The sequence below is a fragment of the Macaca thibetana genome, chromosome 4, assembly GCF_024542745.1.
Source record: "Macaca thibetana thibetana isolate TM-01 chromosome 4, ASM2454274v1, whole genome shotgun sequence".
Lineage (NCBI taxonomy): Eukaryota > Metazoa > Chordata > Mammalia > Primates > Cercopithecidae > Macaca > Macaca thibetana.
Window position 1 is genome coordinate 36635564 of NC_065581.1, and position 210721 is coordinate 36846284.

Consider the following 210721-nt stretch of genomic DNA (forward strand, 5'->3'; position numbering starts at 1 on the left):
TCATGCCTGTAATCCCAGCACTTTGGGAGGCCAAGGTGGGCAGATCATGAGGTCAAGAGATCAAGACCATCCTGGCCAACATGGTGAAACCCCATCTCTACTAAAAATACAAAAAATAGCTGGGTGTGGTGGCTTGCAGCTGTAGTCCCAGCTACTCGGGAGGCTGAGGCAGGAGAATCTCTTGAACCTGGGAGGCAGAGGTTGAAGTGAGCTGAGATCATGCCACTACACTCCAGCCTGGATGACAGAGCGAGACTCTGTCTCAAAAAAACGAAAAAGAAAACAAATTACTAGAAAGAGCTGGGCCAAGGAGGAGAGAAGAGGGAGATTTCTTCCCATCACAGTAGGGTAGATTCCTATAGTTCCTGGGCCAGGGAAACACCTAGGGCCTGGATCCCTTGCGGATTCTATAAAGGGAAGAAAAAAATGAAATAGTAGGGCTGGGTGCAGAGGCCTACGCCTGTAACCCCAGCATGTTCGGGGGGCCAAGATGGGCAGATCACTTGAGGTCAGGAGTTGGAGACCAGCCTGGCCAACATGGCGCAACCCCATCTCTACTAAAAATACAAAAATTAGCTAGGTGTGGTGGTGTACACCTGTAATCCCAGTTACTTGGGAGGCTGAGGCAGGAGAATGGCATGAACCCAGGAGGTGGAGCTTGCAGTGAGCCGAGATTGTGCCACTGCACTCCAGCCTGGGCGACAGAGCAAGACTCCGTCTCCAAAAAAAAAAAAAAGAAAGAAAAAAAAAGAAATAAACCCAAACATTTATGGCCAATTGATTTTCAACAAGGATGTCAAGACTATTTAATAGGGGAAAGAATAGTCTTTCCAACAAATGATGCTGGAACAATCAGATATCTATATATGAAAGAATGAAATTGAACCCCTACCTCACACCATATACAAAAATTAAAGACCTAAATGCAAGATATAAAACTATAAAAATCTTAAAAGAAAATATAGTTGTAAATCTTTGTGAACTTGGATTAGGCAATAGCTTCTTAGATATGACACCTAATGCACAAGCAACCAAAGAAAAAAATAAATTGGCTTTCATCAAATTTAATTTTTTTTTGTTTAAAAAGACACCATTAAGAAAGTAAAAGGACAACCCACAGAATGGAAGAATATATTTGCAAATTATAATTGGATAAGATCTAGAATCCAGAATATATTAAGAACTCCTACAACTCAATAATAAAAAGACTACCCAATGCTTAAAATGGGCAAGGGATGCCGGGCACGGTGGCTCACGCCTGTAATCCCAGCATTTTGGGAGGCCAAGATGGGCAGATCACAAGGTCAGGAGATTGAGACCATCCTAGCTAACATGGTGAAACCCTCTCTCCACTAAAAATACAAAAAATTAGCTAGGCGTGTGGCAGGTGCCTGTAGTCCCAGCTACTCGGGAGGCTGAGACAGGAGAATGGCGTGAATCCGGGAGGCAGAACTTGCAGTGAGCCGAGTTCGCACCACTGCACTCCAGCCTGGGTGACAGAGTGCGACTCCATCTTAAAAAAAAAAAAAAAAAGGACAAGGGATTTGAATAGACACTTCTCCAAAGAAGATATACAGATGGCCAATTAGCACACCAAAAGATGCTCAACATCATTAGTCATTAGAAAAATGCCAATCAAATGCACATTGAGATACAATTTCACACCCACTAAGATGATTATAATAAAAAAGGTGAATAATAACAAGTGTTGGTGAGCAAGTGGAGAAATTAGAACCCTCATTCACTGCTAACGCAAATCTAAAATGTTGCAACTGCTGCAGAAAGCAGCCTGGCAGTTCCTCAAATGGTTAATCATAGAGTTACCATATGACCCAGTAATTCCACTATTGGGTACATACACAAGAAAATTAAAAACAAATGTTCACACAAAAACTTATACACAAATGTTCATAGCAGCATAATAGCCAAAAAATGGAAACAACCCATATGTCCATCTCCTGATGAACAGATAAACAAAATGTGTATATCCGTGCAATGAAATATTATCCAGCCATAAAAAGGGATGAAGTAGTAAGAATTGCTACCATGTGGATGAACCTTGAAAACATGTTAAATGAAAGGAACCAGACACAAAAGACTGGCTTCCATTTGTACATATGTGATTCAATTTCTATAAAATATTCAAAATAGGCATCCATAGAGACAGAAAGCAGATTAGGAGGTGGCTAGGAAGGAGGGGAAACAAGAGTGACTGCTAATGGGCACAGGGTTCTTTTTGGGGTGATGAAAATGTTTTAGAATTAGTGATGATAGTTGCACAATCTAGTGAATATACTAAAAACCACTGAATTGTATACCTTAAATGGGTGAATTTTATGTTGGTGAAATATATGTATGTATGTATGTATATATATATATATATATATATATATATTTTTTTTTTTTTTTTTTTTTTTTTTTTTTTTTTTCTGAGACAGATTCTGGCCCTGTCACCCAGGCTGGAGTGCAGTGGCACGATCTCAGCTCACTGCAGCTCACTGCAACCTTCACCTCCTGGGCTCAAGTGATCCTCCCATCTTAGCCTCCCAAATACCTAGGAGTACAGGCCCATACCACCACACCTGGCTTTTTCTAAAAAAAATTTTGTAGAGACGGAGTTCCACCATGTTGCCCAGGCTGGTCTCAAACTCCTGGCGCCCACCTTGGCCTCCCAAAGTGTTGGGATTACAGGCGTGAGCCACTGCACCCAGCTTGTTAGTGAATTATATTAATTAAAAAAAAAAGGGGGGATTGTGCTGAGGATCCCATAGCATATATACAGCACTAACAATGCCTGCACATTGCAAGTGATTAATAAATTAGTTCTCCCTTATTTATTTTTTTGATGCCACAGTAGCAAGTCTGATAGTTCTCTCTCCTTTCTGTCTTTCCAGTATTTTCACCTTTTTTTTTTTTTTTCCTTTGAGACAAAGTCTTGCTCTGTCATCACCCAGGCTAGAGTGCAGTGCCATGATCTGGGGTCACTGCAACCTCTGCCTCTCGGGTTCAAGTGATTCTCCTGCCTCAGCCGTCCAAGCAGCTGGGATTACAGGCACTTGCCACCATGCCTAGCTAATTTTTTGTATTTTTAGTAGAGATGGGGTTTCACCATGTTGGCCAGGCTGGTCTCGAACTCCTGGCCTCAAGTGATCCACCCTCCTCAGCCTCCCAAAGTGCTGGGATTATAGGTGTGAGCCACTGCATCGGGCCATATTCGTTTTTTACATCACCCATCTGCCCAACCGATAACAGCTAATGTGCCCTAGTTGCTGAACAATGCCTTTAGACACTGGAAGTACAGTGGTTAAGGGCAATCTCAATTGGAGCTTATGGTCTGGTAAGGGAGAAAATCATGCAATACAGTTACAAGCTGATAAATGACATGAACAAAAAAGTCCAAGCTTTCTTGAGAGTGAGTAAGAGGAATCTGATGGAGTTTGGAGATGGAGTAGTGTGCAGGAAATTATCCTAAAAACGAGGCTTGGTAGTAACATATACTGTTCTCTCCTTCATTACAGAGGAGGTGTGAAGCAGCTGAAGGGTCGGTGAGTAATTCTATGGGAGGGTGGTCTGCGTGTCCTTAGAAGGGCTGGGGTTCTCTGCTTCCTTACCGAATCCTCAGGCAGTGTGACACTAGGGACTGGGATGTAAGGCTGTGATGCTGCCTGGGTAGAGAGAAACAACACCCCACTGGGGCAGGAGCTATTTGGCCTCTGAGACCTTCACTGTGGAGCAAACAGGAAACCTTTAGTTTTACTTGTGTCTTTTTTTTTTTTTTTGAGATGGAGTTTTGCTCTTGTTGCCCAAGCTGGAATGCAATGGCGTGATCTTGGCTCATTGCAACCTCCACCTCTCAGGTTCAAGCCATTCCCCTGCCTCAGCCTCCCAAGTAGCTGGGATTACAGGCACGTGCCCCCATGCCTGGCTAATATTTTGTACTTTTAGTAGAAACGGGGTTTCACCGTGTTAGCCAGGCTGGTCTTGAACTCCTGACCTCAGGTGATCTGTCCGCCTCCACCTCCCAAAGTGCTGGGATTACAGGCATGAGCCACCGCGTCTGGCCTTACTTGTGTCTTGAGAGGTGAAAAATGATCAGGGGAATAAGAAATAATTAAAAACAGGCAGGTAGTTAGTTTCACAAATTTATGTTTTGTGGAGCCTGGCACACAAGAACAGGCTGTTTTTAGAAGTCATAATTATAATTTGGACCCTTATTTTCAAAAAGAATTTTTAAGTGATTTGTAAGAAACATACTAGAAAACCTAATAAAATAGAAAATAAAAGTCAGAGAGAGAAAAATATTCAAAAAAGCTAGGTTAATAGTATTACTGTCTTGAGTATTAAATTTAACTCTGATTCCTGATAGCTGAGGCAAAAAGGAAAACAGTAAGTTAACCAGTTTTAATGTCTGGTTTAAAAAGAAGCGCAACATGTTCATTTATCTTTTAAGTTTCCAAACATTTGTTAAATGTGATTTAACAAGAACATTCAGGAATGCATTTAAAAAAAGAAAAAGAAACCCTCACAACAGTGTTACCTTCCTAACAGCTGCCTTGAGGACCTACAGCTGGCCAGGCACTTTGTGTGGGAAAGTGGGTTTACCTCCATTTAAGCTGTTTTTATTTTTGCCAAGTACCTTCCAATTCTTGACCACATATATTTTAAAAATAATCATACATAAAATTGTCACCTCCACCTCCCGCACTTATTAGAGCATGATTCTCACACTTCAGTGTGCATACAGTCATCTGGGGATCTTGTTAAAATGCAGATTCTGCTGGGCGCAGTGGCTCACGCCTATAATCCCAGCACTTTGGGAGACTGAGGCAGGCAGATCACCTGAGGTCAGGAGTTGGAGACCAGCCTGGCCAACATCGGGAAACCCCATCTCTACCAAAAATACAAAAATTAGCTGGGTGTGGTGGCGTGCACCTGTAATCCCAGCTACTCGGGAGGCTGAGGGAGGAGAATCACTTGAACCTGGGAGGTGGTGGTTGCGGTGAGCTGAGATCCCGTCACTGGACTCCAGCCTGGGCAACAGAGCGAGACTCCATCTCAAAAAAAAAAATTGCAGATTCTGATTCAGTTGGTTGGGTGGATCTGGGGCCATAGATCCTGCATTTCTAACCAGTTTTTGGGTGACGGGCTGCTCAAACAAGAATCACACTTTGAATAAAAAAGCATTAGAGCATAACCTTGGTGTGTGTGTGTATGTGTGTGTGGGTGTGTGTGTTTTGTGGATTTTTTTTTTTTTTTTGACACGGAGTGTCACTCTTGTTGTCCAGGCTGGAGTGCAATGGCATGATCTTGGCTCATGGCAACCTCCGCCTCCCGGGTTCAAGCAATTGTCCTGCCTCAGTCTCCCAAGTAGCTGGGATTACAGGCGTGCACCACCACACCTGGCGAATTTTGTATTTTTAGTAGAGATGGGGTTTCTCCATGTTGGTCAGGCTGGTCTCAAACTCCCGACCTTAGGGGATCTGCCCGCCACAGCCTCCCAAAGCACTGGGATTACAGGTGTGAGTCACCTCACGCAGCCTATGTTAGTTTTTAAAATGTCTGATTTTAAACTCTTGCAATCTTTTGTTCTTTTCTCATACCACAGGTCATCTATTTCCCAGACAATGGAAAACTAGGGAATCAAATTCTTCAGAGATAAGAACTTGTTCTTCCAAGTTTCCTTGTTCCTGGCTGCTATAGGCCTGACGCCTTAAGCCTTTTATTATAACACTAAAACCGGACAGTCTCTTGAGACAAGACCTCCTACTGTACTCTTTCCAGGGAAGCAGAACTGCAATTACCCACTTCAAAGATATTCAGAGGCTGAGCAGTGCGGGGAGTGCTCACTTGCTGGGGATGAGATCCAAGTCCTCTTCTTAGCTCCGCACAGCAGCAAATCGCTTCACCTTCCTGAGGCCTCTTCTCTGTAAAGCGAGAGGGCTAAATGGGTCCATCTCTAGGGGCCTTCCCTTCCAGCGTGCGCACACACACACACACACACACACACACACACACACAAATGCCCAACCAGCTCTAAGAGGGCTACTGAAGAGGTGGCTGGACATGTGCTGGGTCATTTTAGGGTAAGGTGTAGGGGGTCTTTTGCTTCTCCCTTCTCATATTTTGTTTTCTTATTGCTGCTCAGAGGGGGGTAAGAAATGGAGCGGCCATCAGAACCTGAATCCTTTAACATCCACCAGGAAGTTTTATTTAGAGTGGGTGATAGGATCTAAAATCTCTGGAGACTAATTTGACATTTTTCCTCCCAGGAACCAAATATCACATTTCCCTATGGTGCCCACACTGACTCAACCAGAACTGGCTACCAGCTTCAGAAATGTGTTACTTATGTTCAAGTAATTTGTTATAGGAATAGATTACATTTTTTTTCAAAAACTTTGGATTTGGCATATCATCATCTATAGAGGGATTGGTTCCAGGATCCCCTGCAGATGCCAAAATACATGGATGCCCAAGTCCTCAGCTAAAAATGGCGTAGTATTTGCATATAACCTATGCACATCCTCCTGTATACTTTAAATCATCTCTAGATTACTTATAATACCTAATACAATGTAAATGCTATGTAAATACTTGTACTGTGTGGCTTTTAATTTGTATTTGTTGTTGTATTGTTATTTATTTATTTTTGAGACAGAGTCTCACTCTCTTGCTGAGGCTGGGATGCAAAGGCGCCATCTCAGCTCACTGCAACCTCTGCCTCCCAAGTTCAAGCGATTCTCCTGTCACAGCCTCCTGAATAGCTGGGAATACAGGCATGTGCCACCATACCTGGCTAATTTTTTTTTTTTTTTTTTTGAGACGGAGTCTCGTCCTATTGCCCAGGCTGGAGTGCAGTGGCATGATCTCTGCTCACTATAACCTCCGCCTCCCAGGTTCAAGCAATTCTCCTGCCTCAGCCTCCTGAGTAGCTGGGATTACAGGCGCCTGCCACCATGCCTGGCTAACTTTTGTATTTTTAGTAGAGATGGGGTTTCACCATGTTGGCCAGGCTGCCTGTGTCGGCCTCCCAAAGTGCTGGGATTACAGGTGTGAACCACCGTGCCCGGCCTGTATTGTTATTCTTTACTGGCTTTTCTTCCTGAATATTTTACATCTGTGGTTGATTGACTCTGTTGAGCGGAACCCACAGATACGGAGGACCAGCTACTAAATGGTGAATCTTCAGTTGGCCTCCAAAGGGGAATTCAATTTAGGTAATAGTTCATTGTAGCAAAAGACAAGACAAAAATGGATTCTCCAGGCTGTCCCCTTCCTGGGGGGTGGTGCATAAAAACAGGGTTTTGTTGATTGTCTGCAGTGAATGATTCTGAGGAAAAGGTGTTTTTTCTGGTCCTTGTCCATTTAGTTAGTAAAGAAACTACCTGGGTGTGCTGTTCTCTCATAGGTGAAGTGTGGGTAAAGAGCTGAACAGATGAATCTTGTTGCTTGATCAACCGATCAGTGATACAGAAACAGTTTTTCTATCTTTGGCTGTCAGTTGTGTGTTTGGCCAATGCACTGTGACAACCTGTTCTGTCACTAGGAATGAGTATCCCAGTGTTGTCACAGTAATTGATGGTGGGAACTTCCATAATGGGATTTGATCTTGTCACTTGGTCCATGGCAGCTAGTTTATGAGAATGATCACATTTGTGTGTGTGTGTGTGTGTGTGTGTGTGTGTGTGTGTGTATATATATATATATATAAAAATTTATTTTTATTTTTTTTGAGATGAAGTCTCGCTCTTGTTGCCCAGGCTGGAGTGCAACGGCATGATCTCAGCTCACTGCAACCTCTGCCTCCCAGGTTCAAGCAATTCTCCTGCCTCAGCCTCCCAAGTATTGAGACAAAGTCTCGCTTTCTCGCCCAGGCTGGAGTGCAATGGCATGATCTCGGCTCACTGCAACCTCTGCTTCCCAGGTTCAAGCAATTCTCCTGTCTCAGCCTCCCGAGTAGCTGGGATTACAGGCGTGTGCTACCACGCCCGGCTAATTTTTTTTTTTTGAGATGGAGTGTTGCTCTGCCACCCAGGCTGGAGTGTGGTGGTATGATCTCGGCTCACTGTAAGCTCCGCCTCCCAGGTTCACGCCATTCTCCTGCCTCAGCCTCCTGAGGAGCTAGGACTACAGGCGCCCACTACTACACCCGGCTAATTTTTTGTATTTTTAGTAGAGATGGGGCTTCACCATGTTAGCCAGGATGGTCTCGGTCTCCTGACCTCGTGATCCACCCACCTTGGCCTCCCAAAGTGCTAGAATTACAGGCGTGAGCCACCACACCCAGCCTAATTTTGTATTTTTAGTAGAGACGGGGTTTCACTATGTTGGCCAGGCTGATCTCCAACTCCTGACCTCAAGTGATCTACCCACCTTGGCATCCCAAAGTGCTGGGATTACAGGCATGAGTCACCACACCCAACCAAATTTGTGTGTGTGTATATGTGTATGTGTGTGTGTGTGTGTATGTATAAAATCCTCGGCCTCCCAAAGTGCTGGGATTACAGGCATGAGCCACCATGCCCGGCCTGTATGTATGTTTTGAGTGCAGTGGAGTGAACATGGCTCACTGAAGCCTCAGTCTCCTGAGCTCAAGCAATCCTCCTGCCTTAGCTTCCCAAGTAGCCAGGACCACAGGTGTGTACCACCACATCTGCCTAATTTTTAGTTTTTGTAGACACAGGGTATCACCATGTTGCCCAGCCTGGACATTCATATTTTCTTTTGTTGATAAAATTAATTCACATCGGCCAGGCACTGTGGCTCACGCCTGTAATCCCAGCACTTTGGGAAGCCAAGGTGGGTGGATCACCTGAGGTTGGGAGTTGTGACCAGCCTGACCAAAATGGTGAAACCCCATCTCTACTAAAAATATAAAATTAGCTGGGCGTGGTGGCACATGCCTGTAATCCCAGCTACTCGGGAGGCTGAGGAAGGAGAATGGCTTGAACCCAGGAGGTGGAGTTTCAGTGAGCCGAGATCGTGCCATTGCACTCCAACCCGGGCAGCAAGAGTGAAACTCCGTGTCAAAAAAAAAAAAAAAACTAATTCACAGTTGGGTATCTACTTTATGCAAGCTTGATGAATGACAAAATTTGACAAATTCTGTAGTTTAGTGACTTTTCTATTTGTTCGTTTATATCATAATTTACTTTTTGAAGAGGTACAAAAAAATTTCCAGAAGTCTATCCTTGGCCAGGTGTAGTGGCTCACGCCTGTAATCCCAGCACTTTGGGAGGCTGAGGTGGGAGGATCACTTGAGACCAGGAGTTCAAGACTAGCATGGGCAACATGGCAAAAACCCATCTCTACAAAAATTTCAAAAATTAGCTGGGCCTGGTGGCGCACGCCTGTAATCCCAGCTACTTGGGAGGCTGAGGTGGGAGGATCACTTGAGCCTGGGAGGTTGAAGCTGCAGTGAGCCATGACTGTGCCACTGCACTTCAGCCTGGGCAACAGAGCAAGACCGTGTCTCAAAAAAAAAGTCTATTCTCAAAATATTTCACTGAAATGGCAACTTTAGTGGTCCGCAGAAGCTGCTAGAGGACTTAAGGTGCATCTGCCTATAACCCACACCTTGCTCCTGCCAGAACAGTGAGTTTCACCAAAGTAGGAGTTGATGTTTACTAATGACCAGTGCTGGGGAGGGACCTGCAAATCTTTTTATGAGTCAAATGACTCAGTATTTCATATTGTGCTTTATCTTCAAAGAAACTCAGAATTCAGTCTAGTAACAGCAATGATTTTGGTTCATACATGTAGCTAATGTTTTATCAGCTCTTTTCAAGGGCTTTATCTTTAAATTCTTAAAGCCATCTCAAATCTCATTAATCTTTGAAAGCATATAAAATAAAAGTTATTTTGGGAGGCCAGGGCAGGTGGATCACCTGAGGTCAGGAGTTTGAGACCAGCCTGGCCAACATGGTAAAACCCTGTCTCTACTAAATATACGAAAATTAGCTGGGCATGGTGGTGGGTGCCTGTAATTGCAGCTACTCTGGAGGCTGAGGCAGGACAATTGCTTGAACCTGGGAGGCAGAGGTTGCAGTGAGCCAAGATTGTGCCACTGCACTCCAGCCTGGGTGACGAAGCGAGACTCCGTCTCAAAAAATAAAACAAACAAACAAAAAAAAACCAAAGAAAAATCAATAATGTTAGCACTCCTCTTATCAAGTCAACCTTATTCTTTATTTTTTTTGAGACGGAGTCTTGCTCTGTCACCCAGGCTGGAGTGCAGTGGTGCGATCTCGGCTCACTGCAACCTCCGCCCCTCCAGGTTTAAGCAATTCTCTACCTCAGCCTCCGGAGTAGCTGGGATTACAGGCACGTTCCACCACGCCTGGCTAATTTTTTATATTTTTAGTAGAGACAGGGTTTCACCATCTTGGCCAGGCTGATCTTGAACTCCTGACTTCGTGAACCACCCGCCTCGGCCTCCCAAAGTGCTGGGATTACAGGCGTAAGCCACCGTGCCCGGCCAACTTTATTATTTTCTCACTTCTGGCTTGCCTCTCTCCGCTTTGGGCTATTCTGTAGAGTCAGTTATGGTGCTCAAGCTTCACTGACAGCCCTGAGTAGATATGGTCGAAATAGGAAGGGCCAGTCATTTATAGGTGAAACGTGAACCTGAAGAATATCCTCAGTGTTCATGACCTGATGATCCTGTTACCTACAGATGCTTAACAAATTACTCCAGAATGCAGTGGCTTAAAACAACATACATATCTCAGTTTCTGTGGATTAGGAATCCTGACAAGGTTTAGCTAAGTGTTCTTGCCTCAAGGTTTCTCACAAGCTGCAATTGCGTTGGATCCACTTCCAAGCTCAGTGGTGGCTGGCAGGATTGTTTTTCAGTTTGTTGGGACGGAGGGTCTCAGTTCTTTGCTGGCTGTTAGCCTCTGCTTAGGGTTACTTATATGGCAGCTTGTTTCCTAGGACAAGGTTTTGAAAGGAGAGGAAGGTAGTGTGCACAGGCAGAAGCCAGACCATTTGTAACTGTCTCAGAAGTGATATCCCATTGCTTCTGCCCTTTTCTAACAGAAGAAAGTTCAGCCCACACTGAAGGCAAATAGATTATATGAATACCAACAGGTGGGAATCACAGGGGCCTTTTTAAAGGTTTTCACAATTACTTAAATTTTCTGCGGAAATGGGCATTTATCAGAATTTTTTGTTTTGTTTTTGTTTTTTAAAGACAGGGTTTTGCTTGCTCTGTTGCCCAGGCTGGAGTACAGTTGTGTGATTACAGCTCACTGCAGCCTCGACTTCCCAGGCTCAGGCCATCCTCCCGCCGCAGCCTCCCAAGTAGCTGGGACTAGGTATGCGCCACCACACCGGGCTAATGTTTGTCTGTTTTGTAGATAGGGGTTTCACCCTGTTGCCCAGGTTGGCCTTGAACTCCTGAGCTCAAGCAATCCATCTGCCTCAGTCTCCCATAGTGCCAGGATTGCAGGCCTGAACCACCACACCTGGCCATCAGAATGCTTTATCAGGACAGAAATTAGATTCTGGTATCCTCATATGCTGATGGATACTTGGTTTTGTTGTAAATTAAGTTGATGAAGATGAATGGTTAAGGATTCCAACCCTGAAAACCCATCTCACTTTTGTCATCTATCTTCAAAGGATTTGTAATTAAGGTCTACTAAATTTATTTCCAACATCAACCACTCTCTCCTCTATACCTAGTGAATCCAAAGCAACCAATGCAAACACTCAGTCTTAGTGGCACAACTATTAAGAACAGCTCAAATGGCAGGCAGCTGATGCACTTCAATAAACAGTCTCATTCTGTCATTTGGAGGGCAACGCTTGTTATTGTATTAAAATGGGCAAAAACTAGATCTAAATTAAGGACAACAGGCAGGTATTATTATTTTAAAAAGTGAACTTGGAAGGATATAAAATCAAATTGAACATCATACGTACTAGAAAGTCTCCTCCCTTTACAAGAAATGGTGCAGCCTGTAAACTTGCTTAATTCCCTGGTTGCAATTTTTTTTTGGGGTCAGAGTCTTGCTCTGTCACCCAGGCTGGAGTGCAGTGGCGCAATCTCCACTCACTGCAACCTCTGCCTCCCAGGTTCAAGCAATTCTCCTGCCTCAGTCTCTTGAGTAACTGGGATTACAGGTGTGCAGCACCATGCCTGGCTAATTTTTAAATTTTTGGTAGAGATGGAGTTTCAACATGTTGGCCAGGCTGGTCTCGAACTCCTGACCTCAAATGATCCACCGGCCTTGGCCTCCCAAAGTGCTGGGATTATAGGCGTGAGACACCGCGCCCGGCCCCAAATTTCTAAACACTTAACATTATCTCAAGTGTCCTGGCCTTTAAACGGGGATATTTCTCTTGTATCATAAGAACTTGGTGTGGATTAATATTTTTGCAAGGACTTAAAGTTAAATGCATATTATACATGTAGTTTTTATTTTTTTGAGATGGAAGTTTTGCTCTTGTTGCCCAGGCTGGAGTGCAATGGTTCCATCTTGGGTCACCACAACCTCTGCCTCCCGGGGTCAAGTGATTCTCCTGCCTCAGCCTCCTGAGTAGCTGGGATTACAGGCATGCACCACCATGCCCAGCTAATTTTTTTGCATTTTTTTTTTAGTAGAAAACGGGATTTCTCCATGTTGGTCAGGCTGGTCTCGAACTGCTGACCTCAGGTGATTTGCCCGCCTTGGCCTCCCAAAGTGCTGGGATTACACGCGTGAGCCACTGCACCTGGCCTATACATGTAGTTTTTAAACTCCAACTTTTATTTTATTGGAATCTACCTTCCCAAACCTCCAACTTAAATGTCTTTAGCAACACAAAAACAAACTTCCTTCTCAGTTGGCCTCAGGTTTAGTCACTTTTCTGTATTAATATTCTGAAGATTTTGTAAGAGCTTTATGCTATGCTAAAGCTTTGCTAACTCTCAAGTTGCACTGACTATTCAAACTTCTCTGGTGCCTGAAGGTCTTATTTTTATTTTTGTAGAGATGGAGTCTCATGCTGTTGCCCAGGCTGGAATGCAGTGGCGTGATCACGGCACACTGCAACCTTGAAATCCTGGGCTCAAGCATTCCTCCTGCCTCAGCCTGAGTAGTTGGGACTACAGGTGCCAGCCAACACATCTGGCTAATTTTGAATTTTTTTATAGACACAGGGTCCCACTATGTTGCCCAGGCTGATCTTGAACACTTAGGTTCAAGTGTTCCTCCTGCTTTGGCCTCCCAAAATGTGGGGATTGCAGGTGTAAGCCACTGCACCCGGCCATAAGGCCTTATTTTAAAGCAAATATAAGTTCAGATTCTATTATCAGCAAATCGCCAATTTTCTGTGATATAACAATCTAAGGCAAAGCAGTTTCCTTATAAGGCTAAACTGGTAAGAGTACAGGTTTCAAAAGAAAAGAATGGGCAGTAACGAAGTCCACTTATAAGCTGAGACTGCTCTGCAGCAGCTAGTTTCCCTGTGGACACGCAGAGCAAATTCAGAATTAAAGGGGGTTGTAAACCCACCTGTTTGTTGGCTCTTTTGAGATAGCTACAAGCTCTCCTATAATAGCACCAAGGTTCCCCCAAACTGGGAATTCTAGGTCCATATATTTAACACAAGGTGTAGGAGGGCCTGCCTAGGTTGGTCAGTCTGGTGAACAAACTGGTTTAACGGATCCCAACAGGTTACATTTTAACACTACGAAAACACTGTGTTCTAAGTATTGCACAATTAAAACAAATTAACTAGAACAATTTATGTAGTTCAGGTGTAGGTGGGAAAAGACAAATAACACTAAAAACTACCACAAATAAAAATGAAAATTAAAAACTAGACATGAAGCAAAAAATAAATTCTAACAAGTCCTGACCAAGTCATCCAATACAGAAGCACTCCAACAGAAAGCTGGACAATTTACACAAAAAAATCAAAAAATGCAAATACCTATGAAAACAAGTTTATGACCTCACTAGTAATCCAATATGCAAATTATGATATTCCTGTGGGGAAGGGGCAGAGCCCAAACTAGTGATTCGTAAGAGGCCTGTTCATACACTGGTGTATACAGAGAAACAGTCCGACCATTCTGCTAGTTGTCCAGATAAGTTAGGCAATATTTATTTATTTATTTATTGAGAGAGTCTTGCTCTGTTACCCAGTCTGGAGTGCAGTGGCATGATCTTGGCTCACTGCACCCTCTGCCTCCCAGGTTCAAGTGATTCTCCTGCCACAGCCTCCTGAGTAGCTGGGACTACAGGTGCCCGCCACCACACCTGGTTAATTTTTGTAGAGACAGGGTTTCACCATGTTGGCCAGGACAGTCTCGATCTCTTGATCTTGTGATCCACCCGCCTCGGCCTCCCAAAGTGCTGAGATTACAGGTGTGAGCCACCGTGCCCGGCGGCAATATTTATTAAAAGCCTCAAAAATGTGTTCTCTGACCCAGACAGTTCAAGAATCTATCCAAGAAATGAAGAGACAAGTGTATGAAAGCCTGTGTAACACATCATGCCATTGCCTTAGTAAGAGCTTATATTTCTAAGTCTTCTGGATTTCGCACATACTGTGCATTTATAATTTGAGAAAAACAACCACCCCGACAAATCTTCTGAAAGAAAGTGCTATCTATTGGACGTAGGGAAAAACAATTTTCAAAACAAAAACAAAAACAAAAACAAAAACAAAAAAAACAGGCTGAAAAATAGTATTCCACAAATGTTAATTTGGCTGTTAATTCTATCCCACTCCCAATTTAAAGCAGACGCAAAACTATGAACCCCACAAAATGGCAAGTGTGCAATCTGTACTGTTTCATTCCATATTTAAATTAAAAAAGCATACTCAACTGATCTTTTCCTCCAACTACTCAGGGCAGAGCAATTTGGACAACACATGAACAAGAGATTTTTGGAAACATGTTGGTTATTAAATAATTTGTTTATTGTACGGCATTTACAAAGAAAACAGACAATGCACTCAGTAGAAAGAATAAAAATGTATTTAGGGCTTTATTTTTAACTGACAGCAAATAGAAATCCTTTAGTGAGATCGTGGCAATTTGACAGTATTATAATTAAGCTCAATAAAGATACATGGGGTACTTGGAAGATCAAGTTCTACAGCTGCCTATTTCCACATCTTTCAATCCATCTGGCTCCTTAAACAATAGGGGGGAAAGCCCTTATTTGGTGGAGGAGCACTTCCAAAATGAAGTTACAGGTTCTATTAAAATTTACTGTCACATCAACTGTTAAAATAGGGCCTTTTGCATGTTTTATTTCACCTTAATATCACCAGAATTCCTGTAATTCCACAATTGTGATTTTACAGTGTAGAAGATAATTCAGTTCTAGTCTATTGCTTTAGATGTAAAAACAGCTGAAAACCCAAAGTGGATTAGAATTGCTGAAGGATTTCCCTGCCGTTGTTTGATACAATCTATTCTCTTGATTCTTGGTAGGTGCATAGAAAGCCTAACTTAAAATTCTTTCTACAGGAACATGTCTGAGTTCAGGAGTACCCAATGAAGGATCCGAAGAATGGCTGGCCAGTTACTCAGAGTAATATGTTTATGAATTAAATGGATTGCATAACGGCACCACTTTTCCTTTGTCACTGTTGGTGGATAAATGACAAAGTAGACTCCAATCTCCCGTATAGAAAGGTGGTTACCCAACAGCCTCACTGGTGGCTTGCTAGCAGTAGAGCCTCAAGTTGCACCTCTGTGGCTTTCTGTAAATTCGAGTCCTATAGCCACTTCGAGAATGCTGTAATCCCCAAGGCCCACTTGGTCCATGCTGAAGAAGCGGCTGTGACCCCAGTCCTGCCCCTCTTTTGCTCTTCAATATTACTGGAGGAATATGTAATATCTAGGTCAAGTCTACGAGAGGCTCATCCTAAAAAAAAAATGGCAGTCTTTTCTCAATTAAAACAAAAAAGCCTCAAGTACATCTCAATCATGTCAAAATTATGGTTAAAAACTGACATTATGTAGGGAAATAGCAGCAGAGAATGGCTAATCTTAAAAAACAACGAACCAACCAAAAAACAAAACAAAACAAAACAAGATCAACAAAAAAAAGTGCCATCCCACCCCTCCCCTTGGTTCTTTCATTTGGGGTTATATTAAAGACTCGAGCCTCTGAGAATATGAGAAAGGCAAAGCCATAGAGGAAAACTGCTTCAAGGCCAGAGTTTTGGGCAAGGTAAAGAAAAAGCTGTACATGAAAGCAGGGGACTGTCTGGAAAAGAATCAGAATCTCAAGATCTACTTAAGTGGGAAAGCTCTGAAATCCAGATCTCCGTTCTAACGTCATCCTGATCCTTTAGTTATGGGGCAATAAACTCAAGTGCAATGAGTAAAGTGCCAGCCAAGGATACAAAAACACAAAACAAAACAAAACAGCCAACCAAAATAACTCTGGTCTTAGGGCAACAGAAGACATACAGGAAAGGACTGTTTATAGAACACCTGAGGTTCTCAAGAAATTACTATTCAATGGTTCTGTTTTTGCTTACATTAAAAATCAGACTGAAGATTCAAAGATCTTAACTATTAAAGGATGAAAGGAATTCGACAGTGCTTTGAACAGTGATAAAATGGTACCCAAATTTGGTGTTCACACAGCTAATTAAAAGACAGTAGCTTAAAAGTTGCAGGAAAAAATGTGAACATAGAGAACAACAGAAACAGTCCAGGAAGATGATGTAGCCTGGACACAGCAAGTTTAATGTCTCTGCTGTACACAGAATTAACACCCTTTCCCCTCCTCATCCTTATGCTGGCAATAGGATATGCACTAGAAAATTTGACTCTTAGAGTCAATGAATAAAAGGATGGGCTCATACACCTTCATAGCTCTTTTCAAAAAGGATGCTTATAATTTAAAGGATGTCCTAATGGGAAGGAAAGGTACAGGGCAAGAGGCTGTTTCACATTTTAGTCCATTAGTCTTTGGCAGAGCCCAACCAAGGCCAAATTCACCTAGGATGCCCAATGGCTGTGGGGATCTCCACAGGGTCAAGTAAGCAAACCCAAATGAACATGTTGGATTAAAAAAAACCAAGATCTAGAAACTCTTGAAGGAAGAGCTTCACCCTGAAAAGGGAAGAGGAAAATGCTTGGAGGGGAAGGGCGGAGGGTCAGTGTGTGATCTCTGCTGTGGTGGTGGGCAGGGGCTTAGGAGTTAAGCCAAGGGTGCCGAAGACACTCGGCGGCAGTGGCTCTCTTCTCGGGGATCAGCTCCAACATGGGCAGTAAGAAATCTGTGAAGCCAGCTGCCTCTTCCTGAGACCACTCATACTTCTCCACTAGAACCTCAAAAAGGCCCCAAGGTTTCAGCTTCGTGATATGTTTAAGGTCACCTGCAGTGAAGACAGTATAGAAAAAGTCACTGATCAACACAGACAAATGACAAGGTCCTCTTGTGGAACTAATCCATGTAGTCTATGAGGAATCAGATTTTGCAATCAGAATCTAATCCTGCATTCACAAAGCATTTTGTTTCTGGCATATGCCTCAGAAAGAAGTGCCTCTATTCTTCATAAGGCTCTAAAAATTTAAGGTAATTTGTTTTTTCCCCTATTCTAGGATTTTTTTGGGTCCCAGTCAAACTGGGTATGACAATCAGGATAGGTATTTACTACTAAAACAAACATGAAATGCCTGTCTTCAACATGGTCTCATATGGTGTACAGAGGCACTCTAGCACCACATACCAAGAATAATTTGCTTATGCTCTTTTTTGTGTATGTGCTCAATAGTTTAGTATATGTTGCTTCACAGTGAGGCAGTAATTTAAAATTAAATCATAATGTCAAGCATGGATAAAAGCAACAAAAAAACCCCCAAATCCTACACAGCTTTCAGATACAACAGCTTCATATATTCTATACCAGGGGTCCTCAACTCTATACCAATACCCTCTGTGGTACCAGTCTGTGGTCTGTCAGGTCTGCACAGCAGCAGGTCAGTGGTGGGCCAGAGAGCATTACTGCCTAAGCTCTGCCTCCTGTCAGATCAGTGGCTGCATTAGATTCTCATAGGAGTGTGAATCCTACTGTGAACTGCAGTAGGGATCTAGGTTGCATGCTCCATAAAAGAACCTAATGCCTGACAATCTGAGGTGACACAGTTTTATCTCCAAAACATCCCCCTACCCCCCAACCCCCACTGTCCACAGAAAAATTATCTTCCACAAAACCAGTCCATGGTGCCAAAAAGATCGGGGACTGCTGCTCTATATACTATACTGGATTATCAACCTAATTGCTTCTTTGAAGTGAAAAAATTTTAAAAGATAGTCAATTATTAATAGCTAAGGCAAATGCTGCTTTAAAATTTTAAGTTGGCCAGGCACAGCGGCTCACGCCTGTAATTCCAGCACTTTGGGAGGCTGAGTTGGGTGGATCACTTGAGCTCAGGAGTTCAAGACCAGTTGGGCAACATAAGTGAAACCCTGCCTCTACCAAAAATACAAAAAATTAGCTGTGTATGGTGGCACGTGCCTGTGGTCCTAGCTACTTGGGAGGCTGAGGCAGGAGGATCATTTGAACCTGGGAGGTGGAGGTTGCAGTGAGCCAAGATTGCACCACTGTACTCCAGCCTGGGTGACAGAGTGACACCCTGTCTCAATAATAATAATAATAATAATAATAATAATAATAATATTTTTTTAAAAATAAAAATTTTAAGTCTCTTTTGTGAGCAGTGAGTGCCTATTTGATTACCTACCTGGTAAACACACATGCCTTAATCTGACTGTACATAAGGAAGAACTCTTACGAAACATTTTAAAATTTTCCCACCTAAAAGAGGTTTAAGAAAGGGTAATGTTTCTGAGGATGGCTCCTGTCAAGGATTAAGAAAAGTCATTTTTCTCAGCACTTCTGTAGAAGTTGTGAGGAAAAAGGGAACCATGGCACAATGGAGGTAAAAAAACCAGACCGTTTCCTAGATGCTTCTAGGTGAGGTTTTCACATTTCAGTTTTTTTTTTTTTTTTTTTTTTTGCAATGCTTAAGAAATATATTATCAAGTCAAAAATTGGAAGTTTTTTTTGTTAATAACAACAAATACATAAAACTAAAAAGTGTAAAGTTCGTTTGTATGACTAATGTACTTCGAGTGACTGTGTTAGGTGTCACTGGATACAAAGATGAGTGAGATGTAGTCCCTGCCCTTATGTAAGAAGCTTAAATGACCTGCCCTTTGGTAGAGGCAGTTCTTAGACCAAACGCCAGCAAAAAATTTGTCCATTTTTCAGAATTGCTATAAAAGTAATCAACCAACTGCATGCAGGCACCATACATATTAACTAACTTAGTAAGAAGTATACATTATTATTATTATTATTATTATTTTTTTTTTTTTTTGAGACGGAGTCTCGCTCTGTCACCCAGGCTGGAGTGCAGTGGCCGGATCTCAGCTCACTGCAAGCTCCGCCTCCCGGGTTCACGCCATTCTCCTGCCTCAGCCTCCCGAGTAGCTGGGACTACAGGCGCCTGCCACCTCGCCCGGCTAAGTTTTTGTATTTTTAGTAGAGACGGGGTTTCACTGTGTTACCCAGGATGGTCTCGATCTCCTGACCTCGTGATCCGCCCGTCTCGGCCTCCCAAAGTGCTGGGATTACAGGCTTGAGCCACCGCGCCCGGCCAGAAGTATACATTATTATTATCTCCATTAAGAAATCAGCAAACTGAGGCACAGTTAGATCCTGGCAAAGGTCACATGGCTAGGGGAGTAGCCAGGGTTTGACAGTCTGGCTCCAGTCTCTGCTCTTTTTTTACCCTGAGACAGGATCTTGCTCTGGTTGCCCACGCTGGAGTGCAGTGGCAATCATGGCTCACTGCAGCCTTGACCTCCCAGGCTCAAGTGATCCTCCCACCCCAGCCTTTGGAGTAGGTGGGACCATAGGTGTGTACCACCATGCTCAGTTAATTAAAAAAACTTTTGTAGAGACGGGATTTTCCTATGTTTCCCAGGTTGGTCTCGAACTCCTAGACTCAAGTGATCGTCCTGCCTTGGATTCCCAAAGTGTTGGGATTACAGGCGTGAGCCACCATGCCCGGCTCCAGTCTCTGCTTTTTTTTTTTTTGAGATGGAGTTTCGCTCTTGTTGCCCAGGCTACAGTGCAATGGTGCGATATTGGCTCACTGCAACCTCTGCCTCCCGGGTTCAAGCGATTCTCCTGTCTTAGCCTCCTAAGTAGCTGAGATTACAGGCGCCTGCCACTACTCCCAGCTGATTTTTTGTATTTTAGTAGAGATGGGCTTTCACCATGTTGGCTAGGCTGTTCTCAAACTCCTGACATTGTGATTTGCCTGCCTCGGTCTCCCAAAGTGCTGGGATTACAGGTATGAGCCACCGCGCCTGGCTCAGTCTCTGCTCTTGACCACTTTTTTACCTCTTTGCTAAGTCACAGGTTAGCATTCAGGGTAGGCCCATCATTCTGTAGGATATTGGGAATATGTGCTTACCTCTTAAAACACTTCTGCCTCCTTAATGTCTGGGAACACATTTACTTTACCTTTTTTGGTGAAAAATTCCTTGGAATATTTTCCTGCCACAATGAGCTTGCGAGGCACCTTCCCCAGAAGTTCTATGATCAATGCAATGTGATCTGTATATTTCAAACATTTCAAGAAGGGGGAAAAAAAAGATACATAACAAGAGTAACAAATGTAGCTCTAGAAAATAGCAGAAAGAGTAGCATGCACACCTCTTTGTAAAGCATATCAGGCTTGCTTGCTATCCTAAATGGGAAGAGGAAGACTCTATCCATCTAATGGAGAATTCACAAAGTCAAATTTTTGTGGATTCAGTGATAACTAAAAACAATCTTGGTGTGAATGCTCTGCTTCCTGAAGTATCCCCTGGGTCCTAGATTAAAACTCATGTAACAATACTACCTCTGCGATTGAAGAAGTCTTGTGAATATTTCCCACTGAGGGCAAAGCATCTTGGAATTCTGCCTATCAGCTCTATAATGTGCACAATGTGGTCTAAAATAGAAGGGTAAGAAGAATAGATCAAGGACAAGCTGTAAAAGAGGTTTTTCTATGATTAGCTTTTTCAAGGACTAGCTGTTTAAAAGTAACTACAAATAAAACCAAAGATAATGAAGGGAAGACTGACTGGGAAGGCCAAGAATTATTTCTGGTGATTGGTCACCCGACAGTGTCGGGCAAGTACCATTCTGGATTTTGGAGGCTTATCTTCATCTTTACTTCTCTTTTGTCTATATATCTAGGTTCAGGTAGGTTCTTTAGGTAAGATTTAAAAAACTGTCCAAATATGTGTTAGACATTCTGGAACTATTATTTGTGATCGTTCTGTCTCAGCCTCCCCAGTGGCTGGGACTTCAGGCATGTGCCACCACACCTGCTGACTTAAAACATTTTTTGGAGAGATGAGGTCATGGCATACTGCCAAGCTGGTCTCAAACTCCTGGGCTCAAGCAATACTCCTGCCTTGGCCTCCCGAAGTGTTGGGATCACAGGCCTGGGTCACCACCTGGCTGATACCCCATTTTAAAGATGAGAAAATAGAACTTCAAAAAGCACAAATGGCCTAACTTGAAACGTCAGGGCTAATATGAGCTAAAACTCAAATGAAAACCAATTATCTTATGTCTTGTCTAAAGCTTTTTTTCCTAAAATCATTTTTTAAGAGTAAAGATTAGCACAAACATTTTAAAGTATAGCTACTTGATGATCTGTAATCGTCACAGTATGAATATGGATCATGAGCGCCACCAGGGAGGCATGCAGCCTCTTAACCAGGAGGTGAGTCTGGGAACAACCAGTACACACACCTCAGGCAGATCTACTGTCTTTTTTTTTTTTTTCCTCTGCAGGTGACAGAAATTAAGAATATAAAACCTTTTTTTTTTTTTGAGATGGAGTCTTGCTCTGTCGCCCAGGCTGGAGTGCAATGGCATGATCTTGGCTCACTGCAACCTCCGCCTCCTGGGTTCCAGTGACTCTTGTGTCTCAGCCTCCTGAGTAGCTGGGATTACAGTTGCACACCACCATGTCCAGCTAATTTTTGTATTTGTAGTAGAGACAGGGTTTCACATGTTGGCCAGGCTGGTCTTGAACTCCTGACTTCAGGTGATCTGCCTGCCTTGGCCTCCCAAAATGCTGGGATTACAGGTGTGAGCCACTGTGCCTGGCCTGTATTTTTTGTAGAGATGGGTGGGGTTTTGCCATGTTGCCCAGGCTGGTCTCAAACTCCTGGGCTCAAGTGATCCACCCACCTCAGTCTCCCAAAGTGCTGGGATTACAGGCGTGAACACCCAGGCAGAATATAAAAGTTTTTTTTTTTTAAATGATGGCTCCTGGCCAGAAAAAAAGCTTTATAAAATACTTTTATCCTGTAGTTACAGAATCATTAAGGGTTAAACTTCCAGTTATGTATCTTACAGGGGAAATAACATGCTAGAGACATTCATATTATCTGGGAATTTGTGAAGGTTTCAGGTTATATCTTTCTCATGTAAAGGAGTAGGTGTCATTTAAAGAAGACTTCACATTTATGACTTCCCTACAACCTTTGAGCAGTTTTGACTGAATTTATGGTTTGGTAACAAGTACCTGCATGCCAAGAATTTTTCTGCTGGTTTTTGGCAGGACCTGCAAATGTGTTTTTACCATTAACAATAACCAAAATGAGAATACCAAGGAAAAACTTAGACTATAGTTTCTAAGAGAACTTCTTAAAGTTCTTAGAAACTTAAGTAAACTTCCAAGTAAAATATTGGTTCTTTAAATATTTTTCCTATACCAAGGAATTCCCTTGAAGTTGTTACTTTACATTTAATTCCTGCAACCTATCTTTGGCTTATGAGGATTGATATACTTGACAGACAAAATTATTAAGTATTATCCCATGAGTTAGGGCTGTGGAAAGCCAGAGTAGAGGACATGGTACTCAGGCTCCTGTCCTACCATGACTTGTAACAAACTGCACACACTAGTCAGGGGTAAGGGTTTGCTTGTTCCTGCTCTTATAGGCCAAACTGCAGTAGAACAGCACAGGTAGGGTTGATGTTTGACCTAAGGACTATTAGTACTAACTGGTATAGGATGGAATAAATTAGAATTTAAATATCTAGGGAAGATAGTTTTTCCCTGTCCCCTTATTTGGGACTCTGCATATATATTAAAATTTTCAGGTTTGGTAGCATACTACTACTTGATATAATTCTAGCCACTATACGTGTTCTGTACCACACACTAACATTTATGGAGAATCTAGGGAAGTAAAAAAAAATTAATTACCCTCCCAACAAATATAGTAGGTAGTTTCTAGGCCTATAACCCCAAACACTGTAAGTCTATAACCCCAAACCTATAACCCAGAAAAATAGCAAGCAGAGAGTGGGTAAAATCAAGTAGTAATTATAGTACCCTCTAACATGGGGCTTATACATATAAAATATGTACTCACTTAAATAGGCATTCACAGGAATTGGATAGCATTTTCCAAATGGAATTCATTAGGGATATTAGCAGGTCCTACTAACATTACCTATTAATATCCCAGAAGACCACATTTTGAGAAACAAAGAGCACTCCTGGTTCCATAGAGCATGAAATACGTGTTCCCAAAGACTCAAGGAAAGTACAAAAAGAACATGTTCTCTACATTGGGAGGGTAGATGCTGTAGTGATCTCTCAAAATAATCCTCATTAATCCTACAAATAAAACATAAGCTGCCTCAACTGTATAAAACATTTTCTTGGCTGGGCGCGGTGGCTCATGCCTGTAATCCCAGCACTTTGGGAGGCTGAAAGGGGTGGACCACGAGGTCAAGAGATAGAGACCATCCTGGCCAACATGGTGAAACCCCGCCTCTACTAAAAATACAAAAATTAGCTGGGTGTGGTGGTGCATGCCTGTAGTCCCAGCTACTCAGGAGGCCGAGGCACGAGAATCGCTTGAACCACTGCACTCCAGCCTGGTGACAGAGTGAGATTTCGTCTCAAAAAAAAAAAAAAATTTTGTTTGTTCACTCAAATTATTAACCCATTTAGTTATCTGGATGCCATCATAATAGAAAAATCAGACATATACAGTTGCCTGCTTCCACAGTCTCTCAGACAAAGTTACTGGCAGCTTAAGCTTTTCCCACTGGCTACCACAACATGTAAATCCATTCTATTTTGTTTTAAAATGGAATTCCAAAGAAGAAAAAATTACAGTTTTATATTCAGAAAAGGGAAAAAAGAATGCTAAATGTTGGCAGAATTTATAGAAATAGGATATAGTCTCTGCATTTAAGTAGTGTGTGTATATTAAAGTTACTGACCTCTAAATAAATTTGGAGGCATAATTGAGCAACAGGTTGATGAACAGGTAAACTCAAACTGGGTAAAGAATGAACCACTGATATATACAGAAAGGAAGATAACTAGATGTTGAAGAAAAAAACTGTCCAGCACACAGAAGTTTTAGGTTAACTGTGGCCTTTTGACTCTGACAGAGCTCTTTAGTATTTTTCAGAAAATATCTAAAAACTTACTATAAAATGTCTTTTATATTTCTAACTTTTCTGGGATTTACATATGCTTTGCACACTAACAAGACTAAGGCTCTTCAGTACTAACAAATGATGTTAGCTAAATGTGGAAAGTGTAAATACCACACACACACATCCACGGTTAAGGGTTCTCACCTTCATCTCGAGTGTACTCTTCCCCTGAATGAGGTTCAAACAAATAGTCACCTGTGGCCAGTTCAAAGGCCTAAAAAAAAAAAAAGAGGACAGTATATGAAAGCACAACAGAAAAGAAGGCCTTTGGAAAGCTTACTGCTATTTGGCTCAATATGAAGTAACTCTTGTTCCCTTGGGAAAATTTACAGATTAAAAAAAAAAAACTAAAAAAAAACCCTATAAGATTATTCCTAAAGCATTTCTTCCACATCCCTATCTTAATAAAATGGAGAAAACAGCAAAGACTCAGTAAATACTAACATGTGGGTTATTTCATGCCTAAACCTCCCCACCCTAAACCCCAGCAATTCAGCCCTCCTGAGTTTCCCTTTTTTGGCCAGAAAAAGGCACACCTGGATATTAAGTGATTCTAAATTATTATGCATGAGAAGAACAGGTCTTTCTTACATTATAATCACACACGGCTAGAAATTGAGATTCTGTACCAAACAAAAAAAATCAAAACAAAAAAATTCAGATGTCTACTTATGACTCTCTAGTGTTCAACAAGTACACTATTAACTTTTGCATAGGAAGTACTCCCTAGACTGTCCCAGATGGAAAGTTCCTGATTCCTAGGTCTTTTTTTTTTTTTGAGATGGAATCTTGCTCTGCCTACCAGGCTGGAGTGCAATGGCGTGATCTTAACTCACTGCAACCTCTGCCTCCGGAGTTCAAGTGATTCTCCCGCCTCAGCCTCCGGAGTAGCTGGGACTACAGGCACGTGCCACCACGCCCAGCTAATTTTTGTATTTTTAGTAGAGATGGGGTTTTACCATGTTGGCCAGGATGGTCTCAATCTCTTGACCTCATGATCCACCCGCCTTGGCCTCCCAAAGTGCTGGGATTACAGGCGTGAGCCACTGTGCCTGGCCAATTTGTAGGTCTTTAGAAAATCAGAAGATTAAGTGTAAAGGGAGTCAGGAGCCTAGCCTATGTGACTGGCAAGTCAGTACTCCCTAATCAGGAAAAGAAAAGCCTGTCTCCTGTAATAGAAAAACCTCTTACAGTGTTCGAGAGCATCTTAGGAAATGATATCCTTAGGAATAAGTGCCATGCAGAATGAAAAGATAGTGTTAGGGTAACAGCGGGGCTACATAAATCTCACTGATTATAAATGGAGTTTTAAAAATCAGTAAAACAGCAGTTTTGTTTTTTTGAGACAGAGTCTTGCTCTGTTGCCTAGGCTGGAGCGCGGTGGCGCAATCTCGGCTCACTGCCACCTCCGCCTCCCAGGTTCACTCCATTCTCCTATCTCAGCCTCCTGAGTAGCTGGGACTACAGGTGCCCGCCACCACGCCCAGCTAATTTTTTGTATTTTTAGTAGAGATGGGGTTTTACTGTGTTAGGCAGGATGGTCTTGATCTCCTGACCTCGTGATCTGCCTGCCTCAGCCTCCCAAAGTGCTGGGATTACAGGCGTGAGCCACTGCGCCCGGCCAACAGCAGTTTTTAAAAATAACCTTATTGATAGGGAAACACAGTTATAAAATAAGTGCTAGTCATAGGTCAATTTTGATTAAATCAATGGTACTAAGTGGTCCAAACAACCTCAAGAACTGTAGACTCCAGGACTTAGTTGGGGCATATTCTCAATTTAGACCCAAGTTTAGGTCTTGGTGGCTCACCAGTGTCAGTTTCTGCAATTTCATGACAGAACAGCCTTTCTCAAAACAGTACTACCGTCCAGAGGGAGACCTCAAAACCAGAAGTTTCAGGATAGGTTTAGGAATCAAATACTATCTCTAAATGTCAAGAGTGCTATATGGCTTCTTGCTTGGCATTGCTTGTTTTACATTTCACTCGTTTATTATGAAACTGAACCACAGTGATAGAGCAGATACTTGTTCTATCCTCAGTTGTCCTGAGGTTTATAGTCCCAAAGCAACAGAGAAACAAATCATGATTCTTATTCAACAAAACTTGTCAATCATTCCTGACACCAGGACTTAAAAAAAAACAACTCATGGTCTCATAGAGTTCAGTAAAGATACTGAAATTAAAGTTAAAACAAAAACAAAAACAAACACAAACACACACATGAGCCAGTCATGGCAGTGCTATATGCCTGTGGTACTGGCTATTCAGGAGGCCAGAAAATGAAATATTCTTCAGTGCTAAAAAGAAATGAGCTATTAAGCCATGAAGATATGGAGGAACCTTAAATGCATATTACTAAGTGAAAGAACCCAATCTAAAAAGGCTACATACTGTATGATTCCAACTATTTGACATTATGGAGACAATAAAAATATCAGTGGTTGCCAGGGAGTGGTGGAAGGAAGGGATGAACAGGCAGAGCACAGAGGAGTTTTAGAGCAGTGAAATGATGTTGCATATAATAATGATAGATACATTTGTCAAAACTCATAAAAGAGTGAAATGAGATGTAAACTACTGACTTTGGTTAATAATGATGTGTCAATGTAGGTTCACTGTAACAAATGTATCACTGTGGAGCAGCAGATCGATTGTGGGGGAGGCTCTCTGTGTGGGGAGCATATAAAACTTATTTGTACTTTTTGTTCAATTTTTCTGTGAACCTAAAATTGCTCTAAAAAATAAAGTCTATTAAGAAACAAACCAGTGTACCATCCTTTGTTAACCTTCTCTAGACTACTGCCTTTGAGAAAAATGGCTTAGAAGATAGCATGAAATGCATGGAAAAGTTAAAACAATGACAATTTAAACAGACTAATCACATTCAGATCCAGAAGTAACTTGCAAACTCTAGGTAGCAGAAAGGAATACTGACACAGCTTAAGGGTCAATCTAGCATTTCATAAGCAATGTTTGTGTGTGGTCAGAATGCAAAGAGTGACTACCAAACAGAAAATGAGGACTTTCAGGTAAGAGCTGTTTCTACAAAGTAACATGTCCATCATCTGTATCAATGGGCTGGCCAATGGCTGTCTCAAAGTGAGGAAGACAAGTCAGAGTTCTGATGCTTGTCCTTCTGCAGAGATAGAGGTGTGCTTAATGTATTAACTGAAGGCCCCTTATCTTGACCCAGGTTTGACCACATTAAGAAGGGCTGAAGTGCTGGATATGTTATTTTAGAAAAAAGGAACTAAAAGATGATTCAAATTTCCTGTCTTCAACAATCTATACCAAAGGGAAGTAAAATTCCAGAGCAGGGCTGGAGGCTGGAACAATTAAGTCTGTTTTAAATTAAAAAGGTTGCCAAGGAATAGGGGAAAAGGGAAACAAGGAGTTTTTCTCCAATGGTATATAGAGTTTCAGTTTTGAAAGATAAAAAAAGTTCTAAAGAGGCCAGGTAGGGTGGCTTACACCTGTAGTTCCGGCACTTTGGGAGGCCAAGGCGGGAGGACTGCTTGAGCCCAGGAGTTCAAGACCAGCCTGGGAAATATAGTGAGATCCCATCTCTTAACAAAAAAAAAATTCTAAAGACAAGTTGTATAAAAATGTGAACATAGGCCAGGTACAGTGGCTCATGCCTGTAATCCCAGCACTTTGGGAGGCTGAGGCAGGTGGATCACTTGTGCTCAGGAGTTCGAGACCAGCCTGGGCAACATGGTGAACCCCGTCTCTACCAAAAATACAAACAATTAGCTAGGCATGGTGGCACATGCCTGTGGTCCTAGCTACTCAGGAGGCTGAGGTGAGAGGATTGCTTGAGCCTGGGAGGTGGAAGTTGCAGTGAGCCGAGATTGCACTACTGCACTCCAATCTGTGTGACAGAGTGAGACCTTGTCTCCAAAAAAAAAGAAGACTCAAGAAATCAGAAATGGGCCGGGCACGGTAGCTCACGCCTGTAATCCCAGCACTTTGAGAGGCCGAGGCGGGTGGATCACGAGGTCAGGAGATAGAGACCATCCTGGCTAATGTGGTGAAGCCCTGTCTCTGCTAAAAATACAAAAAATTAGCCGGGCGTGGTGGCAGGCACCTGCAGTCCCAGCTACTTGGGAGGCTGAGACAGGAGAATGGCGTAAACCCAGGAGGCAGAGCTTGCAGTGAGCCGAGATTGCACCACTGCACTCTAACCTGGGCGATGAGCAAGACTCCCATCTCAAAAAAATAAATAAATAAATAAATAAATAAATAAATAAATAAATAAATCAGAAATGAAAGAGGAGACATTATAATGAATACCACAGAACTACAAAGGATAAGAGACTACTATGCATAATCATATGGCAACCAATTGGAAAACCCAGAAAAAAATGGAAAAATTCATTGACAATATAACCTATGAAGATTGAACCATGAAGAAATAGAAACCCTGAACAGATAAAAAATAAGAGATTAAATCTGTAATAAGTCTCCCATCAAAGAAAAGCCCAGGACCTGATGGCTTCACTGCTGAATCCTACCAAATATTTAATGAAAAACTAATAGCAATCTGTCTCCCGGGTTCAACTGATCCTCCTGCCTCAGCCTCCCAAGTAGCTGAAACTACAGGTATGTGCCACCACACCTGGCTAATTTTTTCATTTCTTTTGGTAGAAATGGGGTCTCATTATGTTATCCAGGCTGGTCTCAAACTCCTGAGCTCCAATGATCCTCCTGCCTCAGCTTTCCAAAGTGCTGGGATTATAGGCATAAGCCACCAAGCCTGGCCCGTCATGATCTTATATACAGAAAACCCTAAAGACTCCACCAAAAACCCATTAGAACTAACAAACAAATACAGTAAAGTTGCAGGATACAAAATCAACACACAAAAATCAGCAGCATTTCTGTAAACTAACAACTAGCTGAAAAATAAACCAAGAGATCAATTCCATTTACAATAGCTACAAAAAACAAAACAAAACAAAAAAAAAACACTTAGAAACATATTTAAGCACGGAGGTAAAAGACCTGTACACTGAAAACTATAAAATGCTGAGAAAAGAAATTGAAGACACAAATAAATGAAAATATATCTTATGTTCATGGTTTAGATTTTAATTTTAATTTTAATTTTATGAGAGAGGGTCTTGCTCCGTGACCCAGGCTGGACTGTAGTGGTGCAATCTTGGCTTACTGTAACCTCTGCCTCCTGATCTCAGGTGATTCTCCCACCTCTGCCTCCCAAGTAGCATGAATCACCACACTCGGCTAATTTTTAAATTATTTGTAGAGATGGGATTTTGCCATGTTGCCCAGGCTGGTCTCACACAATCCATCTGCCTTGGCCTCCCAAAATGCTGGGACTAGAGGTGTGAGCCACCGTGCCTGGCCTTACTATTGTTAAAATGTCCACACTACTCAAAGTGATCTATCAGATTCAATGCAATCTCTATCACAGTTGCGATGTTATTTTTCATAGAAATAGAAAAAACAATCCTAAAATTCACATGCAATCACAAAAAATCCCAAATAGCCAAGGCAGTCACAAACACAAAGAAGAAAGCTGGGCTGGGCGTGGTGGCTCACGCCTGTAATCCCAGCACTTTGGGAGGCTGAAACAGGCAGATCACTGGAGCCCAGGAGTTTGAGACCAGCCTGGGCAACACAAGGAGACCCCATCTCTACAAAAAATACAAAAATAGTTGGATGTGGTGGGGCGCACCTGTAGTCCCAGCTACTTGGGAGGCTGAGGTGGGAGGATCGCTTGAGCCCAGGAGGCGAAGGCTGAAGACAGCCATGATTGTGCCACTGCACTCCAGCCTGAGTGACAGTATGAGACCCTGTCTCAAAACAAGAACAAAGCTGGAAGCGTCACACTACCTACTTTCAAACTATACTACAAAGCTATAGTAATTAAAACAGCATGGGCCTGGCAAAAAAAGCAGAAGCATAGACCAAAGGAACAATATAGAGAGCCCAGAAATGAACCCACGCGGCTGGGCGCAGTGTCTTACACCTATAATCCCAGCACTTTGGGAAGCCAAGGGAGGTGGATCGCAAGGTCAAGAGATTGAGACCATCCTGGTTAACATGGCGAAACCCCGTCTCTACTAAAAATACAAAAATTAGCTGGGCACGGTGGCGTGCACCTGTAGTCCTAGCTGCTGGGGAGGCTGAGGCAGGAGAATGGTGTGAACCCAGGAGGCAGAGCTTGCAGTGAGCCGAGATCGTGCCACTGCGCTCCAGCCTGGGCAACAGAGTGAGACTCCGACTCAAAAAAAAAAAGAAATGAACCCATGCATGTATGGTCAAGTGATCTTTGACAAAAATCCCAAGAATACAGAATGGGAAAAGGATGGTCTCTTCAATAAATGGTGTTGGAAAAACTGGATATAAAAAGAATGAAATTGCACTCCGAGGCCGGGCACGGTGGCTCAAGCCTGTAATCCCAGCACTTTGGGAGGCCGAGGCGGGTGGATCACGAGGTCAGGAGATCGAGACTATCCTGGCTAACATGGTGAAACCCCGTCTCTACTAAAAATACAAAAAAAAAACTAGCTGGGCGTGGTGGCGGGCGCCTGTAGTCCCAGCTACTTGGGAGGCTGAGGCGGGAGAATGGCGTGAACCCGGGAGGTGGAGCTTGCAGTGAGCCGAGATCGCGCCACTGCACTCCAGCCTGGGAGACACAGCGAGACTCTGTCTCAAAAAAAAAAAAAAAGAAATTGCACTCCGAATACAAAAATCAAAATGGATGAAAGACTTAAACATAAGACCTGAAACTGAAAAACTACCAGAAGAAAACAAGGGGGAAACCCACATGACATTGATCTGAGCAACGATTTTTTTGGATTTGACCCCAAAAGCCCAGGGAGCAAAAGCGAATACAGACAAATGGGATAACATCAAACCAAAAAACTTCTGTACAGCAAAGGAAACAATAGTGTGTACAGATAACCTATGGGATGAGAAAAAATATATGCATGCTATACATCTGATAGGGGTTAATATCCAAAATAATATGGAACTCAACTCAATAGCAAGAAAACAAACAAAAAAAAACCCTATTAAAAAACAGGCAAAGGACCTAAATACACATTTCTGAAAAGAAGACACACAAATGGCCAACAGATCTACTAAAAAAATAGCTCAACATCATTAATCATTAGGGAAATGCAAATTAAAACCAAAATGAGGTATCATTTCATATCTGTCAGAATGTCTGTTATCACAAAGATGAAAGATTTAGTGTTGGTGAGAATGTGGAGCAAAGGGAAGTCTTGAATGTTATTGGTGGGAATGTAAATTAGTACAACCCTCATGGAAAACTATATGGAGGTTCTTTAAAAATCTAAAAGTAGAGTTACCATATGATCCAGCAATCCCACTTCTGGATATTTACCTCAAAGATTTAAAATCAGTTTGTTTAAGTGATGTCTGCATTCCCATATTCACGGCAGCACTATTCACAATAGTCAAGTTATGGAATCAACCTAAGTTGATTTTAAAATCAATCTAAGTTGAGTCTATACAGATCAGATAAACAGACAATAAAATGTGGTATATACAGGTTGCTCCAAAATCCAAAATTGACACGACATGCAAAGGAAATGCTCATTTGGAGCATTTCGAAGTTTAGATTTTTGGATTAGAAATGTTCAGACAGTATGTATTCTGCAAATATTCCAAAATCTAAAAAATTTCCCAAACTGAAACTGGTACCAAGTGTTTCAGATTCGGGATATTCAACTTGTATACACAATGGAATGGAATACTATTCAGCCTTAAAAACAAGATGGAAATTCAGTCATTTGCAATGACATGGATGGAATTGGAAAACATAATATGAAGTGAAATAAGCCAGGAACGGAAAGACAAATACTGCAACACTCTCACTTATATGTGAAATCTAAAACAATTGAACTCATAGAAGCAGAGAGCGGAATGGTGGTTACAGAGGCTGGGGGGTGAAGATAATGGGGAGATAATGATTAAAGAGTTAAAAAAGACAAAAAAAGGGAAAAAGTAAATTTAGTTTTAACTATAACAATATTTCTAGAAATATCTGACAAGTATCATTCATACCTTATTTCTGTTACTAACCATATTTAATTGCTCAAATCATGAAGATACTAAGTTGAAGGTGGCTTTGAAACTCATTTCAAACCAGATATGCCAAGTTTTGTTCAAATTTTGTTTAGAAGTCTACTTACTGCTCCTCTTGATATGGAGAAGTAACATAATTAAGTACCCAGTCCTAGTGGTTAGTGCTCTGCAAACAACCAATAGCAGGGGAATGAAGCAAAGGAAAGATGTCTTAACAGCAAGGAAGCGATGTTTCAGCGCTAGAAAGGATGAAAGAAGGTTACAATAGCCACAGGTCAAAAAGGACGGTTGGGAAACTCCCGAGTTCAGTTATTAGTTTTTTTGTTGTTACTAAATATATTCTACCACTCACTTCCAGTTTTAAAAGTAGTGTTTTTCCAGTCTTAACACAGCTGTAAATTATATTAGTCAAAGCAAATAAATGGTTCTGTATCAAAGGTGTACGTAAGAATTGCTGAAGAACTTTTCCAAAATGCATATGTCTACTGCACATATCCCTTTCCTATTTAAGAATCACAGACAATTTCCCTGCCTCATATAGAAAGCAAACATAAAAAAACCCCATGTATTTCAGGGAGTCACAAGTTCTATGTGACAAAGAAAAGTGATAAAGTGGGGGTTATTTCAAATAAAGTCGTCAGGAAGATATCTCTAAAGAGATTCTGTTGAACAAAGACCTGCATACGGTGAACGAGAAAGCACGTCCAAAGGTCCAAGGTAAGAATGAGCTTCACAAGACTAGGGAAAGAAAATAGGACTTTGAGTGGAATAGATGCAATTAGAGGATTTAAAACAGGGGAGTAATATGATTTGATTAACACTTAAGACCACTCAGGCCACTATGTGATAATGTGACACGAAGGGAGAAAAACAGAAGCAGAGAAAGGAAATTAGGAGGTCACTGTATTGATCCATTTGTGAAATGATGATGGCATGGGTTATAATGAGTTAATGGAAAAAGTAAAAAGTGGTTGGTATTGGATTTTTTTTTTGTTTCTTGTTTTTTGGAGAAAGGGTCTCGCTCTGTCACTCAGGCTGTGGTGCAGTCTTGGCTCCCTGCAATCTCTGCCTCCTGGGTTCAAGCAATTCTCGTGCCTCAGCCTTCCCAGTAGCTGGGATTTCAGTTGCATACCACCACACCCGGCTAATTTTTGTATTTTTGGTAGAGAAAGGGTTTCATCAGGTTGGCCAGGCTGGTCTTGAACTCCTGATATCAGGTGATACACCTGCCTCAGCCTCCCAAAGTGCTGAGATTACAGGTATGAGCTGCACCTAGCCGGTATTGGATATATTCTGAAGGTAAAACACATAAAAACAGCTGATGGACTAGATGTAGACAGAGGAAAACAGAATTAAGAATTAACCTAAAAGGTTCAGGTTCTAAGCTTTTAGTCTAAGTGGCTGGGTGAACAGGGGGATAATTTACAAAAACAGGATGTGTAGGGTGAACCAAGCACTCTATTTTGAAAATGTTACATTTGAGATATTTATCAGATATTCAAATGGAGTTGTCAAGCAGACAGTTGGACATAAAAAGTTGGATTAAGTATAGAGATGAGCTGAGGCTAGAGACATCATGGGACTTGATGAAATCCCCCAGGAAGAGAGAGAAGAGGGCCAAGGGCTGAGTCCTTTTTCAGTTAAGAGGAAAGGCCTATCCATTTAAGTTCTCATTAATTGATATAGACAAAAAGTAAACAATAAGGGCAAGGTACTACTATAGACTTAAAGCTTTAATTTTTCTTTGGTAATCAAAGCATGCCTAAAATAAATATTCCAACATCCAGTTACGTGAACAGATCGTACAAGCTATGAATGATTAAAATGGAGACTATCTTGCCCCAGGGGTCTAGTGCACCCCGGCTGGTGTCAGCTTAAAGCCTTCCTCTCAACTGTGTGCTATTCACTGGGGTTATAATGAAGGTCCTATAGTTAATTAACTATAACGCCATCATTCCTGGGGAACAAATGCTTGCCTCTCTCAATTCCTCCTGCTTCTTTCCCTGTTTAGAATGTCTAACTTTGGGAGCTGTGCATTTAATCACTCCCATCTCTTGAATACAGCAAATACCCAGCTGTCCTTTACCTTCACTGACAGCAATGCCTGGGATCCAGATACTTCTGCACATACCAACTGCAGGAATCTACTGTAAAGACACACGTCCTAGTGATTTTATTATAGAACTGTGAAAGAGATGAGATTATACTCTGTTTTTTGGTGTTTGTATTACCTCTGTTTAGCGGAACACTATGGCAGCAAAAACAAAAAAATAAATAAAAGCAAACCTATAGCTTTCATTGTATAGGATAAGGACATTATACAAAAAGAACTCAAAATATTACTTACTAAAATAGCATTCAAAATCTGGCCTCCACTGACTTATTGCTGTTGAACAAAGGTGACAATCTTTGGTGAAATCTAAACAGCTATTGTGCATAGTGCTAGAAGTTATAACCACCTGCAGACATTTCTGCCTTTTCATTCAGGCAGCTCAGATTGTGAATTGGTGATGATGGAGAAAGAGCTCTTGGGTTAAATTACTACACTTTGGATTTTGATAGTTTAAGGATTTTAGTAGCCTTAAGAATTCTAGACAAAGACAGTTACGGATAAACCCCTTTGGATCCCATTTCTGAAAGATTCACTCCCTTACTGAAACATCTGACCAAGAATTAAGTTAGTCAGCCCTGGGTGTCTGAGGTTCCACATGCTCAGATTCAACTGACTGCAGATTAAAAATATTCAGAAACAGCAACAACAGCACAATAAAAAAACAAGTAAAGGACAGGCACAGTGAGTCATGCCTGTAATCCCAGTGCTTTGGGAGGCTGAGGTAGCAGGATCGTTTGAAGCCAGCAGTTTGAGACCAGTCTGTGCAACATAGCAAGACCTGGTCTCTACGAGAAAAAAATTTAAAAATGAGCCAAGTGGGTGGCACATGCCTATAGTCCTAGCTACTCGGGGAGTGAGGTGGTAGGATCCCTTGAACCCAGGAGTTTGAGGTTATATTGAGTTATGATCACACCACTGCACTCCAGCCTGGGCAACAGAGCAAGATCCCATCCCTAAAAAAAAACAAAACGAAACAACAACAACAAAAAAACCAAGTTAAAAAAATATGGTACAACAACTTTACATAACATTTATATTATATTAGGTATTATAAGTAATCTAGAAACAATTTAAGTATACAGAGGCCATACGGTTATATATGTTATACGCAAACACTACGCCATTTTATGTAAAGTACTTGAACACCTGTGGATTTTGGTATCTGCAAGGGGTCTTAGAACCAATCCCCTGAGGACATTGAGGGATGACTGCATATTCTCTAGTTTTTCCCCTGACCTTTCCCTTGATTAGTAATTGGCCAACTTCTGGGGTTGACAAAGACATGCACTTCACCCCATGTCCTAAATATGTGTAGCTATATTCACCGAACCTCTCACAAGTGCCCATGGGAGTCCCACAAATCCTGTTCTGAATTTCAGAGAGCAAAAGGTGAAGAAAAGGAACATATGCCAGAAAGCAATCACTTCAAAAGAGGAATTTACCAGAAAAGGAAGACAACTGGGGACTATAAACATACTTCCCCACAGCGGGAGGAAGGGTATTCAAAGGCCAGAGAAGAAGATAATCTCATCCTGCCAGTTATGGTCCTACCTGTCCTGACTCCAATGTTCGAAATTTTTTTTTCTTTTTTTTTTTTTTTTTTTTTTTTTGAGACAGAGTCTCACTCTGTCATGTTCTACACAAATATTTTCTCCTTTCCACCCCCCCCTTTTTGAAACAGAGTCTTGCTCTGTTGCCCAGGCTGGGGTGCAGTGGTGTGATTTCAGCTCACTGCAGCCTCTGCCTCCCAGGTTCAAAAGATTCTTGTGCCTCAGCCTCCCAAGGAGCTGGGATTACAGGCATGTGCCACCACGACCAGTTAATTTTTGTATTTTTAGTAGAGACAGGGTTTCTCCATGTTGGCTAGGCTAGTCTTGAACTCGTGACCCCAAGTAATGTGTCTGCCTCAGCCTCCCAAAGTGCTGGAATTACAATCATAAGCCACCACACCTGGGTCCCCTTTTCCCTTTTTATAATTGCCCTTCTATCTATTCCTCAATCATCAATGTGGTAGGCAATCTCAACTTGTTCATCTCATTACCTCTCAGAGAGGGTTCTAATCTTTCCATCCATTAATTACTTTGGATGCAGGATGATCCATCTCTTCAGGCACTTCTGCTATTCCAGAATTTTTGCTCTATGATCAATTTTTTTTTTTTTTTTTTGAGACGGAGTCTCGCTCTGTCACCCAGGCCGGAGTGCTGTGCCGCGATCTCAGCTCACTGCAAGCTCCACCTGCCAGGTTCACGCCATTCTCCTGCCTCAGCCTCCCGAGTAGCTGGGACTACAGGCGCCCGCCACCATGCCCGGTTAACTTTTTTTTTGTATTTTTTAGTAGAGACGGGGTTTTACAGTGTTAGCCACGATGGTCTCGATCACCTGACCTTGTGATCTGCCCGCTTCAGCCTCCCAAAGTGCTGGGATTACAGGCGTGAGCCACCACGCCTGGCCTCTATGATCAAATTTAAAGCAACATTTTGTTTTTCTATGTCGACTGGCAAAATAAAATTTGAGGATCAAATGGGGCTCAATTTTTCATGATATTGTCTCATGTCAGGTAAGTACCTTGTGTTCCTTGATGAAGAAAATTCTGACATGTGAGTGGGTCCAGAACTATGAGGCAAGATTAATGACACCTTTATCTTTCAGCCTTACTTCTTAAGCCTGACATTAGAAATACTTTATTAAATATCAAGCAGGATCTACTGCCCCCAAACAAAATAGAAATGTGGAATAAGAAAAAAAAGTCCTCATCTTCTTACAGTAAACAATTAATCCACTACTAAAAACTACATCTTAGCAAATCCACATTTTAATAAATCAGATGCCATCTATTAACCAGGTACACTTTATAGCTGGTGGCATCTCCATCATTTATCATTTTCTATAGCAAATTAACTCAAATAAAATTCCTCAAAATACAAAGCTTTAAAGTGTGGCAAGAAAGAAGCCTGAGATTTTATTCCAATATTCTTTCATTTTGTGCAACAATATTAAAACCTTACTTCAGACAGTCCATCAGCTTTAAAGACCAATGATATGGGCCCGGCACGGTGGCTCACACCTGCAATCCCAGCACTTTGGGATGCCGAAGTGGGCGGATGGATCACGAGGTCAGGAGATTGAGACCATCCTGGCTAACACGGTGAAACCCCGTCTCTACTAAAAATACGAAAAAATTAGCTGGGTGTGGTGGCAGGTGCCTGTAGTCCCAGCTACTCGGGAGGCTGAGGCAGGGGGAGGCGGAATTTGCAGTGAGCCAAGATCATGCCACTGCACTCCAGCCTGGGCGATAGAGCAAGACTCCGTCCCCCCAAAAAAAAAAAAAAGTCATCACCATTCTCTTAATCTCAAGTACCCAGGGACACATACACTGCAGAAAGTCGCAGGGACCTCTGCCTAGGAAAGCCAGGTATTGTCCAAGTTTTCTCCCCATGTGATGGTTTGAAATATGGCCTTGTGGGAAGGGAAAGACTGGATTGTCCCCCAGCCTGACACCCGTGAAGGGTCTGTGCTGAGGAGGATTAGTGTAAGAGGAAAGAAGGCCTCTTGGCAGTTAAGATAGAGAAAGGCATCTGTCTCCTGCCCATCCCTGGGCACTGGAACCTCTCGGTGTAAAACTTCATTGCACGTTCTATTTACTGAGATGGGAGAAAACCACCTTAGGGCTGAAGGTGGGATGTGCTAGCGGCAATGCTGCTCTTTATGCACTAAAAAAGTTTATGGAGATGTTTACATATGCATATCAAGGCACAGCACTTTTCCTTAAACTTATTCAAGTCACACAGATCTTTATTCCTGTCTTACTGCTGACCTTCTCCCTACTATGACCCTATTGTCCTGCCACTTCCCTTCTTCTGAGATGGTAAAGATAATGACTAATAAATACTGAGGGAACTCACAGACCAGTGCAGGCGGGGGTCCTCTGTATCCTGAGCGCTGGTCCCCTGGGCCCACTTTTTCTTCCTCTATACTTTGTCTCTGTGTCTCATTTCTTTTCTCAAGTCTCTCTTTCCACCTAATGAGAAACACCCACAGGTGTGGAGGGGCAGGCCACCCCTTCACTAAACCCTTGGAATTTCCAAGAGGTAGGTGTCTTTATCCATGGTGGGTCTCTTGGACCATATCTAAGTTTATATTAACAAAGTGACTCATGCTGGGGCCCTATATAGTTGGATTTTTGATGTTCCGTTCTTGTTGCCTAGGCTGGAGTGCAATGGTGTGATCTTGGCTCACTGCGACCTCTGTCTCCCAGGTTCAAGCGATTCTCCTGCCTCAGCCTCCCAAGTAGCTGGGATTATAGGCATGCACCACATCTGGCTAATTTTTAGTAGAGATAGGGTTTCATCATGTTGGTCAGGCTGGTCTCAAACTCCTGACCTCAAGTGATCCACTTGCCTCAGCCTCCCAAAGTGCTGGGATTACAGGCATGAGCCACTGCGGCCAGCCGCTACATAGTTTTAAGATCAAGGTTGGACATACGGGAAAGACCAACCACATGATCAGAGGATTGGGGCTTTCCAACTTCCCAACCTCCAGGGAAGGGAGGGAAAGCTTGAAGACTGAGCTCAATCACATGGCCAATGATTCAATCAATACCTAATTAATGGCATCTCAATAAAACTCTGAACACTTGAAGCTTGGGTGAGCATCCCTCGGTGGTGACACACATCAATGTGCCAGGAGGGTGACAAGTCCTGAGGACATAGAAGCTTCATGTTTAGTACCCTCTCAGACTTTCCCCTGTGTGTCCTGATTTGTATTCTTTATAAACAAACTATAGCAAGCTTAGCACTTTCTGAGGGGGTAATGCAAACCTCTTAATTTGTAGCCAGTTGGTTAGAAGCCAGTAGGTGGCTTGTGGATCCTGAGGCTTGTGGTTAGTGTCTGAAGTGAGAGCAATCTTGTGGGGAACTATGCTCTTAACCTATGAAGGGTGCGATAACTCTGGGTAGTTAGCATCGGAACTACATTGTAAGCGATCACTCAAAATGTGTCAGGCAATGAATACATAACAGCCATGATTCCTGACAGTACGGGGCTTACAACACAGAAGAGAAACAAGTAAACAAACACGGTTAGAAATTGTGGTGATTAAAGATATTAAGGAGTATAATACATTTTAAGAAACAATGTAACACATTCCAACATGAGGCTATTAGTAGGAAATCATTTATGATCAACTAAATCTGACCACTAGAATAGTTGCTTGCCGGGGACTAAATAGCCATTTACGAATCTATGAATGATTGGACTTCACATCTTGGGAGCTACAAAGATACCTGAGGAGCTGCAGAATTGTACAAAATGAAGCAGTTGCCAGGGGTTTCTCTGATCTGAAAACAGATGAGTGCTAAAAATGCAAAGACACTTGTAATCTCCTAATCAAAACCAACACCACCTCTTAGTAGTTATTTTCATTATTTTTCCCCCCAACAATCTGTAGTAAGAAACATTTAGTTCCTTCACCTAACAGGAACTTGGCAGTAACCAAATGAAATGCCAGACAGATTTTTGAATTCGGACCTCTCTAGACACAGAATTTAGAATTCCTATGGTAAGTCATCTGTGTTACGTTCTTTTCTGCTAGTTAATTTGCTGGTTTACTGAAATTAGCAAACAGGGCAAGATATGTACCACTTAACAAGTGAAAGCCAAGGGGAAAAAACATTACCATGCATGCTGTGCTCCAAATGTCAGCAGGGGTATTATAGCCAGATCCTATCAGAACTTCCAAGGAACGATACTGCCTTGTTTGAATATCTTCAGTGAAATGTTTGTGCTGAGAAAATGAAGGAAACAGTATTTTAAACTTCATTCTAAAAAGTAACAAGTCAATACTGCTTAACAATGAAGATGAAAACAAACTCTCTGAAGTTTTTCCCAAACCAAAGTTCTCACTTTGCTTATTTCTTAAACAGCATTTTTATGTTATTAGCTCCAACAATCCTTTGCCTTACACACAGCTACTCCAAATTATTTTTACAAACAAATGAGCCTAAACTTAATATAGATACACAGGTCTAGGAAACAACAACAGCTTTATTCTTTTTAAAAATTGTTTTAGTAAAGATGAGGTCTTGCTATGTTGCCCATGCTGGACTCAAAACTCCTGGGCTCAAGTGATCCACCCGCCTTGGCCTCCCAAAGTGCTGGGATTACAGGCGTGAGCTACCACACCAAGGAATCCAAACTCTTTAACCTTGCAATTTACTATACTTGTCTTTAATAAGTATCTTTCTGTGCCTTTATTGGTGATGCTGATGTTCTACCTAGAGTACTTTTTGCTGTTTTAGTCAAATTTCATCTAGTACCCTTTGAAGCCCTGGTCTATACTAGTTTTCTACCTGAAGGCTTTCTCTGTGTAATTTCCTCTTTTCACAAACACAGTTCCCTGTTTTTAAATTTCAATGGGATTAGAGAATCGTCTTCCACACTTTTCTATCACATTTGAATAACTGAATTTTGTTTCCTGTATATGACTCATACTAAGCTGCTTTTTTCCTTCATTATTCATTTATTTTTATCATGGAAAATTTCAAATATATACAAAAGTAGAAAGAATCATGAACCCCATGCCATTTATTATACTAGTGTCACAAAGCAATTACCACTCATTGCCAGTCTATTTTCAACTGTATCCCAACCCTGCCACTGCACCTACACCAGATTTTAAGTACATACTAGACATTTTATTTTCATTCATAAATATGGCTTTCTGAAAGATTACTCTTTTTAACTGTGACACTTTCTCGCCTAAAAAAAAAAAAATTAAGATTCAAAACCAAAGAATCAGAGTTTCAATGTTGAAAGTGAACATCAAATCTTTAGTATGAGAGGTGAAAACAGGCTGAGTGCGGCACATCACTATGAAATTATGTTACTTCCACTGGGGGAAAAGGTTTCATATAAAGATTAAGAATTAGAATGGCATCGGTCTTTAGTACCATCAAGACTGGAAACTAAAAAGCAATGGAGCAACGACATTCTGAAAGAAAATGTTTTCTAGCCTAGAATTCTCTACATAGGAAACTGAGTGTGAAAGCAGAATAAAGACGATCAGATGTGCAAATCCTACCCTTCTCCCACCCAATCTCATACCCTTTCTCAGGAAACTATTTTATGTTGCATGTACTCTACAAAAAAGATGACATAAACCAAGAAAGAAAGGAGACACAGAAAACAGGGGATATATATATATAGAGAAAATAATAAATCTCCACGATGACGGTGAAGGGAAATCCCAAGTGATAGTTATGTAGCAGACCTACAGGGCAACCCAATCAGATGAACAGAGATTAGAAGACTCCAGGTTCTAGGATAGAGCGCTTTAGAAAGATAATAGTAGAAAGAACACTCAATGTATCTGTACATTTTTTTTTTTTTTTTTTTTTTTTTTGAGACGGAGTCTCGCTCTGTCGCCCAGGCTGGAGTGCAGTGGCGCTATCTCGGCTCACTGCAAGCTCCACCTCCCGGGTTTATGCCATTCTCCTGCCTCAGCTTCCCGAGTAGCTGGGACTACAGGCACCCGCCACCTCGCCCGGCTAATTTTTTTGTATTTTTAGTAGAGACGGGGTTTCATTGTGTTAGCCAGGATGGTCTTGATCTCCTGACCTCGTGATCCGCCCGTCTCGGCCTCCCAAAGTGCTGGGATTACAGGCTTGAGCCACCGCGCCCGGCCGTATCTGTACATATTAAAGTGTATTTACAACACTGGGTAAAAGTATGGGATTGAATTAAGTGATCAACAGTACAAAGAAAACTAAGCAAATGAAACATGTTATGTTTCATTATGTTATGTTTTATAACATGTTTCAGAACGGAAGGAAACCATGGAAAGGTTCAGAAAGGAAAAGGAACCAAAATATATGCTCACTCCAGCTGAGGATAGCATTAGAGTCTCAATGATATAAACATGGAATGATCATGTAGCCAAAAATCAGATTACATTGGGGAAATGAGGAATTTGTGCTGTGATGCTAGATAAGTCCTATTTTCCAGGAGGAAAAAAATAATATGTAACACTGAAAACAAAATTGGAGTAATATAACCTGTTATTAGTAATATAAAGGTAAATACTGTTACGGGGAGGGAAAAACTGGTGAAAGAAGTAGGCAAAGTTTTAAATAAAAGCTTCAATAACTCACTGTCTCCCCCACTGTGTAAATAAATGCATGCCTGATAAGCAAAAAAGAAAAAGAAAAAGAAAAGAAAAAAAAAGAATAAAAAGCTTAGTACAGTGGTCCCTCAGTGTACTTCGGGGATTAGTTTCCGAATTCCCTGAGCATAACAAAATCTGTGCAAACTCAAGTTTCACAGTTGGCCCAGAACTCAAATATACAAAAAGCCAGCCCTCCATATATGTGCATTTCACATTCCTCGAATACTGTTTTCGATCCTTGTTTGGTTAAAAAAAATCTGTGTATAAGTGGACTTGTGTAGTTCAAACCTATGTTGTTCAAAAGTTGACTGTATTTTTAATATTTTTAATAATACAGCTCATTAAAAATTATGTAAAATTCCATTACTGAATGCCATATGCTGATGTGCTGAAGAGATCAAGAAGTGAGATCCAATCTGAATCCAATGGGGTGCAACACACATGTATTGTTCACCACTGTGTCCTAATGCCTACATCAGAGTATGTGCCAATATGTTTGCTGAATGAGTGAATGGGTGAAAAGAACATAGTCATTTTTTTTCTTTTGAGATGGAGTCTCGCTCTGTCGCCCAGGCTGGAGTGCAGTGGTGTGATCTCGGCTCACTGCAAGCTCCGCCTCCTGGGTTCACGCCATTCTCCTGCCTCAGCCTCCCGAGTAGCTGGGACTACAGGTGCCCGCCACCAAGTCCGGCTAATTTCTTTTTTGTATTTTTAGTAGAGACGGGGTTTCACTGTGTTAGCCAGGATGGTCTCGATCTCCCGACCTCGTGATCCGCCCACCTCAGCCTCCCAAAGTGCTGGGATTACAGGTGTGAGCCAAGAACGCAGTCATTTTAAATGCAGAGACACTGCTATGGTTTGAATGTCTGTCCCCTTTGAAACTAATATTGAAACTTCATGTCCGATGTTCACAGTACTACTAGCAGGTGGGACCTTTAAGCCTTTAAGAGGTGGCTGGGTCATGAGGGGTTGCCTTCACGAATGGACTAACGGGTTATCACAGGGTGGGAATGAATTAACAGAGTAGACTTGTTATAAAAGTTGAAGAGAGATTAATTCTGTTGTGATGTAAGTAACAGAAGACTCTACCGGAATAAAGAAAAGTGTGCCACATAGGTAAGAAAACACACATGAAGGTGTTCCAAACATAAAGGCACAGGAGCCTGAAACATGGTGTGGACAGGAAACTGGCATTTGACATTTGTACAGTGTGATATTTGTTAGAGTCAATACATTTCTCCACAATTTATTTGCTAAAATATTTACTGAGTACCTGCTATGTACCAGGCACTGTTCTAAGTACTAAATATAGATACAGCAGTAAACCAGAAAAACTTTGTTGTGATATGATGTACATTCTATTGAGAGGCTTATTAAGCAAATAAACATACAATATTAGGTTGTGTTAAGTGTTGTGGAGAAAAAAAAGTTACAGGGAGAAAGGAAGAGTAGGCAAATACATGAGTGAATATGATAAAGGTATGTGTTTGGGGAGTGGCAGTTTGTTAATTACATTAGGTGTTTAGGGGGGAAGATCTCCCTGATAAGTGATATCTGGGTAAAAACTTAAAGAAAATGAAGGAGTTGTACGTGAAGAGGATTCCAAGCAGAAGGAAGAGTAAGTTCTCTTTGCTTGGTGGTGTGTGGGTAAGGACTTTGGTATTCATTCTGAAGGGAGCCACTGCAAAGTTTAGAGAATATATGACTTGACTTACATTTAAAATGGCCGACTAGACACAGGTAGTATGTGCCTCATCCACAGAAAGGAACTAGAACAGTCAGAAGATACCCACATTTTGAACAGATTGTCCAGGAAAGAATGCTAGGATTCACCAGAGAAGTGATAGGAAGCACCAGAAGTAAGGAAAGGGTTTGAGGAAACTGGCATGGGCATACAGTAAGAGAGAAATCCCCAGCATTCCACATTCTGAAAATGGGTTTTATGACCTTGGTTATGGGAGAAACCCTGAACCAACTAGGGCCTCAGGCCTGACATACAGAACTGCCTAAAGTTTGGACAGATGTTGCTCCAAAAAGGGAACCCAAAGAGAATCCCACAGGCATCTGAATCTAAGCGGCTTCAGCTGGGTGCCATTTTGACAGCCTTGATACCAGGGATCTGCAGACACAGCTGCTGTCCCTCCACTGCTCTGAAGAAGGAGAGGGGAGGCTAGCACTCTCATGCACTCCCGGGAGGGTCCCCATCACCCTGCCATGGGCTGCTGTTGAGACCAAGATGTGAGTGGACCACATTCCCCACAGCTCCTTCCCCGTGCTGCTGGCCTAAGAGGGACCCTCCCTTCTCTGGTCCCAGGCATAAAGTGCTATTTTCAGAGTTTAATGCTAGGTTGTGCCTTGCCCTTTCGGGCTGACCTGGCTGTAGCTGCCACTTGGCTGAGGAGGGACAGGGAAACCAGGCTCTCCTATGCATAACTAAGAAAACAGGCTTCTGTGAGACTGAGACTTGAGTGTACCATAACTCCCCACAGTTCCTTGCCCATGCTGTTCATTTGAGAGGGAACCTACCCTTCAGTCACAGGCCAACAGCTGGCACCATTTTGAGAGTTTACAGCTGGGCTATGCGCTGCCCTTGGGTGACACGGCTGCAACTGCCACCCAGCTGGGAGACGGACAGCAGAGACCAAGCTTCTCTAAGCACACTTAGGAAAATATCCATTGCCCTGCTATGAGCGGCTGTAAAACTAGGGACTAGCCCCCTCCGACCCATCACAGCTAACAACAACAACACAGACTGCTTGGGTCCCAGCGGGTTGCTCCACCACTCTAACTGCCATCCCCCACATTATACCAGCTGCCCAGGGGCCTGAGAACCTGCCCATATACCCAGTCAGAGACCCAAGAATTCACCCCTCCAAGACCCATTAACACGGGAACCAACGTAAACTGCTCTGGGGCCTAAAAACAGGAACACTCAGCCCACTAATGCCACCATCAGGGTTCAAAGACTGGCTCAGTTGGCATCCAAGTCCCCAGCAAAACCTCACCACAACCTAAACTGTACCCTAAGCCACAGAGGAAACTGCAGATACCCCTGACCCTGTGTACTGCTAAAAAAGTTATACAAAAACCAGACTACCAGAGGTACCCAAAATCAAAATCAAAAAGTATCTTACTTAACCAACGACATATATACAACTTCAGAAAAATATTCTCCCCTACGAAAGCAATTTCAAAAAAATTGAAACAAGTGACTACTGCAACAAACATGCAGATATCAATGGAAGACACAGAAAACATAAACAGGTAAATATGACAGCACCAAAGGACCACAACAATTGTCCAGCAACAGATCCGAACAAAAAAGAATCCCTTGAAATGCCAAATACATCAAAATATTCATTTTAAAGAAGCTTAATTAGATGCAAAAGAAATCTGAAAATCAATACCAGGAAATCAGAAAATCCATTCAAGATTTTGAATGAGAAATTTACCAAGGTGACAGATAACTTTTTTTTTTTTTTTTTTTTTTTTGAGACGGAGTCTCGCTCTGTCGCCCAGGCTGGAATGCAGTGGCCGGATCTCAGCTCACTGCAAGCTCCGCCTCCCGGGTTTACGCCATTCTCCTGCCTCAGCCTCCCGAGTAGCTGGGACTACAGGCGCCCGCCACCTCGCCCGGCTAGTTTTTTGTATTTTTAGTAGAGACGGGGTTTCACCGGGTCAGCCAGGATGGTCTCGATCTGCTGACCTCGTGATCCGCCCGTCTCGGCCTCCCAAAGTGCTGGGATTACAGGCTTGAGCCACCGCGCCCGGCCAAGGTGACAGATATCTTAACAACAACAACAAATCCCAGAAATTCTAGAACTAAAAAACTCATTGAAGCAGGGCACAGTTGCTCACATCTGTAATCCTAGCACTTTTGGAGGCTAAGGTGCTTGAGCCCAGGAGTTCGAGACAAGCCTGGGCAACATAGTGAGACCTTGTCTCTACTAAAAAAAATTAGATAAGTGTGTTGGCATGTACCTGGGGTCCCAGCTACTCAGGAGGCTGAGGCAGGAGGATCGCTTGAGCCCAGGAGATTGAAGCTGCAGTGAGCTGTGATCATACCACTGCATTCCAGCCTGGGTGACACAGTGAGACCATGTCTCAAATAAATTAATAAATTAAATAAAAAATTTATTTAAGGAAATACAAAATACATTCGAAAGCTTCAATAATAGACTAGGACAAGCAGAAGAATCTGAGAACTTGAAGACAGGTCCTCTGAAATATTCTAGTCAGATAAATATAAGGAAATAAAAAAAATTAGCTGAGCCTGGTGGTGTGTGCCTGTAGTCTCAGCTACTCAGGAGGCTAGGGCAGAAGGACTGCTTGAACCCAGGAGTTAAAGGTTGCAAGAAGCTATGATGGCACCACTTCATTTCTACCTGAGCAACAGAGACCCTGTTTCTAAATAATAATAATAATAAATTAATTAAATGAATAATTTTTTTTTTTAAGTTTAGAAAACCTCTTTAAGAAAATAGTAGATAGGCCGGGCGCGGTGGCTCAAGCCTGTAATCCCAGCACTTTGGGAGGCCGAGGCGGGTGGATCACGAGGTCAGGAGATCAAGACTATCCTGGCTAACATGGTGAAACCCCGTCTCTACTAAAAATACAAAAAACTAGCCGGGCGTGGTGGCGGGCGCCTGTAGTCTCAGCTACTTGGGAGGCTGAGGCGGGAGAATGGCGTGAACCCGGGAGGCGGAGCTTGCAGTGAGCCGAGATCACGCCACTGCACTCCAGCCTGGGAGACACAGCGAGACTCCGTCTCAAAAAAAAAAAAAAAAGAAAATAGTAGATAAAAATTTCCCAAGTCTAACAAGTGAGTTAAGGCATCCAGATACAGGAGGCCCACTGATCCCCAGGCAAATACTGGGGAGAGGGAGGAGACTTTCCCACAAGAAACAAAAGCTGAGGGATTAAAAAAAAAAAAAAAGCTGAGGGATTTTATCAACACCAGACTTGTCCTTACAAGAAATCTTAAAGAAAGAAAATCTTTCTTCAATCAGAAAGAAAACTCATTAATGAGCAATAAGTAATCATGTGAAGGTACAAAACTCACCAGTAAATATACAGAAAAACACAGAATATTATAACACTGTTAACTGTAGTATGTAAACTATTCTTACCCTAAGTAGAAAGACAGATCAACCAATCAAAAAAAACTACAGCAACTTTTCAAGATACAGGCAGTCAAAAATGTTGCTGGGAAAACTAGATACCCATATGCAGAAAAATGAAACTCAATTCCTATCTCCCATAATACATAAAAATCAAATCAAAATAGATCAAAGACTGAAATCTAAGATCTCAAACTTTGAAGATACTATAAGGAAACATTTGGGAAAATCTCCAGGACACTGGTCTGGGCAAAAATTTTCTTGAGCAATACCTCACAAGCACAGGCAACCAAAACAAAAATGGACAAATGGGATAACATGAAGTTAAACAGCTTCTGCACAGCAAAGAAAACAATCAACAAAGTGAAGAGACAACCCATAGAATGGGAGAAAATATTTGCAAATTACCCATCTGACAGGGGAATAACCAGAATATAAAAGGAGCTCAAGCAACTCTATAGGAAAAAAAATCTAATAATCTGATCAAAAAATGGGCCAAAGATTTGAATAGACATTTCTCAAAACACATGCAAATGGCAAAGAGGCATATGAAAAGGTGCTCAACATCACTGACCATCAGAGAGAGGCAAATCGAAGCTACAACGAGAGCATCTCACCCTAGTTAAAATGGCTTACGTCCAAAAGTTGGCAATAACAAATGCTGGCAAGGATACGGAGAAAAGGGAACCTTCATGCACTGTTGGTAGGAATGTAAACTGGTTACAACCACCATGGAGAACAGTTTGGAGGTCCCTCAGAAAACTAAAAATAGAGCTATCCAGCAATCCCATTGCTGCGTAAATAATCGAACAAAAGGAAATCTGTATACAAAAAAGATGTCTGCACTCTGATGTTTGTTGTAGCACTGTTCACATTTTCTAAGATTTGGAAGCAACCGAAGTGTCCATCAACAGATGAATAAAAAAATGTGGTGCATATACACAGTGAAGTACTATTCAGCCATAAAAAGAATGGGATCTTGTCATTTACAACAACATGGATGGAACTGGATATCATTATGTTAAGTGAAATAAGCCAGACACAGAAAGACAAATTTCACATGTTCTCACTTATTTGTTGGAGCTAAAAATCAAAACAATAGAACTCAAGGATACAGAGAGTAGAAGGATGGTTACCAGAGGCTGGGAAGGGTAGTGTGGGAGAAGTGGGGAGGTAAGGATGATTAATGGGTATAAAAAAATTACTTACAAATAATAAGATCTACTCTTTGATAGCACAACAGGGTGACTACAGTGAATAATTATATATTTAAAAATAACGAGAAGAGTATAATTGGATTGTCACAACACAAAGGATAAATGCTTAAGGGGATGGATACCCCATTCTCCACGATGTGATTATTTCACAGTGCATGCCTGTGTCAAAACATCTCAGATATCCCACAAATACATACACCTAGTATGCACCCACTAAAAATTAAAAAAAGTTTTAAAAACAATCACACTATCCAAAGCAATCTATAGGTTCAATGTAATTCTTTTCAAAATACCAATGTCATTTTTTCACAGAATTAGAAAAAACAATTCTAAAATTCACAAAAAAAGTACCTAAACAGCCAAAGGAATCCTAAGCAAAAAGAAAAAAGCTAGAAGCATTACACTATCTGACTTAAATTATATAAGGTTATAGCAACTAAAACAGCATGTATTAGTATTAAAATAGATACACAGATCAATGGAACAGAATAGAGAACCTAGAAATAAAGCCACATACTTAACAGCAAACTGGTCTTTGAAAAGTCAACAAGCACATTCACTGGGGAAAAGACATCCTTTTCAGTAAATGGTTCTGGGAAAACTGGACTGGCATATGCAGAGGAATAAAAGATCCCTATCACTCACCATACACAAAAATCAACTCAAGACCGATTAAAGACTTGAATATAAGACCTGATACTCATGACAAAGACCTCAAAAGCACAGGCAACAAAAATATAAATAGACAAATGGGACTTAAACAAAAAAGCTTCTGCACAGCAAAAGAAATAATCAAGAGTCAATGGCAACCTGCAAAATGGGAGAAAATATCTGCAAACTATATGACCCAACAGGGAACTAACATCCAGAATTTACAAGAAACTCAAACAACTCAACGAAAAAACCCCCAAATAATCCCATTAAAAGGTAGGCTAAGGACATGAATAGAGATTTTTCAAAAGAAGACAAATGGCCAACAAATACATGAAAAAATGTCCACTATCACTAACCAGCAGAGAAATGCAAATTAAAATCACAATGAGATATCTTTCACCAATCGGAGTGGCTATTACTAAAAATACAAAAAAAAACCCCCAAAAAAACAAAAAAAAACATGTTGGAGAGGATGTGGAGAAAAGGGAATTCTTATACACTCTTGGTGGGAATGAAAATCAGCACAATCCCTATAGAAAATAGTATGAAAGGCCAGTCGTGGTGGCTCATGGCTGTAATCCCAGCACTTCAGGAGTCCGAGGTAGGCAGATTACGAGGTTAGGAGATCAAGACCATGCTGGCCGACAAGGTGAAACCCTGTCTCTACTAAAAATACAAAAAATTAGCCGGCCGTGGCAGCACGTGCCTGTAGTCCCAGCTACTCGGGAGGGTGAGGCAGGAGAATTGCTTGAACCTGGGAAGGAGAAGCTGCAGTGAGCAGAGATCGCATCACTGCACTCCAGCCTGGGCAACGGAGTGAGACTCCATTTAAAAAAAAAAAAGAAAAGAAAAGAAAGAAAGTAGTATGAAAATTTCTCAAAGAACAAAAAATAAAACTACCACATGATCTAGCAGTTCCACTGCTATCTGCCCAAAGGAAAATAAATCATATCAAAAAATACCTGTACTTGTATGTTTATCACAGCACTATTCATAATAAAAAGTGTGGAATCAACTCAAGTTTCTAGGAGTAGATAAAGAAAATGTGGTATGGAATGGTACACAATTACCATTCAGCCATAAAAAAGAATGAAATCACGTGTTTTGCAGCAACATGGATGGAACTGGATGCCATTATCGTAATTGAAACAACTCAAACAAAGATAAATACCACGTTTTCACTTGTAAGTGGGAGCTACATAATGTGTCCACGTGGAGGCACTGTGGAATGATGAACAATGAAGACTCAGAGGGTGGGGTGAAAGGGTAGACGAAGGGAGGTTGCTTGGTGGTTACAATGTGCACTGTTCCAGTGATGGGTCCATTGAAGGCCCTGACTTCACCACAATGCAATATATCAACCTAGCAAACTGCACTTATACCTCATGAACATGTACAAATTAAAAAATAAGAGTATCACTCTGATAGATGTGTTGCCAACAGTCTATGGGGAGCTAGGTCAGCAGAAGGGAGAAAGTGAAGAAGCTATTGCAGTCACTACTGAAGTTATCCAGGGTGACCCGGACCAGATGATAGCGTAGTGGAGTAATTCTAATTACTTGGAAAGCTGCTCCACATTCTTATTAGTCAGTGCTAAGCTGTTTTTTCTAAAAGGTTATCACAATATTCTAGAATCAATATGGGAAATAAGATCCTTCTGAGGTCTGAACCATGTCCCATTTAAAAGCATATGGCTCTCTGAATACTGTCATTTATGTGTGAATCATTCTATCATAGATTTTAAAAAGATGTCCATTAAAAATAACCTTGGTCAGGCATGGTGGCTCATGCCTATAATCTCAACACGTTGGGAGGCCGAGGCGAGCAGATCACTTGAGGTCCAGAATTTGAGACCAGCCTGCCCAACATGGTGAAACCCCTCCTCTACTAAAAATACAAAAATTAGCCAGGGCATGGTGGCGCACGCCTGTAATCCTAGCTACTTAGAAGGCTGAGGCAGGAGAATCACTTGAATCTGGTAGGCAGAGGTTCCAGTGAGCTGAGATTGTGTCACTGCACTCCAGCCTGGGTGACAGAGCAAGACTCTGTCTCAAACAAAAAAATCTTAAAACACTTTCTTATTAGATACATAGTAAAAAACAACAGTATAAATAATTTGCCAATTAAAATGAGATTCCACTATTTAGCCTGAAGATCACAGAAGAAAATACTTTTCTGAGTTGTTAAAGGTAGAATAACTGATGTATCTTTTCTTTTCTTTTTTTTTGAGATGGAGTTTCACTCTTGTTGCCCAGGCTGGAATGCAGTGGTGCAATCTTGGCTCACCGCAACTTCTGCCTCCCAGGTTCAAGTGATTCTCCTGCCTCAGCCTGCAGAGTAGCTGGGATTATAGGCATGCGCCAACATGCCCGGCTAATTTTTTTGTATTTTTAGTAGAGATGGGGTTTCTTCACGTGGTCAGGCTGGTCTTGTACTCCTGACCTCACGTGATCCGCCCGCCTCTGCCTCCCAAAGTGCTGGGATTACAGGTGTAAGCCACCATGCCCGGCTAACTGATGTATCTTGAGTGTAATATGACACTATACATCAAAAAACATATAATTATTTGTAATTACATGTCATTAAGAATAATTAAAGTAAGTTAAATGACACTATACATCATAAAGCCCTTTTAGAAATCATGGAACTTCTGACTTAGCAATTCTATGTCTAGGACATGTCCTAAGAAAATATACAAAGATTTGTGTGCAGAGTCTCATCACAAAGAGCTGTCAAAAATACGTAGATTAGGCCGGGCGCGGTGGCTCAAGCCTGTAATCCCAGCACTTTGGGAGGCCGAGACGGGCGGATCACGAGGTCAGGAGATCGAGACCATCCTGGCTAACACGGTGAAACCCCGTCTCTACTAAAAAATACAAAAAAAAAAACTAGCCGAGCGAGGTTGTAGTCCCAGCTACTCGGGAGGCTGAGGCAGGAGAAATGGCATAAACCTGGGAGACAGAGCTTGCAGTGAGCTGAGATCCGGCCACTGTACTCCAGCCTGGGTGACAAGCGAGACTCCGTCTCAAAAAAAAAAAAAAAAAAAAAAAAAAAAAAAAAAAAAAAAAAAAAAAAATACGTAGATTAAAGTGTACTAGGGAAACTATGTAATGAACTGAATTGTATTTAAATTTTTGGCTGACAAAGCAAAGTGTCCAAAATATGTTAAGTGAATTAAAAGGAGGTTACAATTTATAAGTTAGTCATCATTTTGAAAATGGGAGTAGGGGAGTATGAACATAAACACTGAGTGTCTAAAAGTTAATAACGAAATATATATATACAAGATTGGCCAGGAGTTGAGATTACTGAATCTGGGTAATGGGTATCCAAAGTGGGGTGGGGTAACAGAAGGACTTTTCATGATCACCATTACCATTCTTTCTACTTTCGTAAGTATATTTAAACTTTTCCACAGTAAAAGGTTAATTTAAATGTGAAAAAATATTCACTGAAGTGTTGTGTCAATCTGGGTATAGAACTACAGATGTTTTGCACAACTAAGTCCAAATTCTCATTCATTCTCCCAGTCACTTCAAAACACCATTGAGACAAGTTTAACTTACCACCCAACAAGCATTTCCAAGATCAGCAATCTTCACCTTGAGCTTTTCTGCATTTTTTGGCTCAAGGGGATTAACAAGAAAATTTCCAGCCGTGGATTTTCCTACAGACAACAGGCATCATCAATAAGACTGTTCAATGAACAGAGAAATACCCAATGAGTAATAAAGTTCTCCAAGGTAAGAGTAATACAGTCAGCAATACCCAAGAGACAACTTACATTTTTCTAAGACAAAAAGAGCATAGCAACACCTTGAGTTTCTAGAATTAAAAAGCTCTGCCCTCATAGCAACAAATGAAATGCTGTGTACCCAGTACATGATGGATAAAGTTAGTTACAAACTACAATTTAAAGGTAACTTAGACATACCTGTTGTAAAGCTATAGTTACATAAACAATGATACTTTTAGTCTAGAAATCTATGATTGTGTTGTGCAGGGAAGGAGTGTTGAGGAAGTATAGCTGCATAGGTACCTTTGTTGTCCAGTGGTCCATTATGTTCTTGCTCTTGTTCATCTTCACAGGGTATCTCTGCCCGAATGCTTTCTTGAAGTTGGCTAATGTGTTGTTCACTGAATGACTGATCTATAGTTGAGGAAGACTGGCACACCATGGTGTCTGACACCTCAGATTTTATAGGTGTACAAGAGTCTGTTTCTTGAGATGTGCTGCTGTCTCCATTTTGGGAGCTTAGGAAACTAGATTCCTGATTCAAATTTTGGACATCACAGTCATTAGCATTATGTAGATCCTCTTTATGTCTCAATGTTTCACTATTACTGTTCTGAGTATAATTAATGACTTCAATCACTCCATTGCAATTAATTTCTGCTGCACCACCCTCTGTATCACGTTCCATAAGTGTTTGATCCTGGCCAATGGTACTTGACTCTTCTAAGGAACAAACGAATAAAAAAAGATGTATGCATATGTGTGTGAATGAAAGAACAGAAACATTTCTCACAAGATTAAAACATTTTCTAGAACTTATAGTGAGTGACATAAAAACATGACTAAACATCTAAAACCCATTTCTGGAAGGGCCAAGATCTTACTTTTACCCAACTGTTAAATGAAATCTATGTTCCATTTCCTGAGAAAAGTTACAAATTACATTTAAACATTACCTGCCTAACATTTATGACAAGATCCATATTCTTATAAAGATACCCCCAGAGATATGTTGTATGTATGAAACCACTGTATTATATAGCAATGATAAATTAACGTTAAAGTGTGTTATAAAGTAATTTTTGTGATGTTCTATTTATACCAAGTTTTTCTTGGGTCATTTTATTAGGTGGGTTCTCTTTCAAGGGTCTTTCAACAGGACTCTCTGATTCTTCTTGCTTGTTTGGTCTTTTTTGCCCAGGGCCCGACTCTTTCTCCATTTCCTCAATTTCCTGCATTCGCTTCTCTAGTAATTCTGCCTGGCGCTTCTGCTTCTTCTTCAATTTCTTCTTCTTATTCTTTGACATTTTGTCAGCCTGGGTGGAGATTACAAACAGATAAAGCCTTCAGGTGGCTAATTAATTACCCCCAGTTGGAGACAGTTGTTAACTTTAATTACCTCCTAATTAAATTTCACAAATCTTTCCCTAACATAGCACTTAAGTCTTTCATTAAATTAAAAGATGTGGGATACTCTTATAAACCCAAATGAAAACAGAATAAATAACAAAGTGTGGTCTTCTGAGCAGTCTGTGGGGCTGGTTTACATTCAGACAAACTCAAATTTTTTAGAGGCCTCACCAGTACAAATTTGATGAAGGTGCATGGGAATTTACTGGAGAAAATTATAGAAGCGCAGGAATTTTTTTCCTTTTGGTTCTCAAACTTGAAACAAACTATTACCATCTACAACAGAAGAACCCATGCCCGCAGTCCATAGATCAAAATTAGATATAGAAACACCTTATACTTACTGGTTTAGGTTGGGGAGCAGTACTGACTGAAAAGAAAAGAAAACCAAGTAAGAATTCTGGCATTCATCAGGCAATATAAACTAAGGCTCAGATAAAACACTCTACCAGAATGAAAAGTCTTTCTTACGTAGTCTACATTGCAGAAAAAACTTATTATTTTTAAATGACTTAAGCAGAAGCCATATTATTGTTAACATTTTTAAAGAAAATAATGCATAACAGAAATTGCCAAACTTAAAAAAAAAAAAAAAGGTAGCATCAGTAAGTGCAAAGAACCAAGTTCCCATTTCTGGTTTCCACGACTAAAGCTGCTAAAATCACCTATTTTGCATTTCCATGCACTGCTTTAAATAGAAAGGGACAAGCAACAACCTCTTCACCTCAAATGCTATCCAGAATCTGTCAGTTTTAAAAGGGGAGTCTAGGTGACATCAAGAGCTATAGTAATTTGCTCTATAGCATGTCATGGATAACTGTAGCTTAGCTGGAAGGCAGATCTTCAGTCTTCCTCTTTTAAAAATATTTGTATAATAACTGGCTAAAAAAACACATAATAAAAATTTATACTCTGGATAAGTGTACATTCAGTGGTTTTAACACTATTCACACTGCTGTATAACAGCATCTGTAGAATGTTTTCATCTTGTAAAACAGAAACTACATCCATTTAACAACCAACTCCCCATTTCCCCCTTCTTTAGTCTTCCTTTTTAAAGGAAGTATATAACTAATACTTCAACTTGAGAATCAAATAAGTTCCTAAAAAGTGACACTACTAAAACTAAAATCTGTATCTCAAAAGAAAAAAAAAAAATCATAAAGCAGCCTTTATATATTTATTTATTTAATGTTATGTCTTGAGACAGGGTCTCACATTGTTGCCTAGGCCGGAATGCAGTGGCACTATCACAACTCGTGGCAGCCTTGACCTCCTAGGCTCAAACAATCATCCTGCCCCAGCCTCCTGAGTAACTGGACTACAGGCATGCACCACCATGCCTGGCTAATTTTTTTAATTTTTGTAGAGACAGGGTCTTACTATATTGCCTAGCCTGGTCTCCAACTCCTGGGCTCAAATGATCCTCCCACCTCAGCCTCCCAAAGTGCTGGGTTATAGGCATCAGCCACTGTGCCTGGTCCCATAATTTATTTGGTATATAATACTGTATGGCACACTACTAACTGCTTCACCATTTAATCCCAATAATTCCCAGTGGAGGGAAAATAAAGCAAAATAACTCAGCTAAGGTTTCTCAGTGTAGGATGAAACCCAAATTCAAACCAAGTGTGTCTACTACAGTGTTTAAACCCAAACTCTTAATAGCAATGTTATCTTGTCCCTCTATAGACTACCAGTCCTATAAATGAGCATGTGTGATCACAGTAAGAGGTAAACACTTCAAAAACCATCAAATCATAAGAAAAAATATTTTTAAACAATACACACCAGCTTTTATAAGATACAACACAAAGACACAACAATATCTAGTTTTCTCCTTCCCCTATGGAAGTAACAGTGAGAATGTCTCTTGGAAGCTTATAATATTTCTTAAATATGTTATTATTGAAATGGATTGAGTAGTGTTTAATTCCCTGGTAACAGAATAAAAATAGAAATTTCTTTTAACTTCTAATGAGAGCAAAGTCCCTAAAAGAAAATATACCTGCAGATCCGGAAGGCGGAGGAGCTCCAGATCGCTGCCATTCTGTTGCTTCTGCAGCCAGCCTCCGAATGTACTGCTCATTCACTGACAATAAGATGTTCTCTGGTTTAATGTCAGTGTGGATGATACGGCACTTGGTATGTAAGTAATCAAGACCCTGTAACACCTGAATGGAAATAGAGTGGCAGACTTGCAAACACAAAATACAGGTTTTCTGGATAAGCAAGAGATTATAACAGGACATTAAAAAATATATATGATAGGGTTTTCTATAGAGAACAAAAGCACCTTTTAAAAAAAGCACAAAGAAACTTTCTCAGAAAGATTTTTTTTTTTTTTTGAGATGGAGTCTCGCTTTGCTGCCCAGGCTGGAGTGCAGTGGCACGATCTTGGCTGACTGCAAGCTCCGCATCCCGGGTTCACGCCATTCTTCTACCTCAGCCTCCTGAGTAGCTGGGACTACAGGAGCCTGCCACCATGCCCGGCTAATTTTTTGTATTTTTAGTAGAGATGGGGTTTCACCATGTTAGCCAGGATGGTCTCGATCTCCTGACCTCGTGATCCACCCGTCTGGCCCTCCCAAAGTGCTGGGATTATAGGCGTGAGCCACCGTGCCCGGCCCTCAGAAAGATTAAACTATGAAAAAGGCAAGAATTTATTTACAATAAAAAATTCTTCAATGTTTTACAAAGCTAATTCTATTTGGAGATATTCTTCAACTATGTACATTGCAAAGACTGAGAATAAACATTCAACACACCCTCTAAGTGTTGTAATGTAGGTGATGACAGAGATTTAGATATCTTTAATTCAAATTTCCTCATTGATGAAGAACTGAGGTCTCTTGCCGCCCAGTTTGGAGCTCTTTCCAGGATATATTATCCAAACAAATTTTTGCCCCTTGAAGTATTAAAATTTTCCTGATGGTAAAATTCTATACTGTATATTGAAGGCTCTTTAGAAAATTAGAAAATTCCCATGAATCATGCTGTATAAAGAGATGGCAATAATCTGACATAGCAATTATCTATTCATGTAAAATTACTATTTGCAACCAGAACTTCTGGATAAGGGCTCCAATGTTCCCAAGTCAGGAATCTCAGCTTCCCTTTCTAATTATTATGGGAGGCAAACCTAGGCGAAAATAGTTATGTTAAAACATTTAAAAACAGAATAAGCACAATAAACTCTAAAGGTTGAATGAAATATTTAATTTTAGCAATTAAAATTAACATTTTTTTTCTTTGAGACGGAGTCTTGCTCTGTCGCCCAGGCTGGAGTGCAGTGGCACGCTCTCAGCTCACTGCAACTTCCGCCTCCCGGGTTCAACCGATTCTCCTGCCTCAGCCTCCCGAGTAGCTGGGATTACAGGTGCTTGCCACCATGCCCGGCTAATTTTTGCATTTTTAGTAGAGACAGGGTTTCGCACTGTTGGCCAGGCTGGTCTTGAACTCCTGACCTCAGGTGATCTGCCCACCTCGGCCTCCCAAAGTGCTGGGATTACAGGCGTGAGCCACTGTGCCCAGCCAATAACTTACTTTTTAAAACAAAAATTCTTTTTCTTGAGATGGAGTCTCGCTCTGTTGCCCAGGCTGGAGTGCAGTGTCGCAATCTCGGCTCACTGCAAGCTCCGCCTCCCGGGTTCACGCCATTCTCCTGCCTCAGCCTCCTGAGTAGCTGGGACTACAGGTGCCTGCCACCACACCTAGCTAATTTTTTGTATTTTTAGTAGAGATGGCGTTCACTGTGTTAGCCAGGATGGTCTTTATCTCCTGACCTCATGATCCACCCGCCTCGGCCTCCCAAAGTGCTGGGATTACAGGTGTGGGCCACTGCACCCGGCCTTAAAACAAAAATTCTATTGGAAAAAATAAACTCCTGACACTTTAAGAATATTAAAAAATCACTACAAAGTCAAGACTAAGATACATACTTGCTGAATAATTTTTTTGACACAAGGCAGTGGAAGCCCCTGATAATTGGACTTGATGATCCACTTGAGCAGATGGTGCCCCAAAACTTCAAATACCATGCAGATATCTAGGAATTCATTAAGGAGGAAAAAAAAAAAAGGCACAAAAGAACAGGGCAAGACAAGCTGTGAATTCCACCCATTAAAATATTATGTATTGTTTTCTTTCAGTATAAAAAGTTACAGAGCTTGAATGAATAAATATGTAGCTGTCAATATTCTAAAATTTCAAAGTCTAATTCTATAGTCAATGAAAGCATCCATGAAACATAAAATTGTGGGCGGCTGGCTTATCAGTATTATTATGTACATTAAAATACGCAATGGTAAAAGAAAAAGTGAAACCTACATATGCAAATAGTGAAAGAAAGCAGTAGGCTCAAGCTGTTGATTAGGTAAATTAGTTTCTTCCCTAATATCAAAATTGGTGTCCGGGGTAAAAATTCCCACTCTCACAGTTTCAAAGCAAGGAAAAACAAATCATTCCTTAACTATAGAAGAGACAAATGTACAAGAAAGACTTAAACCTCAAAAACATAAATGCCAACATTTTTTTAAGTAGGAAACTTGCTTAATGCTCTGCAGTTTACAAAACTCATCTTGATTCCAGCGCCACCATGTGTTGTCCTTATGTATGAACAACCTGATGACACCACACAGTAGGAATACTCTGAGTCTAAAATTGTGCAGGGCACAACAGGGATTTTAGTAGTATCTTGATGTCTTCCACCCCCACTAGCTTCTACATGCAAGTCAAGACATACATATACAGTAATGGTCTAGTGCTCAGACTTTAAGATTCTCCATTAAAGGAAAGCCTGAGCTCCTTGGAAAAATGGCCAAATCCAACACAGGAAAAATACAGGGTAAACTTGGAACACCTTGCTGTTCCAACAAATAAGATAATACGTCAGGAAGAAACAGGAACCATCTTGAAAAGGATGTCACCAGCCATGTGGAGACTTTTTTTTTGAGACGGAGTCTTGCTCTGTTGCCTAGGCTGGAGTGCAGTGGCGCTATCTCAGCTCACTGCAACCTCCGCCTCTCGGCACTACAGGCACGCACCACCATGCTGGGCTAATTTTCCTATTTTTAGTAGAGACAGGGTTTCACCATATTGGCCAGGCTGGTCTCGAACTCCTGACCTCATGATCCACCCGCCTCGGCCTCCCAAAGTGCTGGGATTAGAGGCGTGAGCCACTGCACCCGGCCAGACCATTTTAAAGAATAAAATTATGAGTTAATATATGAATTGAAAACAGAACAAGTCCACACTGATCTGAAAGTAAGTGTGGAGGGAGGAGGAAGAGAAACATCTTCTTTAGAGAAGAAAGCCAAATAATAAATATATAAGGGATTACAGAAATAGAAAATCACTATTTTACAATCACTACAGTATATACTATTACTGATTCAGATAAGAATCAGTGAATACTAAAATGACATGTGAAAGACTGTTGGGAAAAAGGATTGTCACAGTGTCAAAATATCATTCCACAGATTGCTTATTAATTATGAAAAGAACAAAGTACCTTTACAACTGCGAAATCTGGAAGGCACTGCCTTAACCAAGTGATCAAACTTATTACCACCAATGATAAGCACAAATTCACATCATGTGCCTTCTAATGCAATATACTGAGAAGACTAAAACATAATCTATGTAGTATGCTTGACAAACATGGTTAACCTGAATTTAATTATGAGGGAACAGTCAAACAAATCCAAACTAAGGTGACATAAAACAACTAGCCTACATTCTTAAATAAATCAAAAAAAAAAAAAAAAAAAAAAAAAAGCAATTTCATAAAAGAAACATTCCAAATTACCTAAAATTAAAAGTACATGACAACTTCAAACACAGATCAAAATTACAATAAGAGGCTGGGCACGGTGGCTCAAGCCTGTAATCCCAGCACTTTGGGAGGCCGAGACGGGTGGATCACGAGGTCGGGAGATCGAGACCATCCTGGCTAACACGGTGAAATCCCGTCTCTACTAAAAAATACAAAAACCTAGCTGGGCGAGGTGGCGGGTGCCTGTAGTCCCAGCTACTCGGGAGGCTGAGGCAGGAGAATGCCGTAAACCCGGGAGGCGGAGCTTGCAGTGAGCTGAGATCTGGCCACTGCACTCCAGCCTGGGTGACTGAGGGAGACTCCGTCTCAAAAAAAAAAAAAACAACAAAAAACAAAATTACAATAAGATAGCATCTCAAACTAATAAATGACTAAAATAAAAAAACTAAACATCACCAAATGTAGGTGAGGTTGTCCAACAATTAGAACTCTTGTATTATGCTAGGAGGAAGTCTAAAATGGTACACATGCTTTGGAAAACTGCTTGGCAAATTCTTAAATATAAAACCTATGAAGGGCCAGGCATGGTAGCTCATGCCTGTAATCCTAGCACTTTGGGAGGCCGAGACAGGTGGATCCTTTGAGCCCAGGAGTTCAAGGAGACCAGCCTGGGAAACAAGGTAAAATCCCATCTCTATAAGAAAAATCCAAAAATTAGCCAAGTGTGGTGGCATGTTCCTGTAGTCCCACCTACTCGGGAGGCTGAGGTGAGAGGATCACCTGAGCCCAGGAGGTTAAGGCTACAGTGAGCAGAGATCATGCCACTGCACTCTACCCTGAGTGACAGAGTGAGACCCTGTCTCAAAAAGAAAACAAAATACAAAAAAAAAACAACCACCAAAAAAACCCCCAAAAAACCTAGCACCTATCAAGTTTTCTGCTTTAGCCAAGATGGAGTAACAGGGACTGGATTTATCTTATTGAAAAAACAATACTCAAATAGACCAAATACAGAAACAACAGAAGACTCTGGACATTAGACAACAAGTACAGTGGTTCCTGAAAAAAAGAAACAAGAGCTGAACCCGGGGATTGCCCCATCTTATTGCCTTGAGGCTTTCCAGGTAGACTCCACAAGTTGAATCAATGAACAACAGAATTAGTTCAAAATAAAACAATTTGGAAAAATAATCCAAACAAATCCACACATCCACAAAAGAGTAAGCTGTGGGGGCAACTCAAATAGTTGAGAGTCTGGAGAGACCAAGGCAGCTATAATTCACTGAACAAGGTATCAGAGCGCGGAGAGCTGCAGAAAGAGAGAAATTTGGAGATTTGCAGAGGGGGCCCGCCCCTTTAAGGATTCAGCAAAGCACATGTGTGTGAGGAAACTAGCAGAGGCAGAGAAGAAAAAAACATCTTAAAGGATTATAGAGAACAATGCCTAGCATTCGCATAGGGCTTGGAACAGTGCCTGTTCCCAGCAAAGAGACTAGAAAAATTCAGTCACAGGGTATTTGGGTAGGATATATTTGGGAAGGTCTTGCCTCAGCAGAGGGAATGATTAGCTCTGGACTGAGCAATGCTTTGGATCCATCTAACAAATCATAAAAGTAAAATCTAAACGGATAAAACACTTTCCGAGTAACATAATAGCATCCCACAACAAGGCTCAAGAAGATTTACAGAAATACAAAACATCCAGCAGCCAATAAGGTAAAACTTACAAATGTGATCACCCGGCAATAAAACATATCCAAAATTAAAATAATCAATCATGTGAAACTGACTCAGAACCATCACAGATGTTAGAATTAGACAGGGACATTAAATGGTTATTATAGCTGTATTCCATATGTTCAAAAAATTAAGTAGAGATATGAAAGGTATTTTTTAGAAGACTGAAAATGGGCCAGGCGTGGTGGATCACAACTGTAATCCCAAGCACTTTGGGAGGCCAAGGCAGACGGATCACGAGGTCAGGAGTTCGAGACCAGCCTGACCAATATGGTGAAACTTCGTCTCTACTAAAAATACAAAGAAAACTAGCCAGGTGTGGTGGCGTATACCTGTAGTCCTAGCTACTCAGGAGGCTAAGGCAGGAGAATTACTTGAACCCAGGAGGCGGAGGTTGCAGTGAGCCAAGACTGCGCCACTGCACTCCATCCTGGGCAACAGAGGGAGACTCCATCTCAAAAAAAAAAAAAAAAAAAAAAAAAAAAAGGACCGAAAATGAACTTCCGGAGACAAAAAGTGCAATGTGAGAGATGAAAACACACTGGATGGAATAAATGGCAGATTATTGTAGAAGAAAAAGATTAGTGAACTTAATGGCACAGCAACAGAATTAGTTCAAAATAAAACAATTTGGAAAAATAATCCAAACAAATCCACACATCCACAAAAGAGTAAGCTGTGGGGGCAACTCAAATAGTGACCCCTAAAAAGGGAAGACAGGAAGGAGGTGAAAGTATGTGCTTTTTGCAATGAATCAACAAATCATAAAGGTAAAGATTCACCAAGTAGCAAAGCATACCCCGAAGTGCTTAGATTCTGGATATCATTTCCCACTCAATGGAATTAGGGTTTCTTAGAGAAAAACTGATTCTAGATTTAAGACAGGAAATTCACAAGGTGAGCCTGGAACATCTTGATGCCAGGTAATAAACTGCCAAAATGTCATACAGATCCTGACTCAAGTAAGAATCACAAACTAGAGAAGATTCTGAGAAGATGGTAGAGTAAGAAGCCACCAGAAATCTGTTTCCCCACCTAGACAACCAATGCATTGGCAGAATCTGTCTAATGTGATTCTTAAGAAACTCTGGAGTCTACTGAATGCTCACAACTTCCAGAAGAGGCTTGGATAATAAATTATTATAAATGTTGGTCAATTTCAGCTCTTAGCACAGTGGCACCCACCTATCCCCTAATCCTATAGCAAGCAGCCCTACACACAGTTTGTTGGAGCCACAGTGAGCAAAAAGGATCCTGTTCCAAGTATCAGAAAGGTGGGTGGCCATTTTTGTACCCCTGCTCCATTGTTTTAAGCCCCTCCTCTGGCTGAAGTGATCTTGCAAGGATTTATAGGGCCAGTGCCCTATTTCCTCTCCTTCATTTCTTTCTTTTTCCCCTTTGGGAGTTAGACATTAAGACTAGGACATTTATGGCCAGGCATGGTGGCTCACACCTCTCATCTCAGCACTTTGGGAGGCCAAGGTGGGCAGATCACTTGAGGCCAGCAGTTCGAGACCAGCCTGGCCAACATGGTGAAATGCTGTTCTCTACTAAAAATACAAAAATTAGTCAAGTGTGGTGGCATGCACCTGTAATCCCAGCTACATGGGAGGCTGAGGCAGAAGAATTGCTTGAACCCAGGAGGCAGAGGTTGCAGTGAGCTGAGACAGTGCCACTGTACCTGTCTGTGTGACAGAGAGAGACTCTTGTCTCTAAATAGATAAATAGACTAGGATATTCAAAAGCAACTGCATATAGAGGTAAAATCAGAAAGTGACTGTGCATGTCCAGGGAAAGATGCAGACTGAGCAAAGGCCTTTCGTTTACGTCTCAGGCGGATCCTTGGAAGAGACAGACTACATAACAAAAACAAAAACAAAACAGGGTCAGGCACAGTGGCTCATGCATGTAACCCCAGCACTTCGGGAGGCCGAGGCAGGATGACTGCTTGAGTCCAGGGGTTTGAGACCAGCCTGGGCAACATAACAAGATCCCATCTGCACAAAAAATAAAAAATTAGCTGGGTGTGGTGGCATACAACTGTAATCTCAGCTATTTGAAAGGGTGAGGCAGGAGGATTGCTTGAATCCAGGACGTCGAGGCTGCAGTAAGTCATGACTGTGTCACTGTACTCCAGCCTTGGCAAGAGAGTGAGATCCTGTCTCAGAAAATAAATAAATAAATAAAATAACAAACCCCATCAAACCTTAGGGATATGGCCAAATCTAATTTCCAGAGTTACCATATCAGATTTAAAAGTCCAGTTTTCAAAAGAAAATCACAAGGCATATGAAAAAATAGTTAAGTACAGCATATTCAATTGACAAAAATAAATCAATAGATACTGTCCCTGAAAAAGACTTGATGCAGACCTACTAGAAAAAGACTTTAAAACAAACGTCTTAAAGATGCTCAGGCCAGGTGTGGTGGCTCATTCCTGTAACCCTATCACTTTGGGAGGCCAAGGCAGGAGGATTGCTTGAACTCAGGAGTTCAAGACCAATCTGGGCAACACAGTGAGACTCCATCTCTACAAAAAGTTTAAAAATTAGCTGGGTGTGGTGGTATGCACCCGTAGTCTGGAGGCTTAGGCAGGAGAAGCACTTGAATCTGGGTAGTCAAGGCTGATGTGAGCCGTGTTCCCAATACCACACTCCAGCCTGGGTGGTGTGAAGACCTTGACAGAGCAAGACCTTATCTGGGGGGGGGGGGGGGGAAGCTCAAAGAACAAAAGATGTGGAGAAAGTCAAGAAAACAATATATAAACAAAATGGAAATATTAATAAGGATAAAAAAAAAAACTAAGAAGAAACCAAAGGAATTCTGGTGCTGAAAAGTACAATAACCGAAATAAAAAATTAACTAGAGGGATTCAAAGGCAGATCTGGGTAGGCAGAAGAAAGAATCAGCAAACCTGAAGTTAGGATGATGGAAATTATCAAGTGTGAGGAACAGAAAGAAAAAAGATTGAAGAAAAGTGAAGAGGCTTAAGGGACCTGTGGGACTTCATCAAGTAGACCAAATATACACTGTGGCAGTCCCAGAAGAACAGAGGAGGAGGCTGGGCACGGTGGCTCACGCCTGTAATCTCAGCACTTTGGGAGGCCAAGGCAAGTAGATCACTTGAGGTCAGGACTTCGAGACCAGCCTGGCCAATGTGGTGAAATCTCATCTCTACTGATACACAAAAATTAGCTGCGTGTGGTGGTGTGCACCTGTAATCCCAGCTACTCGGAAGGCTGAGGCAGGAGAACAGCTTGAACCCGGGAGGCAGAGATTGCAGTAAGCTGAGATTGCACCACTGTACTCCAGACTGGGTGACAGAGTGGTGAGACTCCATCTCAAAATAAAAAAATAAAAAAATAAAAAAGAAGAAACAGCCAGAGAGAATATTTGAAAAAAACAATGGTTGAAAACTTCTCAAATTTGATGAAAGACATGGATCCAAGAAGCTTAATGAGCATCAAGTAAGATGAACTCGAAGAGACCCACACCAAGACATATTAAAATCAAACTTTTGAAAGATAAAGAGGGAATCTTGAAAGCATCAAGAAGAGTGACTCTTCACATACAAGGGATCCTCAATAAGATTATCAGCAAGTTTCTCATTAGAAATTTTGGAGGCCAGAAAGCAGTGGGCCAATATATTCAAAATACTAAAAGAAAAATAATGTCAACCAAGAATCCTGTATTAAGCCAAACAGTATTTCAAAAGTGAGAGAAAAATTAAGACATCCCATGTAAACAGAAGCTGATCGAGTTCATTACCAGATGTGCCCTGTAAGAAATGGTCAAGGGAGTCCTATAAGGTGAAATGAAAAGACACTAAACAATAACACAAAGCCAGGCATCCATATGAAGAAATAAAGATTATCAATGAAGGTAAATACTTGAGTAATTATAAAAGCTAGTATTATTGTAATAATGGTTCATAACTCTTTTTGTTTTCTACATGATTTAAAAACCCAATATGTCAAATAATAATAATTAGTCTAAAAGCTCATATAACTTTGGTTTGGTAGAATATATATATAAAAAAATGATCCAACTATATGCTGTCTACAAGAGACTCACTTTAGATCCAAATACACAAACAGATTAAAAGTGAAAGGTTGAAGAAAAGATTCCATGCAAATAGTAACCAAAAGAAATCAGGGGTAGCTATACTAATATCAGACAAAATAGACTTTAAATCAGAAAAAGTTGCAAGAGATAAAGAAGGATATTATATATATTAATAAAAGGTTCAACATACCACCAAGATATAACAATTATAGACATTTACATACTTATTAAAAGACCACCAAACTATATTAAACAAAAATTGACATAATTAAAGGGAGAAATAGTTCTACAATAATAGTTGACTTTAATGCCACACTCTCAATAATGTTTAGAACAAGCAGACAGAAGATAAGCAAGGAAACAGAGGACTTAACACAATAAACCAATGAGATCTAATAGTCATTTAACAGGTAGAGTTTCAGTTTTACAAGACAAAAAGGTATGAAGATGGATGATGGTAATGACTGCACAATTTTATGTTATGTGTACTTTACCACAACAAAGAAAAAATTAGACCAAAGAGGAAGAAGAACAATAAGAACAATAACAACAACCAGTAGTAGCAGTAGTAATAGTAGCAGCAGCAGCAGCAGACAAAAACAAAATAAAGCACAAGACATTTGGAGAGACTGAAACACTGACTAGAGAAACTTGTGACTAAAACTGGCCCCAATTTTTTTTTTTTTTGTATAATAATTGCATTCAGGTTATCTTCTTATTTAACAAATCTTTTTGTCAGAGAATGCATCTTGTTCTGCCAGCCACACTGGAGTATAGTGGTGCTATCACAGCCCACTGCAGCCTCAAACTCCCAGGCTCAAGTGACCCTGCTGCTTCAGCCTCCCAAGTAGCTGGGACTACAGGCATGAGCTACCATGCCTGTCTAGTATTTTTTATTTTTGTAGAGACAGGGTCTTGCTATGCTGCCCAGGCTGGTCTTGAACACCTCAGCTTCACAAGGTGCTGGGATTACAGGCATGAGATACAGTGACTGGCTAGGTTATATTTTAAGAGTCCTTGCCGTTTAGAAATGCACTCTAAAACAATTACTGATAAAATGTTTAAGATTGGCTACAGAATTATCAGGAGGTACAGACAAAACAAGATTGGCTATAAGCTGATAACTCCTGAAATGGGTAATGGATCTGTGGGGATTCGTTAAACTATTCCTACTTCTTTACATTTGAAATTTACCTACGATTCTGCTGGGAAAAAAAATTTTTTTAACCCCCGTGGTGGAGTCTTGCTCTGTCACACAGGCTGGAGTGCAGTGGCATGATCTCAGGTCACTGCAACCTCCGCCTTCCGGGTTCAAACGATTCTCCTACCTCAGCCTCCCAAGTAGCTGGGACAGGCACGTGCCACCACGCCTCGCTAATTTTTGTATTTTTAGTAGAGATGGGGTTTCACCATGTAGGCCAGTCTGGTCTTGAACTTCTGACCTCGTGATCCACCTGCCTTGGCCTACCAAAGTGCTAGGATAACAGGCGTGAGCCACTGCACCTGGCCAAGAAATGTTTTTAAACAAGGAATTAAATAGGCTGGGCATGGTGGCTCATGCTTGTAATCCCAGCACTTTGGGAGGCTGTGGCAGATGGATCACCTGAAGTCAGGAGTTAGAGACCAACCTCATCAACATGGCAAAACCCTGCCTCTACTAAAAATACAAAAAGCAACTGCGCGTGGTGGTGTGCACCTCTAATCCCAGCTACTCGGTGAGGCAGAAGAATCACTTGAATCCAGAAGGCGGAGGTTGCAATGAGCCGAGATTGAGCCACTGCATTCCAGTCTGGGCAACAAGAACGAAACTTTGTCTCAAAACAAATAAATACATAAAAAATAAAAAGCAATTAAATAAAAAATTTGTCAAAACAAGATTTAAAATGCAGATTACTTAAAAAGACTAAACATAAAATAGGATTGTAAAGCTATTCTCTTAATGTTTCTAGCTTTGATCTGCTTTTTATTTGTTGAGAGAAATATTACAATTTGAAAATGTTGTTTTAATTTGTAAGCAGTGATATTAAAATGACCAAACATATAGTAGCTTAAAAAAATATTTGATAGAACATCATAATCAATTGGCAAAAAGGAAGAGCCAAATAATTGGAGTGAAAGAAAGCTAATGAGTAGCAATCAGAAGCACTGGTAATTGAAATCACAAGGTTAAATTTTAAAAAAATCTCTTGGGGAGATAGTGGAAAGAAAATAACAAAAGGCTGAAAATAAAAGGCTTACATTATTGAGTAAGCACATTTAGGGCACATTATGAATAAAAGGAGCTAGCAAAAAAGACAGCATATAGCATGAAAAAAAAAAAGTATCCTAAAGACATAGGAAGTCATATAGGTAGATAATAATGACTGGCTAATGTCAACATTATACAGAGAAACCAACTGTCCTCCTTCTTAATCATTCTTTTCCCCTCACCCTCCAGGCAAGTAGAGTGAGCCAGTTTACATGGAATTCTGTAAGAACTAACTTTCTAGTTTAGTGTCCTTTATATTTTAATATGAGAAACGATAGTGGTCCAGAGAAAAAAATGCCTGAACAAACATAAACACACGAATGTGAATGTACAGCTCTGTGTGGGTATGTTATGTTGGGAAAATGGGTAGGAGCAGGAGAGTGACATGAGCCATTACTAACCCTTAACATAGTGTTCTGAGTTATATCCTTTCAATCTCTAATAGTAGTAACTAATGCAGGAGCAAAGACAGCTGGGAGATAAAGATGAAGAAAGGAAAAAATGGCTAAGAACAAAGGGAGAAAAGAAAATAGGGAATCAATGGACAGAAGCTACAGAGAAATCACCTAGCAATGTTTGAAAAATATCTTGAGGGCAGGGCGCAGTAGCTCACACCTGTTATCCCAGCACTCTGGGAGGCCGAGGCGGGCAGATCACCTGAGGTCAGGAGTGTGAGACCAGCCTGACCAACATGGAGAAACCCCGTCTCTATGAAAAATACAAAATTAGCTGGGCATGGTGGCATGCATCTGTAATCCCAGCTACTTGGAAGGCTAAGGCAGGAGAATCATTTGAACCCGGGAGGCAGAGGTTATGGCAAGCCGAAATCGTGCCATTGAACTCCAGCCTAGGGAACAAGAATGAAACTCCATCTAAAAAAAAAAAGAAAAAGAAAAGAAAAATATCTTGGAACTTGAAATTCAAACATACTAAGATATTTCAATAGTTAAAAAGCCTTCTTTGCTTAGTTAGGGTCAAATAAAGGTACTCAGCATTACCGGGGAGATTTGAGAGTATTTCTATAGTTTTACTTGGAACTTTCGCAAATTAGTAAAGAAATCTGGCACAATGAAAAACATTACAAGATTAAATAATAGAAAAAACAGATACAGCCATCATGACACCCTGTGTGTGTTTTTTAAAAATTTCTTGGTTAGAATTATTAATTCTTTGAAAACAGAGAGAGAGGGAGAGAGAAAGAGAGAGAGAGAGAGAGAGAAAGCCATCTACAAAATGACCACAATAAGCACAAGATACTGTTTTAAGATGGTTGCAGCAGTTTTCCTTAGACATCTGGGGGATCTGTGATTTGTATTTTTCTAAGAAATGACTCAGAATTGACTTTAGAACAATAGTCTTTCCACATTATCAACTGTTTTCTCTCCTTTCCAACTTCCTTCCTGCTTCTCTGTTCAAATCTCTTCCCATAGTCTACATGAAACTACAGTCACGTGTAATCCTGTCTCCTTTAAATAAAAAAAGATCAACAGCAATTAGGAATGTGCATTAAAGGAAGCTAAACATGCATGAAAAGTAAAATAATATATGAAATGTCTTTATACATTTTAAGACTAGCTTATAAACAGGTATTTTAGATTCTCCAATCTAAGTAAGATTCGACTTCAACTTTTACTGAAAAATCTGATTGACCTTTATAAGCATAGCTGTTTCAACAACTTTTCAATTAGCTCACCGCACATCACTTTGATACCTGTGAAGAAAATCAGCTACAGTTCCTTCCAATTCTACAATTCTAAAAATCCAGATAAAAACAAAACAAGTCAGTTTTTCATTATAACAGAACACGAATAATTACACCCTTTTAGACTCTAAACATAATCTACATTCACAGCCTCTTCAAAGTTGAGGCTTAGTATAATAAATACAATCATACTTTAAATTGTTTACCCAGTTTCTTCCTTTCTTTATCTTTCTCTTTCTTTCTTTTAGACAGTATCTTTTTTTTTTTTTTTTTTTTTTTAAGACAGAGTCCGGCTCTGTCGCCCAGGCTGGAGTGCAGTGGACTCAATCTCGGCTCACTGCAACCTCTGCCTCCCGGGTTCAAGTGATTCTCCAGCCTCAGCCTCCCCAGTAGCTGGGATTACAGGAGCCTGTCACCACGCCCAGCTAATTCTTGTATTTTAGTAGAAACAGGGTTTCACCATGTTTGCCAGGTGGGTCTCGAACTCCTGACCTCAGGTTATCCACCTGCCTCGGTCTCCCAAAGTGCTGGGATTACAGGTGTGAGCCACCATGCCCAGCCAACACACTATTTTTCATAATAAATTACTTCCCTTAAGGTTTCTGTGCTAACAAAAATCATAGATTCTTTACTTGGTGATACAAGGCATTTTCTAAAAGTTTCTTTGATTTCGGTCTAATTGCCTGAAAAGGGGACAAAAAACTTAAAGCAATATCCTGAAAAATCACACCACACAAAATCAGACAAAATTCAGAGCTGTGTTCAGAAGTGTACAATAAAAGAGGTAATTTTATTATAGTTTGCCTTGAGAAAAGACACCAAGGCCATCTACACAACAAATCTAGTTCCTTTCTTTGGGATTGGGATGATTTATTCTCAAATAGGTTTTTAAAAGGATACGTGTTCCATTAACTCCTGATATTTTAAAGTCATCTAGTAGTTGAACAACCATCTCTCTGTTTGGATCATTAGGGTCTGAATTGCGAACCTGTAGTGGGGAAAAGAGAGTAAAGCATGGAAATAAGCCAAATGGTATGGGAAGAATACTTACAGCAAATTAACTACAAGAAAGAGCTCACATAAATCTATCTTTAAAATATACTAAAATTTCAATAGCTTTAATGGAGAAAAATCTTAGTCAATTCATAAGAGGAAATACAACCAACAGGAACTATTTTTCTAATTTTGCTAAACTATTTTGCTCCCTGATATCAAAGTGTGGCCTCCAAATTAACTGCAGATTACCAGGCTATGAGGAACTAAGCAGCTTTTGCAGGATGCGAATCAACTATAGCACCAACAGCACTGTTTATTTCAGCCAACATTTTTTTTTTCATGGAAAAACTTTCTCAATGAAGAAAACAGTATTTACTTTTGGGTAGGTACAAGGCTCCTAAACTTGTCACAAACGGACATTCTGAAAAGTACTGTCTTAAGCCAGGTGCAGTGGCTTGTGCCTGTAACCCCAGTTACTCTGGAGGCTAATAAGGCAGATCACTTGAGGCCAGGAGTCGAAAATAAGAAAAGTACTGCCATAGAAATCTCCTGGTGCAACATTCTCACTTTATGAATAAAAAATCTAAAACTCAGAAAGAAAAACACGGTAACATGGAGAACATATCGGGGTAAAGGTGACCTAAACCCAGGTTTTCTAATTCTGAGTTTAAGTTCCTTCTACCACAATGGCATATTCCTAATTTAAAACAAAATTAAAAGTACATTTTTTATAGAATTTATCTCAGTTTCCAGATATAAATGGAATCAGTAAATACAGTATTTTTATATTATGTATTCTATAACATATTTGAAAACAACAAAAAAGATGCTATACATTTATTTACACAACTTTCCTTTTAACCATAGTAGGAAAGAAAAACATTATGACAGTAGTTACCTGGCCTGTAAAACATGCTCAGTGAATATTTTTATTCATTTGAAAGGTTTTTTTTGGTTCATGTGTGTAAGAATTCTAATCATAGCATTTCCCACCAGTTCCCTACTACATGCATGGAATGTGTAAATATTGTTGTCTTCCTTAACCTCTTTAAGGATACTAGAACTTTATAGAGAAAATTATCCATGCTGAAGAGTCTCCACTTGGTGTGCTTTAATTCAATGAAACTTGATATATTTATAATTCTTTGCATTCATACATATAATCTAATACTCACTGACTTCAGCAACCGGATTTCATCGAGTGCTGTTTCGGTGTAATGTTCAGCACTTTTAACTACTTTCATTGCCACAAATTTCTTCCCCCTAAGAAACAAACACAGGCAATTAAGACTACATAGCCTACCCTTACTTTAGGAAGCTAAGGTTTAGCTATAAGATGGTTAAAAAGGACAAATACTGATTTCATGTTTCCCTGTAGCCCAAACAAGCTACTTCTATGGGAACATTTGTACTTGTTAATGATGCTAACTGGCCAGATTTCATTTGTAGGAAGAATAAAAGATCTGTTCTCAGATAATCTCAGTTGTTGAACATTTTCTCTGAGTTAAAATCCTTCTTTTGAATATCTCCCTGAATTTCAAGCAAAACTTCAAAATGAGGATAAATAAGGGGAAAGATATTACCAAATTCCAAGTGTTCTGTGTATCTGTATATAGGCAAAAACTAAAAGGTTAATAGCGGTAATATTTTCCCACAGGCAGCCAGAAGAAATATTTGGGTGAAAAGAAAACAATAAAAATAACAAAAAAATCAAACGACAAAAGCTTTACCAGCATTAATTTAATCACTCTTGTCTCTAAAGTAGAAAGGGAGATATATAATACCGATTCTTCACGAAAGAAAAGTGATTTCTCCAAGAATATAGAGACTATTGCCAACAACAAAATTCTGATAAATGTATCAGGCTAGAGATAGATTGAAGTCTGGATCAGCAGTGGAAACTCAGACAAACATATTTAGACATCATCTAACTAATTTTTTTACAGAACCACTAAAACTTACTGAATATCCCATGATAACCATACTGTTGAAAAGTGTCCCCAGCCTAACTTTCGGATCACATGATATCTCCCATTGAATAGATCTCCAATTTTCACAAGATGATAACCTCCTGGAAGACACAGGGGAAATCAGAAAAACCAGGACGAGAAACAATGGTAAGAAAAGGCATTTTTACATCACATTTTTCAACATCTATATACCTTTTATCAACAAAAAGTTTCTTTTATACAATCAATTCAACAGAAGAAAGCCTTAATAGTCAAATCAGCCACATAGTATTACTGACTTCATGTTATAAAAAAAGTGAATAATGATTTAGATTGAGCCTACAACAGCCTCATCCAAAAACAATAAAAAGGTTGTATATCACAATATTCTTGTCTCTCAATAATCCAATAGGTTTATCTAAACATATATATCTAATATATATCTATTTATAATTACAGTCTCAGGTGTTTTTTAGGAGACAGAGTAATTATTTAGCAAAAAACAAAACAAACAAAAACAAGTAAGCAAACGGGATTTTGTTCCTCTAAATAAAAACAAATAGCCCAGGTGCAGTGGCTCACGCCTGTAATCCCAGCACTTTGGGAGGCTGAGGAGGGTGGATCATTTGCGGTCAAGAGTTCGAGACCAGCCTGGCCAACATGGTGAAACCGTGTCTTCTACTAAAAATACAAAAATTGGCTGGTGTCATGGCGCGTGCCTGTAGTCCCAGCTACTCGGGAGGCTGAGGCAGGAGAATTGCTTGAACCCAGGAGGCAGAGGTTGCAGTGAGCTGAGATCGTGCCACTGCACTCCAGCCTGGGCGACAGAGTGAGATTGTCTCAAAACAAACAAAAACAAACAAACAAATGGCCAGGCGAGGTGGCTCATGCCTGTAATCCCAGCACTTTGGGAGGCCGAGGCAGGCAGATCACAAGGTCAGGAGATCGAGACCATCTGGCTAACACGGTGAAACCCCGTCTCTACTGAAAAAATACAAAAAGTTATCCGGGTATGGTGGCAGGCGCCTATAGTCCCAGCTATTCTAGAGGCTGAGGCAGGAAAATGGCGTGAACCCGGGAGGCAGAGGTTGCAGCGAGCTGAGATCATACCAACTGCACTCCAGCCTGGGCAACAGAGCGAGACTCCTTCTCAAAAACAAAAAAACAAAAACACAAAAAACAAACAAAAAAACCCAAAAATTAGCCAGGCGTGGTGGTGGGTGCCTGAGGCATGAGAATCGCTTGAACTCAGGAGTCAGAGGCTGCAGTAGGCTGAGACTCCACAGCACTCCAGCCTGGGCAACTCTGTCTCAAAAAACAAAACAAAACAAACCCTAAAAAGCAGAAAACAGAGGAAGGCCTCAAAAAAGCTGCCAATAGTGGCAAGAATCAAGGTATTTTCATATTTATCTTTGCCAGCTGACAATAAGGGCCACGTTCTTCTCCTAGATGGTATGATACATTCCATTTTGTGTTCCTACCCAAAGACTCTGGAAAGTCTCATCAAGAAACAGAAAAGGTAACAGGCAACCTGATGACACCATTTAAGTGTCTGTAATTCCAGTTTAACTTAACAGCCATCACTATGAGAAAAAAAGTAGTAAGAAGGTATTTTGTAAAAATCTATATGCCAAAATGTTACCATGGTTATATGTGGCTGATAGCATTGCAGAAGGCTTTTACATTCTTTTCTGTTTAACACAGCTCTGGAATTTTCTAAGGTAAATATGTATTATAACTTTTAAAGAGGAAAAAGGTAAAAACATTTAATATAAAATCAGGCTTTGATAAATTAAGTCAGACTAAGAACAAATACTATTTCCTAAGTTTTAGAGAAAAGGATACAAGTAAACATCAATAAAACTGTGTTTATGCTGATAGATCAAACATCCAAATGAGAAACTGCAAATAGATGGATCATGTCTCACTTCATACCTCCTTATGAACTTACCTTTACAATAATCATTAGGATCTTCCTGCTCATCATCATCAGATCCCAGAATCTCCTCTTCTTGCTCTGGTAGATCACTCTCAGAGTGGGGAGCAGAGCCTCGGTGCTGAGTTTCAGATCTAAGAAATGATACAAAAATGCCCATTCCATTTGGACAGAAGAAAATAAGACATTATCAAATGCCGCCCTCCCCACAAAAAACTAAATCTTCAGATAATACGAACAGAGTATTACCAAGTGGCTGCCTAGGAAAACATTAGCTGTAGTTTTACCTCATGTTAGAAAAATACTTTACAACTTCAGTACATGATAAATCTGAAAAATATTAAAAAGTACAAAGGAGAAAAATTACTTGAATCTCAATATCCAAACATAATCACTGATAAACTACTGAATCTTCTTCCACTATGTTGCTGTATCTTCATAAAAATATTTATCTGTAATCACATACTATATAAACAAATTTGCATCTGGCTTTTTCTATCATAAACTTTTTTAATTTCTATGAAATCTCTTAAATCTTAACATGCAGGCTGGGCATGGTGGCTCTGCCTGTAATCCCAGCACTTTTGGAGGCCGAGGTGGGTGGATCACCTGAGGTCAGGAGTTTGAAACTAGCCTGGCCAATATGGTGAAACCCCATCTCTACTAAAAGTACAAAAAATTAGCCCAGTGTGGTGGTGGGCACCTGTAATCCCAGCTACTTGAGAGGCTGAGGCAGGAGAATTGCTTGAACCTGGGAGGTGGAGGCTACAGTGAGACGAGATACACTACACTCCAGCCAGGGCAACAAGAGCAAAATTCTGTCTCCAAAAAAAAAAAAAAAAAAAAAAAAAAAAAGATTTTCACCGTGTTAGCCAGGATGGTCTCGATCTCATGACCTCGTGATCCGCCCATCTCGGCCTCCCAAAGTGCTAGGATTACAGGCTTGAGCCACCACGCCCGGCCTAAAAAAAAAATCTTAACATGCTTCCCTTAGAAGTATCACTGCTTACTTTGGCACATTCTGCTCAGTTGGACATTTAACTTATTTCTAATTTTTCACTACTAAAAATATAGTTGTTGAATACTTTTGGATAATCTTTATTCTGTAATTAGAATTATTTCCCTAAAATTAAACCACTAAGTGGGGTTAAAACATCCCTATTTATAAAAATAACATGTTAAATGAGGAAAATTTGGAAAATACTTGTTTCAAGACATAACTATTAACATTTTGGAATATTTCCTTCTAGTCAGTGGCCATGAATGCTTCTAATGATTTTTATGTAGTATGACTGTTTCCCAAAAAGGTTGTACTAAGTTACACCCCCCCGCAGCCACACATGGGCTTTTGGTATTTAAGTACTACCCCATTCTGAAAACTTAGCTTATTTGATAGGTAAATATTTCATTTTATAATGCATTAAAAATATTTACTGATTTCCTTCTCTATATGTCTTCAATTAGTTATATCACAATTTTTGTGCACTGAGAAGTTCAAGCAGCAGAAAAACCTGAATTTGCATTCAGGCTTTGACACTTATTAGTTGTCTGTCTTCTAGGAGCTTTAAGCAAAAAAAGCAGGGTACCTCTGGGCCTCATGCCTGTAATCCCAGCACTTTGGGAGGCCGAGGCAGGTAAATCATTTGAGGCCAGTTTGAGACCAGCCTGGCCAACATAAAGAAACCCCATCTCTACTAAAAATACAAAAAGTAGCTGGGTGTGGTGGCAGGCACCTGCAATCCCAGCTACTTGGGAGGCTTAGGCACAATAATCACTTGAACCCAGGAGGCAAAGGTTGCAGTGAGCCAAAATCGCATCACTGCACTCTGTCCTGGGCAATAGGCAAGATTCTGTCTAAAAACAACAACAACAAAAACAAAACAAAAGGCAGGGTACACAGCATTCCTTTCAATGGCTAAAGGAAAATACATCTTAAATTTTTCAGTATTTATTTACCTTTTCATCAACCTGTTCCATCAGATTATTTTTTCAAAAGATTCAATTAACAGAAAAACATTTTAATAGCAAAACCAGTTACATGCTATGACTGAGCTATTAAGACATAAGAAATACCTTGATGCGACTAATGATTTAGATTTTTGGTGGCCATTCCAACCTTCCTCAATTCTTGATTTTCTTTTTAATCCCCCAGGGCACACAAAATTAGCTATAAAACTGCACGATTCAATGTTCATTGTAACTGAAACATGTCTTTGGGAAATTTATTTAGTAATACACTGGCCCACTTTCCTAAGTGGAAATAAGGAGTCTGAATGAACAACAACATTCTCCAATTTGAGATTAAGATGGAATTCTGAAACAGATTCTCTGATTCAAACTTAATGAAAGTTAATGAACTGGGGCGGTTGCAGTGGCTCACACCTGTAATCCCAGCATTTTGTGAGGCCAAGGCGGGCAGATCCCTTGAGCCTAAAAGTTCAAGACCAGCTTGGGAAACATGGTGAAACCTCATCATTAAAAAAAAAAAAAAGCAAAAATTAACCGGGCTTGGTGGTGCATGCCTGTAGTCCCAGCTACTCGGGGAACTGAGGTGGGAGGAATGCTTGAAGCTGGGAGGTTGAGGCTGCAGTGAGTCATGATTGTGCCACTGCACTCCAGCATGGGCAACAGAGCAGACCTTGTCTCAAAAAAAGGGGGTGGCGGGAGATTAACTGAAGGCTTGCATAATGGAGTTGACACTGTACACTGCACAGCAGACAGGCTGGTATTTATCTTGCAGGGGAAAAAAGGGAGGTCTATTCTCTAAAGAAAATGAAATAAACTGGAAAGAACAAATGCTGTTAGTGTAGATGATGGTACCCCAGAGTAAAGTTGTCCAGATTCTGGCATTCAGGGGGACCAAACATCACACAGGTACCCTCCTACCTATTTACCCTAAAGAAAAAGCTGGCCAGGCACAGTGGCTCATGCCTGTAGTCCCAGGACTTTGGGAGGCTGAGGTCAGTGGATCACGTGAGGCCAGGAGTTCAAGACCAGCCTGGCCAACATGGTGAAACCCCGTCTCTACTAAAAATACAAAAATTAGCCAGGCGCAGTGGCACGCACCTATAATCGCAGCTACTTGGGGGGCTGAGGAGTGAGAATCGCTTGAATCTGGGAGACAGAGGTTGCAATGAGCCGAGATCATGTCACTGCGCTCCAGCTTGGGTGACAGAGTAAGACTCTGTCTCAAATAAAATTAAAAGAAAGAAAGAAAGAAAAAGCCTTGCTAGGGACGTAGGGTTATCAATCAGGTCTCTAATGCCTCATCCATAAAAATAAAAGGTAACTAAAGATCATTGAACATTTGGGGAAAGTCCACAGCCCCAAAGACAGAGACCAAGATAAGCAATTGGAAAACTGACCCTAGAGGAGAGATATGCATTCAGCAGAAAGACAAAACTTAAAAACTAGTTAATATGAATAGAGAAATGTTAAATGATGTCCATTTCCATATAGACTATGATGCTGTAGTCTAAAAGACGAGTAAAGTCAGAAAGAAGTTTTAGAAAATAAAGTTGACCATTCCCTAAATGCAGGGGGGAAAAAATGCCCACTTATCTCATAATTGCCCATTATCCCGTAATATCTCTATTCAAGATAATAATGCTCAAAAAGAGATGAGACAAACACAATCAATCCAGAAGTTCCCACATCTGAATAATCAGAGTTGCAGAAAGAGAAACTTATCAAAATAGAAGAGATAAAATTATTAAAGAAATTCAAGAAATTTCTGGAGATTGAATGGAAGCTCCACTTAAATCATTATTAGGGAATTTTTAAAATCCCAGTGTTAAGAAGACTCTAAAGGCTTCTAGGAAAAAAAAAGCTAGAAGAGCAGTAATTAGACTGTCATTATCTATCTCATCAGAAAGCCAATACACTAAAAGACAATGAGGCAATGACTTCTAAATTCTGAGGATTTTTTTAAACCTAGTCTAAGTTTCAACAGCATTTGAGAGCAGAATAAAGTTTTTCAAATATGGACAGACACTGAAACTTATCTCTCATTCATCTTGTCTGAAGAAGTTACCTGAGGTCAAGAAAACAAAGCAGTAAAACTGAGAAAGAGGACATAGGATCCATAGGATTCTGTTTTACAGATGAAAAACAGAAGAGCCAAAAAGGAAGTTCCAAGAGCACAACTATAGAGAAGGCCTGAAATGCATTTAATCTGACCTAGAGCCAGAGACCAGAGGGCTCTGAGATATTCCAGGGAAAAAAACAAAGACAAGAAAGTATGCTGGAAGAATCTAACAATATGATAAAAAAAAGAGGTAACATAAGGGAGAAAAATGTAATTACAAATTCCAAGAAACAAAATCTAAACAAAAAAAGTTACGTAATTATAGTCACAAGACACAGTCAAAATAACATAAATGCAGATTATTGATTTTCTACTTCAAAATCAACCCAATGATAAAGCACAAAACAATTATGGCTGCAAACTAGAACGTAAGGATTCTTTGTAAAGATTGTAAAGACAGAATTTAGGGGGCAGTTGGGAAAGAAAGAAAAGTCCACCAATATTCTCATGTTACAAAGTTAAAGTGCCCACAGTTGATGAAACCAAAAAGAAAGGTTGAGGCATATGCTTGTGTGTGTGTGTGTGTGTGTTCATTCACAGTTCCTGGCTCATAACTCCCACAGCCCTCATCAGTCTTTTTGTTATAATATTGGGGCTCCTCAGGTCTCAAAAGCAGGCCTCGGAAAACAGACCTCCTGCCCTCTTTCACCTGCTCCTTTTTCTTCCCACTGCAGTAATGTAATCCTTCCGTGTCTTTCCATAAAGAAATTATCTGACCTACCTTATCTGATTCTGATTCATAAGATCCTCATTTCAGAGGTCCTGCCCCATACCTTGGGGGAACGAATGATGCACAGAGAGGCCAAGAATCTGAACAGACAGGCCCTGCTGGGTTTCTATACTCAGTCTATTAGGTCGTACTCTTTTTGTCCAATCACATTTCTACACAGTTGTCCATGCCTTGTTCATGCCTATCCAATGAAGTCTCCATGAAAGGCCCAAGAGGATGAGGTATGGAGATTTTCCAGACAGCTGAATAAGTAGAGATTCCTAGAGGGTGGTGCACCCAGAGAGGGCATGGAAGCTCTCTTAGGCCCTATGCATCTATTCATCTCTATCCTTTGAATACCCTTCATTTAAAAAAAAAAAAAAAAAAACCAGTAAACATGTTGCCCTGAGTTCTGTGAGCTCCTCTAGCAAATTAATTCAACCCAAGGAGGTGTCATGGAAAATCCAATTTATAGCCAGTTGATCAGAAGCACAGGTAAAACAACCTGGGCTTGCAACTGGCATTGGAAATGGGGGAAGGGCAGTCTTGAGGCGTGAGCCCTCAATCCGTGGGGTCTCCAGGAAGACACTGTCAGAACTGAATTGAATCAGAGGACATCTAGCTGGTATCTGCTGCAGAATCGATTGCGTGGTGTATGGCGGGGGAGAAAGTTTCACACATTTGGCACAGGAGTCTGTGTTCATTGTTGTGGTGTGAGAGCAGACAAAACAGTTTGATCCAGGTATATTAAAGTTATAAAGTAATCAAAATAGATAATAACAAGTGTTGGTGAAGAAGTGAAAAAAACTGGAACCCTTACACATTGCTGGTGGGAATGTAAAATGGCACAACCACTTTGGAAAAGTTTGTTAATTCCTCAAAATGCTAAACATTAGAATTACCATATGACCCAGCAATTCCACTTCTAGGTATATACCAAGAGATGAAAACATGTATCCACACAAGTTGTACATGGATGTTCACAATGCATAGCTGTATGATTTTGTTACCAGTAGTGTTAACCTGCATGGGATCTGGTTAACCTGGAAATGCAGGAACTTACTATGAATTTTTTACTATAAAGTAAAATGCTGACTGATTCCTGGGGGCAGGGTGGAATATACAAATACAGCATTATTCATTAATAGCCAAACAGTAGAAATAATCCAATGTCCACCAACTGCTGAGTATCCACAAAACAAAATTCACATATCTATACATAAAAAGAAATAATGTACTGATACCTGCTTTAACAAGATGAATGAACCTTGAAAACATTATACTAAGAGAAGCCAGCTACAAAAGACCACATAATCATAAGATTTTATTTACATGAAATGTCCAGAAAAGGGAAATCCACTGAGACAGAAAGTAGATTAGCAGTTGCCAGGGTCTCAGTAAAGGGAGTAATGGTGAGTTACTATTAATGGGTTTGGAGTTTTCTTACAGGAGGATAAAAATGCTCTAAATTTAGATCATGGTGAGCTATAACAATTCTGATTATATTAAAACAATGGAACTGTGCACTAGATGGGTGAATTGTGTGTGTGTGTGCGTGTGTGTGTGTGCGTGTGTGTGTGTTTGAGTCTCGCTCTGTTGCTCAGGCTGGAGTGCAGTGGTACAATCTTGGCTCACTGCAAGCTCCCAGTAGCTGGGACTACAGGCGCCCGCCACCACGCCTGGCTAATTTTTTGTATTTTTAGTAGAGACAGGGTTTCACCATGTTAGCCAGGATGGTCTGGATCTCCTGACCTCGTGATCCGCCTGCCTCGGCCTCCCAAAGTGCTGGGATTACAGGCGTGAGCCACCACACCCGGCCTAGATGGGTGAATTTATGGCATACAAATTATGTCTCAATAAAGCTGTTAGATAACTAGCTCCAAATACAATGCTTTATTGAGAGGAAGAGAGAGATAAGTGGTGATAGTACAAGTGAACTATATCTTTCTCAATCATAGCAAGAATTTATGGTAATAGCTAAAGCTGATGAATCAAGGAATAGCAGTAAGTATGCTGGAGATGTGCACGTCTATCCAACTATTAATAAAATAAACAAAAAGCAATGGGTAAAAGTAGTTATTTTAGGAAGCAGGCCTATGTCTAGGGAAAAGGTGAGACAGAGGACTATGTAGCATTTATTTAATTAATTCATTAATTCATGCATTTATTTTTGAGACAGGGTCTTGCTCTGCTGCCCAGGCTGCAGCGCAGTGGTGCTATCACGGCTCCCTCCAGCCTTGTCCTTCTCAGTTCAAGTGATCCTCCCACCTCAGTCCCAAGTAGCTGGGACTATAGGCGTGCACCACCATGCCTGGCTAATTTTTAAATTTTTTAGAGATGTGATCTCACTATGTTACCCAGACAAGTCTCAAACTCCTGGGCCCAAGTGATTCTGCAGCCTCGGCCTACCAAATTGCTGACATTACAGGCATGAGCTATTGCACCCAGCCTGTAGCTTTTATTTAAAAAGGCTTCCACTGTGTATTCTTTTTTTTTTTTTTTTTTTTTTTTTTGAGACGGAGTATTGCTCTGTTGCCCAGGCTAGAGTGCAGTGGCCGGATCTCAGCTCACTGCAAGCTCCGCCTCCTGGGTTCACGCCATTCTCCTGCCTCAGCCTCCCGAGTAGCTGGGACTACAGGCGCCTGCCACCTCGCCCGGCTAGTTTTTTGTATTTTTTAGTAGAGACGGGGTTTCACCGTGTTAGCCAGGATGGTCTCGATCTCCTGACCTCGTGATCCACCCATCTTGGCCTCCCAAAGTGCTGGGATTACAGGCTTGAGCCACTGCGCCCGGCCTACTGTGTATTCTATTGCAACAAATTAGAAACCTAAATGTCCAACAAGAGGTGAATAGAATATATTTATTAGCTGCATAAGTCACCTGTATCTGTTTATTTAAATTTGATTACCAATTTGTTCACATAAGGTAAAACCAGTAATTGCTAAAAGGATCATCTACTCAGGCCCCTTGATCAATCCATTGCAATATGAATGTTTATTATATTTGAATATGTATCTACGCAATGGACTTTTAAAGTATTTATGGCAGCACAATTTTCAATTCCAAAGATATGGAACCAACCTAAGTACCCATCGATCAAAGAACAGATAAAGAAAATGTGGCATCTATACCCCACGGAATACCACTCTGCCATGAAAAGGAATGAAATGTCTTTTGCAGCAACTTGGATAGAGCTGGAGGCCATTATTCTAAGCGAAGTAAATCAGGAATGGAGAAAAGCAGATACTGTATGTTCTTACTTATAAGTGGGAGCTAAGCTATGAGGACTTATACAGAATGATATAATGGACTCTGGTGACTTAAGGTTGAGGAGAAGATGGGGGGGGTTAGGGATAAAAGACTACATATTGGGTTAAGTGTACACTGCTCAGGTGACAGGTGCACTAAAATCTCAGAAATCACCACTAAAGAACTCATTCATGTAACTAAAAACCACCTGTACTCCAAAAACTACTGAAATAAAGAAATTATTTTTTAACTATGTATTACTATATTTTTTACAAGCTAATTTAATCACAAAAATTAGCCAGGCATGATGGCAGGCATCTGCGATCCCAGCTACTTGGGAGGCTGAGGCAAAAGAATCACTTGAACTTGGGAGGTAGAGGCAGAAGAATCACTTGAACCCAGGAGGTGGAGGTGGCAGTGAGCCAAGATCATGACATTGCACTCCAGCCTGGGCAACAGAACAAGACTCCATCTCAAAAAAGTTAATTTATCATATTGCCAGGTTCTTCCAGTGTCAAACATGCCTTCTTATCTGTTTTCCCTAAAACCTCCCTTTTAAAGCCCTTTGACCTCCAGTTCACATTAAACCCCTCTGAACTCCAGTTTACATTTTCCAAAACAAAACAAAAATGTCAACAAATTCTACACAAACACCGGACGCGGTGGCTCACGCCTGTAATCCCAGCACTTTGGGAGGCCGAGGCAAGCGGATGACCTGAGGTCACGAGTTCAAGACCTGCCTGGCAAACATGGTGAAACCCCATCTCTACTAAAAATATAAAAATTAGCTGGGCATGTTGGCGCGTGCCTGTAGTCCCAGCTACTCAGGAGGCTGAGGCAGGAGAATCACTTGAACCCAGGAGGTGGAAGTTGCAGTGAGCTGGGATCGTACCACTGCACTCCAGCCTGACAACAGAGACTCCATCTCACAAACAAAACAAAACAAAACAAAACAAAACAAAACAAAACAAAACACTGGTGATCTTTAATGAAGCACAGTTAGGCAACCACCACACTCCAGATTTTTTTTCACAATGGCCTACAAGACCTGACATGATCTGTCTCTTCATTGCCCCCTCCAACCCATCTCTCTATACATATCTTCTTAGGTCTGTGCTCAAGTAGCACCCTTTCAGAGAACTTCCTTGACTTTCCTATATGAAACAGCAGTCTTTGCCACATGCCCTCTGCCATTCCCCTTACCCTGCTACTTTTCTTCAGCACTTGACATTTTATTGTCTTCCTCCAGACACTCTCAGAATGTAAGCTTCATGAGGACAGCCTTTTTTTGTTCAATGGCGTATCCTAAATGCCTAGAACAGGGATGTGTACAAGGTATTTCTCTTTCGTCTTTAGTTATTATTCATTCTTCAGTTAAAGTCCATTACACCTCTGCCCCCAACAGAACTAGACTGTGAAGAGCCTTAAATGTCAAGCATTGAAGCACTTTACATGGAAGGAAGTGGAGCCATTAGAGTGGCCCTACAGAAGAAATGCTTTAGAAAGATTCTTTTGGAGCCGGGTGCGGTGACTCATGCCTGTAATCCCAGAGCTTTGGGAAGCCGAGGCGGGTGTATCACTTGAGGTCAGGAGTTCGAGATAAGCCTGGCCAACTTAGCAAAATCCCATCTCTACTAAAATACAAAAATTAGCTGGGCAAGGCGGTGGGCGCCTGTAACCCCAGCTACTTGGGAGGCTGAGGTAGGATAATCGCTTGAACCCAGGAGGCGGAGTTTGCAGTGAGCTGGGATTGCATCACCACTACATTTCAGTCTGGGTGACAGAGCAAGACTCCATCTTGGGAAAAAAAAAAAAAGATTCCTTTGGTAAGGTGGTTTGTAAAATGTAGGGGAACCAGAAAGCAGAGATGTTGGGGACCACTGCAGAGGTAATAGTTACAGCAAAGGTCTCTGGAGTCAGGAGACTTGAGTTTGATCCTGGCTCCATAGTTTGTACCAGAGCTCCAAAACTCTGAATAAACTGTTAGTGTAAGAAGCTCTCTGCACCTCTTGCCTTATGTGTAAAATGAAAGCAGAAATGATGCCTACCTCATAGGGCATTTGTGAGGATATGTTAATCCTGTGGTTAATACAGTGCCTCAACATAAATTTTAGCATTGTAGGTAGAAAATAAAAGAAACAAGCAAGTATTCGTTCATTTATTCAACTTAGTTTTACTGAGTGTCTGTAGATATCCCAGGTACTTTTCTCTAGGCACTGAGAATGCAGCTGTGAGCAAGTATAGGGTCCCTGCCTTCATTGCGTTTACATTCTAGCATGAAGTGACAAAAAATAGCACTAATTTATCTGAACCTATCTGGTTCCTGAGTTTTAGCTGGTGAACAGCAGAAGTTGGGACAGCAAAGTCCTATCTCAGTCTCTCCAGGAGATACATGCTCTACAATGTCGGGTTATGAAAAGAGCTATAGAGAAAAATTAAGTAGGGCAAGGGGACACAGTGTGCTCATGCTATTTTAAGTAGTGTTGTGACATTTGAGTAAGGAGGTGAGCAATGCTGGAGTTTATCTGCAATGATTCAAAATGGTGATTTCAGAAAATGGAAATTCAGGAAGAGGAACTGATTTAAAGATGGTATGTGGCTGGGCGCAGTGGCTCACGCCTGTAATCCCAGCACTTTGGGAGGCCGAGATGGGCAGATCACGAGGTCAGGAGATCGAGACCATCCTGGCTAACACAGTGAAACCCCGTCTCTACTAAAAATACAAACAAAACAAAACAAAACAAAAAAACAACTAGCCGGGCGTAGTGGCGGGTGCCTGTAGTCCCAGCTATTCAGGAGGTTGAGGCAGGAGAATGGCGTGAACCCGGGAGGCGGAGCTTGCAGTAAGCCGAGATCTCGCCACCGCACTCCAGCCTGGGCAACTGAGCAAGACTCCATCTCAAAAAAGAAAAAAAAATAAAAAAGATGGTATGTTTGGGGTCTTAGAAATGATTTAGTTATGGCTCTAAAAGATGGATTAAAGCTGGACGTGGTGGCACACACCTGTAGTTCCAGCTACTCAGGAGGCTGAGGTGGAAGATCACTTAAGCCCAGGAGGAGTTCAAGGCCAGCCTGAGCAACACAGTGAGATTTCCATCTCTTACATAACAAAAAAATCTAAAAATTAAAGAGAGAGAGAGAGACTAAAAGCTGACTGGAAAAAGCATCTTTGAAACTTTAGTTTACTTACATATAAACTTTAGTCTTTTCTGTCTTGGGAGTGGGGAATGGTTAAGATCTCCTAATGCAGCGAACTACGTTCTGAGGCCTGTGTTAGAGGCTGAATTGTGCCCCTTCTAGAAAGATATTTTGGAGTCCAACATACTGGAATCCAATAACTGTGAGTGACATTATTTAGGTGGGTCTTCACAGAGGTAATCAAGTTAAGATGAGGTTATCAGGATAAGCCTGAATCCAATATGACTAGTGTCCTTTTAAAAAGAGGAAATCTGGATGTCGAGAGACACACACATACAGAGGGAAGACGATGTGAAGAGACACCGGGAAAAGATGGCCATCTACAAGGCAAGAAAGAGGCCTGAAACAGATTCTCCCTCACAGCCCTCAGAAGGAATCAACCCTCTGACACCTTTTAGACTTCTAGCCAGTCAGACAATAAATTTCTGTTGTTTAGCCACCCAATTTTTGGTACTGTTACAGAAGATTGAAGAAAATCATGTTTGTACACTTATTTCCCTTAAGAAATCCTAAATCCCTTGAAGGAAAGGACTGTGTTCCAGTCATCTCTGTATCCCTTCTAGAGTTATCACACTTACTTAGATCTGATGCAAAGATTTAACAAGACGCTATTTTAAGTTCTAGCACCTACACACAATGGAACTCAATAAATGCTAAATTTCTCCCACTACCTTTTCCATATATATTTTTCCTGAAAGATTTTTTTCTTTTGCAAATTGACATAATCCTTTACATATCTAATTTTATCTGAACTTAACTTCTGAGACATACTCACAAGTAGTCTAAGTTTCTCAACTCAGAAATCTTAAGCTGCAGCCAGGGTCTAACAATATCAAAATAAAAATTTGAGTGCCTAAGTTTATCAGCTGTTACATACAAATAAATATAATTCAACCCTGATCCTCAGGTGACTATATTCCAAACTCTACCATATATATATATGCACATACATATACATGAAATATACATGAAAATGAAACACCAACACATGAGCTAAAACTATTAGTTTGATACACGAATAGTATTAAGAAATGTCACATAGGCTTGGCACAATGGCCCCATGCCTGTAATCCCAGCACTTTGGGAGACCAAGGCGGGAGGAATGCTTGAGCCCAGCCTGGGCCAGATGGCAAGGCTCCGTCTCTAAAAAAAAAAAAAAAAAAAAAAAAAAAAAAAAAAAAAAAGATTAGCCAGTCTTGGCATATGCTTGTAGTCCCAGCTACTAAGGAAGCAGAGGCAGGAGGATCCCTTGAGCCCAGCAGTGTGATGCAGCCGTAAGCTATGATCACACCACTGCACTCCAGAGCCTGGGCAACAAAGTAAGACCCTGTTTCTAAAAATAAAAAATAATAATAAAATAAAAATTCGAAAAAAAAGTCACATAAAAGACAAAGATAAACCCATCTAAGGTAAAGAAGGAAGCACAAGAAAGAAAGCAGTCATCCGAAAACTGATTTCACCTTAGTACTGGCCTAGGCACTCAACGCAGTTTCATCCTTATAACCTTGCCATCTACAGATAAGGCAACTTGAAGTGAAAGTCAAAAGAAACTGCTCATGTTCACCTAACAATGGTGTTGGAGGCAGGCTGAAATCCGGGACTGTGTAATTCAAAAGGACAAGCTCTTTTTGATAAACAGCATATGAGCATATACCTGTATTATCCTTCTACCTAGAAATACTAGCATGAATTACCTAATTTATCCCACCACATTCTTCTAGTAAAGGAAAATGCAAAATACAATTCCTGTTAAATCTATTCTAAAAGGCATAAAAACTAGAAGGGAAATTGTCCTCAAGCTCATATGTAGACAGAAAAAACCTGGCAGCTCTGATCAAATTGCTAGGTGGAGGCACATCAAAAAATGTTCATAAGCTGAAGAGTAGCACCATAATTAAAAGCAAAGTGGGCCAGGCATACTGACTCACATCTGTAATCCTAGCACTTTGGGAGGCCAAGGTGGGAGAATCACTTGAGCCCAGGAGTTCAAGACCAGCCTGGGCAACACAGTGAGACCCTTTTTAAAAAAAAAAAAAAAAAGCAAAGTGAATGAACAGAAAGATACGGTTGCCTACACGGTAATTGATAATCAGTTACAAAATAAGGCTTACCCTAGTATTTCAGGAAACAAAAGTTCACAAGAGGCTGTGGTGGCTCACGCCTATAATTCCAGCACTTTCGGAGGCCAGGGTGGACAGATTACCTGAGGTCAGGAGTTTGAGACCAGCCTGGCCAACCTGGTAAAACCCCACTTCTACTAAAAATACTACAATTAGCCAGGTGTGGTGGCACGTGCCTGTAATCCCAGCTACTTGGGAGGCTGAGGCACAAGAATCACTTGAACCCGGGAGACAGAGTTTGCAGTGAGCCAAGATTGTGCCACTGCACTCCAGCCTGGGAGACGAGTGAGACTCTGTCTCCAAAAAAAAAAAAAAAAAAAAAAAAAAAATCACAAGACTACCCACAAAAGGACTGTCAGCCTTGTTCAAAATGCATAGGCCTCTATGACACTCAGATCACAAATTTTAGAATTTGAGTACATTAAAAAAGGTTATCAACATGATTGACTACAAGTACCAAACTTCATACTATTGATGTTTGTTCACCAAACAAGAATTGGTGACAATTCTTACGTGGTAGTTAAAATATATATTAAAATTTCTGAAACTTCTTGATATGCCATCCTAAAATACTCATCAATATTATTTAAGGCATTTAAGCCACCGATAAAGTACCCAATAGCAATGAATTACACACCTGAACTTTAAGAACCCAAATAAAGGCACTCCATGGTACAAATAAACATGATTTTTATATTATTTGATTATATATTTTTTTGAGTTAGCATCTCACTCTGTTGCCCAGGTTGGAGTACAGTGACACAATCATGGCACATTGCAGCTTTGACCTTCCAGGCTCAAGCAATCCCACTTCAGCTTTCCAAATGGCTAGAACTGTAAGCGTGCATCACAACACCCAGCTATTTTTTTTTTTTTTTTTAAAAGACAGGGTCCCACTGAATTGCCCAGGCTGGTCTTGAACTCCTGAGCTCAAGTGATCCTCCCACTTTGGCCTCCCAAAATGGTGAGATTATAGGCACAAGCCACCATGCCAAGCCATGATTTTTATTTATCTAGCTCCTGCCAACTGATTTTTGTGTTTAGTAGAAACATTTTACTACAGTTATCTGAAAATCAAGTGTATTCAAATTATTTTGTGGGCTTCTGGTAACTTTCTGAAGTTATACCTTGTTAAATTAGTTGAAAAACTGGATACTATGGTCTTCACAGTTGATCTTTTTTCAAATTTCCAAAGCTAATCCTCCAAAGAGGCCCTTGGAACCATGGGGCTCTTCCATTAACTGTGCTTAATACTATCACTCAGAGACGGAACTTGCAACAGTAGGCCTATTAATGCCTACCTTTCACCATAAAGACTCTGAGGCAAAGATTACATACTACAGGCTGCAAGCCGAATCCTGCCTGTAAACAAAAGTATACAATGGTTTTTAAATAAAGTCATGGGCTGGGTGCGGTGGCTCATGCCTGTAATGCCAGCACTTTGGGAGGCCGAGGCGGGCGGATCACGAGGTCAGCAGTTTGAGACCAGCCTGGCCAACATGGTGAAACCCTGTCTCTACTAAAAATATGAAAATTAGCTGGGCATGGTGGTGGGTGCCTGTAATCCTAGCTATTCAGGAGACTGAGGCAGGAGAACTGCTCGAACCAGGATCCGGGAGGCAGAGATTGCAGTGAACCGAGATCACGCCATTGCACTCCAGCCTAGGCAACAAAAGTGAAGCTCTGTCTCAAAAAAAAAAAAAAAAATAGTAAGTAAAATTAAAAAATAAAAAATAAACAGTCATGGGCTGGGTACTGTGGCTCACACCTGTGATTCTAGTAATCTGGGAGGCCAAGGTGGTGAGAGGATCCCTTGAGGCCAGGAGTTCAAGACCAGCGTGGTTAACATAGCAAGACCCCATCTCTCCAAAAAAAAAAAAAAAAAAAAAAAAAAGAAAAGAAAAAAAAATTAAAAATTAAGGGGGCCTGGTGGTGTAGTCCTAGCTACTCCGGAGGCTAAGGCAGAGGGAATGCTTGAGCCCAGGAGTTTGAGGTTGCAGTGACCTATGATCACACCACTGCACTCCAGCCTAGGTGACTGAGACCTTATCCCAAACAAAGAATAAAAAACAGACAAAAGCTGTGAACACTAAACAATCTGAAGAATCACATAAAAACAAAGTTCTAGCTTCTCTTGAAAAAGCTGAAGACGTGGTAATAGTGGACTCATCTTCTCACAGGGTAACAGGAGCTGAGAAATCTTTTCTTCTTTAGATATAAAGAAGGAGGCATACTTCACACACTCTAATAAGCACAGAACCATTCTCTTTTGTCTTACTCATAGTATGCTTCATAAGCCATATTCTAAAAAAACCAACATAATCACAAATTACATACAGTATTTATTTTACGCAATAAGCCTAGATGACCCAAATAATTCTGCAAGACTTGGACTTTTTAAAAAAGTCAAAGATGATGTAAAATGAAAGCAAAATGAAACACATGAATCTGAGAAACTAGGTGGCAGCATAATCCTACAGCAAGGAACTAGTCAATGCAACTACAAAATTTAGTCACTTGATTCTACATCCTCAGTGAACAAAAATTGTTATCTTCCTTAGTAATCATATTGTTGGGGTAGTGCTGGAATTGTAATTCTAAGACTGTTGTGTATACATTGCAAGAAAAAAAAAATGAGCAACCATGGTGCTGTTGAGAACTGGGATTTTCAGCGTGGGAGAAAAGAAGAGTGAAATATAAAATCAAAGAAAAATCCTTGGGTCCTATGATTCCATGTTTAAGTATAGCATGAACTCATGATTTTTTTAAAAGAAAAAACACAACTTATTTCCTAGCTCTAGTCACAGAAAAGGCCTAGAAACAATGACTAACTAACTCACTAGTAATAAGCTCCTTAAGCACTCAGATTATGTTCTCCAAATACCATTTCCCACTAAAAGGCTTCTCGGAGAGAGAGCTCTTTCCTAGCTAGGGGCAGAAAATGTACAAGATAAGCCTCTAGACATACTGTCATACCAGATTTTAAAAAGCTATCAAAGACATCTCAGGTTGAGTAAAATGAACTCAGGAGCTATCATGAAAAAAAAACTCCAATTAGCCAAACAGTGGACAAGCAATAAAAATAACCACACGATACAACACATATGAATTTTATTATTTTTTTTTTGAGACAAGAGTCTCACTCTGTCACCTGGGCTGGAGTTCAGTGACATGATCTTGGCTTACTGCAACCTCCACCTCCCAGGTTCAAGTGATTCTCATGCCTCAGCCCCCTGAGTAGCTGGGATTACAGGTGTGTACCATCACACCCAGTTGATTTTTGTATTTTTAGTAGAGATGGGGTTAGGCCATGTTGGCCAGGCTGGTGTCAAACTCCTGGCCTCAAACGATCCACCGGTCTCGGCCTCCTAAAGTGCCAAGATTACAGATGTGAGCCATGCATGAATATTAAAAACATTATGCTAAGTAAAAGAAGCCAGTCACTAAAGATCACATATGTTATGACTCAATTTATATGAAATGTCCAGAACAGGAAAATCCATAGGCACAGAAAGTAGATTAGTGGCTGCCTAAGGTTGAAGGTGAGGCAGTGTCAGGAGTCACGGGGGATGACTGCTAATCGGTCCAGGTTTCTTTTGGAGTTGATGAAAACAACCTAAATTTACATTGTAGTGATGTTTGCGCAACTCTATGAACATACTAAAAACCACTGAATTGCACAGTTAAAATGAATTTTAATTATACCTCCATAAAACTGTAGGGAAAAAAAATACCCCACTCTAATGGACTGAACCACAAATATGTTCAAATTTCTGAGTTTATTTTCAAATGTTTATTTGTCATTTTGGAGCATGCTAGGGATCTATCTGTCAGCTCTCTCTCTGGGTAACCAAAGTTATGAGATAAAGTTTCTCTTTATAGAAGTATTACAATAAATTAAGGAATAGAATATTTTTGAAACCCTAAATAAATTAATGGATCTAAGCAAGGATCAATAGCCACTAACACCGGAAAAGAAGAGACAACCAGAATTGATGCTTCCTGATGAAAGTTTACACTACCACCAATAGGTAGTTTGCCAAAAAAATTTGCAAGGAAAAGAACCACAGAGAACCCACAGAGTTAAAGACTAGAGACTTTTCAAACAAAGGCAATGGAAAGACTTTGTGGATCCTGATCCAAAGAAAATTAGGAAAATTTGAACACAGATTGAATACTTGACATTAACGACTTGTTTAAAAAAATTTAGGGTGATTATACTACTGTAGCTATGCTTTGAAAAAAATTAAGAGTCTATAATTTATAAAATAATATGATGCCCGGGATTTGCTTTAAGACAAGCTGGAGTGAGGCCAGGCGCAATGGCTCACATCTGTAATCCCAGCACTTTGGGAGGCTGAGGTGGGTGGATCACCTGAGGTCAGGAGTTCGAGACCAGCCTGACCAACATAGTGAAACTCCATATCTACTAAAAACACAAAATTAGCTGAGCATGGTGGCACATGTCTGTATTCCCAGCTACTTGGGAGGCTGAGGCAGGAGAATCGCTTGAACCTGGGGGGTGGGGGTTGCGGTGAGCCAAGATTGCACCATTGCACTCCAGCCTGCCCAATAAGAGCAAAACTCTGTCTCAAATAAATAAATAAATAAATAAGATGGAGTGAACACATGAATAACAAGAAAGAGAAACAGCCTTGATATAGTTTGGCTCTGTGTCCCTATGCAAATCTCAAGTCAAATTGTAATCCTCACATGTCAGCAGAGGGATGAAGTGGGAGGTCAATGGATCATGGAGATGGTTCCCTCATGCTGTTCTCCTGATAGTTAGCGAGTTCTCACAAGAGCTGATGGTTTTAAAGTATGGTACTTCCTCATTCTTGCAGACATTCCCTCCTGCTACCTTGTGAAGAAGGTGCCTGCTTCCCCTTGCCTTCCACCATAATTGTAAGTTTCCTAAGCCCTCCTCACTATGCTTCCTGTTAAGCCTGTGGAACTGTGAGTCAATTAAACCACTTTCCTTTATATACCTTGTCTCAGGTAGTATTCTTTACAGCAGTGTGAAATGGACTAATATATATAGTAAATTGGTATCACAGAGAGTGGGGTACTTCTATAAAGATACTTGAAAATGTGGAAGCGACTTTGGAACTGGGTAGCAGGCAGAGGTTGGAACAGTTTGGAGGGCTCAGAAGAAAACAGAAAGATGTAGGAAAGTTTGGAGCTTCCTAGAGACTTGTTGAATTGTTTTGACCAAAATGCTGATAGTGAGGTGAACAAAGAAGTCCAGGCTGAAGTGGTCTCAGATGGAGACGAAGAACTTATTGGGAACTGAAGTAAAGGTCACTCATGCTATGCTTTAGCAAAGAGACTGGCAGCATTCTGCCCCTGCCCTAGAGATCTGTGGAACTTTGAACTTGACAGAGATGATTTAGGGTATCTGGCAGAAGAAATTTCTAAGCAGCAAAGCATTCAAGACGTGACCTGGGTTATTCTGAAAGCATTCAGCATTCAGTTTTATGTATTCAGAAACAGATCATTTGAAATTGGGACTTAATGTTTAAAAGCTAAGTAGAGAATAAAAGTTTGGGAAATGTGTAGCCTGACAATGGGATGGAAAAGAAAAAAACATTTTCTGGGAAGAAATTCAAGCTGGCTGCTAATTATCAAGAAAATAGAGAAAATGTCATCAGGGCATGTCAGAAATCTTGGTGATAGCCCCTCTCATCACAGACTCAGAGGCTTAGGAGGAAAAAGCTAAAAGGGGCTAAGGTACAGCTTGGGCCATTGCTTCAGAGGGTTCCAGCCCCAAGCCTTGGCAGCTTCCACAAGGTGTTGGGCCTGAAGGTGCACAGAAGTCAAGAATTGAATCTCTGTCTAGATTGCAGAGAATATATGGAAATGCCTGGATGCCCAGGCAGAAGTCTGCTGCAGGGTTGGAGCCCTCACGGAGACCCTGTGCTAGGGCCATGCAAAGGGGAAATGTGGAGTTGGGGCCCCCACACAGAGTCCGCACCAGGGCGCTGCCTAGCGGAGCTGTGAGGAGCGGGCCACTGTTCTCCAGACCCCAGAAGGGTAGATCCACCAATAGCTTGCACCATGTACCGGGAAAAGCCACAGGCACTCGATGCCAGTCCATGAAGCAGCTGCCCAAGGCTATGGGATCCCACCCTTGCATCAGCATGCCCTGGATGTGAGACACACAGTCAAAGGAGATTATTTTGGAGCTTTAAAATTTAATGACTGCCTGGCTGAATTTCAGACTTTAATGGGGTCTGTAGCCCCTTTGTTTTGGACAATTTCTCCCATTTGGAATGGGAACATTTGCCCAGTACCTGTATCCCCATTGTATCTTGGAAGTAACTAACTTGCTTTTGATTTTATAGGCTTATAGGTGGAAGGGACTTGTCTCAGATAAGACTTTGGACTTGGGACTTTTGAGTTAATGTTGGAATGGGTTAAGACTTTGGGGGATGGTTGGGAAGGCATGATTGTTTTGAAATGTGAGGACAAGAGATCTGGGAGGGGCCAAGAGTGAAATAATATGGTTTGGCTCTGTGTCCCCACCCCAAATCTCTTCTCAAACTGTAATACCCATATGTCAGGGGAGAGACCACGTGGGAGGTGATCAGATCATGGGGGTGGTTCCCCCCACGCTGTTCTCATGACAGTTCTCATGAGACCTGATGGTTTTAAAGTGTGGTACTTCCTTGCACACACTTGTGGTTTTAAAGTGTGGTATTTCCTTGTACTTCTGGTTCTTGTACACACTCCCTCCTGCCAACTTGTGAAGAAGATGCCTGCTCCCCCTTTGCCTTTCACCATGATTCTAAGTTTCCTGAGGCCTCCCAGCCATGCTTCCTGTTAAGCCTGCAGAACTGTGAGTCAATTAAACCTCTTTCGTTTACCCAGTCTCTGGTAATATTCTTTATAGCAGTGTGAGAACAGACTAATACAAGCCTCACTTTTTTTTTTTTTTTTTAGATGGAGTTTCGCTCTTGTTGCTCAGGCTGGAGTGCAATGGCGCAATCTTGGCTCACCGCAACCTCCATCTCCTGGGTTCAAGTGATTCTCCTGCCTCAGCCTCCTGAGTAGCTGGGATTACAGGCATGCATCACCACACCCGGTAATTTTGTATTTTTAGTAGAGACGGGGTTTCACCATGTTGGTCAGGCTGGTCTCAAACTCCTGACCTCAGGTGATCCACCTGCCTCAGCCTCCCAAAATGCTGGGATTACAGAAGTGAGCCGCCACACCCAGCTTACAAGCCTCATTTCTGAGATGGAGAAAGTTTTAGTGGCCTGAATAGAAGATCAAACCAACCACAACATTCTCTTTAGCCAAAACTCAATCCAGAGCAAGACCCTAACTGTTCAATTTTATGAAGTTTGTGAAAGGTAAGGAAGCTGCAAAAGAAAAATTTGAATGCAGCAGAGGTTGGTTCATGAAGTTTACAGAAAGAAGCCATCCCCATAACATAAAAGTGCAAGGTAAAGCAGTGAGTGCTGATGAAAAAGCTGCAGCAAGCTACCCAGATGCTAAGATAATTGATGAAGGTGGCTATACTAAACAGAAGATTTTCAGTGTAGACAAAAGAGCCTTTTATTGGAAGATGATGCCATCTAGGACTTTCATAGCTGGAGACAAGTCAATGACTGGCTTCAAAGCTTCAAAGGACAGGCTGACTCTCTTGTTAGCAGCTAATGCACCTAGTGACTTTAAGTTGAGGCCAACACTAATTTACCATTCCAAAAATCTTAGGGCTCTTAAGAATTATGCTAAATCTATGCTAGCTAAAATCTATGCTAAATCTGCCTGTGCTCTATAAATGGAACAAGAGCTAGATGACAGAACATCTGTTTACTGCATGGTTTACTGAATATTTTAAGGCCACTATTGAGACCTTCTGCTCAGAAAAATTGATTCCTTTGAAAATATTACTGCTCTTTCACAATGTACCCAGTCATCCAAGAGCTCTGATGGGGATGTACTAAGAGATTAATATTGTTTCCATGCCTACTGACATAACATCTATTCTGTAGCCCATGGATCAAGGAGTCATTTCAACTTTCAAGACTTATTATTTAAGAAATACATTTGATAAGACAATAGCTACCATAGTGATTCTTCTGATGGGTCTGGGAAAAATCTATTGAAAACCTTCTGGAAAGGATTCATGATTCTACATGCCATTAAAAACAGTCATGGGGAGAGGCAAAAATATCAACATTAACAGGAGTTTGGAAGAAGTTGATTCCAACCCTCATGCATGACTGAAATGTTCAAGACTTCTGTGGAGGAAGTAACTACAGATGTGGTAGAAATAGCAAGAGAACTAGAATTAGACACGGATCCTGAAGATGTGACTGAATTGCTCCAATCTCATGATAAAACTCCAACAGATGAGGAGCTGCTGCTTATGATGAGAAAGTGGTTACTTAGCCGGGCGTGGTGGCTCACGCCTGTAATCCCAGCACTTTGGGAGGCCAAGGTGGGAGGATGGCTTGAGCCCAGGAGTTCAAGACCAGCATGGGCAACATAGTGAGACCCTGTCTCTAAATAAATAAATAAATAAATAAATAATTTTTTTAAAAAAAGAAAAGTAGTTTCTTTTCTTGTTGTTAAGAGATAGGGTCTCGCTATGTTGCCCAGGCTGGCCTTGAACTCCTGGGCTCAAGTGATCCTCCCACCTCGGCCTCCGAAGTAGCTAGGACCACAGGTGCATACCATCACACCCAGCAGAAAGTGGTTTCTTGAGATGGAATCTACTATTGGTAAAGATGCTGTGAACATTGTTGAAATGACAACAAAGGACTTACAATATAACAAACTTAATTGATAAAGCAGTAGCAGAGTTTGAGAGGACTGACTCCAATTTTGGAACAAGTTCCTCTGTGGGTTAAATACTATTAAACATCATCACATACTACAGAAAAAGCTTTGTGAAAGAAAGGGTCAATAGATGCAGCAAACTTCATTGTTTAAGAAATTGCCACAGCCACTGTAACCTTGAGCAGCCACCAGATCAGTCAGCAGCCATCAATACTGAGGCAAGACCATAGCTGGGTGCAGTGGTTCACACCCTTAATCCCAGCTACTCAGGAGGCTAAGGCAGGAGGATTGCTTGAGGCCAAGAGTTCAAGGCCAGTTTGAGGGCAACATAATGAGATTCCATCCCTGGAGAAAAAAAAAAAAAATTAGCTGGGCATGGTGGCATGTGCCTGTAATCCCAGCTACTTGGGAGACTGATGCAGGAGGAACGCATGCACCCAGGAGTTTGAGGCTGCAGTGAGCTATGAGAACACCACTGCACTCCAGCCTGGGCAAGAGTACCAGACCCCATCTCTCTTAAACAAAAATTATTATTGAGGCAAGACTTTATACCAGCAAAAAGATTATGACTCACTGAGGGCTCAAATGATCCTTAACATTTTTTAGCAATAACGTATTTTTAAATTAAGGTCTGTACATTTTTAAAAGACATGACACTACTGCAAAATTAACAGACTACAGTACAGTGCAAACATAACTTTTATATGCACTGGGAAACAAAAAATTTGTGTGATTCGCTTTGAGGTGCTCTGAACTGAACGTGAACCCACAGTATCTCCGAGGTATGCCTGTAATACTTTAGCCAATTTAAAAATATCCCCAAACTAGTAACAGTGATAGAGAGGATTTGGAGAGCATGAGCAAAAGAGTGGGCCCACAAAATTGTGCCAGTTATTCCACAAGGTCTAAATTGATTTTAGTTGATCATCTTTCTTTTTATTTTTTTGGAGACGGGGTCTCGTTCTGTCACCTAGGCTGGAGTGCAGTGACATAATCTCAGCTCACTGCAGCCTCTACCTCTTGGGTTCAAGAGATCCTCTCACCTCAGTCTCCTGAGTAGCTGGGACTAAAGGCACATGCCATCACACCCAGCTAACTTTTGTGTTTTTAGAAGACAGGATCTTGCCATGTTGCCCAGGCTAGTATCAAGTTTCTGAGCTTAAGGTCTTGGCCTCCCAAAGTGCTGGGATTACAGGCATGCGCCACCGTACCCAGCCTTCTTCACTTTTAATAAGGGAATTCCTAAGCACCCACAGCCTTATTCACTTTGGCACTTCCACAAGTTGCTGGTTTCAAGTAATGTAAAGGAAAATGGTAATTTGTCAAGCCTGGGACTCACTGTAGTAGACATACTAATGTAAACAAAACTTACTAACCAATGAAACTACAGAGGAAGAAGAGAACAAAATATTTTCTGACAAGAGGAGTTCCAGAAATTCAATTTTGCAAGTACGTATTTATATTTAAGGGAATCACACACAATTAAAAATGCAAATTTTAAAAAATACATAACAGTTGACCTTGAGGTAGGAGAATTGCAGTGGGAGGTGGAGGTTGCAGTGAGCCGAGATCACGCCACTCCACTCCAGCCTGCGCGACAGAACAAGACTCCGTCTCAAAAAAAAAAAAAAGGAAAAAGCAAAGGAGGCCAGGTGCAGTGGCTCATGCCTGTAATTCCAACACTTTGGGAGGCCAAGGGAGATGATCACCTGAAATTAGGAGTTTGAGACCAGCCTGGACAACATGGTGAAACTCTGTCTCTACTAAAAGTACAAAAATTAGCCGGGTGTGGTGGCACGCACCTGTAATCCCAGCTACTCGGGAACCTGAGGCAGCAGAATTGCTTGAACCCAGGAGGTGGAGGTTGCAGTGAGCCAAGATCATGCCACTGTACTCTAGTCTGGGTGACAGAGCAAGACTCCGTCCCAAAAAAAAAAAAAAAAAAAAAAAAAAGAAAAAAGCAGAGAAGACAGATTTGCCAGTTTTAAAAATCAATTTATGTAAAAAGCACACCATAAGTGACATTTGAAGGACCAATAACAAGCTGAGAAATAAAAGTCTGCCACACAACAAAGGATACTTTTTTTTTTTTGAGATGGAGTTTCGCTCTTGTCACCCAGGCTGGAGTGCTATGGCATGATCTTGGCTCACTGCAACCTCCGCCTCCCAGGTTCAAGCAATTCTCCTGCCTCAGTCTCCCAAGTAGCTGGAATTACAGGCATGCGCCATCACACCCAGCTAATTTTTTGTATTTTTAGTAGAGACGGGGTTTCTCCATGTTGGTCAGGCTGGTCTCGAACTCCCGACCTCAGGTGATCCACTTGCCTCAGCCTCCCAAAGTGCTAGGATTACAGGCGTGTGCCACCGCGCCCAGCTAGGATACGTTCTTAATAAAGAGCTCTTAAGATCAAGAAAAAGATCAACAATCTAATATTAAAAATGGACAAAAAAATTCAAAATTCTAACAAGTTACTTTATAGATTACCGGATTTGGCAAGATTTTTCAAGTAATATTACCTAGTTCTGGTGGCTTCACAGGAGATACAAGAACACTCCCACTTCTAATGCTTTGCCTAGAGCAGTCCTCTTCCAAGTCTTTGTTCAAATGTCACCTTTTCAGTGTGGCCTCCATCACCCTATTTGAAACTGTAACCTTATCTCCACTTCTCAACCCCCACTTATCTTTCTCTTTTCTCTCCACCTATCACCTAATATACTATATAATTTACTTATTTATGTCTATTGTTTATTCTGTCTCCCCTCCCACTATAATAATACAGTAGCCAAGGGGACAGGAATGTTTTTCTTTCACTGCTGAATCCCGAATATGGAAAACAGTGCTTGGGACAGGGTGGGAGTTCAGAAACTATTTGTTTAATGAACAAAAGTTAAACTAGTTAAAATTTTTTTTCTTTTTGAAACGGAATCTTGCTTTGTTGCCCAGGCTAGAGTGCAGTGGTGTGATCTTGGCTCACTACAACCTCCACCTCCCGGGTTCAAGCGATTCTCCTGCCTCAGCCTCATGTGTGGTTGGGATTACAGGCACCTGACAACACACCTGGCTAATTTTTGTATTTTCAGTAGAAGCAGGGTTTCACTATATCGGCCAGGCTGGTCTTGAACTCCTGAACTCATGTGATCCTCCCGCCTCGGCCTCCCAAAGTGCTGGGATTACAGGCTTGAGCCACTGTGCCTGGCCAAATCTGTTAAATCTTGCTGGAGGAAGGCTGGGCAAGGTGGCTCACGCCTGTAATCCCAGCACTTTGGGAGTCCAAGGCGGGCAGATCACGACATCAGGAGATCGAGACCATCTTGGCTAACACGGTGAAACCCCGTCTCTACTAAAAATACAAAAACAAAATTAGCCGGGCATGGTGGCGGGTGCCTGTAGTCCCGGCTACTTAGGAGGCTGAGGCAGGAGAATGGCGTGAACCCAGGAGGGGGAGCTTGCAGTGAGCTGAGATCACGCCACTGCACTCCAGCCTGGGCGACAGAGTGAGACTCTGTCTCAAAAAAAAAAAAAAAAAAAAAAAAAAAAAGGCCGGGCGCGGTGGCTCAAGCCTGTAATCCCAGCACTTTGGGAGGCCGAGGCAGGTGGATCATGAGGTCAAGAGATCGAGACTATCCTGGCTAACATGGTGAAACCCCGTCTCTACTAAAAATACAAAAAACTAGCCAGGCGTGGTGGCCGGAGAATGGCGTGAACCCGGGAGGCGGAGCTTGCAGTGAGCCGAGATCATGCCACTGCACTCCAGCCTGGGAGACACAGCGAGACTCCGTCTCAAAAAAAAAAAAAAAAACTTGCTGGAGAAAATTTTGACAATATGAAGTAAAAATATTTTAAATGTATACACCATTCTAAGTATTTATCTTAAGGAAATAATCACTGATGTGAACAATGATTTGTCCAAAAGATTATTCACTATAGCTGTGAATTGTGAAAAACTGGAAACAGCCCATAGTGGAATATTTAATACATGAAAAATACTCATTATAATTATAACTAGGGAAAAGTATGTCCAGTAATTCCATTTTTTTGAGTATATACAGGCCGGGCACGGTGGCTCATGCCTGTAATCCCAGCACTTTGGGAGATGGAGGTGGGCGGATCATGAGGTCAAGAGATGGAGACCATTCTGGCTAACACGGTGAAATCCTGTCTCTACTAAAAATACAAAAAATTAGTGGGGTGTGGTGGCACACGCCTGTAGTCCCAGTTACTCTGGAAGCTGAGGCAGGAGAATCACTTGAACTCAGGAGGCAGAGATTGCAGTGAGCCGAGATTGTGCCACTGAACTCCAGCCTGGGTGATAAGAGCGAGACTCTGTCTCAAAAAAAAAAAAAAAAAAAAAGTATATACATATGTTTAATAAAAATTAAATTATGGTTGGCTGGGCACGGTGGTATACACCTATAATCCCAGCTACTCGGGAAACTGAGGCAGGAGAATCGCTTGAACCCAGGAGGCAGAGGTTGTAGTGAGCTGAGATCACACCACTGCACTCCAGCCTGGGTGACAAGAGCGAAGACTGCCTCAAATAAATAAATAAATAAATTTAATTACGGCGTATCAGCTTAACGGAATGCTAGATGAGGTTCTCTTTCTCTCCTGATATGGAACTATTTCTAAGACTCAGTGAAAAAGGTAGACCTCAAAAAAAATAGTAAGGCTGCACTATAAGGAATATAGAACCAATTTCTAAGGTGCACTGCTAAGTGTAAAAAGCATCAAATACCATTTCATTTTTAAAAATTGTTTCAAATTTACTGGCTCTACTTCCTACTGAATAAAAATGTTAGATATTTAAGTATTTTCTGTTGCAAATTTTTTTTTTTTAATTTGTGGCCAGATTCAAGTAAATTTTCAATATATCTCCCAACTGACTCCACAAATCAGTGTTAGAGCTGAATTAATTTTACTACCAAATGTATACCAAATCCATAATTATTTAACTGCAAATAAAGTGAAAATTACCGTCCAAACTAACTTCCTAATAAAGTAATAAAATCAGTAAGTATGAAATCCATTCTGGAATTACATTCCATAGAAATAACTTCAAAAGCAGACATATAGGTCAGCCACGGTGGCTCACATCTCTAATATCAGCACTATGAGAGGCCAAGGTGGGTCACTCGAGGTCGAGTTTGAGATCAGCCTGGCCAACATGGTGAAACCCTGTCTCTACCCCCAAAAATACAAAAATTAGCTGGGCCCACGTGGTGGCAGGTGCCTGTAATCTCAGCTACTTGGGAGGCAGAGGCAGGATAATCGCTTGAGCCCGGGAGGCAGAGGTTGCAGTGAGCTGAGAATACGCCACTGCACTCCAGCCTGGGTGACAAGAGACCCTGTCTCAAAAAACAAAACAAAACAAAAACAGACATAGACTGTTAAATTATAAAAGCTTATGACAAACAAATAAAGGCTCACAGCTACTGGTATAAACACTGACAACAAATGCTCAGAGGGAGATAGATGATTGTGCTGTTTCATAGACACAGGACAGTAGGTCATGAAAGGGCACCCAAACCCCCAAGCATCCGGAGGTCTCTCATTCAGAAGCCTCTTTCAACTCAGCTTCTACCTTACCTGTTGTAAGACACACCAAAAGGTCTGTCACTTAGAAACACATGATTGGTAACCAGGGCTTTCGGTATGTCAGACCTGGGTTCAAATCCTAGCTTTGCAATTTTCTAGGAGAGTAATCTGACAAACCTCAATTCTCTTATCTGTAAAGTAAAACGGAGATCATCACCAACTAGTTAATGTTAGTAAATAAAAGCATAGTGTCCGAAAAAGTAAAACTAAGAAGGAATTGTCTAAATAAGAAAATTAAAAATCCCAAAAGTCAAATACTCCAGCACAGTAAAAAGAACCCAAAGGAAATCCACTCTAACAAACACTGAGCTGGAAAGGGACCCTGAATTCCAAGTTTTGGTTCTTCTGTCACCAGCTTCAAGACCCTGGGTTTAAGATCTACAGTACCAGGGGACTGAAAATCCCTTCTGCCTGTGACACAACACGACTATTTAGTCAGACTATTTAGACTACTAAGGATGCTATTTACTGTAAATAAGCCGAAGTATTACTTCCAAAAGTATTACTTCCAAAACTTTCTAAAATTTTCATTTAAATGCTTAGTTTTTATACCTTTAGGTCCTGATCAGTTTTCATTATGACTAAACTGCCAGTCAGTTTTATACATAAGACTGTTTCCTTCTGTAATCCCAGCACTTTGGGAGGCCGAGACGGGCGGATCACGAGGTCAGGAGATCAAGACCATCCTGGCTAACCTGGTGAAACCCCATCTCTACTAAAAAATACAAAAAAAAAACTAGCCGGGCGAGGTGGCGGGCGCCTGTAGTCCCAGCTACTTGGGAGGCTGAGGCAGGAGAATGGTGTAAACCCAGGAGGCGGAGCTTGCAGTGAGCTGAGATCCGGCCACTGCACTCCAGCCTGGGCGACAGAGCAAGACTCCCTCTCAAAAAAAAAAGACTTTCCTTAACCAACTTGTCTTAAGGTCAGATTGCTAAACAGTAGCAAAATCAGAATTCAAAACCACATCTATCTCCAAAGACCAAACTCTATGGCATGCTTCTTCCTCAAATCTTCCTGACTCACCTTCTGCAACTAGCAGCTTGCCTTTGCAAAGTAAATGGAAGTCATCAGGAGTGCAATCAGAAGTCATGGAACAGAGTCAAGTTATCTGAGTTAGTTGAGGCTTGAACTTCTGACACAGTACTCTAACCAACTTAATTAGACATTTCAGCTACTTAAAAGGAGGCTGGGATACCAAAGAAAGAAAGAAAGAAAAAACAAAAAGGAAGAAAGAAAAAGGAAAAAAAAGGGCAGGGTGCAGTGGCTCACGCCTATAATCCCAGCGCATTGGGAGGCTGAGGCAGGCAGATTACCTGAGCTCAGGAGTTTGAGACCAGCCTGGGCAACATGGCAAAACCCTATCTCTACAAAAAATACAAAAATTAACCAGGCGTAGTGGCATACACCTATAGTCCCAGCTACTTGGGGGGCTGAGGCAAGAGAATTGCTTGAATCTAGGAGGTGGAGGTTGCAGTGAGCCGAGATCGCACCACTAAACTGCAGCCTGGGCAACAGAGCGAGAACTTGCCTCAAAAAGAAAAAGAATAAAAAGGTAAATTTAAAACAAAAAAACGCAAAAACGTATTAATTGGAAACAAAACCAAAAATAAAACACCTCTGAAATTACAAGTAAATGGGGCAGTTCATTCACGCATATTTTCAGGAGTCAAAGTTGTTCAAGATAAAATATTCAGTAAAATGACTGCTACGTTATCTATAATCCACACTTGCAAACAATTAAAAACACAAATAACTCTAAGTTATCCATAGTAGTGAATGGGGTAACAGATATACATATATTTGGCTTTGGAAATAAAGCATATAGTCTAAATAGATAATCGGAAGTAATAGATATCTGGTGCTTAAAGTATATGATCACCTATATACATTTGCCCCTCAAATTATAGCTTGATTTGGGCTAATCTCAAATTAATTTCCAAGTGGTAAGAGAGATCTAGACAAATGGTCTGAGAGACCAGGATTTCTAAAAAATACAGTAATATAATAAAAACCGCAACTTCCTCGTATCAATAGAAAAGAACGTTTTAACACATTCTTATCAATTCCACAAAGAATAACTCAACTAGGCACAGAAAAGTAACATTTCAATTCTTACTGCACACTAGAACCAAGTTAGCACCTTGCTGTTTCTATTAAACAATCTAGGATTAAAAAATGGTTTTGAATAATCCCATATACGGATAATCCAAAGGCAAACAGACACACACAAACTCACCATTTACAAACCTTCGTCACCAAGCACTTACAAAATACATTTCATAAGACAGAATAGAAAATGGAGCAAGAGGTGAGGTCACCTACCACTTTAGTTCTATTGAAAGACAGAAGTCATTATGTGCTCTCCCCAAACAGTAGGTAGCCTCCAAAAACAACACACACCCCTACGCCCCCCTTAATCTGGTATTGTCATTCAGTGGGGTGACCTAGGAAGGCCTTTGAAATGTGTTGTATCAACTCAGAGGGAATTAGACCGCATACAACGCCAAAAAAATCAAATAAATTTAAAAGTATAAAGATAATACATCTAAAATTAAGAACTAGGCATAGAATCTCTCTCTGAGACATGATTTCCAAGACCCTTTGCAGTTAAACGTTAGTACATGATGAAAGTTCTTTAGGCTTAGCCTCACTTGCTGAATGAAGCCTGCTACCTGAGTTTCTATTAGGCTGTGACCAACTTTTGAACTTGCCACGATAGCACTAAACTACTGTTATGCATTCCACTGATAAAACTGGACATGTGGCGCTTAATACACCAAACCAGAACCATCGATGTGTGTTAAAGAACTCTCCCGTTACTATAGTGATGCCGACTCCGGAAGATTATCTGCATTTGATTGAGGTTTAGACAGAAGAGAAGCAGTTAACAGACACTGACTGTATACACAGCGGTCTGCCGGCACAGTGCAAAAAAGCCGATGTGCCTTGCAGGTTCAGGAAGTTGACTAACCCAAAGAAAAGCCCCATGCCCTCCTCTATGAAAGGGAGTGTGTGGTTGGTAGAACCCAAAGTAAACACGGAAAAACTCATTCAAGAATTTCCTTAAGGCCTACCGTGCAGACGTTGGAGGCAAGTTAAGACGTTGGGGAGCAGGTAAGAGAGAGAGACCAGAGTTCAGAAACAGAACGATAATGATCTACCAGCTCCGGTGGGGGGGGGTCCAAGCTAGGGGAGTTTGTGCCTCCTCTGTGGAGTTGGGGAGGAAAGGTACCGGGCGGGCTCTGGTCCTCCTCCGACAGCCCTTTCCAGCAGGCCTGGGGCTGCTAAGACCCTGGCCTGGCGTTCAGCAACAGCAGCTCTCTTCCACATGGTTGCTGGAGAGCGACCCTCCGAGCTGCCCCGAGGCCATGTGGCTGCGGCCACAGGGTGCCCAAACCCTGTGCACATTCAAGACGCGAAACCAGAGCAGAGAAGGTGCCGGAGGAAAATCCAAAGAATGGGATGTTGGGGTACAAGACTCACTTCCTTTGGGCTTTGTCCTTCTTGGCCTTGGTCCTTTTCTTTCGGGCCTGGAGCGCAAGCACTGCAGGAGAGAGGGATGGATGAAGGGCAAATGTGGAGGAAAGGAGTTGACCAAGGTGAGGGTGGAGACCCAGCAGGGGCGCCAGGCCCGGCTGCGGGGCCTGTCTCAGGGGCGGCTGCGGTACGAGCGCGGAGGCTTCGGCAAAGCGGCCGGCCGGGGGGCTGGCGGCCCACGGGGCACAGAGCAGCGCCCGGCCGGGATGCGCCGGAGGGGTCTCAGGCCGGGTCAGGGGGCGGGCGGGCGGAGGTCTGCCTCGCCCGCCAAGGTCCGGGCCCTGGAGTGGCCCCAAGGCGCAAGCCGGCCTGGCAGGGAACAAGGGGCGGCGACGGCCGGCGCCGGAGGACGCCCGGGCTGAGGGGCGCGGACCCGCAGCCCAGAGGCGGGGGGTGTGGGGCGGCGCCACCTCAGTGGAGGGGCGCCGCAAGCCCGGGGACCGAACCGCGGCAGTTAGGCGAAGCTCCGGGCGCTGACCCGGGCCTCGCCCCGGCGGCCGTTGCCCCTCGTGGCGGAGGCCGCTCCACCGCTCACCTTTCCGCTCCATGGTGAGACCGGTAACCGCCAAGCGCCTGCGCACTCGAGTGGCGGTGACTCCAGCTCCCGCCGCGGCCCAAAACCGAGCCCGCGCACACTCCACCCCCAGCCCCGCCCCGCCCCCGCCCCACCGTGCCGCGCGCATGCGCGTCGGGAGCGGAGCCTACCACCTGCTCCCGAGGAGGGGGCGGCAAGGAGAGGGAGGGGGCGCTGAGAGGAGGAACGTCTGGGGTGAACGTTGAAGGAGTGTTAGAGATCCAAGCTTGGAAACCTGGCAAGGTTAGTTTTGTTCTATTTGCTTAGAAAAGGCGCAGAGAGCGGCAGGGCTCCCTGCATGCTGCTGAGTCAGAGCTTCAGAGGCAATTGGGATCTGCCTCAGTTTCCTGGCCTGTAAAATGGATTAATCAGGCATGTCCCAGTTTCTCCTTCCCTGAGCTATTGTGAGCCCAGTTGAGATACTATTTAAAGAAAATGGAAAAAAATTACATGTGAGAAAGAAAAGGGAGTGGGAGCAACACAGAAAGACTGGAAGGAAAGAACCTGTGACCCTATTATCACTTGAAAAGTAAAAACTTCAAAAGTGAATTTTCTCTTGAAATTTCAAGTTTAAATGAAAGCTGTAAAGGAAAGAAAGGGAAATGAGAATAAAAACGTTTAATGTTTTCTTATTCTACCACCTTCAATACATGATAAAGTTGTCTTGTTTATGAGATTTTTTTTTTTTTTTTTTTTTTACTTTTCTAAGTGCATTATCTCATTTGATGTTTATGGCAACTTAAAAGCAAAATAGTTATTACTTCCATTACACAAAGACACTAAACTTAAGAGGACCTGCCTATATGTTCAGAATCTTGGTGTACGACCCAGTTATTTAATCATCAAGCCCTTATTGTATAGCAGGCTCAGCAAAGTTTTTCTTTGGGCCAGATAGTAAATATTTAGGCTTTGTGGACCATAAGATCTCTTTCTCAGCTACTCAACTCTGCCACTGGAGCTCAAAAGCAGTCATAGAAAATATGGACTTTGTTCCTATAAAGATTTATTTATGGACACTGAAATTTTAATTTCATATAATTTTCGCATGTCATAAAATGTTCTTCTATTGATTTAAACATGGCCTTTGTTAGGTTTTGAAGGGAAGGTGAGGGTTAAAGAGGAGTAGTCTTGCTCTGCTACTCAGGTGGAGTACAGTGGCATGATCTCGGCTCACTGCAGCCTGGATATCCAGGGCTCAAGTGATCCTCCCACCTCAGCCTCCCAAGGTGCTGGAATTACAGGTGTGAGCCACTGAGCCAGGCCCTTTTGATCTTTTTTCAACCGTTTTAACTATTCTTATTTCAGATCTTAATTTACCAGCCCCTATTGTAAAGTACCACAGCTGGTCAGAGTGGAAGCTCTGAAGACCTTTGCTCTAAACAAGTAATTGAGAAGGGAAGATGAGAGGGCAATAGTACAGCACAAGTCAAGCATGGGGGCTTTGGCAGGACTTATTGAGCAAAGTAAGTAATTAAGCCCATCCACAGAGGAGGCCGTTTTTGAGCTGGGTCTTAGGAAATACATAAGATTTCTGTAGGTGGAGAAGGAGATGTCAGGCATTCCTGAATGAGAAAATACATTGAGCAAAAAGGCACAGACATGGACACCTGTAGGTGGGGGCTAGGATTGGGGCTGGTAACAACTGAAGGGATGAAATGGAAGGTGAGGCTGGAAAGGCAGGTTAGCCAAATTTGAAATTTAGATAATTGATATATGTTGCATGGAACCTGAATGATAGCATGTCTGGGTATATTGCAAAAGAAGACAGTACCTGTTGGCCAAGGAAGGATGCAGCCCAGTCTATTCCCTGCTGTAAAGTTGAAAACAAAGGAAGGTTAGGACAGACAGGGAAGCCCTAGACTCTGAGGATTGTGTGAGTTCAGGATAACCACATGTGGTTTAGAAAAGACAGGGAGAGAGCAGATGGCTAGGAAAAATCCCAGAATTGGGAAAGTACTGCCCACCCCAAAGTAAACTGTTTGAGTGTAGAGACCCTGCTTAGATTTTCCTTGATGTATACTCAGTGCCTACACAGTGTCAGGCACTTAGTAGGTGCTCAAATATTTGTCTAATAAAAGAATAAATGGGCCGGGTACCATGGCTCATGCCTGTAATCCCAGCACTTTGGGAGGCTGAGGCGGGCAGATCAAAGGTCAAGAGATTGAGACCATCCTGGCCAACATGGTGAAACCCCATCTCTACTAAAAATACAAAATTAGCTGGCCGTGGTGGCACATGCCTGTAATCCCAGCTACTTGGGAGGCTGAGGCAGGAGAACCGCTTGAACCTGGGAGGCGGAGGTTGCAGTGAACAGAGATTGCACCATTGCACTCCAGCCTGGGCAACAAGAGCGAAACTCCGTCTCAAAAGAAAAAAAAAAAGAATAAATGATCTGCAGTTTATGAGAAATGTCAGGATGAAAGAGAAAACACTGAGAGGGACAATATTAGAGCTGTATTAAATCTGAATTGGTTATTGCAGACCCATCAAAAAGGAAATATGTTCAGCTTAGCATGAGACAGTCGTACCTATTCTGACTCTGAGTGACTGTTGCTTCTCTAAGAGCTTACTAACCATCTGTTTGATAACTCATTTTCAGAATTTTTCCAGAGTCAATGTGAAGTTCACTGGACTGAGTTCCCAGAATTGACCATTTCTCTTTTTTGTCCATCTGTTTTTCTCTATTCCTCCATCATGTTTTGGCTCTCCACTTTGTCTAAGATCTCTATAATTGTTCATATAAGTAAGTTTGTTCATTTCCCCTATTCTACAACCATCCCCTTTTTGTGCATTTTGCTTTAAATCTAACTTTAAAATCAGTGTTTTCTCCCAAGTTTGCAGAACTTGGCCTATTCTGGACTTTTACCCTTCCAGAATTTATTTATTTATTTTTCTTTGACAGGGTCTCACTCTGTCACCCAGGCAGGAGTGCAGTGGCGAAATCTCAGCTCACTGCAACCCAGGCTCAAGCAATTTTTTCACCTCAGCCTTCCCAGTAGCTGGAACTACTAGAGGCACATGCCACCATATCCACTTGATTTTTGTATTTTTTGTAGAGATGGGGTTTTGCCACGTTACCCAGGCTGGCTTGGAACTCCTGGTCTAAAACAATCTGCTCGCCTTAGGCTCCCCAGAAACTGTTCTTAAAAGCGGTAGCAAAAATAATTCAAAAAAACCCCAAAAAACAAAAAAACAGTATAGGCCAGGGACGGTGGCTCACGCCTGTAATCCCAACACTTAGGGAGGCAGAGGCGGGAGGATACCTTGAATCCAGGAGTTAGAGACCTGTCTGGGCAATCCAGCAAGACCCCTTTCTGCACAAAAAGGGAAAAAAAAAAGACAAAAAAAGTGGTAGCTATTCATTCTTACATGCATACCCTTCTCCATTGCTGTTTTTTTTTCCTGCAAGTCCCTTTAAAAGTAGAGGTATTCAGAAACCATAACCCATCATATTTTTGGCTGCTCATGGGTCATCTCAGAATTTAATTTCTGAAAAGATGCTATCCCTTTTGAGCTAACTTACTTGTTAAGACTGCCCTGGAATCTTCTCTAATGCTTCTTTGACATTTTTGAAGTCTGAACGTCTAAAGTTGAGTTCACATGTTTCTTCATACCCAACATTCTCTGCCTTGATTATCACAAATTATTATGCTTTCTCTAAAGTTTTAATATGACTTAAATCCAAAGCAGCATATCCCGTTATGACGTTCCCGATGTCCTGTGAGATAAAATGGACAACAGGAGAAAGTGAAAATACATGAGATGATTTATTCTTTTTTTTTTTTTTGAGACGGAGTCTCGCTCTGCCGCCCAGGCTGGAGTGCAGTGGCCGGATCTCAGCTCACTGCAAGCTCCGCCTCCCGGTTTCACGCCATTCTCCTGCCTCAGCCTCCCGAGTAGTTGGGACTACAGGCGCCCGCTACCGCGCCCGGCTAGCTTTTTGTATTTTTTAGTAGAGACGGGGTTTCACCGTGTCAGCCAGGATGGTCTCGATCTCCTGACCTCGTGATCCGCCCGTCTCGGCCTCCCAAAGTGTTGGGATTACAGGCTTGAGCCACCGCGCCCGGCCGATTTATTCTGAATGAGTTAAGATTTCCAATAGCTGTCTGCATAATTGGAGAACCCCAACAAAACTTTCTCTCGCCTTTTGGATATGTGGTTTTGTGAATTGTACTGAGAAAATCTATAATTATGTTATAGGCCTGGGTATCAGGAAACAAATGGCACATTTAAAGGCTAATTAAAAAGAATGTAATGAAGGAATAAAGGTGTTAAGGAAGACAAACAAGGGATAGTCAGACATCCAGGGACTAGCAGCAGCTGGAGTTTTTACCATCTCTAGGCCTAAAGGGAGAAAACGAGGGAGATGTTATCATAACCCAGGGAGAGGTTTATTATTAATAGTTTGCCAGAGGCCGGGCATGGTGGCTCACGCCTGTAATCCCAGCACTTTGGAAGGCCAAGGCAGGTGAATCACCTGAGGTCAGGAGTTCCAGACCAGCCTGTCCAACATGATGAAACCCCATCTCTACTAAAAATACAAAAAAAAATTAACCGGGCGTGGTGGCAGACACCTGTAATCCCAGCTACTTGGGAGGCTGAGGCAGGAGAATCGCTTGGACCTGGGAGGCAGAGGTTGCAGTGAGCTGAGATTGCTCCACTGCACTCCAGCCTGGGCGACAAAAGCAAAACTCCGTCTGAAAAAAAAAAAAAAAGTTTTCCAAGGCTGCCATAACAAAGTACCACAAACTGGGTAGCTTAAACAACAGAAATTTCTTGTCTCACAGGCTTAGAAGTCTGAAATCAAGGTGTTGGCAGGGTTGGTTCGTTCTGAGGGCTGTGAGGGAGAATGTGTTTCAGGCCCTTCTACTTGCCTTCTAGATAACCGTCATCTCCCTCGCCACATGCTCTTCCCTGTGCACCTGTCTCTCATTGTGTTGGGATTTCCCCTTCTTATAAGGACACCAGTCATACTGCATTGGGCCCCATTCTAAAACCTCATTTTAACTTGATTACCTCTGGAAAGACCCTGTCTCCAAGTAAGGACACATTCTGAGGTACTGGAGATTAGGACTCCAACATATCTTTTGTCGGGTGGGGAGCAAAATTCAACCCGTAACAGAGCTGTAGTAAGAGAGGCCCGCCTGGCAGCAGCTGTGCCCTTTAATGAACCCTGCAGGGAGAGGGCAGGGAAATAAAGACCCACGTCTTCTCAAACAAGTGCCTCACCACTGACAAAACCCAGCTGGAAGTTAAATGGCAAGGAAGCCTGGGTGATGCAGTCCATACAAGCCACCCTCCCTGGGCATAAAGCAGGGTGGAGAAAGGTGGAGAGTGGATCCAGCACGGCCTGTCTGGGCAGTCAGACACCCAAAGCAGCTGGCATTTTCCAAGCAGGTAAGTTTGCCTCTCGGGCACCCTGATCCCTGGAGAACCAATGCCACCTGGAGATGACCCCATTTCTGGCTTCATTCTATAAAAGCTAAAGTTTCACAAAGAAATTGTGCTGGGGTGAAAGATTCGGGGGCATAGGTGGAGAAGATGAAAGAATAAAGACCTTGGCTTGGTGGGGTGGGAATAAAGGCAGTAGTGAGGAGGGGAAGGGGATTCTCTAAGAATGAGGAGGTTAGAGATTGGTGATTCCTGAGCAGATAGGGCCCTTGCTCTGCTCCCTGGAAGTGTTCTGGGTGGGACCAATGTGTTGCAAACTGACCTTAGTTGATCATGTCCAACTCGTAGCTTTTTTTGGTTGGGAGTGATGCCTGCCAGAGAAGCTTGACATGGTGAGGGTTTGCCTCCCTGACAGGCCGATTCCCAGGACATAAAGAAAAATTTCAGACTAGAATCTGCCACATACATGTTTGTTGCACACTCATTAGCAGGCAGGCACAAAACAGGTCCTATAACCTCTCCTGTAAGTTCTTTGAGGTCCCAGCTTTCTGTCCTTTTAGGTGCTCTGGCCACAGCATGTATGAAAGATTTACTCATGGCAGGGACAACAATATCCCAGAGTCAGGACTCTCACCCTCACAGTTGGGATCAGGCAACTAGAGATGGAGTCTCCCTTATGTTTGTGATGCTGTTCCAAACCCGATTCACATCACAGGTGTTATCAGAAATGGGTTTTCACTGGTGAAAAGAGTTGCTTGTTAATTTGTGTAATGGGTTTTAGAAAAGGGCTGTCACTGTAAAAATTTATGGCAGTCAATGACTCTGAATTACTTTGTTACAGTCACTTTCTGACTAGAATATTTACTAACCACTCTTGGAATGGAAATTGCTGATTAAAACACAAGATGCACCTAGGTATGTAAGTAACTGGTGCCTACAAACGCCATCCTGTCTTTCCCAAAAGGTTTAATATGCACAAGTATTTTTTTTTTAAGAAGTAGATTTGGCCGGGCGCGGTGGCTCAAGCCTGTAATCCCAGCACTTTGGGAGGCCGAGACGGGCGGATCACGAGGTCAGGAGATCAAGACCATCCTGGCTGACACGGTGAAACCCCATCTCTACTAAAAAATACAAAAAAACTAGCCGGGCGAGGTGGCGGGCGCCTGTAGTCCCAGCTACTCGGGAGGCTGAGGCAGGAGAATGGCGTGAACCCGGGAGGCGGAGCTTGCAGTGAGCCAAGATCACGCCACTGCACTTCAGCCTGGGCGGCAGAGCGAGACTCTGTCTCAAAAAAAAAAAAAAAAAAAAAAAAAAAAAAAAAGAGGTAGATTTCTTTCTTTAAAATGCCAATTTTAAAAAAAAGCAATCTGAGAGTCCAAGATGAGGGGAATGTAAGAAAGTCTTACCGCACAACCCCTCTATGTGAGTTGCCAAAACAGAAACATGCTGAATCCTATCTAAGGTTCTGGAAGTCTCGGAAGAGCTTTCTTAAATATCCTTACCTAGAATATGCTTTCCTTGCCTTGATTCCAAGGATGATGCCAAAGTATTTTAAGGTAAATTATAACTATGATAAGATTGGGGGCCCCTAGGAGGCTTCCAAGCCAGACAAAGATGCTCTGCTATACTTAGCATGTTCCAGGGGTCATGCAGACTTGGACAATAAAAATAATGAGCTTAAGATAAAAAATCTGACTAGGCATGGTGGCTCATGCCTGTAATCCCAGCACTTTGGAAGGCCGAGGCAGGCAGATCACCTGAGGTCAGGAGTTTGAGACCAGCCTGGCCAACATGGCAAAACCCTGTATCTATTAAAAATACAAAAATTAGCCGGGCATGGTGGCTCATGTCTGTAATCCCAGCTACTTGGGAGGCTAAAGGCAGGATAAACGCTTGAACCTGGGAGGCTGAGGTTTCAGGGAGTGGAGATCACGCCACTGCACTCTAGCCTGGGTGACAGAGTGAGACTCCGTCAAGATCAAAAATCTTTACTGTTTTCTGAGCAGCGTGTAAACCTCCCAGACTCTTATGTGACCCTTGAGAGACAAGCTCTATAAGGACTGTGATTTAACGTCTCCATCGTGGCAGGCTCAGGGTCACACTGAAATCAATTTAGGAAATACATAGAAATGGACAACATGGCTTACACATTTGAGATCTGATTTCTACTGGCTATGCAATGTTAAATCCATTTTTTTGTTTCCTTCTTTCAAATACTTTCCACCATACTTACCCTCATGACAGATATTTACACTTCAGCCCTTAGGCTGTGAGAAGCAAAGAAGGAAAAAAATAGGCCTTGCTCTGTAGGACTTAATGGCTAACTCTTATATAACAATTACTGGCCGGGTGCGATGGCTCATGCCTGTAATCCCAACACGTTGGGAGGCCGAGGTGAGCGAATCACGAGGTCAGGAGTTGGAGACCAGCCTGACCAACATGGTGAAACCCTGTCTCTACTAAAAAGTTAGCCAGGCATGGTGGTGCCCACCTGTAATCCCAGCTATACAGGAGGCTGAGGCAGGAGAATCGCTAGAACCCGGGAGGTGGAGGTTGCAGTGAGCTGAGGTCGTGCCACTGCACTCGAGCCTGGGTGACAGTGAGACTCTGTCTCAAACAACAACGAAAAAATTACTGTTTACTAGACACTGTTGTCCCACAACCCTGAAACCCTACAAGATAGGTACTATTTTAATCTCTGACAGGAGAAAACTGAGGTACAACCAAGATCGTGCAAAGTAATAAGAAGCAAGGTTTTGAATCTGGGAAGTCGGACTCTGGAATTCATATTCTCAGCCACACACTATATTACCTACCGTGTAGTGGGGATGGATAGATAGGTAAGTAATTAAATACAGTGTACAATGGTACATGCAGAAACTACCCTGGAAGCACAAGAAAAACCCACTCAGCTCAGGATTTGTGGAGAGGGAAGGAAAGAGGCATTTCTTGGATGAGTGACACCTGGACAGAGTTGGCAAGCAAGAGTAGGTATCAGCTGCACACAAAAGGGAGGAAAAAAAACTCCAGAGAAAACAGCATAGTATCACAGGTATAAAACGTAAGGGGACCAAGGCACAGTGGCTCACGCCTGTAATCCCAGCATTTTGGGAGGCTGAGGCGGGAGGATTGCTTGAGGTCAGGAGTTCAGGACCAGACTGTGCAACAAACTGAGACCTTGTCTCTACAAAAAAAAAAAAAAAAAAAAAATAAATAGCTGGGCATACTGGCATGCACCTGTGGTCCCACCTACTCGGGAGGCTGAGATAGGGGGATTGCTTGAGCCCAGGAGGTTGTTGCAGTGAGCCGTAATTGTGCCACTGTACTTCAGCTTGGGCGATAGTGAGACCCTCTCTCAAACAAACAAAACAAACAAACAAATATATATAATGCAAGTGGGGAGTGGTGAGAGATAGCTTGCCCACAAATATTTAAATAAAAAAAAGAAGGCCCCTCTTTTCTTGGGCAGGCACTGTGTTTGGTGCTGGGGTAACAAATAGCAGGGACAGCACATCTAAGGAACTTGAACTTTCAAGCATTATGCTCCCTTACCCACTAAAATAATCTTAAAAACTAGCCCTAGGCAAAACACTCAACAAACTAGGAATAGAAAGGAACTTTCTCAACCTGATCAAGGTCATCTATGAAACACGCACAGCTAACATCATATTTAATGATGAAAGGCTGAATGCCCTCCCCCTAAGATCAGGAACCAGAAGAGGATGTCCACTCTCACCACTCCTGTTCCGTACTGTGCTGGAGGTTCTAGCCAGAAACAATAGGCAAGAAAATTAAATAAAAGGCATACAGATTGGAAAGGAATTTGAAATTTTAAAATAAAGCTGTTATATCACAGTTTTGAATGCCATCCAATGGAATTTAAATATATATAGCAATTTGTTATGTACCATCATCCATTTATATAGAGAGATATATAAAGCAAAAGCACTCTTGGAACTATAAGAAATTGTACATTACTCCTTTTTCTCCTTGAACTTGCCTTTCTATTCCATTTTGTTCTCACAGAAGTTTATTCTCTGGTAATTTTATGCTTGAAAGTCTTTTATCGATCATCCTTTCATACTTCTCTACCACACAAATGTGCATTTACATAGAAATTTAATTTGTAAGAATATTTCCTCGGACCATAATCCATTAAAAAGTTCCTTACGTATTATTACAAGTATTATTATTGCATGATTAATCAAAGTAACACATAGCATCATTTTTCAATAAATGAAATTTTATTGCAAATGCATTTCAGTGTGATGGTATGTGATTTTTCTCAATGAGTCCTGCATCATTCCTTTTTTTTTTTTTAATTAAGAAAACTTACATAAAACAAGTAGATGGAAATGAAAAGGGTTTTGCTATAGCAATAGCATTCAGTTCTTTTGGAACTCTTTCCAAATAATGTGCCAAAAATCATACAACAATCATAGTCCAAACTCATTTTAATGACCCATCAGCTGACAATTCCAGGAGGTCCTTATTCAATTTTGTTGAAAACAAATAATTGGAAGCTACCTAACTTACAAAAAGATGTGTTACTTGGTCATTAAAGTTACTTACTTTTTTAATCCAGACACCAGTATTTCAGTATATTCCTTCGAGTGGACCCCTGGGAGATTTACACACCTGCTGGCAATGCACCTGAGATTCACTGGGGAGGGGGAGAGGCGTTTTTGTTTGCTTGCTTGCTTGCTACTTTTGTCTGCTCCACCACTCCTTGGAATGAAAGCTCCGTAAAGGCTGAGATGTTTGACTTTTGTTCACTACTGTATCTCCAGGACATAGAAAGCTGTTGGATACCCTACCCGTGTGATGCTTGGTGCTTGATGAACGTATGTGGGATGTTATGAAAGAATGTAAAAACTACCTGTTTCTGGCTGTATGCTTTGAGGGGGCGAGGAAAAGAGGCAAAGAGACAGAAGCACCTGGTGCTGCACTGATTTGGGTTTCTCAGTCCAAAGGCACCAAAAGGTCACCTTTCTGCAAATCGAAGATGCAGCGTGGAGCAGAGAAAAGGCCTAATCTTTGGAATCCAACCTGGGTTTGAATTCTGACAGTGACATTGAATAACTGTAATTTTGGGGCAAACTCCTGGTCTTAGATTCTTCCCCTGTGTAAAAAGAATAATTGGCTCTCCTTCCAGGAGAGGCAGAGGAGGAAGTGACCATGAAATATGATAATGCCTGTCAGGAATCTGCACATCTCATGCACTCATTAATGTGAGTTGTCCTTCATTCCAACTCTGCCTCTTTCCTCCTTGATGGCACCACCCTTGCCTCTAACCAGCCCAGAAATTTATACTACTGGGCTCATCCTGAACCCTTGCTGCTGCAGATGCTAAGCAGCAGACAAAATGTTAGACTTAGGGGCTTTGGTGGAATCTAGGGCAGTGGGAAAATGTACCCTCATCTCGTCATTTAGAAAATGGGGGTAATAGGCTGGGCGCAGTGGCTCACGCCTGTAATCCAAGCACCTTGGGAGGCGGAGGCAGGTGGATCACCTGAGGGTAGGAGTTCGAGACCAGCCTGGCCAACATGGTGAAACCCCATTTCTGCTAAAAATACAAAACTTAGGCCCGGTGCTGTGGCTCACTCCTATAATCCTAGCACTTTGGGAGGTTGAGATGGGTGGATCACTTGAGGTCAGGAGTTCGAGACTAGCCTGGCCAACATAGTGAAACCCCGTCTCCATTAAAAATACAAAAATTAGCCGGGCATGGTGGAGCACGCCTATAATCCCAGCTATTCGGGAGGCTAAGGCAGAAGAATCGCTTGAACCCGGGAGACAGAGGTGGCAGTGAGCCGAGATCGTATCATTGCACTCCTGCCTGGGTGACACAGCAAGACTCCATCTCAAAAAAAAAAAAGGGGGGGGTAATAACAGCCCTACCTAAGGATTTTCATGCAGGTTAATGTGTTGACTTTCATGAAGTGCTTTGAACAGAGCTTAACATACAGCCAAGGGTTGATAAATGGGTGTTGTTATTCTATTTTGGCCTGCCTGTAGGCCACTGATAAAAACACACCTGGTTTTTGGAAGAGAAGGGGCAGCCCACCATAATTGTGGAGTGAGAGAGTAGGAATTTTCTCAGATGCTCTGTCTCCTATGCATCCTTTATAACATGCGTTGAGATCTCACAAAGTCAGATACTACAGGCAGAATGAAAACCAGTGGTCAGGTTTCAGGGGATGTAGCAGGTTAAGGGCACCATGGGTAGCTGTGACCAGAAGAGCCACATGCTTTCCTCAAGCCCCCTATCCACAGGACTTCCCCAATGCCCCCAGCAGAGGGTGAGGTAAAGTCCTGTCCTGCCTCCTCCACATCCTCACAGCCCGCTTCTCTGAAACAACTTGGTCAGTGCACCCAGCATTATAGTCCCTGAGTTACATGCACTCTTCCCCTCAGCCTATGACTTCTTCCAGAGAAGGAACTCATCCTGTAAAACCACAGACAGGCATAAGGCTCAGTACAAAGCAAGCGCTCAAATATTCCTTAAGTGAAGAAATCTGGAGATAAATTGCTGATGTCACAGGTTGACCAAGGACAGCCTCCCCTGGGACTGGAGAGGCAGCTTCCTAAAACAATTGGAGAGGGTAAGGGAATGGCCATAGTTTCGGTTGACTCCCCTGGCAGTTTCTCAAGTTTATTAAACCTAAGGAAAGGATGCCAGAAACAAACATGTAGTTCTGGAGCTGCCTAGAGGGCTGTGTCCAGGTATGGGGAGCTGGCCCCACTTCCCAAGTTGTTTATCTTAATTTCCTTGAGAACAAGAAATGCATGTTAGGATGGGTTATTTTTCTTTTAGATTTAACCAAGGCACTCCATGATTTGCTGGATTTTTTCTAAAGTTCTATAACACTGGGAAGGGGGAAAGGGGAATTCCTCCACTATTATGACAAAGTCTATGCTTTACAGTAAAGCAAAAACCCCACAGAGTTTATCTGTAGGCAGCGAAAGTACAGGAGATTAGCTTTTCCCCTACTTTTCTGTATCGCAGAAAAATATTTGCTCTTCAGAGAAATGTATGAGATACAGGAAAGTAGGGGAATAATACTTGCTCTTCAAGGAAATTATAGATGAGAGCCACCGTGCCTGGTCACTGTAGTTTTTCTTAATTAATTTTTGAGTTGTACGTATCACATGGTATTGTAATATATTCTGTCCCTCTAGCTTGTTCAAATTATGGAGATCTTGAGGGCAAGGACTATCTTGAATATTTGATCTGAACATGCATGGATGAATAAGAGAATAAATGCATGGGAAGGTACATGAATGAATGAATGAAAAGATTCAGATATATAAAAAGCTGTTTGCTTTTTAGGCCATATTCAGATAGGAGTGAGTGGTAAGCCAAAATTAATTTGTTAAGGCTTTTTTTTTTCTTTGATGATACACACAAACCACTGTTTGGAGCTATCAGTCTGAAGCTGAGAGACCTCAGAACTCAGCAATATGCATTTCATCCTCAAGCTCATTCATCTCTCAGCAATTTTAGGTCGCCATCTTTTCTCTTTTCTCTTCTCTTCTCTTTTCTTTTTTCTTTTCTTTTCTTGACGAAGTCTTGCTCTTCACCCAGGCTGGAGTGCAGTAGTGTGAACTCGGCTCACTGCAACCTCTGCCTCTGGGATTCAAGCGATTCTCCTACTTTAGCCTCCCTAGTAGCTGGGATTACAGGTGCGTACCACCATGCCTGAGTAATTTTTAAAAATTTTTAGTAGAGATGGAGTTTCGCCAAGATGACCAGGCTGATATCAAACTCCTGGCTTCAAGTGATCCATCCCCTGACGTTGGCCTTCCAAAGTGCTGGGATTATAGGCATGAGCCACCACACCCAGCCCATATATTTTTTCTTTCAGAACTTAAAAGATGTCGTCCTAAGAGTCTTGTGGCTATCATGGGAAAGTTTAACAATCAGTGTTCTTGCTGTTCTCCTGTAAGTATGGGTCTTCTTTCTCTGGCTTTGTGTGAGATTTACTGTTTGTCTTTGATTTTCAGCAACTTGGCTATTATATGCCTACACTTGGTTTCTATTTATCATGCTTGTCAGTCTTCTTGAATCTTTGAGCGATCTTTCCTGTTTTGGCAAATTGCCAGTCACTATAGTTTCAGATATTGCTTTCCCTATTCTCTTCTCTGTTTCTGGAACTCCTATAAAATATATATTAGGGGGCCAGGTATGGTGGCTCACACCTGTAATCCCAGCATTTTGGGAGGCTGAGGTGGGCGGATCACAAGGTCAGGTTTGAGACCAGCCTGGCCAACATGGTGAAACTCTGTCTCTACTAAAAATACAAAAATTAGCCGGGCGTGATGGTGCGCACCTGTAGTCCCAGCTGCTTAGGAGGCTGAAGCAGGAGAATCGCTTGAACCTGGGAGGCAGAGGTTGTAGTGAGCTGAGATGGCGCCACTACACTCCAGCCTGGGTGACAGGCTGAGACTTTGTCTCAAAAAAAAAAAAAAAAAAAAAGATATATATAAGGTCATTTGACTTTGTCCTACACGTCTTTTTTCTCTATGTGCTTCATTTAGAATATTTTCTGTTTCCTGTCTGAGTTATCTAATCCTATCTTTTGCTGTGTCCAGTCTGTTAAATTCATCTGATAAGTTTTTATTTTCTAATACTTCATATTTCAGTTCTAGAATGCCTATTTGATTCTTTTTCTATAGGTTACAATTCTCTTTTGAAATGATCTATCTTTTCATTTTGCCCATCTTTTACTCTACTTTAACATACTTATGATCATTATTTTTGAAGTCCTTGACTGCTAATTCTAACACCTGGATCATCTGTGGGACTGCTTCTATTATATAATTTTTCTTAATTATCATACTTTTCCTGCCTCTTCATGTGTCTTGTGATTGTTTCTAACTATATGCTGGATGTTGTTTAAAAACAAAACTGGGCCGGGCGTGGTGGCTCACGCCTGTAATCCCAGCACTCTGGGAGGCTGAGGCGGGCAGATCACAAGGTCAGGAGATCGAGACCATCCTGGCTAACATGGTGAAACCCCATCTCTACTAAAAAATACAAAAAATTAGCCAGGCATGGTGGCGGGTGCCTGTAGTCCCAGCTAATCGGGAGACTTAGGTGGGAGAATGGCGTGAACCTGGGAGGCAGAGCTTGCAGTGAGCCAGTATAGCGCCACTGCGCTCCAGCCTGGGCGACAGAGCAAGACTCCGTCTCAAACAAAAAAACAAAACAAAACAAAACCATAAACTGAAGTCAATGTTACTGCCCCCAAGATAGGATATACACTTTTTTTCTATTTGCCTAATAAGGCAAATAAGGTGAGGCAGTTATAATCTCAATTCAATCAGGAATTGAGCTATGCTCTGGCATTAGTTAGACTCAACCTGCTGCTGGTTTTAAATGTTTCAAGGGGAAGACTCTGTGTGTGCTTATGGCCTCTTTCCATAGTGGTACTTTGTCTCCTAAGCATTTTCGGACTGTAGGAAACTTCATTTTGCCTTTGCAGGCCAATCTCTAGTCTCCTGAGTGGCCCTGGCACTCAGCAGATGTCTTGAGTAGAACAGCAGTCAGTGACAGCCATGTGGCTATCAGAAGCTTCACTGTGCTGAAGGAAAGCCTGATCTTTAGCACTTACCCAAACTCAGCAAATAACCCTGATATGGTTTGGCTCTGTGTCCCCACCCAAATCTTATCTTGTAGCTCCCATAATTCCCACGTGTTGTGGGAGGGACCTGGTGGAAGATGATTGAATTAGGGGGATGGGTCTTTCCCGTACTTTTCTTGTGACAGTGAATGGGTCTCATGAGATCTGATGGTTTCAGAAAACGGGAGTTGCCCTGCACAAGCTCTCTCTTTACCTGCTGCCATCCATGTAAGATGTGGCTTGCTCCTCTTTGCCTTCTGTCATAATCTTGAGGCTTCTCTAGCCATGTGGAACTGTGAGTTCTCCATTAAACCTCTTTCCTTTGTAAATTGCCCAGTCTCAGGTATGTCTTTATCAGCAGCGTAAAAGCAGACTAATACAAACCCCTAAGAAAGAAAATGGCCAATAATCTCAACTTCCCTGGGAAGGAATCTTTTCTCTCTTAACTTTTAGTTCTTTTACTCTTCTTTGCTTCTACAGTTCTCCAATATCTTTCAAAATATGATTGTTATAATTCATTCTTTTTTTCACTTTTTTTTTTTTTTTTTTTTTTTTTAAGAGACAGGGTCTCACCATGTTGCCCAGGCTGGTCTCGAGTTCCTGAGCTCAAGTGATCCTCCTGCCTAAACCTACCAAAGTGTTGGGATTACATGCATGAGTCACGATGCCCAGCCCATGTTTTTCCTCTTGATATAAAGTGATAAACTGTCACTTCCTACTACATTTTACTCAAAAGTAGAAGTTTTCTTATGTTCTTTTCCAGTTAATTAGTTCACATAGGATTCAAACAAGGTCCATGCATTGCACATAGTTGATGTAACTATTAAGTCTCCTGGTTTATAGGTTCCTCCTCCCTCTTTGTTTTTGTTGTTGTTATGTTTGTTTTTCTTTTTCTTTTTTTTTTTTTTTTTTTTAATATATGGTCTTTCTATGTTGCCCAGGCTGGTCTCTAACTCCTGGGCTCAAGCGATCCTCCTGTGTCAGCCTCCCAAGTTGGTGGGACTATAGGCACATACCTTCATGCCCAGCTGTTTTTCATCTTAGTTGTTAAAGAAACTGGTTCATTTGTTCTGTTGAATTTTTTGGATTCTACTAATTGGATTCTCCTAGTGTTATTTAACATGTTCCTCTGCTCCTTGTATTTACTTCAATCTACCAGATCTAGAGGATTGATAATATTCAGGTTCATTTTTTTGGCATAATTACTTTATAGGTGGTACTATGTGGAGTCAGCCCTCCATATTCATGAGTTCTACATCTGCAGACTCAACCAAGCAGGTATAAAAAATATCTGGGGGCAGAGTGTGGTAGCTCATGCCTGTAATCCCAGCAGTTTGGGAGGCTGACGTGGGAAGATCACTTGAGGCCAGGAGTTTGAGACTGGCCTGGGCAACATAGCAAGACCCTGTCTTTACAAAAATAAAAGAACAGGCCCAGCTGCAAAACTAAAAAATTATTTAAAAAATGGGCCCAGCTAAACCCAACCTAAATTGCAGAATTACTAGCAAAGGCATGATTATTGTTTTAAGCTACTAAATTTTGGGGTGGTTTATTATGCAGCAATAGATTACTAAAACCCATAGTATCTAGGATATGGTGAGCATTCCAATAAATGTTTAATTAAATTGTAAGAGATTAGATGGGTAATTTGACTAGTCAGCCCTCGTGGTCCTTCCAAGCACTGAGATTCTATGGCCCTGAGATCATTAATAACCTTGGATTATGCCAAGGTTACTTTCTCTACCTCTGCTAATGAGTCACATCTGGATGCAATGTAGTTGAGTCCTTGGACTTTGTGACATTTAACACATACAGAGACAGCTACCCGGGGTCACTTTATTTTTTGACAGTCTCTTTCAAACCTACTTTTTCGCAGTACTATGGAATCCACTTAGATATTCACATATGAAAATCATACCTCAACTGCCATTTACTGTAGAACACAAACTGTTTTGAGGGAAAGTAATGGAAGTATTTGTACTTCCAAGACATTTATACTTTCCAACTTATTCTTTACCCATTTTGCAGCCTTTAGAATTTTTCTCCAGTTTCTTATTAGAGAGAGAAAACCATGATGACCGTGCTGTGAGAAGTGAGCTAACTAATCCAAACTATACCATTTGGTAAAGTTTGAAATGGCTTAGAATTTCAGGTGATCTCCGTGTTGGAAGACTTAGCCTTTGAATTGTTAATCACTTTACCCTTTCTTTAGTGCTGTACTATTTATAATGGGTTAATCAATTTTCCTTATTTGATTACTTTGGGAGGGGCTCGATGCTATGGGTTTATACCAGAGTATTTTTAAAAGACAGAGTATAATCCAAGCATCTGGTTGGTCTTTCTGAGGTCATGCATCAAAGCCAATATTTAACCATTAATATGGTTTGGCTCTGTGTCCCCATCCAAATCTCATCTTGAACTGTAATCCAAATTGCAGTCGCCACATGGGAGGGACCTGGTGGGAGGTGATTGGATCATGGAGGCATTTCCCCCATGCTGTTCTCGTGATAGTGAGTTTTCATGAGAGCTGATGGTTTTAAAAGTGTTTGGCAGCTCCCCTTTTGCTCTCTCCTGCCACCTTGTGAAGAAGGTGCCTGCTTCCCCTTTGCCTTCCACCATGATTGTAAGTTTCCTGAGGCCTCCCCAGCCATGTGGAACTGTGAGTCAATTAAACCTCCTGATATGGTTTGGCTGTGTTTCCACCAAATCTCAACTTTAATTGTATATCCCAGAATTCCCACATGTTGTGGGAGGGACCCGGGGGAGGTAGTTGAATCATGGGGGCCGGTCTTTCCTGTGCTATTCTTGTGATAGTGAATAAGTCTTACAAGATCTGAGGGTTTTATCAGGGGTTACCGCTTTTGCATCCTCCTCATTTTCTCTTGCCACCACCATGTAAGAAGTGCCTTTTGCCTCCTCCCATGATTCTGAAGTCTCCCAAGTCATGTGGAACTGTAAGTTCAGTTAAACCTCTTTTTCTTCCCAGTCTCAGATATGTCTTTACCAGCATGAAAACAGACTAATACAGTAAATTGGTACTAGTAGAGTGGGGTGCTGCTGAAAAGATACCTGAAAATGTTGAAGCGACTTTGGAACTGGGTAACAGGCAGAGGTTGGAACAGTTTGGAGGGCTCAGAAAAAGACAAGAAAATGTGGGAAAATTTGGAACTCCCCAGAGACTTGTTGAATGCTGCCCAGCAAATGCTGATAGTGACATGAACAATAAGGTCCAGGCTGAGGTGGTCTCTGATGGAGATGAGGAACTTGTTGGGAACTGGAACAAAGGTGACTCTTGTTATGTTTTAACAAAGAGACTGGTGGCATTTTGCCCCTGCCCTAGAGATTTGTGGAACTTTGTACTTGATAGAGATGATTTAGGGTGTCTGGCAGAAGAAATTTCTGAGCAGCAAAGCATTCAAGAGGTGACTTGGGTACTGTTTAAGGCATTCAGTTTTATAAAAGAAGCAGAGCATAAAAAGTTCAGAAAATTTGCAGCTTGACAGTGTGATAGAAAAAAAAAACCAGTTTTCTGGAGAGAAATTCAAGCTGGCAGCAGAAATTTGCATAAGTAGCCAGGAGCCTAATGTTAATCCCCAAGACCATGGGGAAAATGTCTCCAGGCCATGTCAGAGATCTTCACAGCAGCCCCTCCAATCACAAGCCTGGAGGCCCAGGAAGAAAATGTGGCTTCATGGGTCGGGCCCAGGTCCCTGTGCTATGCGCAGCCTAGAGACTTGGTGCCCTGTGTCCCAGCTGCCCTGGTCATGGCTGAAAGGGGCCAACATAGAGCTTGGGCTGTGGCTTCAGAGGGTGGAAGCCCCAAGCCTTGGCAGCTTCCACATGGTGTTGAGCCTGTGGGTGCACGGAAGTCAAGAATTGAGGTTTGGGAACCTCTGCCTGGATTTCAGAAGATGTATGGAAATGCCTGGATGCCCAGGCAAAAGATTGCTATAGGGGTGGGGCCCTCATGGAAAATCTCTGCTAGGGCAGTGCAGAAGGGAAATGTGGGATTGGAGCCCTCACACAGAGTCCCTACTGGGGCACTGTCTAGTGGAGCTGTGAGAAGAGGGCCATCATCCCCCAGACCCCGGAATGATAGATCCACTGACAGCTTGCACTATGCACCTAGAAAAGCTGCAGACACTCAACACTAGCCCATGAATGCAGCCACGAGAGAGGTTGTACCCTCCATAGCCACAGGGGTGGGGTTGCCCAAGACCATGGGAACCCACCTCTTGCATAACCTGGATGTGAGACCTGGAGTCAAAGGAGATAATTCTGGAGCTTTGAAATTTGACTGCCCCGCTGGATTTTGGGCTTGCATAGGCCCTGTACACCCTTCGTTTTGGCCAATTTCTCCCATTTGGAATGGCTGTATTTACCCAGTACCTGTACTCCCATTGTATCTAGGAAGTAACTAACTTGCTTTTGATTTTACAGGCTCATAGCAGGAAGGGACTTGCCTTGTCTCAGATGAGACTTTGGACTGTGGACTTTTGTGTTAATGCTGCAATGAGTTAAGACTTTGGGGGACTGTTGGTAAGCCATGATTTGTTTTGAAACTTGAGGACATGAGATTTAGAGGGGTCAGGGGTGGAATGGTTTGTTGGAGGCTGTGTCCCCATCAAATCTCAACTTTAATTGTATCTCCCAGAATTCCCACGTGCTGTGGGAAGGACCCAGGGGGAGGTAATTGAATCGTGGGGGCGGGTCTTTCCCATGCTATTCTCATGATAGTGAATAGTCTCACGAGATCTGATGGTTTTATCAGGGATTTCCGCTTTTGCTTCTTCCTATTTTCTCTTGCCACCACCATGTAAGAAGTGCCTTTCACCTCCTGCCATGATTCTGAGGCCTCCCAAGCCATGTGGAACTGTAAGTCCAATTAAACCTTTTTCTTCCCAGTCTCAGATATGTCATTATCAGTAGCACGAAAATGGTCTAATACACCTCCTTTCTTTATAAATTACCTAGTCTCAGGTAGTGTCTTTATAACAGTGTGAAAACAGACTAATACAGCCTTGTTGCAGTTGTAGCAGAAAGGACCCAAGTCTAGACTCTACGACTTAATGGCACAAGTGTCAGAAGCCATTGATTCTCTGTTTACAGACTTTAATGGACACATGGGACTAGAAGGGAACTGGAGTGAGAAGGCAGCAACCTGCAGAAAATGGGCTCTCTGTGCACTTCTTAGTCTCCTGTTATAAATATGAAATGTTTCCTTGGCTTTGGCAGATTTCTGTGCCTGTCCCTGCCATCCTGACAACTTATTCCTGGTTTGACATTTCTAGTTGAGCCCTTGGTATCATAGGCTCCATCTAGTTGTGCCCCAGATGTTCTCATCCATGGCCACCGCTCTTGGGTTCCCATTTGTTCCTGCCCTTCTAGCAATCATTGGAATTTACTTTAAGCCTAACTCCTACTCATCCTTCAGATCTCAAGTCATATGTCATTGCCTTAGGAAGAACTTCCTTGAGACTCAAGACTAGATCAGGTCCTCTTGATACATGCCCCAAGAGTTTCTTGTGTTTCATCTTCACAATTTGTAATTTATTACTTTTCACAACTTGTAATTATTTTTGTCATCTGTTCTATACCCATCCTGTATCTTCAGCACCTGGGACAGTGCTTAGCACAGAGTAGGCCTTCAATAAATGTGTTCAGTAAACATGAAACAATGAAGCTTGTGACTTTGGCCCCTACCTCTTTTTGTATTTACAAGGTCATGTTGCACATTATATCTCAGTTTTATGCGTGTATAAATTAGGATAATATTATTTTACCTACCTCACAGTTCAAGACGCAACGCATGTAGCAGATGCTTAACAAAATGCTTCTACAATGGGTGAATGCATATGCTATCTTTATGATAAAAGAAATCTATATTTTAACTAAGATTTATTTCACTTAACAAGATAAATGGAGTACTGAAGCAGGAGTCGTCATGTTTTTTGAGCTGGAAATAAAATTCAGGATTTCATATACCTTTGCCCAGGGGTCTATATTTTTCTTCTGGTCATACTTTAATACTAGACATATTTTAAATGGGGAAGGGGGAAATTTTTTGAATGGATTTGGACAAAACTAGTAATGATTGACTTTTCCAACTTCTAGGCTGGTTGTGGCTGTCACAGATTTTAACTCCTTGGTGCACCAAGAGTACAGATTCCAAATTGCCTATATCTTAAAAACTTGTAAGAAAGAAGCAATGGTGAATCTGAATGGTGAATGTGAATCTGAACCCCAGGGAGAGTTCCAGAAAGGGAATTCATAAAGGGAATTCCCATCAGTTGGTACAGCTCATTGGCCTTATGAAACCAGTGGCAGGATAAGATCTTGACCTCTGAGAATGACAGCAAAAGTGCTCTCAGTTTAGCAGGACGTTGTACTACAAGTCTCACAGGCTGGCTTGCTTTTGACCCGGATTAACCTACCTGTTTTCCCCATTTCCCCTATCAGTACAGGGAAGATACCTTGCATATAAAATCAAATGCTACTTAATTTTTTTTTCTCTTGTTCATCTCTTCTCCACCATGTCCACTCCCTTCTGGGATCCCTCCCATTTGACATTTCCTTCAGGATACAGAATACAGAGAAGGGAGAAGGTGCAGGAAGGATCCAAATGTTTAGTACTAGAGTTATACATTTTATTTGAGCTTCATCTCTTTGGAGAAAGGGGAACAGGGATGAGAGGATTAAGTTAGAGATGGTCTGGCACAAAGCCCGGAGATGTGGGGTGTGTGAAGAAGGAAATTCATGACTAGAATATATGCTGAAGGTGAAATGAGGGGAGCCTGGATAGGGAATTAAGAGATAATTGTTGGCATTTAGTAATGTGATCTGGGAGTGTGATCCCAGTGCAGAACAAGGAAGAAGGCCGGCAGGTGGTAGGAGTCACAGTCAGGAAGGAAGTACTGCTAGTTCATATCCAATCTAGGTCTCTGGACAATTAACCCCTTTTGGATAGAAGGATTTGCCAGGATTATCCGACCCCTTATTTCCAGTTCATCTCCTAGACATCTTCATTACTGTTGCCCTCCGGTGAGTATGAATCCATAGGATGGCGTCTTCTCTCCACTGACCATGTCCGAGGCTGAGTCTGAGACTGGGTGGAAGCCGTACGCGGATGATACGTAGGCCAGTAATGCTGCTGAGGGAAAGTGTGAGCTCTTGACCTAGATTTGGGGTCAGGCTCCATCTCGGGCTCAGTCTCAGGCTGGGGCTCCATCTCGGTCTCGGTCTCGGTCTCAGTCTCAGCCTTGGGCTCCATTTCAGGCTCCAGCTCTGACTCAGGCTCCAGTTCCCGATCCAGGTCTAGGTCCAGACCCAGCCCAGCCTCTTGTTCTGACTCCAGCTCCAAATCCAACTCCGACTCCTCTTCTACAGGCTGTTGGATCTTGGTGAAGCCTGGACTTACATTTTTTTGGCTTCCTAGAAAACTGCTGCTCATTTTATATATTGAGTTGTCATTCTGAAATACAATTAGGTAGGTTAAAATTTCTAATTAAATTTAACTTTCTGCTGAACGCAGTGGCTCATACCTTTAATCCCAGCACTTTGGGAGGCTGGGGCAGGAGAATCACTTTAGCCCAGGAGTTCAAGGTCAGCCTGGGCAACATAGTGAAACTTCTATCTCTACAAATAATAATAATAATTTTAAAAACTAGCTGGGCATGATGGCACATGCCTGTAGTCCTGGCTACCCAGGAGGCTGAGGCAGGAGGATCGCTTGAGGCTGAGACCGCAGTGAGCTGTGTTTGCATCACTGCACTCCAGCCTGAGCAACAGAGTGAGACTTTGTCGCAAAAAACAAACAAACAAAACCCAGACTTTTAATCTTTGAGCAGTCAAGGAATTTCAGAATACAATAGGACTTAAGGTACCAGAACCATGGGTTCCTTGCAGAGTAGAAAATATTTCTTACCTAAGTCTACTTTTCTTTTTATTATTGTTATTAATTTTGACACAGAGTCTTGCTCTGTTGCCCAGACTGGAGTGCAGTGGCATGATCTTGACTCACTGCAAACCTCTACTTCCCGAATTCAAGTGATTCTCTTGCCTCAGCCTCCCAAGTAGTTGGGACTACAGATATGCACCACCACGACTGGCTATTTTTGTATTTTTAGTAGAGACAGGGTTTCACCATGTTGGCCAGGCTGGTCTTGAACTCCTGAACTCAAGTGATCTGCCCGCCTCAGCCTCCCAAAGTGCTGGGATTACGAGCATGAGCCACTGCACCCAACCTTTATTTATTTTTTATTAAAAATTTTTTTAAAATTTTTCTTTAAAATGCCAATGATATCATCCATAAATCTGCTTTTCATCTTCCTTCTAACCTCTGGTTTCTCAGTTACTCACTATTCTTCAGACTCAATCAATTTCCAACTTAGAATTTCTCTGGCTTTTCTAGCTAGACCGGATTTCACGAGCAACCATTTAAAACAGCAATGGACTTAACAACATTCTGAAACATCTTGTCTTCTTGATCTTACTTGTCTTGCCAACCCCCAGTGCAATCCTTGACAGGGCATATAAGGCTGTGTGTGACCTGGCCTCTTGCCATTCTTCTTTAGCTTTATTCCAGCTGTGGTCCCCGCCCTTTGCTCTCACCATAAAGTTACCCAGAGTTGCCTGACTACTGCTCAGTTTTGTGCATGCCTCTCCTTTTGCCTGACTTGTCCTCCTCCATCTTGTCCACATCCACTTAGTCATCACCCCAGATTCAGAGCTAAGATGACCAGGCAAGACCACAGCTTCTTTTGTGTTCCAGCTACACCTCATTCACACTTTCATCATAGTACCAGTAATGTATTGCTTTATTTATTTACAAACCTACTCCTTACTAGACTCTAAGCTTGTGGAATATGACAGGGCCTGGTTCTTGATATCCCCAGTAGCAGACACTGAGCTTGTCACATGGCAGGCACCCACAGGCCTTGCATAAGCCTTGAATCAGCCTGTAGCACCATTCCTCCAAATTAATCACTTCACCTTTCCTGAAACATTTTCTTCTCAACCACCATATGACACTCTTCTGCTTTTCCTCATTCCTTCCTGCTTGCTGCTTCTTGGTCTCTTTACTGTCTCCTCTGCTTCTATTGGACTTCTAGGTGTTGGTATGCCCCAGCGCTTGATCATGGGACCTTTCTCTTCTCTATGCTCTCTCCATAGGGACTTTTATTCTGGGCCCATAATTTTTGTTACCATCTGTAGGCTGATGCTGATGATTCTTTGATTATAACCCTTCCCCGATCTGCAGGTTCTTATATTCACTTCCATTCTTGACATCTCCATTTGAATGTTTAATAGGCAACTTTTTTTTTTTTTTTTTTTGAGTATTGTTCTGTTGCCTAGGCTGGAGTACAGTGGCATGATCTTGGCTCACTGCAACCTCCGCCTCCCAGGTTCAAGTGATTCTCCTGCCTCAGGCTCCCAAGTAGCTGAAATGACAGGTGTACGCCACCACACCTAACTAATTTTTGTATTTTTAGTCGAGAAGAGGATTCACCATGTTGGCCAGGCTAATCTCGAACTCCTGGCCTCAAGGGATCCACCTGCCTCGCCTCCCAAAGTGCTGGGATTACAGGCATGAGGCCACACCCGGCCCAGGCATTTTGAATTCAATACACATGAAATAGAACTTGCTACTCTCCTAGTCTTCCCTATCTTAAATAGCAGAAAACAATTGACATATTCAATACCAAGTCTTAATATAAGAATGTTAGTACATTAGGAAAATACTTTTTTAAAACATGGTAGATAATGTCCATCTTTTTTTTTTTTTTTTTTTTTTTTTTTTTGACCAGGTCTTACTCTGTCATCCAGGCTGGGGTGCAGTGGCAAAATCAAAGCTCACTGTGACCTTAAACTATTGGGCTCAAGCAATCCTCCTGCCTCAAGCTCCCAAGTAGCTAGGATTACAGGTATGCACCATCATACCTGGCTGATTTTTAATTAAATAATTTTTTTTTCAAGATAGCATCTCACTATGTTGTCCAGGTTGCTCTGAAATTCCTGGCCTCAAGTGATTCTTCTGCCTCAGTCTCCCAAAGTGCTGGCATTACAGGCATGAGTCACTATGCCTAGCTGATATGTCCATCTTAAACCAGCTATCACCACTAGTCTTTTATTTTTTAACTTTTTTTGAGACAGGGTCTCACTCTGTCATCCAGGCTGGAGTGCAGTGGCACGATCTCAGCCCACTGCAACCTCCGCTTCCTGGGTTAAAGTGATTCTCGTGCCTTGGCCTCCTGAGTAGCTGGGGTTATAGGCGCGTACCACCACGCCCAGTTAATTTTTTTGTATTTTTAGTAGAGACGGGGTTTTGCCATGTTGGCCAGGCTGGTCTCAAACCCCTGGCCTCAAGTGATCCCGCCTGCTTTGGCCTCTCAAAGTGCTAGGATTGCAGGTGTGAGCCACCACACCTGGCCACCACTAATCTTAATAGACACACAAGAATCCTCATTAAATTCAGGAGTAAGACAAGATTCATCATTATGACTTAAATTGTTCTGAGACGTTTAGTTAATGCAATAATGTATGATATTGAAATAAGAATTCTAACAACTGGAACATAAGAGATTAGTATTATTTTTAGAAAATATTTTCCTATTTGGAAAACCCAAAGGAATTAACAGTGAAACCTCTTAGGAATAGTAAAATGATTCACAAAGGTAGCCAAATAATTTAATAAAAACCAGTGAGTTTTCTATATGTTAGCAATTGCCAGTTAGAAAATATAATGGAAATGGCCAGGTGTGGTGGCTCATGCCTGTAATCCCAGCACTTTGGGAGGTGGAGGTGGGTGGATTGCTTGAGCCCAAGAGTTCAAGACCAGCCTGGGCAACATGGCAAAATCCCGTCTCTGTGAAAAATACAAATATTAGCTGGGCATAGTGGTGTGTGTCTGTACTCCCAAATACTCAGGAGGTTGAGGTTGGAGGATTGCTTGAGCCTGAGAGGCTGAGGCTGTGGTGCACTGTGATCATGCCACTGCACTTCAGCCTGGGTGACAGAGTGACACCCTGTCTCAAAAAAACCAAAAAGTAAAACATATAAAGTATCTAGGATTTTCCTATGTGAAGAAAGTCACAAAACCTTACTATGCATGAAACATTTAAGAAGACAGTAAATGTAGAGACAGTTTATATTTCTGAATAAGAAGAATGAATACTATAAAGATATAAATTCTCAAGTGATTTTATATTTTTAATACAACTCTAATGATTATTTCAATAAGATTTGTTTTTGTGGGGTGGAGACCTGACAAAAGATTCAAACGTTGGTTTGGAAGAATACATTGGTGAGAATGACTTAGCAAATTTTGAAATAGAACACTGATGACATAGGACTTCTTAACCAATGTTAAAGTGTATTATACAGCAATAGCAACAAAAACAGTGTGATAGCCAGGTGTGGTGGCTCACACCTGTAATCCCAGGATTTTGGGAGGCTGAGGTGGGCAGATCACCTGAGGTCAGGAGTTTGAGACCAGCCTGGGCAACATGGTGAAACCTTGTCTCTACTAAAAATACAAAAATTAGCCAGGTGTGGTGGTGCACGCCTGTAATCCCAGCTACTCAGGAGGCTGAGGCAGGAGAATCACTTGAACCTGGGAGGTGGAGGTTGCAGTGAGCCGAGATCCATTCTGCATTCCAGTCTGCATTCCAGACTGGGCAACACAGTGAGACTGTCTCAAAAAAAAAAACAAAAAAAAACCAAAAACAAAACAAAAAACAAAAACAAAAAACACTGTGATACTGAAGCTATACAGAATAATGAAATCCACAACTAAGCTACAAATACAGTTTAGTTTTCATAAGAATATAATATTTTATGAAAATAACATATCAGTAGGGGAAAGAAGGCTTATTCAATAGATGGTTGGATGGTGCTATGATTTGCATGTGTGACTTCCAAAATCCATGTTGAAACTTAATCCACATTGTGATGGTATTAAGAGGTGAGGCCTTTTGGGAGTGATTAAGTCATAAGGGCTCTGCCCTTGTGAATGGATTAGTGCCTTATAAAAGAGTTGGAGGGAGCTAGCATAGGCACTTTTGTCCTTCCACCTTCTGATACATGAGGATGCTGCTGAGAGAAGATGGAACAAGCCCTCAGCAAACACTGAAACTGCCAGGGCCTTGATCTTGGACTTCTCACATTCAGAACTGTGAGAAATAAATATCTATTATGTACAAATTACCCAGTCTCAGATATTTTGTTATAGTAGCACTAATGAACTAAGATAGATGGTACATAGCCCAAAATAATTAGCTATATAGATAAAAAATAAAGATTAAGGCTGGGTGCAGTGGCTTACACCTGTAATCCCAGCACTTTGGGAGGCTGAGGCGGGTGGATCACGAGGTCAAGAGTTTGAGACCAGCCTGGCCAACATAGTGAAACCCCGTCTCTACTAAAAATACAAAAATTAGCGGGGTGTGGTGGCGGCGCCTGTAGTCCCAGCTACCTGGGAGGCTGAGGAGGGAGAATCGCTTGAACCCGGGAGGCAGAGGTTGCAGTGAGCCAAGACCACGCCATTGCACTCCAGCCTGGGTGACAGAGCGAGGCTCTGTCTCAAAAATAAAAAAAAAATGAAGATTACCCTCTAATACCTGTACACTGAAATACATTCTATTTACATTAAAGAGTATAACATATAAAAAATAAAAACATAAAAATCTAGAAAATATGTCTTATTTACCTTCTAAGTGGGAATGACTTTCTAAATAAAAAGTAAATATAAATAAGAAAAGGAAATATTAATAGATATGACTAAATATGTGAAAACAAATGTTGAGTATCATAATTATAAATACAAAATAGAGAAACTTCCATTTATAATAGAAGCAGATGGCATAATTCAAACCAATTGATTAGTTAATTATTACTAATTATTAGTTACAATACTAATAATTAGTTATTACTAATTAACTACTAACTAGTTGTTTTTTATTAACTACCAGTTAACTAGTTGTATGTGTTTGTTGTTGTTGTTGTTTTGTTTTGTTCTGTTTTTAGACAGAGTCTCGCTCTGTCACCCAGGCTGGAGTGCAGTGGCGCGATCTCGGCTCACTGCAACCTCTGCCTCCTGGGTTCAAGCGATTCTCCTGACTCAGTCTCCCAAGTAGCTGGGACTACAGGTGCGTGCCACCTCGCCCGGCTAATTTTTTTGTATTTTTAGTAGAGACAGGGTTTCACCATGTTGGCCAGGCTGGTTTTGAACTCCTGACCTCAAGTGATCCGCCTGTCTTGGCCTCCCAAAGTGCTGGGATTACAGGTGCATACCACCACGCCTGGCTAATTTTTTTGTATTTTTAGTAGAGATGGGGTTCACCATGTTAGCCAGGATGGTCTTGATCTCCTGACCTAGTGATTCGCCCATGTTGGCCTACCAAAGTGCTGGGATTACAGGCGTGAGCCACCATGCCTGGCCCTTGTTTCAGATGTGGTGTCTCATTTCATCAACTAGGCTTTGTTTAATAATTTCTAGTCATTAGATGATATTAGATAATATTTTAGTGCCCATCTGTTTTAATTTCTTTTTTTTTTTTTTTTTGGAAACCTTTAACCTACACAGGTACTGATTTGAAAATGCTGAAGTGGGCCCAGGTCTCAGTATGTTTTTATTTTTTCAGACAGTCTCACTCTGTCACCCAGGCTGGAGTGCAGTGGCACAATCTCGGCTCACTGCAACCTCCACCTCCCGGGTTCAAGCAATTCTCCTGCCTCAACCTCCCAAACAGCTGGGACTATAGGCGCCTGCCACCGTGCCTGGCTAATTTTTGTAGTTCTAGCAGAGATGGGGTTTCACCTTGTTGGCTAAGATGGTCTTGAACTCCTGACCTCGTGATCCACCCACCTTGGCCTCCCATAGTGCTAGGATTACAGACGTGAGCCTCTGCACCCAGCCAGGTCTCAGTATTAATAAAAGACTGAAAATTCAGACTTATATATTATTCTCCTTTGCATTTGATCAGGTTGAGTAAATCTCATATTACAATGTAAAGGTAATAAAGCTGAGGTGTTAGACAAGATTAGAGATCTGAATCTCTGCTAGTTCATTAGTTTAATTATTCATCTCAAGAGTGGGTGGGGTGGGGAGGAATTCTAAAGGTATAGCTAAGGGAGATATTTAAAATATTTAGCAACTGGTAATAGACACTAACCAAGAATGCTGTAGAAGGATCCTTGAGGTCTATGCTGGGTTGGGCAAACCCTCTCTTCAGTTAGGGAAATTTCTTGAATGGAACCCCGATGCCATGACAGTGGGGGCACTTGGCTGCTCAGATCCACTGCTATTTACCAAGTGGTAAGGGAGCATTTCCACATCTCAGATTCTGGTACAGCCATACTAAATAGCTTTCCTGGACATTATTCATCTATCTGATCAGGTATCCTGACTCCCAGCCCCCACCCACCCCCACCCATCCCCCCTGCCGACCTCAATCCCTTCCCCCAACCCCATGCTTTGTCTGTTTGTCCGACCTTCTCTGTTTCTGAGTAGGTTTCCCGTATCACTGTCTCAGATTCATCGATGCTTAATTCGGAGGAGTCTATAACCTTCCTTGACAAGGCGAACAGCACGGCGTCGTGAACGCTGAGGAACAGCTGGGTCTTGGTGATGCCAGCATCAAAGAAATCATTCCTCTCAAATGCCCTGACTATGGAAGCTACAAACCAAACCCAGAACACACACAATGTCAGATACGTGGGGAGCAGAGGGCCCAGGGTGCAAAACAGCCCTCTCATAGGGTGAAGAAGGATACTCACAGTGACACCCTGCAATGAGTATCAAAATGTTGGCATTTCGAAAGGCATTGCATATCTGCAGAGAGAGAAAAAATCAGTATAAGAAGGCTTTGTCTGAGCCGAGATCGTGCCACTGCACTCCATTTTTGAAGTTCACTTCAAAGCAAATCAATATCGACCTTAGTACTTAACACTGAGTAGACACTAACCCTGAGCACTAAGTTAAAGTGTCAAAAGAAACAAACTCTGCTTCTTTCACTACCAAGAGGAAATGAAGTCATTCTTGATCATATGGCAAATCACAAAGTCATTTGCCAAAGGGCCACAACAGACTCTAAATGACAAACGCTGGAAAAGGAAAGTCCCATGAATTAGGAAGAAGTTTAATCTGAGTGGTTGTCTCCAATAAGAATGGATTGATGGGTAAACCAGGCACGGTGGCTCATGCCTATAATCCCAACACTTTGGGAGGCCAAGACAAGTGGATCATGAGGTTAGGAGTTTGAGACCAGCCTGGCCAATATGGTGAAACCCTGTCTCTACTAAAAATACAAAAATTATCCCGGTGTGGTGGTGCGTGCCTGTAGTCCCAGCTACTCGGGAGACTGAGGCAGAAGAATCACTTTAACCCAGGAAGCGGAAATTGCAGTGAGCCGAGATCATGCCACTGCACTCCAGCCTAGGCGACAGAGTGAGATGCCATCTCAAAAAAAAAAAAAAAAAAAAAAAAAAAAAAAGGAATGGACTGATGGATTTTTCTTAGGTTCCAGTTTTCAATTATAAAGTAAATAGAATGATTTCTTCCAATATGGTAGTATACACAATTACAAAGGAAATGAAGAAACCTGCATTTTTAGAGTGTAAAAGTACACCATGAATCTTTAAAGGCTGAAAGCTAAAGGTGTCTAACATTGTCTCCATGTTGGGGATGAACAGAAAGTCATCAACATGGGCCAGGTGTGGGTGGGTGCTGCCAAGGACCAGAACAGATGGTGCCTCTACAAAAGGAGGAGGAGCAAGGGAGACAATGGCACAACTATACCATGGAACAGAAAGAAAGTGTGACATAAAGTCAGATGCTTAAAGTTTCAATGCTGGACAGGCCACGTATGAGCTGTGAGCCTCAGCCTCTTAGGGGAAAGTATGGCCTGTCTCTCAAGGCAGTTGTGAAAATTACATGAGATAGTGTATATACATGTGCCCAACTCGGTCTGGCACATAGTAGACAGCAACGTGGGTTGAATAAAATCTAAAGTAACAACTACAGCCTAAGACCAGAAGGGGAGAACATAGCCCAGTAGAATAATCTAAGATGGAAAAGCCCAAATAACAAGAGATTATCAAAGTATAATTGAATCAGAAAACGGAGTTGAAAAATAAAAGGATCTCATGCATGGAAAAGCTCTTAATCTCTTCCAAGCCTCTCATTTTGTAGATAAGGAAACCAAGACCCAGTTCAATCTAGTAACTTGCCTCGGGTCAGATGGACAGTGAGTCAAGACAGAGCAAACATACCAGACTGCAATCCAGAGTTCTTTCTGCTATGAAAAGCTTCCTTTTGCCCCAGACCAAAGAGAAGCTGGACTTACTTAAGAGGCAGTCGTATTCCCTTAGGAGTAAGAAAATATGACAAAATAGGATCTGAGGATAAAAGAAGGAAAACCATCCAAAGGCACAAATCTCAAAAGAAGCACTCAAACACCGTTAGTATTCAGGATGTTCAAACCTGTGCCATCACCAAGAGGGAGAGAGAGTGCTGTAAACTGAGATAAGCTGGCTAAAAAAGGAATATTATACTTACGAGGCATTAAACAATGACATCAGTATTGTTAGCTGTGCACCTAAACTGTCTACCATATAGGAGGGAGAGAAAAGAGGACTGTCAGAGAAACCCAAGAGTAGAAAAGAAGTCAGGACCAGGGGCACAGCTTTTGAAGGCAAAATCATCCCTGTCCTTTTCACCTGAAGATGGGTGGGTGTGGAAGGAAGTGGGGAAGACCCTGCAGGTACTGGACAGGCAGCCCCAAGTTTGAGGTGTCATTTCATCCCACCCTCTTCAAACTGGAGTACAACACAGCCCAGTGCCTTTTACAGTGCTGGCTCAGAGCAGCTGAACTGTGGAGAATTCCTGGTGAGCTGCTTTTTATCTGAAGCATTCAGACCTACACCTTGAAGAGATTTGCAGCTGACTCCCAGGATGTTCTGGGAGTTACTAGGCGTGGCACAGATTGCTGTTTCAATGAAGTTCAGAGCGTCCTGTTTTTCATTTCTTGAGAAATAATAATGTCCTGTGCTTACCAAACCAATCGCAGCTCAGTACATCAGAATTGGTTCATTTTAGGCTGGGCGTGGTGGCTCACACCTGTAATCCCAGAACTTTGGTAGGCCAAGGCGGGCAGATCACTTGAGGTTAGGAGTTTCAGACCAGCCTGGCCAACGTGGTGAAACCTCGTCTCTACCAAAAATACAAAAATTAGCAGGACGTGGTGACATGCCTGTAGTTCCAGCTACTCAGGAGGCTGAGGCAGGAGAATCTCTTGAACCTGGGAGGCAGAGGTTGTAGTGAGCCGAGATTGCGCCACTACAGTCCAGCCTGGGCAACAGAGCAAGGCTCTGTCTCAAAAAAAAAAAAAAGGAATTGGTTCATTCTATCTCAAAAAAAAAAAAAAAAAAAAAAAAACCAGGAATTGGTTCATTGTATTTTTATTTTGATTGACCTTATACTGCCTTCAGTGTCCAAGATTCTGGTGGCCTAGCAGTCACATAACAGCTGATCAATGACTAACAGAATTCAGTCAGGATCAGGATGGGGATGGGATGGTAGGAGGGGGATCAGAGCTCCTGCCAAGGCCTCCCCAGTACTTACCTGTCTTAATACGACTAACCCCTGTGAATCCACATAGTGTACCATGGAGAAATCCAGGATGATGGTGTGGACACTGGGCAGTAGAGACGCATCTGAGTAAGGGATGAGTGATCTCCTTCCCTGGCTTTCTGCCACATCAGGCAGTCCTGGCGAGCTGTTTCTTGATGAGTTATTAGGAAGCCAAACTTTCTCCACCTCCTCATATTGTTGCCCTTGATTCTTCTGAGACATGGATGATACCGTGTATGGCACTTGGTCTTCAGATGCAGTTTGGCTTGTGTTCACGCTCTCAAAATGTGAGCAGTGAATCAGGTTAACAGAGGATGCGTCGGGATCCAGTTTATTTTCAAATCGCTCTGTGTAAAGAATCTGGGACGACAGAGTTAAGGGAGGGCTGTGGTAAGACACCAACAAGGGCCGGAAGGACTTGCAACGATGCTATTTCTTGTCTCTGCCAGCTCATGTCCCTCTCTCATGAAACTTCTCCTGAGAGTAGGTACTGTACATTTTTTACTTGGATATCTGTCACTTCAAGCTCACAACTGAAGCCACCACAGTCATCTTTCCTCATCTTCACCACCCACGACACCCCCCTCCCAACTTCTGATGTTCATCACTGTCCCAGTGAGTCAGACTTAAAACATCTTTGTTTTACCCCTTTACCTCATCCTTGGGTCCTAGTTAGTCTCCAGTGCCTACTAATACTTTGTGTGAAGTATTTTTTCCCCATCAGTCCCTCGTCTCAGCATCCCCTTCCTTTATCAGTGCAACAATCTCCTTTCAGACTTCCTTAAGAAGACAAAAAGCACTTGAAGCCTGGGTGCGATGGCTCAAGGCTATAATTCTAGCACTTTGGAAGGTCGAAGCAGGTGGATCCCTTGAGCTCAGCAGTTCGAAACCACCCTGGGCAACACGGCAAGAACCTGTCTCTACAAAAAATACAAAAAAAAAAAAAAAAAAAAAAAGCTGGGTGTGTTGGTGAGCCTGTAGTCCCACCTACTGGGGAGGCTGAGGTGGGAGGATTGCTTGAGCCTGGGAGGTGAAGGTTGCAGTGAGCCAAGATTGCACCAATGCACACTCCAGCCTGGGTGACAGAGTGAGACCCTGTTGCACCCTGCCCCCCACCCCCCGCCAAAAAAAGAAAAGAAAAGAAAGCTGGCACACGCCTATGGTCCCAGGTACTCGGGAGGCTGAGGTGAGAGGATCGCTTGAGCCTGGGAGGTCGAGGCTGCAGTGAGCTGTGACCACACCACTACACTCCAGATTGAGCAACAGAGCAAGACCTTATCTCCAAAAAAAAAAAAAAAAAAAAAAAAAAAATTACATGAGCAAGGCTGTCTTTACCACTGCATCAATCTCCTAAAGGCCCAGACTGCCTGCTATAGCTTAAGGACAGTACCAAGGACCAGGAACACAACGATGTGCAGGATGAAAATGTAGACTCTGCATTCACAGGAACCAGACTCTACCTGGCAGTATGCACATGTTCATTAAAGGGGTAAGTAAGGCCAGGCATGGTGGCTCACGCCTGTAATCCCAGAACTTTGGGAGGCCGAGGTGGGTGGATCATCTGAGGTCAGGAGTTCGAGACCAGCCTGACCAACATAGCGAAACCCCATCTCTACTAAAAATACAAAATTAGCCGGGCGTGGTGATGCATGCCTGTAATCCCAGCTACTTAGGAGCCTGAGGCAGGAGAATCGCTTGAACCCAGAAGGCAGAGGTCGCAGTGAGCTGAAATTGTGCCATTGCACTCCAGCTGGGCAACAAGAATGACACTCCATCTCAAAAAAAAAAAAAATGCTGGGGGGTGGGTGGGTGGCTCACGTCTGTAAGCCAAGCACTGTGGGAGGCCAAGGCAGGCAGATCACCTGAGGTTGGGGGTTTGAGACCAGCCTGACCAACATGGAGAAACCACATCTCTATTAAAAATACAAAATTAGGCCGGGCGCGGTGGCTCAAGCCTGTAATCCCAGCACTTTGGGAGGCCGAAACGGGTGGATCATGAGGTCTGGAGATCGAGACCATTCTGGCTAACACGGTGAAACCCCGTCTCTACTAAAAATACAAAAAACTAGCCGGGTGAGGTGGCGGGCGCCTGTAGTCCCAGCTATTCGGGAGGCTGAGGCAGGAGAACGGCGTGAACCCGGGAGGTGGAGCTTGCAGTGAGCTGAGATCCAGCCACTGCACTCCAGCCTGGGCCACAGAGCGAGACTCCGTCTCAAAAACAAAAAACAAAAAACAAAAAAAACACAAAAATTAGCCGGGTGGGGGTGGTGAATGCCTGTAATCCCAGCTACTTGGGAGGCTGAGGCAGGAAAATTGCTTGAACCCAGGAAGTAGAGTTTGTGGTGAGCCAAGGTTGCGCTGTCGCACTCCAGCCTGGGTAACAAGAGCAAAACTCCGTCTCACAAAAAAATGATAAGTAAGAATATATATGGACGAGAACTATAAGGCACATGGAATAATGAGAAGAATTCCTTTGCTAGAGTGTTGTAATTCTGGGCGATGTTTCTAATTTTTTTTTTTAATGTTATTCTAACAATGTTTCTTGTTAAATAAATTTTAAAAATTTAAAGCTAAAAACAATATGAGGTAGTATATATTGTATAGCAGAAAAGAAAAGAAAAGTGGTGTGGATAGATGCTAATGCTGCAGTTTGCAGTTCAAAGGAGAGAGCTGTTCCCAAGGTCACTGGGGCCAGGCATTTGGGGAACAGGCCAGGGTTGGTTCAGTGGCAGGGAGATGTGAGCTCCTCTAGGCAGAGGGAATTCTCTGAGAGCCACCTTTTTTTGTTTGTTTTGTTTTTGAGACGGAGTTTTGCTCTTGTCGCCCAGGCTGGAGTGCAATGGCACAGATTCTGGCTCACTGAACTTCCGCCTCCTGGGTTCAAGCAATTCTCCTGCCTCAGCCTCCCGAGTAGCTGGGATTACAGGCACGGGCCACCACGCCCGGCTAATTTTGTATTTTTAGTAGAGACGGGGTTTCACCATGTTGGCCAGGCTAGTTTCGAACTCCTGACCTCAGGTGATCCGCCTGCCTTGGCCTCTCAAAGTTCTGGGATTATGGGCGTGAGCCACCATGCCCAGCCGTCTGAGATCCTTCTTTTCTCTCCTTCATCTACTCTACATTCTTTTTTTTTTTTTTTTTTTTTTGAGACGGAGTCTCGCCTTGTCACCCAGGCTGGAGTGCAGTGGCGTGATCTCTGCTCACTGCAAGCTCCACCGCCTCCTGGGTTCACGCCATTCTCCTGCCTCAGCCTCCTGAGTAGCTGGGACTATAGGCGCTCACCACTACACCCGGCTAATTTTTTGTATTCTTTAGTAGAGACGGGGTGTCACTGTGTTAGCCAGGATGGTCTCGATCTCCTGACCTTGTAATCTGCCCGCCTCGGCCTCCCAAAGTGCTGGGATTACAGGCGTAAGCCACCGTGCCCAGCCTACTCTACGTTCTTATCTTTCTTACAATCCCCTCATGTCTTATCTTCCTGACCTTACTTCCCAGGCTAAGTCTGTTATCCTAAGAGCCCCACATTTATTTCTACCTTGGTGTCTGTCCAAGCCTGTCCATGGACTGGGAATCCTTTTTCTTTCCTACCCAACATCAATCCAAAATTCTCTCATAAATTTCCCAGCATAGTCCGTTGCTACTATAAAGTTTTTCTGGCTTTTGTGCTTATGCCAATCTCCCCTTACTTGAAGTCTTAAGAGCTGTTAGAATCTAGCTGGGCGTGGTGACTCACACCTGTAATCCCAGCACTTTGGAAGGCCAAGGTGGGTGGATCAACTGAGGTCTGGAGCTCAAGACCAGCCTGACCAATATGGTGAAACCCCATCTCTACTAAAAATACAAAATTAGCCAGGCGTGGTGGCACATACCTGTAATCCCAGCTACTCAGGGCTGTTAGAATCTAAACATACAATTTAAAAGACAGCTATGTGCTATATTGCATGATTCACTATGCTATTTTGTCAATTTTAAGATATATCACTATTATGGAAGAAAATAAACAAGCCAGGTGTGGTGGCTCACACCTGTAATCCCAGCACTTTGGGAGGCTGAGGCGGGTGGATCCTCTGAGGTCAGGAGTTCGAGACTAGCCTGGCCAACATGGTGAAACCCCATCTCGGTAGCTCAGTAGAACCTATGCTCCATTAGAATGTGTGGGAACAAGAGTGGATGCTTAGAGTTTTGCAAGCACCTGCGTGGCAGGTGGAGGCGTTTGTGTGTGTGTGTTGTGGGGGAGGATATAAATCTGTGTGTATAGAGAGAGCCGCCCCTCCAGAGCTCACGCTATAGACTAGGTGATTGCCGAAATACCCAAAAGCTAGAAATGAGCAATCCTGCTCTGAGGGAAGGGACTGTCCAGGTTGGAAATAACGAACACTCTGTAATTCTCATCAGTGAAAATAACCTTCAAATGCTGTAAAATTCCCTTCTGAAATAGCAGCCTGTGCTCATCCTCCCCGCTCCTTTCCCCCTATCTCCCATCATCATTTTCTTGGCCACAGGAAGACATCAGGAGACCCTGGCAGATCCTTGAGAAGTACAGCAACCTTGACCCTGCCCTAGTTGGAATCAGAAAACAATCTTTAAGTCACTTATTTTCAGAAATCTAAAGCTAGGCAGCTAAAAGCCAGGGAAATAGGTACAACTATTTCAGTCTCAACAGGCAAACTGTATTCTGGTCACTGGTCATCCAGTAGAAGTCAGAACACTTCCCACCTACTTTCATGTGAAAACCTGAACCTCAAGGGGGATCTTTGTGCCTTTTTTTTTTTTTCCCAGTCGAGCTGCCAAGGTGAGAGGAACCTTCTATCTTAATTTCTGAATTCTCCATGGTCCATCTAAAAGTCAAAATCCCTTAGTGGTTTTGACTTTTTTTTTTTTTTTTTTTTTTTTAAAGAAATGACTAGTGTACTTCTTTATAAAGTATGGAGAAAAATACAGGAAAGAAAAGGCATTTCTAACCCTGGGCAGTGGCTCCAGATCATCACAGTTGCAGAAGCACCTGCAAATCTTTTCTCCCTGTAGGCTGGTGTCACTTGAATTAAACAAGCTGAAAATTTCTTCTTCTTTAAGAGGCACCCTTACCATACCAACCTGAAAGACATGAGAGGTTTCATCCAGAGGGAGAATGGTGGAACAGAAGGTGAAAGAGTGGGAGAGGGATGCCAGTGCGGGGGGGCGGATGGGCAGGTCAAGAAAGAAAGGTGGGCAGGAGGGCAGTTACCTCTTTTAACAGCTTATGCTTTAGGTAGTAAACATTTACAAATGTAATTGAGCTGCAGCACTGGAAGATTTTCACCCCAGGAATGGTGATGATCTGCAAGACAAAATGTGAAGTTGAGGGAAATTTCTCAGTTCTTTTATGGAGCAAGAATAATATATCCTTAGAAGCTCCTAGAGTCTGTATTCTTCTTTTTTATTTTTTATTTTGTTTTTTTGAGACAGAGTCTCACTGTGTCGCCCAGGCTGGAGTGCAATGGCGTGATCTTGGCTCACTGCAACTTCCACCTCTCGGGTTCAAGCAATTCTCCTGCCTCAGCCTCCTGAGTAGCTGGGATTACAGGCACCTGCCGTCACACCCTGCTAATTTTTGCATTTTTAGTAGAGACGGGGTTTCACCATGTTAGCCACACTGGTCTCAAACGCCTGGCCTCCCAAAGTGCTGGAATTACAGGTATGAGCCAACGCACCCGGCCTGTATTCTTCTTTATTAGAGACAAGAACTAGAAAATTATTTCCTCCCATTTTCACCCTCTGCTTTTCCTGCTGTCTTCTTTCTCCCTCCATTTCCTTACTCCTTTCTTTTTCTTGGCCAAACTCTCCTTAAAGTACATTTACTAATAATCTTTAACTGGCTGCAATACTATAAGAATTTAGCTACTTAAGAGCCCGTCTTGGCCGGGCGTGGTGAGTCATGCCTGTAATCCTAGCACTCTGGAAGGCTGAGGCAAGCAGATTGCCTGAGCTCAGGAGTCCAAGACCAGCTTGGGCAACATGGTGAAGCCCCATCTCTACTAAAATACAAAAAATTAGCAGGGTATGATGGGGCATGCCTGTAATCCCAGCTACTGGGGATGCTGAGGCAGGAGAATTTCTTGAACCTGGGAGGTGGAGGTTGCAGTGAACCGAGATTGAGCCACTACACTATCCAGCTTGGGTGACAGAGCAAGACTCTGTCTCCAAAAAAAAAACAAAACCAAAGGACCCATCTCTACCAGTGTACATCACATCCCTCTCCTTCGTAAATGTGTATCTGCAGTGCAGGAAACAATGGCAAGGGATTTTGTAGAAAAACTGAGCATGAGGTGGGGCCCACCCTATCCCTTAGGCAGAGAAATAGGACCGATTTGGATTCTTACCTCCCGATAATCATTGACGCTTCTATAAATGTTGGTGTTAGGTATTTGACCCAGGAGAAGAATCTTAGCTCTGAAAGGAAATGTACTTGCCTTTAGGTCAGAGTTGCCTTACCTTGCCTTATTAACCTCCTATTACCTGAGGCAAAGTACCTGTGTGAACGAACACTGGTGATGAAGAAAGCAGAAACTACTGAGATAATTAGTCCAATGTCCAGTCCCAGGAAAATTGAAGATGAAAATGTCATCATCCAAAGAGCCTTATGGAAAAGGGAATGAGGGAAAAAGGAAGATTATGGAAACAAGTACAACTGAGAAAATGATCAGTCCTGTTTCTCAACTCACCTTTACCCTCTCCCTTACTACACCTGGGCTTTAGAGAAATATTCCATAGCCACATGAACTGGGGCCCTCAAGGATGCCTAGCAATTCTTTTATGCATCCCTGGTCGCCTCTGTCTTCAAATCTCTCTCAAAACTTCAATTTCCTCATGTGCAAAAATAGTAATAATGTCTACTTTATAGGCTTTGTTGAGATTAGGAATACCATTTGCAAAACCAACTAGCATACTCACCAAATGGTAGTTGCTATTTTAAGACCTATAAGGGTTGTTGCAAATCTTTACCATCCTTTTCAAGTCCCTACCCCAGCACCTTCTCCATTACTTCATCTACACAGAAGAAAAATAGGCTGAAATTCCCTTAAATATCTACTTTCCTCACCACCTGCCACTTGTCAGTATCTGTACTCAACGTTTCCTTATTCTCTTCCATCCTGTTTGAAGTGTTATGCCTCCTTCTGGAATAGCAACTCTATCTGTGCAGTGTACACATCTCCTGTTAGCTCTCAGGGATCTGGCTCCAAAAGTTACCCCTTTCATATTTCTCTGCCTCTCCTGGGTCCTCCTGTCATCACATTCTATCCTCCACCTTTTATTTCTTGCTGTTTCCCCTTTCTGACCTCTGGTTTTGTGCTCCAGAGAGACGCAGTGTGCTCCAGCAGGTATTCTGCCTGACAAGACACCTCCTTCTCTAATTGGGATTGGAGACTCATATCCTAAAATGTATTTACATTAACTGGATTAAAAATCATTCAAGGCTGGGCGCGGTGGCTCACGCCTGTAATCCCAGAACTTTGGGAGGCCGAGGCGGGCAGATCACAAGGTCCGGAGTTTGAGAACAGCCTGGTCAATATGGTGAAATCCCGTCTCTACTAAAAATACAAAAATTAACCAGGCGTGGTGGCAGGCGCCTGTAGTCCCAGCTACTCAGGAGGCTGAGGCAGGAGAATGGCGTGAACCCGGGAGGTGGAGCTTGCAGTGAGCTGAGATTGCACCACTGCACTCCAGCCTGGGCGACAGAGCGAGACTCCGTCTCAAAACAAAACAAAACAAGTCATTCAAATATGCAATGAACGACAAATCCTTTTTGCTAGATTTGGACGTAACTGTAGCCACTTAATCCCTTTCATTTAATTTGGCATAGTTGGAATGAGGTCTTCGTGTTTTCTTGCACCAACAACCTTGACTCTCCTTTGTAAAGCAAAACTGGAGTACTAGGCATCAAAGAGCTGTTTGTGTTCTTTAGGTCCATGGCAGATCTCTTTTGTTTGTTCTTTCTCCCTCTCTCCAACCTCCCTTCTGCCCTCCCCTTCCTCAACCAGGGCATCTACACTCACACAGTCATATTGGTCCTGCCTCCACAGACTGGGTAGGTTAGAAATGGTTTCAAGGTAGGGAACAACGTTGCTCAGAATAATACCAGCCAGCACAGCCTGAGGGGAAAAGATAAATCCTGGTTCATATTCCCTTTGGGGTGTAAAACTCATAAATCCCCACCATGGAATCACAAAAAGTTAGCCTTGCCACTTTGAGATATTTTGCATTGATATTTTATATGAATACCATGTCTATGTTCCAACTCATTGTCCAATCAAATACATTTTCTCTTTGTTTCTCTTTTCTCTTCCTTTTTGATACAGGGTCTCGCTCTTGCCCAGGCTGGAGTACAGTGGCGTGCCATCATAGCTCACTGCAGCCTCAAACTCCTGGGCTCAAGACGTCCTCCCCACTCAACCTCCCAAGTAGCTGGGACTACAGGTGCATGCCATCACTCACGGCTAATTTTGTCTCTACATTTTTCTTTGCGCTCCTCCTTAATTTGCCAAAAACACAAGGCAACTTCAGGCCAAGGTCAAGGCCTGACTGATTCAGCCAGGAAAGCTGACAATGGCCCCTTGTAGATTCAGATAGTTCATTACTCTCATAGACAGTGAGAGGAAGAGTAACTTGAGGAAAGTGAAAATCACCTCCTTAGCATTGAACAGGCCCCGCAGACAAAAACTTCTTATCTGAGCAATATAGAAGGGAGCAAAGACCACCTAATGACCATCCAACAGGCCATCCGGAGGCAAAACTCCTTATCTAGGAATTTAGAAGTAGTCAAACTTCCCTAATATCTAAAATTGGCATGTGATTCCAGGCCTCTTTCAACTTTTGTAAGTAACAAAAATTTCTATACATCTCTAGAATACTGTGCTGAAACTCGTTTTACAACCCTAAGCTCCCGCCTTAAGGTCCACAAATGCTCCTAAGGAAAACCCACCATAGCGCACTCAGTCCTCTTGCTGAGGTGCCTCACTGCATCCTTTTGCAGTGTTCTTCCCTTCTAATAAACTTTCCTTTTTCAAACCTATTTCAAATACTATTGTCAGTAAATTCTTTTTCCCAACCCACAAGTCAACCACTCGCAGGTGCCGGGGCTCTGACATCTCACCAGGCATAGCTAAAGGTTATGGTCATCTATCCCCTTCTGTTTCTGTGTTACTTTTGGTGTGTGGAACAAGATCCATGGGAGCTGGTGCCTTTGGCTGCTTGGCCTTGCCTTGTCTGGTTTGCTTGACATATCTGTTACCTACATTATCTAGAAACCATTCTCAGATGGGATGATAAATTAAGAGAACTTACACTCACAGAAACTCTAAAACAATTCCAACTGGGCTTTTCTTCATGTTGAATCATAATATACTGTAATATATTTCAGTATATATTTCACTAATGAAATACCATTTTGTTTATCAAATTAAGTGAGCAAATTTAAAATACTGATAGCCAAGTGTGGTGGCTCATGCCTGTAATCCCAGCATTTTGTGAGGCTGAGGCAGGAGGATCACTTGAGCCCAGGAGTTCGAGACCAGCCTGGGTGACATAGTGAGATGCCATCTCTACAAAAAAAAAAAAAAAAAAAAAAAAATTAAATTAACCAGGTGTGGTGGCATGCAACTATAGTCCCAGCTACTGGGGAGACTGAGGTGGGAGGATCACTTAAGCCTAGGAGATGGAGGTTGCAGTGAGCTGTGATCGTGCCACTGCACTCCAGCCCAGTGAAGGAGCAAGACTCTATCTCAAAAAAATAAAATAAAAGCATTGATAATACCCTTTATACATGGTTGTTGAGTATAATACGGCAGTGCCCTTTGGGAAAATCACTTGACAATATATCCAGAAATGCTGATATGTTTTCACACAAAATCTTTGTTTTACTTTTAGAAATTGATCCTAAATCTTGGCCAGACACAGTGGCTCATGTCTGTAATCCCAGCACTTTGGGAGTCTGAGGCAGGCGGATCTCTTGAAGCCAGGAGTTCCAGACCAATTTAGCTAATGTGGCAAAAACCTGTCTCTACTACAAATACAAAAATTAGCTGGGCATGGTGGTACATGCCTGTAATCTCAGCTACTTGGGAGGCTGAGGCATGAGAATCACTTGAACCTGGGAGGCGGAGGTTGCAGTGAGCCAAGATCACACCACTGTACTCCAGCCTGGGTGACAGAGACTCTGTCTCAAAAAAAAAATCTTAAATCTAGAAAACTGTAGATGTGCCAGGTGTGGTGGCTCATACCTGTAATCCCAGCACTTTGGGAAGCCAAGGTGGGTGGATAATTTGAGGTCAGGAGTTCGAGACCAGCCTGGCCAACACAGTGAAACCTCGTCTCTACTAAAAATACAAAAATTAGCTGGGCAGTAGTGGCATGTGCCTGTAATCCCAGCTACTGGGGAGGCTGAGGTAGGAGAATTCCTTGAGCCTGGGAGGCAGAGGTTGCAGTGAGCCGAGATTGGGCCACTGCTCTCCAGTCTGGGCGAGAGAGTGAGACCCTGTCTCAAAAAAAAAAAAAAAAAAAAAAAAAAAAAAAAAGGTAGACATACAAAATTACTCATTGTTATTTATAACAAAAATGTAGACAACCTAATTTTCCAATAATGTCAAATGTTATACAATGAAGTATCATGCTATATATTAAATAAAAATGAATATAAAATTATACAGTTAGGTTACAACTATGCAAAGTGATATCCATTTATAGAAAATAATATTGGTTGGATAGATGCCAAAATGTTAATAGTTGTTTTATTTGTGATTGTGAATGACATTTTTATCTATTTTGCATTTTCCAAAGTTTTGAAAATGAGCATGTTTACTTTTATAATGGAAAGAAAGTTTCCTAAATATGAGGAAATGAAGATTTATGCGCATAAGGATATAAAAATCTTCAGGGCTTCAAAGTAGAATTTAACCTACTTTTAAGAAACATTATTGCTCACACCTGGCTGGGCGTAGTGGCTCATTCCTGTAATCCCAGCACTTTGGGAGGCCGAGGCGGGTGGAATCACCTGAGGTCGGGCGTTTGAGACCAGCCTGACCAACATGGAGAAACCCCGTCTCTACTAAAAATACAAAAAAGTTAGCTGGGTGTGATGGCACATGCCTGGAATCCCAGCTACTCGGGAGGCTGAGGCAGGAGAATCGCTTGAACCTGGGAGGCGGAGGTTGCCGTGAGCTGAGATTGCATCATTGCACTCCGGCCTGGGCAACGAGAGTGAAACTTCAACTCAAAAAGAAAAAAAAAAAAAGAAACATTTTTGCTCACACCTGTAATCCCAGCACTTTGGGAGGCTGAAGTGGGTGGATCACCTGAGGTCAGGAGTTCAAGACCAGCCTGGCCAACATGGCGAAACCCCATCTCTACTAAAAATGCAAAAATTAGCCAGGCATGGTGGCAGGTGCCTGTAATCCCGGCTACTCCGGAGGCTGAGGTAGGAAAATCACTTGAACCTGGGAGGCAGAGGTTGACGTGAGCTGAGCTGAGATCATGCCACTGCACTCCAGCCTGGGCAACAGAGGGAGACTCCCATCTCAAAAAAAAAAAAAAAATTTTCTTGTGGTCATGAAATTCCTGTATTGGTTTAATTTCTTAGCCCTTTCCTAGCTGTCCTCTCCTCTATATTCTCTGCCTGGGAATTAGAACTAATCCTACCATGAGGAATGGCTGAGTCCACGGTTACTCTGGCTTTCTGAGGGTACCCAGTGACCCGTTAGACACAACAGGTCAGTAGAGGAGGGAAAAACAAAGATGAAGTTGGCAGAAATTACTTCTTTCCCACCATACCGTCTTTGCCACTATGCTATCTTCTTTCCAGTCAAGAATCTCCAAACTTCCTTCAGTTTGAAGAAATACGGTGGGAAGGAAAAGAAAATCAACCTCGTAGGGTTTTTGAAAGGTTTTTGATGTAAGGCAGGGAGTATGGAGAGGAAACAAATCTTTTCATAAAACAATATGCAACATTTTTATCCTTCTAAATGTTAAGGTGAAACATGCTCATGGTATAAAGATGAGTTAAATTCATACATAATTTCCATTATCCCAGAGATAACCACTGGTATGTTCTGTGTTTTTCTTCCACACAAAATTGGAATAATATTGAATATATTATTTTGTATCATGTTTTTCAAAATTTGTGTTGGTCCTCTTGTAACTAGTTGAGATCCTAGCCTGAATGCTCTACTAATGACTCTTAACAAGGGTTTTGCAACTCTTCACAGTTTTTCAAGAAAGGAAGAAGTCATTTATAGCTTAGTACTCACAGAACCTTATTGTTACAGTAATTCAACTATTCCGTTGATCTTCTTATAATCACAACTGCTCACTCAGAAACATGCTAACTAGGTGCTATAAAAGTAATGTGATGTAACATAGCAGCCAAAAGCAAGGGCTGTTCTGTCCCCAACATGTTTATAATAAAGGAGTCCCAACTTTTATCACTACCCTTCAGTGAACTCTGATCATTTTTGTTTGGAATTTTAAAATTCTGCTTCATTTAGTTGTAAAGAAAAAATATCCACATCCAAAGTAAATTAGTGAGTGGCCCTCCTAAAATAGATTCCAACAGTGATAACAACAAAGGTGCTGTGGAAACTGGAGATGACCTCTACTGGGAATCAGAGGACCGCTTGCGTGTCAATTTGAGCTTACTAGTTCCACCCTCCTTGCATAGATTCCATGCCTTGGCTCTAAGGTCCTTGAATCATATGAGCAGAAGGCAGCAGTAGCCTTGTGGGTGCTCTACTGAAACCTGCTATTCACCAGGTGGAAAGGAAGCATTCAGAAGGATGGAGATCACATTTACAACCACCCCAGCTTCAGGGACAGCCACCTCAGTGTATAACCAAGCTGCTACATCCACAAATAAACCTTCTCTCACCTCCCTTAAGTACTATATAAAAATGGCTAACAGGAACATGAAGAAAACTTAAAAGGAGATGATGGTCACTGAGTATAGACCTACTGTAACTTAAGAACAGAAGGATTATAGCTAGTAATTAACAAACCTGGCATCTCTAACCACAAGTTGCTCAGTTTCACACAAAGGGAAGAAATGACACATTTGTATATAGAGGCATCCTAGCTGAATACCGAGTTAAGGCATAACTTTCAGACCTGCCTTCTAGTGTTGTGAACTAACCAAGAGGCAGTGTGGCAGCAATGGGAAGATTGAGTTCACACAAATGCAGAACAAGGCCTTCTGGAAGCAGTGTAGGAAAACAGATGGCATGAATGCACAGTGAGTTTCCAAGCCCATGTTGGTGTGGCATCTGAAGTCTATTTTGGTCATTTTTCACTGAATCCTTACTTATGAAACTTACTTTGTAGCTTAAGCAATAAAAAGAGGATTTAATTATAATAATAATAACTTATTTATTTATTTACTGAGACAGTCTCACTCGGTCACCCAGGCTGGAGTGCAATGGCATGACCTCAGCTCACTGCAGCCTCCCAGGTTCAAGTGATGCACCTGCCTCAGCTTCTGGAGTGGCTGGGATTACAGGCATCTGCCACCACACCCAGCTAATTTTTGTATTTTTAGTAGAGACAGGGTTTTGCCATGTTGGCCCGGCTGATCTTGAACTCCTGATCTCAAGTGATCTGCCCAACTTGGCCTCTCAAAGTGCTAGGATTACACCACTCTTGGCCTATAACTAATGCTTTTTTTTTTTTTTTTTTTCAGACGGAGTCTTGCTCTGTAGCCCAGGCTCGAGTGCAGTGGTGGGATCTCGGCTCACTGCAATCTCTGCCTCCCAGGTTCAAGAGATTCTCCTGCCTCAGCCCCTCAAGTAGCTGGGATTACAGGCACGCACCACCATGACCAGCTATTTTTTGTATTTTTAGTAGAGATGGGGTTTCTCCATGTTGGCAAGGCGGGTCTTGAACTCCTGACTTCAGGCTATCTGCCCACCTTGGCCTCCCAAAGTGCTGGGATTACAGGTGCCAGCCATGGTGCCCGGCCCTATAACTAATGTTTCTTGAGTGTTTACTATAGGCTCAATACTATTACATCTATCTATCGACACACCATATAGATCTTATACATAAATATATGTGTGTGTGTGTACATATATATCACATCATTTAACCCTTAACCCTGTGATGCAGATACTATTATTTTGAATGAAAGGGACTAGAGATAGGCTGGAGCAACCATTGGGGATAATCCGAATGCAATTCTCCTTGGAGATGCCCCCCGCACACGCACACACACACCAACGAGCAATCCAGAGCCCTGGTCATTGTTGACTTAGTTATTTGATCAGTTCTACTTACATTTGGCAGTGCGTAGAAAAAGTGTCCCATCTTCACCATCAGGAGCAGCATCACACCTGCGCCTACCAGAGATGCAAACTGAGGAGACAGAGCCAGTTGGAGAGAAACCATCAGGAATGTATTGGTCCCTGTCTGCAACTGAGGCCTTCTGCTTGGTGAGAAGCATGTCAGTTTTTTTTAAAAGGAGTTGAGTTCAGCCCAAGTGTATTTTTGTGGAACTGACATTTTCAAGTCTTATCAAAGTGCTAAACACATACTAGATACTCAATAAATACTTCCTGAATGAATGGAAAGATGCTCCCTGAGAAGTTCCACATTGTACTAGGCATTTGAATCTTTACTGCCACTGCTCTGTGCTGTGAATAAGAATTCTCCTAAAATCTGATTTGCATCTCCTTCTGAGTTTAACCTCTCCTTGCACAATTTAGAAAAGCCCTAGTTGGCCGGGCGCGGTGGCTCACACCTGTAATCCCAGCACTTTGGGAGGCTGAGGCGGGCAGATCACGAGGTCAAAAGATGGAGACCATCCTGGCCAACATGGTGAAACCCTGTCTCTCCTAAAAATACAAAAATTAGCTGGGCGTGGTGGCTCATGCCTGTAATTCCAGCTACTTGGGAGGCTGAGGGAGGAGAATCACTTGAAGACAGAGATTGCAGTGAGCCACGATCGCACCACTGCCCTCCAGCCTGGCGACAGAGCGAGACTCCATCTCGAGAAAAGGAAAGAAAAGCCCTAGTAGCTCCTCAGTGTCAGCTCTAAAATCCCAGCCACCCTACTTCCCATGTAAATACATTTCCCACCCCTCACTCTCCTGTTTGCTGCTTGGGTAACTGCCCATCTAGCAGCTTCAGTGGAGCTTCATCTTCACACAAAGATAATCACTTCCCATTTTCCTGCTTTAGTTTCTCTCTGCTTCAGGGCCATCAAAAGGAAAGAAAGAAAGAAAAAGCTACAAACATGAGTCAAGGCTGTATATAGCAGCTCTGGATCCTATCCCAGTTGGGTTGACTACTCTGGGCTCAGTGTCTCTTGGTAAGCAGTGATTCTCACTTGGCAAAATAAAGGTGGAAAACTAAGAAGCATAGTTTCCTTGATAAGCCCAATGCTCTCTGGATAGTCCTGAACTCATTATATCCTCTATTGGTAAATTTCCATTTTGTAAGCCCCTAGTAATAAAAACAATAGAAACCAGTGTCATTTTCCACTGTGATGGGAATAGGGGATGGGGCAAAACTATAACCACAAATCAAAACAATGGCACAGAAAAGCAAGAACGGAGGGAGTCTCTCAATTCTAATTTACCAAAGAACCACTCAGCAATGATTCTCTGATTTTTCTCTGTATTTTTTACATGGGGGGAAAAACACATCTTCCCACTGGGTTCCCTCTCACTACTCATTGCTATTTGCCATATAAATGTATTGCTGAAAATAATAGCAATGCAATCAACGTCCTTCTTCTTTCTTTCCCCGTCCCAGCTGACTCACAGCTAAAGTGAGTGGCCTGATATGGAAAGGCTGAATCACATGAGAGTAGTGTAGGAAGGACTCAGGAAAATGGATCACCATAACTGAAACTCAGAAAGCTCTGATGGCAAACATTTCAGACACTGTGGAACTGAGACAGGTAACCCCAAAGCCTCTCCAGCCAGGTGACATGTCAGCCTGTTGCTGGATCTAACTTCTGGCTCTAGCTTCAGTTGGCCTTTGCTGATGCTATAGAAAAAAACTATTTTCATTAGCACAGGAAATCTGTATCAGGCCTTTTCTTTTCTGCCACTTTTTTTCTCCAAAATTCTTCTGATTATTTTTAAGGAAACAAAGGCAGGCACACAGCACAATAAGTTGTATAAAACTAGGTTAGGCCAGGCGTGGTGGCTCACACCTGTAATCCCAGCACTTTGGAAGGCCAAGCCAGGCAGATTACCTGAGGTCAGGAGTTTGAGACCAGCCTGGCCAACATGGTGAAACACCATCTCTACTAAAAATAAAAAAAAATTAGCTGGGCATAGTGGCAGGTGCCTGTAATCCCAGCTACTTGGGAGGCTGATGCAGGAGAATTGCTTGTACCTAGTAGGCAGAGGTTGCAGTAAGCCAAGATTGCACCAATGCACTCTAGCGAGGGCAACAAAAGCAAAACTCCATCTCAAAACAACAACAACAACAACAACAAAAACCTAGGTCAAAATGAGCACAAACTAGACACCAAATCTCATAAAATTAGCTGCTCAGAGAGGGTTGGAAGCCTGCCAATAATTGTGTCTGTCTTGGCTGCACAGTCATCGGAATGGGCTTTGGGATCAGAGGACCATCCTCAGTGGCATTGTGCCTCAGGAAGGTGCTTGATGGCTCTCAGAAGCTCAGCCTCAGTGCCTGAACAGGGTCTGATGACAGCAAGCACTGTCTGCCTGCTTTACATCTCATGCATGCTTTGTTTTTCTGACCAGATTTTCCATCACTTTTCCAGACTTTCTTGAACAAAGACTGACTCTGCCTTCTCTCCTGAGAGTCAAAGCCATGTGAGTCCCCATAGCCACAGCCACAAGCAACATGCAGACCCTCAGCCATCAATTGCTCTATGTACAGGGGGTTCCATGAAGCAGAATAGCAGATGATGGACACCTGCCTGGGCACTTGGGTCTTGGGGTAGAAGTGATTATTTTTGAACTCTTAAGTGACAGGTACCCATTAGCATCTAATTTAATTCTCACAACGGGCAAGTTTGTCTTATTCCCACTTTCCAGATGAAGACTAGAGCCTCAGAGAGTAAAATTAATTTGCCCAAGGTCACATACGTCTAGGAAGCATGGAGTCAAGTTCAACCTCCCCTGACCATCTGACTCCAAAATCCAGGCTCTCTCCACGGCCCCACTGGCTTCCTCTAAAAAGAACACAACACATTCATTTCTCTCTTTTACAATAACCCATTTTTAAAGCTGTTCTGGGAGCCTGGGCAAGGCAGGTCCTTAGAGAGCAGGGAGCAATGAAAGAAACCTAATATTGGAGAACAGGGGAGCACAGTGGTAAGAACAGGATGAGCAGAAAGATGGACTGCGGGACAGCCCAGCTGGCCACAGGCTTACTAGGGCTCATCACATCCCCTTTGCTATGGGTCAGCCCTGCCAATGCCTCAGGCTGAGGCTGTGGCCAGAAGGACCAGTAGGTTTTGCTGCAACCACTGGAGGGAAATGAGTTCTAGACAGCAATAAATTAAATGAAATCTAGACACATATACACAGTTTGCATCTATGCCAGATAAAAAATAAAAACAAAGTGACCCTTGATGGCAGGTTATTTTTGAGAGGTTCAGAGCCAGCCCCCTGTTTCTCTTTTCTGCAGTCCTAAGGAACTTTGAAGAAATAGGAGCATTCTCAGGCAGAGGGAATCAAAATCCCCCAAGGGTTTGGGGCACAGTGGCTCATGCCTGTAATCCTAGCACTTTGGGGGGCCGAAGTGAGAAGATCACTTGAGGCCCGGAGTTTGGACAACATAGTGAGACCCTGTCTCTACAAAAAAAAAAAAAAAAAAAAATCTTAAGGCCTCCAGAGATAACAGGTGGAGAGAAAACTCCACTCCCATGGAATGAAGAAGATGAATGAGTCTCAGAGGACTTTTCTGGTCCAGATTTGGAACTCAAGAGTATAGTCTGGGCAGCTGCCATGTGTAGGGCCAGGGGTCAGCAGCATTCTCTGCTTGAGCCAGCGATTTGCAATGGCATGTCAAGGCCTCAGGGAGGGCTTTTCAGCATTCCTAGGGACATGCCTCCCTGTGGAGGGCCACTGCACTGCCTTGAGAGGTGTCACTGGCAGAACTGTGCTGCACAGGGGAACAAGGTGGCAGTGGAAAACAAAATGTGTGCCATAGGCTACCTTTGAGGCAGACCTTCTTTCCAACAGGCTAAAATGCTAAAAGTGGGCTTGCTCAGGGGTTGGAAATTCAATCGTCCACCAAAACCCTTCCAAAACTTGGCCTTTCTATTCCCAGAATCAATGAGTGCAGTTGGCAAAGCCATTCTTTCTCCAGTCCGCATTACATGCACAAGTAGAATCCTGCCATTAAGACAACTCTGAGGCTGAACTGAAGCCCTTCTTCCTCCTTCCATCTACACATACCCTAAACCTTTTCAGTGCTCCATGAAAGTCCCACTTCTGCCATCATTCTCCTTGCAATATTTATGCCTCTTTTAAAAAATTGTCCTCATTTTGCACTCAATTTTCCTTGCACTGTGCTTTAGTTTTTTCTAGTCGTGCACATCTTGTCTCTCAAATTTACATTATGCTTATATACTGAATAAACAAAGTATGTCAGAAAAAGTTAGTGGAACTAATCTCTAGGGATAGCCATTTCCATTTCTTCTTATAAAGCTCTCCAGTCTTTTTGGAGTCTCTTTGACTCCAGAGTTTTTGCATGCTTGTACAAACACTCTTCTTTTGAACATAGCCCAAATTTCTCTGTCTGTTAAGCAGTAGTGGAAAAGGCCAATGTATCCGGAAGAAGCTCTGTGACAAACAAAACTTAGTCCACATAAAGTGGTACGATGTAGTCTTATTCTAGACCAAACTTGTCCAACCCGAGGCCTGAGGGCCACATGTGGCCCAGGACAGCTTTGGTTGCAGCCCAACACAAATTCGTAAACTTTCTTAAAACATTATAAAGTGTTTTTGCTTTTTTTTTTTTTTTTTTTTTTTTTTAGCTTATCAGCTATCATTAGAGTTAGTGCATTTTATGTGTGGCCCAAGACAATTCTCCTTCTTCCAATGGGGCTAGGGGAGCCAAAAGATTGGACACCCCTGCTCTATACCCATGCTCTCACCCCTGCCTAATCTTTCTGACTTGTATTAGCTTTTACCTTATGCTTCACCACATATTTGCCCACGGACTATGACACTGTCTTTCCATGTGAAAGTTGACTGTTCATTCTGCTGACACGTTCGTTTCTGACCATGGCTACACCTTTTACTATATTTCTGCAGAAGCTTGTCTTTGACCTCTGCCACTGTTTCTCTGGCCTCTGAATGCTGACTCATTCCCTGGGCAACCCCAGTTTCAATTCTGATAGCTCTCTGACATTTTGTCACGCTACAAAGTTGAGATGGGACCCCTCTCAGGTTAGCATGTTGTAATTTTATCTAGTCAGTTCAAAACTCATGAACACTGGGCTGGGCGCGGTGGTTCATGCCTGTAATCCCTGCACTTTGGGAGGCCAAGGCGGGCAGATCACTTGAGTTCAAGGGTTCAAGACCAGCCTGGCCAACATAGTAAAACTCCACCTCTGCTAAAAATGCAAAAATTAGCTGGACGTCATGGCGGATGCCTGTAATCCCAGCTACTTGGGAGGCTGAGGCAGGAAAATCACTTGAGCCTGGGAAGTGGAGGTTGTAGTGAGCCGAGATCGCATCACTGCACTCCATCCTGGGCGACAGAGCAAGACTATGTCTCAAAACAAAAACAAAACCAAAAACAAAAAACTCATAAACATTAGACTTATAAAATTTCATGCCTGCAGTTAGACACTTTGCCTCTACAGTCTTTTCAACCACCATTTTCTCTCTATGTTACGCTTAACACCTACCTACAACATTTAGTTTACTGACTCAGAATACCTGCAGAAAATCTGACCTAGATAATTTTCTCTTATACAAAAGTAGAACAATTACACATTCTCTGGGCTCTGCTAGACAAAGACCCGACTTCTTGTCATGAAAGCCCCTTGCCATGCCCTTTTGAGGAAGCCCGGAAAGTTTTTGGTTTGCTGCCAGGGTGTGTAGAGTTGTATTATTGCTTTTCCAGACTAGGTGTGAGAATGCATCTTCCCATAGTGGGGGAAAACATTAGCAGATGATGGTAAGTTTACCAGAAATATTCCTTTTTTTTTTTCTTTGAGACGGAATCTCATTCTGCCACCCAGGCTGGAGTGCAGTGGCACCATCTCAGCTCATTGCAACCTCTGCCTCCTAGGTTCAGCGATTCTCCTGTGCCAGCCTCCTGGGTAGCTGGAATTATATGCGTGCGCCGCAACACCCAGCTAATTTTTTTTTTTTTTTTTTTTGTATTTCTAGTAGAGACGGGGTTTCACCATGTTAACCAGGCTGGTCTCAAACTCCTGACCTCAAGTGATCCGCCCTCTTCAGCCTTCCAAAGTGTTGGTATTACAGGCGTGAGCCACCACACCTGGCCAGTTTACCTAAAATATTCTTATCCTTTAGGTATGTTACATGGAAAGTGGGGTTTTGTTGGCTAATATATGGAAACCTCTCACATATAATATTTCTATAGAAAATGGCTTTCGGCAGGGCACGGTGGCTCACACCTTGTAATCCCAGCACTTTGGGAGCCTGAGGCGGGTGGATCACAAGGTCGGGAGATCGAGACCATCCTGGCTAACACAGTGAAACCCCGTCTCTACTAAAAATACAAAAAAAATTAGCCGGGCATGGTGGCAGGCGCCGGTAGTCCCAGCTACTCGGGAGGCTGAGGCAGGAGAATGGCGTGAACCCAGGAGGCGGAGCTTGCAGTGAGCCAAGATCGCGTCACTGCACTCCAGCCTGGGTGACAGAGTGAGGAGACTCCGTCTCAAAAAAAAAAGAAGAAACAGAAAATGGCTTTCAAGTTCCACATTGATAAGTAACTTTTAAGACAAAATCTGAGCAAAAATTAAGGCAAGCATGGAATCCAAATTCTTCCCAGAGGTCTTTCCCATTAAGTATAACATTAAAACAGCAACAAGATTAAACCCATTTAATTCCCTCCTCTGAATATACATATGAATTGATATGAATATGTTTATGTAGTAGAGATCAAACTGTATTTCAACATACCTGTTGTCTTCCTCCAGATTTATCCTGGATAATAGTCCTAGCAACAGCACCAGTAAACACACAAGATCTGAAAAATGAACTGACGACATTGCAAAGGCCGATGGCTATTAAATCCTGTAAAGAAATGGCAGATGCTTTAGGCCCCCCTCTTTGTTGAAGAATGCTGATTTTATTTTGAGTTGAAGGCATATGGTTTATTTTTTTATATGACGATAGGGTTGTTTGCGTCACTTGAAATAACAGATTGAAATATTATTAGAAGACTAGGCGAGGTGGCTCACGCCTATAAGCTCAGCACTTTGGGAGGCTGAGGCTGGTGGATCACCTGAGGTTGGGAGTTCGAGACCAGCCTGACCAACATGGAGAAACCCCATCTCTACTAAAAATAGAAAATTTGCCAGGCGTAGTAGTGCATGCCTGTAATCCCAGCTACTCAGGAGGCTGAGGCAGAAGAATCGCTTGAACCTGAGAGGTGGAGGTTGTGGTGAGCCGAGATTGTACTACTGCACTCCAGCCTGGGCAACAAGAGTGAAACTCTGTCTCAAAAAATAAAAATGAAAATAAAAATAAAAATAAATTAGAAAGAACGAAAGGATGGCACATCTGATTTTTCTGATTAAACTGAATCGTCATTTTAGCTAGTCATCACAAGGAAAGTGCTTTTTCAAGGTGAGAAAATGAGACTCTGGCATTTTTATTCTCTTTCAAGTGATGACCAGGACTTAGGATGACAGGGAGAAGCATAATGCTATTCTCCCTGCCTTATGCACTAACCTAAAAGTCAAATTTGGCTGGGTGCAGTGCATCACACCTGTAATCCCAGCACTTTGGGAGGCCGAGGCAGGCAGATCATGAGGTCAGGAGTTCGAGACCAGCCTGGCCAACATGGTGAACCCTCATCTCTACTAAAAATACAAAAATTAGCTGGGCATGGTGGTGAGCGCCCGTAATCCCTGCTACTTGGGTGGCTGAGGCAGGAGAATTGCTTGAACCTGGGAGGTGGAGATTGCAGTGAGCCAAGATCACGCCATTGCACTCCAGCCTGGGCAACAAAAGCAAAAAAAAAAAAAAAAAAAAAAAAAAGGGGTCATATTGGAATACCCATTGCTTCCATATTTCCCTCTTGAGTTCTAGGGAAAGGGCCAAATTCAGAGTAGTTGAAGATTTTCCCTAAAAGACAAAAACTATTTCTGGGAGGCCAACTGTATGATATTAGCAGCCCTCGCTTTTTTGTTGTTGTTGTTGTTGTTGTTGTTGAGATGGAGTCTCGCTCTGTCGCCCAGGCTGGAGTGCAGTGGTGTGATCTCGGCTCACTGCAAGCTCCGCCTCCTGGGTTCACGCCATTCTCCTGCCTCAGCCTCCCGAGTAGCTGGGACTACAGGCACCTGCCACCCCGCCCGGTTAATTTTTTAATTTTTAATTTTATTTTTATTTTGTAGTAGAGACTAGGTTTCACCGTGTTAGCCAGGATGGTCTCAATCTCCTGACCTTGTGATCTGCCCACCTTGGCCTCCCAAAGCGCTGGGATTACAGGCGTGAGCCACTGCGCCTGGCCCAACCCTGGCTTTTTATAGGATGTTCTGCAGCATTTCTTATTGCACCTCAGTACGTGGTTGGAGGACTTGGTAGAAAGCAAGCTAAAATTAAGAAAGGTGAAACTCTCCTAGCTTAACAACATGATGCCATAATTTTCTGGACTCTCTGTACCATATCTGTTCTAGGGCAATAACACTCAGGTTAATTCAAGTGGTCTCAAAGTTAAGTATCCCTCACCTCTCAAAAATCCTTTATGATTACTGTCCAAACCATGGTCCAAGTGGCTCTTCAGTTAAAAAAGACTCCAGCCTTCATGTTGGCAGGAGGCTTTGATTAAAGAACAAAGAGTTAAGGATCAGAGAAAGTAATAGTCCTCTCACCTGGTTGGAATTGACACTGTAGTTGTGAAGACTGGCAATCTTCTTGCCCAGAAATATGAGCAGAAAGGAGCTCACCAAAGATAAGGAGATGGCTTGTAAAATTATCTTGGGAAGAACGCTGAAATCTGGTGTTACAGGAAACAGGAAGCTGGAATAGAATAGTGGAATTATTTCTGGATAGGAGGAATCCTTTCTTGGTATCTCCGCCACTCTATTCTAATATTGGGCCATCCTGATTCTTTTTTTTTTTTTTTAATGACAATAGGGACAAGTGGAGTGATTGAGGCAGCAGCCTGCCAAAACTGCCAGCAAACCAAGCCACATTATGAAAGCCATTGAGAGAACATGCTGTTATGTCTTGTAGTTCAATGTGTCTGCCAGGTAGCAATGACAATAAACAGAACAGGCAAAACCTTAACGATTCATGAAAAATGGTTTATTGATACTGTTTGAGACCATATCAATAGGTGAATAGGTGGATATTTAAGGAAGACATAATGCCTATTTTATAGAATCTCTTCCAGAAGTTGAATATGAGGCAATACTTTCCAAGTCTTCCTATAATGTCAACATATGGCTGGGTACAGTGGCTCACGCCTGCAATCCCAGCACTTTGGGAGGCCGAGGTGGATGGACGACTTGAGGTCAGGAGTTCGAGACCAGCCTGACCAACATGGTGAAACCCTGTCTCTACTGAAAATACAAAAAATTAGCCGGATATGGTGGTGTGCACCTGTAATGCCAGCTACTCTGGAGGCTGAGGCACAAGAATCTCTTGCACCCGGGAGGCGGAGGTTGCAATGAGCAGAGATCGCACCACTGCACTCCAGCCTGGGTGATAGAGTGAGACTCAGTCTCAAAAAAAAAAAAAAAAAGTCAATATACTCTGACACCAAAACCAGACACAGATAACACAAGAGAAACAAAACAAACAAACAAACAAACAAAAAACCCGAAAAACAAAACAAAACTCTGGCCAATATCCTTCATAAACATAAATGCAAAAATTCTTATCATTTTAGCAAGTCAATATGTAAAAGGATAATACACTATGATCAAGTGGGTTTTATTCCAGAATGAAGCATTAGTTTAACAGTCAGAAATCAAGCACAATATTAACAGACTATAGAAGGAAAAAGAAATCTTGATGATTTAGAGGGAGTAGTGTTTTTCCATAGATCCATACTGGCGTAATTCTTTAAGTCAAATCTGGAAGCACAAATATGCTTCCTTTTTTATTTCTCTAGATTACTTTCTAAGTCAGAAAAAATATCTAAGTGTTTTAGATAAGGTTTGCTATTTGAAATGCTTATTCGTTCTTTTGATTATCTTTAATCATTTCATCAAAGACAAATATGTATGCCTCAACAGTTGATTTCCTTTTGATAAATTATATAAAAATCCAAATTCAATATAATGAATCATGTAAATAACTCTTGGGAAAATTATTTTAAAAGAAATTTTGTGATATATATTTCCACAAAGCAAATAATCCCTTATCTAATTAAAATTCCTTATTAGTTCTTACATTTTACATTTTATTTTTGAGTAGAAAGAATTAAGTTTTAGCACCTCGAAGAGCTAAATGTCATTTTCTTCACCATCCAACTATGTCTTCTTCTTCTTTTCTTCTTCAACTTCTTTTTTTTTTGTATTGAGACCAGGTCTTGCTGTATTACCCAGGCTGGAGCGCAGTGGCGTGATCATGGCTCACTGCAGCCTCAACCTTCCTCAATAAATCCTCCCACCTCAGCCTTCCAAGTAGCTAGGATTTCAGATGCATGCCACCACACCTGGCTAATCTTTTTTTTTTTTTTTTTTTTTTTTTTTTTTGGAGAAACAGAATCCCACCATGTTGCCCAGGTTGGTCTTGAAATCCTGAGCTCAAGTGATTCGCCTGCCTCAGCCTCCCACAGTGCCGGGATTACAGGCATGAGCCACTGCGTCTGGCCCTACTGTCTATTTTAATTCCTTGTTTATAATTTATAACTTACAAGTTCCTTTGCATTTTCCCAGTAATTAGCTAAGTAGAAGCATAACTGAATGCTTAGAGGTAGTTATTTAAGTTATTATCAAATTCCACCTTTTTGTCTTTTTAAAAAGCTAGGTTAAGAATGTGGCTGTCCTAAAGAGGTACACAGTAAATGTAATTTACTACCCCAATCTATATTAGTAAAGCTTGAATATTTAGTATGATAACAACGTAAAATACTGTTTTTCCTTTCTGTTCTCTGTAACATTCAATTCTTGTTAGCAAATGAGGTTCAAAGGGAACATGGACACAGCAGGAGCTAACTCAAATTGTCCAATCTTACTATTCTCTAGCAACCCTGGATAAATACATAATAAAAGAGAAAGCTCAAAGCAACACTTAAAATTCGACTTTTGAAATGCTCACTTGTCCATCTGTACCTTTGAATTTTATGATAAGAGATAAGTGAAACTTGGCTGTGTGGGTTTTTTCTTTTTTCTTTTTTACTTTTTGAGATAGTCTCCATCTATTGCTCAGGCTGGATCCTGGCTTGATCCTGGCTTACTGCAACCTCCAACTCCCTGGTTCAAGTGATTTTCTTGCCTTAGCCTCCCAAGTAGCTGTGATTACAGGTACACACTGCTATGCCCAGCTAGTTTTTGTATTTTTAGTAGAGATGGGGTTTCACCATGTTGGCCAGGCTGGTCTCGAACTCCTGACCTCATGATCTGCCTGCCTCGGCCTCCCAAAGTGCTGGAATTACAGGCATGAGTCTCTGTGCCCAGCCTGGCTGTGTGGTTTTGAAGTCATTGATAATAGAAGCATATTGTGTAAGTATAACAGAGTGGTTATAATTATAGACTTTGGAATTAAGGAGAAATATGTTCAAATGGTAGCTCTGCCACGGAGGAGCAATGTGCTAAGTAATTTAAACATGGGAAGCCTTAGTTTCCTTAGCTTAAAAAAGAAGACAATATCTACCTCAAAGCATTACTGTGGGGAGCAAATGAAATAATACAAATATGTAAAGTGTCAATCCCACTGTCGTTCTTGTTATTATTTTCTTTTTCCTGAGGACGGAGACCGTGTCTTGCTTATCTTTGTATTGCCTAGTACCTAGGTGGTGTCTGCCCACATTTTTTAATTGACTGGAATTTCAAGTTGATTCAGCCATCATCAGATTTCATTGAGAACTGAGTAGGATATGAGACTAGTTCAAACTGGTTGTGTCAAAATAGCCTACATTTGCCCAGGTGTGGTGACTCACGCCTGTAATCCCAGCACTTTGGGAGGTGGAGGTAGGAGGATCACCTGATCCAGGAGTTCGAGATCAGCCTGGCAAACATGGTAAAACCCTGTCTCTACAAAAAATACAAACATTAGCCAGGCATGGTGGCAGGCACCTGTAATTCCAGCTACTCAGGAGGCTGAGCAGGAGAATCACTTGAATCTGGGAGGCAGAGGTTGCAGTGAGCTGAGATGGTGCCATTGCACTGCAGCCTGGGCGACAGAGCAAGACTGGTCTCAAAAAGAAAAAAAAAAAAAGCCTACATTTTGTGATCCTGGAGTTTAGCAAGTAGGCTTCACTCTTTACAGGATTCCTTATTATACAACGTGAGGAAATGGGCAATGCTCTTCAAAAGTCTCCCTGTGAGTCAAGAAACTGCAGTATATTGCCTTTCTTAGCTAATGTGATTCATCTGATTAAGGGTAAAAAAAAAAATAATTTCCTAACAGAAGCAAGAGCCGCGCCTCATAGTCACTGGTAAGAATTATAATGCAAATTGATTGTGAGTCCTTAAGAACTCCATATGCCAGGCTATTTGAAGATCACTTTCTACCCAGAGTAAGAAAATAGTTGCTCAAGGGCACCAGTTCTGGCCGGGCACCGTGGCTCGCCTGAAATCCCAGCACTATAGGAGGCCGAGGCAGGAGGATTGTTTGAGCCCAGGATTTTGAGACCAACCTAAGCAACATTCAAAATGCTGTCTCTACTAAAAATGCAAAAAATTAGCGGGGCGTGGCAGTGCACGCCTGTGGTCCCAGCTACTCAGAGAGCTGAGGTGGGAGGATCACTGGAGCCTGCGAATTCAAGGCTGCAGTGAGCCGTGATTGCGCCACTGCACTCCAGCCTAGGCAACAGAATGAGACCCGGTGTCAAAAATAAATACATAAATAAAAGTAGGGCATCAATTTAGTCTAAGTTTGTGAAGGCAGAAGGAACGTTCATCTTCTGAACACAGAGCCACAGGAGAGAGGCTAGAAAAACCGAGGCATCTCTTGTCCGCTCCTTGAGAATTAATCAGAGAGGTATGGTAGTTCAGAAGGCCTATCATGTGCTATTAAAAAAACACATGAGATTCTCCGGTATTCAGTGCATATAACAGTCTTCCTGGATAAGAGGACTGGCTCAACTATAAGAGAGACAGAGGCTGACCAGAGAAGACCCAACGAGTTGTCCCTAGCCCTTCTCCTTTCATGAACCTCTGTGTTCTAAAATGAATTTTGCTTTAGCCAGAGACTGCTAGTAGAAAATATCAATCAGGCTGTGTGGTCAGAGGCTAAGAGAGGGTATCAGAAAGAGAAATGCAATCTTGAAGAGTGGAATTACTGACCTATAAGGAATCATGTCAATAAGCGTCTGGCTGGTTTCTGTGGCCATGGTTATCTTGTTTGCAATCACAGTGAAGCCAATAATCTGTAGGGGGTAAAAAAAAAAGGGGGGGTGGCATATGATTACCTAAATATAGTGCATCGCTTCCAGTAGCAGAGTTGCCCATAGCCTCTGGCAGGACAGAAAATGAAACAGGCAGCAGTCCCTATGCATGCAAGTCGGAGAGAGAGGCGTGGCTAGTTCAGCGGAGCAAGGCAGGCATTAGAGATCTTTCCTGAAGCTTTTGGTTCTCTAAGCTCCTTTCGGCATTGTAGCCAGAGTGCGAAACAACTTGGTCTGTGACACGTGATGGAAACAAATGGATGCCATGAACTTCTGTAGCCCCACCAACTTTATTTATTTTTTCTTGTTTTAATATTTAATATCTTTGAATCTCAATGGCTTTCAGTGAGATTGATCCACTTAAATACAGAATGACTTGGAAAATACCTGTCTCTTTGCTCCTCTTTAAATAAAGAGATGTGTATTTCAGAGTGTATCAGGAAGTGGGGAATCTCCCCACCAACTTTAAACATCTAGATTAATATAAACCTGTTTTCGGATAATGGCTGTATCAAGTTTTCAGTTTCAAAAGTTTTTAGTTCCAGGTACATTGTAATAATACAGATATGCCTTTCAGGGGCTTGTTGAGGTATATGAAGAGAGAAACATGATTAACCCTTAATAATGTGGAGCAACATTTAATTGCACAAAGAAAAAGTTCTGTAGCAAAGCAAGTACCTGCTTTCCGCCCGCTTTCATTTACTTCTAAAAATGGCAATTCTCCCTTTAGTCCCTGACTTTTAATTAGAGGGAAAAGAGACAACCTAGCAGCTGTTATAGCTTATAAAGACTCTGCATTGATGTGGATTAAACCGGAGACAAGACACCTCCATTCCTAGGTTTTAAAATAGCAGTTATACAGTTGCTTTATCCCATTCTTCCTACTAACACGTACGTCTTTCCCCAGCATCTACTGCAGGAGTTCAACCAGACGCTGAACAGTACAGCAGCTGGCTAACCTGTGATACTGACGAATACCCCTAGGAAGTCTACAGATTAGAATGGAAGGAAGAATCTGGATTACAGCTTGGATCAGAGAAGAAGAGTCTTGGTTTCCATATAGTTAAGAGGCAAGAAGTATGGCAAGTATGGCAAGGAACTCTTATTTCCAGTATAAAGGTAATATTTGCTCACAGAGAAAAATGAAGTAAATATGAAACATAGAAAAACAGAAATAACTCATCCAAAGACAACTATTGTTACTTTTTTTGTGTTTGCTATACAGCTTAAATAGACATAAATTATGAACATATAGTGTGTATAATTTCTTATAGCCAAGGGTCCCTTGAATTACCAGTATAGTCTACCTGGATCTCAGTTGTTGTGTTGAAAATTTTCCTAAATATTGAGTCTGCTCTTTTTTTTTTTTTTTTTTTTTTTTTTTTGAGACGGAGTTTTGCTCTTGTTGCCCAGGCTGGAATGCAGTAGTGCAATCTCAGCTCACTGCAACCTTTGCCTCCTGGGTTCAAGCGATTCTCATGCCTCAGCTTCCTAAGTAGCTGGGATTACAGGCATGTGCCACAACACCTGGCTGATTTTTTTAGTAGAGATGGGATTTCACCAGGTTGGCCAGGCTGGTCTTGAATTCCTGACCTCAGGTGATCCTCCTACTTTGGGCTCCCAAAGTGCTGAGATTACATGTGTGAGCCATCGCACCCAGCTGAGTCTGCTCTTAAGGACAGATTGATAGATGTGTGCAGTTTCCTCCAGCACATCTAAACATTAGTAGTTTCTTCGTGGGTGCTGTGAGAGGCATTTTAGACCCTAGACCATGGGTGCCTCCATCCTCCCTGTCTCATTTTCCTCACCGCTAGGGGTAACAGGGAGGTCTTTTTCTAGTTCTAACCTGCATCTCTAATCCCTGCTATGTGGCAGAAACTGTGTCCCCATCACTTGACTTGACATGTGTATAGGTAGTGTATTGCAGGCTTCAATAGCCTGTGAGCACAAAGTAGGTCACAAAAAAGGTTAATGCCTAAATTGCAATTATTCTAAGCCTTCACCTATTTTATTGCTGGACCTCTGTTTCCTCCCCTACCTTACCTCGTGGGGCATTGTAATTACTTATAGCATTCTCCAAAGGAATATATCCTCCCTCCCACCCTCCCTCCCTCCCTCTCTTCCTTCCTTCCTTCCTTTTCTTCTTTTCGTTTCTTTTTCTTCTTTTTTCTTTTTTCTTCTTCTCCTCCTTCTTCTTTCTTCCTTCTTCTTTTATTTTTTAGACAGAGTCTTGCTCTGCTGACCAGGCTGGAGTGCAGTGGTGCAATCTCAGCTCACTGCAACCTCTGCCTCCTGGGTTCAAGCAATTCTCCTGCCTCAGCCTCCTGAGTAGCTAGGACTACAGGCGTGCGCCACTATGCCCAACTAATTTTTTGTATTTTTAGTAGAGATGGGGGTTTCACCATGTTGGCTAGGCTGTTCTTAAACTCCAGACCTCAAGCAATCCACCCGCCTCCACCTCCCAAAGTGCTGGGATTACAGGCGTGAGCCACTGAGCCTGGCCCCCAGAGCAATATCTTGACTGTGGCTCACAAACCAATCTGTCAGCCATAGACAAACCACAACATTCTTTGCACTCTCACTTCTCTCTTTTCCTTATAACTCTGGTTCATGTTGATTGCTTTCAAGGCTGTGTAAACCAAAAACAAAATTCTAAGGCCCCCAATCATCGGAATGGACCCCACCTCTTAGCCAAGGGAATTCCAAAGTTAACCTGAAAAAACTAGTTCAGGCCATGATTGAAGCAGGGGTCAGACATACCTGATTACATCCCTCCTCCCTTTTGGAATTCAGGAAAAGTCAACCAGCATTAACCTCAAAACAGACCCTTAAGTCTGATAAGAAACATTTACAACCCATTCTCTTTGAAGCCTGCTACTTGCAGGCTGCATCTGCATGACACAACTTTGGTCTCCACAACCCCTTACTGTAACCCAGACATTCATCTCTATTGATAATAACTCTTTCTATCAATTACCAATCAGAAGAATTTTAAATCTGCCTATGATATGGAAGCCCCCACTCCTTCAAGTTGTCCCACCCTTCCAGATCAAACCAGTGTAAATCTTACAGGTATTGATGGATATATTGTGTCTCCCTAATGTGAGCTTGGCTCACTGCAAGCTCTGCCTCTCGAGTTCACGCCATTCTCCTGCGTCAGCTGTACCCTGACCACCTTGGGCACATGTTGTCAGGACCTCCCTCCAGAGGCTGTGTCACAGGGGCTTCCTTAACGTTGGCAAAATCAACTTTCTAAATTGATTGAGACCTGTGTCAGATACATCTGGGTTTACAGGCTGCTTGAAGGAACATCACTATGATCCTTGGTGCTGATGTCGCTTAAGAGAGGGCTGAGCGTGGTGGCTCATGCCTGTAATCCCAGCACTTTGGGAGGCCGAGGTGGGTGGATCACGAGGTCAGGAGATCGAGACCATCCTGGCCAACATGGTGTATCAAGAATATGATACATTGTTACTAACTGTAGTTACTATGTTGTACAACAGATCTCTTGAAATTATTCCTCTTATCAAACTGAAATTTTGTATCCTTTGGCCAACATCTCCCCAAACCACTCTCCTGCAACTCTAGCCCCTGGTAACCACCATTCTACTCTTCACTTCAATGAGTTCAACCTTTTTAGATTCCACATATAAATGAGATCATGCAGTATTTGTCTTTCTGTGCCTGGCTTATTTCACTTAACATGTCCTCTGGGTTCATCCACGTTGTCCCAAATGACAAGACTTCCTTCTTTTTATTTTTTATTTTATTTTAATTTTTTAAAACCAAATACCCAGTCTTTAAGGAGAAGGATTTCCTTTTTTCTAAAGGCTGAATAGTATTCCATCGTATATGTATACCACAATTTTTTAAAAATCATTTTTTGTTACATGTCTGTCAACTAATACCTGTATATACCACATGTATCCATTTATCTATTGATGAACACTTGGGCTGATTCCATATCTTGGGTGTTTTAAATAGTGCTGCAGCGAACATGAGAGTGCAGGTATCTACTCAACATACTGATTTCATTTCCTTTAGATACATACCCAATAGTGGGATTGCTGGATCTGCCTTCAGGGTTTTGAAAAATCTTTTGAAAAACAAGCCTTTCAGCTTCTGGCCATTATGAATTAATAGCTTTTCACATGTTCAAAGGGAAAATAATATGCACCTCTACAAGAAGTAGGCAACAGGCCGGGCGCGGTGGCTCAAGCCTGTAATCCCAGCACTTTGGGAGGCCGAGATGGGCGGATCACGAGGTCAGGAGATCGAGACCATCCTGGCTAACACGGTGAAACCCCGTCTCTACTAAGAAATACAAAAAATAGCCGGGCGAGGTGGCAGCGCCTGTAGTCCCAGCTACTCGGGAGGCTGAGGCCGGAGAATGGCGTGAACCCGGGAGGCGGAGCTTGCAGTGAGCTGAGATCCGGCCACTGCACTCCAGCCTGGGCTACAGAGCGAGACTCCGTCTCAAAAAAAAAAAAAAAAAAAAAAAAGAAGTAGGCAACAGTCATAGGAAAGTTTAGTCTAAAGTCTCAAGACAGTATTTTTCAACCTTAAAGAGGATAGACCTGGATTAGTTAGTGTAAGATGGGTTATGCTGTGGCAACATACAAGTCATGAGATTGTAGCATTTTAACACATCGAAGTTATTTTTTTGCCCACTCAAAGTCCGTGGTGTGTTGGTGTCTCTCAGGCAGCTTCTTTGCAAACAATGCCCCGGGGATTTGAGCTAATTTCACCTGGGGATTCCATTTTCTTTTCTTTTCTTTTCTTTTCTTTTCTTTTTTTTTTTTTTTTTGAGACAGAGTCTTGCTCTGTTGCCTAGGCTGGAGTGCAGTGGCGTGATCTTGGCTCACTGCAAGCTCTGCCTCTTGAGTTCACACCATTCTCCTGCATCAGCCTCCCGAGTAGCTGGGACTACAGGTGTCCGCCACCATGCCCAGCTAATTTTTTTGTATTTTTAGTAGAGACCGGTTTCACCATGTTAGCCAGGATGGTCTCGATCTCCTGACCTCATGATCCGCCCGTCTCAGCCTCCCAAAGTGCTGGGATTACAGGCGTGAGCCACTGCTCCCAGTCTCCATTTTCTTAACATACTGCTCCTGTCATCATCACAGCAGGGGAGGAAAGAAGAGGGAATTTGCACCTATTCACCTCTTCTTTGGCTGAAGTCACTGGGTCCTCCTAATTGCAAGAGAGACTGGGAGGTGCAGGGGGCATACGATTACTTGGTTAACTTGAAGCATCTTTGCCACAGACCACCTCTTAAAAAAGAAATAATTCTTTTTTTTTTTTTTTTTTTTTTTTTTTTAAGATGGAGTCTCCCTCTGTCGCCCAGGCTTGAGTGCAGTGGCGTGATCTCGGCTCACTGCGACCTCTGCCTCCCAGGTTAAGTGATTCTCCTATCTCAGCCTCTGGAGTAGCTGGAATTATAGGCACACACCACCATATCCGGCTACTTTTTGTATTTTTAGTAGAGACAAGGTTTCACCATGTTGGCCAGGCTGGTCTTGAACTCCTGACCTCAGCGGGTCGGCCCACCTCAGCCTCCCAAAGTGCTGGGATTATAGGCATGAGCCACCATGCCAGGCCCCGAATTCAGCAATCTTAAAATGAAAAATGCTGACTTAGAAAATCTGAGCTTTATTGATGAAAATATCTTTATCATGGTAAAATGTTAATTATAACTGTAACATATAAATTTTACCAGCAGATTTTAGAAAAGAAACAAGAGGCCAGGTGCGTTGGCTCATGCCTGTAATCCTGGCATTTTGGGACGCTGAGGCGGGCAGCTCACTTGAGGTCAGGAGTTCGAGACCAGTCTGGCCAACATGGTGAAACCCCTATCTCTACTAAAAATATAAAAATCAGCTGGGCATGGTGGTGGGTGCCTGTAATCCCAGCTACTCAGGAGGCTGAGGAAGGAGAATCGCTTGAATCTGGGAGGCGGAGGTTGCAGTGGGCCGAGATCACGCCACTGCACTCCAGCCTGGGTGACAGAGCGAGATTCTGTCTCAAAAAAAAAAAAAAAAAGAAAAGATACAAGAAACATTATTATTAGACAGCGAGCCCTAGCTCTGCTACTTACTAATGACATAGATTAGAAAAAACATTTAACATCTCATTTGCCTCAATTTCTTTGTTATATATATTTATTTTTATGAAGGTATAATTTAGATACAATAAAGTGCAAAGCTTTTAGATATAAAGTTCTATTTTTTTTTTTTTTTTGAGATGGAGTCTCACTCTGTCGCCCAAGCTGGAGTGCAGTGGCACGATCTCGGCTCACTGCAACCTCTGCCTCCCAGGTTCACGCCATTCTCCTGCCTCAGCCTCCCGAGGAGCTGGGACTACAGGCGTCCACCACCTCGCCCGGCTAAGTTTTTGTATTTTTAGTAGAGATGGGGTTTCACCATGTTGGCCAGGATGGTCTCGATCTCCTGACCTTGTGATCCACCCACTTCGGCCTCCCAAAGTGCTGGGATTACAGGCGTGAGCCACCGCGCCCGGCCAGTTCTATGTGTTTTGAGGAATTTATATGCCAGGTAACTGCCACCCTAATTAACACCTAATTAACACATGAAACATTTCCATCACCCTGATAAATTAGTTTTCTACCACTTACTATTTAATTTTTCCACGTGGGCAGCCACTAATCTTTTTGTCATGACAGATTAGTTTTTCCTGCTCTAGGAATTCATGTAATGGAATTATACAGTATGTAGCCTTTTGTGTCTTTTTTCTTTCATGCTACATAATGTTTTTGAAATCCATCCATGTTGTACACACAACGTGTGTGTGTTTATCTCCAGTTTGTTCCTTATTGCTGAAAAGTACTCTCTTGTAGGAAATCATTACACACATTACAATATGTTACATTTTGTGTCTAGTATCTCTCTCTACTTTGTAGAGGTGAACAGTCAAAACAATTAGAATTGAAGCATGGAGAATAAAATCAGGATTCCAAAAATGGGATAGAAGCAGAAGCAGTATATTCTAGGATCTTGGCAGTAGCCAAAATGAACTGTTTTGTGGACAACAAAGTCATCTGTAGGGACCTTAACATTGGGGCATAAGGTGAGTCGCAACCAGGGTGCCCAGTGATCTATATAAACTAGGGCTACAAGATAGGCATCATTAGGAGATTTGACTGGTATGTCTGTATTTCTTGGGAAGGACTGGTCTTGACTCTATCCTCAGCTAATTGCTGTTGTTGAGATTGTGTTTGCTGAATAAGCTTGCATTTTGCTTGCTTGAGTTTTGTTCTTTTTTTTTTTTTTTTGAGATGGAGTCTCGCTCTTTCGCCTAGGCTGGAGTGCAGTGGTGCTATCTCAGCTCACTGCAAGCTCCGCCTCCTGGGTTCATGCCATTCTCCTGCCTCAGCCTCCCGACTAACTGGGATTACAGGCACGTGCCACCTCAACTGGCTAATTTTGTATTTTTAGTAGAGACAGGGTTTCTCCATGTTGGTCAGGCTGGTCTCGAACTCCCGACCTCAGGTTATTCGCCTGCCTTGGCCTCCTAAAGTGCTGGGATTACAGGCGTGAGCCACCGCACCCAGCCTCTGCTCTGTGGTTCTTGAGCCAAACCTGTACTGTTGGATACATGTCCATTTTTGAGGCCATTTCTTTCTGAAGGCTGGGGTTCGGGTATGGGTTCTTATTGAACAAGATGTTCAGATCTTCCAGTTGTTTCTCCGTGAACATCGTATCTTTCCTTTGTGAATGCATCTGGTTCTAGCCATAGGAAAGGGCTGTTCATTTCCTCCTTGGTTCTTTGGCCCTTTGTCTGTTATCGTTTAAACATGAGATTGCTTGTGCCTCAATTCTTGGATTTCATTTTATTTTAATTTTTTTAGGAAGGTCCTCTGAGTCTGACATCTTCTAATCTAGATGTGCTCCTATGTTCAAGTCCAGGGATGAGCTGCCTCAATTTCCTTATTGTAGCATAGTGAGAAGGAATGGAGGTTGAATAACAGTATGATTTCAACTACATTAAAATAAAAATAAAACATTTATGTAGAAAAAGATGGAAATTCACCAACATTGAGGCTAGGCCTGTCATATGTTTGTCTGAGAGAAGAAAGGAGTGAATAACTGAAAATACTAAAATATCATTAGTAGTTGACTTTGGACGGTGCAACTATAGGAATTTCTTTTCCTCTACCACTTTTTTAAACTTCCTTATGTTTTTCAAACTTAGAATGAGCCTGTATTTCTTTCACAAGGGGAAAAAAACCTTATCTTTGAAATATTATGAGAATGAGGCAATAGATAAAAGTACTTGGAAATAAGCATTTTGTGAGGCAGATCTATTGTGCTATTGTGACTATAGTTAATAATGTGTACTTGGAATTGCTAAGAGAGTAGATCTTAAATGCTCTCACAACAAAAATAATAACCGCTGCTAGGGGTGCAAGGTGAAAAAAATTAAAAATGATAATTAGGCCAGGCGTGGTGGCTCACACCTGTAATCCCAGCACTTTGGGAGGCCGAGGCGGGTGGATTACCTGAGGTCAGGAGTTTGAGACCGGCCTGGTCAACATGGTGAAACCCTATCTCTACTAAAAAAATACAAAAATTAGCTTGCCATTGTGGCACACACCTGTAATTCCAGCTACTCAGGAGGCTGAGGCAAGAGAATTGCTTGAACCTGGGAGGCAGAGGTTGCAGTGAGCCAAGATTGCACCACTGCACTCCATTCTGGGCAACAGAGCAAGACTCTGTCAAAAAAAAAAAAAAACAAAACTTGATTTAACTTTTCATAATGTGTATCTACATCAAAATATCACATCATAAACTATAGATTCAATTTTTATTTGTCAACTATAGTATCAAAATATTTTAGAAAAAGAAAATAAGCATGTTTTCACAAATATAAGCATATATCGAAAACTAAATGTATTCAGCTTTTACACAATTCAACTCAACTTTTTAAAAAATATTAAAATTATGTAAACTATGAATTTGGGACGTCAAAAACACCTACCAGAAATAATTCCATGGGAAACTCAATGGGATACTGATTGAAAGAAATTCTGATACATTTGTTGATTCGCAGAGCAACAACAACTGTTAGAAATAGTAGAATGCTGGTGGAATTAGCTTTTGGGAGAGCTACACAGTAATTAATTATGTCCTGAAAGAAAATAAAATTACAGAGGCTTAGAAAGGGATATAGTAATTGCCTAAGTCTAGAAATGGACACTGTAGATTAACTCAAAAAGAAGTCCCCAAGTAGAGTTTCTGGATACAAAGGTCTCTATGGGCATTACTAGAATAGTGAGGGCAAGCATGGTGGGGGTGACCATTTATGTAAAAAGAGGGACAGTAATGTTCAATAAGGACAAGGAGAGAATACACTGTATGTTTTAGTATAATGAACAGGCCCTAGAAGTTCTGTTTATAAGCCAATAGTTCTTAGTTTTCCCAAATAATATACTGTAGCTTAGCTCCTACCCTATTCTTACATTCAGGAACTACTTAGTATTGTATATCCTTCAGATGTTTTAGGAGACATGTCTGTTATAAGGTAGGTAATGAAAAGAACTGTGATATATACAATATCTTAAAGGTCAAATTTTAATGTATATCATGATAGTTTAAAAGGCTGACTGAAATGGTTAGTCAACTGAAAGCATGGTCTGGCATCTGCAATTAATCAAGACCCTAATTCTCCAATAAAGGAAAATATTTCTAGTACCCTCTTGACTAAGCTGCTATTGGCTGTGTCTCCTTTCAGAACGGGCAGGAGTCTCCCCACTGAGGTCCACCTCTCTTTGGAGGCAAGAGGAGTGGCATTTGTAACTCTCGATAAGAGTTGAAATTACTCACATAGAAGAAGGAGATGGGACCGGCATGGAAACTAATCATAATCCCGAAGATGCAAGTCAGCTGGGACAGCATGATATGCAGTGCCACAGCAGCCAGGTAAGCACTCACTGCAGACTCCGGAAGGTAAGTGGCAATGAAGCCCAAACCCAATACGCCCATTATTAGCTGCAGAGAAGAGAAAACCAGAGTGGGGCAGAATGTCTTCAATCCAGCAATGGCACCAATGGCGCTCTCCAGGAAAAGAAGAGTTTCCAATAGAAAAGTTAAGATAGGCCCCTTTGGTAACTCTTATAACTCTCTTTCCCTAATGAACAGAAGTTGATAACATGGGTCCTTGTATGTTGATCAGAGCCTCCTGACAAGTGCTAGCCCACACTAGTACTTCCTTTCCTCCTTTGTGAGCAGTCAGCTCACTTAAGTTCTTGCCCTGGAATCTACTGCTCTCTAGGTTGACTTGGGGAAAACAGGGACAAGGTGATCAGAACAAACCTTTGCCTATTTATTCATTTATGAGACAGGATCTCACTCTATTGCTCAGGCTGGAGTGCAATCATAGCTCACTCTAACCTCAAACTCCTGGGCACAAGGGATCCTCTGCTTCAGCTTCCCAAGTAGCTGGGACTACAGACGCACACAGCACTGAGCTAAGTTTTTTTTTTTTTTTTTTTTTTTTTTTCGTAGAGGTGGGGAGTCTTGCTATGTTACCTAGGCTGGTGTCGAACTCCTGACCTCAAGTGATTCTCCTGTTTTGGCCTCTCAAAACCCTGGAATTACAGGCATGAAAGCACTGTGCCTGGCCTGCCTTTGCCTTTTTAAACCTCTTTCATTAGAAGCTTTGATAGCCCTTTTCAGGAGATGTTAACATTCCTCTGAGGAATGTAGCTTTTCACAAAGGAGAAGATAATTCCAAAACAGTGGGATCAAGCTCAAACTTCTTGGCCTTTGACTCTTATCTTTACTGAGAATGATTAAATTGAATTTATTTGTTTTCAGGATTATGCATATCCTGAAGAAAAATAAAAAAAGGTATTTTACATGTCAATATACATATATATAATTTATATTATAGCCAGGCGTGGTGGCTCATGCCTGTAATCCCAGCACTTTGGGAGGCTGAAGCAAGTGGATCACGAGGTCAGGAAATCGAGACCATCCTGGCCAACATGGTGAAACACCGTCTCTACTAAAAATACAAAAATTGGCTGGGCGCGGTGGTGTGCGCCTGTAGTCCCAGCTGTTGGGGATGCTGAGGCAGATGTGAGCCACCATGCCCAGCCCTCTTCCTTTTTTAGATGAAAAAAGCTGAGGCTTGAAGGAGGAGAGAAAGCATGTATGAGGCCGCTTGACAATTAAAAGGCTGCTTGTGTATTTTGTCTTATCCCACAAGATTAAACTTTTTAACCACAGGAAACTATATATTGTTTTTTAAATTTTTGGCCTGTTAAAGTACCAAATTCATTTCTCTGTGCCAACTAAGTATAACTTATTGATGCTTACTATGTGACAGGCTCTAGGCTAAATACTTTGCATGCGTTTTTTTCACTTAATCCTCCTAAGAACCCTGCAAAACAAATATTATTCCTGCTTTACACATGAGGAAACTGAGGCCCACCAAGGTAAAATAATTTACCAAAGTTCACACAGCTCATAGTGTCAGGGCTGGAGTCTGCCCACGTTGATAGCCTGCCTTTGTAGGTACCCAATAAATCTTTACCTAATGAAAGACAGTCCCAGGGGAGATCAGTGAAAATCAACTAGAGAGTGGGTTAGTTGAGAAAAAAGAGAAATAAGCCTGGAAGATGTAACTTGAGTTCAGTGGATGAACTTTTGGTGATAGACTCTCAGAGGAAATTAAAGACAGTGTCAAAATAAATTTTGAGATTTTAATGAGTCATTCATATTATTGTCCTTTAGCTGTGGTCCTTGTCAATGCAGAAAAAGGATTCCAGATCTGACTCTAAAGCTTACTAACCCAAAGATAATGTGTGAGCCTGTGAGGCTATTATTATTATTATTATTATTATTATTATTATTTTGGAGACAGGGTCTCACTGTGTCACCTAGGCTGGAGTGCAGTGGTATGATCACAGCTTACTGCAGCCTCAACCTCCTGGGCTCAAGTGATCCTCCCACCTCAACCTCCTGAGTAACTAGGACTACAGGCACATGCTACCATGCCCAGCTAGATGAGGCTATTCTTGTTGATAGAATATAAAGCAATTTTTGGCCAGGTACAGTGGCTCATGCCTGTAATCCCAACAGTTTGGGAGGCCGAGGTGGGTGGATCACCTGAGGTCAGGAGTTCAAGACCAGCCTGGCTAACATGGTGAAACCCCTTCTCTACTAAAAATACAAAAATTTGCTGGGTGTGGTGGCATGCACCTATAATCCCAGCTACTCGGGAGGCTGAGGCAGGAGAATCACTTGAACCTGGGAGGTGGAGGTTGCAGTGAGCCACCATTGTCCCATTGCACTCCAGCCTGAGCAACAAGAGCAAAACTCCATCTAAAAAAAAAAAAAAAAAAGAATATGAAGCAATTTTTTAAAAGGTAAGATCAGGAGTGGAACTCTGGACTAACAGTCCCCAACCCCCCGGGGCCACGGACCGGTACTGGTACTGGTTTGTGGCCTGTTAGGAACTGGGTGCTGCACAGCAGGAGGTGAGCAGCGGGCAAGCAAGCATCACTGCCTGAGCTCTCTGCCTTCTGTCAGATTAGCCACAGCATTAGATTCTCAGGGAAGCATGAACCCTATTGTGAACTGCATATGCAAGGGATCTAGGTTGCGTGCTCCTTATGAGAACCAAATGCCTGGTCATCTGAGGTGAAGCAGTTTTATCCCAAAACCACCACCCTCCCTGGCCCTGACCTGCCATTTGTGGAAAAATTGTCTTCCAGGAAACTGGTCCCTGGTTGCAAAAAGGTTGGGGACCACTGCTCTGGACCATTGTCCCTTACACCCTTTGTCTTAGAGGAGAAAGGACTGAAGAGAATGTTCAATATCTCATCCTAAATCAGTGGTAGATGATTTCTGAAGAGAGAGAAGTTTATCACTAAGGAGACACCCTATTCACACAGCCTCCGATTTTTCAAAAAATCAATCACTGCAGTTCCAGGTATATCACAATGGATCACAGGAGCAGTATAAGGAAGGGGTCTGTTTATAGCCCCTTTATTCAGTTCCTTTTAAGGGATTTGAAGACTCAGATCCTACCTGAATAATCCCAGTCAGAAAAGTTGTGGTTGCCACCACACTCAAGGATTTATTATAGCCCATAAGGTAGGAGGGGGCAGAAAACTCATCCTTGAGGAACGATCCCATGACCAGGTGACCATTGTTGAATGGGCTGATTTTCAGAACATTGATCAGCAGAGCACTCACCAGGAAGAAGGAACCTATGGAAGAAGATGTTAGGCGGAAGGTGAAGTTTCAAGTCCAGGTAAACTGATATTGACAAAAGCAAGGTATAGTTGAATTCTGGCTTGTCCTTCATCTGAATAACTTTTCTCATTTCAAAGTGGCCATTGAGAAGTAAGAAAGATTGAGAAAGAGAACTGTGGCTCCACATATTGTGACCAACTCATGGAATTTAGATGGTGGTGGTGTAGGTATTTAGTCTCTTTGTATTATGGGCATGTTGAGTGGAATAGAGAAGTTGACTGAAATGGGTGTCGGCTCAGCTACTGTGTCTGCTCTTAGAGAAGGTTAAAAGTGAGATGGCAGCGAAAATACTAGAAAACAAAGCAACCGCCAGGTGTGGTGGCTCACACCTGTAATCCCAGCATTTTGGGAGGCTGAGGCAGGTGGATCACCTGAGGTCAAGAGTTTGAGACCAGCCTGACCAACATGGAGAAACCCCATCTCTACTAAAAATACAAAACGAGCTGGGCGTAGTGGCACATGCCTGTAATCCCAGCTGCTCAGGAGGCTGAGGCAGGAGAATCACTTAAACCTGGGAGGCGGAGATTGCAGTGAGCCGAGATGGCATGATTTGCACTCCAGCCTGGGCGACAACAGCAAAACTCCATCTCAAAAAAAAAAAAAAAAAAAAAAAAAAAAAAGAAAGAAAAAGAAAAAAGAAAACGAAGCAATCAGTAACAATAGGAAGAAAAATAATACTGACACTGAGGTAAATTAAACTTATTTCAAACATTATTTTGTTTAGTCCTCATATTGTCATACCACATATGAGAGCAAAGGTACACCTTAACTTTAAATTTACCCAACATAAATAAATTTCTAACAACCCTTATTATAAGTATTTGGAAATGATTGTGAGGTTCCTCAGAAACTTGGAAATATAGGAATAAAGTTGTTTTCTTGGTGTTCAAATGTAAAATCAACACATAATGGATTGAATAAAGACATGAACTATTCTTTATTTTTATTATTTTATTTTGAGATGGAGTTTCACTCTTGTTGCCCAGGCTGGAGTGCAATGGCGTGATCTTGGCTCACTGCAACCTCCGCCTCCCGGGTTCAGGCAATTCTCCTGTCTCAGTCTCCCAGGTAGCGGGGATTACAGGCACCTGCCACCACGCCTAGCTAATTTTTTGTATTTTTAGTAGAGACAGGGTTTCACTATGTTAGCTAGGCCGGTCTCAAACTCCTGACCTCGTTATCCGCTTGCCTTGGCCTCCCAAAGTGCTGGGATTACAGGCGTGAGCCAACGTGCCCGGCCCAGCTATTCCTAAAAAAGGAAAAGTAGCACTTCACATCTGGAAGGATGGGATGTTAATCAGACTGAACATAAAAACATATATAAAGAATGTGTCAGCTGGGCGCGGTGGCTCACGCCTGTAATCCCAGCACTTTGGGAGGCCAAGGCGGAGGGATCACCAGGTCAGGAGACCGAGACCATCCTGGCTAACATGGTGAAATCCCATCTCTACTAAAAATACAAAAAACTAGCCGGGCGCGGTGGCGGGCGCCTGTAGTCCCAGCTACTCGGGAGGCTGAGGCAGGAGAATGGCGTAAACCTGGGAGGCGGAGGTTGCAGTGAGCCAAGATGGCGCCACTGCATTCCAGCCTGGGCGACAGAGCGAGACTCCGTCTCAAAAAAAAAAAAAAAAAAAAAAAAAAAAATGTGTCATTCAGAATGGTAAATGTTGGTGGATTGGTCAGTTCAGTGGAGAAATCTAGGAAAAGGCACATCACTGAGTAAATACTGGCAATAACCTTCTAAACTTATGGGGGAATTTTGTGATTTGATTTCTATGCAGGCTCACCTGGGTGAAGTAAATGTGCTGATTCTATGACCTTTAATTAGTCTGGCCTCTGTAATAAGTTATTTCTAATTATAAATTAGTAGATGGACTTTTGACTCAGGGAAGGGAAGTACTTATCCTAGGGATGTCAGTGTTTTGATTACTGTGGTAACATTTTCTCATTGTAAATTGGTAAGCTGGCTTGCTGTATTACAAGTCAGCCCATGGAGTTTGGTTAATATGGGTCAGATGAAAGAAATATCTGCTCTAGGAGTATTCACATAATCATTTCTGAATCTTCTGGGTTGAGGGAAGTCAGATGCCAATGTGTGGTGATTTCTCAAGGAAAGTACCTCTACCCTTTAATTTCTTTGGGAAACAACTTGCTGGCCTGTTTTCTGGTGGTGACAATAATGATACACTAGAAGTATTTATTTCTACAATCTGAACACTAACTGTATGGATAGAATGTCCACCTCCTGCTTCCTTTCTTTTTATCTTAAAGATAGTTTTATGTTGGGCTCCTTAGCAATAAATATATGATCAGGATGGAAACTTCGTCCACCACATGTGTATTTCAGTGCTGAACTCACCAATGGACATTTGATGACATGATCCAAAAATTACATAAATTACTGAAGAACAGAAAGCTGCATAAGCGATGTTGAGAGGAGGAATCAGTTGCCTTGCCAGCAAACTAAGTGTCAGGCCTGAAAAACAAGATAATTTAAGAAAAAGCAGCTTGGCTTTAAAAGTCACCTTAAATAAAAGCTGTAAAGAATATTTAAAATAAAAATCATCCATGTGTATAGCTGACTGAGTGTGGTAACAGTATTTCTGAACATATAGTACTTCATTAGTACTTTTTATTATCTGCTTTGATTCCTAGCTTCTCTTCCTATTTTGCCATATGCTTTTTACACTTCAATCCAGTATCATAGGCTGAAACATCGTTCACTGCAAGGTCTTAATACTAAACTTGTGAAGCAAATACCACAGCAATAAGATCCCTAATTCCAACAGCTCAAAAGCAGCCCCATCCTTATTCCTAGCTAAGCACAAGCAGGCCCTGGGAATTCTCCAGGGCTGAAGATAAAACTGGAGAGCAAGGCAAGAATCACACTTCACTGACTTGAAGTTGGTATGTGTTGGTTCTCTTCCATAGGCCAGTCACTCCAGCCTCTTCCTTCAGCTCCTTCTCTAATACTTTCTTTTCTAAGAAGCACCATGAGAATTTGGAAATTTTGAAGCAAATAGACTAACAAGCATAGTGTCATCCTTTTGATGTTTCAAGCCCCTATTTCCTTCCCTAAGAGTCTGTCCTCAATTTACATCATACCAATATACTCATCTAAATTCAATGATGAATTTAGTGAGGTGGTTTATTGTCTTAGATAAGCAAGGCTCCTTTTTATAAGACATTTCAAACATATACAAAAATAGAGTTTAATGAATTCCATACACCCATCATCCACTTCAATGGTCAACCCATAACCAATCTATGCTCCTACTCCTCTCTCACCCTATATTACTTTGAGGCAAATCCAAGGCATTTGATTATTTAATCTGTAGATATTTTGGTATGTGTCTCTAAATGATAATACTCTTGTAATTTTAGTACAATATCATCGTTATCCACTCAGTGTTCAAATTTCCCTGATTATCTTACAAATGATTGTTGTGGTAGAGGGTCTCTAAGATGATGTACAATGATCAATTGGTATTCTTGCCCTTATATAATTTCCTCCCCATTAAGTGTGGAATAGACTTACTAATTTGTTTCTAAGGAGTAGACTATAACAAAAATGACAGGATATCACTTCTGAGGTTAGGTTGCAAGAAGACTTTTGGTTTCCATCTTGGTTGCTCTCTCATTCACTACCTGCCAGAGGTGACTTCAAAGGTTTGTAATCAATGCAGTCAAGACAGAGTCCTAGGCTTAGAAGGACTTTGCACTTGGTTTAATGCTTTGCTGTCACTGTCTTGAAATTCTGAATAATTTCTGAACTAAGGGCCCTGTGTGTTTATTTTGTACTGGGCCCAACACATATAGTTGGTCCTGCCAGCCGCCATGCTGTGAATATGGAGAAGCCAGAATGGGGAGGAACTCAGGCCTGCCAACACCCATATGAGTGAGCCTGGAAGCAGATCCTCCAGCCTCAGTAGAACCTTGAGATAACTGCAATCTCACCTTGAACCAGAGGTATGGTGAGTTTTGGGGTGATCTTTAAAAAATTATTTGCTGTTACATGTTGTGCTTTGTTTCACAATCTGTGTGTCTTAATCAGGACCCAAATATGGTCCTTAATTGGTTGATATGTCTCTTAAGTCTCTTGTAATCTATAGGATTTCTTCACCACATTTTTGTCCCCTAGGCAAGGCTCTATTGATTGCAAGAAACAGAAAATCTACTCAAATTAGCTTAAACAAAATAGGACATTTATTAAAAGGGTGCAAAGGGCAATTAGACCTCATCAGAGACTGGAACCAAACTAAAAAGCCATCAGAATCCAAGGCTGCTACCTTCCCATTCTCTTTGTCTCCAGGGTTCACGGTATCCTGTCTTTGTTTCCAGTTTGGGACTATTATGAACAATATTGCTATGAATATTCTTGTGCATGTCTCCTGGTACACAGATTTACAAGTTACTCAAGAATATATAGCTTGAATTTCAACTTCTGGGGCATTTATTAAATAATGCCAAACTGTTTTCCAAATGGTTGTGCAATTTATACTACCACCAGTAATGTATGACAGTTCCCATTATCCACATCTATGCCAGCACATGATATGCCAGATTTTTAATTTTAGTGTGCATGGTGATAATTCATTTCAATTTCATTTTCTGCTTTATTTATTACTAATAATGTTGAGCACCCTTGTCTAGTTATTTTTATGGATTTATAGGAGTATGTATATTACAAATAAATCCTTCGTTGTATATTGTTTTGCAAGTATCTCCCATTCTGTGATTTGCTTTTCAATCTTTTTTTTTTTTTTTTGATATGGCATCTTGCTCTGTCTCCCAGGCTGGAGTACAGTGGTGATTGATCTTGGCTTGCTGCAACCTCCACCTCCTTGTTTGAGTGATTCTCCCACCTCAGCCTCCTGAGTAGCTGGGACTATAGGCGCGCGCCACCACGCCCGGCTAATTTTTGTATTTTTAGTAGAGACGGGGCTTCGCCATGTTGGCCAGGCTGGTCTCAAACTCCTTACCTCAAATGATTCACCCACCTCAGCCTCCCAAAGTGCTGGGATTACAGGCATGAACCACCGTGCCTAGCTGCTCTTCAAACTCACAGTGGCTTTGAATAGATAGAATTCTTAAATTGTACTTACTTCAGATTGATCAGTCTTTTCCCTTGGGCTTTTCCTTTTGCTTTTGGTGTCTTATTTAAGAAACCTTTTTCTACCTCAGGATCATAAAGATATTCTCTTATGTTATTCCAAAATGTCCTTTTTGCTTTAACTTTTACATTTAGGTCTTTAATCAACCAGGAATAGATTTTTGTGTATGGTGTAAGGTAAAGGCCTGAAATGTTTTTTTCTGTATAGAGACCCAAGTGTTTTACATCATTTGTCACTAAAGGCCTGTCTCTGTAGTGACATATCTGATACACAGTGTGTGTGATTCATATATGTGTGACTCTTTTTCCTGTTTCATTGGCTTAATTGTTTATCTTTGCAATATTGTACTGTCTTAATTGCTCTAATTACTTTAGTAATAGTTTTGGTAATTAATTTAGTAATCTCCATTTTTATTGTGAAATATAACATGCATGTAGAAAATGCATTAAAATAGATTAATAGATGTCAAGCTTACTTAATATTTATAAAACAAACACCCACGTAACTACCACCCAGGTCTGATTACAACACCACCTCTCCCCACAGAAGGATTCATTATTTTGGCATTTATGATAACAATTCCTTTGCTTTTCTTTATCAGTAGTGTACATATCCCTATATAATATAGTTTAATTTGCTCCCATTTTGAACTTTATATTAAGAGTTATACTGAACACAATTTTATTTCTGCTTTTTTTTTTTTTGAGACAGAGTCTCGCTCTTTTGCCCAGGCTAGAGTGCAGTGGTGTAATCACAGCTCCCTACAGCTTCAACCTCCCAGCCTCAGGGAATTCTCCCACCTCAGTCTCTCAAGTAGCTGGGACTACAGGTATGCACCACCATGCCCAACCAAATTTTTTGTATTTTTCATAGAGACAGGGTGTCGCTATGTTGCCAGGCTGGTCTTGAACTCCTGGGCTCAAGCAGTCCACCTGCCTCAGTCTGCCAAAGTGCTAGGATTATAGGCATGAGCCACTGCGCGTAAGCATAATTGATTTTTATATGCTGATTTAGTATCCAGCAATATTCATAAAATCTTATTATTTTCTTTGTTTTTCTTTTATTTTTTATGCCTTCTTAAAATCTTTTTTTGCTTTTAAAAATCATATTAATTTTCTTTATACTGTTTTGAATTCTTTGCATAAAAAATCATCTGTGAATAATGAAGCTTTATTCCTTTATAATTCTTATACTTTGTGTTTCTTTTTCTTACTTTAATATACTGTGTATGCACTCCATCATAATTTTGAACAGCCCCTATTTACTTTTTTTTTTTTTTGTGGACAGTGTCTTGCTCTGTCACCCAGGCTGGAGTGCAGTGCTATGACCTTGGCTCACTGCAGCCTCAACCTCCCAGACTCAAGTGATCCTTCCACCTCAGCCTCCCAAAGTAGCTGGGACTACATGCGCTTGCACCACCACACCTAGTTAAAAATTTTTTTTTTCAAATGTGTTTATTTATTTTAGTAGAGATGGGGTTTCACCATGTTGCCCAGGCTGGTCTTGAACTCCTGAGCTCAAGAGATCTGCCTGCCTTGGCCTCCCAAAGTGCTGGGATTACAGGCATGACCCACCATGCCTGGCCCCCATTTACTCTTGAAAAGCAATGTGTAGCATGAAGAGAAAATCTTTTGAAATTTATGGTTTTAAATAACTAACCAATGCTGGGAAGGTAAGAGAATTACTAGGTTAGCAATCTGAGAATTAAGTCATCTAGCCTCATTTAAACTTAGGCCATAGTGAAACAGAAGGAATTAAAATTTCCAAACTTCCCAACATCTTAAAATTTTCAAAAATTTTAAACTAATTTTAGAATTACAGAAAACTTACAAAAATAATGCAGTTTCCACATATCCCTTCCACAGTTTCTCCTAAAGTTAACATTTCATATAGTCATAGTATATTGATCAGAACTAGGAAATTAACATTAGAAATTAAAAACTTTATTTGAATCTCATCAGTATTTTCTCTAATGTCTTTCATTTTGTTCTAGGATTCTATCTAGAGTCTCACATTTCATTTAGTTGTTATTTCCCCTTATTCCTGCAATCTATAAAAGTTCCTTAATTTTTACCTGTCTTTCATGACTTTGACACTTTAAAAGAGTATTAATAGATCAGTTATTTTGTCAAATACTCCTCAATTTTGGTTTGTCTTATATTTCCTCATGATTGTACTAAGGTTATACACTTTTGGCAAGAATACTACAGAAATGATGTTGTATTTTTCTTATTACATCATATCACGGGATTCATAATATTCATATATTTTACTACTGGTGATGCTCACATTGATCACTTAGTTAAGCTATTTTCTCCTCGGTCTTCTATTGTAAAGTAGTGGGGTAGTTAATAAATATCTCAAGGGAGATACTTTGAAAATATGCAAATACTGTTTCTTAGTTTTGCAAACTTTCACCCACTAGTTTTAGCATCCACTGGGTAGATCTTATGTACAATTATTACTGTAGTATTTTCATAAAGGTGATTTTGTATTTTCTTCTTTAATTCTACATTTGTACATTGGAATTCTACTATGAGGAAGATCCAGCACCTTTTTAATAAGGTCTTCATCATATAGTATTTTTGTTTCATTTGAATAAAATTATTGTCATTAGGTATTCAAATGTAAGTACAATTTTTGAATTATTCACACTGCAAATTATCTTATTCACATAAATTAAACTAATATTCAATCCGTTAATCAAGAGCTGGTTGGTAGCCAGGCGCAGTGGCTCATGCCTGTAATCCCAGCACTTTGGGAGGCCAAGGCGGGCGGATCACAAGGTCAGGAGATCGAGGCCATCCTGGAGAACACGGTGAAACCCCGTCTCTACTAAAAATACAAAAAAATTAGCCGGGCGTGGTGGCGAGTGCCTGTAGTCCCAGCTTCTAGGGAGGCTGAGGCAGGAGAATGGCGTGAACCCGGGAGGCGGCGGAGCTTGCAGTGAGCGGAGATCGTGCCACTGCACTCCAGCCTGGGCGACAGAGCAAGACTCCGTCTCAAAAAAAAAAAAAAAAAAAAAAAAAAAAAAGAGCTGGTTGGATTCATTCATTCACATAGCTATGTAATCTTTTTTTTTTTTTTTCTGATGGAGTCTCACTCTGTTGCCCAGGCTGGAATGCAGTGGTGTGATCTCAGTTTACTGCAGCATCTGCCTCCCAGGTTTAAGCAATTCTCCTGGCTTAGCCTCCCGAGTAGCTGGGATTACAGGCACATACTACTACACCTGGCTACTTTTTGTATTTTTAGTAGAGACAGGGTTTTGCCATATTGGCCAGGCTGGTCTCAAACTCCTGACTTCAAGTGATTCACCTTCCTCAGCCTCCCAAAGTGCTGGGATTACAGGTGTGAGCTACCATAACCAGCTATGTAATAATTTTTATTCAACAAATATCTTTTGAATACCTACTATGTGCTAGGTGTTGTGGTGGATGCTAGATATTACTCTTATGTCATTCTTATTTTGATACAAGATTATACTGATGGCTTGCTAATTTAGCAATGGGATATCCTCCAACTTTGGTCTTTATTTAAATATAAGTAGAAACTGATAGGGGGCTCATAGTTAAAGCATCAGTTCCAAGAGTTAGCTGTCTCATTGCAGCACCATAGGAATACGCTAGAAATTTTTTTCATAGAAGTAAAATGACTATATTAATACAAATGGGCCATTTTGGTTGTAGCTGCCACATGAAAATTTCTTTTTGCAGGAATGCAATTAGTACATATGGTAACTTAGTGTGAATATTCTCTTATTCTGAGAATGCAAGGCTGGTTCAATATTCAAAAAATCAGTTAATGTAACCTGCCATATTAAACATCTAAAGAGAAAAACCACATGGTCATATCAATAGATTAAAAAAAAAACCATTTCACAAAATACAACATTCATTTATGATAAATTTCTCAGCAAACTGGAGTAGATGAAAACTTCCCTAACCTAATAAAGGGCATCAACAAAAATCCTACAGCTAACATCATACTTAGTGGTAAAAGACTGAGTGCTGGCCGGGCGCGGTGGCTCAAGCCTGTAATCCCAGCACTTTGGGAGGCCGGGACGGGCGGATCACGAGGTCAGGAGATCGAGACCATCCTGGCTAACATGGTGAAACCCCGTCTCTACTAAAAAATACAAAAAAAAACTAGCCGGGCAAGGTGGTGGGCGCCTGTAGTCCCAGCTACTCGGGAGGCTGAGGCAGGAGAATGGCGTGAACCCGGGAGGCGGAGCTTGCAGTGAGCCAAGATCGCGCCACTGCACTCCAGCCTGGGCGACAGAGTGAGACTCCATCTCAAAAAAAAAAAAAAAAAGAAAAAAGACTGAATGCTTTCCCCTGTGTTCAGGAACAAGGGAAGAATGTCTATTCTCACTATCCTTATTCAACATAGTATGGGAAGTCTTAGCCAGTACAACAAGCAATAAAAAGTTATAAAGGCCATTCATATTAAAAAGAAATAAACATAACTGTCCCTATTAACAGATGACATGATTGTCAATGTAGTTAATTCCAGGGAATCTACAAAAAATTCTTAGAACTAATAAAGAAGTTTCAGGCTACAAGAAAAACACACAAATATCAATTGTATTTTTATATGCAAACAATGAATAACTGGAGACTGAACCATCATTTAAACCCCCAAAATGAAATTCTTTGGCACAAATCTAACAAAACTGTAGGATCTGTATGCTGAAAGCTACAAAAGGCTGATGAAAGAAATCAAGGGACCTAAACAAATGGAGAGACACCATAATCGTGGATTGGAAGACAACATAATAAAGATGCCAGTTCTCCCTGAAATAATCTGTAGATTTAATGGAATAGCTATCAAAATCTAAACAAAAACCTTTTTTGGTAAATTTAGATAAGCTGATTATAAAATGAATATGGAAGAATAGTTAAAACAATTTTGGAAAAAAAAATAGCTGGAGGAAGCATATCACCCAAACTTAAAACTCACTGTCAAGACATGGTATTGGTAAACGGATAGACACATAGATCAATAGAATAGAGTGAAGAGAATTTAGAAGGAGACTCGCACAAAAGATGCCTATTTGATCTCTAACAAAGGTGCAAAAACAATTCACTGGAGGATATTCTTTAAAAATGGTGTTGAGGCCGGGCATGGTGGCTCATGCCTGTAATCTTAGCATTTTAGTAGGCCAAGGCAGGAGGATGCTTGAGGCCAGGAGTTCCAGACTGCAGTGAGCTATGTTCACACCACTGCACTCCTGCCTGGGTGACAGAGCAAAATCCTGTCTCTAAAAACAAAACAAAAGCTCAAAAATTAACCACAAGAAAAAAATAAAACCTCAGTGGAAAAATAGGCCAAGTACTTGAACAGACCCTTCAAAGAAGATATGAGGATAGCAAGTTAGGCACATGAAAAGATGTTCAACCTCATTAAGCATTAGGGAAATGCAAATTAAAACAATGATGCGATACCACTACGTACTTCTTAGAATGGCTAAAATAAAAGGTACTAAAAATGAGACTATCAAAATCAAAACCTTTTGCTCTGGAAGACTGTTAAAGTATGAAAATGCAGGCTCCAGACTGGGAGAAAATATTTGCAAAACCTGAAATATTTTGCAAAAACAAAATAACTAGTATCCAGGATCTACAAAAAATGCTCAGATCTCAATAGTAAAAACAGAATTTCACTAGAACATGGGCAAAAAACGTGAAGAGCCATTTTATGAAAATAACAGATGGAAATTAGCATATGAAAAGATGTTAAATATCACTAGCCATTAAGAGAATGCAAACTAAAACCACAATGAGATATCACTACATGACTATCAGAATAGCTAAAATAAAAAATAGTGACAACATCAAATGTTGGTGAGAATACAGAGCAACTGGATCACTCATAGATTGCTAGTGGGAATGTAATATGTTAAGCCACTTTGGAAAACAGGTTGGTGAAAAAAGGCAACAGGCAACTCCTATATACTCCAGCAACTACACTCCTAAGCATTTATCCCAGATAAATGAAGACTTAACATTTATTTTAAAAACCTGCACATGAGGCCAGGCACTGTGGCTCACGCCTGTAATCCCAGCACTTTGGGAGGCCAAGGCGGGTGGTCACTTAAGGTCAGGAGTTTATGACCAGCCTGGCCAACATGGTGAAACCCTGTCTCTACTAAAATACAAAAATTAACTGGGTGTGGTGGTGTGCACCTGTAATCCCAGCTACTCAGGAGGCTGAGGCAGGAGAATTGCTTGAACCCAGGAGGCAGAGGTTGTAGTGAGCCGAGATTGTGCCACTGCACTCCAGCCTGGGTGACAGAGCGAGACTGCCTCTCAAAAACAACAACCACCACCACCACCACCAAACAAAAACACTTGCACATGAATGTTCATATCATCTATATGTGTAATACTAAAACCTGGAAGCAATCCAGATATCCTTCAGTGGGTAAGTGTTTAACTATACCACGGACTATTACTCAAAAATAAAAAGTTATGGCCAGGTGCAGTGGCCCATGCCTGTAATCCCAGCACTTTGGAAGGCCAAGGTGGGCGGATTACAAAAATTAGTCAGGCATGGTGGCGGGCGCCTGTAGTCCCAGCTACTCGGGAGGCTGAGGCAGAAGAATGGTGTGAACCTGGGAGGTGGAGCTTACAGTGAGCCAAGATAGCACCACTGCACTACAGCCTGGGTGACAGGGTGAGACTCCATCTCAAAAATAAATAAATAAATTAATTAATTAATTTAAAAAAGTTATAAACAATTGATATATACAATAATCTGGATGAATCTCCACAGAATTATGAGTGAAAAAAATCCAATACCAAAGGGTTATATGCTGTATGATTCCCTTTAGATAACTTTCTTGAAATGTTAAAATTGTAGAAGTGAAGAACATAATGATTGCTAGGGATTAAGAGGAGATAAGGACAGGAGGCAGGTAGTGGTGGCTGTAAAAAGACAACTTGGCCGGGCGCGGTGGCTCACGTCTGTAATCCCAGCACTTTGGGAGGCCGAGGCAGGCGGATCACAAGGTCAGGAGATCGAGACCATCGTGGCCAACACGGTGAAACCCCATCTCTACTAAAAAAAATTAAAAAAAAAAATTTAGTTGGGCTTGGTGACGGGCGCCTGTAGTCCCAGCTACTTGGGAGGCTGAGGCCGGAGAATGGCGTGAACCAGGGAGGTGGAGCTTGCAGTGAGCCAAGATCGCGCCACTGCACTCTAGCCTGGGCGACAGAGGGAGACTGTCTGAAAAAAGCAAAACAAAACAAAACAAAAACAAAAGCAAAAGACAACTTGAGGGATCTTTGTGGTGGTTAAAGTGTTCTCTATCTTGACTGAAACAATGCTGATATCCTGGTTGTGAGACTGTACCATAGTTTTGCAAGATATTACCATTTGGGGAAACTGAGTAAAGGGTACATGGGTTCTACCTGTTGTTGCTTACAAACGCATGTGAATCTATAATTATCTCAAAATAGAAAGTTTAATTTTAAAAATATTGACAATATCAAGTGCTCATGAGGATGTGGAGGAAATGAAATTCTTATGCTTTGCTGGTGGGGATGTAAAATAGTAGCAAAAACCACTCTGGAAAACAGTTTGGTGGTTTCTTATAAAGTTAAACATACACGTACCTTGTGACCAGCAATCCAGCTCCAGCTTCGTAAAATAAAAACTATGTTCACACAAAACCTGTGCATGAATGTTCATAGCAACTTCATTTGTGAGAGACCAAAACTGGAAACACAATCTCTATCCACAAGTGAATGGATTAACAAAAAGCTGTGATATATCTGTATAGTAGAATATTACTAAGCAATAAAAATTAACTATTGATACACACAACAATTTGCATGAATCTCAAAGGCAAAATGCATAATGAAAGAAGCCAGCCTTTGAAATTTACCTACTGTATGATTCCATTTATATGATGTGCTCAAAAAGACAGAATTATGGTGCTAAAGGACAGATCAATGGTTGCTAAGGGTTATAGATTGGCAGGGGGATGTGACTTTAAAAGCATGGCATGAGAGTTCTGGAGGTGATGGAACTGCTCTGCATCAATTGTGGTGGTGGTTACACAAATGTATATCTGTGTTTGTTTTGTTTTTTGTTTTTGAGATGGAGTCTCGCTCGGTCACCCAGGCTGGAGTGCAGCGGCACCATCTTGGCTCACTGCAACCTCCACCTCCTGGATTCAAGCAATTATCCTGCCTCAGCCTCCCAAGTAGCTGGGATTACAGGTGCACACCACCATGCCCAGCTAATTTTTGTATTTTTAGTAGAGATGGGGTTTTGCTATGTTGCCTAGGCTGGTCTCAAACTCCTGATCTCAATCAATCTGCCTGCCCAGGCCTCCCAAAGTGCTGGGATTACAGGCATAAGCCACCAGTCCCAGCCATGTGTGTTAAAATCAATCTGAGTATACACCAAAAGGGAAAAAAAGCCAATTTTATTATTTGATAATTTAGAAACAAATAAGTAAGTAAAGATTTAAAAAGTCATCTGTTTTCCCCCGTTAACAGTGCTGTACTAGAGTCGGATTTCAGCCACAACTTGTTTATGTTCTTGACCTCTTTTGTGCTATCCACAGCCTGCCTGATCACAAGCTTCAACCCTGCCTGCTGGGCCTCAGAAAAATAGAGAAATGGAGGTGTTTAAAGACTATCTGGGGAACTATAAACTACTGTGAGTAAAGGATTTATAAAACCCATTCTATTTTTTGAAGACGAATTTGATCTTGGGTTAACTTTCTAGCTCTGTTTCCCTGGAAACCTTATAATGGTAGAATGGCAACTGTGTTACCAGGCAGAATTGCTTATGGTAAAAACGAGCCCAAATAGTATATTCCATCTGGACCAAGACGACTGTGAATGAAAGATATATCCAGTTGCAAGCCCTACCTTTGGGATCCTCTGAGCATAGTGACTCTTACAACTGAACTTGTCCCTTGTGGGACTCTGGGAGCAATATTTATGGAACAGTTACAAGAGTTGTTGATTCCTATTTGGGAAACAAGTTTGTAAAGCCCAGATAAGCTCCCACACCTATCTGTGTGATCTTGTTGTCTTGCGTCTGAACTGCTACTTGGAAGACCAAAGAGTGGGCACTGGATTGCTTGTCACTTGCTGGAGAGATGCTGGCATGCTATGTTTCCTATCCTTTACCTTTTTCTTCTTTTTTGAGACAGGGTCTTGCTTTGTTGCCCAGGCTGGCGTGCAGTGGTGTGATCACTGCTCACTACAGCCTTGACCTCCTGGGCTCTGGTGATCCTCCCACCTCAGCCTCCAGAGTAACTAAGACTGCAAGCACAAGTCACCAGGCCCCACTAATTTTTGTATTTTTTTGTAGAGACAGAGTTTCACCATGTTAGCCAGGCTGGTCTGGAACTCCTGAGCTCAAGCAATCTGCCTGCCTTGGCCTCCCAAAGTGCTGGGATTACAGGCATGAGCCACTGTGCCCAGCCTATCCTTCCCCTTTCTAGGTAAAACCAATGCCAAGTGAGATGTATTATAGTCATGAGTATGAAATAACTAGTTAAGGAAAAAAATAACAAAGAGTGGATGTTACAAGTACTCTGGAAAGCATTCAGGGGTCTAAACTAAACCAAGTCTTTTGGAACCACCCTGGAGACATTAGAAATCTGGCAGATAAGGGAACAAATGGTAATGCTGTGAATAAAATTCAATATTTTTTTTCTATTCATCTAGCACAAGTAATTGTTTACCCTGGGCATGTGGACAAGGTCTGATACATTGTCTTTGGATGAACAGGCTTCATATCTTCCTTACCTTGGGGAACTTGCATAAGGCCAACACTTATACCAGCAAGTAAGTCTCCAAGAAGCCAATCTTTTAATCGATACATACACATCCATTCTAGGAAGGGAAAGATTGTAAGCATGCATCGTAGGAACCTGTGCCATGAGCAGCTGTGTGAGAGAAGAGCAGAGACTTGGTTAGTTTCTCCAAAGAAAATGCCCACATAGCCAATAAAAGGCATTTGGCCCACATAGCCAAGAAAAAGCAGAGTCTTGTCAGCACTACTGACAGTTTGACATATTGGACCAGATAATTCTTTGTTGTTGGGCTGTCCTGTGCATTGCAGGATGTTTAGCAGCATCCCTCATCTCTACACATTTGATATCAGTAGAACTCCCTCCTTCAGCTGTGACAGCTAACAACAACGTCTCCAGACATCACCACATGTTCCCTGGGAGACTAAATCACCTTAGCTTCAGAACCAAGTGCTATGTATATGTCAAGAACTAAGCCATACACATCCAGCATGTAATCAGTTCTGTGTTTTCATAGGATGTTTGGGAAAAATTAAACCTACCAATTTTCCAGTAGAAAAATGGACTGCTGTTGTTTTCTCTTGACAAGGACAGTGTTTTGAGGGTGACATTGATAGGCGGAAGGGCAGTTAACACATTCATGTCATTCCCAATTAGGAGAGTCCCCAAGTGCGAGGCAGGTGCATGAAGTGTGTTCTTTCTAATTATGACCCTCTGTGGAGGAGAGGAGAACATGGCACTAAAATTTTTACCAAACATTTACTCTGGCCTTGACCTGTGACACGTAGAAATTAGTAGAAAATACAGAATATGAAGTCCTGTGCTTAAGGACTTAGTTATGTAAAGAAACAACTTTATAAAATAAGACTTTATTATCCTTTAGCCCAGTAGATCTCAACTAGATGCAGTTTGTTCCCCTGTGTACATGTGGCAATGTCCAGAGACTTTTTTTTTTTGAGATAGAGTCTTGCTCTGTCGCCCAGGCTGGAGTGCAGTGGCACAATCTTGGCTCACTGCAGCCTCTGCCTCCCGGGTTCAAGCAATTCTCCTACCTCAGCCTCCTGAGTAGCTGGGATTACAGGCATGTGCTACCATGCCTGGCTAATTTTTGTATTTTCAGTAGAAGTGGGGTTTCACCATGTTGGCCAGGCTGGTCTTAAACTCCGGACCTCAGGTGATCTGCTCGCCTCGGCCTCCCAAAGTGCTAAGATTACCGGCATAAGCCACTGTGCCTGGCCCAGAGACATTTTTGACTCTTGCAATTGGCAAGTGGGTAGAGGCTAAACATCACAGAATGCACAGACCAATTCTCCAAAAGAAAGAATTTTCTGGTCCAAAATGTCAATGATCCTGAGATTGAGAAAACCTGCTTTAACTTTCAGATCATCTAAAATGACAGAATCATCATTAATCAACCAGGAAAACCAATTTGGTTTTAAATTGCTTTTTGTTATTTAGATCTTAGCATGGGTTGAAAGCAAAAAGTATGAAGATTTTTCGTGTGTAAACTGAGCTAGATAATTGGGATTTGACTACAACAACAAATATAACTTTAACGTAGTCAGGGCTGAAGTGCATGCTCAGACAAGTAATTTTACATATGTTTTACTCTCACAACTATGGGCATTACTATTGCTAAGGTAATTAATGCCAAATAAATATGACTTTACCAAGGTCACAGGAATGAGCAGAGATGGGGCTAGAAACAAGGTCCTTGATTTTAGCTCAGTGTTCTAGCCACTCTCCTGCCTCCAAATTTCCTGTTGGCAGCTGTGAAATGCTGCTTGACAGCCATGAGCAAGACCATTGGTTTGGAAGGAACATCACATTGCTGTTCTTAGGAGAGTCCCTGGGTGTGTGGCAGGTGTACAAAGTATGCTCTTTCTAATTATGAGCCTCTGTGGAGGAGAGTAGAGCATGACACTGGAACAGTTTGTTCCTTCACCTGGTTCAGTCTCCCTTCCTCTCTGTGTGTCACTTAGGGAAAGACCAGCCAGCCACCCAAGGCAAAGTCATCAAAGCTCTTCCCCATGGTGAAAAATACAATGGACATGGAGTGATGAGGCTTTAAGAGTGACAGGAACTAAGGAGGGAATTAGAGGAATGGAAGTTGAAGCTGATGGGGAAACAGTATTAGCATTTAGACATGAATCTGGATTTCAGTTAAGACATCTTAAAAGTGAGAAATAGAAAAATCAAAATGAAAGCACAGAGGAGATTTTGATAAGAGGGGGGATTTGCAGTTGTTAAAGAGGAAGAAAATGAGGAAAGATATTAAGAGGTTTTCTGCAGAAAGAAAGAGATGGGGTTAAAATATTATTTTATTTACATTAAAAAACTCACTTATGGTCAGGCGCGGTGGCTCATGCCTGTAATCCCAGCACTTTGGGAGGCTGAGGTGGGCGGATCACAAGGTCAGGAGTTTGAGACCAGCCTGGCCAATATGGTGAAACCCCATCTCTACTAAAAATACAAAAATTAGCCAGGTTTGTAGTCCCAGCTGCTTGGGAGCCTGAGGCAGAAGAATCACTTGAACCGGGGAGGCGGAGGTTGCAGTGAGCTGAGATAGTGCCACTGCACTCCAGCATGGATGACATGGTAATACTCCATCTCAAAAAAAAAAAAAAAAAAAAAAAAAAAAAACCTCATTTATCTAGTGCTATTTCCTAGTTGCTTTACAACTACTCTTTAAAACCTCATAATCCCTTTATAAGACAGGTACTATTATCATGTTGATCTTACAGAAAAGGAAACTGAGGCACAGCAGGGTTGAATAGCTTACCTAAGGTCACACAGCTGAGAAGCAGCAGGACTAGTATTCAAAATCAGGCAGCCTGGCTTCAGAATTGTGCTTTTTTTTTTTTTTTTTTTTTTTGAGATGGAGTCTCACTCTGTAGCCCAGGCTGGAGTGCAGTGGCGCAATCTCAGCTCACTGAAACCTCTGCATTCTGGTCTCAATTCTCCTGCCTCAGCCTCCCGAGTAGCTGGGATTACAGGCACACGCCACCATGCCCAGCTAATTTTTGTATTTTTAATAGAGATGGGGTTTCACCATGTTGGCCAGGCTGGTCTTGAACTCCTGACCTCGTGATCTGCCAGCCTCAGCCTCCCAAAGTGCTGGGATTACAGGCATGAGCCACTGTGCCCAGCTAGAACTGTGCTCTTAACTACTGTGCTGTGCTACCTTTCTGGTCAAAATTCAGAAGTGGAGAGAACCGTATGTTTTAGAAGTAGGGAGTAACAGTTGCTAGAAAGCTTATGGGAGGCAGAATGGGTCAGATTTAAGTGTCTGGATGGCAAGTCTAAGAAAGGTAGAAAGGAGTTAGGTTGAAATTTCACTGGGAATAATTTTTTATAATGAGGGTAAAGTTAGGGGAAAAGACCATCATTTTATAGAGACAAAGCCAATGTTGCCCCCAAATACCCTCTTTGGCACATGTCCCCAGATCCATCATGGAGCAGAGGAAGTGAGAGGACTAGAGAGGGATATCCAAGAGCACAACTTAAAAAAGGCAGGATGTGGACAAAGGAAAATGTTTCAAGGAAGGGACAGTCTGCATCAGGGCTGTGTAGGGACCTTCCACAATTGTCACCAACATGCCAACATACCAACATGTGCCAATTGTGGGTGATAAACCAGGGGACAAGAAGGACTAGTAAATTCAGAGTGTGAGTGATGACAACTTGAGTAATTACGATTGCTATAATGATGTAGGTCATGAAGGATTCTTTTTTTTTTTTCTTTTTGAGACAAGTCTCACTCTGTTGCCAGGCTGGAGTACAGTGGCATGATCTCAGCTCACTGCAGCCTCTGCCTCCCAGGTTCAAGTAGTTCTCCTGCCTCAGCCTCTCGAGTAGCTGGGACTACAGGCGCATGCCACCAAGCCCAGCTAATTTTTGTATTTTTAGTAGAGATGGGGTTTCACCATGTTGGCCAGGATGGTCTCAAACTCCTGACCTCAGTGATCCACCCGCCTCGGCCTCCCAAAGTGCTGGGATTACAGGTGTGAGCCACTGCACCCGGCCTGGATTCTTAACCTGAGGTTTGTGGACCCCCAAGGGATCTGTAGATAGTATTTGGGGATATATGTGAAGTTACGTAGGAGAACTTATATCTTTACTTCACTAACCTCTTTAGCATTTCCTTCAATTATGAATGTTGGCAACAAACCACAATAGTATCAGCAGAACTTGACTTTGTCACCAGTAGAAACCACAAACATTTCTATATACATTACAATTGCTAAGGAGATTTGAAATATTAGTTACATTCATCACTACTTTGAAATTATGGTAGTTATTAGACCTATATTATTAAATAACAGAATTTTGGTATTTTTGATATTTAGATAACTGTATTTCAATGTAACTGGTTTTCCTTATAATCCTGCTTATTTTATGCACTAAAAAATTATTTGGCCAAGACCATTTACTAGGTGAAGACAATCTCTTTAACAAATTGTCCTGGGAAAATGGAATATCTACATGTAAAAGAATAAAGCTGGACCTTTACCTTACACTATATGCAAACATTACTTCAAAAAGGATCAAAGACCTAAATTTAAAAGCTAAAACTATAAAATTCACAGAAGGAAACATAGATGAAAATATGCATCATCTTGGCCCAGAGCAGTGGCTCACGCCTGTAATCCCAGCACTTTGGGAGGCCGAGGCAGGCAGATCATGTGAGGTCAGGAGTTCGAGACCAGCCTGGCCAATTTGATGAAATCCCATCTCTACTAAAAATACAAAAATTAGCCGGGCATGGTGGCGTGCACCTGTAGTCCCAGATACTCGGGAGGTGAGGCAGGAGAATTGCTTGAACTTGGGAGGTGGAGGTTGCAGTGAGTGGAGATTGCGCCACTGCAAAAAAAGAAAAGAAAAGAAAAGAAAAGAAACAAAGATAAGAAAATATGCATGATCTTGAATGATCTTGAATTTGATAATAGTTTCTTAAATATGGCACAAGAAGTCCAGGCAACAAAAGAAAATACAGAAAAATTGGATTTCATCAAAATTAAAAACTTTTCTACATCAGACAGGTGTGGTAGTTCACACCTGTAATCCCAGCACATTGGGAGGCTAAAGCGGGCAGATCACCTGAGGTCAGGAGTTTAAAACCAGCCTGGCCAACTTGGGGAAACCCCATCTCTATTAAAAATACAAAAATTACCTGGGCGTGGTGGCATGTGCCTGTAGTCCCCACTACTCGGGAGGCTGAGGCAGGAGAATCGCTCAAACCCGGGAGGCAGAGGTTTCAGTGAGCGGAGACTGTGCCATTGCACTCCAGCCTGGGCAACAAGAGTGAAACTCCGTCTCAATAAAACAAAACAAAACACCAAAAAACTTTTCTACATCAAAGTACACTATCAACAGAGTGAAACCTACAGAATGGGAGAAAATATTTACAAATTATGTAAGATTTACAAACATATATCTGATAGAAGTTTAATATCCAGAATATATGAAGAACTCCTATAACTCAACAACAAAAAGACAACCTAATTTTACAAAGGACAAAGGAAATGAAGAGACATTTCTCCAAAGAAGATAAATAATTCACCAATAAACACACCAAAAGATACTCATCATCTTTAGTCATCAGGAAAATGCAAAGCAAAAGCAAAAACAGAAAACCACGATGAGATATCATTTCATACCTAATAAGTTGGCTATAATTAAAAAAATGGAAAATAACAAATGTTGGAGAGGACATGGAGAAATTGTACGTTGCCAATGAAAATGTAAAGTGGTGCAGCTACTGTGGAAAACAGTTTGGCAGTTCCTTAAAAAGTTAAATTTACCAAAGATTTATGATGTGATTCAACAATTCTAGTCCTAGTTATATCCCTAAACAGATTCAAACAGATCTTCTGTGCCAATGTTCATGGCAGCATTATTTACAGTAGCCTAACGGTGGTAGAAACAACTCAGATGTCCATTAATGAATGGATAAACAAAATGTGGTATATAAATACAAGAGAATATTATTCAGCCATAAAATGAAATGAACTTCTAATACATGCTACAATAGGGATGAACCTTGAAAACATTACGCTAAGTGAAAGAAGTCAGACACAAAAAGACAAACATATTGTATGATTCTACTTAAATGAAATAGCTAGAATAGGCAAATTCGTAGAGACAGAAAGCAGAAGAGAGGTTACTTGGGCTGAGGGGAGGGGAAATGGGGAATTATTGCTTAACAGAATTTCTGTTTGAGGTGATGAAAAAGTTTTGGAAATAGCGGTGGTGGTTGCACAACATTGCGAATGTCAATCATGCCACTGAATTGTATATTTAAAAATGGTCAAAATAGCCAATTTTATGTGAGACGTATTTCACTGCAATAAAAAACATTTTAAAAATTATTCTGAAAGAGGTTGATTAACTTTATCAGACTGCTAGGAGGTTCAAAGCACAAAAACAGGCTAAGAGCCCCTGTACTGCAGGACCTAGCCAGTCACAGTGGGTATCAGAGGTGGTGGTGGTAGACTCTACCTTGATGACCATGAGTACCACCATGTGGGCACTGCTGGATATGAGACTAGAAGAATCTCATTCCCCTACCATTCATCAGTCCACCATGGCTATCTTATTTATTTATTTATTTTGAGACGGAGTCTTGCTCTGTTGCCCAGGCTGGAGTGCAGTGGCACAATCTCGGCTCACTGCAACCTCCGCCTCCCAGGTTCAAGCAATTCTCATGCCTCAGCCTCTTGAGCAGCTGGAATTACAGGCACGTGCCACCACACCCAGCTAATTTTTGTTTTTTTTAGTAGAGACGGGGTTTCACCATGTTGCCCAGGTTGGTCTAAACTCCTGGACTTAAGTGATCTGCCTGCCTTGGCCTCCTGAAGTGCTGGGATTACAGGTGTAAGCCACTGTGTCTTGCTGGCTATCTTATTTTTGGTCAGGAGTCTGGTAGTCGTGGTTGATTGAACAATGGAATTATGAAATATCCTCCTTAGATACTGTAGGGACACCCAAGATCTTTATGCCCAGGAAGTTTACAATCAAAAAGGTACTACAAGACAAACCACAAAAATGACTGAAGAAAAATTACACAATCAACTACAGGATTCTGATTACAGGAACTCAGACAAGAAAGAGAAGTGGACACCAAAGGAGTCAGGTTAGGTTTCAGTCCTGCCCCGCTCGGTGGCGGCTGAACGATCGGACACACGCACCGGCACTGGACGTGGTGTGTGAAGGTGGTGATGTTGATGTTCATGTTCCCGGATGAGGAGGCCTTCCTTTTGTGTTCCTGTTGAAAGGTCTCCTCATTGTATACTTCACGTTTAACATCATATGGGAATGAGCTTTGCCTGAACTTAGAGCTGAAGCCAGAGATGGCGCTCCTCTCTAGTTGTGCCATTCCTGGATGAGTGGGAAGAGATCAAATAAAAAAGCATTTTCAGTAATCCAGATCCTCAGCGTATTTTTGAGGAAATAAAATTCCTATATAATAATGTTTTACACTTTCATAGCATCTTTCAGTTGTACAAAACTCTTTCTCAATGTTGTATAATTTTATGTGTATTCTTTTCATTTTTCAAATGGAGACAACAAAACCCAGAAGTTTAAACAGTCTTTGCTGTTTGATACTTATTAGAGCCAGGACTAGAACCCAGGTGTCCTGGTGGGAGGCCTAGTTTTCTTTATATTCAATTGCGTTGATATGTTGTAGGAAAATGATCAAGAGATAGACAGTATTAATCAACAACTTTCACTGAAAATGCTCACTATCCAGCATATATGAAGTCCATATGAAGGGTTAAGTGCTCAATACAAGTCTTCTAACTCCTTCTCTAAAATAGCAGCCATCATTACCCCTTTACCTTCTACTTTTCTTCACAGCACTTGCCAGCACCTGATTCATTATTTGTCTGTTTGTCCACTGTCTGTTTCCCCCACAAAATGTAAGGCCAGGGGCTGGGCGCAGTGGTTCACATCTGTAATCCCAGCACTTTGGGAGGCTGAGGCGGGCGGATCACGAGGTCAGGAGATTGAGACCATCCTGGCTAACAAGGTGAAACCCCATCTCTACTAAAAATACAAAAAATTATCTGGGCATGGTGGTGGGCGCCTGTAGTCCCAGCTACTCAGGAGGCTGAGGCAGGAGAATGGCGTGAACCAGGGAGGCGGAGCTTGCAGTGAGCTGAGATCCGGCCACTGCACTCCAGCCTGGGCAACAGAGCCAGATTCCGTCTCAAAAAAAAAAAAAAGTAAGACCAGGAGGCAGGACTGTGACTATTCACAGCAGCAGCCCCAGGACCCAAAATAATGGTTTTCACTTAGCAACTTAGCAGGCCCTTAACAAATATTTCTTGAATGACTGCCAAGTATACAGTTAGTGGCCTCATGGTGTAGCAGAAAAAGCTACCGAAGTTTGAGACTAGACTGGGCAACATGGTGAAACCCTCTCTCTACTAAAAATAGAAACAAAATTAGCTGGGCATGATGGCATGGGCATGTAGTACTAGCTGCTCAGGAGGCTGAGGTGGGAGGATCACCTGAGCCCAGCAGGTGGAGGTTGCAGTGAGCCAGAATTGCACCACTGTACTCCAGCCTGGGTGTCAGAGCAAGACCCTGTCTCAAAAAGAAAAAAAAAAAAATCGGCTGGGTGCGGTGGCTCACACCTGTGATCCCAGCACTTTGGGAGGCCAAGGCAGGTGGATCATGAGGTCAGCAGATTGAGACCATCCTGGCTAACATGGCGAAACCCCATCTCTACTAAAAATAAAAGAAAAAAAAAATTAATCGGGCGTGGTGGCGGGTGCCTGTAGTCCCTGCTACTTGGGAGGCTGAGGCAGGAGAATGACATGAACCCGGGAGGTGGAGCTTGCGGTGAGCCAAGATCACACCACTGCACTCCAGCCTGGGCGACAGAGCAAGACTCTGTCTCAAAAAAAAAAAAAACAACCAAAAACAAAAAGAAAATATATCTATATTATCCTGCTTTTTAAAAAGATTGAAAAGATAGAGTAAATGAGGATGGATAGGGATCCATCTCTGGGAGAAAGTATAACCATTCTTAATAATCTATGTTTTTGAACAATAAGAAAAACATAAACTCTAAAATTCTTCCACATAAATGTAGAAAAGCATATGTATAAACCACATACCTATAAAATATGTTGGTAAACCCTCAAATTATATAGATTACACAATTATATAGATGATGGGTGATACCACACATAAGTTTAATGTGTCAGCAACTTTGTTTTCCTTCAGAACAATCATCATCATCATCACCAACATTTATTGGGCATTTATCCTATGCCATGCATTGCACTAGATTTTTTCACGAGTTATGTCATTAAATTTCCACAATAATACCAGTACTACTATTTCTTTCATTTTACAGGTGTAAAACTAAGATTTTAGAAAACGTCAGTAATTGGGCCATAGTTATATATTGTATTTTTACCCTCAAAGCATTGCGTAGAAGTAGTATGCTGTATAACAACCATGAACTAAAGATCACAAATTCACTAAACCATTGAGGTGACTGGGGAATACATAAGAGGATGGGAGAGGTATTTTACAATATATCACTTAAGATAATTAGTGCTTCATGTCTCTCACAAAAAGAAAAAAAGGTAGAACTGTGTATTAAAATGTAAGGAATTCCGCCCCCCACCCCGCCTTTCTTTCCCCACACGTAGGAATACAGACCCAATCTTCCTTACTTTCCCCATATAATTGTCCAGTGTACTTCCATGAGTAGTCTCTTTGTTCCCAGTAACCTAAACAAGCCTAATTAGTCTGCTAATGACAAAACTGATATCCTGGGTCACATCGAGAGTCTAGAATCCAGCATTTTGTTCTGAAAGTGAAATTAAAGCAGGATTGGTGTAAAATAGGCAAAATATGACTGTCAAGGAGTGGTGGGAACAGTGGGGCTGGCAAAGGCAGCAGAAGCTGCTTAGCTCCAGCCATTCTTGCCATTGGTCAATGTGGGGCCCGGAATAGCTTAGATCTGATCTTTTCCAGGAGAAGCCATAATGCCAGATTTTTATGTGGAATCTTCTGACTTTTAAATGTTGTCAATTACTTTACATATGTTTACATATACATCTACATATGTATGTATATGTATATTTTTTATTTTTTATTTTTTTGGAGATGGAGTCCAGCTCTGTCACCAAGGCTGGAGTGCAGTGGTGCAATCTTAGCTCACTGCAACCTCCACCTCCCAGGTTCAAGCAATTCTCCTGCCTCAGCCTCCCAGGTAGCTGGGATTACAGGCGTGCGTCACCACACCCGGCTAATTTTTGTATATTTGGTAGAGACGGGGTTTCGCCATGTTGGCCAGTATGGTCCTGAACTCCTTATCTTAGGTGATCCTCCCGCCTCGGCCTCCCAAAGTGCTGGGTTTACAGGCGTAAGCCACCGCGCCAGGCCTATTTAAAGTCTTTCAGCAGAAGTAGTAATACGCACAGAGATGCACTTTGGGAAGATGAAATGTGCTAGTGTTGTGTTCTAGAGCTGAGCTGTCCAGTATGGTAGCCACTGGTGACATGTGCCTATTTAAACTTAAAATAAAAAATTCAGATCCTCAGTTATACTAGCTAGATTTCAAGTGCTCAACAGCCATATGGCTAGTGGTTACCTTACTAAACAGTGCAGATATAAAACATTTCCATCATCACAAAAAGTTGTTGGACAGTGGAGATAGGAGAGACTGAGGCAAAACAGCCAATTGGAGACCATTAATATTATGATAATCTAGGAGAGGTTATCAAGTCATAAACTCCTACAACCACAGTGAGGATGGCCAGGAGGAGCAGGTGGAAAGTTGTCTTTAAGGAACTCCAACAAATGTCTGGCTAACAGCAGCAAGAGTAAACACATGGTTTCCTTATTATTGTTTTTTAAGTAATTTTCTTTGGAATTTCTCCAGCTCCATTATGTCTTTCTTGATTGATTTCATGTACTAGCAGGACCCTTCCCAAGAAGATGCAATGACCAGAAACTCCTACTGTTGAGTAGGCCCCACTTAGCAAGACCTACTGAATCAGAAACTCTGGGGCCATCAGTCTGTTTTAAGAAGCTGTCCAGACTGCTGGGCCCCCAGAGTTTCTGATTCGGTAGGTCTTGCTAGGTAGAAAAGAAAGCAAAGAAGCTGTCCAGGTGATTCTGATAAAAATTAAAGTATGAGTACCACTATAAATATAGTGGATTATCTTTCATGAGCCTTTCAGTGCTAAGTTTGGGGGCCCTGTTAAAATACAAGCACTTTTGGCCTAGCTCTTTCACCCTCCATAGTACCCTTATCTATCCATCCATCCATCCATCCATCCATCCATCCATCCATCCATCCATCCATCCATCCATTTATCTAATTATTTACATTATCTGTGTTCAGAGTGTTTTAAAAGTAAAAAATAGGCCAGGCATGGCTCACTGGCTCATGCCTGTAATCCCAGTACTTTGGAAGGCCGAGGCGGTTGGATCAACTGAGGTCAGGAGTTTGAGACCAGCCTGGCCAACATGGCGAAACCCCCTCTCTACTAAAAATACAAAAATTAGCTGGGTGTGGTGGTGTGCCTGTAGTCCTGGCCACTCAGGAGGCTGAGGCAGAGAATTGCTTGAACCCAGGAGGCAGAGGTTGCAGTGAGCCAAGATGGAACTACTGCATTCCAGCCTGAAGACTCTGTCTCAAAAAAGAAAAAAAAAAAAAAGTCAGGAATAAAAAGTTTAAATACAATCCAATTTTATGGCTATTGACCCAAATGATATGAAATCTTGAAAGCTAGTTTAGTTCCAGGAATATCTTCCCCCTGAACTTTCTTATGTTTTCTATAATCATGTAAAGGCTAAATTCACTTCCAAAATTTCAAAATAAGCATTTGTAATTCCATCAGAAACAACCCTAAGCGTGTCACTACCTGGGTTTTTATGGAGAATGTATTGGGAATACAGAAAAAGTATAAGCAAAGAGCCTGGCCTTTAGATCCTTTAGTCACTTTGAATAGCGGCTAGGGATGACTAATAAGATGACAGTCCTTAAGTGGATGACCATTGGACACATAGGACAACCACCTTCCGTGCAATGTGGAGACTGTAACACGGTGTGTTGGAGAGATGCTCATTATTGGGGTGGGGGTGCTGGAGAAGGCTTCACAGGGGCCCCTGACACATCAATAGCATTTGACATGAAAAGAAAGGGGCAAGGAGGTGGGGGTGGGGATTCAGTCACAGGGAATAAAATGAACAAAAGCAGTGAGGTCTGAAAGGAGGAGGAACGGCCGGCCGGGAAGTCAGGCCTCGGGAGGAAATGGATGGGATAGGCGGTGGGGTGCAGGTAGCACATCAGTTCTGGGGCTTTTGACAATATAGACAGGAGAATTTGAAAGGATGCAGCTTGCAAAGCGCACACACTGTCTCTTGTCATTGCCATCCACACGGCCTTTGAAAGTAGAGACAATACCTGAGAGATAAGCTCCCAGGGACGACCGTCATTCGTTCATTCCACAGATACTGACTGAGCGCCTGCGGCGTGCCTGGCTCTGCGGCATACCTGGGTACCTGCCGGTGACAGACGCAGCCCCCGCGATGGGACCCGCTGTGGCCTCGCCGCTCACCGCCTGCAGCCCCCGGCGCCCGGGCGTCTCCCGGCAGCGGCTCACCTGGCTCCTTGGCGGGGGCGGGAGTGCGGGCGCTGGGATCCCACACGGCTCCCGCCTGGCTGGCGGCGCTGCGGACGCGGATACCGGCGGTTCCCTAGCCGTTGTGGCTTAGCCCGCGGACGTTCCGGGCGGGCAGAAGATGAGAGTGGGGGAGGGGACGAGGAAGGGGAGCATGAGCAGCTGGGCTAGGGAGCCGGGAAAGGGGTACCTAGGTCGCCCTCCTCATACCTGAGTCGTGGGAGCCCCTTGGTACTTGGTAAACCTGGGTACCGAAGCTCCTACTCTCTCTGAGGTTTTACTATTCTTGATCGAGGGCCAATTTGGTGCCAGTCCTCGTGCCCTGAACATACAGCAATGCACATGTGTACTGCACAGACGGTAATTCACTATCGTCTCCGGAAGACTTAGCCTTCCTCAGGTCAGAAGCGGTAAAAGGAAATGGAGGCTAGGAGGGTTACCCAGGTCTCCAACCATAGGCTCTCTGCCCCACAGGCCTGGCTCTCCCCACTGGATGACACCTTCCTGCCCAGATCGTCGGCTCTGGATGCAGACATGCCGTCTGCACTCACTCCCTTTACCCTCCTCCCACCCTATCCCTGTCCCTATCACTGTCTCTCACTCCACCTTGTATTCCTGCTTGGCCCAGTTACAGTTTTACACTTGTTTGTTTGATGACTGTGTTGATGTCTACCTTATTATGCACTTTGTGTATTCCTTTTTGTAAATAATCTTAGCCCTATGAGGGCAGGGATTTTTATCCCTTTCATTAACTGTTTTATTATGAGTGCCTGCAACATTGTGGTGGACATAGGAAGTGTTCAATGAATTTGTGTTGAATGATTGCCCTCCCATTGACTGTAAGCTCCACGCAGGCAGCAACTGTAGTTTTTAATCACTTTTTAACTACAAGTGCTTGGCACCTAGTAGGCATTTAATACACATTGGTTGAATGAGTGTATGAATATACTGCTTACTTTATCTTTACCCTTCCATTCACCCTCACCTCATTATCCCAATTTGTAGGATAAAAATGTGCATTTCTGAGGATTCCTACTTCCAACCTTCCTCCTCACCCCTTGTAACCATTCCCTCATTCCCTCGATCCCCCCAACCCCATCCCTCATTTCTTCACAACCATGTTTTTGCTCTTACTTCCCCTTCACCCTCCATTACTTCTTAGAAAGCTTCCTAGCCTCCCTAGTTTGGAACATTCTCAAGCATCATGTTTTTGTAGATAAGAGAATTCCAGCTAAGCTACATTGGATCCAAAACAGCTTTCCATGAATCACCCATGACTCTGTTTTTTGGTTTTATATTGCTTTCCTTGAGGAGGACTGATAATCCTGTACCACTTCTTAAATTGAAATCATGGTCATTGTTCACAATTTTTATAACAAATACTTATGGGACATGTTTTATGTTATAGACATTGTGCTAGATATTGGGACAAGATAGGCAAAGTCTGAGCCCTCCAAGGTGTGTATGACACAAAATAGAATAATCACAGGAAATGTTGAGAAATGTCCTGGCTTGGACCTAGTTATTTGTAATACAAGAAACTAAGACAATGATGCAGGATCTGATTCTTCTGCTCATTGTAACAAGCTTTAGCATAGGTGTAGGTTGATAATGGATGTAGGCATGGGGTTATAATGCCTTGCCCATTCACATTTATCTGGTTTAGTTTTTACAAATGACTCTGTTAGTCGGGAATGCAGGGCAGGAAATCTCTCGTAGAAGCTGGAACTAAGGTTCAGGAAAGGTCATTTGACTTGCCTAAATTCGATGAGACTTCTGCCCTCTTCTCCTTACTCGAAGAGGCCTGAGTTGAATGCTTAAAATCCTCTTCACTGATGGCTCTTCAGGGTAGGAGTCAGTTTCAAATCTTCAGTGTAATGGTTTTTTAAATGCTTCTCAAAGGGAGATATCAGACTTTCCTGAATCAGAATTACCTAAGATGTATTATAAAAATACATGCTCTTGATGCCTTCCTCTGACCTACCCAATTAGACTCCCTGTGAGTCCTGGGAACTTGCATCTTAAACTCCCAGGGTGATTTTTCTGCATGTAAGTTTAAGAACTATTAGGAGAGTTTGAATGGAAAGCCTCAGCTTTTTTTTTTTTTTTTTGAGACGGAGTCTCCTTCTGACGCCAGGCTGGAGTGCAGTGGCGCGATTTTAGCTCACTGCAACCTCCGCCTCCCGGATTCAAGCAATTCTCCTGCCTCAGTCTCCCGAGAAGCTGGAACTACAGGCTCAAGCCACCATGCCCAGG

General features: G+C 41.9%; 2 protein-coding genes and 1 long non-coding RNA gene across 9 annotated transcripts; 1 reads left to right on the forward strand and 2 right to left on the reverse strand.

The window, feature by feature from the left end:
* Nucleotides 1-14899: 14899 nt before the first annotated feature.
* SRPK1 (SRSF protein kinase 1) lies at nucleotides 14900-107373 on the reverse strand. 2 transcript variants are annotated; one of them, XM_050787597.1, is made up of 16 exons: nucleotides 107236-107373; nucleotides 106647-106707; nucleotides 75430-75548; nucleotides 73492-73600; nucleotides 72705-72792; nucleotides 71434-71521; nucleotides 58947-59053; nucleotides 57014-57179; nucleotides 55350-55375; nucleotides 54698-54911; nucleotides 53899-54318; nucleotides 53426-53526; nucleotides 40382-40489; nucleotides 24658-24727; nucleotides 20506-20598; nucleotides 14900-17343 (listed from the first exon to the last, which is right to left on the reverse strand). In XM_050787597.1, the coding sequence occupies exons 1-16, from the start codon at nucleotides 107246-107248 to the stop codon at nucleotides 17159-17161; spliced, it is 1968 nt and encodes a 655-aa protein (XP_050643554.1). In that variant the 5' UTR covers nucleotides 107249-107373; the 3' UTR covers nucleotides 14900-17158. The 2 variants fall into 2 exon arrangements, with proteins under 2 accessions (XP_050643554.1, XP_050643553.1); XM_050787596.1 differs by having other exon boundaries at nucleotides 106647-107359.
* Nucleotides 107374-107432: 59 nt separating this feature from the next.
* Nucleotides 107433-195844, forward strand: LOC126952837 (uncharacterized). Its single transcript, XR_007725033.1, has 6 exons — nucleotides 107433-107517; nucleotides 168542-168753; nucleotides 177385-177572; nucleotides 184737-184886; nucleotides 194607-194701; nucleotides 195724-195844. It is a non-coding gene; the product is annotated as an uncharacterized LOC126952837 (long non-coding RNA).
* On the reverse strand, nucleotides 128925-208795 carry SLC26A8 (solute carrier family 26 member 8). Of its 6 annotated transcripts, none has more exons than XM_050787577.1 (20): nucleotides 208448-208795; nucleotides 203000-203189; nucleotides 195805-195944; nucleotides 183277-183393; nucleotides 180690-180871; nucleotides 177477-177641; nucleotides 176632-176781; nucleotides 167534-167616; nucleotides 162947-163094; nucleotides 161031-161144; nucleotides 154213-154290; nucleotides 147954-148049; nucleotides 146430-146536; nucleotides 146280-146349; nucleotides 145145-145237; nucleotides 144883-145014; nucleotides 139912-140280; nucleotides 137067-137121; nucleotides 136782-136966; nucleotides 128925-129762 (listed from the first exon to the last, which is right to left on the reverse strand). In XM_050787577.1, the coding sequence occupies exons 2-20, from the start codon at nucleotides 203185-203187 to the stop codon at nucleotides 129304-129306; spliced, it is 2931 nt and encodes a 976-aa protein (XP_050643534.1). In that variant the 5' UTR covers nucleotides 203188-203189; nucleotides 208448-208795; the 3' UTR covers nucleotides 128925-129303. The 6 variants fall into 6 exon arrangements, with proteins under 6 accessions (XP_050643534.1, XP_050643535.1, XP_050643536.1 ...); XM_050787578.1 differs by having other exon boundaries at nucleotides 208339-208581; XM_050787579.1 differs by lacking the exon at nucleotides 208448-208795 and adding an exon at nucleotides 208249-208437.
* Between the last annotated feature and the right edge of the window lie 1926 nt (nucleotides 208796-210721).

What these genes read in the sequence shown, in the direction of transcription:
- SRPK1 (XM_050787596.1), bottom strand. Translation starts at nt 107,248, where the DNA reads ATGGAGCGGAAAGGTGAGCGGTGGAGCGGCCTCCGCCACGAGGGGCAA. An exon ending in AAATCCGGTTGCTGAAGTCA is followed by an intron (nt 71,522 to 72,704) that starts GTGAGTATTAGA and finishes TCCCCACTACAG; the next exon opens with GTTCGCAATTCAGACCCTAA. An exon ending in TTGGAAATGCTTGTTGGGTG is followed by an intron (nt 40,490 to 53,425) that starts GTAAGTTAAACT and finishes TCATTTTCTCAG; the next exon opens with CACAAACATTTCACTGAAGA.
- SLC26A8 (XM_050787577.1), bottom strand. Translation starts at nt 203,187, where the DNA reads ATGGCACAACTAGAGAGGAGCGCCATCTCTGGCTTCAGCTCTAAGTTC. An exon ending in ATTGACATGATTCCTTATAG is followed by an intron (nt 163,095 to 167,533) that starts GTCAGTAATTCC and finishes ATTCTATTCCAG; the next exon opens with CTTCCTGTTTCCTGTAACAC. An exon ending in AATCTGGAGGAAGACAACAG is followed by an intron (nt 154,291 to 161,030) that starts GTATGTTGAAAT and finishes CTGTCTCCTCAG; the next exon opens with TTTGCATCTCTGGTAGGCGC.